This window comes from Podarcis liolepis, assembly GCF_965112155.1.
Source record: "Podarcis liolepis genome assembly, chromosome: 9".
In the NCBI taxonomy this organism is placed as follows: domain Eukaryota; kingdom Metazoa; phylum Chordata; class Lepidosauria; order Squamata; family Lacertidae; genus Podarcis; species Podarcis liolepis.
In genome coordinates this window covers 71504672-71793029 of record NC_139564.1, presented here as the reverse complement: position 1 = coordinate 71793029, position 288358 = coordinate 71504672, and the positions used below count along the sequence as shown (strand labels likewise).

Sequence of the window (288358 nt, the reverse complement as noted above, 5' to 3'; positions counted from 1 at the left end):
GGAGACCTTCACTCTGATCACCACTTGTTTCCTCAGCCACCTCTGCTCATTTTCCTGTGCCCTCACATCTTTCCCCATCCCTTAGCTGTCCATTATGTTGACCAGTACTTTTTTCCTCTAGGGGGGCGCAGGGGGACACATACCCCTAAACATTTATGAATCTTTGTACTTTTGTCCATTTACTGTATTTATTTTCCCCAATTTGAACTATAAAATGGTGATTTTCTTGAGTCAAAATGAGAGTATGCCTAAACATTTTTTTTAGAAAAAAAGCACTGATGTTGACTACCACCACTTAGAAGCCTATTTTGGCATTAAGCAGTGTGTACATATATCCCAAATGGTTCTGTTTGAATTCCTGCCTAACCAGTGAATTGAGAACATAGGAGTCGGCTTCTGGGACATGCCTGAAGATCATTGCACTTCACTGAAAATCTCCATCTTCATCTCATTGTGATGAGCCTGTACCAACTGGCTTGTGAAAGTTACAGTTTTGCTAGAAGTTCTTGTTAAATGAATACAAAACACACATTGTTTAGTAAAAGATTTTTTCTCTCTGAGATCTTTGAATGACTTGGATCATCAGCATCTATAAATCTAGTATGTGGGCATGATTAAAAAGCAAACCTTCATAATTACATAATTACATAAGAGAACAATCTGCTTGTTTTTAACTACCAGCAATATCTCTGCCAATTTAATTATTCAAGATGAAAGAAGTGCAATGTGGAAGGGTACTAGGACTGCCTAATCGTGTGCTGGGTTGCAGATTTTGGCTCCGCTTACAGTCCATGAATGTTATTCCTGCTGCAATTCCCATTATGGAATTACCTGGAATTCTGGCTTAACTTGCATGCCAGCTGGTAAACAAGTTAAGGCAGAATGATCGTTCAAATTTCTACCACAGAAACGTATTTTAAAATGGCGAAAGAGGGAGGCTTGAAGGCAACAGGGACTAGAAATTTTCCACCTTGACAAAAAAACCAGTTGCTGTTTGAGCGGCAAGGTGGCAGCAAAACAATATTATCGTTATTCTTCCTGGCCGTCGGGCTGAACCACATTCTGGAGTGTGTATAAATGAGACAGCTCTTCCTAATTCAGTTCTTAAAATAGGTGACAGACAACTGGAAGCAAGGATGACTAATCTAGCCCCTAGTATATAGCGCCAGGCCAAGATGTTTCGATGTCTGAACTAGAGCATCAATGACCGCTCCACGCTTAAAACGGGGGGCGCCCTTTGCGTGGACACGCACAGTCTCTAGATCTGGAGCGGCTCCAACAGCATAGGCTTGGTTTGCCTTCCCTCAGGTCTCCGCCTACCTCAGTCAGTTGTCCAATCCCACGGGGGGGGGGGGGAGTGTTGCCAAGGAGACCAGGCCAGGTAGGGGAGGGATTACCTGCCCAGACAATAGAGGGAGGATCTTACCTAGGAATCCTCACTTGGCTCCAGAGCTTCTCCCACCCTACCCACCCTCAGTTAATGTCTTATTTGCAGGTTAACTTTTCTTCACAGGTATGCGGGCGCTGCTACGTTAAGGTCACTGTTAAAGGGCCGGAAAGGAATTTCCCTGCATTGGCAGGTTTCGCCTTTCCCGTAGCAAAACGTCACAACTTTGGCGGTATCAGGCCTTGGGCGGAATCCTTTAGTCCATCTTCCTCTTTGTGGCGGCGATACCAGGGTTCCCCACAAAAGGGGTTTCTGAAGGGAGGCTTTGACCGTACGCCGAAAGGTCGTCATTGCTCTCTCCTGCGGCGGCGGCGTTACGGGGGCGGCTATCTCTGCTTGAACATATGTTCTCCAGAGCCGGCCCACCACCCCCCCACACACACACTGGATAACCCTGATGCTCCCTAGGTCCCCGGCTGGGGACTGGGGAGGGAGAACGCCCAATGCCTGAGCCAAGGTCTACCCACATTTGAAAGTTAATAAAGTTGTGGCCAATTTAATCCCATAGCACATTGTCATGAGTCGTTATTTCACATGACGGGGGGGGGGGGTGGACGGACCGCGCGGGATCTGGGGACTCCGCCTGTCCACGCAAATGACATCCCCACCCCAGGGATAGGACCAATAGCTGTAGAAGACTTACATCTCTATTCAGGCAGCAGTTCCAGGCTAGGGTTGCCACCTTTGGTCGGGCAAAATAAGGGACAGGTCAGGGGGGAATTGGGGAGCTAAAAATTATCATACTTTTCCGTGTTTAAGACTATGTTTTTTTCTTTAAAAATCATGCTAAAGAATGGGGGTCGTCTTATACATGGGTAGTGCATAGGGTGGACGTTTGATTGGTTGCTGCCGTGGTTGCTAGCGGCTATTGTACGGGTTATTGGTTGCTGCATCAATGGGTGGTGTTGATTGGGTGATGCAGTGGCAATAGAGCAGGCGATTGGCAGTACGGTACTTTACCTGAGTGCTTCACCTTCCGATCTTGCTCTTTGGCCTTGCTGCTCATGCATTGCAAACTCTTCCATTCTCCACTGGAGCAGTCCCATGTGCAACCCCCCCCCCATCGCTTTCTGAGTCTGACCAACCTGCCTCCTCTGGGAGCACAAAAGGGCTCTCTTTCCTTCTCCCACTGAACCCACCCCCTGCCCATACAGTTTTGAGGAGGAAAGGGGCTTGAATATGTGAAAAAGGGTATCCCGTTTGAAGTCCAAACAGGACAGGGGACACTTCTCCCCCCAAAAAGGATGATCAATTTTTTCTAGGGACCTGCAGAAACTCTAGTTCCCACCTTCGTCTTATCTCCTGTTCGGTCTCTCAAAACCGTCTGCTTTACTTTTCGGCCCAAGAAGAGTCCTGCTGCCACTATAACTCCTCATCTCAGTGACTCCCAAATGCACTTTTAGCTACTTTTCACCCCATGTGAAATACTGGCAAAAGCTCTTTTACCTGAGATGTGGAACTGAAACTCTGCTGAAACCTCTGTTGTTCTTCAATTTGGGGGTGAGCGAGTTTAGTTGGCTCTTTGCCTGTGCCTTGGTTCATGTGGCCAGCCTTCTTGGCCAAGGTTCTTGGGTCAGATCCAGGCTCTCTTGGATGAGACTGGTTTTTTAAGATTCGTTTCAGTCCGGATTTAGGTCTGGTTGGGGCCCTGCCTTGGCAACTCTGTTTGATCACCTATGTCAGGACAAAGGGGTTGGTAGGAAGGGACGGAGATAATAATTTTGTTTGTTTAGCCATAACAAAACAGAAGCAAAAAATCCGCATACAGAGTTGAGCCACAAATCCAGCTCTTAATTTCATGGCCAGGAGTGCAAACAAAGGAATATGCAAAGAAACACAAAATATCAGATGACAAAAAGCAAGCAAACTCATTAATTAAACTCCACAAAATATTATGCATGGTGTCAGAGCTGCCCGAGGTCCCAGCTCACAAAGGACCAACGCCAGTTCGTTGTTATATACAAAAGTCTTTATTGAAGTTCATTTTCGCTTTTACAGCCGCAGCGTGCAGCTCTACGTCTGAAACTCTAGACCGCTGAAGCTCCGTCTGAATCTCCTCCCCCCAGACACCAGCTTAAGGCTCTAGCCTTGCTCCACCTCTTCCTTTGCTCTTTCCTCCTCTGGGTCCGCCTGTCAGCTGGGGTCTCGCCTTTCCTAGACTCTTCTGACGCTGAGTCCCCTGACTCTTCTCCCTGCCTCCGGCGGGCTTTAGGACCTGGTTCCCAATCCGGGCTTTCTGCTGTCCCGCGCGCCTGTACATTCGAACTTGGCGCACGTGCCCAGCCGGCAACCTTCCTCCTGACCGTTACACTGCTCCTGTCACTGCTTCCCCCTTCGGGGAGCCTAGCTGGACTTGACCTTCCCTCCGTTTCCCCACTCTCCGATAGAGGCGTGGTCAGTCCCGACTCATCTTCTCTCCCTGCTGGAGGAGACACTGGCCCTGACACCTGGGATTCTTCCCCCCCACTACGCTCTGGTGGGGAAGCTGGTCCTGATCTCCAGCTGCTGCTTTGGGAGTCCCCGCTGGCCCCCCTTGCCCTGACCATCGGCGCCTCCTTCTGGGAATCTTCTGATTCACTGGAGAAGCTCATGGAATCTCTCGGGTCACTGCTATACTCCCCTACGCTGCCCTCCGATTCTTCCCCTTCGCTCTCCATTTCCTCTCTCCCCTGTGCCTCTGTTCCTGAGCCCCTGACACATGGGGATAAGGGATAAAGTGGGCATAGAGTACCGGTAATAAAATGGACAATATCATCTGTGACAGTTTTACAAAATATACAAGTTGCTGCTCCAGGGGCAATTTCTTATAACAACCACCCCAAAAAGTTGAGGGCATGAGATTAAATCTTAATTCTGTAAATTTTAGGAAGCAAACTTGTATTTTTTAAAAAAATTTATTAAAGATTTTCTAGAATTGCAAAAGAACATGCAATGTCTCTTTTCATTTTCAGATCATAGTCTCTTTTAGTTACGTTCAATGTAAGACAATGTTAGGCACATGCTTAAGCAGCTGGAATACCAGCAGATAAAGCCAGTATTTTCTTCATAAATGCATTTTGAACCTTCTCCAACTCCTGAATTAGTGGTTGGCTGAAACACCAGAGTTCTGCACCGGATGACCTGGAGGGAAAACGCCTAGCCAGAAATACTTTGATGGCTGCGGCAAACAGGGCTATGCGTCTCTGAAAACTCTTCTTGATCTCTCAGCCATTCAGTATCATCCATAGGGTTGCCAGACCTCTAGGTCTGAGCTGTTGTCTCCTTTTGCCTGCCCCCCTCCAGGTGCTGGGCTTGAATATCCAAGTAGGCAAGAGCGCCTTTAATATTTCCTTTTAAAAAGAGGATTGTGCATGCAGCTTGCAAGCTGCAGCCTGGCAGGAGCTGGCTGAAAATTATGGCATAGACACAAAGTGTGTGTGTGGGGGGGTCTACCCTACTCTGCTCTCCTCTCTCAATTAACATCTGTCTCCTGGGGCTGCCCTGTGACATCACCAGGACCTCCCTTCTTGACATCACCAGAGACCACTCCTAGGTCTCAGGTTTGGGATCTAAAAATCTCAGCATCTGAGATGCTCCTCATCATGGTATCCCTGCTCCTGGAATGCCATCAACCATGGCATTCTTCTGGAGCTACTTTCTAAGTGGGGTTTGTGGGGCACTGCTTTATGGTAGTTCCAATCCTACTTGGATGGCTTTCTCCTGATGCTTGTGGAGTGTTGTTTGGTCACATGGTGTCAGGCTTCAGGGAATCGGGCTTCCTCCCCCCTTTGGCAGTAGATAAGCAGAAAAAAGGAAAAGGAGTTTTCTTACCAGTTAGAAACTTTAATGATCACAGAGAGAGAACAAAGAATCCATTTCCTAGGAATGATGGTGCTCCCAATTAAGGGCTCCACCCACATCCTCCCTAGTCACCCATGTCACTACAGCATCTGGTAACCTGAGCTCATAACCACTGTGCTGCCACATTACCAGCTCTTCTTGACCTTTGGATGAGCAGATGAATGCTTTCCAGAGACAATGAATCTGTTAACTCTCCCCCCCGTGCTTCTCTTCCTAGCTGTTCCCTATCCAGTACTTCCCAGCGTCTGCCTTCTGAACTATGTCCCTCTGCTAACCACTGTTCCAAATCTATACTGTCCACCTGCTCCTGGGAAGAGTCAGGATCCTGGTCAGGAGCAGGGGGAGGTTCCCACCATTCCTCCTCAGCGTGGTCCATGACACATGGACCTTCAAGAATATGGCACTGCAGGGTTCAAACCTGTCCCCCATACTGTTTACTGGAGAGCCAGTGTGGGTGTAGTGGTTAAGAGCGGTAGACTCGTAATCTGGGGAACTGGGTTCACATCTCCGCTCCTCCACATGCAGCTGCTGGGTGACCTTGGGCCAGTCACACTTCTCTGAAGTCTCTCAGCCCCACTCACTTCACAGAGTGTTTGTAGTGGGGGAGGAAGGGAAAGGAGAATGTTAGCCACTTTGGGACTCCTTCGGGTAGTGATAAAGCGGGATATCAAATCCAAACTCCTCCTCCTCCTCCTCCTCCTCCTCCTCCTCCTCCTCCTCTTCTTCTTCTTCTTCTTCTTCTTCTTCTTCTTCTTCTTCTTCTTCTAACATCCACATGAGACCATTATGTCAGATCACCCTGAGCTCTAGAGCGCATTGCCAGTAGTATGCTGACAATAAGCTGCTCTGCTTCTCCTTTACATTTGCAAGTCTAGTATAAGGTTACCAGATTGTTTTTCAATGAATCTGGGGACACTTTTCAACTTCAGTAGGAATGATAGGATTTTGTCAGGGGACTGATTTGTAAATCTGGGGACTGTCCCCAAGAAACGGGGATGTCTAGTAACCTTAGTCTAGCAATGGATGTGCTAGATTGGTATCCAGCCTTAATAATGAACTGGATGAGAGTCAATAAACTGCAGTTCAATCCGGGCTGAGGCACTGTCAGTGGCTGGCTCCCTATACTGGATGGGGTATGTGTGTCTGGCCTACGGATGGGGTTATACTATGGTTACCAGATTTTTTTTCAATGAATCCGGGGACATTTTTTGTCCTTTGATGCTAAGTAGCAACAGGGAGTCAGTAGTGAGGACGGTGAGGCAAAATACACTTGCCCAAGCACGCATATTGTATAAAGGTGCAAAGCCCTTCTTTCGCACCCTATAAAACATAAATGCACAGAGTTTTTTTAAAAACTGGGCAATGGCCACCTGCCCACGACTCCCGAGCCTCCCCCAATCTCCTGCCCCCTTCCCCCTTTGTTTTGACTGATCAGGGGAGGCTCGGGAGTCACAGGCGGGTGGCTGTTGCCCAGGTTTTTAAAAACCTCTGCACATTTATGCTTTACAGGGTGCAAAAGAAGGGCTTTGTGCCTTGCCTGGCAGAGAAACCACGTGTCCTGCACCCTTCCTGGGCAATGGCCGCCTGCCCACAACTCCCGAGCCTCCCCTGATCAGTCAAAACAAAGGGGGAAGGAGGAAGGAGATCTGTACCACCGGACGTCCCTGGTTTCCCTTCTGCAGCGGCAGTCAGCAGCCTAGAGCCAGCCTGTTAGTGCAGTTGGCTCTGGCTGGCTTCAGGAGCTGCTCACTGCTGTGGCGCAGGAAAAATGGTGGGCGTCACGGCAGCGAGCAGCTCCTGAAGCCAGCCAGAGCCAACTGTGCTATCAGGCTGGCTCCGGGCTGCTGAGACTGCTGCTGCCACATTTCCTGGGGACAGATTTGCAAATCTGGGGACATTCCCGGGACGGAATTTGTCCAGGGACAGATTTGCAAATCCAGGGACTGTCCCCGGGAACCAGGGATGTCTGGCAACCCTAGGCTATACTCCCTCCGAAGGAGCAGGTATGTAGTTTGGGTGTGCTTCTGGATCCATTACTGTCAAAACCTTATGTGACTTGGCAGTGGCGTAGCGTGGGTTGTCAGCACCCGGGGCAAGGCAAGTAATTTGCGCCCCCTAACCCATGGATTTGCGCCCCCTAACCCATGGATTTGCGTACCCTAACCCTAACCCCCAGACATTGCGCCCGGTGCGGCCGGCCCCCCCTGCACCCCCCACGCTACGCCACTGTGACTCAGGACCCAAAGACCGCTCTTCCCAAATGAATCAACCTGGACCCTGCATTTGTCTCTTCAGCAAACTGGGAACTTTTAACTTGTCTTTAACATCTGGGAACCTTGATTAGCTCCTCAAGGCGTGTATTCAGGTGTTAAATTAAGTACATAGCACCCTCGTGTGCACATGTTTGGTGTGCCTGCAGCAAACTCTGCAGGACGTGTAGATCTGCCCAGATCACCCTGAGATCAAAGAGGAGGCCACCCAGATCTTAACATGGGTGGTGATGAGAAAGATAAGAATCTTAAAACTACATTCATGACTTTGCCAATAATACATATTCACTCACCAACCTGTTTTTAAATATAAAACAGACCACTCTTGCCAGATATTGTTTACTAAAGCTGCTGAAGTTTGGGTGGCATTCAGCTGAACACACAACCTCAGTTTAGGCTACCCTGCGTGGTGACAGATGTATATTGCAAGTGGGGTGGGATTGGTTCAAAGAAGCATTCATTACCTGGAAACAAATGCCTCTGGTTGGACTATGTCTTTAAATCGCTCCCACATCACACAATGTGCAATCTTATTCATATTTGCTCAAAGCAAAGCCACTTGTACTCAAAGAAGTTTCTTTACAAATAAATCTGAAGGGCTCGTTGCCTTAAAATGTATGTCCTTAAAATGAGCCCCTTCTTGATAGAGGGCAGTCTCACAATTTTACAGAAAGTGGGTAACACACACCCTTCCAAGGCAGAATGTGAAGGAGAGACTTGCCCAATTTGTTTCAAGGGTGATGCAGAAATAACCCTCCATATGCAAAAAGCAAATTCATGAAACTGGGATTATGGGTTGTTGTTTTTCCAAGTGGAAAAGAAGTATTCTTCTGCAGAGATTTTGTGCAATATGGCATCACTGCCAGCTAGTTTTTTCCACTATCAATCACACCTAGAGAGGCTGGAGGAGTTTGCTTGGTCCACATCTGTAAGGTGTACTGAACTGATTCATAGGTGGGTTCTGTCAGTCTTTGGTTCTCTCAGTCTCTCACCCTTCCAAACCTAAATCCAGTTCTTCACATTTCTGCAGCCATTTGTAAAAAAGAAAGAAAGATTTTTTTTTGAAATCTTCATGAAAATTCTTGAGTGTTTTAGTGTGCATTTCTCCTAATAAGTAAACTTTTGTCAGCAATTTCTCCTAATATAATGCATTTTAGTATGTTGCTTCCACTAATCTATTCATTTTTATGCACGTTCCTCTCTGATGTGTACATTCTTGTAAATACTGTTTGGGATTGCATTGCAAAATTCCGATAAGTGCGAATTTGGAAGAATGGCTGTGCTTCGGTTCCCATACTGTTTTGCAAAGTGTGGACTTGATAGATTTGGCTTCAGATGCAAACTGGATGAAATTTCTTCTCCCTTCCAGATAAGGGACTATTGAAAAAGGCAGAGGGGATGAGCTCCGGCTTCTTTGGGTGCCAGTGTTCCAGTGTGGTGTAGGAGAGCCAGTGTGGTGTAGTGGTTAAGAGCGGTGGACTCGTAATCTGGTGGACCGGGTTCGATTCCTCGCTCCTCCACATGCATCTGCTGGGTGACCTTGGGCTAGTCACTCTTCTCTGAAGTCTCTCAGCCCCACTCACCTCACAGAGTGTTTGTTGTGGGGGAGGAAGGGAAAGGAGATTGTTAGCTGCTTTGAGACTCCTTAGGGTAGTGATAAAGTGGGATATCAAATCGAAACTCTTCTCCTTTACAGTGTTGATCCAGGGAGTGCATGAGTGCTCTCTATTGGTCCCTCTTCCCTTTGATCAAGTTAATGTTTTGGACAGACTCGTTATTAGTTCCTAGCTCAGAAATGATACATTACCATGCATAAGCTTAGGCAATTCACTCTGTCTCAGTTTGGACCAGGAAATTGTAATTATCATTCAGAAATTATAGAGTAGGAAATAGAAGGGATATGATAACCAATTGCAAAACATTTTATGCATTAACTGTGCTCTACAGGATCTTAAAAAGCAGAGACATCTCCTTGCCGACAAAGGTCCGTATAGTTAAAGCTATGGTTTTCCTGGTACAGTGGTGCCTCGCAAGACAAAAAGAATCCGTTCCGTGAGTCTCTTCGTCTTGCGGTTTTTTCGTCTTGCGAAGCAAGCCCATTAGCGGCTTAGCGGATTAGCGCTATTAGCGGCTTAGCGAGCTTAGCGGATCAGCTGATAAGCGGCTTAGCGGCTTAGCGGATCAGCTGTTAAGCGGCTTAGCGGATCAGCTGATAAGCGGCTTAGCGGATCAGCTGTTAAGCGGCTTAGCGGCTTAGGATCAGCTGATAAGCGCCTTAGCGGCTTGGGAAAAAGGGGGGAGGAAAAAAAACCCGCAGGAACTCGCAAGACATTTTCGTCTTGCGAAGCAAGCCCATAGGAAATTCGTCTTGCAAGGCATTCGTCTTGCGGGGCACCACTGTAGTGATGTATGGAAGTGAGAGCTGGACCATAAAGAAGTCTGATCGCCAAAGAATTGGTGCTTTTGAATTATGGTGCTGGAGGAGACTCTCGAGAGTCCCATGGACTTCAAGAAGATCAAACCTATCCATTCTGAAGGAAATCAGCCCAGAGTGCTCACTGGAAGGACAGATCCTGAAGCTGAGGCTCCAATACTTTGGCCACCTCATGAGAAGAGAAAACTCCCTGGAAAAGACCCTGATGTTGGGAAAGATGGAGGGCACAAGGAGAAGGGGACGACAGAGGATGAGATGGTTGGACAGTGTTCTCGAAGCTACCAGCATGAGTTTCACCAAACTGCGGGAGGCAGTGGAAGACAGGAGTGCCTGGTGTGCTCTGGTCCATGGGGTCATGAAGAGTCGGACACGACTAAACAACAACAGCATAATGAACTTCTTGAGAAAGGAAGAGTATACTACATGTCCTCCTGTATTATCATGCAGCTGCCATGTCTTCTCACTCTTTGACATTAAAGATGCCAATAATCTTGCATGCATTTTGCAAGGGACACCATGCAATGCACACTATGCAATGGGGAGGCTGTTTCCCAACAGCTGCAGTGTCACCTAGTGGACAAACACTTTCCCATGTGGCACAGAATGGATAAGCATAGCATTAGACAAGAGAGTCATTACTGGCTTTCAAAACAGACATTGTACAGCATCAGGCAAAGAAGCAAGTCTGCTGTTTGAGTTATGGCCAGGGCCCAGCACCATTTGAAGAAATGTGCTATAAAAGCCCTTTGGCTAGTCAATGTACAGGATGTGTTTTTCCCACTGTGGTATGTTTTCTTTAGTTCTACAGTGGTTTCAGTGAAGGGACAACAGAGAGCCTTTCTTTTCTGAACTAGCTTGCTGGCAAACTGAGCTACCTGAAAAGATCCAGTCTGTGAAAATATCTGAAAGCAATTTCTGCCTAGGCATTCAGTTCTACTGCATGCACGGTGTACTGCAGGTATGGTCTAATATTCCTTGTTCCAGGCTTATAATGAAATCGAAATCTACCCTTCCCAAATCAGATGAGCATGCGCCACCATTCATAACAGAGGAAAGGCGCCACCTCTGAACCTCTGACCAGGGTTGTTTGAATGTTGCCCACTCTCTTTCCCAGGAAGAACACCACAAAGAAGGCTTCCTTCTTTCTCTCAAACAGAAATCCATGTTTCTGTCCTGTGGCTGCAAAGGTGAGCATAGTTACAATACCTCTATCCCAGCAAAAGGAAGATCAGCTTGGTCGCAACTTGATTCAAATCAGCCATAGTAACCTTCCCCTAACTTTTAACACTCCTTCCTACTGTGCCTTCTTTCTAGAATGTTAGCCTAGAGTCAGGGACTGCAGCTTTGTTCTGATCTGTATCTAGAAGTCTCCTAACCTCTGATCCCTTGCGCATGGAATTTTGTTGTATTAAACATTAACTGATGCAAGAAGATTTTGTAGAAAATTTTGACTGAAAAACAACACAATTTTTTAAAAAGAAAAGGAATCACAATCAGTCAGGATATGATTTTGTTGTTTAGTTGTTTAGTCGTGTCCGACTCTCCGTGACCCCATGGACCAGAGCATGCCAGGCACTCCTGTCTTCCACTGCCTCCCGCAGCTTGGTCAAACTCATGCTGGTAGCTTTGAGAACACTATCCAACCATCACGTCCTCTGTCATCCCCTTCTCCTTGTGCCCTCAATCTTTCCCAACATCAGGGTCTTTTCCAGGGAGTCTTCTCTTCTCATGAGGTGGCCAAAGTATTGGAGTCTCAGCTTCAGGATCTGTCCTTCCAGTGAGCACTCAGGGCTGATTTCCTTCAGAATGGATAGGTTTGATCTTCTTGCAGTCCACGGGACTCTCAAGAGTCTCAATTCTTTGGCGATCAGCCTTCTTTATGGTCCAGCTCTCACTTCCATGCATCACTCCTGGGAAAACCATAGCTTTTACTATACGGACCTTTGTTGGCAAGGTGATGTCTCTGCTTTTTAAGATGCTGTCTAGGTTTGTCATTGCTTTTCTCCCAAGAAGCAGGCGTCTTTTAATTTCTTGACCGCTGTCACCATCTGCAGTGATCATGGAGCCCAAGAAAGTAAAATCTCTAACTGCCTCGATTTCTTCCCCTTCTATTTGCCAGGAGGTGATGGGACCAGTGGCCATGAACTTCATTTTTTTGATGTTGAGCTTCACCACTATCTGCTGTCTACTAGCGCAACAGAATTAGTAGCACTAAGTTGTATGTCATATTCACATCATGAGACCTCTGGGTATAGGGCGGTATATAAATTCAATAAATAAAAAGAATCATCCATACATTGAATTTATGCAAGTGCTAAAAGTGAGCAAAAGTAGGACCAAGTAACTTGGCAAGATCCTTTCAAAGGTCCCTTTTACCAATCCTTGCATCTGGGTCATGTACTAATCTCAACCGTAGAACATAATATGACCAAGACCAAGTAAACGTTTTATGGGTCAGTCTCAAGACAAGCCCAGATCCATTCCAAGCAAATGCCACTGTGTTTCTGCTCAGTGTGTTAGATAGCCTTTGGGCACATTATTGATATCCGTGCTCCCATTAGTGACCACTCTACGCACAAACTTCCAAGACTGCTTCGATCTGCTGCTTTAGATGTTGTTGTTGTTGGCATCTATCTGTCTTGTGAGACAATGGAGTGCACCTCTGAAGGTGAAGTCAAACCACTGCGCCAGCAGCACTGACGTGACTTCTTCGGGGTGCAAGCCTGGGTAGTGTGTATGAAGGTCGTGAGCTGCCCAGATGATAAAATGATTCCCCTGCTTAGCCTCATTGATGTGGTCCAAAGGGAAGCAGAGCCATACATTTCATACCTGCTGCAAGAGTTGCTGGAAGGATGCATACAAGGCGCCATCCAACCATCTTAGGGTCCCTACTCTAGATTTGTGTACAGTTTACTCCTTAGTCTTTTCTTCCCCAGAAGATATCCCATAAGGTAGCAGAGATTTAAGATAGTTTTCCTTCTCCCGGATGGGCTACCTTCCCAGGCTGACGAACCTTTAGATCAGGCACCCCCAGACTCGGCCCTCCAGCTGTTTTGGGACTACAACTCCCATCATCCCTAGCTAACAGGACCAGTGGTCAGGGACGATGGGAACTGTAGTCCCAGAACAGCTGGAGGGCCAAGTTTGGGGATGCCTGCTTTAGATGAACCTTGGTGCAACCATTTTACAAGGCTGGTCATCCAAGAATGGCAGTAAGGCTGTCCCTATGGTGGGTGTTCCTTCTGGACTTATTGACAGAGAAATTGAACCCAATGTAGGGATTTCAGCAGACCAATTCCTGCTCTACTCCCCCCCTTCCATTTTCTTCTGTGCTCCTGACATTCCATGTCTGAATTGCACATAACTGATGGCTCCATAGGAACCAAGGGGTCTTCAGCCTTCCCAATAAAATATTTGAGGGGGCCAGCTTCCCCAGTTGATGGGCATTGCCATTCAAAAGGCATGTGTGCACCATGTCATGTGATCAATTATGCAGGGTGGGGCTTACCAGCCCCCCCTAATATTTTATTTAAGTTGGCACCCCTGATGGACTCATAGTCTGCTCAACTCCTCGGTTATTATTCAGTCCCTTCCCCCTTCCCCTAATGATTCAGCAGCCATCAACAATCTCTAAGTCCTAGGACCTCCAAGATGTTGATTGTGTACCATGTAAGCTTCTCCATATATATTTCTCCATGTCTAAGGTGTGTCACCCCTGCCTGCAACCAAGTATGCAGAAACCACTCCCTTGTTTTTGGGTGGCCTCGTATTGCTTTCAAATGGATAGGTCACATCAAGGCTACGAAACTCAAAGCGCAGAAAGCTTGTGGGGCATTAATGAAATTCTATTTTATGGTGGTTGGTCAGCTATTGAAAATCTTTGCCACTAAAGTGGTCTCCCAGATGCTTCAGGGAGTAGCGATATGGGGCAAGGACCCAAATGCCAACAAAGCCTTAGAAATAGTGCAGAACAAATTCCTCAGGAAAGTGCTCTCGCTTCCCAACGGGACTCCAGCTGCTCTTCTCTGCGTTGAAGCTGACGTGACAACAATACAGGCTAGAATTGATTACCTGTGCTTAAATTATGTGAAAAGACTTCAATTTCTTTCGGAGGAGAGATTGCCCACTATGTCACACACAGAACAGAAACAGACCAAATGTTGGAAGGACAGCGTCCAACGCCTCTTGTCCCAATACCAATTTCAGGTGACTATGAAAATGGACAAGAGGCACTTAAGAGATTGTCTCTTTAGGGATCTAACCATGATGGCTTCTACCAAGAGTTCGCCATGGTTTCCACTTATTAAAATGGAGCCGGCCCCAGCCAACTCCCACTTGCTGTGCTTAGAATCGCTTTGAAAGAATTACGATTCCAATAGATGCCCTCGGTGGTGTTGGATGGACGCTACAGCAAAGTATACCGTATGAAGAGAGACTTTGTCTGTGTGGGCAACCCTGTGCGGAGGACCTGTGCCACTATTTATTGCAGTGCCCGTTATATATATACCCAAGAGACCAATTCATACAACCCATTTCCGAATGGAACTCACTTGGAAAGGGTGGAAAGGGTGGAATGGGTGCTGAGCGATACTGATGACTTTGTAACTTATAAAGTAGCACTCTATGCGTTGGCAGCTAAGAAGTTCAGGAGGGAAGAACTAGATAAAATAGCGGTCAACTGCAAAGAGGATTCGGATATTTAATTTGGCACATTTTACTAGAGAATCTTCTGCTATTCTATTTTATGCAACAAACAATCTTAGTAGTTGTGACAGTGGTTTATATTGTATGTGTGGTGCCTAATGATTCTTATGGTTATTGATGTTTTTCCTTTTATTTTTCTGAATGATGCCATGGCCTATGGTTAGCGCAATAAAGTCTATGATGATGATGATGAATAGGTACTCAGTGTCACCTGTGTTCACTGGACTCGCATCAAAATGTTCCAATGTATCCCCCACCCTCTAAGACACATGGGTTATGAAAAGGGCTCCTGTTCATGGCCTCAAACAGTCTGGAACAGACTCTTTAAGTACTGCTCTCTCTTGTCTTTTCCCTATATTTTCTCTCTCTCTCTCCCAAACAGAAGTATTTTGTTGTTTTGATGCTCTGTATCAGGGATGGGAAAACTGTGACCATCCAGATGTTGCTGGACTGCAACCCGCTCACCTATGGCTCACCTGGTGCTGGTGGGAGTTGGAGCCCAACAAAGTCTGGAGAACCACAAGTTCCCCAACCTTGCTGTGTGTAGTGGGATGGTCTACTCAGTTCAGGAGAATGAGACAGGAAAAATATGTCCCTTTTCTTTTCCTTGTCTTCTGAAGCATGGGGGCGGGGGTTTCACCTCCGCCAAGCTAAGCAGTTGGCTCCTTACCTCTCTCGCCCTGACCTAGCCACTGTGATCCACCCGACAGTCACCTCCAGACTGGATTATTGTAACTCGCTCTATTTGGGGCTGCCCTTGAAGCTGACCCAGAAACTCCAGCGGGTGCAGAATGCCGTGGCGAGACTCCTTACGGGGTCCTCGCTGCGGGATCACATTCACCCAGTGCTATACCAGCTGCACTGGCTCCTGGTGGAGTACAGGATCAGGTTTAAGGTGCTGGTTTTAACCTTCAAAGCCCTATACGGCCTAGGACCCTCGTACCTACGGGGCTGCCTCTCCTGGTATGTCCCACGGAGGACCTTACGGTCTTCAAACAAAAACATCTTGGAGGTCCCAGGCCACAGAGAGGTTAGGCTGGCCTCAACCAGGGCTTTTTCGGCTGTGGCTCTGATCTGGTGGAACGCTCTGTCACAAGAGACTAGGGCCCTGCAGGACTTGACATCTTTCCGCAAGGCCTGCAAGATAGAGCTGTTCCACCAGGCCTTTGGTAATCCTCACAGAACTCTAGCCCAATGGTTGCCATTAATTTGATTTGAACTGATTTTATAACGAAATGATTTTAGAATGTTGTATTATTTTACTGTTGTTAGCCGCTCTGAGTCCGGCTTTGGCTGGGGAGGGTGGGATATAAATAAAAAATCATCATCATTATTATTAATGTTATATACCACCACCTTAACCCCACCCAGAATACTTACCAAAGGTTGTTCAGTGCTTGAATAAACCATTTTGTTCATTCCTCAAAGTTGGCAGCCCTGCTCTAAATTGCCCTTCTATGAACACAAAGCCCCTTCCTCATTGTTTGCAGCATGTGGCTATCCATTTTTGGCCCAAGGGCTTAATTCACCCATAGCCATCTATGGCCAAAGCTTTTTTTTTTTTTTTGCACCTTTTCTTATATAGAAGTGTCCAGAGCAGCCACTGTTCTTGCTAGCTAGCGAAAGAAAGCTCTGTGATGTCCAAAGGAAATGATGAGGGCAACCTGCTTAAAAAAACAAAAACACCCCAAACCCCGACATTCACTTTTTTGGCAATTCTATGGCAGCAGGAGGAGCCACAGTGGTGGGTTCCTTCCTGTATGGTCTGGAACTTTGCCTTTGGCAGAGCTGGATATAGAGAAGTGTGATTGGCTCGGTCATGCTGGGCGCAAAGCCTCTGGGCAATGCTAAAATTGGGCAACCCCTGAAATTTGTGTCCCTAAGGTCTGCCACTGCTTCTGGTCATAGGAATAAGCTGCTCAGTTTCACCCTATGAAGAGGTTCTTAGGGGTCTGGGGCAAAAACTACTGCCTTCAATAGAATCCAAATGTCATCCACATTGATATATTGGGGGTAAGGACAGAATGTGCACCAGCAATAGCTTTATCAACATGCTTACAAGTGCACCTCAAATTACTGTATTTTTTGCTCCATAAGACACACTTTTTTCTTCCTAAAAAGTAAGGGGAAATGTCTGTACGTCTTATGGAGCAAATGTGTGGTCCCTGGAGTCAAATTGCCCAGGGGCAAAAAGCAGATCATGCTTTTTATGGTTTTGTTTTGAAAGAGGGAAGTGGATGTTGAAGCAAAGCCGCTGATCGGAAGCGATTGGAAGCGAGATAAGGGGTGCTAGCAATAAAGGAGGCTGCCTGGGAGGGGGGAGGTAAAGACAGCAAACATGCAAGGAGGGGAGACAGGAAGACTAAATCAACGAGGAGAGAAATTAGAAGAAAAGGAGGAACAAAAAAACTGCTCCAAAAGACACTAAGGCAAACAAGAAGGAAGGGAGTGTTGAAAGGAAGCAGCTGATCGGTGGGATCGGGAGAAAGATAAAGGACCTACCAGAGGCTGCCTGGGAGGGGAGAGGTAAAAGCCCATGGATCCTCAGGAGTCTTGCATTGCGTCACCCCAAATTCACCATCAGATCACATAGCATGTCCATGGTTACATCTTGCACCAAAAAAATCACGCACCCACTGTTGCGTGGGGCCGCAATGGTGCAAAAACGTGGTTACAAAGCATGGATCCACGTGGATCCTCAGGATTTTTGCATTGGGCTACCCCAAATTCACCGTCAAATCACATGTCTGTGGCCACAGCATGAACCACAAAAATCATACATCCACTGTTTCATCAGAATTTTTTTTTCTTGTTTTCCTTCTCTAAAAACTAGGTGCGTCTTATGGAGCGAAAAAAGTTTTTGTAGCTCACTTCTCGCTTCCTCATTGCCTCCCACCCTCTTGCTACTTCAATGAACAGACTTGTCTAAATGGAAATTGACTTTCTTAGCACATATTATGCAATTTCAGTAAACACACATGGATTTTTTTTAATTAGTTGTACAAACTGGAACAATATTTATAGCTTGGTGTTCAGCGAGCCATTAGTGTGCTCAACACAGTACAATTTAGTGCCCAGTGTCATTAAATTGGCATCTGCTATACTGACTCATAGCTATCTCCTCCTGGAGATCTTTGGGGCTATAGTTTAAAATACTCATCGAGATATAGGGGGGGGGGGGGAAAGAACAGCTGCAAAAATGTAATGCTGTTTATATAAACCCAGCTGAAAAAAGTAATGTTGTCAGGAGCTCAGCAACTGTAAGGCTTTTGCCCTGCAAAACAAGAAGAAATAAATAGTTTAGAAAGCTGTCTCCTTAAAAACAGACACTGGATCTTTCTTTTCTATAAAAAAACATAGAATTTAAATATTGCATTGTACTTCATGTGCCACAAATATTTTATCATAAGTTGTACCAAGATTTTGGCAGCAGCGGCAGATTGACGATTTCAAAGGAGGCTTCACATACATCTACTAGTAAATTCAGCTTGCATTCTGTAAGCATAAACCCAGGTTTCTGGAAGCTACCAGAAATCGATAAACACACTCATTCATGCATGCACAATTCCAAGGAGCAGCATAATTCATAGAATTGTAGAGTTGGAAGAGACCCTGGGGGTCATTTAGTCCAACCCCCTGCAAGGCAGGAATCTCAACTAAAACATCCTTGACACATGGCCATCTAACCGCTGCTTAAAAATTTCCAAGGAAGGATAGTCCATCACTTCCAGAGGGAGTCTATTCCACTGTCAAACATCTCTTCCAATGAGGGATTTTGTTTGCTCTACTCTGGGGTCCCTGACACTTATGTCCTGAATGTTGACTATTGGGTACCATCGTTCCATTTTCAGCCTTTACCAGCAAACATAATGTTTTGGGTTCTAGATCGAAAAGTTTCAGCATTCACCCCTGACCATTAGGTCCAGTCGTGACCAACTCTGGGGTTGCGGCGCTCATCTCGCTTTATTGGCCGAGGGAGCCGGCGTAAAGCTTCTGGGTCATGTGGCCAGCATGACTAAGCCACTTCTGGCGAACCAGAGCAGCAGAGGGAAATGCCGTTTACCTTCCCGCCGGCTTTCGAACTGCTAGGTTGGCAGGAGCAGGGACCGAGCAACGGGAGCTCACCCCGTCGCGGGGATTCGAACCGCCGACCTTCTGATCGGCAAGTCCTAGGCTCTGTGGTTTAACCCACAGCGCAACCTGCGTCCCTATAATATATTCTAGGGAAGTGCTATTTAAGGCTTTTTAAGACTCACACATTTATCCAGAATAGACCTGCAAAGACAGTTCCTAAGCATACATGTAGCAGAGGGGTTTTTTCTTGGATAATCACTTTCAGGCTACCAGTATAGAGGTCATGTGCCTCCCCCTTCTGAAGGAAATGGCTCTTACTTCAACCATAGCATGGATGCTGAGGGTGATTTCTGGCTAAGAACTACCAACCAAGTCCACGGTCAGACTTAGATGAGAACCTACATTTTTCCAGTCAATCTAGTGAACACCACTGGCAGCATAGTTTTCTGTACAATGTTCTTTTATATTCATTTAACACATTAAAATGCATACTTCTTCTATTTAACTTCAAGCCATAAAATTAGGACTATACATTTTAGATGTTTAATGATCTGCTTTGCTGATTGACAAGTTAAGAATACATTTGGAAATCAACAACCTGCCTTTCAACCTATAGTTTAACAATAAATTACCATTGCCAGAGAGAAACTCTCTCTTTCATTCTCCCCCCCTCCCCGTTCCTTAATACAGTTTGACACCAAAATGGAAACAGTTTTCATAAAACTGAAAACACTGAAAGACAGAATTTTGCCTGTTCTCCTGTTAGGCACGATTGGCTTGACTGCTTTGGCTGAATGACCTAACAAAACAAACTTACGAGCCAACAAATATAGTTAAAATACTATATTCTTGGGGAACAGAGCTCAAAGTATTCTGGTGGAATAGCTCTTTAGCAGGAAATGTCCTATAAGAAAAGCATTAGAGTAATACCAGTTAATAAGGTCTTATGTATAACTTGAGTAGAAATAACTTGGGTAGAACTTTTGGCGCACCACAAAACTATTAACTGAAAATATATCTCACAGGAAAGTGCTCGTTTCGTCACTAAATAGCTATGGTTCATCACTAAATAACCTGGTTCATAACTAAACAACTTTATCCAGCTAAAGATAAACCAATCTTTGTCACCTTGATTTCAAATGGAGAATTAAGTGCACATGCTTAAATAGTTCCCATTAAACACACTATTAAACTCATTATAAACCCATTAAACTCTATATCCCATTTGGATATAGAAGCACTTAATTTAGTGGGATTTTGCTAATACATCCCCCCCCCCATACTCTTAACTTATCACAATAAACCAGTCTTGTCGTGTCCTTTCTTTTGGGTTCAAGCTGTAGTTCTAGATCCAGCTCTTAGAAATTCAGAACCACATCTTAGTATGACAGAGACAAAATTACCTTTTCCTCCTCAGCCGCTAAAGATGCTGATGATGTAGGAACAGATGCCATGCAGGGACTCCCAGCAATGCTTCCGCGCTAACTTCATCGCTTCAGAATCGTTTCCAGACATCTGACCTTCTTGGGTTGCTTTTGTAGGAGGCAAAGGAGATGGTTTGGGTCTCCCTGTTTTTTTAAGCAAGGCTTTCCCTGCTTGGCTTTTTTTAACTTGCTTTGGAGAAGTTGCAGGGTTCGGGACTGCCTTTGCTTGATTGACAGTATCTGCCTGCGGGTTTGGCTTTATGCTGGAAGCCACTTGCTTCATGTGAGCCTCAGGAGGAGCTCTCTGGCACATGGAAGGCTTCAGAGCTGCATTCGGCTGACAGGCGTTGGTCTGTTTCCTTCGGTCCATGGCAATCTGATTCCAATAAACCCTTTGGTTGTTATTAAAAGAACGACAAAGCGATGGATTCCCAGTATATTCACACCAGTAAATTTTGCCTTGACTCCTGCATTCTATTCTGAGTGTCACTTCGCCATTTCCACTCATATTCATCGTGCAGGCATCTTTCGCTTTAGTATAAAAATTTATTTCGTCACCGTTGCTCCTTTTCTTTGGCCTTGGATTTTTTCCTAAGCCTCCCATGAAACTGACAAAAATTACGAAAAAGATTGTGGCCGTCTTCATGGCGAAGCACAGAGTGAGATCCTTAGAGAAACTTAGTTCTCCACGCAAGAGAAAGATGAATTGGGCTGCTTTAATGGGCTGACGTAGAAATAAGTCTCTCTTCTTTTTCAAGCGTGTGTGTGTGTCGTTTTCCTACTCCAGCCTACTTTTAAACAAACTCCTTTGGTTCAAGCTTATGGCTGTAATTTATAGCTCAAAGGAATGCCAAATAACCTGTGAACATTCAGGAAGGAAACAAGACAAATCTTTCTGCTCCAGCACAGCACCGCAGTTGTGTAACTAAAATAAATATTTCTGTCTAACATGCACACATCACATTGGATCTTTAACAGATGACTTTTTCTATTCGCCAGTTGCCTTCCATGTCAGGTCTTGTCAGATTACACAGAAGTAGCCAGAAGTATGGTCAAGGAATTAAGGATGCTGACCTGGCTTGTATACAGTGGTACCTCAGGTTAAGTACTTAATTCGTTCCGGAAGTCCGTACTTAACCTGAAACTGTTCTTAACCTGAAGCACCACTTTAGCTAATGGGGCCTCCTGCTGCTGCTGCGCCGCTAATGCATGATTTCTGTTCTCATCCTGAAGCAAAGTTCTTAACCTGAAGCACTATTTCTGGGTTAGTGGAGTCTGTAACCTGAAGCATATGTAATCTGAAGCATATGTAACCCGAGGTACCACTGTAATAGAAACCTACCGTATTTTTTGCTCTATAAGACTCACTTTCCCCTCCTAAAACTTAAGGGGAAATGTGTGTACGTCTTATGGAGCGAATGCAGGCTGCGCAGCTATCCCAGAAGCCAGAACAGCAAGAGGGATTGCTGCTTTCACTGCGCAGTGATCCCTCTTGCTGTTCTGGCTTCTGAGATTCAGAATATTTTTTTTCTTGTTTTCCTCCTCCAAAAACTAGGTGCTTCTTGTGGTCTGGTGCGTCTTATAGAGCGAAAAATACGGTAGATGGAAGGAAGGGGAGTTCTAAATCTCTTCCAGGTGTGATTTCCAGGGTACAGAGTGCAGCAATAGTCTCAGCTGGGGGGCAAGGAGGCAGAGGTGCTATACTGCTGTCAAACCGTCTGCCAATGTGGTGCCCTTCAGAAGTTGTTGAGCTACCAATATTCCTGACCACTGCTCAGGCTGCCTGGCACTGATGGTAGTCGCAGTTTAACAATCTCTGAACGGCACAAAATTGGATACCAGTTTTGAGTGTCTTCAGCTGGCATTAGCTTAACGCAGAACTAAGATTATGTTGGTTTGCCACCAAGCTGTCAGAAGCAGTCTTGGAAGTGGTGTTGACAACCCCCGTGCTTTGGTTCAACATACATGCCAAGGCCACTTGCTGGTTGGAGCAGCTCTGAATTTCTTGGCCACCGTGACAACCATAGATCTGCCTCAAATCACATTGGGCTCAACATATGCAGCAGGAAATACGCTAGATGTGGCATTCTGTACTCAGTTGCAGGCAAGTGATCTGGGGAGGAACCAAAAAAAGACTGTAGCTGACATGGCCTTCATGTTGCTCTTGATTTACACAAGGGTGGGGGACCAATTAGAATGTAAAAAAAAGGAAAAAAGCTCACATCAGTTTCGACTTTGATGCCACAGTTATCACAGAGTCAGAGATGGATGCAACCAGGAAACATGGGTCATGTAATTATGGCAGACTTCCAGCATGTTCAGCTTATGGATGTGAATATTATGGTTTAATAATAAATGTGCCACCTCCTCACCCACCCCAGTCCCTGCATGGTGCTCACATGGCGCAAGCAAGGTGTTGTATTCTCTAAATCGTGACTATGATGGCTTTGTAAGCAGAAATAAACCAGGAGGATGCAAGTTTGTGAGGAAACCATGATTTAATACTAACAATGGCTCAGAATGACATGCAAAGCTGGCCAAAGTCAAGAAACTTTCCCTCCAGGCTTCCTTGCACATGAGTGTTGTGGGAATTTCCAGTAACCAGTAACTATTTACCACCTCATAACAATTCCCCCCTCTCAGGTGAGAAGGGGAGCTGTCCTTCACCTTGACCACTCTGCCCATGGAAGCTGTCCTTCACCAAGACCATGGGATAATACAGATGTTCACTCCTCATCTGTGTGGTGTCTAGTCCTAAGTGTGACGAGGCCTGTGCTCTGGAACTACTATACCTGTTCATTGATGTTTGGCAGATATCCTTGTTGTGCCATTTCTGCTAAAGCGTGTTCTCCTTCATGGAGAGCACATGTTGCGGTGGGGTCTATCAAAACATCCCCACTGTTGCTGGGTGGGTGAAGGTAGCTGGCCACCACTGCAATTGGGCTCCTCTTGTTGTAGGAGAGAATTTGATGTTGCCATTTTATGATTGACAGCCAAGAAGTTTTATATTCCTTGCGCGCAGCATTGAGCTTCCTGCCTGCCCCTCCAATGCTGCTGCTGCAAGGGAATTCCATTAAAGGAATCCAGGGGCTCGCCATGCTTTTGTTCGAACCCCTATCAAGGGGCTAGGGCCATGCAAGAGCCCCTGGGAGCATTTGGGGAGAGGTGAGGGCATGGTATCCAGCTCCATCTTCCTCCCCAAAATGTTTTCCCTTTCCCTGACTTTCGCAGGCATGCGAATGTCAGTCTGTCCCCATGTAGGGTCAGATAGACGCAACCAATGCCTAAGGAACCACTCACATTTCTTGTATTGTAATAAAGTTGTGGCCAAAATTATGCCAAAAACATTAAACAAATAATCTGTGTGAATTGTGTTTTATTGGGGTGGCTTCGGGACCTTGACACACAAAAACTTTTTGGTTTCGGAAACCTTACGCAGACATATAATCAAGCTATGTATACAGGTGGCGACCATTTTGCACGGGGGTTCCCTTACTGCTCCTTGTGTGCATTGGTGGAGTGTGCATAAACATGCCTTGCCCCATTATGCCCTCACCTCCTTCCACCCATTATGCCCTCTTCCAGGTCGAAAAGGACCCACACATCGGTGATCACGTGGAAATTGGACACGCCTAAAATGGTCGCCGCCTGTACCTATTTTAAAATTCTGTGGACTTCCATTTGTATATTGATAATCATTGTTTTATGTGCACTGCTTGGGGATTCTTTGATCAAGCGATTTATAAATTATTCTAACCGGTAAAAAAATCAGTAAAACCTCAGAAACATTCTGTGGGGGAACTCTGATACCATATGAACAAGTGAACAGTCCCAGGAGAGGCAAGTGATGTAAACAGTGTGGAGATGTGAAGGTCAGCTTTGCTCTCTTGGTGGTTCCTGCCAAAGTTTGCAAACCCCTCCAACCCCAGAGCATTGCAAAGTCTGGTGAGTTGTCTCCCTTTAGGAGCAAGCTGCTTTTCAAACTCGGGAGAGCTTTAAAACCAACTTCTAGTATAGTACAGGGCTGCCATTCAGGGCAGGGGGAAGAGCAAAATGCTGTGTAACTTAAACAAGTAGTAGTAGTAGTAGCAGTACAGTGGTGCCTCGCAAGACGAAATTAATCCGTTCTGCGAGTCTCTTCATCTTGCGGTTAGCGGCTTAGCGGCTATTAACGGCTTAGCGGCTTAGCAGCTTTAAGAAAAAGGAAACAAACTCTCAAGAACTCGCAAGACGTTTCGTCTTGCGAAGCAAGCCCATAGGGAAATTCGTCTTGCGGAACGACTCAAAAAACGGAAAACTCTTTCGTCTAGCGAGTTTTTCGTCTTGCGAGGCATTCGTCTTGCGGGGCACCACTGTAATAATAATAATAATAATAATAATAATAATAATAATAATAATAATAATAATAATTTTATTATTTTTATCCCATCCCACCCATCTGGCTGGGCTCTCCTAGACACTCTGGGTGGCTTACAAGTAAGTTGCAATGCAGGTGGCTACAAGCAAGTGAGGCATCAGGCATAAGCCTGCATTTTATTAATGTTTGATCAGGACTTGTATATTAAAGAGGGCTTAGATTTTCAAAAGTAGATTTTCAAAAGTATTCATGCCAGGCAAGAAGGCTAGCTGCTTAAGAAAACACTGGCACTGTTTTCCTAGACAAGGGGCCCCTTTTGATTGATAGCAGAAAGCAATTCTCAAAGTCGTAAAAGCTGAAATTACAGACTGAGTAATGACACTGACCCTACATGTTACGGAAGATAAAAAAAGGCAGAGATAAATATAATTAGGAATGGGCAAATAGTAAAATGATACCATGGGCCTCTTTTAAACCTTGAGCTGTATTTTCTAAGGCCAGAGGCAAATGGGAGAAAAAACATCTAGCTGACAGAGAAAGAGAGGCTTTTTGGGAAGTCTTTTTAAAGCATCTAGCTGGGAAGTCTTTTTAAAGCTGTTTCTTCCTTAAACAGATAATGGGAAAAGCAGCTTGCTGAAGGGGGGGGATGTAAACTGAAGAGCCTTCTTCTGAAACTGTTTTAAACTGAGTTCTTTTTTTTCTTTCTCTCTCTACTTTAAAAAGGCCTTATTCCTTTTAAAAGGTTACCTATGATAATGTATGAAATATATTAGCTTAAATATATTGGCTTAAATGTAATTATGCAAAGGATTTAACAAATGCTAGAAGAGTTGTATTTATCCTGGAATTAAGTCAGCCACCAGTCCAGCCCCCTGCCAGACAAGAAGACGCCATCAAATGCTGTCCTGATATATTAGCTGTCAGACATTTGTTTAGAAACCTTCAAATGAAGGATATCTTTCAATGTTGATGTGAAACTCAAGATCCTTGACATATGTTTAAGATAAAAATTTAAGATTAACCATTTGTTTTAGAAGGCAATAGGGCAGGGAGGGCAAGAGGTGAGCTGGTAATTAAGATTCCTTGTTGAGACACATGTAAGATATATTACTACTTATTTGTCATTTATAGATGTAACAATATATAGCTGTTTGTGTTCCTTATAAGGACAGAAGGATATGGGTGTATCTTTTTGTGATTGGTTATAGCAATCAGCCAGTAGGAAATCCAACCAGGCTGATTGGACAGAGGCAGCCCAAGGAGGAGCAAAGGGGGCTGGATTAAGGGAATATAAGTGCTGGCCATAATGGCAGGAGGCCAGGCCAGAGCTTGGTAACCATATACCACTGTGCCTCTCATTTATTTGTCTGACAAATAAATAATTATTTTAAATTCTCTGTTGCTGCGTTGAATATTTCATTCCAGCTAAGCGTTAACCACAAGCAGGGTGCTACATTTTATGGTGCCGTGACTCGGATAAGTGGTCTGCTGGAACGCAGCCCCTTCGCTCTACTGAGCAGGGTACAAGAGAGAGGATCTCTAAACTGCTTACCCAAGCGCGCACTGGTAAATTTTTCCAGGGGGAACGCAGAAGTCTCGTCTGTCTGATACCCTGCTCACTGGCGGCGACGGACCGGGGGGAAACGGAACCAACCAGGGGTAAGTGCACAAAGGGATTTTTGGCCCTCCAATTAATTGGGAGGAAGAGAAGTCTTGATCAAACTTCTGCGTCTCAGTAAGTGGGAACTGAGTACGCTAGGTGGTTGGATACATCAGATGGTGGTCTGGTGGGGGAAAAGGGAAAGTTGGGAGGTAGTGTGTGGTGAAGTATCCAGCGCATTGTATGTGTGAGAAAGTACAGAGCAATCTGTAGCTGACCTGAGTGTGGAGTGGGTAGTACTTCGGTTCCCAGTGAGGCGACTCCATCTGGGCAAGGAAACCCACGAAGCGTGTGTGTGAGTGACTGAGTGGATACTTCACAGGGCCATACAATGGGAGTTGGGGGTTCAAAAGGGGAAAATACACCTCTTGAATGTATGTTAAATAATTTTAAGAAAGCCTTCTCAGGGGCATATGGAGTCAAAATGACGCCATAGCGCCTGAGAACGTTATGTGAATTAGAGTGGCCGAAGCAAAATACTGGATGGCCATCTCAGGGAACTTTTGATATAAATTTAGTAAGCAAACTTTGGTCTAACATCGCCAAAGAAATTGGAGGGTGCCCAGAACAATTTTCATATATAGATTCCTGGCTGAGCACATTAAATAAAAATCCTCCATGGATAAGGGAATGCAAAGTCCAACGATGCAAATTATTGGCTGTAAAAGCCGAAGCTAGAAAAGGAATCTTGCCAAATAAACTCAAACCCATTTTTGAGGGACCAGAGGAAGAGCTGCTTCCACCTCCACCTTATGCTCCACATCGAAGGGAGCCTAATCCAAACCCTCCACCAGTTGTAACCCCAAGGCAAGAAAGTGGAATGAATAATGGGGCTGGAGTCACAGAACTTGATTCCTTGATAGATTATGATAAATATCTTCAGGAGGCATTGGAGGCCTATAATAAAGCCCAAGCAGAAGTGGTTATTCCATCTGTGAGTCCCAGTAGAACTCCATCTACAGTCTCTTTTAGTGAAACAACTGATTGCCTACCCCAAACCCCTGTACATCCAAGTCCTAGAGAATTATTACAGAAGTTACAGGGAGACCTTAATCGGTCAGCAAGCAATACAGCCAGGCGTATAAAGCTGCTAAAAGAACGCCTTGGGACAAATACCATCCCCTATGATTTAAGGCCCCTAGAGCAAAGCGAAGAGAAAGATCACGTAGTAGCCCCTCTCAGAAGAGTATTTGATGCACTTGAGGAGCCTGTGCTGGTTAACGGGCTACCTGGACCAAGGCCACCTCGAACTTCGACCCTGCAATATATTCCATTCACGACTACAGATCTGATGAATTGGAAAACACACACCCCATCTTTCGCAGAAAAACCTCAGGCTATGATGGACTTGGTGACTTCAATAATAAATACTCATAGTCCTACTTGGACAGATTGCCGCCAGCTCCTGAATACTCTGTTCACCACTGAGGAAAGGAGAGACATAATTGAAAAGGCACAGATATATTTGCGTGAGCAGGCCAGAGTGGGAAATATTTTTAATATTGACCGTCATCTCCAAGACAACTTTCCCTTGGAAGATCCTAATTGGGATCCAAACAATGTAATTCACCTGGCCAGGCTTACCACCTATCGCCAGACGCTTGTGCAAGGTATCCGCAGGGCATGCCAGAAGCCCACTAACATGTCTAAAGTCTCAGAAGTAGAACAGAAACCAAATGAGAGTCCAGGAGACTTTTTAGAGAGGCTGCAAGAAGCCTATCGTATATGGACTCCTTTTGACCCTGAAGCCCCTGAAAACAGCAGAATGATTACTGCTACATTTGTGGCCCAGTGCGCTTCTGACATTCGTAAGAAAATTCAGAAATCAGAAGGATGGGAAGGGATGCTGATGAGCCAAATTATGGCCATTGCACGCCGAGTTTATCGGAATAGGGATGAGGCTGAGAAACAAGAGAAGAAGAAGTGGCAGAAGGAAAAGATGGTAATGCTAGCCACAGCAGTGAAGCAAGACTACCACCCCTTAAATGGAGGAAGAGGGCGGGGAAGGAATCCACCACTGGGAAGGAATCAATGTGCAAATTGCAAGAAGGAGGGTCATTGGAAGCGGGAGTGTCCTGAACCCCTGAGGTTGGAAGAAGTACGCCCAGGCCCAGGCCCAGGCTCCGGCCCAAGAAACCAGGGACGGGGACGGGGAATGATCCGAGATGGAAGATATCAGAGACCTGGACAAGGACGGAGTAGGGACAATGTCATTGGACTGGCAGAGGAGGATTTTACCCAAGACTAGGAAAGACCGGACTCCATAAAGTTAGGCTTCCAGGAGCCCACGGTCACGATCCAATTAGGAAGCCATTTAATAGACTTTATGATTGATACTGGGGCTGAATACTCAGTACTCCCAGAACTATTGCAGAAAAAGGCATCCAAAAGTGTAGTCATTAAAAGTGCCACTGGTCAGTCAGCTAAGAGGTCTTTCCTCCAACCTTTGGAATGCCAGATTGGGGGACATCGTTTAACCCATCAGTTTTTGTATATACCTGAGTGTCCAATACCTCTCTTAGGTAGAGATATGCTGTCCAAATTGCAGGCCCAAATCACCTTCACTCCTCGAGGTCCAGAAATGAAACTGCCATCAAAGGCAGCAGGAATAATTTCCCTCTCCGTACCTAAGGAACAATCATGGCGCCTAATGTCAGCCCTGCAAGTCCAACCCACATTGGATACAGAGTTAAACAAGCTCCTCCGAACTCTACAGGTGCCACCAGGAGTATGGGCCGAAAATAGCCCACCAGGAATGGCCAAGAATATAGCTCCAATTGTAGTAACCTTAAAACCTATGGCTACCCCTGTATCTGTAAAGCAATATCCTTTACCCCGGCGAGCAGCAGAGGGCATCCAGAAACATTTGGACCGCCTATTAAAATATGGTCTGCTTAAGCCCTGCCAATCAGAGTGGAACACACCCCTTTTGCCTGTTCGAAAACCTGGGACAGATGAATACAGGCCAGTGCAGGACTTGAGGCTCGTAAACCAGGCTATCGAGACCTTGCACCCAAATGTACCAAACCCATACACCCTGCTGAGTTTGATCCCACCAGAAGCAACATTTTTTACTGTATTGGACTTGAAAGATGCATTCTTCTGTTGCCGGCTGGCACCACAGAGCCAACCTATATTTGCCTTCCAGTGGGAAGACCCTTTGACAGGAACAAAAGGCCAGCTAACCTGGACGAGATTGCCCCAGGGATTCAAAAATTCCCCAACTTTATTTGGCACTGCCTTGGCGAAGGATCTAACAAGTTACCCCTCAATACCTGGAGAAAAGGTGGTTCTGCAATATGTAGATGACCTTATACTAGCAGCAAAGGATTTTGATACCTGTAAAGAAGGGACAGAGGAACTGCTCCACTTGCTCTGGCAAGCTGGCTACCGAGTTTCCCAGAAAAAGGCACAGTTATGTTTAGAAAAGGTCAAATATTTGGGCTTTGACATCTCACACCAACAACGAGCATTGAGACCAGAGAGGAAAGAAGCTATTTGCCTTATCAAGGAACCTACCACAAGGAAACAACTCAGAGGATTCCTGGGAACAGCAGGGTTTTGTAGACTATGGATACCTGATTTCAGCAGTCTGGCCAAGCCCTTACATGAAAGCACTCGAGGTGCAGAAAAGGACCCATTCGTATGGGGACCTGAGCAGCAACAAGCCTTTTTAGTTATCAAACAACGACTTATGGAGGCCCCAGCCCTTGGACTGCCTAATTCGGAAAAACCCTTTCAGCTGTATGTACATGAACAGAATGGGATTGCAGCGGCAGTCCTGACCCAGAGATTAGGAAGTTGGAACCGTCCAGTAGCTTATTTGTCAAAACAGTTGGACTCAGTAGCAAAAGGATGGCCTCCATGCCTAAGGGCAGTAGCGGCCACTGCAAGCCTTGTCAAAGAAGCTGATAAATTTACCTTCGGCCAGACAATGTATGTGAATGTACCTCATGCTGTTCTGACACTCATGGAATATAAGGGTAGTTATTGGCTAACGAACCCAAGGATGGCTAGGTACCAAGGCCTATTGTGTGAAAATCCCAGGATTCATCTACGAGTAGTGAATATGCTCAATCCAGCGACTTTGCTGCCCCTACCAGAGGTAGATGATGAAGAATCACATGATTGTCTCCAAATAATGGATGAAGTTTATTCCAGTAGACCCGATCTGAAAGATGAACCATTGAAAAATCCAGATGTTGTATATTATACTGATGGTAGCAGTTACCTGCATGAAGGTGCCAGACGAGCAGGATATGCTGTGGTCACCAATGAGGAAGTTGTGGAAGCTGAAGCTTTGCCTGCTGGCACCTCAGCACAAAAAGCTGAACTTATAGGTTTAACTAGAGCTCTGCAATTGGCAGCCGGATGTAAGGCAAACATCTATACTGATTCTAAATATGCCTTCTTAACCCTGCATGCACATGGTGCTCTATGGAAAGAAAGAGGTCTAATAGGAGCCCACGGGAAGGCCTTGAAATATGGACCTGAAGTAGAAATCCTGTTAGAAGCAGTATGGGCTCCAGAACAGATTGCTGTAATGCACTGCAAAGGTCATGGACGAGGAAGGGATCCAATAACCAGAGGAAATCATGCTGCTGACAAAGCAGCTCGAGAGGCAGCCCAAAAGCCTGTGGGAGGATTTATAGCAGCCCTCATACCAGAGGTAGCTCCAGAAGAAGTTAAACCTCACTATACCCCAGAAGAGAGGAAGTGGGCTGAACAGGAAGGAGCAGTTGTGAAGGACGGTTGGATGATCCTGCCAGACAATAGGATTTATGTACCTCATCATCTAGCAGGCACAATTGTAAGAAATTATCATGAATCTACTCACCTTGGCGGTACTGCAACCAGAGAGAGTCTCAGTCGGAAGTTGTATATTATTAACCTATCACAATTAGCAACTTGCATTTCACAGAAATGTGTTCTTTGTGCTAAAAACAATCCCAGGCAGGGACCGGTACAACCTCCTGGAATCCAACATGTGGGATATGTCCCCATGGAAAGCCTAATTGTGGACTTCACAGAGCTGGTCCCTTCTAAGGGATTCAAGTATCTCCTTGTGTTTGTAGATACTCTTACCGGATGGGTTGAAGCTTTTCCCACCCGAACTGAAAAGGCACGAGAGGTAACTAAGAGACTCCTCACTGAATTGATCCCGAGGTTTGGATTACCTAGATGCATTGGAAGTGACAATGGGCCAGCGTTCATTGATCAAGTAGTACAAGAAGTATGTCGAGTCTTACAAGTGAAATGGAGACTGCATGCAGCCTATAGGCCTCAGAGTTCAGGGAAAACTGAAAGAATGAATCGGACTCTGAAAACCCAATTGGCAAAATTAACCCAGGAAACGGGATTGGGATGGGTAGATGTGTTACCCATAACACTGTTTCGTGTTCGGTGTGCACCCACAAAAAGACTTAAGTTGTCACCTTTTGAGCTCCTGTATGGGAGACCGCCCTCCTTTGTTCAGGATATTTCAGCTGATCTTAAACAAATAGGAGACCATGTGACACAGGGACAAGTGCAATCTCTCTCCCGTGTTTTTGTTTCTCTTAACAGGTGGGTCCTCGAGCGCACGCCGTGCAGCATTGCCGAGCCGATTCATCAGTTCCAGGCTGGCGATAGCGTATGGGTGAAAGAGTGGAAACGTGATCCACTTGCACCTAAGTGGCGTGGACCTTACACCGTCTTGCTCTCTACTCCAACAGCGGTGAAGGCAGCAAAAGGAAGATCAGCTTGGTCGCAACTTGATTCAAATCAGCCATAGTAACCTTCCCCTAACTTTTAACACTCCTTCCTACTGTGCCTTCTTTCTAGAATGTTAGCCTAGAGTCAGGGACTGCAGCTTTGTTCTGATCTGTATCTAGAAGTCTCCTAACCTCTGATCCCTTGCGCATGGAATTTTGTTGTATTAAACATTAACTGATGCAAGAAGATTTTGTAGAAAATTTTGACTGAAAAACAACACAATTTTTTAAAAAGAAAAGGAATCACAATCAGTCAGGATATGATTTTGTTGTTTAGTTGTTTAGTCGTGTCCGACTCTCCGTGACCCCATGGACCAGAGCATGCCAGGCACTCCTGTCTTCCACTGCCTCCCGCAGCTTGGTCAAACTCATGCTGGTAGCTTTGAGAACACTATCCAACCATCACGTCCTCTGTCATCCCCTTCTCCTTGTGCCCTCAATCTTTCCCAACATCAGGGTCTTTTCCAGGGAGTCTTCTCTTCTCATGAGGTGGCCAAAGTATTGGAGTCTCAGCTTCAGGATCTGTCCTTCCAGTGAGCACTCAGGGCTGATTTCCTTCAGAATGGATAGGTTTGATCTTCTTGCAGTCCACGGGACTCTCAAGAGTCTCAATTCTTTGGCGATCAGCCTTCTTTATGGTCCAGCTCTCACTTCCATGCATCACTCCTGGGAAAACCATAGCTTTTACTATACGGACCTTTGTTGGCAAGGTGATGTCTCTGCTTTTTAAGATGCTGTCTAGGTTTGTCATTGCTTTTCTCCCAAGAAGCAGGCGTCTTTTAATTTCTTGACCGCTGTCACCATCTGCAGTGATCATGGAGCCCAAGAAAGTAAAATCTCTAACTGCCTCGATTTCTTCCCCTTCTATTTGCCAGGAGGTGATGGGACCAGTGGCCATGAACTTCATTTTTTTGATGTTGAGCTTCACCACTATCTGCTGTCTACTAGCGCAACAGAATTAGTAGCACTAAGTTGTATGTCATATTCACATCATGAGACCTCTGGGTATAGGGCGGTATATAAATTCAATAAATAAAAAGAATCATCCATACATTGAATTTATGCAAGTGCTAAAAGTGAGCAAAAGTAGGACCAAGTAACTTGGCAAGATCCTTTCAAAGGTCCCTTTTACCAATCCTTGCATCTGGGTCATGTACTAATCTCAACCGTAGAACATAATATGACCAAGACCAAGTAAACGTTTTATGGGTCAGTCTCAAGACAAGCCCAGATCCATTCCAAGCAAATGCCACTGTGTTTCTGCTCAGTGTGTTAGATAGCCTTTGGGCACATTATTGATATCCGTGCTCCCATTAGTGACCACTCTACGCACAAACTTCCAAGACTGCTTCGATCTGCTGCTTTAGATGTTGTTGTTGTTGGCATCTATCTGTCTTGTGAGACAATGGAGTGCACCTCTGAAGGTGAAGTCAAACCACTGCGCCAGCAGCACTGACGTGACTTCTTCGGGGTGCAAGCCTGGGTAGTGTGTATGAAGGTCGTGAGCTGCCCAGATGATAAAATGATTCCCCTGCTTAGCCTCATTGATGTGGTCCAAAGGGAAGCAGAGCCATACATTTCATACCTGCTGCAAGAGTTGCTGGAAGGATGCATACAAGGCGCCATCCAACCATCTTAGGGTCCCTACTCTAGATTTGTGTACAGTTTACTCCTTAGTCTTTTCTTCCCCAGAAGATATCCCATAAGGTAGCAGAGATTTAAGATAGTTTTCCTTCTCCCGGATGGGCTACCTTCCCAGGCTGACGAACCTTTAGATCAGGCACCCCCAGACTCGGCCCTCCAGCTGTTTTGGGACTACAACTCCCATCATCCCTAGCTAACAGGACCAGTGGTCAGGGACGATGGGAACTGTAGTCCCAGAACAGCTGGAGGGCCAAGTTTGGGGATGCCTGCTTTAGATGAACCTTGGTGCAACCATTTTACAAGGCTGGTCATCCAAGAATGGCAGTAAGGCTGTCCCTATGGTGGGTGTTCCTTCTGGACTTATTGACAGAGAAATTGAACCCAATGTAGGGATTTCAGCAGACCAATTCCTGCTCTACTCCCCCCCTTCCATTTTCTTCTGTGCTCCTGACATTCCATGTCTGAATTGCACATAACTGATGGCTCCATAGGAACCAAGGGGTCTTCAGCCTTCCCAATAAAATATTTGAGGGGGCCAGCTTCCCCAGTTGATGGGCATTGCCATTCAAAAGGCATGTGTGCACCATGTCATGTGATCAATTATGCAGGGTGGGGCTTACCAGCCCCCCCTAATATTTTATTTAAGTTGGCACCCCTGATGGACTCATAGTCTGCTCAACTCCTCGGTTATTATTCAGTCCCTTCCCCCTTCCCCTAATGATTCAGCAGCCATCAACAATCTCTAAGTCCTAGGACCTCCAAGATGTTGATTGTGTACCATGTAAGCTTCTCCATATATATTTCTCCATGTCTAAGGTGTGTCACCCCTGCCTGCAACCAAGTATGCAGAAACCACTCCCTTGTTTTTGGGTGGCCTCGTATTGCTTTCAAATGGATAGGTCACATCAAGGCTACGAAACTCAAAGCGCAGAAAGCTTGTGGGGCATTAATGAAATTCTATTTTATGGTGGTTGGTCAGCTATTGAAAATCTTTGCCACTAAAGTGGTCTCCCAGATGCTTCAGGGAGTAGCGATATGGGGCAAGGACCCAAATGCCAACAAAGCCTTAGAAATAGTGCAGAACAAATTCCTCAGGAAAGTGCTCTCGCTTCCCAACGGGACTCCAGCTGCTCTTCTCTGCGTTGAAGCTGACGTGACAACAATACAGGCTAGAATTGATTACCTGTGCTTAAATTATGTGAAAAGACTTCAATTTCTTTCGGAGGAGAGATTGCCCACTATGTCACACACAGAACAGAAACAGACCAAATGTTGGAAGGACAGCGTCCAACGCCTCTTGTCCCAATACCAATTTCAGGTGACTATGAAAATGGACAAGAGGCACTTAAGAGATTGTCTCTTTAGGGATCTAACCATGATGGCTTCTACCAAGAGTTCGCCATGGTTTCCACTTATTAAAATGGAGCCGGCCCCAGCCAACTCCCACTTGCTGTGCTTAGAATCGCTTTGAAAGAATTACGATTCCAATAGATGCCCTCGGTGGTGTTGGATGGACGCTACAGCAAAGTATACCGTATGAAGAGAGACTTTGTCTGTGTGGGCAACCCTGTGCGGAGGACCTGTGCCACTATTTATTGCAGTGCCCGTTATATATATACCCAAGAGACCAATTCATACAACCCATTTCCGAATGGAACTCACTTGGAAAGGGTGGAAAGGGTGGAATGGGTGCTGAGCGATACTGATGACTTTGTAACTTATAAAGTAGCACTCTATGCGTTGGCAGCTAAGAAGTTCAGGAGGGAAGAACTAGATAAAATAGCGGTCAACTGCAAAGAGGATTCGGATATTTAATTTGGCACATTTTACTAGAGAATCTTCTGCTATTCTATTTTATGCAACAAACAATCTTAGTAGTTGTGACAGTGGTTTATATTGTATGTGTGGTGCCTAATGATTCTTATGGTTATTGATGTTTTTCCTTTTATTTTTCTGAATGATGCCATGGCCTATGGTTAGCGCAATAAAGTCTATGATGATGATGATGAATAGGTACTCAGTGTCACCTGTGTTCACTGGACTCGCATCAAAATGTTCCAATGTATCCCCCACCCTCTAAGACACATGGGTTATGAAAAGGGCTCCTGTTCATGGCCTCAAACAGTCTGGAACAGACTCTTTAAGTACTGCTCTCTCTTGTCTTTTCCCTATATTTTCTCTCTCTCTCTCCCAAACAGAAGTATTTTGTTGTTTTGATGCTCTGTATCAGGGATGGGAAAACTGTGACCATCCAGATGTTGCTGGACTGCAACCCGCTCACCTATGGCTCACCTGGTGCTGGTGGGAGTTGGAGCCCAACAAAGTCTGGAGAACCACAAGTTCCCCAACCTTGCTGTGTGTAGTGGGATGGTCTACTCAGTTCAGGAGAATGAGACAGGAAAAATATGTCCCTTTTCTTTTCCTTGTCTTCTGAAGCATGGGGGCGGGGGTTTCACCTCCGCCAAGCTAAGCAGTTGGCTCCTTACCTCTCTCGCCCTGACCTAGCCACTGTGATCCACCCGACAGTCACCTCCAGACTGGATTATTGTAACTCGCTCTATTTGGGGCTGCCCTTGAAGCTGACCCAGAAACTCCAGCGGGTGCAGAATGCCGTGGCGAGACTCCTTACGGGGTCCTCGCTGCGGGATCACATTCACCCAGTGCTATACCAGCTGCACTGGCTCCTGGTGGAGTACAGGATCAGGTTTAAGGTGCTGGTTTTAACCTTCAAAGCCCTATACGGCCTAGGACCCTCGTACCTACGGGGCTGCCTCTCCTGGTATGTCCCACGGAGGACCTTACGGTCTTCAAACAAAAACATCTTGGAGGTCCCAGGCCACAGAGAGGTTAGGCTGGCCTCAACCAGGGCTTTTTCGGCTGTGGCTCTGATCTGGTGGAACGCTCTGTCACAAGAGACTAGGGCCCTGCAGGACTTGACATCTTTCCGCAAGGCCTGCAAGATAGAGCTGTTCCACCAGGCCTTTGGTAATCCTCACAGAACTCTAGCCCAATGGTTGCCATTAATTTGATTTGAACTGATTTTATAACGAAATGATTTTAGAATGTTGTATTATTTTACTGTTGTTAGCCGCTCTGAGTCCGGCTTTGGCTGGGGAGGGTGGGATATAAATAAAAAATCATCATCATTATTATTAATGTTATATACCACCACCTTAACCCCACCCAGAATACTTACCAAAGGTTGTTCAGTGCTTGAATAAACCATTTTGTTCATTCCTCAAAGTTGGCAGCCCTGCTCTAAATTGCCCTTCTATGAACACAAAGCCCCTTCCTCATTGTTTGCAGCATGTGGCTATCCATTTTTGGCCCAAGGGCTTAATTCACCCATAGCCATCTATGGCCAAAGCTTTTTTTTTTTTTTTGCACCTTTTCTTATATAGAAGTGTCCAGAGCAGCCACTGTTCTTGCTAGCTAGCGAAAGAAAGCTCTGTGATGTCCAAAGGAAATGATGAGGGCAACCTGCTTAAAAAAACAAAAACACCCCAAACCCCGACATTCACTTTTTTGGCAATTCTATGGCAGCAGGAGGAGCCACAGTGGTGGGTTCCTTCCTGTATGGTCTGGAACTTTGCCTTTGGCAGAGCTGGATATAGAGAAGTGTGATTGGCTCGGTCATGCTGGGCGCAAAGCCTCTGGGCAATGCTAAAATTGGGCAACCCCTGAAATTTGTGTCCCTAAGGTCTGCCACTGCTTCTGGTCATAGGAATAAGCTGCTCAGTTTCACCCTATGAAGAGGTTCTTAGGGGTCTGGGGCAAAAACTACTGCCTTCAATAGAATCCAAATGTCATCCACATTGATATATTGGGGGTAAGGACAGAATGTGCACCAGCAATAGCTTTATCAACATGCTTACAAGTGCACCTCAAATTACTGTATTTTTTGCTCCATAAGACACACTTTTTTCTTCCTAAAAAGTAAGGGGAAATGTCTGTACGTCTTATGGAGCAAATGTGTGGTCCCTGGAGTCAAATTGCCCAGGGGCAAAAAGCAGATCATGCTTTTTATGGTTTTGTTTTGAAAGAGGGAAGTGGATGTTGAAGCAAAGCCGCTGATCGGAAGCGATTGGAAGCGAGATAAGGGGTGCTAGCAATAAAGGAGGCTGCCTGGGAGGGGGGAGGTAAAGACAGCAAACATGCAAGGAGGGGAGACAGGAAGACTAAATCAACGAGGAGAGAAATTAGAAGAAAAGGAGGAACAAAAAAACTGCTCCAAAAGACACTAAGGCAAACAAGAAGGAAGGGAGTGTTGAAAGGAAGCAGCTGATCGGTGGGATCGGGAGAAAGATAAAGGACCTACCAGAGGCTGCCTGGGAGGGGAGAGGTAAAAGCCCATGGATCCTCAGGAGTCTTGCATTGCGTCACCCCAAATTCACCATCAGATCACATAGCATGTCCATGGTTACATCTTGCACCAAAAAAATCACGCACCCACTGTTGCGTGGGGCCGCAATGGTGCAAAAACGTGGTTACAAAGCATGGATCCACGTGGATCCTCAGGATTTTTGCATTGGGCTACCCCAAATTCACCGTCAAATCACATGTCTGTGGCCACAGCATGAACCACAAAAATCATACATCCACTGTTTCATCAGAATTTTTTTTTCTTGTTTTCCTTCTCTAAAAACTAGGTGCGTCTTATGGAGCGAAAAAAGTTTTTGTAGCTCACTTCTCGCTTCCTCATTGCCTCCCACCCTCTTGCTACTTCAATGAACAGACTTGTCTAAATGGAAATTGACTTTCTTAGCACATATTATGCAATTTCAGTAAACACACATGGATTTTTTTTAATTAGTTGTACAAACTGGAACAATATTTATAGCTTGGTGTTCAGCGAGCCATTAGTGTGCTCAACACAGTACAATTTAGTGCCCAGTGTCATTAAATTGGCATCTGCTATACTGACTCATAGCTATCTCCTCCTGGAGATCTTTGGGGCTATAGTTTAAAATACTCATCGAGATATAGGGGGGGGGGGGGAAAGAACAGCTGCAAAAATGTAATGCTGTTTATATAAACCCAGCTGAAAAAAGTAATGCTGTCAGGAGCTCAGCAACTGTAAGGCTTTTGCCCTGCAAAACAAGAAGAAATAAATAGTTTAGAAAGCTGTCTCCTTAAAAACAGACACTGGATCTTTCTTTTCTATAAAAAAACATAGAATTTAAATATTGCATTGTACTTCATGTGCCACAAATATTTTATCATAAGTTGTACCAAGATTTTGGCAGCAGCGGCAGATTGACGATTTCAAAGGAGGCTTCACATACATCTACTAGTAAATTCAGCTTGCATTCTGTAAGCATAAACCCAGGTTTCTGGAAGCTACCAGAAATCGATAAACACACTCATTCATGCATGCACAATTCCAAGGAGCAGCATAATTCATAGAATTGTAGAGTTGGAAGAGACCCTGGGGGTCATTTAGTCCAACCCCCTGCAAGGCAGGAATCTCAACTAAAACATCCTTGACACATGGCCATCTAACCGCTGCTTAAAAATTTCCAAGGAAGGATAGTCCATCACTTCCAGAGGGAGTCTATTCCACTGTCAAACATCTCTTCCAATGAGGGATTTTGTTTGCTCTACTCTGGGGTCCCTGACACTTATGTCCTGAATGTTGACTATTGGGTACCATCGTTCCATTTTCAGCCTTTACCAGCAAACATAATGTTTTGGGTTCTAGATCGAAAAGTTTCAGCATTCACCCCTGACCATTAGGTCCAGTCGTGACCAACTCTGGGGTTGCGGCGCTCATCTCGCTTTATTGGCCGAGGGAGCCGGCGTAAAGCTTCTGGGTCATGTGGCCAGCATGACTAAGCCACTTCTGGCGAACCAGAGCAGCAGAGGGAAATGCCGTTTACCTTCCCGCCGGCTTTCGAACTGCTAGGTTGGCAGGAGCAGGGACCGAGCAACGGGAGCTCACCCCGTCGCGGGGATTCGAACCGCCGACCTTCTGATCGGCAAGTCCTAGGCTCTGTGGTTTAACCCACAGCGCAACCTGCGTCCCTATAATATATTCTAGGGAAGTGCTATTTAAGGCTTTTTAAGACTCACACATTTATCCAGAATAGACCTGCAAAGACAGTTCCTAAGCATACATGTAGCAGAGGGGTTTTTTCTTGGATAATCACTTTCAGGCTACCAGTATAGAGGTCATGTGCCTCCCCCTTCTGAAGGAAATGGCTCTTACTTCAACCATAGCATGGATGCTGAGGGTGATTTCTGGCTAAGAACTACCAACCAAGTCCACGGTCAGACTTAGATGAGAACCTACATTTTTCCAGTCAATCTAGTGAACACCACTGGCAGCATAGTTTTCTGTACAATGTTCTTTTATATTCATTTAACACATTAAAATGCATACTTCTTCTATTTAACTTCAAGCCATAAAATTAGGACTATACATTTTAGATGTTTAATGATCTGCTTTGCTGATTGACAAGTTAAGAATACATTTGGAAATCAACAACCTGCCTTTCAACCTATAGTTTAACAATAAATTACCATTGCCAGAGAGAAACTCTCTCTTTCATTCTCCCCCCCTCCCCGTTCCTTAATACAGTTTGACACCAAAATGGAAACAGTTTTCATAAAACTGAAAACACTGAAAGACAGAATTTTGCCTGTTCTCCTGTTAGGCACGATTGGCTTGACTGCTTTGGCTGAATGACCTAACAAAACAAACTTACGAGCCAACAAATATAGTTAAAATACTATATTCTTGGGGAACAGAGCTCAAAGTATTCTGGTGGAATAGCTCTTTAGCAGGAAATGTCCTATAAGAAAAGCATTAGAGTAATACCAGTTAATAAGGTCTTATGTATAACTTGAGTAGAAATAACTTGGGTAGAACTTTTGGCGCACCACAAAACTATTAACTGAAAATATATCTCACAGGAAAGTGCTCGTTTCGTCACTAAATAGCTATGGTTCATCACTAAATAACCTGGTTCATAACTAAACAACTTTATCCAGCTAAAGATAAACCAATCTTTGTCACCTTGATTTCAAATGGAGAATTAAGTGCACATGCTTAAATAGTTCCCATTAAACACACTATTAAACTCATTATAAACCCATTAAACTCTATATCCCATTTGGATATAGAAGCACTTAATTTAGTGGGATTTTGCTAATACATCCCCCCCCCCATACTCTTAACTTATCACAATAAACCAGTCTTGTCGTGTCCTTTCTTTTGGGTTCAAGCTGTAGTTCTAGATCCAGCTCTTAGAAATTCAGAACCACATCTTAGTATGACAGAGACAAAATTACCTTTTCCTCCTCAGCCGCTAAAGATGCTGATGATGTAGGAACAGATGCCATGCAGGGACTCCCAGCAATGCTTCCGCGCTAACTTCATCGCTTCAGAATCGTTTCCAGACATCTGACCTTCTTGGGTTGCTTTTGTAGGAGGCAAAGGAGATGGTTTGGGTCTCCCTGTTTTTTTAAGCAAGGCTTTCCCTGCTTGGCTTTTTTTAACTTGCTTTGGAGAAGTTGCAGGGTTCGGGACTGCCTTTGCTTGATTGACAGTATCTGCCTGCGGGTTTGGCTTTATGCTGGAAGCCACTTGCTTCATGTGAGCCTCAGGAGGAGCTCTCTGGCACATGGAAGGCTTCAGAGCTGCATTCGGCTGACAGGCGTTGGTCTGTTTCCTTCGGTCCATGGCAATCTGATTCCAATAAACCCTTTGGTTGTTATTAAAAGAACGACAAAGCGATGGATTCCCAGTATATTCACACCAGTAAATTTTGCCTTGACTCCTGCATTCTATTCTGAGTGTCACTTCGCCATTTCCACTCATATTCATCGTGCAGGCATCTTTCGCTTTAGTATAAAAATTTATTTCGTCACCGTTGCTCCTTTTCTTTGGCCTTGGATTTTTTCCTAAGCCTCCCATGAAACTGACAAAAATTACGAAAAAGATTGTGGCCGTCTTCATGGCGAAGCACAGAGTGAGATCCTTAGAGAAACTTAGTTCTCCACGCAAGAGAAAGATGAATTGGGCTGCTTTAATGGGCTGACGTAGAAATAAGTCTCTCTTCTTTTTCAAGCGTGTGTGTGTGTCGTTTTCCTACTCCAGCCTACTTTTAAACAAACTCCTTTGGTTCAAGCTTATGGCTGTAATTTATAGCTCAAAGGAATGCCAAATAACCTGTGAACATTCAGGAAGGAAACAAGACAAATCTTTCTGCTCCAGCACAGCACCGCAGTTGTGTAACTAAAATAAATATTTCTGTCTAACATGCACACATCACATTGGATCTTTAACAGATGACTTTTTCTATTCGCCAGTTGCCTTCCATGTCAGGTCTTGTCAGATTACACAGAAGTAGCCAGAAGTATGGTCAAGGAATTAAGGATGCTGACCTGGCTTGTATACAGTGGTACCTCAGGTTAAGTACTTAATTCGTTCCGGAAGTCCGTACTTAACCTGAAACTGTTCTTAACCTGAAGCACCACTTTAGCTAATGGGGCCTCCTGCTGCTGCTGCGCCGCTAATGCATGATTTCTGTTCTCATCCTGAAGCAAAGTTCTTAACCTGAAGCACTATTTCTGGGTTAGTGGAGTCTGTAACCTGAAGCATATGTAATCTGAAGCATATGTAACCCGAGGTACCACTGTAATAGAAACCTACCGTATTTTTTGCTCTATAAGACTCACTTTCCCCTCCTAAAACTTAAGGGGAAATGTGTGTACGTCTTATGGAGCGAATGCAGGCTGCGCAGCTATCCCAGAAGCCAGAACAGCAAGAGGGATTGCTGCTTTCACTGCGCAGTGATCCCTCTTGCTGTTCTGGCTTCTGAGATTCAGAATATTTTTTTTCTTGTTTTCCTCCTCCAAAAACTAGGTGCTTCTTGTGGTCTGGTGCGTCTTATAGAGCGAAAAATACGGTAGATGGAAGGAAGGGGAGTTCTAAATCTCTTCCAGGTGTGATTTCCAGGGTACAGAGTGCAGCAATAGTCTCAGCTGGGGGGCAAGGAGGCAGAGGTGCTATACTGCTGTCAAACCGTCTGCCAATGTGGTGCCCTTCAGAAGTTGTTGAGCTACCAATATTCCTGACCACTGCTCAGGCTGCCTGGCACTGATGGTAGTCGCAGTTTAACAATCTCTGAACGGCACAAAATTGGATACCAGTTTTGAGTGTCTTCAGCTGGCATTAGCTTAACGCAGAACTAAGATTATGTTGGTTTGCCACCAAGCTGTCAGAAGCAGTCTTGGAAGTGGTGTTGACAACCCCCGTGCTTTGGTTCAACATACATGCCAAGGCCACTTGCTGGTTGGAGCAGCTCTGAATTTCTTGGCCACCGTGACAACCATAGATCTGCCTCAAATCACATTGGGCTCAACATATGCAGCAGGAAATACGCTAGATGTGGCATTCTGTACTCAGTTGCAGGCAAGTGATCTGGGGAGGAACCAAAAAAAGACTGTAGCTGACATGGCCTTCATGTTGCTCTTGATTTACACAAGGGTGGGGGACCAATTAGAATGTAAAAAAAAGGAAAAAAGCTCACATCAGTTTCGACTTTGATGCCACAGTTATCACAGAGTCAGAGATGGATGCAACCAGGAAACATGGGTCATGTAATTATGGCAGACTTCCAGCATGTTCAGCTTATGGATGTGAATATTATGGTTTAATAATAAATGTGCCACCTCCTCACCCACCCCAGTCCCTGCATGGTGCTCACATGGCGCAAGCAAGGTGTTGTATTCTCTAAATCGTGACTATGATGGCTTTGTAAGCAGAAATAAACCAGGAGGATGCAAGTTTGTGAGGAAACCATGATTTAATACTAACAATGGCTCAGAATGACATGCAAAGCTGGCCAAAGTCAAGAAACTTTCCCTCCAGGCTTCCTTGCACATGAGTGTTGTGGGAATTTCCAGTAACCAGTAACTATTTACCACCTCATAACAATTCCCCCCTCTCAGGTGAGAAGGGGAGCTGTCCTTCACCTTGACCACTCTGCCCATGGAAGCTGTCCTTCACCAAGACCATGGGATAATACAGATGTTCACTCCTCATCTGTGTGGTGTCTAGTCCTAAGTGTGACGAGGCCTGTGCTCTGGAACTACTATACCTGTTCATTGATGTTTGGCAGATATCCTTGTTGTGCCATTTCTGCTAAAGCGTGTTCTCCTTCATGGAGAGCACATGTTGCGGTGGGGTCTATCAAAACATCCCCACTGTTGCTGGGTGGGTGAAGGTAGCTGGCCACCACTGCAATTGGGCTCCTCTTGTTGTAGGAGAGAATTTGATGTTGCCATTTTATGATTGACAGCCAAGAAGTTTTATATTCCTTGCGCGCAGCATTGAGCTTCCTGCCTGCCCCTCCAATGCTGCTGCTGCAAGGGAATTCCATTAAAGGAATCCAGGGGCTCGCCATGCTTTTGTTCGAACCCCTATCAAGGGGCTAGGGCCATGCAAGAGCCCCTGGGAGCATTTGGGGAGAGGTGAGGGCATGGTATCCAGCTCCATCTTCCTCCCCAAAATGTTTTCCCTTTCCCTGACTTTCGCAGGCATGCGAATGTCAGTCTGTCCCCATGTAGGGTCAGATAGACGCAACCAATGCCTAAGGAACCACTCACATTTCTTGTATTGTAATAAAGTTGTGGCCAAAATTATGCCAAAAACATTAAACAAATAATCTGTGTGAATTGTGTTTTATTGGGGTGGCTTCGGGACCTTGACACACAAAAACTTTTTGGTTTCGGAAACCTTACGCAGACATATAATCAAGCTATGTATACAGGTGGCGACCATTTTGCACGGGGGTTCCCTTACTGCTCCTTGTGTGCATTGGTGGAGTGTGCATAAACATGCCTTGCCCCATTATGCCCTCACCTCCTTCCACCCATTATGCCCTCTTCCAGGTCGAAAAGGACCCACACATCGGTGATCACGTGGAAATTGGACACGCCTAAAATGGTCGCCGCCTGTACCTATTTTAAAATTCTGTGGACTTCCATTTGTATATTGATAATCATTGTTTTATGTGCACTGCTTGGGGATTCTTTGATCAAGCGATTTATAAATTATTCTAACCGGTAAAAAAATCAGTAAAACCTCAGAAACATTCTGTGGGGGAACTCTGATACCATATGAACAAGTGAACAGTCCCAGGAGAGGCAAGTGATGTAAACAGTGTGGAGATGTGAAGGTCAGCTTTGCTCTCTTGGTGGTTCCTGCCAAAGTTTGCAAACCCCTCCAACCCCAGAGCATTGCAAAGTCTGGTGAGTTGTCTCCCTTTAGGAGCAAGCTGCTTTTCAAACTCGGGAGAGCTTTAAAACCAACTTCTAGTATAGTACAGGGCTGCCATTCAGGGCAGGGGGAAGAGCAAAATGCTGTGTAACTTAAACAAGTAGTAGTAGTAGTAGCAGTACAGTGGTGCCTCGCAAGACGAAATTAATCCGTTCTGCGAGTCTCTTCATCTTGCGGTTAGCGGCTTAGCGGCTATTAACGGCTTAGCGGCTTAGCAGCTTTAAGAAAAAGGAAACAAACTCTCAAGAACTCGCAAGACGTTTCGTCTTGCGAAGCAAGCCCATAGGGAAATTCGTCTTGCGGAACGACTCAAAAAACGGAAAACTCTTTCGTCTAGCGAGTTTTTCGTCTTGCGAGGCATTCGTCTTGCGGGGCACCACTGTAATAATAATAATAATAATAATAATAATAATAATAATAATAATAATAATAATAATTTTATTATTTTTATCCCATCCCACCCATCTGGCTGGGCTCTCCTAGACACTCTGGGTGGCTTACAAGTAAGTTGCAATGCAGGTGGCTACAAGCAAGTGAGGCATCAGGCATAAGCCTGCATTTTATTAATGTTTGATCAGGACTTGTATATTAAAGAGGGCTTAGATTTTCAAAAGTAGATTTTCAAAAGTATTCATGCCAGGCAAGAAGGCTAGCTGCTTAAGAAAACACTGGCACTGTTTTCCTAGACAAGGGGCCCCTTTTGATTGATAGCAGAAAGCAATTCTCAAAGTCGTAAAAGCTGAAATTACAGACTGAGTAATGACACTGACCCTACATGTTACGGAAGATAAAAAAAGGCAGAGATAAATATAATTAGGAATGGGCAAATAGTAAAATGATACCATGGGCCTCTTTTAAACCTTGAGCTGTATTTTCTAAGGCCAGAGGCAAATGGGAGAAAAAACATCTAGCTGACAGAGAAAGAGAGGCTTTTTGGGAAGTCTTTTTAAAGCATCTAGCTGGGAAGTCTTTTTAAAGCTGTTTCTTCCTTAAACAGATAATGGGAAAAGCAGCTTGCTGAAGGGGGGGGATGTAAACTGAAGAGCCTTCTTCTGAAACTGTTTTAAACTGAGTTCTTTTTTTTCTTTCTCTCTCTACTTTAAAAAGGCCTTATTCCTTTTAAAAGGTTACCTATGATAATGTATGAAATATATTAGCTTAAATATATTGGCTTAAATGTAATTATGCAAAGGATTTAACAAATGCTAGAAGAGTTGTATTTATCCTGGAATTAAGTCAGCCACCAGTCCAGCCCCCTGCCAGACAAGAAGACGCCATCAAATGCTGTCCTGATATATTAGCTGTCAGACATTTGTTTAGAAACCTTCAAATGAAGGATATCTTTCAATGTTGATGTGAAACTCAAGATCCTTGACATATGTTTAAGATAAAAATTTAAGATTAACCATTTGTTTTAGAAGGCAATAGGGCAGGGAGGGCAAGAGGTGAGCTGGTAATTAAGATTCCTTGTTGAGACACATGTAAGATATATTACTACTTATTTGTCATTTATAGATGTAACAATATATAGCTGTTTGTGTTCCTTATAAGGACAGAAGGATATGGGTGTATCTTTTTGTGATTGGTTATAGCAATCAGCCAGTAGGAAATCCAACCAGGCTGATTGGACAGAGGCAGCCCAAGGAGGAGCAAAGGGGGCTGGATTAAGGGAATATAAGTGCTGGCCATAATGGCAGGAGGCCAGGCCAGAGCTTGGTAACCATATACCACTGTGCCTCTCATTTATTTGTCTGACAAATAAATAATTATTTTAAATTCTCTGTTGCTGCGTTGAATATTTCATTCCAGCTAAGCGTTAACCACAAGCAGGGTGCTACATTTTATGGTGCCGTGACTCGGATAAGTGGTCTGCTGGAACGCAGCCCCTTCGCTCTACTGAGCAGGGTACAAGAGAGAGGATCTCTAAACTGCTTACCCAAGCGCGCACTGGTAAATTTTTCCAGGGGGAACGCAGAAGTCTCGTCTGTCTGATACCCTGCTCACTGGCGGCGACGGACCGGGGGGAAACGGAACCAACCAGGGGTAAGTGCACAAAGGGATTTTTGGCCCTCCAATTAATTGGGAGGAAGAGAAGTCTTGATCAAACTTCTGCGTCTCAGTAAGTGGGAACTGAGTACGCTAGGTGGTTGGATACATCAGATGGTGGTCTGGTGGGGGAAAAGGGAAAGTTGGGAGGTAGTGTGTGGTGAAGTATCCAGCGCATTGTATGTGTGAGAAAGTACAGAGCAATCTGTAGCTGACCTGAGTGTGGAGTGGGTAGTACTTCGGTTCCCAGTGAGGCGACTCCATCTGGGCAAGGAAACCCACGAAGCGTGTGTGTGAGTGACTGAGTGGATACTTCACAGGGCCATACAATGGGAGTTGGGGGTTCAAAAGGGGAAAATACACCTCTTGAATGTATGTTAAATAATTTTAAGAAAGCCTTCTCAGGGGCATATGGAGTCAAAATGACGCCATAGCGCCTGAGAACGTTATGTGAATTAGAGTGGCCGAAGCAAAATACTGGATGGCCATCTCAGGGAACTTTTGATATAAATTTAGTAAGCAAACTTTGGTCTAACATCGCCAAAGAAATTGGAGGGTGCCCAGAACAATTTTCATATATAGATTCCTGGCTGAGCACATTAAATAAAAATCCTCCATGGATAAGGGAATGCAAAGTCCAACGATGCAAATTATTGGCTGTAAAAGCCGAAGCTAGAAAAGGAATCTTGCCAAATAAACTCAAACCCATTTTTGAGGGACCAGAGGAAGAGCTGCTTCCACCTCCACCTTATGCTCCACATCGAAGGGAGCCTAATCCAAACCCTCCACCAGTTGTAACCCCAAGGCAAGAAAGTGGAATGAATAATGGGGCTGGAGTCACAGAACTTGATTCCTTGATAGATTATGATAAATATCTTCAGGAGGCATTGGAGGCCTATAATAAAGCCCAAGCAGAAGTGGTTATTCCATCTGTGAGTCCCAGTAGAACTCCATCTACAGTCTCTTTTAGTGAAACAACTGATTGCCTACCCCAAACCCCTGTACATCCAAGTCCTAGAGAATTATTACAGAAGTTACAGGGAGACCTTAATCGGTCAGCAAGCAATACAGCCAGGCGTATAAAGCTGCTAAAAGAACGCCTTGGGACAAATACCATCCCCTATGATTTAAGGCCCCTAGAGCAAAGCGAAGAGAAAGATCACGTAGTAGCCCCTCTCAGAAGAGTATTTGATGCACTTGAGGAGCCTGTGCTGGTTAACGGGCTACCTGGACCAAGGCCACCTCGAACTTCGACCCTGCAATATATTCCATTCACGACTACAGATCTGATGAATTGGAAAACACACACCCCATCTTTCGCAGAAAAACCTCAGGCTATGATGGACTTGGTGACTTCAATAATAAATACTCATAGTCCTACTTGGACAGATTGCCGCCAGCTCCTGAATACTCTGTTCACCACTGAGGAAAGGAGAGACATAATTGAAAAGGCACAGATATATTTGCGTGAGCAGGCCAGAGTGGGAAATATTTTTAATATTGACCGTCATCTCCAAGACAACTTTCCCTTGGAAGATCCTAATTGGGATCCAAACAATGTAATTCACCTGGCCAGGCTTACCACCTATCGCCAGACGCTTGTGCAAGGTATCCGCAGGGCATGCCAGAAGCCCACTAACATGTCTAAAGTCTCAGAAGTAGAACAGAAACCAAATGAGAGTCCAGGAGACTTTTTAGAGAGGCTGCAAGAAGCCTATCGTATATGGACTCCTTTTGACCCTGAAGCCCCTGAAAACAGCAGAATGATTACTGCTACATTTGTGGCCCAGTGCGCTTCTGACATTCGTAAGAAAATTCAGAAATCAGAAGGATGGGAAGGGATGCTGATGAGCCAAATTATGGCCATTGCACGCCGAGTTTATCGGAATAGGGATGAGGCTGAGAAACAAGAGAAGAAGAAGTGGCAGAAGGAAAAGATGGTAATGCTAGCCACAGCAGTGAAGCAAGACTACCACCCCTTAAATGGAGGAAGAGGGCGGGGAAGGAATCCACCACTGGGAAGGAATCAATGTGCAAATTGCAAGAAGGAGGGTCATTGGAAGCGGGAGTGTCCTGAACCCCTGAGGTTGGAAGAAGTACGCCCAGGCCCAGGCCCAGGCTCCGGCCCAAGAAACCAGGGACGGGGACGGGGAATGATCCGAGATGGAAGATATCAGAGACCTGGACAAGGACGGAGTAGGGACAATGTCATTGGACTGGCAGAGGAGGATTTTACCCAAGACTAGGAAAGACCGGACTCCATAAAGTTAGGCTTCCAGGAGCCCACGGTCACGATCCAATTAGGAAGCCATTTAATAGACTTTATGATTGATACTGGGGCTGAATACTCAGTACTCCCAGAACTATTGCAGAAAAAGGCATCCAAAAGTGTAGTCATTAAAAGTGCCACTGGTCAGTCAGCTAAGAGGTCTTTCCTCCAACCTTTGGAATGCCAGATTGGGGGACATCGTTTAACCCATCAGTTTTTGTATATACCTGAGTGTCCAATACCTCTCTTAGGTAGAGATATGCTGTCCAAATTGCAGGCCCAAATCACCTTCACTCCTCGAGGTCCAGAAATGAAACTGCCATCAAAGGCAGCAGGAATAATTTCCCTCTCCGTACCTAAGGAACAATCATGGCGCCTAATGTCAGCCCTGCAAGTCCAACCCACATTGGATACAGAGTTAAACAAGCTCCTCCGAACTCTACAGGTGCCACCAGGAGTATGGGCCGAAAATAGCCCACCAGGAATGGCCAAGAATATAGCTCCAATTGTAGTAACCTTAAAACCTATGGCTACCCCTGTATCTGTAAAGCAATATCCTTTACCCCGGCGAGCAGCAGAGGGCATCCAGAAACATTTGGACCGCCTATTAAAATATGGTCTGCTTAAGCCCTGCCAATCAGAGTGGAACACACCCCTTTTGCCTGTTCGAAAACCTGGGACAGATGAATACAGGCCAGTGCAGGACTTGAGGCTCGTAAACCAGGCTATCGAGACCTTGCACCCAAATGTACCAAACCCATACACCCTGCTGAGTTTGATCCCACCAGAAGCAACATTTTTTACTGTATTGGACTTGAAAGATGCATTCTTCTGTTGCCGGCTGGCACCACAGAGCCAACCTATATTTGCCTTCCAGTGGGAAGACCCTTTGACAGGAACAAAAGGCCAGCTAACCTGGACGAGATTGCCCCAGGGATTCAAAAATTCCCCAACTTTATTTGGCACTGCCTTGGCGAAGGATCTAACAAGTTACCCCTCAATACCTGGAGAAAAGGTGGTTCTGCAATATGTAGATGACCTTATACTAGCAGCAAAGGATTTTGATACCTGTAAAGAAGGGACAGAGGAACTGCTCCACTTGCTCTGGCAAGCTGGCTACCGAGTTTCCCAGAAAAAGGCACAGTTATGTTTAGAAAAGGTCAAATATTTGGGCTTTGACATCTCACACCAACAACGAGCATTGAGACCAGAGAGGAAAGAAGCTATTTGCCTTATCAAGGAACCTACCACAAGGAAACAACTCAGAGGATTCCTGGGAACAGCAGGGTTTTGTAGACTATGGATACCTGATTTCAGCAGTCTGGCCAAGCCCTTACATGAAAGCACTCGAGGTGCAGAAAAGGACCCATTCGTATGGGGACCTGAGCAGCAACAAGCCTTTTTAGTTATCAAACAACGACTTATGGAGGCCCCAGCCCTTGGACTGCCTAATTCGGAAAAACCCTTTCAGCTGTATGTACATGAACAGAATGGGATTGCAGCGGCAGTCCTGACCCAGAGATTAGGAAGTTGGAACCGTCCAGTAGCTTATTTGTCAAAACAGTTGGACTCAGTAGCAAAAGGATGGCCTCCATGCCTAAGGGCAGTAGCGGCCACTGCAAGCCTTGTCAAAGAAGCTGATAAATTTACCTTCGGCCAGACAATGTATGTGAATGTACCTCATGCTGTTCTGACACTCATGGAATATAAGGGTAGTTATTGGCTAACGAACCCAAGGATGGCTAGGTACCAAGGCCTATTGTGTGAAAATCCCAGGATTCATCTACGAGTAGTGAATATGCTCAATCCAGCGACTTTGCTGCCCCTACCAGAGGTAGATGATGAAGAATCACATGATTGTCTCCAAATAATGGATGAAGTTTATTCCAGTAGACCCGATCTGAAAGATGAACCATTGAAAAATCCAGATGTTGTATATTATACTGATGGTAGCAGTTACCTGCATGAAGGTGCCAGACGAGCAGGATATGCTGTGGTCACCAATGAGGAAGTTGTGGAAGCTGAAGCTTTGCCTGCTGGCACCTCAGCACAAAAAGCTGAACTTATAGGTTTAACTAGAGCTCTGCAATTGGCAGCCGGATGTAAGGCAAACATCTATACTGATTCTAAATATGCCTTCTTAACCCTGCATGCACATGGTGCTCTATGGAAAGAAAGAGGTCTAATAGGAGCCCACGGGAAGGCCTTGAAATATGGACCTGAAGTAGAAATCCTGTTAGAAGCAGTATGGGCTCCAGAACAGATTGCTGTAATGCACTGCAAAGGTCATGGACGAGGAAGGGATCCAATAACCAGAGGAAATCATGCTGCTGACAAAGCAGCTCGAGAGGCAGCCCAAAAGCCTGTGGGAGGATTTATAGCAGCCCTCATACCAGAGGTAGCTCCAGAAGAAGTTAAACCTCACTATACCCCAGAAGAGAGGAAGTGGGCTGAACAGGAAGGAGCAGTTGTGAAGGACGGTTGGATGATCCTGCCAGACAATAGGATTTATGTACCTCATCATCTAGCAGGCACAATTGTAAGAAATTATCATGAATCTACTCACCTTGGCGGTACTGCAACCAGAGAGAGTCTCAGTCGGAAGTTGTATATTATTAACCTATCACAATTAGCAACTTGCATTTCACAGAAATGTGTTCTTTGTGCTAAAAACAATCCCAGGCAGGGACCGGTACAACCTCCTGGAATCCAACATGTGGGATATGTCCCCATGGAAAGCCTAATTGTGGACTTCACAGAGCTGGTCCCTTCTAAGGGATTCAAGTATCTCCTTGTGTTTGTAGATACTCTTACCGGATGGGTTGAAGCTTTTCCCACCCGAACTGAAAAGGCACGAGAGGTAACTAAGAGACTCCTCACTGAATTGATCCCGAGGTTTGGATTACCTAGATGCATTGGAAGTGACAATGGGCCAGCGTTCATTGATCAAGTAGTACAAGAAGTATGTCGAGTCTTACAAGTGAAATGGAGACTGCATGCAGCCTATAGGCCTCAGAGTTCAGGGAAAACTGAAAGAATGAATCGGACTCTGAAAACCCAATTGGCAAAATTAACCCAGGAAACGGGATTGGGATGGGTAGATGTGTTACCCATAACACTGTTTCGTGTTCGGTGTGCACCCACAAAAAGACTTAAGTTGTCACCTTTTGAGCTCCTGTATGGGAGACCGCCCTCCTTTGTTCAGGATATTTCAGCTGATCTTAAACAAATAGGAGACCATGTGACACAGGGACAAGTGCAATCTCTCTCCCGTGTTTTTGTTTCTCTTAACAGGTGGGTCCTCGAGCGCACGCCGTGCAGCATTGCCGAGCCGATTCATCAGTTCCAGGCTGGCGATAGCGTATGGGTGAAAGAGTGGAAACGTGATCCACTTGCACCTAAGTGGCGTGGACCTTACACCGTCTTGCTCTCTACTCCAACAGCGGTGAAGGTAGCTGAGGTGACCCCCTGGATTCATCACTCCCGTTTGAAGAAGTCCGAAGGCAGTTGGACGTGCAAAAGTGACCCCTCTAATCCTCTTAAACTGACTCTCTCCAAAAACCCCTGTATCTAGCCCTACCGGGAACGGGCTAGGTCACGGGCAACATTAGACGACCGGCCTGCTGCAGCCACAACCTGGAAGCTGGCTGACCTGCGCACGCCTGAAGCTTGAGGAGCATCTGAACCAGCGATTGTGAAAGGAAAGATTCTCTTATACAATTAATTGACTGCCCACCCCCTTGTGGAACAATTATCAGAGATATTACTCATTGGGGATCCTCGGGATATATGTTTTGGTCTTGATGGTTCCCCATTTCTGTCACTGGGGGAATTATATTGGGACTAATATTTATTTGCTATCACTATAAGGTAATCTTTTGTGGAAGGAATGCATATGCTAGACATCAACATGATTCTATTATTAATCCTGATCCCTTGGGAAGGGGAAGGGTCCTTGAATCTGGCCAAATTGACTAAATATGGATTCCACCATGACCACAATATGTGGGTAGGGTTAGCTGAAATGGTAGCCAATGTTGCAAATAGGACCAATTGCCTTGTTTGCTCTCTTGGGCCAGATGATTCAGAGGGAGGTATGCCCTTATTACCGATACCATTAGATGCCATTGGTATGGTAAGCGAAATACCACACCAGACAGAAGTACAGAATTTCCCCGGATGGAACTCAACTAAACCATTACGAGTTATACCTGTACAAGGGGAATTCTGTGTACATAAATCATCAGATGCAGCTGATTCTACCATGATAGGCTCTTCTCATTGTCACTATACTTGGGATAATATTAAGAATACCTGGGCACACGATACTACCTATCGAACTCGGGATGCCTTGCCCTGTGCACCTCCTTTTATTCATGCATGGAAAGTGGTATGGAACATAACTGTGACAGAAAAAGGCAATCTAACATACTGCACTGTGAACTCTCTACCTCTTTTGCTATTTCGCCTTCTGTACTCCACGTACCAAAGACCTCAGACACGATGGTTGTGGTGGATATGTGGAGAATGGGCATACAAGAAACTCCCCTCCAAATGGAGTGGGACTTGTTTCCTGGGATGGGTATTACCACCAATGTGGATTATGCCTACTAATTTGGCCAAGCGTACACGAAGAAACGCTGATATTTCTCATATAGCAGGAGGAAGTACCCAAAGTTGGAGCGGTACTGATGATTGGCCACCAGAGCGCATTATAGCCTATTATGATCCTGCCTCCTGGAATCCTGGTGAGCTCATACAAGGGGCACGGGATCCTATTTATAATCTAAACAGAATAATTCGATTGCAAGCAGTAGTGGAACTTGTAACCAATGCAACGGCCCGGAGTTTGAGACTTATTGCACAACAGTTGGATGAAAGTAGAGCCGCCATTTTGCAGCTGAAAATGGGAATGGATTATGTACTTGCCAAGCAGGGAGGCCTATGTGGAGTCTTGAACTTGACAGGGAATGCCTGTTGCTTTAACATTTCAGATAATGGTGAGGCAATCCGTGTGTTGGCCACAAAGATGGAGAATATAGCACATGTCCCAGTACAAACATGGGAAGGATGGGATATGGGATGGCTCACCAATTGGTTACCTAATGTCACAGGACTCAAAGGGATACTATTGTCTTGCTTGTTTTTCTTGACAGTAGTGGTAATGGTTTTATGTATGATGCCATGTATCATTTCATGTTTTAGAAGTACAATTAGCAAGATGGTTTCAAATGAAACTCTACCTCATATCATGGCCCTATACAGAGCTTTACCTCAGGAATATGATGAAGGTCAAGCTATCAAGGACACTTGGGACGAAGGTCCTTGAGCTTGAAAGGGGGGAATGAGGCATCAGGCATAAGCCTGCATTTTATTAATGTTTGATCAGGACTTGTATATTAAAGAGGGCTTAGATTTTCAAAAGTAGATTTTCAAAAGTATTCATGCCAGGCAAGAAGGCTAGCTGCTTAAGAAAACACTGGCACTGTTTTCCTAGACAAGGGGCCCCTTTTGATTGATAGCAGAAAGCAATTCTCAAAGTCGTAAAAGCTGAAATTACAGACTGAGTAATGACACTGACCCTACATGTTACGGAAGATAAAAAAAGGCAGAGATAAATATAATTAGGAATGGGCAAATAGTAAAATGATACCATGGGCCTCTTTTAAACCTTGAGCTGTATTTTCTAAGGCCAGAGGCAAATGGGAGAAAAAACATCTAGCTGACAGAGAAAGAGAGGCTTTTTGGGAAGTCTTTTTAAAGCATCTAGCTGGGAAGTCTTTTTAAAGCTGTTTCTTCCTTAAACAGATAATGGGAAAAGCAGCTTGCTGAAGGGGGGGGATGTAAACTGAAGAGCCTTCTTCTGAAACTGTTTTAAACTGAGTTCTTTTTTTTCTTTCTCTCTCTACTTTAAAAAGGCCTTATTCCTTTTAAAAGGTTACCTATGATAATGTATGAAATATATTAGCTTAAATATATTGGCTTAAATGTAATTATGCAAAGGATTTAACAAATGCTAGAAGAGTTGTATTTATCCTGGAATTAAGTCAGCCACCAGTCCAGCCCCCTGCCAGACAAGAAGACGCCATCAAATGCTGTCCTGATATATTAGCTGTCAGACATTTGTTTAGAAACCTTCAAATGAAGGATATCTTTCAATGTTGATGTGAAACTCAAGATCCTTGACATATGTTTAAGATAAAAATTTAAGATTAACCATTTGTTTTAGAAGGCAATAGGGCAGGGAGGGCAAGAGGTGAGCTGGTAATTAAGATTCCTTGTTGAGACACATGTAAGATATATTACTACTTATTTGTCATTTATAGATGTAACAATATATAGCTGTTTGTGTTCCTTATAAGGACAGAAGGATATGGGTGTATCTTTTTGTGATTGGTTATAGCAATCAGCCAATAGGAAATCCAACCAGGCTGATTGGACAGAGGCAGCCCAAGGAGGAGCAAAGGGGGCTGGATTAAGGGAATATAAGTGCTGGCCATAATGGCAGGAGGCCAGGCCAGAGCTTGGTAACCATATACCACTGTGCCTCTCATTTATTTGTCTGACAAATAAATAATTATTTTAAATTCTCTGTTGCTGCGTTGAATATTTCATTCCAGCTAAGCGTTAACCACAAGCAGGGTGCTACACAAGTTGTTTCTCAATTTACCAGTTACTACAAAATGCACCTCAGTTCTTTATTTAAAATGCACTAGGTTCACCTGTAGGCCAAAATCAAATAATTCCAAATTAAATGACTCCCTTTTGGACAGAGGCAGAAATCCATTTTACCTCTGGTCAGAGGCGATTTTAATGCAATGCGCTAGCTTCTTGCATTTAAAAATTACACAAACGTTAATCAAGGTATTTTATTTAAATGATTTGAGGACATTATCAAATTAAAAATAGGAACTTATTAAAATCTACAACTTGGAATGTCAGATATTGAGATATAATACTTACATACTTTAAGTACAGCATTCTACTCATTGCCTAGTAGAAATAATCAGTTTCCCTAGTGAAAAACGTAATTTATTCCCTATATAATACCAATTCCCATTCAGTTTGAGGGGTGCTTCATGTGCGTCATTTTCCCACCACTGAGATATGGGGGGAAAAGCACCAATTCTGCACGAGGCACAGCACAATAATGCATTTAGTCCCAAGTGTGCAGACTGGGCAAACAATGTGCCATCATCATGCAATTAAGCAATTCTAAGATTGCCAGAAATTATCTTTACAAGAAATTCTACCAAAAGGGTTTCCAAATGAACGGAGACCGTCTAATAAAATCAGCAAGTCATGTGTAACTTTAGAAGACCCACCATATTCCGCAGTGCTGACTTTGCCTCAAAACAGTGATGGCCAAACTTGGCCCTCCAGCTGTTTTGGGACTCCAATTCCCATCATCCCTGACCACTGGTCCTGTTAGCTAGGGATGATGGGAGCTGTAGTCCAAAAACAGCTGGAGGCCAAGTTTGGCCATCACTGCCTTAAAAGATAAAAAGCCCTCTCCAATTTATTGGCATAAAAGCCATGCCCCCACCAGCCCATATTTCCTCACATAGCTTTTAGTTATCATCAGATAGATAGCTCTTGGCAGCTTTTCTGTGCAGATCAATCCTATTCACAACTTTTACACGTAAGCAAAAGGACAGTGGGGTGCAACAGCTTTCATATATATTCTCAACACTTTACACCTATTTAGCAAAATATAGCCAATTCTTTATTATATATATAACATGGTTTACAAGTTAAACCTATGAACACCTCATCAGGGCCATAGTGTATTAACTTTAGGCCTAGTCACACCTTTGGCAAATTGGCTGAAGCAGCTGCAAAGCGGGATTATGCCCCACAGCCATTTCATCTCCACAACACCGTAACATCTACATGAGGTCAATAAGTGTGCCATCCCTATGCATATATGCTCAGTACAAGCTTTCTCTCTCAAAAAAGTATGTACAAAAATAATGATTATGCATATTAGGCATGTATAGCTAGGGATGTACGCACAACATTTAGGTGTTACAGCAGGCTTCCTCAATCTCGGCCCTCCAGATGCTTTTGGCCTACAACTCCCATGATCCCTAGCTACCAGGACCAGTGGTCAGGGATGATGGGAATTGTAGTCTCAAAACATCTGGAGGGCCGAGGTTGAGAAAGCCTGGGTTAGAGCAACATAGGCCAATAAGTGTGCAGTTTGGCATCCTTCACACACACCCTCTAGGAAATTTGCTGAAGGTCTGAACAGGCCCTTTCCACTTTTCTTACTCCTTGCTATGATGATTCAGGTCACAAATAAAAAATTGTAGTATCTTCCCATTGCACATTTCTGCAGAATTTGTTTTTTGTTTTTTTTTTAAGCTTACCGCTTGCAGGAAAACAATATGCTTCTGGTCATCATGACACCGTACGTTAATTGGTAATTCAGAAATAGGGAAGAATAATCTGCCAAATTGCATTCACTTTTCTGAAGACGACACAAAATATACTGCAGGTTTCCATACGTTTCACAGTCAAATTCAGCCACCCAACAGAACCGAGGAAACACTGGTCATGCTGAACAGGTTGCTTGTGAAGTATAACAAAAAGTATTAAAAAATCTGCTGCGATACAGCTGTAAAAAACACAGATACAAAAAAGTGTCTGTACACAGGTTGTATTCTTCATGTAAACACATATTTTATACATGGTATTAACATCTCTGGACATGATAACAAGAACCGAGTTAATTTTGACTGGGCAGTGAATCCGAAGAAAAACAGCAGCCCACAGAAACGAATATAAACCAGAGACCAGTCTGTTTACAATAAATAAATATATTATGTGACGAGAGACAGAAACTCCAGTGGAAAAATGGTATTAGAAAACAAGAATGGAAGCCACTAATTCCATGTGTTAATGGTAATCCACACACACACACAAATAGATGCCGTGTGGCTTGGCATTTCATGGCATACGATTGCACAGTTCTCTTTCCATTCAACATTAGTTTACTAGGCAGGCCCCAGACAAGATGGCTCAGAATTTGGAATTCAGCATTGACGCGAAAGGTGCTTCCCAGAGCAGCTACTTGCAGGATTATTTCCCGGGGCTGAAAATGAAGCCACAAGAGACAAGTCAGAATATGCCCCTAACCACCACATTTACAAGAGAGCGGAAATAGGATGCAGTGACCTTTGGAGAACTAGGGGTCAGTTCAGACATGGGCTCTGCGGACCCTCGGAAAAGAGCCCTTGGTGCCACAGGACTCATGATCTAAAGGGTCACATTTGACAAATCGGGTCCTCCCTTAAAGAGGGCACGTGTTGCGGTGAGACCTGGCAACCTAACCCTGTGTTGTGGGTGGTACGTTTGGATAGCCACAACATCCAATTGGAAGGTCCCTTGATGCAGGGTTCAATCAGGCCAATGGGACGCAGGCTAAATGGATCAAGGGACCTATATATACCTATGCACGTGACCCAGAGCTTCCTCTTTCGGTGCGTGTATCGGAACACCCGCCCACCTCTCCCTATATTAAGGGCTGTGCGCTTGACCTTGCTATGCCGTCGTGTGTCATCTGTTGTTGGGACAGGGGCACGGCAGGAATTTCCCCACTTGGCTGATTGGCTGTTGCCATTTGGGTTTCGCCTGCCGCGTAGCAAATCGTCACAACTTGTAAGGTTGCGGATAGGCTCTGGTTCAGGTGATAGGGATGGGAGAACGCTCTCGCCATCCCTATGTGAAGGGTATTCCGTTAAAGGAATCCAGGGACTCGATGGTTTGGTCAACCCCTGAGAGGGGGTTGTGCCCGTGCCTGAGTCCAGGGGGGCATTTGGGTGGCAGAGTTAGCCTGTTCCCAGCTTTCCGCTTATCCAGGTGTTCACCCTTGGCTGACCTATGCTGGTGCCCTCGGTCAGCGCTACCTGTATGGCAGGGAGCTAGTCGAACCAGAGCCTATGCAACCACTCACTTGTTGTAATCAATAAAGTTGTGGCCTAAATTCGGCCAAAAACCAAACCAAAATTCGAGTCTTGTCTGAATTTATTTAAGGGGGAGGTTTAAAGGACTAAACACGCAACTGTTAATTCCATGAGGGGCCATACTTGCTAGGTCAAATGAGCTAAGCTGCTCTTTTAAAATGGGCTAATATTTTAGCAGATAAATAATCAATGACACTTACCCATCACATTTCCAGTATGCACTACCACTGTTCCACAGAGCTATACACATGAGAAAGAGAAAGAGAAAGAGAAAGAGAAAGAGAAAGAGAAAGAGAAAGAGAGACATATGAAACTGTTTGGGGCAACTTCAGTATAGAAAAGTGAATGAATGGAGAAAATTGTGGGTGGTTGTTTTTATAAAGAAAGCAAAATAAGAATTCTCTGCTTTTTCTGAAAGCTCTTCAGATCACCAACCCTTTCCTACTCCACCCTTTCAATGGCTGCTAGATATAAATTCTTAGGCAATTCTGTTATAATTGCTAAGTTAGGTCTGAAAAATACAAACAGGTCGTTAACGTTCACCACAAGTAGCACATGCATTTGCAGTCAGAAAATCCACTGGGAGATCTAGACCTTAGTCTCTTTTTTTAATAGCAAGAAGACAAAGCCCCTTTTAATCAACTAAAAGCAGTAGTGGGAAGTGAAAAAGCATAGGAGGAGCGTGGCCAAGCAGGAAACAAAGTGGAGACGACTAGACTGTCACACTAAGAAGCAGGGTAAAGCAGTTCAGGCTGGGTTTTTCAAACTCTGTCTCAGGTACCACTCCTATTCAAGTTTTAGGTTTGGAGAGGGAAAAGACAATAAGGTGCCCGCTTTTCAGTTAGATCAATTTTCACCGATATTTTTAAAGCTAAGTGTTTTCAAAGTTGGCGTTTTGCTTCTCAGTATATTTCAAATAATTAAATCACGCTGAATTGATAACCTTCTACACAATTTTGTTGTGTCATTTGTCTCTCAAGGTACACCAACATTTATGCAAGTTAAATGCTACTACCAATGGGGCATCAGGAGGCTTGTTATTAAATATACCAAGAAAAAAGCACACCAAGAACTCAGGCCAATGTTGAAACTTACATTGGCCGGAGTTCTTGGTGTGCTTTTTTCTTGGCATCAAGAGGCTGTGTGTGTGTGTGTGTGTGTGTGTGTGTGTGTGTGTACAACCAGGATATTATATTTAGGAGCCTGATAGAGCACTCCTGATTTCATCAGTAAAAAGGAGAACTCTGCAAGATGAAAACACCCCCAAATCAATTTCTGCCACTTTCACACAGATGCTACCACAACCTTCAGCAGGTCAAGTGCTTTCTTGAAGTGCAATTTTATGTGACCAGACTCACATTTATTTGCATTTGCTTTAACCGCCTGCCCGCAACTCCCGACCCAGGGGGAGGGCTAATCGCGCCCGACCAGGGGACGCCATCTGGGGTGATGGCCCGGACGGGGGTGCAATACAGCGCGATTGGACCCGCCAGGATTTTGTCACCCTCAGGGATGTCACGCGGGGCAGGCTGCCCCCACCTTGCTCCGCCTCTGTGTGTCATCTGCAACCATGTTTGTGGTTTGTTTTCCCCAAGCAAACCATGATTGGTAATTGAATAAGAAACCTCAATTGTCACCGATTGTTTGGGCTCAGATAACACGACATATCAAAGTCTGGCTAGGATTTTTTTGTGCACCAGTACACTGCTTGTTCACATTAACCATAGTTTCTTTTAAACCAAGCCAGCATATAATGTGATATAAGGCATATATTGAAAGAGAGAGCTAAGCAATGAGAAATCATGCAAAACAAAAAGTGGTTTCAAAATGTGCAGAAAAAAAGGAGTGAGTGATTAATACACGATATATTAAGAGTGCTTAAAAGGCAGGCAGTTTCAAATTGGTTTACCTTGTCAGAATTGGATTGTGTATACCATATAAATGCTCTTTATGATAACCATTATTACCATTTTCCAAACTGTAATAAAATAAATATACCAAGAAAGGACTGTGTTAATGATAAGATGCAACTCCATACACACTATGGTTACAAAGATGATAATTAAAAAAATTAACAAGGTGTTTGTTTTAAATGGTATTAGTTGCCCTTCCAAAATCTTTGCCTAAAGCAGCTGAGAATAGCCAACAAAAACAGAAGATTATAAGACAACTAAAACACCTTAGTATATATATTTTTTTAAAAAAACAGTGTTAACTAGTCATGTCCATAGCGGAGCCTGTAGAATACCAAGGAATGTACGGTATGTCATGTACATGGAATTAATTCTACAGAAAGCTCTACTTCAACATGATCCGCATGAAGCTATTTGTGATAGGTATCGTGAGCAATATGCCAAAAAATGTAGAAAATAAATACAATATATATCAAATATGTAACATCTACGAATTAAAAAAAAAGACCCTCCCACTTTACATGCTATAATATCAATTAAAATCTCTTACTTTTTCATGGGCATAGTTTCAACACTACAAAATATAAAAAAGAAGTAGTTATCATGTGTGTTAATAAGTAATGGTACGTGATAAATATTTGGCTTTGCAGTATTTCCCTGTTGTTTTTTCACTGCTATTGTAGCAAAAGTATAATGTCAAAGTGATCTACACAATAAAAACAAACAAATGAGGAAAAGGCACTGGACAGACTTACGGGAAAATGGTTTTGTTTTTTTAAAAAGGTAAAAGTGAAGACAAGTGAAAAATAAGTAAAAATAGCTATCATAAAGTAAAATGCCAAGTCCCTGAGACAGAGGAACTGCAAATGGAAGAATAGAAGACTGGTTAGGGAAAGCAGAATAACTACACACGACAAAAGCAAAGGAAAATATGAGATCAGACATAATATGTTTTAAGTTCATAGCTACCACAAAGTTTCCAATCTATTGCATTATGGAATGTTTTAAGTGCGGGTTATTCTCTAAAGGTTTAATCCTGAATTCACAGGACCTGTCTACACCTCAAACCCTCAACTGTCTTGAGTTATCCGGAAGAACCGCTATTTCCAGAGCTCTGTACCAGGCAAACCCTCCCATACCAGTTGTCTCTCTCTGTTTACTGTGTGTCTGTGCACTATACATGACAAAGCTGAAGCCTGGGGAGTAAGCATTGCAGAAAATACCCACCTACCAAATATATAAAAACCTCTGCATTCTAATATATATATATATATATACATATATATATATATATATATATATATATAATCTGTGTTCTTGGCATACCCAGGGAAATGTTGTACTGTGAGGGAAAAAGGGTCCTTCAGATTTTTCAGTTCTCTCTGCAGACTAGGATTGTCTAGGGAGCAAATCACTGCTGCTGAATTAAATGAAAGCTATATAACACTGGGTAGACTCCAACGGAGCAATAAGTGAACATTCCATTAGTGCAAGGATTTCTACTTGTGCAACAGAACATTCTCCTTGCCCTCGCCCCCAAATCTGTTCTAGGGGTTCCCCAGCCCTTTGTAATGGATCTGGTAAGGTGCATGTGGAGAGAAGAATGAGTAGGGAAGCCTTATTGTGCAAGCAGAAATCCTTGCACCGACTCAAATTCACTACTTTTTGCCTAAGTTTCTCGCATTCCTCCCTCCTCTTTTCACTGCCTCCATTTCCACTCATATGCTGTTGAAATTTAAATGGGCAGCTACTTGCCCCCTGAAACTGTAAAACTCCTGTAAACGTCAGTGGCCCCAGATAACTAATGAATTCCATGCAACCTGTTCCTTTGAGTTGCTCTGAGACACTCTGATTCGCAGTACTATGCGCAATCAGAAAAGGAAACTATAAACATATTTCACATAAAGTGCTTTCTTGCATTTCTGTGGTCTTCCATTGTGAGCATTCTGCTTACTTACTCATCGTAAACATCTTCTGTATCCATCCGGCGGTAGAATTTGGCTAGTTTCACAGCACAAATGATGGCAGGGATTAGAAATACTGAACAGCCCCCCAAACCAAACCAGAAGGCATTCTAGGGAAGACAAGAAACAACATTGAGGCACTTAATATATTCTCAGTTATCCATATTCCTTCTCACACATTTTCTAGGATTTCCTACAAAGTTCTTCCCAACTCAGAAGGGGGGTGGAACAAGAGGCAGTGTAGATGTGATGTTGCCTCTTTTAAATTGGACCCTGCTAGTCTGTAGAACCATCAACTACAACAAATTTCAACTGGGATTGATATAAAATGGATGAATGGAAAGAGTTCAACTCTTTGCCACTTTTGTACAAGCTGCTTGGGACTGTCCACAAATGCTCTGTCACTTGAGATCAAGGCATCTCAGATAACAAGATTAAAACACAACATCAAACCCCGTCAGCATTAGTGAGGTAAGGACGACAACAGCCATGGCTCCTAACAAATGTGGAATTGTAGCAATATTGGACTGTTTTGGAAAGCAAGTGCCCTCTGACTGAATTTTCCTCCCGCATTAAACAGTGTGCTGGAACCAAGGTTTTTTTTACCATAGTTAAGTTTTGCTCTGGCATGAAATCAACTTTAAATGGTGGTTTAAGATCCTAAACAACAGTTAACCATCTTCAGAGCACCAGTCAGCTGTGGGGCTACGACAGTAGCTACTATGCGCAGCAACAATGGAGTAACGGAATGTGCTGTTCAAAGTTTCAACCTCAGGTTAAGGCTGGAAAAGTATCCAGCCAGTGTGGCTGACAGAGGTAGCTGGACCAATGATCGGCCTCAGTATAGGGAAGCTTCCCACATTCACTGGAACAGCCCATATACTGGGCCTCATAATTTGCAACCGAGCAAGCTAAATGCGAGTCGCGGGTGGTGCTGTGGGTTAAATCACTGTGCCGCTTGGGCTTGCCGATCGAAAGGTCAGCAGTTCGAATCCCCACGACGGGGTGAGCTCCCATTCCTCAGTCCCTGCTCCTGCCAACCTAGCAGTTCGAAAGCATACCAGTGCAAGTAGATAAATAGGTACTGCTCCGGGGGGGGGGGGAGGTAAACGGCGTTTCCGTGCACTGCTCTGGTTCACCAGAAGCTGCTTAGTCATGCTGGCCACATGACCTGGAAAAACTGTCTGTGTACAAACGCCGGCTCCCTCGGCCAGTAAAGCGAGATGAGCGCCGCAACCCCAGAGTCGTTCACGACTGGACTTAATTGTCAGGGGTCCCTTTACCTTTAAGCTAAATGTGAGCCATTGGCCATGTACTGTGAGCCTGCTCAGTGTTTAACAGGCCTCTGGTTATTCTCCTCAGAAAAGCGGGCTGACCTTCATGGCAAGCTGTGCTGCGCTGAGCTGGAGGGCAGTTGTCAAGCTCTATAGCCCAACAGTATATGCAGAAGGGCTCCTGCACTGCAGAGCCGGACCACAAGTTGGGCAGACTGAAGCAGCCACCTCAGGCGGCAGAAACGCAAGAGCAATTCCAGAAGCCCTTGTGAAGCTTGCCCTTTGCTTGCCTGGCGGTGGTGAGTCTTTGCAAGGGCTTTTCCTTCAAGGGAAGCTCTTGCGGAGATTCCCCCGGCACACACATTGTGTGGTTGGAGACGGGACCTTCTGCCTCAGGCGCCCAAATGTCTGAGGCCCTGCCTGCTGTGTTGTGTTTGAGTGGTAGGCACCAGGATGCTACTGCAAGCCCTGTGCTGGCAAATGCTCAGTTTTTACAGAAAGTAAATAAACCAGGGAAACACCTCACCCTCCATAACGTAAGCAGCCAAACCAAAATATACTTGTAAGCCAAGCTAAACTCAACCGGAGTGTGCCATCAGTCTAGCGCTACCCTGGGATGAACATGGAATGCATGTGAAACCCTTACAACAACTTAAAAAAATAAATAAACCACACAAGCACATTGCTTTATTCCAACCAGCCTACGACAAACCGCAATGTATGTGTAAGCCTCAGAAGATTAATATCCTAGCCAGGCTTTCCTCCTTCTGTAAAGAACAACAGATGTAGCTTTATCCCTGCTTGCAGTGGAGTAAATTCCTTGGTATCTTAGTGCAATTTTCTGGGTCAGGAAATATTGTTTATACAAGAAATAATAATTTAATGATTACACAGACCAGCCCAACTAGTTCCAGCTGTTAAAAAGGTGGTTTTCCACTTTGCTTTCAACAGAACAGGAGACAGTCTGAACTTGTTCGCCCAGTTATGCGTGAAAAATCCAGGCCTATCCTAAATTAACCAGGCCTATCCCTCAATTAGTAGCAGTAATTGCATGAAATTTCTGAGGAACATTTAGCTTATTCCTTTCTGTGTCTTTTGCCAATTTTCCCCCCTCACACAAATATACAACTTCTGCATTTCTCAAGGCAACTAGAAAATGCAGATGTTGCCATTTCAGGAAAAAGTAATCAGTGAACGCTGCCACTGTTCAGGAATACATCCAAAATGTCTTTCTGTAAGTCAACAAAAGAAAGTTTTCCATTGCATTTAAATACTGTAAATTTCATTATAAGCTGCTTGATAAAATGATTAGCTCCAAACGTATGTCTCCAGACTGGGCAAATGGAAAACCCAAGTTAAAGCTCAAACTTTTGGGACTTTTTAGCTTTTATAAAAAGAGAAAGAGATGAACGAAGATGAAATTGTAAGGGCTTATTTATTTATTTATTTATTTAGTTAGTTAGTTATGAGATTTATATCCTGTCTTTCCTCGGGGTTATCAAGGCTCCTATAAAATTATGCATGCTATCTCCCCTTGCACTAAAATTCCAGGCCACTCAATGAAATTAATCAGCAGATAGTTGAGAAAGATGGAAGTGCTATTTCATAAAATGCACATTGCCTTATGCCTTCCCATCCACATGGAAGAAGCATATCTGCGGTTTGTGCTTTTGTGCTCTCCTTGCAAGCTTCTAAGAATCATCTGTCTGGCCACCACTGGAAGCAAAATACTTTGGTCCGATTCATCAGGTCCGTTTGTGTGCATAATTCCTCTAAAAACTGAGGTTTCAGCTTAATAGTTTTTTGAGAATAGGGTCAGGAGAGAGTTAACCACAGATATCTGATGGCAAAAAATGGCCGAACACTCCATTTCAGTTTGTCAATTGGCTTGGCTTTTCAGCGGCAATTTCAAATCTTGTATCGACAAAGTGTGTTCTCCTTCATGGAGAGCACCTGTTGCGGTGGGGTCTATCAAAACATCCCCACTGTTGCTGGGTGGGTGAAGGTAGCTGGCCACCACTGCGATTGGGCTCCCCTTGTCGTTGGGGAGAAGTTGATGTTGCCATTTTGTGATTGACAGCCAAGAACTCTTAAATTCCCTGCGCGCAGTGTTGAGCTTCCTCTTTTCACTGAGCGCATCAGATTATCCACCTAACCTCCCGCCCCATATTTAGGGTTGTTCGCATTGACCTTGCTATGCCTGCCATGGGGTCGTCTGCTTTTGGGGCAGGGACCTGGTAGGAATTTTGTCCATTTGGCTGATTGGCTGGTGCCATTTGGTTTTTGCCTACTGTGTAGCAAATGGTCACAACTTGTAAGGTTGCGGTTAGGCATTGGTTTTATGAATTGGTTGGTGGAGGGGCATGGATTGGCTGTGCCTGCCCCTCCAATGCTGCTGCTGCTGCTACAAGGGTATTCCATTAAAGGAATCCAGGGGCTTGCCATGCTTTTGTCCGAACCCCTTTCAAGGGGCTAGGGCCATTTGGGGAGAGGTGAGGGCATGGTGTGCCTGGCGTGCTCTGGTCCATGGGGTCACAAAGAGTCGGACACAACTAAATGACTAAACAACAACAACAAGAGGGCATGGTACCCAGCTCCATCTTTCTCCCCAAAATGCTTTCCCTTTCTGACTTTTGCAGGTGTGTGAATGTCAGTCTGTCCCCAGATAGTCGCAACCAATGCCTAAGCAACCACTTGCATTTTTTGTATTTTAATAAAGTTGTGGCCAAAATTATGCCAAAAACCTTAAACAAAAATTCTGTGTGAATTGTGTTTTATTGGGGTGGCTTGGGAACCTCAACACGCAACAAGCTGTTTCTCAAGATTACTTTCCGGTCATGTGATTTCCAAATTCCCGAAAGACATGTGAACTGCAACTCTTTGGAAGTTACTGTGTAATGCACATGTACCTTTCTTATTACCCAAGTCTACCTTTATGCTCTAGTCTTAGCATAAGCTGTCTCAGCAGAGAAATAAAAAGATTTAACCCTCCCTCCTTCACAATTTTTTTTTTGAAGAATGCAAAATATTCTTACCACAGAATCTGTTATATAGCTGCATAGAAATATATCTATAGCAGTATCGACCACATTGGCAATGGGCTTACAAGGTGCCACTTCCATAGCAATCTACAAGAGATCAGAAAAAGAATTCAAGTGCTGAACATTAGATACAGAACATTCCCAAGAAGAAACATTTTGTATTAAGCTGGAAAGATACACATATGATTCTGATACCCAATTTGAATTAATCATATTTGGTAGGATAATTAATGTTATGTTCTAATTTACTCTGTTGTTTCTAGTAGCAGTGTTGATACACCAATACGTTTAATTTCCCTTCCCCCCCCCCAAAAGGGAAGTTCTCTAAATGGCCATTGCCCAAGAAGTGAGGTTGGGGAGATATCTTACCGATTCCTTCACCCATTCAGCGTACTGCTCAAAGTAACCAATTATAGTATCCATATACTTTTTAGTTTCCTTTTGGAAAGGAAAAAAGAAATAGAAACATTAAGTTACACACATAAGAATTCCAAATACAATGCACTACGTGTGGGTTGTTTTTTTTTTAAAATAAAACATTAAAACTTACCTGAACAATAACAAACGAAGCATTGTTGTTTATAAGAAGTTGTGCACTATTAACAGCAGTGATCACACTTCTGACTTTCCCCTGGAAGAGGAGGAAAAAGAAGATTATGGGGTGGTGAAAGAAAAAGTATGCCGTTGAACCACCCAAACCGCTAATCATTACACAGTTAAAACAAAAAATCTCCAACACACAGTCAAAATTACACAAAGGGGAGTAAAAAACAAACAACGCAGACACCCATGACTCGTTCATACATGCATGCTCATTACTTGATGATACAGTGAATCTTGGTTTTGGGTTTGAGACTCTTGTCATTCATATGTAAGAGTTTCAAATCCAAAACTAAGATTCACTGTGTCATCAAGTAAAGTCATACCTCGTGTTACGTTTGCTTCACATTGCGGCTTTTCAGGTTACGAACGCGGCAGACCCGGAAGTGTTTACTTCTGGGTTCGCTGTGCGCAGAACCAATCTGTGTGCTTCGCACATGCGCAGAAGCGCTCTATCGTGCTTCACGCATGCACAGTAGTGACACTCTACTTACGGACTTTTCGGGGTGCAAACGGCACCCTGAAATGGATTGCGTTTGTAAGTAGAGGTACCACTGTGTGTGTGTGTGTGTGTGTGTGTGTGTGTGTGTATATATGAATGATAGAATGATTTCAAAAAAAAAAGAATGATATAGATTACAATACAGAACACAGAATGTACAATATTCTCTCTCATATGTGTGTGTGAGAGAGAGAGAGAGAGAGAGAGAGAGAGAGAGAGATAAGCAGTGATTCAAACATAGAATCTTTCCAAAATAAAAGAACAGTTTGACCAGATAAAATAAGGATCATTTCCAGACAGATACAAAATCTCTAAATTTATGGCATCCCCTGATAGCTTAAAACTAAGTATAAAATATGTAGAATTTTTATATGCTATATGAATAAATACCCTTCTAGTCTCACATTACCATAGTTGAGATTCCAATAGTTGGTAAAACAGTTCCCTCTCTCTAGTAGATCACGTCTGCCACTCCTTCCTTCCTTCCTTCCTTCCTTCCTTCCTTCCTTCCTTCCTTCCTCCTTCCTTCCTTCCTTCCTTCCTTCCTTCCTTCCTTCCTTCCTTCCTTTTAGATCAGTCAGTTGATTCATAATGGCCAACTGAATACCTTTCACTGACCATTCCTATACTACAAGAACATTTGAGTCCTTCCACTTCCAACTAAACTATCTTAGCCGCAGCTAACAAAACAGAAACCAATTCTATCAGCCTTATATTATCATTGATTTTCTATAGTTAATTATTTTTACTGATGTTTTAAATAGCCTCAAAGTATTTTATACGAAGTCATTCATAAATGGAATGATATAAATAATGCGATGTCAGTCAGTTATTCAGACCTTAATGTAGGTCAAACTACATGTGATGTGGGAGGTTTGCAACTCAGTCTCCCAGTATCTTTTTCTTTGGGTGAAAGCAGCTGTGAGGGGCAGGAGAATTTGGATTGGGGCAGGCCAGGAATTGTAAGCTTTCCCCAGCACTGTTTCCCTGACTTAAACACCTCCCGACCAGGAGCTGCAAGTCAAAAGAAGGGACAATGGAGCAGTCTTTTCCATCTCCACAGCTAATAGCAGCTTGTGGAAAGGGGCAACTTAAATCAGGAAAACAATGCTAGAAAAAGGGTTACAGCCCTGATTCAAATTCTTCCATCCTCCATAGCTGCTTTTAACCAAAGACCATAGATTCCCCCATATCACTTATGGTCCTGAGAGACAGGCAAATGGCTACACTTAGGACATTATAATATTACATCCAAAAAGTTATGAAAGCTTTGTGTGTGGCTGCCACACTGCTATGATTGTTCCTTATCATGAGATAAGCAAGCCAGTTGTGAAAGCTTCACAAGGTGTTTTGGAAGATATTTAAGTGTACACTTAAAAATTTGAAGGCTGCATGCAGATAAACTGTGGCATCTGAATATAGACTGCATTTTTAATCAAGGCATATATTGGCTTATATCTTGATCAGGTAAATGGGCTTAGACTTTCAAAAGTTTCATGCCAGGCAGACCAGCTGTTCAGAGAGCCTTGGCAATGTTTTTCCTCCTAGACAAGGGCCCCCCCCCTTTGATTGATAGCAGAAAACAATTCTCAAAGTCGTAAAAGCTGGAATTACAGGCTGAAGACCAAGGTTACACAGACCCTACATAATTAAGAGTTTGGTAAACAGTAAAATAAAACCATGTGCCTTAAACTTGAGCCTAAGGTCAAAAGGCCAAGAGCACATGGAAAACAAACCGGCTGGAGAAGGGGGGGAAGTGTAAACAGGGGAAAAGGTTTTTTTTCCTATTTTATTTTGAGGCTGTAAACTGTTCCTTCCTTGTTACTTTTAGGAAGTTTATCCTTCTAAAAAGCTATCTATGATAATGTATGAAATATGCTGGCTTAAATGTAATTATGCAAAGGATTTAAGAAATGCTAGATTTATCCTGAAATTAAGTCAGCCAGCCCAGCCCCCTGTCAGACAAGAAGACGCCAATCGAGCACTTATGACAAATGGCTGTCAGACCTTTGTTTAAAGACCTCCAAAAGGAGATATTTCATTGATGATGCATGAGAATATGAACCCGAGGTCTCTGACATCTGTTCAAGATAAAAATTTAAAATTATTAACCATTTGTTTTAGAAGGCAATAGGGCAAGGGGGGCAAGAGGTGAGCTGGTAATTAAGATTCCTTGTTGAGACACATGTAAGATATATTAATACTTATTTGTCATTTATAGATGTAACAATATATAGCTCTTTGTGTTCCATATAAGGACAGGAGGATATGAGTGTATTTTTGTGATTGGTTATACCAATCAGCCAATAGGAATTTCAACCAGGCTGATGGGACAGAGGCAGCCACAGGAGGAACAAAGGGGGGGTGGATTAAGGGAATATAAGTGCTGGCCATAATGGCAGGAGGCAGGCCAGAGCTTGGTAACCATATACCACTGTGCCTCTTATTTATTTGTCTGACAAATAATTATTTTAATTTCTCTGTTGCTGCGTTGAATATTTCATTCCAGCTAAGCGTTAACCACAAGCAGGGTGCTACATTTTATGGTGCCTGCGACTCGGATAAGTGGTCTGCTGGAACGCAGCCCCTTCGCCTCACTGAGCGGGGTACAAGAGAGAGGACAACTGTGCCTACCCAGCGCGCACTGGAAAAATTTTTCCAGGGGAACGCAGCAGTCTCGTCTGTCTGATACCCTGCCCACTGACGGCGACGGACCGGGGGGGACCAGAGAAATAAACAGGGAACCAGCTAAGGGTAAGTGCACTAAGGGGTTTTGGCCCTCCAATTAATTGGGAGGAAGAGAAGTCCTGATCAAACTTCTGCGTCTCAGTAAAGGGGAACTGAGTACGCTAGGTGGCTGGGTACATCAGATGGTGATCTGGTGTAGGGAAAAGGGAAGAATGGGAGGTAGTGTGTGGTGAAGTATCTGGCGCATTGCATGTGTGAGAAAGTACAATGTGTAGCTGACCTAAGTGTGGAGTGAGTACTACTTCGTTTCCCAGTAAGGTGTGTGTGTGAGTGACTGAGTGGATACTTCACAGGGCCATACAATGGGAGTTGGGGGTTCAAAGGGGGGAAATACACCTTTTGAATGTATGTTAAATAATTTTAAGAAAGCCTTCTCAGGGGCATATGGAGTCAAAATGACGCCAGAACGCTTGAGAACGTTATGTGAACTAGAATGGCCAAAACAAAATATTGGATGGCCATCTCAAGGAACCTTTGATATAAATTTAGTAAGCAAACTTTGGTCTAACATCGCCAAAGAAACTGGAGGGTGCCCAGAACAATTTTCATATATAGATTCTTGGCTGAGCACATTAAATAAAAATCCTCCATGGATAAGGGAATGCAAAGTCCAACGATGCAAATTATTGGCTGTAAAAGCCGAAGCTAGGAAAGGAATCTTGCCAAATAAACTCAAACCTATTTTTGAGGGACCAGAGGAAGAGGTGCTTCCACCCTATGCTCCACATCGAAGGGAGCCTAATCCAAACCCTCCACCAGTTGTAACCCCAAGGCAAGAAAGTGGAATGAATAATGGGGGTGGAGTCACAGAACTTGATTCCTTGATAGATTATGAAAAATATCTTCAGGAGGCATTGGAGTCCTATAATGAAGCCCAAGCAGAAGTGGTTATTCCACCTGTGAGTCCCAGTAGAACTCCATCTACAGTCTCCTTTAGTGGAACAACTAATTGCCCACCCCAAACCCCTGTACATCCAAGTCCTAGAGAATTATTACAGAAGTTACAGGGAGACCTTAATCGGTCAGCAAGCAATACAGCCGGGCATATAAAGCTGCTAAAAGAACGCCTTGGGACAAATACCATCCCCTATGATTTGAGGTCCCTAGAGCAAAGCGAAGAAAAAGGTCACGTAGTAGCCCCTCCAGTATATTCCATTCACAACTACGGATCTGATGAATTGGAAAACACCCCATCTTTCGCAGAAAAACCTCAGGCTATGATGGACTTGGTGAACTTCAATAGTAAATACTCATAGTCCTACTTGGACAGGTTGTCGCCAGCTCCTGAATACTCTCTTCACCACTGAGGAAAGGAGAGACATAATTGAAAAGGCACAGATATATTTGCGTGAGCAGGCCAGAGTGGGAAATATTTATAATATTGACCGTCATCTCCAGGACAACTTTCCCTTGGAAGATCCTAATTGGGATCCAAACAATGCAATTCACCTGGCCAGGCTTACCACCTATCGCCAGACGCTTGTGCAAGGTATCTGCAGGGCATGCCAGAAGCCCACTAATATGTCTAAAGTCTCAGGAGGGTAGACGTGTTACCCATAACACTGTTTCGTGTTCGGTGCACACCCACAAAAAGACTTAAGTTGTCACCTTTTGAGCTCCTGTATGGGAGGCCGCCCTCCTTTGTTCAGGATATTCCAACTGACCTCAAACAAATAGGAGAACATGTGACACAGGGACAAGTGCAATCTCTCTCCCGTGTTTTTGTCTCTCTCCCGTGTTTGTTTGTTTTGTTTTGTTTTTTATCTTAACAGGTGGGCCCTCGAGCGCACGCCGTGCAGCATTGCCGTGCCGATTCATCAGCTCCAGGCTGGCATAGCATATGGGTGAAAGAGTGGAAACGTGATCCACTTGCACCTAAGTGGCGTGGACCTTACACCGTTTTGCTCTCTACTCCAACAGCGGTGAAGGTAGCTGAGGTGACCCCCTGGATTCATCACTCCCGTTTGAAGAAGTCCGAAGGCAGTTGGACGTGCAAAGGTGACCCCTCTAATCCTTTAAAACTGACTCTCTCCAAAAAACCCCTGTACCTAGCCCTACGGGGAACGGGCTAGGTCACGGGCAACATTAGACGACCGGCCTGCTGCAGCCACAAACCTGGAAGCTGGCTGACCTGCGCACGCCTGAAGCTTGAGGAGCGTCTGAACCAGCGGCTGTGAAAGGGAAGATTCTCTTATACAATTGATTGACTGCCCCCTTGTGGAACAATTATCAGAGATATTACACATTGGGGATCCTTGGGATATATGTTTTGGTCTTGGTGGTTCCCCATTCCTGTCACTGGGGGAATTATATTGGGACTAATATTTATGCTATCACTATTACCAATACCATTAAATGCCATTGGTATGGTAAGCGAAATGCTACACCAAACAGAAGTACAGAATTTCCCCGGATGGAACTCAACTAAACCATTACGAGTTATACCTGTACAAGGGGAATTCTGTGTACATAAATCATCAGATGCAGCTGATTCTACCATGATAGGCTCTTCTCATTGTCCCTATACTTGGGATTATATTAAGAATACCTGGGCACACGGTACTACCTATCGAACTCGGAATACCTTGCCCTGTGCACTTCCTTTTATTCATGCATGGAAAGTGGTATGGAACATAACTGTGACAGAAGAAAGGCAATCTAACATACTGCACTGTGAACTCTATACCTCTTGTGATATTTCGCCTTATGCACTCCACATACCAAAAACCTCAGACCCGATGGTTGTGGTGGATATGTGGAGAATGGGCATACAAGAAACTCCCTTCCAAATGGAGTGGGACTTGTTTCCTGGGATGGGTATTACCACCAATGTGGATTTTGCCCACTAGTATATTTCTCATATAGCAGGAGGAAGTACCCAAAGTTGGAGCGATACTGATGATTGGCCACCAGAGCGCATTATAGCCTATTATGATCCTGCCTCCTGGAATCCTGGTGAGCTCATACAAGGGGCACTGGATCCTATTTATAATCTAAACAGAATAATTCGATTGCAAGCAGTAGTGGAACTTGTAACCAATGCAACGGCCCAGAGTTTGAGACTTATTGCACAACAGTTGGATGAAAGTAGAGCCCCATTTTGCAGCTGAAAATGGGAATGGATTATGTACTTGCCAGGCAGGGAGGCCTGTGTGGAGTCTTGAACTTGACAGGGAATGCCTGTTGCTTTAACATTTCTGATAATGGTGAGGCAATCCGTGTGTTGGCCACAAAGATGGAGAGTATAGCACATGTCAAAGGGATATTATTGTCTTGCTTGTTTTTCTTGACAGTAGTGATGGTTTTATGTATGATGCCATGTATCATTTCATGTTTTAGAAGTACAATTAGCAAGATGGTTTCAAATGAAACTCTACCTCATATCATGGCCCTATACAGAGCTTTAACTCAGGAAGATCAAGCTATCAAGGACGCTTGGTAGCAAGGTCCTTGAGCTTGAAAGGGGGGATTGTGGCATCTGAATATAGACTGCATTTTTAATCAAGGCATATATTGGCTTATATCTTGATCAGGTAAATGGGCTTAGACTTTCAAAAGTTTCATGCCAGGCAGACCAGCTGTTCAGAGAGCCTTGGCAATGTTTTTCCTCCTAGACAAGGGCCCCCCCCTTTGATTGATAGCAGAAAACAATTCTCAAAGTCGTAAAAGCTGGAATTACAGGCTGAAGACCAAGGTTACACAGACCCTACATAATTAAGAGTTTGGTAAACAGTAAAATAAAACCATGTGCCTTAAACTTGAGCCTAAGGTCAAAAGGCCAAGAGCACATGGAAAACAAACCGGCTGGAGAAGGGGGGGAAGTGTAAACAGGGGAAAAGGTTTTTTTTCCTATTTTATTTTGAGGCTGTAAACTGTTCCTTCCTTGTTACTTTTAGGAAGTTTATCCTTCTAAAAAGCTATCTATGATAATGTATGAAATATGCTGGCTTAAATGTAATTATGCAAAGGATTTAAGAAATGCTAGATTTATCCTGAAATTAAGTCAGCCAGCCCAGCCCCCTGTCAGACAAGAAGACGCCAATCGAGCACTTATGACAAATGGCTGTCAGACCTTTGTTTAAAGACCTCCAAAAGGAGATATTTCATTGATGATGCATGAGAATATGAACCCGAGGTCTCTGACATCTGTTCAAGATAAAAATTTAAAATTATTAACCATTTGTTTTAGAAGGCAATAGGGCAAGGGGGGCAAGAGGTGAGCTGGTAATTAAGATTCCTTGTTGAGACACATGTAAGATATATTAATACTTATTTGTCATTTATAGATGTAACAATATATAGCTCTTTGTGTTCCATATAAGGACAGGAGGATATGAGTGTATTTTTGTGATTGGTTATACCAATCAGCCAATAGGAATTTCAACCAGGCTGATGGGACAGAGGCAGCCACAGGAGGAACAAAGGGGGGGTGGATTAAGGGAATATAAGTGCTGGCCATAATGGCAGGAGGCAGGCCAGAGCTTGGTAACCATATACCACTGTGCCTCTTATTTATTTGTCTGACAAATAAATTATTATTTTAATTTCTCTGTTGCTGCGTTGAATATTTCATTCCAGCTAAGCGTTAACCACAAGCAGGGTGCTACAAAACCACAGTTGGAGGGTCGGGAATGGGCCCTATGCTCACATGGTCCCTTCCTGTCCCACCCTTTGTGCAGCTTAATTAATTGCTTCCTGGTTTGAGCAAACCATGGTTTGCTACATTCCACCACAACATCAGATAAGGAAGCAATTCCATAAACTGCACACATAAGGGGAGGTGGGAGCACAGGGATGATTTCCAGTCCTCTAAACCATGGATAGGCAAACTAAGGCCTGGGGGCCGGATCAGACCCAATTGCCTTCTAAATCCGGCCCATGGACGGTCCGCGAATCAGCGTGTTTGTACATGAGTAGAATGTGTCCTTTTATTTAAAATGCATCTCTGGGTTATTTGTGGGGCATAGGAATTTGTTCATTTTTCTTTCTTTCAAAATATAGTCTGCCCCCCCAAAAGGTCTGAGGGACAGTGGATCGGCCCCCTGCTGAAAAAGTTTGCTGACCCCTGCTCTAAACTATAATCTGGAGGATCATCCAGTCACTGCTGGAGGCCTAATTTTCACTAAGGTGGTAAATCTGTAGTCTGAATACGTCTTCGTATTAACAAATTCCCTTTGTGTTAACAAGCTAGCATATCAGAGAGATCACTAAATTGTAACACTTTCCCCTAACATGTAGTTAGTTTCCTATGTGGAGATTATTTTGTCTGGTGGACTTTCAAGTACAGTGGTACCTCGGGTTAAGAACTTAATTCGTTCTGGAGGTCCGTTCTTAACCTGAAACTGTTCTTAACCTGAGGTACCACTTTAGCTAATGGGGCCTCCTGCTGCCGCTGCGCTGCCGCAGGACGATTTCTGTTCTCATCCTGAAGCAAAGTTCTTAACCTGAGGTACTATTTCTGGGTTAGCGGAGCTGTAACCTGAAGCATTTGTAACCCAAATTACCACTGTACTCAGCATTGTCTGAATGGAACTGATAATGTTTGAACTCGGTTATCAGGTGAATTTAATGTACAGCATTCCATCTCTTCACTAGAGTAAAATGAACACAAAATACTGCCTAGCAAATATGTTGCAAAATAGGTAGTTCATGTTTTAAAGAAACAACCCTAACGGGGGTTTTATTTCAAAAGAAACAAATGAACAAAAACTTACAGGAAGCTCTGATGATGTTTTCTGCAGGAACCTTATGCTCTGGTTTAAAGTGCTCTGGTTAAAGACACAAAAGAAAAGGAAGCCTATCACACAAACCTCTTATACCATATTCCAGAGAAAAGCTTGATCTGTAAAGCAATATTTCCTGAACGTAAAGCCTTGTAAATACATATCTATTTTAAGTAGAATGGAAACCATTCTTGTGGTGTAGTTTTATGTAGTTTGAAATACAGCTGGAACATGAATTTACGGTGTCTGCTTGTTTTCAATGCTACAAAGTTCAGGCAATGGAAAACGAGAGTGCATAAAAATTAAGAAACCACTCTCCCTCCCATTTTATAGACTCCAAAGCTCTAAGCCAGGAGCTGCTAATCTCTGGACTTGTGGGTATTATCGAACTGCAATTTCCACCCGCCCTAGCCAGAAAGACCAACAGCCAATGGCAGAGATTGTAGCCAACAGCACATGAGGATCACAAGCTTCCTCATCCCTTCTCTCATAATTCCATGACTCTGCAGTGTGGACAGGTGTCCACGGTTAAGATTACATGCACACTTCAAGATCTCTATGGGAGAGGTCACTCAGGGTCACGGGTGCCACACCAATTTAAATCCAGGCTTTCCAAGTTCAAGGTCAGAATTACATGTCATGAGAAAGAGGGGCTGCCCAATATCAACACCCTATGAGTTTCCGCAGTGCCTGCTCCATGTCATGGGCTGTCACTGGTGACGAAACATAACCTAGTGACATGAATGCAGGCATAGGCAAACTCGGCCCTCCAGATGTTTTGAGACTACAATTCCCATCATCCCTGACCACTGGTCCTGTTAGCAAGGGATGATGGGAGTTGTAGTTGTAGTCCCAAAACATATTGTACATCTTGCACATCTTGTAACTTGTACAACATGTTGAGGGGAAGGGGAGAAACTTGGACTGGGCTGGTGTTTATGGAGTCAGCCCTAATTTATTGGAACATGTAATTACACCCAACTCAGCTTTTATTTATTGGAACATGTAATTTATTGGAACATGTAATTACACCCAGGGATGTGGGTGGCGCTGTGGGTTAAACCAGAGAGCCTAGGGCTGCTGATCAGAAGGTCGGCAGTTTGAATCCCTGTGACAGGGGAGCTCCTGTTCCTCGGTCCCTGCTCCTGCCAACCTACCAGTTCGAAAGCACATCAAAGTGCAAGTAGATAAATAGGTACCACTCCGGCAGGAAGGTAAACGGTGTTTCCGTGCACTGCTCTGGTTCGCCAGAAGCGGCTTAGTCATGCTGGCCACATGCCGGCCAATAAAGCGAGATGAGCGCCGCAACCCCAGAGTTGGCCACGACTGGACCTAATGGTCAGGGGTCCCTTTACCTTTACAGCTTTGTACTATGATGTTGGATTGTAACATGCCATATTCATTTAACAGAGCAGTTGCAAGGTGTTATTATGGCCCCATATGCAAGGACCCAGCATCTGTCTACAACCAAGTGTACCGCTGTCTTATACTGTCCCTGTCCCCACTGTTCTGGTTTTTTGCTTAGGTTTCTCTGCGAAGTGCCATGTCCCGTATAACATCATCAGGTTGATAAAAGTATCACACTGAGGCTGAATGTGGAGTCCCTGATCTGAAATGTGTCTAAAGCCCCCACTTGCAGTGTAAGAAAGGAAAAGCACTTACCCTAGCTCTAACATATTTCTTGACAGTCAGTTTTTGGAAAAAGAAATATTGAGAATGATTAAGAGTTAATTAGAAGAGCGAGGGGGAGGGAGGAAACAAGAAGACAAGATACAAGAACAAGTACTTTTCAGGAAGGAAATTATTTCAAAACAAAATATAGCTTCCTGAAGCAGCAGTAAAATCACAAGAAAAGCCAAATTATAGCCTAACGTGTAGAAAGATATGAAATGCCACAACTGGCCCCTCCCCGGCTCAACTCAGCTTTACACAACTTGTATGCTGGATGTTAAAAGAAACTCTGCTTAGTTTTAAAAGCAGAAATGGGAGAGAAAGCTTCAGATTTCTTCCTCATAGTTGTCAGGGAATAAGAGGGGAGTGTACTAAACATAAAACCATAGTTTAGCTTACACACACAAAAGGACACTAAAACTTTACTCCAGAAAATCTTTGTACAAGAAGCATCCTTGGTTAAAGTCTAGAAATAGCATGAATGGAGGCAGTCTTGACTGATATCCCAAACTGATTCGCAGCTTGTTGAATACACTTTCCCAATCATGTCCTAGCCCAATAACTGCAAAGTTTTGTTTTTTTACCATTGCTTGCTCCAATGGAACAACTTGCTGGTTATGTATCACGCGGATACTATTTGCATGTCCTTTTAATGCATTTTCTAATGCTCCTTTAGGCTGCAAAGACAAACAAACAAGTTACTAAACAGCTTACAATTCTAGATAAATAAGTCTTTCTTTTCCAAAGTCATTTCTCATTCTGTGTCAGAAACAGCAAAATGCCATTAAAGTTCTAAGAAAATAGACACCCTTCTACCAATTCTTATGAGTTGTTATTTAGATGCTTTGCCCATATGGCTGTTTCTCTTTGCAATACTGAAAAAGCGAAGTTCAAATACTGAAAAATATGTTCTGGTAAACTTTAATTTTTATTCAGTAATTGGGATAAATACATTTTCCTTTAAGACAATTATTTTTCCAGTAGACCAAAAGGTGTAATGGCGCCCTCCACTGAGATATTTAATTATGGACAAATACTTATTGGAAGCAAATGTATGCTTTCTGTCCCTTTTTCCTGGATGAGATGTCAAAGGGAGATCTCTCTGTGAGTGCCAAGCAGGAAGATGTTATTCCTCATGTTAGCAACACTGGCCAGGTGGAACATGGAAAGCTGACTCAGGTTAATGCCCACTGCCAGCAATTATTTTTATGCCAAAATAAAGTACAGATAAATTCACCCACGTTCTGCTTTCGCAGCCATCCTACTTTGCTAGCTCATATGGCCCATTGTAAGGACACACACAGCATCTTGTATTAATCATGTCTTCCAGGGAAGTCATCAGAATGCTTTAGGTGAGCTTGGCTAAGAAGATATCTACTTAAAAAATATATTCTTCCATTTACAGCTGCGCCTCAACAACGGAAAGTGGAATACATAAGAGTCCATTCAGAATAAACACGTTCTGGCCACAGTTTCATGTCGATCAAATCAAAACTCACCAATTGGTCTGCTCGTGCTTCCAAATCATTAGCAAAGGACAAGAGATCCACTTTGGTAACACTCTTATTTATCTGCACAAGACAGAAGCAAAAATCACATCATTGTAGCACTGAGAGAATGAGGATTGTTAGGCTTCTGGTAGTTGAGCAATATTGTTGTTCTGAATTAAAATTGGAGGCACACTCGAGTCTTACAACTGAAAAGGCTAGAAGAAAGCACACAACATCTTGCACAGCCAGGGGCGCGGACTTATAAAAAATATTGGGGGGGGGCCGGGAAAGCTCATGAATAATAAATAAGCTCATGAATATGCAGATAAAGTGGCACCGCCTCCTCGTGAGCGAATAGGGGAGAGCGTGCTGCGCCCATTAATCAGCTCCGAAGGAAATTGGGTGGAGCTTTTGCTCGGGAGGGCAGGAGGCATGCAGCCCGACCCTGTGCATTTTGGGCTGGGGGAGGGGCGGCGGTGGCGCTCTGCTGGAGGGGCGCCCGAGATTATTGGGGGGGCGGAGCCCCCCAAACGAATTTTTGAGGGGGCTCGGGCCCCCTCAGGCCCCATGGAGTCGGCGCCTATGTGCACAGCAAATACACAGCGGATGACCTCCTTAGAGGGAATGAAGTTTTGGTCTCCCAGTGTGAGAGAGATGTGACCTTGCAGCTGTCTAAAAGGTGTGCACCCAAAGTCCAATAGGTGTATTCAATACTGAATTTATTTCTCATGGTGCACTAGCCATTCCCTCAAGCCACACTAGGGAGCACTAGTACACAGAGCTTAAATCAATTGCTTCAAAGGTTTATGGTGATTTCATTGCAGTTTGAGATGAGTATATGCAGGCAAGCGCTTATATCTTTAAAAGGCATGCCTTGGTGTCAAATACCTGTATTTACTGGGGTGAGGGGTTGGGGGGAAAAACTTCTCTACACCACATGAAAACAGAAGTTACCTCCTCATTGTCTTACCTCTGACAGATATGCTGCAAAGTTTATCTCATTTATTCCCGAGGAACTGAAATTCATCAAATTCTCCTTTCCCCTCTCATCAAGCAAGACTATATTGCTTAGATTTATATTAATATGCTTGATTTTCAGCGATACATCTTCTGCGTACTATAGGAGACAAAAGCAGGAGGAAGCAGCTCTCATCAAACGTTAGAACATTTACAACAGCAAGTGGAAAAATCCCTACTGCCAGCTTCTCATTTGAGACACGCACAGCTTTCGTCCTGACATGCAGCAGAACTACTAGTTATTGTTTGTCATTTTCTGTTCTATCGGTTTTTTTAACTGCCTTGAGTGTTTCATAGAAGAAAGGGAGGACAAAACATTCTGAAATGAATAAACAGAATATCACCACTTGAGACTGCAGATAGGAAATATTTTTTTCTGAATGCATCATTTCATTTCATATTATTTTTAAATTACAGTGGTGCCCCGCAAGACGAATGCCTCGCAAGACGAAAAGCTCACTAGACAAAAGAGTTTTCCGTTTTTTGAGTCGTTCCGCAAGACGAATTTCCCTATGGGCTTGCTTCGCAAGACGAAACGTCTTGCGAGTTCTTGTGAGTTTGTTTCCTTTTTCTTAAAACGCTAAGCCGTTAATAGCCGCTAAGCCGCTTCGCAAGACGAAAAAACTGCAAGACGAAGAGACTTGCGGAACTGATTAATTTTGTCTTGCGAGGCACCACTGTATTCCTGTAGGAAAGTACTGTGCTAGACGCTTCTTTTCTATTAACAATTTTTTTTTACTGTATGTAAAAATGTATTCTCCTCTACATGCTATGAAATACCCAGACCCTATTCTAATTAAATCAGGACTCTATTGTTTCATTCAGACAAAATTCAGTGAGTAACTAGTGTACAGAAATGGCCAGAAATGGCCGTCACTATAAAATTCGGGTGTGCCCAAACTTTTTTCAAAGAGGGCCAGATTTGATGAAGTGAATATGCGTGAGGGCCGAACAAAGTTACCCCAAAGTTACTGGGCTTTTTTTAGGATTGAAGTTTACCCCAAAGTTGTTGGGCTTTTTTTAGGATTGAAGTTGTTGAGCTTTCTTTACGATTTTACCCGAAAGTTGTTGAGCTGTTTTTAGGATTTTACCCTAGGACATATACTGCCACGGGGACCGGATTAAATCAACTGGTGGGCTGGATTAGGCCCCCAGAGCAGCCTTTGGACATGCCAGATGTTGTTGGACTACAACTCCCATCATCCCTGAGCTCTGGCCTTGCTAGCTAGGGGTGATGGGAGTTGTAGTCCAACAACATCTGGGGACCCACAGGTTGAGAAAGGCTGTTCTACAGGCTTGGAGCCCCTGGAATGCTGTCCAGGAAGGAAGGAAGGCCTCTTTGGCCGAAAGAGGTTTCCTGCCCATGATCTGCTGGCTTGGGCTGATTTTTCATCAATATGGCACTCAGCTCAACCAGAGGGGCAGCAAAAGTAACACGTCAGCTGAGGAGTGGATGGGCGGGCGGGCTGAACAAATAAACTAAATCCAGGTAAGACCTAAGTTATTTATTTTTAAAAGAAGACTGCAGACATTCAGCACTAAAGTACCCATTATACGATAGGTTATGCTCACAACCGGGACATGGGTGGCACTATGGTCTAAACCACAGAGCCTAGGGCTTGTCGATCAGAAGGTCGGCAGTTTGAATCCCCGCGACGAGGGGAGCTCCCATTGTTCGGTCCCTGCTCCTGCCAATCTAGCAGTTTGAAAGCATGTCAAAGTGCACGTAGATAAAGAGGTACCGCTCTGGCGGGAAGGTAAACGGAGTTTCCGTGCACTGCTCTGGTTCGCCAGAAGCGGCTTAGTCATGCTGGCCACATGACCCAGAAGCTGTCTGTGGACAAATGCCGGCTCCCTCAGCCTATAGAGCGAGATGAGCGTGCAACCCCAGAGTCGTTCACGACTGGACCTAACGGTCAGGGGTGCCTTTACCTTTACCTTATGCTCACAACCGATATTAACTTACCATGCTAACATTCAGAAGTTCATGGATGTTGAAAAGGTTCTCCAGGCGCAGGGTAGTATAAAGGCCTTTGTTTTCCTTGCAGTCACTAAAGACACATGTAAAATAAACACCAACAGGTTAACAAAAATAGCTGGCAACATTGGCCATCAAAAATCCCCCTTTTTAGATAAGGATGCCAGATATACAAATGCACTTGTGAGAAATAATGGTGTCCTTGAGAACTATTTCCAGGTAGCTGAGGAACACTTGTGTTTCACAAACATCCACAACCAGACCTCCCTGGAAAACCCCTATACCACCTCTTTTGAAACAGAAAGGAGTTAATCAGTTTGCAATATGTTGTGGAGGTCTGCCAGCGGTACAGTGGTGCCTCGCAAGACGAAAATAATCCGTTCCGCGAGTCTCTTCGTCTAGTGGTTTTTTTGTCTTGCAAAGCAACCCTATTAGCGGCTTAGCGGCTTAGCGCTATTAGCGGTTTAGCGGCTATTAAAGGCTTAGCGGCTTAGCGGCTAAAAGGCTATTAGCGGCTTAGAGGCTTAGAAAAAGGGGGGGGAGCGGAAAAAAATCGGAACACTCGCAAGACGTTTTCGTCTTGCAAAGCAAGCCCCTAGGGAAATTCGTCTAGCGAAGCAATGCAAAAACGGAAAACCCTTTCGTCTAGCGGGTTTTTCGTCTTGCGAGGCATTCGTCTTGCGGGGCACCACTGTACTGGATTACCCAAGAGGCAGTCTATGCATGTGCTTAGGGCACCAGCAAAGCAGGGGCACAAAAAGAGGTTTTTTTAAAAAATTCAACATATTTTTTTTAAAAAAGCATTGAAGCAGTCATTATGGAAAAAAAATCAGAATTTTCTTAGACTTCCTTTCCGTCTACTACAGACTCCCCCCCACCCCAATTTTTCTGTCCTTGGTGATTCCCATCTAAACCTGGAGGAGTCCTACTAATTTATGTTGAAGATTCGGCAATAAATCTATTTTTATTATTGATACACTCTTCTGACTTATATGTACTTGGCTGATTTTTCTTCCTTTTGCGTGTGTAAGAGAGAGCAGAGATTTAAAGGAGGGCATCTATAAGAAATGGAAGATGACGAAGGAGGAGAATACACAAGTAGCCAACAATTGCAGGGAGGTCAGGTGAGCTAAAGTTCAGAACGAGTCCAGACTTGCAAAAAGAGGTTAAAAATAATAAAAATGGTGGCTTTTTGTCTACCGTATTTTTCGCTCTATAAAACGCACCAGACCACAAGACGCACCTAGTTTTTGGAGGATGAAAACAGGAAAAGAAATATTCTGAATCTCAGAAGCCAGAACAGCAAGAGGGATCGCTGTGCAGCAATCCCTCTTGCTGTTCTGGCTTCTGGGATAGCTACGCAGCCTGCCTTCGCTCCATAAGACGCACACACATTTCCCTTACTTTTTAGGAGGGAAAAAGTGAGTCTTATAGAGCAAAAAATACGGTATGTTTGAAGTCGGAGGAAGAACAAGTAAGTAAATCTGCGTGGAGAAGACAGAGAAATACTATTGGGTGACAGAGAAATGGTGGAGCTGCTCAATATCTACTTTGCCTCTGTCTTCTCCCAAAAGGAAAACAGTGCCCAACCTGGTGATAACAGAATAAATGATATGCCAAGGGAGTTGCAGCCCAAGACAGGAAAAGAGGAGGTCTCAGAAAAAGGCAGTTTTAGTGACATTTTGAAACATGTAAACCTCAGTTTAGTCAATGAGCTTCAATCGTGTAGCAGTGCAAAATTTCAAATAAGCCATAACTGCATTTGTTTATATCATAATGCATGCAGAGTTACCTGTAAACTTTTTCAAATGTCAAGTCAATGTTTGGATTTTTTAAAATGATTCCAGAAAGATAGTATTTCAGCTGCTGATTCAGCAAATATGGTGTATCCAAAACCTGGAAAACAATGAAAAAACCAACGTTCTTTTTCTCTACATCGCAATTCTGAGAGCTTTACATATAAAATTGAAGCATCTCATGTGATTTCTTGAGTCTACTGTAGTTTGGTTTCAAGAAAAACCATGGACCTTAAGGTTAGAGAAATCATGCACAATCTATTCATGTCTTAGTTGGTTATAGACTTAAACCAATCCTGAATTTGGTTTTAGTACCTGAGGCTGCAAACTTTTATAAGCAAATAGGTAACACACTCCTTTTCTATAATCTGATCACCTAGTTTAGACTGATTAAGAACTCATTAAAAATAATAATGTCTTAGGATATGAGAAGTTTTAGATGATATGAAGGCCATGAGACCAGAAAGACTTTGCTATGCCCAAGTGAGACACATTTTATTGTTGCTTAGGAAATTTAACAATTTAAGAAAGAGAAAACCCTCAGCTTAGGTGAAAAGTCTGGTAAGTCAAATTTATTCTTTGCTGTTGAGCTTCCCCAAAATTTCGTGAAAAAACTGGGAAAGGATCTACAAATGACAGAATGGACTTGGAGATCTGCAGAAATGTAATTTTTGAATTGTCCTCTGCTGACCTGAAAGAAGACTTCTTTTGAAATTCAGTTTCGCTTGGCCCCACTAAAAATTATAACCAGTCATCGATCTGTACTGGCACTTTTAAACAATGCAATTTTTGGACATGGTCTATAACAACCCTTCTGGAATGTGTTATTAATCTAGATTTATTTTGCAGCCCAGGCTTCACTGTTATGTATCCTAAGTGTGACCTAGAATTGACAGTGACTAGATTATAGTCACTAAGATGTGCACTGAGGCCAATTAGAAGCCAATTAGGGACACAGGAAGCATCTTATACCAGATTATACTATGATGATGGTATAAGATGACGAGGCTACAATCCTATACCCACTTACCTGGGAGTAAGCTCCACTGAATTCAATGAGACTAACTTCTGAGTTGACAGTGACTGAGGGGTGCTATAAAGAGACTGAAGTAGGAACCTGAAAGTCCAAGTTCGGATCTCACCTCTGCTAGGAACAACACACTCACTCACACACACACTCAGGTCCATTCACCAAACTGCAACAGGGTGATAATACTACTAATTTACCCTATAGCGCTGCTGATAGGATAACAAGATGTAGAGGAAGTGCTTTAAGCAAAAAACAGCACTATGTAAATATAAATGATTATCTAGTGTAGGTAAACATTGAAGTTATGATATCTAAGGCAATACTGACTTCAGTGTGCTTTTTCATTGTTGTTGATCACTTAATGGCCTTGATATGAGGAATCTTACTTTGAATAAACTCCTGTCTTCAAATGGTTCACAAACAAGCTTCTCCATATTTCCTCCCGTAATGAAAGTGACCACTACTATTAGCATCAGAACCCAGGAGAAAAGAAAACTGAATCCAACTCCGCTGAAAGAAAACAAGGGGGAAAAATAATAATACATCATACGAGTTGGTTTAAGAGCCATTTGAAAAGGACCAACTAAAATCAACTTACTGAATCGTGACAAGGAAAACAAAGACAAGCAAAGTGATTCTTAATAAAACAAGCACGGCACACAAATTTATACCATAGCATTCCTAGCATTCCTTGCTCACACGAGCAAGTATTTGTTGTATCTGTCACACACAGAGACCCATCCCAGTTTGGGGAAGAGTGTCAACTGTGATGGGAATTTGTGAAAACAAGGAGGCAAATCAGAACGTTGGGGGCAAGCGTAGCTTTCGAGTAACAGGAACCAAGAACTTCCAGACTAAGGGTTGGAATTGGCGGCAATCTGTCCTTTCAAGTGAAGAAGACAGCATTACAGTGCAATTCTAGCCATGTCAACTGAGAAGTAAGTCCCACTCAACTGGCGCTGTGGGTTAAACCACAGAGCCTAGGACTTGCCGATCAGAAGGTCAGCGGTTCGAATCCTCATGACGGGGTGAGCTCCCATTGCTCGGTCCCAGCTCCTGCCAACCTAGCAGTTTGAAAGCACGTCAAAGTGCAAGTAGATAAATAGGTACCGCTCCAGCGGGAAGGTAAACGACGTTTCTGTGTGCTGCTCTGGTTCGCCAGGAGCGACTTAGTCCTGCTGGCCACATGACCCGGAAGCTGTACGCCGGCTCCCTCGGCCAATAAAGTAAGATGAGCGCTGCAACCCCAGAGTTGGTAACAACTGGACCTAATGGTCAGGGGTCCCTTTACCTTTAATCCCAGGTAAATGGGGTTAGGATTGCAGCCTTAGTACTTTCCCATAAGTGGACCCCTGGGGGGGGAAGCATTAGAATAATCTTTGAGGAACAGCTTAAAAGTTCCCTCTTCCACCCACTTTTCGATTTCCTCCTTTGAGACTTCAGATGGATTTTGAAACGCCTGCTTCAAACAGGTTTGCTTTAGAGACTGCAGTGAAACACTCCTTTTATACCCTAATTAGCATTAGCTTTTTTGAAGTCTTCAATTCCCAGGATGGTTTAAAAATAGTTGCTTGCTGCCAAAGGCAGTTTCATCACAGCAATAGGATTCAATATTCTTTCCTCTGTTAAAGAAATTAGCCAGATCAGACACTATAGAGCTTTTTCTAATCTCTGCCCCCCTTTTTCTTCTAATTCTTCAGATCTAATTCTTCACATCTAAGGGCCCCTTTATAAATCACACGACAGCAAGCTTGGTTTTATCACCAAGTGTACATGGAGCAGTCACCTGGAGTTCTCAGACAAGCATACCTGTATGGTACAAGTGCCTGCAAGCAAATATTGGTCACATTTACATGTGACATGTTTAGGTCTGTGTAAACAGCATGCACATCTAAACAATATCATTTGTGACACATGAACCCACACTAACTTTCTCCAACGTATCCTCCATTGCTTTGTATAAAGATCAGATATTTTAGAAAGGCTCATGTTTTAATGCCATTAGACTGCAGAGGGCTCCCTCACCATCTTTTTAGGAATTCAGTCAGCTCTCTAAACATAGCTGTCAACTTACAGATTTGAAAATAAGGGACCAGCAACCTCGAAAATAAGGGATCAGCAGCCAAAATAAGGGGTTTTCCAAGCACAGGTATGTTCAACTTCTGAGCCCCTCCAAGCCAAAGGCAGAAAGCCCAGCCAGCAGCCAAATGAGGCCTCAAGCGGTGGTTCCCACAGCGCAGCAACACAGCAAAGGGGATACAGCAAGGATCACCTCTCTGCTGGGAAGCGCTGAGCAAAGGCGAGTCCCCAGGCAACGCAGCCGATTTGATTGGCACAAGGCATGCAAGCTCCACCCCCCTTAGACTCCTTATTGGGTGAGCAACGCAGCCAAGCAACACAGTTGGAGCCTCCCTCCTCCCTGGCCGGCAGGCAGGGAGGGAGAGGAGCTGCTTCCTTTGAAACCCGGGAAATTTAAGGGACATCATCAATAAGGGACAGCAGCGGGACAGAGTGCTGGGATAAGGGACTTTCCCGCCACATAAGGGATGGTTGACAGCTATGTCTCTAAGGGATCAACAGTGTTTGCTTAAAAGACCTTTAATTTTTAAAATAATTTAATATCCTGCCTCAGGAAGGAATTCAAAAGCTCACACGCCATATTGAGAACATACATTGGAGCAAAAAAGGATTTCTTTCTTTCTTTTGCTTTCTTTCTTTATCTTTCTTTCTTTCTTTCTTTCTTTCTTTCTTTCTTTCTTTCTTTCTTTCTTTCTTTCTTTCTTTTTGTCTGCAGCCTTCTTAATCTGGTGACATTCTTTGTTTTTTATGTTTTCATTAAAGATTTTTCTCGTTATTACAAAAGTACTTATGCTGTCTCTGTTTTCCGTTCATAGAATCTTTGCTACAGATCAGTTATATTTGATGTGAGACACTAATGTTATAGACAGTGTAAGGCTGGGGAGAATTCTGAAACAAACAAGAAGGACTCACGCCATCAGGAAGTTTCCTCCAGTGTTTGAGATACAGCCTCTCGTTGTTGGAGTGGCATCTTTGTCATAACCACAGGTACCACATAACAACCCCAGGTAGTAAAACACAAGGATCAATATCACCATGCAGCAGAGAATTAAGCAACCCAGCCACCTAGACAAATCAATAAAAATACAATTGTCACATTAACATGCATGGCAGTGGGCAATTTAAACACAGATCCAGGATAAGAAAACCTACAAGCTAGAAAGCAGTTGTGTGTTGGGAGAAAAAAGGCATGCAAACATTTAAACATTAAAAAAAATGTCACTGGTACACCCTCGAATTTATAGTACTCGAATACTCTAATTTAGCCGCAAACCAGCTTTAGAAAGCCTATATTGGAGTCCTTCATCCTAAAATGAGATGGAAAGAAGAAAAATATATACAAGGTGACAGAATCTGCTTTGTTTATTTACCGTATTTTTCGTCCTATAGAGCACACCGGCCCATAGGACGCACCTCGTTTTTTTGGGGGAAAATGAATTTTAAAAAATTTATCCCCCCCCCGCCCTGGCTGCTTCGGGCGACAGGCTGCCGCCCCAAGCCTCGCGCACCCGGCGGGACCTCCTGCCAGGCGTGCGAGGCTTGCAGACACTTGCCCAAAGCACGGGGAGCCCTCCGGAGGGCTCCCCATGCTTTGGGCGACAGGCTGCCGCCCCAAGCCTCGCGCACCCAGCGGGACCTCCTGCCGGGCGCGCAAGGCTTGCAGACACTCGCGGGGGCTGCAGGCTGCTGCCCGCAAGCCTTGTGAGCCCGCGGGAACTCCCACCGGGCTTGCAAGGCTTGCGGATAGCTTCCTGAAGCCTGGAGAGCGAGAGGGGTCGGTGCGCACCAATGCCTCTCGCTCTCCAGGCTTCAGCAAAAGCCTGCATTCGCCCCATAGGATGCACACACATTTCCCCTTCATTTTTGGAGGGGAAAAAGTGCGTCCTATGGGGCGAAAAATACGGTATTTCAGCACCCCCTACTTCTTAAGCACTGTGACTGGAATGCACTGGAAAAATCCACCAAAATAAGATTTCCACACCCTCATTGAGATATGTGCATTTACACAATCACCTAGGTTTCGTTTGTCAGAAAAGAAAAGGGGAAAATTGGGGGTGGAGGGAGGTTGTGTGTTCCAAAATTTTGGATAAACCAAGGAAAGAAAGCTATTCAGAGAGTTGGGGACTTCCTGAACTGCTTCAACACATTTTGTTCATAGCACAATCCAATTTGGGAACACAAAAGTCTTCCCTAAGACACCCAGATTTGCTTTGTGATTTGGGATATATACAGAGCCAATCCACAACCCTACTAGACACCTTCACCACACTATGTATAAGGTGGACTCTACACACATATTAAAAACCGCTGTGAAAATGCTTTTTAAAAAAAGTTTTGAAAAATATATTGAATTTGCCATAGCTCACCATCACCATCAGGTGTCACATTTGTACATTGCACTTTACAACACACTTAAAACATTGTATTTGCAGTGGTACAGCTGAGTTGTCAGTCACCTGTTTAGTATCAGTTTTACTGGTGTTAATCCCCAGTGCTCGCACTATGCATTTTTACCACTTACAAGACTCACAGCTTCCCCCAAAGAATATTGGGAAGAAAAGTTTGTTAAGGGTGCCGAGAGTTGCTAGGAGACTCTACACACAGATACATTACTCAGCACCTTTAACAAACTACAGTTCCCAGGATACTTTGAGAGAAGTCATGGCTGCTAAGTGGTAGAAGAGTGTTTTGATGATGATGCAGATGTGAGCTGGCACACTAACTGCAGTGTGGCCCTTTGCGCATCAATATCCAGATAAATATTACGTACCTGTAGAAATCATACTGCTCCACCACTGGAAAATATTCTTGAGCATATGTCTCCCCCTGAGTAAGATATAGGGTGAAGTCTGCTATTATCTTGTGGATGGGGAGCATTTTAGTAAAGCTTGTGATATTTGAACCAACAGCTTCCAGTACATTTTTAATATCTGAAATAAATGAGTGTGTTTATGATGATTATTATAAGGCTACACAAGATAAAACAATTTGCCACATACTAAAAAAAAAAGCTTGTTGGATTGCAGCTCTAGGCAACAGAATAAGGCATGAAGAGAAGCGTGAAACTGAAAAAAGCAAGCCACAATTTCAATGTAAAATGGCGTTTTAATGTGCACTATCTCTCTCTCTCACACACAAAACATACATACAAATGTAGTGCTAAATGTAGCGCATGTTGATGAAAGCCACAGTTTCCTGCTTCTGTGTACTGAAACTGTGGTCTACTGGTAAACCTGTGTCTGGGATATTCCACTTCAGATTTTGCTGTGTGTGTGTGTGAATCTCCTGAAGTTGTACAGCCCAGACACAGATTTCTCACTTCAGTGAGACCAGACCAAAGAATAGAGTGTCTTCTCTAGGCAGTTTCAGTATTATAATCGCCAGGTTAAAAACTTGAAAGGTGTTATGTACTGAAGTTCTCACCCTGGGCCAGCAGGGGGATACTGTAGATAGTGCAGGTCCACATATGCAAATAAGGGATCGATAGTGACGTTCAGTGATTGGATAGTTACATAAAATGGTTACTGTTGCGTTCTAGTAGAGTTCTATATAAGCAGGCTGGCTGAACCCTTCAGTTCAGTTCTGGCCTGTGAATAAACAAGAGCTGTTTGAAGAATCGCTGTGTCGTCTGATATGTTCACCCACAACTTAACACTGGCGACGAGGATGGGATGGATGGACAACAGAGCACCGCCAGATGCAGCCACCCTCTGAGCGGAGCTGAATCACTGAGCTGAAACACTGAGCGAAATCGCTGAACGTCACTTTCGATTTCTTATTTGCATATGTGGATCTGAACTATCTACAGTATCTCCCTGCTGGCCCAGGGTGAGAACTTCAGTACATAACAAATCCCAATTTACCATAAGCCTCTTACTTTCTAGAGAGAAATCTCTATCTGGTCCACATTTCGGATATGCATGCAATCCTCACCCAATCTAGAATGTAATACATGAACTGGGTTGTACCATGTTTATTTGCACACAATCTCTGATTAAGCATCCCATAATAGTAATAAAAACAGTTAACGTATGCAAACACTGCATAGCCCAGATTACCACTTTCTCAACCCAGCATTGGGTGGGACCACAAGACAGGGAGATTCACTGTGGGCTGAGAGTTGTGTCTGGAAGTAACAAGTAATCCGGACCCATAGAGTGAGCGCTGCGTTAAGCCCCACCTCAGAAAACGGAAATAATGAACATTGGCTGCTTTTAAATTCCTAATGATTTCAATCAGTCTGTGCAACAAACATGATAAATTTCATCCCTAACGCCTACACAGTAGCAGCAGATATTTTTAAAGCTATCTAATGCCACTTTGTTGGAAAAACAATATCATGCAAAAGGAGTATAAGCACACTGTTTAAAGTTCCTATGATGGAAAGAATGGGCAACTGTGACTTTCAATATGCATTAAAAGTAATTTTGAATTTTAAAATCCAACCATTGTGTCAACATATGCCAAAATGAACCCCATTTCAAAATTTTAGCGTTTCTACATGAAATCTTAGAGTTCACATGCCCCCCAAATCGAGGTATATCTCTTTTCACTGAGATAACATGCCATAATCATTCTACTTGAGAAGTAAAGTACTTGGAACTGCTCTCACTTATTTTATTCATCTGCACTGAATCCGTTGTAAGTGTGGGACACAAGTCAGACCAAGTGTGAAGACAGACAGACAGACATATTTAAGGGGAAATGTAGAAGATGAACACCAGTGAATCAAAATCTATCTGTCTTCCAGTATTTTTATATAACACACGTGTGTGCGTGTGCACCGTGCACATGCGTTCAATTCATCAGCTCTAATGAAAAACCAACGTGAATAACTGGGAAACTGCTTCAGGGACTGAGTTATATCAATATCAACTACAGTGGATGCTCAGGTTGCGAACGTGATCTGTGCGGGAAGCACATTCGCAACCCGCAGCATTCACAACCTGCAGCATTGTGTCTGCGCATGCGTGGGTCACGATTCTGCACATGCGCAAAGCGCAATTTAGTGCTTCTGTGCATCGAAACCCAGAAGTAACCCGTTCTGGTATTTCCGGGTTCGGCACCGTGTGCAACCCGAAAACACACAACCTGAAGCGTCTGTAACCCGAGGTATGACTGTACAACTGGCTTCTCCCTTTTAAAAATCAACCACATGGAAAATGGCTCACAATGTATGTTAATCAGAAACGGCCGCTTACCCAGTAAACGGGTGGGTGGCAGTTGCGACTTGGTGTGGCGGTTCCCCTCCTCCCAAAGCAACGTCATATTTGCTCCTGGGCCGCCACAGTGCCTGCTGGGTTCCCGCCAAACCCAGTTTTGAAATTTCTGGCCAATCCATGGCAGCCTTGGTGGGATGGGCCAATTGGAGCACATTCACTCTGCTCCAGGAGTACAAAAGGGGGCTGGTGCTGCTCTCAGCTACACAGTCATCCCCAGCGTGTCACCCACCCAGCCCACCATCTAGTCTTATTTTCTTGCAGGCTAACCTTTGCTTTCCAGGCACTCATAGAATCATAGAGTTGGAAGAGACCACAAGGGCCATCGAGTCCAACCCCCTGCCAAGCAGGAAACACCATCAGAGCACTCCTGACATATGGTTGTCAAGCCTCTGCTTAAAGACCTCCAAAGGAGGAGACTCCACCACACTCCTTGGCAGCAAATTCCACTGTCAAACAGCTCTTACTGTCAGGAAGTTCTTCCTAACGTTTAGGTGGAATCTTCTTTCTTGTAGTTTGAATCCATTGCTCCGTGTCCGCTCCGTGTCCAACACTCGGGCGTTGCTCTGGTCATACGATGGTTGCTGTCTTCAGAGCCGGGGAGGAATTTCCCCTGCTCTGTGGGTTTTGCCTTCCCCATAGCAATTGTCAGAACTTTGGTGCTTTAGACCTTGGGCAGAATCCTTTAGTCAAACATCTGAAGAAGGGGTGAAATGGTGACTCACCCGCTTCCTGTGGCGGCGATAACAGGGTACCCCGCTGGAGGGGTCATGAGGGTAGTCTCTGTCCACAAGTGCACGGCAGAGGGGCCACAGAGCTACCTTCAGCGATTTGGGAGGGACCAGCTGCATAAACCCGCGCTTTGCGTTGGTCCCATAAACTGCTAACTGACCCTGTCATGCCTCAGACGCCCAGCAGAAGGCTGAGAGGGATACCTGCCCAATGCCCCTTGAATTCCTACACCTGAATTCAATAAAGTTTTGGCCATTTTAATCCCAGATATATGTTGTCGTGTCTTTTCCTTTCAATGTGAGGCCTGGCTCCTGGGGGAGGGGGTGTGCGTCTGGGTTTGCAAGGAGTCAACTTCTATAATAATTATAAAAATTATTATTTATTATTTATACCCCGCCCATCTGGCTGAGTTTCCCCAGCCACTCTGGGCGGCTTCCAACAAAGGATTAAAAATACATTAAAACATCAGACATGAAAAACTTCCCTAAACAGGGCTGCTTCCAGATGTCTACTAAATGCCAGATAGTTGTTAATTTCCTTGACATCTGACAGGAGGGTGTTCCACAGGGCGGGCGCCACTACTAAGAAGGCCCTCTTCCTGGTTCCCTGAAACCTCACTTCTCGCAATGAGGGAACCGCCAGAAGGCCCTCGGAGCTGGACCTCAGTGTCTGGGCTGAACAATGGGGGTGGAGACGCTCCTTCAGGTATACTGGACCGAGGCCGTTTAGGGCTTTAAAGGTCAGCACCAACACTTTGAATTGTGCTTGGAAACGTACTGGGAGCCAATGTAGGTCTTTCTACTTCCACTGTTGTTTCCACCACTCTATACAGGTCATGTCTGTCTTCACCCAGCGCTGAATAGTTTCGAGTCCCAATAATTTCAATGGGAAGAATGAAAACAATGGTGCTTCACAAGCTTAGTTTTGTTAGAATTCTGCCCTTTTCTTTTACTCCCCTTCTCAGGTACAGGAGCATGAAGATTATTAAAGCTTAATGCATATTAATAGTAACTGAGAAATAATGTTCTTGCTTTGAAAGTCCCCCAGGTTGAAAAATTAAGGAGGAACATGACATTTGGGGGGGGGAAGCTTGGCATTTCTTGATGAGTTACACAGTATGCCATATGAATATATACATACTGTGAATTGCTTTTTGCAAACTTACAAGGTACGGCTGGTTATATTGGTAGAACAGGTCCACAATGCAAGAATAAAAATTGAGAGAGGTTAATAAATATTTTCGCACTCTGGATACACCAACCTATGCCCATCTGGAAAATGCTAGCATGTTAGCTATTTTAATAGTGCTTGGGGACTTAGTTCTGGAACATTTATGGGTTAGTGCAGAGCTTAACTGAAAAGGAAGAAACCTGCAATTATTAAGAGATAGTCTACATTTCTTCAGGTTTTATTTGTGATGTGTATATCATTTCTAAATGTGCCTACTTGTAAACAGTGTTCTGCCTATGGCGCCCATGTTCCTAAGCTATGAGCCCCCTCTTGCTAGAAATGGACAAACAGTCTTGCATTTGTGTCCTGAAAAACATTTGCCAACAGTTCAACGCTCAGAGAGTGCTAATGCCAGCCCTCTTTTGTGGGTGAGGCAGTCTCTCCTCTCCAGGTAAAGGTAAAGGGACCCCATACCATTAGATCCAGTTGGAAAAGGTTTTCGCCTGGAAAACCTTTTCAACATCCATGAACTTCTGAATGTTAGCATGGTAAGTTAATATCGGTGGTGAGCATAAGGTAAAGGTACCCCTGACTGTTAGGTCCAGTCGCGAACGACTCTGGGGTTGCAGTGCTCATCTCACTTTATTGGCTGAGTCATGTGGCCAGCATGACTAAGCCGCTTCTGGCAAACCAGAGCAGCGCACGGAAATACCATTTACCTTCCCACCAGGGCGGTACCTATCTATCTACTTGCACTTTGACGTGCTTTCGCACTGCTAGGTTAGCAGGAGCTGGGACCAAGCAACAGGAGCTCACCCCGTGGCGGGGATTCAAACCTCCAACCTTCTGATCAGCAAGTCCCAGGCTCTGTGGTTTAACCCACAGTGCCACCCACGTCCCCTCTTCTCCACAGTAAAGCAATAAAGAAGTCCCTATGCCTTGGGGAAGAGAAACAGAATAGCAGGTGCCAGAGAGGCTCCAAAAAAGATTGGCATGCCCCCAGCAGGCTACCCATTTTGCACAGAGTGCCATTTTCCTCCTGGGGCTGCAGCCTTCCCATCTTCTCCAAAGTGAAGGCTGGGGTTCTTCCTTGGAGGAGAGGTAGCAGCCGCTAGACGGCATGGGGTGCAAGAAGAATTGAGGCAAGGAACCTCCTCGAGATGGGCTACGTCTGCCCATATTCCACTCCCAACAATTTGAGCACCTCCATGTTAAGAATGTCCAATTTCTCCTCCCATCTACATTCTTGGCTAGCTTATGCTTTATTATGAAGGCTGACCTCTGGCCTCTGAACCACTATCTAGAGACCAGAATGGCCACTGAAAATTGAGAAAATTGCCGCCCATGATTTAAGGGATCCTACACAAAGACTGAAGGGATGTGGGTGGCGCTGTGGGTTAAACCACAGAGCCTAGGACTTGCCAATCAGAAGGTCGGCGGTTCGAATCCCCACAACGGGGTGAGCTCCCGTTGCTTGGTCCCTGCTCCTGCCAACCTAGCAGTTCAAAAGCACGTCAAAGTGCAAGTAGATAAATAGGTACTGCTCCAGCGGAAAGGTAAACGGCGCTTCCGTGCGCTGCTCTGATTCGCCAGAAGTGGCTTAATCATGTGGCCACATGACCCGGAAGCTGTATGCCGGCTCCCTCAGCCACTAAAGCAAGATGAGCGCTGCAACCCCAGAGTCGGTCATGACTGGACCTAATGGTCAGGGGTCTCTTTACCCTTACCTTGCACTAAGACTGAATGCTAGTGCGAAGCCATTGTGGTTTTTTGGTCTTATGTCAGTGTACAAAGATGGGGGGAGTGTACCTCACCACTGCCACACCACAGTAAGATCCTTATACTCTTCTTCCAACCTTCCCTCTCTCCCCTCCCACATTATTCATGTTCCTTCTGGTACTTAGCATCCTCCACAATTGCCTTCACCCAAAGAGCTCCTTGACCTCTCCCTACATTGTATGGACACAGTCAGCCCTCTTAAGCCACATTTTGGTGCCCCTTCCCTTCATCTTATCAACAAAGCCTCACTTGTGAGTAGATTAGACTATGAATTCCTCTCCTAGCTGGGAGAGTGTTTCAGGTCATGGCATTCCACTGCTCCTGGGTCACCTACTAAGAAGTCATGGTTGGATTACTGACTCCTCCACCACCCACCCACCCATCCATCTCTTCCTTCTTCTTTCCCTGGAATGAAGCCTTTGCCATAGCCTTGATGCAGTGAAGATCTCCCTCAACCCACCGCAATCAAGGAAATACTCTTCCTCAATAAAAAAGTAGTCAATATTATGATTAAGCATTGCCCAAGGAGCAACCTATATTTTAATGGCTTCTCTTTAATAGTTCTGATTTAGATAAGAACCTCCCTAATTAAAAAATAGATGATACTAAAATGATAGCTCACGCCAATAATTTTAACCAATCCAGTTGGAGAACTAATCATCTCATCCTCCTTACCTGATAAAATGTTCCTTGTCTGATTGAGCACCAAATCAGGTGTGTCATTAAACGCTGCATAACCCTGGAATAAAAAACCGAGATGTCCAACAGTGTCTTGACAACAAAATATCAGTATGCTCATTTCTACCTTTAAAAGGGCCACATCCAAAAAGTTTGTATCAGCACATTTTAAAGTCAGCTTTTTGCAAAGGAAGCTGGGCTCACCTGGAAGCTGGGTTTATTCTATCAGACTGTACCACAAGCTTTCATAGTGCTGATGTACACTCACTATACGTCTGGTTCATGCTACCAGTGACAGCCTTCCCATGGTGCTAGAGAGCGCACCTCTCTCTCTAATAATAATAATAATTTATTATTTATACCCCACCCATCTGGCTGGGTTTCCCCAGCCACTCTGGGCGGCTTCCAACAAAACACTAAAATACAATAACCTATTAAACATTAAAAGCTTCCCTAAACAGGGCTGCTTTCAGATGTCTTCTAAAAGTTTGGTAGTTATTTTTCTCTTTGACATCTGGTGGGAGGGCGTTCCACAGGGCGGGTGCCACTACCGAGAAGGCCCTCTGCCTGGTTCCCTGTAACTTGCCTTCTTGCAGTGAGGGAACCGCCAGAAGGCCCTCAGCGCTGGACCTCAGCGTCTGGGCAGAACGATGGGGGTGGAGACGCTCCTTCAGGTATACTGGACCGAGGCCATTTAGGGCCTTAAAGGTCAGCACCAACACTTTGAATTCTGCTCGGAAACGTACTGGGAGCCAGTGTAGGTCTTTCAAGACCGGTGTTATATGGTCTCGGCGGCTGCTCCCAGTCACCAGTCTAGCTGCCACATTCTGGATTAGTTGTAGTTTCTGGGTCACCTTCAAAGGAGCGCATGGCAGTAGTCCAAGCGAGAGATAACCAGAGCATGTACCACTCTGGCGAGACAGTCCGTGGGCAGGTGGGGTCTCAGTCTGCGTACCAGATGGAGCTGATAAACAGCTGCCCTGGACACAGAATTGACCTGTGCCTCCATGGACAGCTGCGAGTCCAGAATGACTCCTAGGCTGCGACCTGGTCCTTCAGGGGCACCGTTACCCCATTCAAGACCAGGGAGTCCTCCACACCAGCCCACCCCCTGTCCCCCCAAAACAGTACTTCTGTCTTGTCAGGATTCAATCTCAATCTGTTAGCCACCATCCATCCTCCATCCTCCTCTCTCTCCTTTCAGACACTTTAAACAATGTGGAGACCTCAGTTCTCACTCAGATGCCTAATCACACAAATGACATGTGCATGCTTGCTCTCCCAGCACGTTTTCACAGTGGGGTGGGTGGTATCACATGAGCAGACATCATTATAGAATACTTGGCTTACGCATTCTTGGAGTAAAAAAATTCCTTCCAGTAGCACCTTAAAGACCAACTAAGTTAGTTCTTGGTATGAGCTTTTGTGTGCATGCACACTTCTTCAGATACACTGAAACAGAAGTTGCCAGACCCTTCTATATAGTGAGAAGGTGGGGAGGCGTATTACTCAGAAGGGTGGTGGGAATGGGAGATTGGCAGATAGCTGAGATGAGCCTGTTGACGACTCTTAACGACTGTAATAGGTCTTACAGGAAAAGGCAAGGGGTGAGAAGGTGAGAAATGGCTTAGTCATGTATAATGAGATAAGAATCCAATGTCTTTGTTCAGACCAGGTCTCTCCATGGTTTTAAGTTTGGTAATGAGTTGCAATTCAGCAGCTTCTCTTTCCAGTCTATTTCTGAAATTCCTTTGTAGTAAAACAGCTACTTTGAGATCTTGTATAGAATGTCCTGGGAGATTGAAGTGTTCTCCTACTGGTTTCTCTGTTTTGTGATTCTTTCCTGTAAAACCTATTACAGTCGTTAAGAGTCGTCAACAGGCTCATCTCAGCTATCTGCCAATCTCCCATTCCCACCGCCGTTCTGAGTAATACCCCTCCCCTGCTAAATTGATCCCCTGCTAAATTTGCCTGTTTGCCCTCTGACGAATAAAAGACCAGTCCATAATTTTAATGGTAGGTTTATTGTAGCTGTGAGAGACAGAATAACAACAGGAAAAACCCCAGAAGACAAAAGTCAGAGATTGATGTGCATTATAATGAGTGAAATAAGTACTTGATCCCTTTGCAAAAGATGACTTAGTACTTGGTGGCAAAACCCTTCTTGGCAATTACAGAGGTCAGACGTTTCTTGTAGGTGGCCACCAGGTTTGCACACATCTCAGGAGGTATTTTGTCCCACTCCTCTTTACAGATCCTCACCAAGTCAGTAAGATTTCAAGGCTGATGTGTAGCTACTCGAACCTTCAGCTCCCTCCACAGATTTTCCATGGGATTAAGGTCTGGAGACTGGCTAGGCCACTCCAGGATTGAAATATACTCAGAGTCGCAAAGTAATTTCATGCTCTTTATTCCGCTCATAGTGGTAAGGAGGAATGAATGAAAGTCCCCTCAAAGTATCTGCCTTATATACATTATTTACACAATGGGCTGCACATGATTGGTTAATTCTGGAATTCTACTGTAAGCCAATCAGGTTGTGGATTCACTTATATCTGGAGCATGATTGGGTGGTTCCTGCCAACCAATCATACTGCTGCATTGTTCTTGGACCAATCAGACTGCTGCATTCTGAATCCTATTGTTCTAGGACCAATCAGACTGCTGCAATTTGGATCCTATTGTTCTAGGACCAATCAGACTGCTTCAGTTTGGATCCTATTCAACTCAGTACATAACACCCCTCCCCTCTAAGTTCCAGTCCTGCCCGGGAGGTCGCATTCATAGTCCTCGAGGTACGCCGGCGGCCTACATGTGCGTTGCGGCCTGTGGTGTTCCCTGGTCCGGGGTTCAGGTTCTGGCTCGTGTTCCAAGGATGCTGGCTGTGATGGGCCTGCTTGGTCTGGCGCAACCGGCTCCCTCAGTCGTGGTTCTGGTTCTGGTGTTCTTTCGGCCTCGCGGGTCCTCTCTGTATTTACTGATTCTGCCTCTCCTGCTGGCCCCTCCTGCTCTATGGGCCTCACTGCCCCTCTGTTCCCTTGGGACTCCTCTGACCTGTCCTCCTCCTGGTTTTCTCCCGGGAATCGTCGCTGTATCTGGTCGCAGTGGCGGCGCCAGCATTGCCCCCCATCCGTTAGCACCTCGTACGACACGGGGCCAGTGACCCTGGTGACTGTGGCGGGTACCCATGCTGGGCCTGCCCCAAAATTCTTTGCGTACACTGGGTCCTGGGCCTCGAAGGTCCGGGGGTTCCTGCCTTCCCCCACCACTACGTCATCCTGAGTTCTATCGGGGTGAAGGCGGTCCAATCTGATTGCAAGGTGCCGACCCATTAGTAGTTCAGCGGGGCTCCGGCCAGTCGTTGAGCTGGGGGTGCTGTGCTGTGCTAGGAGGAATGTGGCAAGGCGGTACTCCCAATCCCCTTGCGTCATGCGGCGAAGGGTGTCCTTGGTGGTCCGCACCATGCGTTCTGCTTGGCCATTGGTGGCAGGGTGGAATGGCGCTGAACGGATGTGGTGGATGGCGTTCTGCGCTGTGAAGGTTTGGAATTCTCCTGACGTAAATGCAGTCCCGTTGTCTGAGACGAGAGTGTCAGGGAGCCCGTGGGTTGCAAACAGCCTGCGTAGTACCCGGATGGCTGCGGACGTGGAAGTGGACGGTACCAGTGCGACTTCCAGCCATTTGGTGTAGGAGTCCACCACTATGAAGAATGTTTTCCCCTGAAAGGGGCCAGCGAAGTCCACATGCAGGCGTGACCATGGTGCTCGGGCGGACTCCCAGGACTGGACTGGGGCCCTTGGGGGATCTGGGCGGGATTCTTGGCAGGCCTGGCAGTGTTTGACCCAGGCCTCTATCTCTCCGTCGATCCCTGGCCACCACACATAACTCCTGGCAAGGGCCTTCATTCTTACTACCCCTGGGTGTGTCTCGTGTAGGGCTGTGAGGACCCTTTTGCGGAGGGGCTGGGGAACAACGACCCTGCTTCCCCATAACAGGCACCCCTTGTGGGCCGACAGTTCATGTTTGCGGGTTGTGTAGCCTGCGAATTCTAGCCCGGGGCTGCTGCTGGGCCATCCCCTCCACACCCAGTCCAGGACCCAGGAGATGACCCTATCTTTCTTGGAATGGTGTGCAACTTATTGTGCCTGAATGGGGCGGTCGGGAAGCAGCTCCAGGCTCATAACCTCTTGTGCAGGTGCTGGGTCGGGGCCTGTTTCCGGTAGTGGTAGCCTGCTGAGGGCGTCCACATGGCCCATCGCCTTCCCCGGGCGGTGGATCAGTGCATACTGGTAGCTGGCAAGGAAAATTGACCAACTGAGGACGCGAGGAGACAGCACTTGGGGGGTCTGCTTTTCGGGGGCAAACAAGCCAAGCAACGGCTTGTGGTCAGTCACCACGGTGAAGGGCCGCCCGTACAAGAAATCATGGAATTTTTTTACTCCCTTCACGATTGCCAGACCCTCCTTGTCTATTTGCGAGTAGTTCCGCTCGGTTGTGTTGAGTGTCTGGGAAAAGTATGCCACCGGTACCTCTCTTCCATCCGGGAGTTGGTGTCCCAGGACAGCGCCAATGCCATAGGGCGAGGCGTCGCATGCTAGCACCACCGGCAGCCTCTCGTCGAAGTGTGCCAAGACCGAGTTTGAGACAAGCAAGTCCTTGACTGCCTGGAATGCAGCCTCCTGGCGCTGGCCCCACACCCAAGGGGCCCGCTTGTCCAGGAGTCTGTGTAGGGGCTCTGCTACCGCCGCCTTGTGGGGAAGGAAGGAATGGTAAAAGTTCAATAGTCCCAAGAAGGCCTGAAGTTCAGTCTTGCTCTTGGGCGCTGGGGCATCACAGATGGCCCGTACCTTGTCCCCAGTTGGGTGGACCCCTTCTGCGTCCACCATAAATCCCAGAAAGTCCACCTGAGGCACTCCTAGTAGACATTTTTCCCGCTTCACCTTGAGACCCGCCGTCTGGAAACGGTGCAGAACGGTGCGGAGGCGGTCCTCAAACTCCTCTGGTGTGGGCCCGGCAATCAACACATCATCGAAGAAGGGGGTGACGCCAGGAATCCCTTTAAGGAGTGAGTCCATTAGATTCTGGAATATGCCTGGTGCCACACTGACCCCGAATTGCAGCCGCTTTACCCTGAACGCTCCTCTGTGCGTCACAATCGTCTGTGCCTCTGCTGTGGCCTCATCTACTGGCAGCTGTTGATATGCTTGGGCCAAGTCCAGCTTGCCAAAAATTTTCGACCCAGCCAGGGTGGCAAGGACATGGCTCACTGGGTATGCATGGGCCGTGAGGGCCTTGTTTATGGTACATTTGTAGTCTGCACAGATGCGGACTGAACCATTAGGCTTGACGGGTGTGACGATTGGGGTTTCCCAGGGGGCATTAGGCACCGGCTCCAGCACTCCTTGCTCCACGAGTCGGTCCAATTCCTCGTCTATACGGGGTTTCAAGGCGAACGGGACCCGACGGGCCTTGAGCCTGACCGGTCGTACTGCAGGGTCAAGCTGTAGCGCAATGGGGGGCCCCGTATACTGTCCCAATTTTCCGTCGAAAACCCCTGGAAATTCCTTGCATATGGCGTCCACGTCCACTTGTAAGCTAGTGTGGTTCACCCCGGTGATGGCTAGCCCCAGTGGTCCAAACCATGCCAATCCCAGTAAGCTAATGTAGGGGCCCTTGACCACGAGCAAGTCCAGTTGCCGCGTCCGCCCTCGGTATTGCACCCTGAAGGTCCCCACCCCCATTGTGGGGACCTTACGTTTCTGGAAGTCCCGGAGGGTGAATGGGGCCGGCCTGAGTTTGGGACCCCCAGTAGGACACAGTTTCCTTAAGGTCCTTGCCGAGATTATGGATAGAGCTGAACCCGTGTCAAGCTCCATGCGGCATGGGACCCCCTCTATCTGTACCTCTACATAAATTTTCTCTACGTTGGGGTGGGGCAACTGGTATACCTGGAAGTCTGTGAGCTCCGTCGAGTTGCCTTGGTGTGTTGGGCCCCGGGACCTGGGGCTCTTGGATTGGTCATCTGATGCCTGGCGTCGGGTGGGCCGAGCCCGACACACCCGGGCGATGTGTCCCAATTTTCTGCACTGCCTGCACTCTGCGTTGCGGAAACGGCAGGTCCTCCTCTCGTGACTTTCTCCACAGCTTGCGCAGTTCCCTCCTTCTCGTCGAGGCAGCTGTGGTATGTGGGCTGCTTGAGTGCGCTGCTGTACTTGGTGCACCTCCTCCCTGTTGGATCCTGAGTCGTCGGTGAGGTCTTCGTGGTGGACCCTCGGTTGGAACGGCTGGCTCGGCCGTGCCTCTTGCGTCGACCTTGCAGCTTCCGTTGCCAGGGCCTCCTCCAGAGCGACCTGGAACGTTAGGTTCTTCTTAGCGTAGAGGCGTCGTTGCAGCTTCTCATCCTTCAGGCCACCGACGAGGCGGTCACGAAGCATGTTCTCCAGCTCTGAGAAGTTGCAGAACCGGGCAGCTTGGCGGAGAGAGGTCACAAACCTAGTTATGGTTTCCCCAGGGGCTTGCCGCCCTATTCAACTCAGTACATAACAAGGATCTTAATGTGCTTCTTCCTGAGCCACTCCTTTGTTGCCTTGGCCCTGTGTTTTGGGTCATTGTCATGCTGGAATACCCATCCTCGACCCATTTTCAATGCCCTGGCTGAGGGAAGGAGGTGCTCACCCAAGATTTGACAATACATGGTCCCATCCATCGTCCCTTCGATGTGGTGAAGGTGTCCTGTCCCCTTAGCAGAAAACACCCCCAAAGCATAATATGTCCCCTTCCACGTTTGATGGTGGGGATGGCGTTCTTGGGGTCATAGGCAGCATTCCTCCTCCTCCTCCAAACATGGCGAGTTGAGTTGATGCCAAAGAGCTCGATTTTGGTCTCATCTGACCACAACACTTTCACCCAGTTCTCCTCTGGGTCATTCAGATGTGCATTGGCAAACCGCAGACAAGCCTGTACATGTGCTGTCTTGAGCAAGGGGACCTCACAGTCCCTCACAGCTACAATAAACCTACCATTAAAATTATGGACTGGTCATTTCTTCATCAGAGAGCAAATGGGCAAATTAAGCAGGGAATCAAATACTTCCCCCCCCCCTCACTGTATGTACCAGAGCAGGTAAAACAGCCCCAATGTAGTTTTATTTTTATTTTTTTGTAAGCTGCCATGGGAGTCCTTCTGAATCAGCAGGTGGGATAGAAATTTAATAAATAAGGCATGCCTCCAATTTTACTTTAGGAAAGTGTAACATTGGCACAAAGGTTGTGCGCCTCCCCTTGTCTTATGTTCCTTGGTACACAAAGATACCCGGAGCATCTATTTGCTGACACCTTTTCTTAAGGTGCAAAATTCGACAGCTTCTTGAGCACCAGGTGTTACCCTGTAATTAGAGTAAATGGATTTATACCTTCAAGTAACATACCTTTTGAACCAGACTAGAGAGGTCTGTTTTAAGGACTTCATTGACTTTGGCAAGTTGAGCATTCACTCCCGGCAACTGAAAGGAAGAAAAGAGATGTTAAAGTTAGTTTTAATCTGTGCATCATTTTTTTGTAAAGTCAAGTCTTCCTTTGTTCTTTGCATCATTTGTTCAGCTTCACTGTAATCCCCAATATCATCCTTTGGGCTTCCCTCTCCCGCAAAAAATGGTTAAATAATGGCAAACAACAACAGCCAACATTCCCCTACAATATCCAGCCCCTGAAAAGCACTGAGCATGTTGTGTACTTGGCAGCTGCCCTGCATGTGCTGAGAATACATTCTAAAATATGATCCCAAGTCTGCTGCAACATAGAATCACAGAATTTTAGAGTCGAAAGGGACCGCGAGGAATCTTTTGCAGGAATCTTCTGCCCAATATGGGGTTCAAACCCACGACCCTGAGATCAAGAGACTCGTGCTCTACCGACTGAGCTATCCAGGAAGAAAGGCTCTTCAGCAGGCAAATCAATATGAAAGAGTTTTCTAAAGGGTGGAGTGTTTTTAAGGAGGTGCTATGCCTGCCAACCTAGCAGTTCGAAAGCACATCAAAGTGCAAGTAGATAAATAGGTATCACTCTGGGGGGAAGGTAAACGGCGTTTCCGTGTGCTGCTCTGGTTTGCCAGAAGCGGCTCAGTCATGCTGGCCACATGACCCGGAAAAACTGTCTGCGGACAAACGCTGGCTCCCTCAGCCAGTAAAGTGAGATGAGCGCCGCAACTCCAGAGTCGTTCATGACTGGACTTACTGTATTTTTCGCTCTGTAAGACGCACTCTTTCCCCTTCAAAAATTAAGGGGAAATGTGTGTGAGTCTTATGGAGCGAATGCAGGCTCCTTGGCTTCAGCGATAGCAACGCAAAGCCTCCGAAGCGCAGAGGGAGTGCTCCCACCGCGCTCCGGAGGCTTCGGGTTGCCTTCACTGAAGCCTGGAGAGTGAGAGGGGTCGGTGCACACCGATCCCTCTTGCCCTCCAGGCTTCGCTAAGCTGGAGAGGCGCAGCACAGTTTTCCCTCTCTGCGCAGCGCCCCTTCAGCGAAGTGGGAGGAGAAATGGAAGGGGCTCCATTTCTCCTGCCGCTTCGCTGAAGGGGCGCTGAGCAGAGAGGGGGAGAATTTTTTCCCCCGTTCTCCCTCTCTAAAACAAGGTGCGTCCTATGGTCGGGTGCGTCCTATAAAGCAAAAAATACGGTAACTGTCAGGGGTCCTTCACCTTTACCTTTTTTATGCTGGCCTAGGTCTCACTGACATGGTAAACCCATGTCTGGGGTGTACCACATCAGACTGCAAATAGGGGCTCACATGAGTTTTCCTGCACATAAAAAACATTCTCTGGTCAAGGAAAAACTTGCACACCAGAGAGAAGGTTAGACGAGAACCACCCCTACTCATCAGCACCTTGCTTTCCACGTCCCAATGAGCATTTTTGTCTGGAAAGGTGCTTGGTCACATGAGGCCCTACCTCCAGACTGAGTGAACTGACCTGGACTCTGTAATCATCATCAGAAGCCCTTCTTCATGTGCCTCCCCCATTAGAGATCCAGAGATCCCATTAGAGATCTGCAGTGGCTCCCCATTTCTGGAAGTCTCTCTCTTGCCCGATGCCTCCATTATACCGTGGTACCTCGCAAGATGAATGCCTCGCAAGACGAAAAACGCGCAAGGCGAAAGAGTTTTTCGTTTTTTGAGCTGCTTCGCAAGACGAATTTCCCTATGGGCTTGCTTCGCAAGACGAAAAACGGAAAAAACGGAAACGTCTTGCAAGTTTGTTTCCTTTTTCTTAAAACCGTTAATACCCACGGTGACTTCGAGGAGCAACTCAGCCTTTTGTGGTAGCCTTTTTTGAGGTTTTTGAAGACTTTGGTGATTTTGAAGACTTTGGGAAATCGTGCTTCGCAAGACGAAAAAAATTGCAAGACGAAAAAACTTGCAGAATGAATTAATTTCATCTTGCGAGGCACCACTGTACATCTTTAGGCACCAGGTGAAAATGTTTCTCCATAGCCTGGCCTTGGGCTGATTGACATTCTATGGCCTTTTAAATGTGTTTCTGGGAGGTGCGATTGTTTTGTTGTTGCTCCAATTTTTTACTAAGCATTTTGTTTTTTTTTGTTTTGTGTTTTTTTGATGCCGAGAACTTCAGACAAAGGGTGACGTGCAAATTCATTCATTCATTCAATGGCCAGAAAAAAGGTTGGCTTCCAAGTGAGAATTAGGCCGCTGAGAAGGACTGGTGGAATGCTGATGGAATATCGCCCTTACCTTGCTGAAGTTGGCATTGATGTTTAGCTGATCTAAGGAATTCCTGATGACGTTGCAGGTGGATGCTGCCTGGGCAGCTGTGCAAGCCGAATCCCCAAGTGTGTTGATCAGGTGCTCTTTAACATCTGTCAGGTTGGCATGCAGCTTCTCAGTGCCCTCCTGCAAGACCTCCACAGACACGCTCACGTTCTCCAGAGCCTCCTTTGTTTCTCGAATAGCTGCGATGATGGAATGCAAAACAAAACAAAACAAAAAAACACCCAAGAACTTTAGCCATATGGTAGGGTGGCCATACGTCCGGGAAAACCTGGACATGTCTTCTTTTGGGGGGGGCAACATTCCAATCCGGGTGGATTTTTACATTTTAAAGGAAATGTACAGGGTGTTTTTTTTTAATTTGGGGGGTGGGCTCAGGCTTGGGCAGTTTGGTCTGGGGCTTCTCTGCATGCTACAGCTGCTGCCAGCCCGAGCTGGGGAAAGAGGCACCCAGTTGCAGAGGCTCCTCACACCTGCACATCTCTTTCCCCCGACTCAGGCTGTCCTCTTTTTTGCTCTCCAAGATATGGCAACCCTACCATATGGCTTAGACACCAGCTTTCTGCATCATCTAGCTACACAGAAAGGACTACTGCCAGATCAAGGTACCAATACTACAATTAAGAGAACAACACAGTTCTGGAAGGAGAGCTTGAAATTCGCAAGCCACATTTGTTACCGAAGTCCTCTAATCATGTTCTATCACTAGAGCCCCGGTTAGCACCAGTTTCTCCGGGACGGCCATTTACAAAGCGAGTAAGGGATGGTGGACTGCAGCCTCAAGACCCGCTCCTGAATTTGTCTGCTGGCAAGTAAACTTTCCCTGCAGTTTTCTGCTTCTTGGTTGCTTGCTAAATGGGGCCAAGCAAGCTCTTTTCAAGGGCAGTGGAACAAGTTCAGGAGCCTCTAGATGCCAAACAAGCTGCAATATCTACTTCCACTGAAATAAACATATTATTGCAAGCTACGTTTATTGGAATCAGAAACATGAACAACGCCTTTATATCCATTTCTAATATCTAATCCGCAATTGACAACTGATCACATGAAACAATGGTTTGAAGTGTGTTTATAAACTGTGGTTGTGTTAACCAGCATTCTAGACTCTCTGGCTGCAAAGGGACAGGCAAGTCTCACTTCCTTTGCATGCCTCCTGGGATTCATCCAAAAATAAATGGTTTCACTGGACATTTCACAATATTAATCAGGGTTAAAGCAGTAAGAAGCCATGATTGCCATCAACCATTGTTAAGTGTCAACTATTGTCTGCACCGGGGAAAACACGAAGAAGGGAAACAACATCCCCCCATTTTTTGTTACCCTAAAAATGTTTTTCCTCCCATTCCTGTTCATCCAATTTATTGCCAGCCAAAACCCAACTTGCCTACTGCAAGAGAAACAAAACCAGTGCACTTGCCTGTGAACTCTAGCTAGCTTGCCATCCCTCCCATTAGCCATACACAGTCGTACCTTGGAAGCTGAACGGAATCCATTTCGGAAGTCCATTCGACTTCCAAAACATTCGGAAGCCAAAGCGTGGCTTCTGATTGGCTGCGGGAAGCTCCTGCAGCCAATTGGAAGAAACGGAAGCCCCGTCAGACGTTCAGCTTCCAAAAATAGTTCGCAAACTGGAACACTTCTGGGGTTGTGGCGTTCAAGAGCCAAAATGTTCGAGAACTAAGCTGTTCAAAAACCAAGGTACGACTGTATCTGTACAACATAACTTTCCAAACTTTTCACATTAATGGCATGCATCATTTTGCGACACAGTAATGCAGTTTTACCAGCAAATCAGAGGTTAAACTAACCTCTTTCCAGCCCTGTGAGGAGTGCAAGGAGCATTCATACAACGCACCTTCACACTGCAGCTGACACACTAACGTGTCGCAACACACAGTTTGGAAAGCTCTGGTGTACAAGTTATTACCCACAGACTACAAGTCCTATAGCTTCAATCCACAGCCTGCTTACTCCAGATCAGAGTTATTTTCCCAGAGTATATTAGCTATAGTTTGCAGCTGATAACTGGTTAGCTTTTGCTTTTGGGATCTGTCTTATGGAGCCAAAACAATAAAGGGTTGAACAAAAAAGAAAGATGACAACGAAACAAACTGCACAAGGGGGATTAAGCAAGGAAGACATTTAACACGAGTCATTTGTGATATTTTACCTTTAATGGCCCTTTCCACTTTGACTTCAAGACAAACAGAAAAATAAAGCAAAGAGCGGAGGATGAGAAAAGGTTTTGGTGAGGTATGCAAACACAGTTGCCAACACACAGCAAAATAATAATAATCATAGAGAGAAAGAGATGCCTCTCCATTGACACAAAACCATTTAAGGTATCTTGTACCAGGACATTACCTCCATACAGAATAGAGTCTAATTACAGCCTTGGTCCAGTATACCTGAAGGAGCGTCTCCACCCTCGGCGTTCTGCCCGGACACTGAGGTCCAGCTCCGAGGGCCTTCTGGCGGTTCCCTCACTGCAAGAAGCCAAGTTACAGAGAACCAGGCAGAGGGCCTTTTCGGTAGTGGCACCCACCCTGTGGAACACCCTCCCACCAGATGTCAAAGAGAAAAACAACTACCAGGCTTTTAGAAGAAATCTGAAGGCAGCCCTGTTTAGGGAAGCTTTTAATATCTGAAGGAGTATTGTATTTTAATATTTTGTTGGAAGCCACCCAGAGTGGCTGGGGAAACCCAGGCAGATGGGCGGGGTATAAATAATAAATTATTATTATTATTATTATTATTATTATTATTATTATTATTATTATTATCATTATTACTACTACTACTACAGACCATGTCTGGAACTATGTTTTTGGCAGAAGAACCAGGTCTGGGAACATAAGCCTCCAAACACCTTGAAAGCGTATTGTCCAAAACCATTTTGAAGTCTGTATTGTGATATGACGATGTGGGAAAAACTGTGAAGCCAGTCAATGCCTCTTCATAGCTCCATCCTTATTTCAGACATTGTGATATATCAATATATGGCAATGTTTAGCTGGTGATAAATGGCAATGTTGAAAACCAGATATCGCCCAGCCCTAACTTTTCCTCCACCTACACCAAAACTGCCATTATTGTTATTGTTATTTGAATTTATATACCACCCTAAACCCAGAGGTTTCAGAACGGTTTACCCAATGTTTTTTTTTCGGGGGGGGGGGTAGACGCAGGGGTATGCGTACCTCTAAACATTTTGTGAATCTCTGTACTTTTGTCCGTTTACTGTATTTACTTTTCCAGATTTGAACTATAAAATGGTGATTTTCTTGAGTCAAAATGAGAGTACATTTTTTTGGGGGGGAAGCACTGGGTTTAACCCAGGGGTCAGCAACCTTTTTTAGCTGTGGGCCGGTCTACCATCCCTCAGACCATGTGGTGGGCTGGACTATATTTTTTGGGGGGGAAATGAACGAATTCCTATGCCCCACAAATAACCCAGAGATGCATTTTAAATAAAAGCACACATTCTACTCATGTAAAAACACGCTGATTCGCGGACCGCCCGTGGGCTGGACTGAGAAGGCAATTGGGCCAGATCTGGCCCCCTGGCCTTAGGTTGCCTACCCCTGGTTTAACCCATGATGTGACAGTCACACCTCCAGAATCCCATTCGGGGAAAAGGTGAGGCAAGCTTAAGCAGCCACACACTCCTAAAAGTTTAATTTATTAAAATCAATAAATGACCACCTTGTGGATTTTTAATCCAAAGGGACTACATTACGAACACATGAAGAAATATTTCAAAGTGCGTGCAGTCCAAGCTGCATGGAGGCTGCCATTCAACCAACTTGGGAGCCCGAGAGCGTGAAATGAGTTGATCCCGGCCGTATTGCAGAAGCTCCCATCAGAACTTATGAAGTGGACAAGTGGACTGGCAATGACAGCTGTCTCTTTACCTCCTGCCATGGTTAGGGCTCCATCGAGCGCAGGTCGCACCTCCTTTGCCAGCTGCTCTTGGACTCTTCTGCCAAGCAATGGCCCAACATCTGTTAGAAAAGGGCACAGGGAGAAATAATCCGATCCAAATGGCTGCTTGATACAGTTGGGCATTGTGACATTAACATGAGAGTGCTGGAGATGAAATAGTTAAACAGGTTACCCAATCAGGACCCAGGGGGGTGGAGTCAGAGGGACTATAAAACCAGCTCTGGGGGGAGTTCGTGGAAGAGTTCGTTGGGAGGTTGGTTGGAGTGGAAGTGAATGGGGATAGAGTTTGTGGGTAGGTTGAGTTAGTGTAGTGAAATAGGCTGAGTCAGGAACAGTTAGGGGCTAGGCAGACAAGTAAATATCTGAGAGGTGGTTTAGTGAGTGAGAGCAGGTAGAGGAAGTTATAGGTCTGGATAGACACCCCATGAATGTAATTGACTGATACTGTTAATGAAACCACAGGCTTGTTAAACTGCAATAAATAAACAAAAGTTTATGTTCCAATTTAACCCTGACTGGACTCAGTATTGTACCAGGTAGGGCCTGGGTGGTGGCAGCGAGAAATAAAGTGGTGGCACAGGGATCAATAGACGGTGAAACATCCAGGGACCCTGTGTGATCGCCACAGGCATCACCAACATGGCATGCAATGATTAAATGCTAGTGGACTGGACTAGCACATTTTACACTGCATAGAGCTGGTATCTTTTATATCCCCCCCAATAAAAATTCAAGAATAAAAACTGGAAACAGGAAGAGCGCTGTCATCTGATTGCACAGGATTTAAAAGTTGCAGTGCTATTTGTAACCATGACACAATTTGCAGTTGAAGGACAGTTGAGTATTGGCTGCCTTAGTATCGTCTAAGTGAGAGCTGGACCATCAAGAAGGCTGATCGCCGAAGAATTGATGCTTTTGAATGATGGTGCTGGGGGAGACTCTTGAGACTCCCATGGACTGCAAGAAGATCAAACCTATCCATTCTTAAGGAAATCAGCCCTGAGTGCTCACTGGAAGGACAGATCCTGAAGCTGAGGCTCCAATACTTTGGCCACCTCATGAGAAGAGAAGACTCTCTGGAAAAGACCCTGGTGGTGGGAAAGATGGAGGGCACAAGGAGAAGGGGACGACAGAGGACAAGATGGCTGGACAGTGTTCTCGAAGCTGCTAACATTAGTTTGACCAAAGTATCGTCCTCATGCTTTTTGAGATAGAAACCATTGAAAAGCATTTCTTCCTCCTCTTTCTGAAGAGACTTCCTAAGCTAAAATGACCCACCTAGAATACACCAACTGCCAGCACTCCCATCATTAGGACTTTCAAGCAACAGTAGGTTGCAAAGGCAAATTTTCCTTTTAGTGTTATGTCCAAAAGTTATGTCTTTAAAGAGAAACTGTACGAACAGGCCTCATGTTTATTGAAGCATGGCAGTTCAGTTGCTCATGGTCACCCTATTTTTAGGTCTGAGATCATGAAGATCAAAAGGAATAAAGACAGATGCCTCCTCCCTGTCCTCAAGTCTTTGCCACCTTGAAATTTGGGGGAGATCTCATTTCTCCTCCGGCAGCTGCATGCTCCACTTTAGGGAAGAATGCCTTTATTTGGAGAACCACTGTTTTATCCTGCAATGTGGATGCAAACTATGAGGCTCTTGTCCATGGTGTATAACCCAAACTCCCTCCCTAAAGATGTTTACCTGGCATCAGTCAGAGTTAACCCAATTTCCCTGTGCTTTTAGTGGTTAAAAAAAATCTCTTTACTAGTTTCTAGCAGTTTTTGCTGCTTTTATCCCAACGGTTTTATTGTTGTTTATTTTAATAGGTGTTTTTTTTAATGCTTGAAAGTCACCTTGAAGATGCTTATATAAAATGGCAAGGGTTTGCATTCTAAATTCTAATAAATGATAAAAATTACAGTAGCTAGTGGTTCTCTTCCGCTTGTTATCTCGCATGAAAAATATCCATGCATACGCTCCATTCCAAGAGCTCAGGTATGACTTTCATGCTGTGCTAGAGAATTCCCTAAGGAACACACACAGAATCCCTTCTTTAAAAAGCAGATAAGAATTTACTTTTCTAGCTGAAACTGAGCACGACTGGAGCAAAGCAATGCTAATGTTGTTTCATTATATTCAATGTTAGTCGTAGGTGGAATAGACTGACAGGAATTGATGGACTCAAGTAACTTTACGTCCAATGTGTTTTCAATGGGTTTACTCCAGGTAACTTTGCTGGATATTACCCAAATAATTTTTCTTGGTGTTTAACATAATCCACTTACAACCACAAGTTTGTTTCAGATCTTGGTAATAACCTAGGTTCGTTCTGTTAACACATAAACCTGCTATTTAATACTTCAGTATTTTCTTGGTTATTTTTTTTTAAATAATTTTTATTAACCGGCCAATCACATCAAATTAAATCACATCACATAAATTCTGAATTACAAAGCCGAATTTTAAATTTTGTTGGGGGGACCCATTTTTCAAGATCGGAAGGGGGATTCTGATCATCTTCTTGCTACTGCATTAATGTCCAAATCAGACCAAATCAGTCCAAACAGAGTTCATAATTCTATCCAGTCTTATCTTGCTGTTTCCACATCACATCTTGTTCATATATTTTCTCTTTTTTCTTTATGATCTCTTCTGATAGTCTCCTTAAGCCGATAAACACCAATAATAATAATCCTGTGTGAATTTTTCCGTTCTTCCAATCCTCAAATCGAGATGGTTTCCATATATCATCGCCTTCATAGATAACATCGCTCTTTCCATCATTAATTACAGATCTGTCGCTCTTAAGTCCCTCTGAGGAGTTTCACCCACAATATAAAAGCAGCTCTATTTCTCTATTTCTCCTCCCAGACTCAAGACCTCCGACAGAGCTTCCCAATATGGCGACGGCATTTTTAACTGCGTCATTTCAGAGCTCTTATACATTCCACGCTCTTCTTAAAACATGCTCTGGTTCAAAAGTTTATCTCCACACAGTCTTAAATCCACAGCTTAAGTCCTTAAAACGACATTTCTGACTTGTGAGGGGAGGGGATTCTTATTTAATCACATAAGGAAAAAAAGGAAGGTTTTTTCCCCCTCCCCCATCAGTCATTTGCCATACCGTATCTTGATGTATCTTCTCATGATTTATTCTTGTCTTGTTTTATCAGAGATCTCTTCTGTTAGCAGTCTTTACTCCCCCTCCTTCCTTGAAATATGTGCAATTAGCTTCATCCAAATTGTTTCTTTTGAAGTTCTTGCAGCTAGTGGCGTGAATCAGGGACGGCGTCCAGGAGTGCCGGAATCCCACAGGAGGGCTTTGTGCCTAGTGCCCCCACCCCCACAAATTCGGGGGTGGTGTAGGGCACAGCAGGCAAGGACAGTCCCCCCCCACCATCCGGGGGGGGGGGTAAGGAGGCTAATTACCCCCATCATAGCCTCCGAATTACCTCGTGTGGGTCGGAGAGATGTTGTTGTCAGCCATCTTCCGATGCGCCCCCTAGTGGCCCCCCAGTATTTTCTTGGTTATTATAACTTGTATTTAGAATTTATATGAAGTATTTCAGCTGTAATGTTTCCAAATTTCATGCAGGGGAGCTGAGATTGAGAGAACAGTGGTTTCCCTAAGGAAAGTTTTAGGTTCTCCAATGAAATGCTGTTGATTATACTTACTATTAAGGTCAGAAATTGCTTTCTTCTTGGTAGTGTCATACTGACTCACCAAATAGTCAATTTGCTGCAAGATAAAATAATTAATAGTTTAAATGTTACTTTTTATACATATAGAAGAACACCCCAATACATATCAGCACCAAGCTCCTTTCTACAGTTTATTCCATTTTGGGACAAGGTGTTCTCTAATGTATGTACTAATTAGACAGCCTTGATTATTCTGTTGAGTGGCTTTCTGAACACCTGAAGAGGCGGCAAGAAATCAAGCACAACTATAAGTTTGGCTCCTATAAAAATGTTGTCCCCCACAACAACCAGTCTGATCTTGGAAATGAATTCTGCAACCTAAAACACATCCAAGAATAACTGCTTTATACAGTAAGCTTCAATTAACTATATAGTTCTATCCAACATCATAGCTGTCAACTTACAGATTTGAAAATAAGGGACCAGCAGCCTCGAAAATAAGGGATCAGCAGCCAGAATAAGGGGTTTTCGGAGCACAGGTATGTTCAGCTTCTGAGCCCCTCCGAGCCAAAGGCAGAAAGCCCAGCCAGCAGCCAAACGAGGCCTCAAGTGGTGGTTCCCACAGCGCAGCAACCCAGCAAAGGGGATGCAGCAAGGAAAACCAATGTCACCTCTCCACTGGGAAGCGCTGAGCAAAGGCAAGTCCCCAGGCAACGCGGCCAATTTGATCGGCACAAGGCATGCAAGCTCCTCGCCCAGTCGTTCTTAAGACTCCTTATTGGGTGAGCAACGCAGCCAAGCAACACAGTTGGAGCCTCCCTCCTCCCTGGCCGGCAGGGAGGCAGGGAGAGGAGCTGCTTCCTTTGAAACCCGGGAAATTTAAGGGACATCATCAATAAGGGACAGCAGCGGGACAGAGCGCTGGGATAAGGGACTTTCCCGCCAAATAAGGGACAGTTGACAGCTATGCCCAACATATGTACACCACACCAAAACAAGCTGTATTGGTTTTCCAGTTGCCATGGGCATATACAATCTTTTAGAAAGGTAAATAAAAGCTTGATCTTTTTTCTGCATCTGGTGTTTGCTGGCAAAGCTTCCTCTGGAATGTGAAGGGTGAACTCAACCCCTTTGATGATGCTGTGGACACCAGAAATGGTCCCAAGCTCTGTCTGATGGAGGGTGACCTTCATTCTGTGAAGGACTGGTCAGGCTCCCATCCTCATGTTGGAACGAAGTGGTACACCTTTCTGACTCAGCCAATCACGTGTTGGCTTGGGGGTGCTGTCAGTGTGTGCAGCAGCATCAGGAGGGTGGAGCCAACCCACACATTCCCCCAGGCCCTTTTGCGAGTTGTAAATAATAATAATAATAATAATAATAAATTTATACCCCACCCATCTGGCTGAGTTTCCCCAGCCACTCTGGGCGGCTCCCAATCAAGTGTTAAAAACAGTACAGCATTAAATATTAAAAACTTCCCTGAACAGGGCTGCCTTCAGATGTCTTTTAAAGATAGGATAGCTGCTTATTTCCTTCACATCTGAAGGGAGGGTGTTCCACAGGGTGGGTGCCACTACCGAGAAGGCCCTCTGTCAAAAATAAGGTTTGTTCTTGGATAGGGAACAAAAATGAGGTTTGTTCTTGGACAGAACACTAAGCCAAACCATGACATGGCTCACAAAAGAGCACTAGCAGCCGAACCAGGAGGGGGAGAAAAACAGGGATAGAAAGGACTGACAAAACCCGAGACCAGGAGAAGAGACGATGGATGAAGATTGGAAGAAAGTTTAAAAAATTTATTTAGAAAAATATCACAAAATTAATGCGTATCAGAAAAATGTTGGAATGAAATTAATTGGCTTTAGCAGAAATGTTAAAAAGAATTATGTTAGAATATGTTATGGTTAAAAGAATTCGGTATAAATAAGATTTAAGTTTTAAGCTTTAAGGTTTTTTATGGTAAGATAAGGTTAAAATAGATCAAGGTAATTTAATGACAGAATATTGTGAAAGATGAAAAGGATTTGCTGAGATAATTAACAACTAGAATACAAAAAAGGGAGGTGTGAGGAGGCCGATGAAATAAGTTAATGAAAGTTAAGGATTTGGGAATATTGGATTTGTTTTTAAATTTGTTGTATATTTTTGTTTTTTGATTGTGTTGCATTGTGTGTTTTGTTTTTTCTTTTTGATCTTGGTTTGTATGGATTTGTATTGTTTAATTGTTATTTTTATCTATTCTATCTATTATTTTCTTTCTTTTTCTTTCCTTCTTTTTTCTTTGCAACTTTAAAATGCTCAATAAATATCTTTAAAAAAAGAAAAGAAAAAAAGAAAAACAAACACGTTCATTTCTGGGAGCCCATACATTTGCACAGTCACACTAAGGAATTGTTTGGCTTGGTGTTACTTGCAAACCGACTCATGGTGGCTTGGGTTCTACCATACCGTGAGCACAAACCACTGTTTGATATAATGTCTGAAATCTGCAATTTTGCTATGTGCATTACCGCTGTGCCCACTTTCTTTCTTAATTGCTATAATGAAGAAAGTATCACTTTACCCCAGGTGTCTCATTCAGGAAAATCTTCAGGTCTTTGAAATTACTGTTCACCAGCTTCCTTGCTCCTCTGACTTGACTTGTGAGGTGCTGGTTAGCAGCATAAGCAAAAAGAACACCAATACTATGTGTAGAAGGGGAGGGAAAGCAAAGATTTTACTGTCGCCAAATAGTTCTAGTTTCAAATCAGAGTAAAACTATTAACATCTACAAAAAGAACAATATCTGATGAAGAACATAAAAATGCACATTCAAACTTCCAAGACACAATCCATTGTTAACCATTATGTGGGTCAGAGAAGTAGCTGGGACAGAGTTAACTGGACATTCGTGCCAATTATTTAACCAGAATAGTTTTAACTTCAGTTTGTCAGATATATGTCTATATTTCCAGTTCCAAAGAATGCATAGGCTAAAGACTAGCAAACTAAAAGAGGATGTTAAGACAACTGGGAAGTTGCCATGATTCTCGTAACAACTCTCATTGTGCTAAGTCAACATGAACTGCCACTTCTTAATGGATCTGTCACAACATGGGCTCAACATGCACATATCCAGATATATTCAACCAGATTTTGCAAAATTGTTTTCCATGATGTATTTTGTCACAATCTGGGCACACACTAAAACATTCGCTCAAATGGAAAGCTTGAGAGCTATACATAAACAGCAACAAAATTAGTGGGAAATGTTTTGCTATCCGGAATAAGTAAGCTTTTTTTTTTTAAAGGACATAGGGACTTAAAATATGGACTTGTAGTGGTCCACAAATTCAGCTTAATAATTCCTTTGTAAGCCCTCAAGGTACAGAATAGCAGAGAAGCCTGTGCCCTTAGGCCAACTCAACCCATTTATTTTTAATCACGACGATTCCTCCCATCTTCAGGTGAGTGGAGAAGTTGTGTCCATAGGTCAAGGGTTACAAGAAAATGAACAGCTTATCCCTCTCTCTGATATAGCTTGGCAGGATGGGGATGAAGACATCTCTTACGTTCTGATCTAGAGTTGCAAAAAGAAGTCACCTCTGGAAAAAGCCTTGACATGATTTTGTAGCTTCTCATATGTACTTTGAATCTAACAGGGTACAACTTGCTATGAACTAAAGCCCACGGATTGGCCCAGGATTTTTTTTTTTTAAAGCTGTCCAATTGGCTTGCATGGCATCAGCTGCTTAGACCTGCCTCACAGTGTTTCATGTAACCTCCTATCCAACTTGTGGGCTTCTAATAGCTGGAAATGATGGTGCAATAGATAGCCTTTGGTAAGATTCAGCAAAGACTCTTATGTGGGGCTGTGCTCTGCGGATGCCACTATCTCAAGATGATTTGGCAGAAGGCAGAGACTTGGGCACAGAACTGGACACCTACAAGGGTAAGCAATGCTTTCCAGTTTCGCTGCCTGCACAGTCTGTACTGGGGGTTATTATCTATTCTTGGCTGCCTCTAAAAAGGAAAACATTTCACAATGGACAGTCAGATGAAAAGTGTATTTCCAATTCACATGGCTAGAATTACAGTAACAACTATGTTCTTTGGAGGCGATTGTTTCGGTCTTTGTGCTCACACTACAAAAAGGTCAGTAGCTCAATGCACCATGAAGGTTTTCTGTTTGCAAAACTTCGATAATTTCTCATTTTGAGCCTCTCCAAGAGAGTGGGAAAAACACTTTACAAAAACGAGGAAAACCAGTCACCCCACTGATCACATTTATGAAGACTATTAAACCAAGTTCTCCTTCATGTTTGGTGATATGAAAAGCAAACTTTTGCTTAACATTCCTTAATAAAGAGATGACTAGACCTTGCTTTCCCATCACACTTTGAGAAGCCAACTGGCCCATGCACAAGCAGAAGATTTCATTAAATATATAAAATGTTTCCATATACAGTACATGTTCAGCAAAGAGGTGGTGGGCGCACATACTCTGGTATGGCGACCCAAGTGCCAATTACTGGGGGTGGGGGGTGGGGCGGTGGAGAGAGACAGAAATCCTGCCTCTGCCCCAAATCCGTGTGGGATGTGATCCATGAGAGGAAGTCAAGTACAACATTCCTTGTAATGCTAGAGAAAACACGTTTGGTCCAGCCAGTCAAAACTTCCTGTTCCTGGAGCATCCTTCCTTTTGCATGTGATAGAAAGTGGGCGTGACCTTACCTGTCCAGGTTACAAAAGGCCGAGTCACGCAGCACACTTCCCTCTTTTTTGACTTCTTTCTTTGTTTGACCAGCTTTTAGCTAGGACTGCTCTGCTAGCTCTCAGCTAGCAGAAGCACTGGCATTATTCCCCCATATGAGGTAGATCCACATGTACATATTTCTAACTAAGTCTGCCTTCAGGAATCCAACTGTGAACTGATGTGAGTAAACTTCTTTTATGGACTTGGAATAAGATTGTGGTGACTTTATTATTTTAAGAGGGATTCAAGGGAATTTACCAGGAACGTACAATTCAATCTGAGACAGATTGAACTGTGTAATAGTGAGAGGCTCACACGAGCCTGCAACCAGCTATCTGCTGTGCATGTAAGAAGGGGAATGTAACTCTGCTCCATAAAGGAACTTGCTAGTGCAAGTTAGGAAGGATATTAATAAATAATATATCCTCTCCTGACATCCTGAACATTCCCGCAATCAGCACAAGGGCAGGATTCAGAAGGAAAGACATACCCAGAAGCCTCTTTTCTGGCAACAATTGCCCTCGTGGAAGGGGAACAAAAGATTTTAGAAAAGCCTGCTTAATGTTCAAGGGTTCTGTCTCTCTTCCACCAGAAGCCAAAGGCTCCTACATGTGTGTTTACTCACTCAAAGACAGCAGACTATGGGGCTACAATTGGAAAGACCCCCTTTCCATGGGTCCTTGCAACCACAAATGTACCCTTTATTCTCTTCCGTACAAGATAATGGAAACCACTTGCTTCTTTTAGGTGAAAACAAAGAGCTACAATTAGACAAAATGTTGAGGATTGTGTGCATATACGTGCATAACCCTTGATATCTGTTTCCAAAACTCTGGTGAACGAAAGGACAAGAACAGAGGACATTTTAGGAATGTTCCCGACTGCAGCCCTGGACAGAGGTAGCCCACAGAGGTTAATGGGAATCAATTGTGTTAAGAGACAAAATGAGTAGAGCTGCTCATTTCCTTTAGAGACAGGCTATCCTTGGTTCCTACTGGACTGGCTCAGAAATGAGTTAAGACCATTACCCAAAAACTGGTAAACAGTTTGGTTCATCACCTTAAGTCCAGCACTGAACAGGATGCTAGGTGAACCAACATAATATGGCCTGTGGGTCACCTGTGGACCACAATCTACTTTCTGCCCACATGACTCAAGGTGACTGAAAGTTCAAACCAGGGTTTAATTCTGGAATCCTGAGTCAGCTCCATCAACCATAAAGCGCTATATATTGCTAAGTTAGGCTGTGTTGCCCACACTGGGAAACATGTTTTGTTATGTTAGAGAGTACAGTCTAGTCATGAAGGGGCCAGGGGTTCTGACCGCTTCTAGCTCATAAAGAAAAAGCAAGATCAAGTTTCGCATTGCCCGTCCTCAGCAACAAAACGGATACATTCAGAATGAAAACGGAAGCAGCCTTTTGTTCAAGAAAGCTATGACATACAAACTTAAAATTGATGCAGGTATGATACATTGATTTTGCAGTGAAAAAGCTAGCACAGGCAGTTCTTATTAAAAAAAAAATGGCAAAAGCCTTGCGCGCTCAGTTCCAGAAAAATAATCATAGAGAGAAGCTGTATGGTCAGCAGTTTCACATGATGTTATTCTCTTCTCTATTGTACCACTGTAGGCTTCACCTGGGGGACTGACTGAATTACCGTCTCCTCACATTCAAATCCTACATAAACAACATGAGCTATCCTAGAACCTTTTCCTTGGTATTGGTATTGCTATTGCAGAGTGGGAATGTATTAAAAGATAGATTTGAGGGGGAACCCACTAAACCCTGGAAATCAATAAATTGTAGGATTTTGATTAATTGGGATATGGATGAAAGTACAAGCTCCAGAGCTGTGTCAGACAAGGAATCCCAGGGCTGACTTATGCAAACCAGTCTGGCTGGACTCCTGAAGAGCAAATCTTGTTGATGGGCCATCTGAGAAGAATCCTTTGGCCTGGGGAGACTGATGGGGCCGGGGTAACTGGGTGTGAGATGACAGGAAAAGGGAGTCTTTCAGTAACGTGTTCCAGGAAGAAGAAAGAATGGGATCCATCTTGGGCAGGCTGGCTGAAGGCTCCCTGGGACTCCAAGATGGCTTGGACTCCAGGGCTTCACTGTTGTGGGAGACAAGCTCGTTTTGAAATGACCGTGCTGTAAGATCTGAATTCCCTCCATGCAGACTGAAGGTGTAAACAGGTGAATAAACCATATTTCTTAAAGCATGACAGTCTCTGCCGTGTCTCAGTTCTCCAAAGGAACACAGACCCTGGGTGAGTGCCTGGAACCCCCTGGAATCTGGCAGAGAGTGGGGGTGTGTGGCTTTTGTAACAATATTCTATATCCTCAACTATCATTAGTACAAAGTGGTACATTCTAAGAACTAAACACATCCAATGGGCCTGCTGATCCTGAAGCTTGGCTCCAGATATTTCAGTATAGTTATGCAGTCAGCCTGTGGGCATCAAACAGAGTGGCTCCCTTTTAATTAGTGACTTTTATCTCCCTTAAACTTGCGCACATTATTCCCAGCCCAATAAAAACTCCATAAATAATAAACCAGACTTAACCCACCTTGCTTATATGGCAAAGCAAAATTCACACTGTGAGCAGCCTGGCTGTACTTGCCTGATGATTATAGCGGCAACGAAAAGTACTGTAGCAAAGCAGCCCCTCTGACAGTCTGCATTTTTCTTCTGTCTTTGGTGCATCTCCCCACCACAGTTCTCACAGCAACGGCACATGCAGAAGCAAAGCCCCACCAGAGGCAGCAACAGAACAAACAGCACTCCCAGAGCAGCAGAGACTATAAAACCGATCTCATAGTAAACTGCCTGCAATGCGGACAGAAACAATAGCAAAAGCAGATATATTATAACTGAGATTCACATTACAGACATAGTTTCAAAACCGAACTCAGACTACATGCTGGAGGAAAAGAATTGTGCGATGAAAGGGGCTGACTAACTAAGTCAGCACGCTGGATGGAAGTACAGTGGTGCCTCGCAAGACGAAAAGAATCCGTTCTGTGATTCTCTTCGTCTAGCGGTTTTTTCGTCTTGCGAAGCAAGCCCATTGACGGATTAGCGGATTAGCGCTATTAGCGGCTTTTAGCGGCTTATCTGCTGATCGGATCAGCTGATAAGTGGCTTAGCGGCTTAGAAAGGGGGGAGGGGGGAAAAACCAGCAGGAACTCGCAAGACATTGTCGTCTTGCGAAGGAAGCCCATAGGAGATTCGTTTTGCGAACCACCTCCAAAACGGAAAACTCTTTCGTCTAGCGAGTTTTCCGTCTTGCGAGGCATTCGTCTTGTGGGGCACCACTGTACAACTTTTGCCCAATTGGAGAGGCACTGTGCAGTATTGATCCGGCTTTCTCAGCCAAAGGAACTGACATCATCCCAAGGGGGTGAATGATGCACATTCCCGGATGCAGCCCACACTACAGAGGAGAGGGGCAGGAAAAGTCTAGCAGCAGCAGCATCTCATCCTTGAGCTGCAAGTGTACAAACTGGAACATGGGGTACTAGAAAATTATTAACTAGGATATCCTGGAGTTGCAAAGAAGAATCCTTCCCATTGTTCTGGAAAATGATAAGAACAATACATTTGTTAGTCCAAGAAAGAAGCAAGCTGGCAGTTCTAATTTGGAGGCCAGGAAGGACACCGCTGCACTAAGTGTCCCGTCCCGTCCCCCCTAAAATACACTTTGAAAAGTCGTCTGTGTTAGGAGTTCTCGTAGTGCACACTGTAGCGCTGCAAAAAGGGACACAGTCTGGAAAATCCTACATTAAACCAACAGTTCTCAAAGGGAGTCATGCCTAAAGGCTTTCTTGACTGATACAAGACTATGTGCTTTCTGCACTAAAAAACGCCCCCTGAGTTTTGCAAGTTTTTAAACAGAGGTTGGATGTCCATCTGTCATGGGTGCTTTAGCTGAGATTCCTGCACCGCAGAGGGTTGGACTAGATGACCCTCGGGGTCCCTTTCAACTCTATGATTCTACTCAAGTTAACACAACTTCTCTTATTTTGCCTAATTTATTCCGTTTCCGCTAGTTGTAGCAAGACACACTATGGTGCCATCCTTGACCATTGACGATCCGAGTCAGCAACCCTCCCCAGGTTATGAGGACCAATGCAAGACATAAAAAGGGAAACGTAAAGGGACCTCTGACCATTAGGTCCAGTTGTGGCCAACTCTGGGGTTGTGGCGCTCAGCTCGCTTTATTGGCCGAGGGAGCCGGCGTCATGTGGCCAGCATGACTGAGCTGCTTCTGGCTTAGTCAGAGCAGCGCATGGAAACGCCGTTTACCTTCCTGCCGGAGCGGTACCTATTTATCTACTTGCACTTTGACGTGCTTTCGAACTGTTAGGTTGGCAGGAGCTGGGACAGAGCAATGGGAGCTTACCCCATCGCAGGGATTCAAACCACCGACCTTCTGATCGGCAAATCCTAGGCTCTGTGGTTTAACCCACAGCCCCACCCACGTCCCAATGCAAGACATAGGGCTGGTTTATTTCATACTTGTGAACATTCCCTTGCTCCTTCAAGCCTGTTTCCTCTGAAGCAACCTCACATGGACGCATGTGATTGAGGAGTTAATTAATAAAATGTTAAGGGTAAATTAGCTCCAGAATGGAAAAGCGCTGCAGAGCAGAACTGCACACTGAAACCACTCTAGGCTGTTTTCTGACATTCCACACAATTGCAATAATGTACTTCAACATAAACTTAAGCCAGCATGGGTGTTGCTGCCTCTGCAGTTTCCCTCCACATCAGTGGCGTAGCGTGGGGGGTGCAGGGGGGGGGCCGGCCGCACCGGGCGCAACATCTGGGGGTTAGGGTTAGGGGGCGCAAATCCACGGGTTAGGGGGCGCAAATTACTTGCCTTGCCCCGGGTGCTGACAACCCACGCTATGCCACTGCTCCACATCAGTTCAGGTGTAAATGGATCCACCCACATGGCTCGTTCTTTGGCATTTACCTGCCTTTAGAGGTACACTGCTTATGTGGTATGTAAATACAGGATCCTGATCAGCACTTTTAGAAATAACCTAAAACAGCATGAAAGCAACTGTAGAGGTAGCAAGAGCCACACTAGTACAGCTCAGCAGTGCGTGAAGGGATTTCCAAGTAAGAGACAGAAATAGGAACTCAAGAGTTTAAGCACTAGGAATGGAAATATCCCTACAAATAGAAATGCAACCATGAGGAAAGGTAGCTGGATGCCTTGAAGCCAAGCACTGGTGTGCACTTCTTGCACACATAAATAAGAATGCCTGGGAAGAACTTGGGGTCACAGAAGAAGCTCATCTTAAGGTCAGAAGGGAATAAACTTCACACAATGCAATTAGCTTGGGGAATTCGCAACTGGAACACGTGATGGTGACCTCTGCCTTAGTACAGTGGTGCCTCGCAAGACGAAATTAATTCGTTCCGCGAGTTTTTTCGTCTTGCAGTTTTTTTCGTCTTGCGAAGCACAGTGTTGGAAAAGTTTTGGAAAAGCTTCAAAAATCACCAAAGTCTTCAAAAACCTCAAAAAAGGCTACCACACCGCGTGCTATGAGTTGCTCCTCGAAGTCAAGTCACAACTGTATTAACGGTTTTAAGAAAAAGGAAACAAACTTGCAAGACGTTTCCATCTTGCGAAGCAAGCCCATAGGGAAAATCGTCTTGCGAATCAACTAAAAAAAACAAAAAACCCTTTCGTTTTGCGAGTTTTCCGCCTTGCGAGGCATTCGTCTTGCGAGGTACCACTGTAGCTTTATGAAAGGGGCTAGACATTGTTTGCTGTCAGCTATGACAGCACTATACAATTTGTAAGATAACCAACCTCATATAACTAACATGTTGAAATCTAAATAACGCATGAAGGAGCTCATACCATAGAGTAAGCTGTCCTGTCCGGTTTAGTGAGGTCACTTCCCCTGGCCTTGGGAGGAAATGGGCAATCAAGCTTATTTTTTCAACATTCAGTCTACCTGACAAGCTCAGCATGTGAGGAGGTCTGAGCTGGTTGCTCCAAGCTCACACTACATGGCTCTCACAAGCCACTCTTGAGTTCCTATACCAACAATTTAGGACTTTTCACCAATCTAACTAAGCCTAGTTTTACTGCCTGTGCAACTTTCTGAAGCACGTCAATCTGACCTTTGAAGAGTTCCCTCTTTGGAACTCATTTTAAAGGGCCCCTTTACAGTCTATAATTCCACACTTTGCTGAATACTTTTTCCTGAATTCTCCTTTTTATATACCCATTTTTCCTTGAATGAAGCAGAACTCAGGATCTTCCATTTCTGGGCAGGAAAGAGCAGGGGAAAGCCAATGACTTCCTATGCTACTTGTAGACTTTGTGGAAGCATCAGGCTGGTCACAGCTGAAAACCTTGAAGCTGGTCTAGACCATAGCTGTCAACTTTTCCCTTTTCTTGCAAGGAATCCTATTTGGAATAAGGGAATTTCCCTTTAAAAAAGGGAAACGTTGACAGCTATGGTCTAGACCATGGGTAGGCAAACTAAGGCCCGGGGGCCGGATCCAGCCCAATTGCCCTCTCAATCTGGCCAAGGATGGTCCAGGAATCAGCATGTTTTTAAATGAGTAGAATGTGTCCTTTTATTGAAAATGCATCTCTGGGTTATTTGTGGGACATAGGAATTCGTTCATACAGTATACATATTTTTCAAAATATAGTCCGGCCCCCCACAAGGTCTGAGGGACAGTGGACCGGCCCCCTGCTGAAAAAGTTTGCTGACCCCTGGTCTAGACAACCCTTTGATCTAGCAGGAGACTTGCATGTTCTGAAGACCCTTCCTTGATTTTTGATGCCAGCTGGGCAGTGCATTGTCCTCGTGACTATTATGTGAATCGCTTTCATTTACCAACTTGGAAAATGTTTTTGTTTCGTAGATTAGCTGGCTTCTCTCCCACTGCTATTACACATTTGTGAGTGCCCGCTTATTACAAGCACAGAGGGAGAAGAGCAGTCGGACACCTTCCTCCAGGGCTGGTTGCAAGCCAGTTTCCCACCAGCTACATTTACTCATGCTCCAGTTCTACTCTCAGTGAATCTGCTTCAGATTCCCCCATTTCCTCAATGAAAATAGCTCTAAGTGCAAACAACTGCAACACATGGCCATTTATACCAGTGACCTAATTACAGTAATAAGGAGAGTTAACGATTTTTGTTAGATAGCGGGAAATGGGAATGTTAGGTTCCTTTCGAAAACCACAACAAAATATATCAACTAACCAAATTAACAATTCTGAAAATACTCCACCTAAAACGTTAGAACCCATGATCAGAAGAGGTTACATGTTAGTTAAGATAGGCTTGCCATATGTCAGGAAAATTCCTGACATGTCCTGGTTTTCGGATCTAAAAATGGCCGAACTGGTGAAATGTCTGGCATCGCGATGGAAAAAGCAGCAGAAAAAGTCCCAAAAGCTTAAAATCACTATTGGGAGGGTAGGTTTTCCCCCAAAAGCTCAACAATTTGGGTTTGTCCCCCCCCCCCAAATTTTGGTGGTCTCCTAGAAAAAGCTCAACACCTGCAGGTGTCAGGAATTTTACTTTTTGAAATATGGCAACCCTAGTTGAGAATATATTTTTTTCCAAACAAAGTGTGCATCGGAAACAATAAGAGGTTTTACCTGAAGGGTGAGGACAACATTTTCTGGCTGTGGAAGTCAAGGCAGATGGAAAGTATATATGATGCGGAGGCAGCATGCATAAAAAGAATGCAGGTGAGCAATAAATTAAGCACCCAAAGATAATGTTTACGATGCCCATCAAAGTAAAAAAAAAAAAGAACAATTCACAAGGTCAGTAAGCAGTTTAGCACATCAGGTATTCACACACAAAACCATGATGCAGTGTAGTTCCAGAGGCATCTTGCCAATTTTGCAAAATCAAACTGTTTAGGATTTTCATGGCTTTTACTTATTTGTATTCAATTTGCACTTTGTGTTCTGTCAAAGAGGGCCAGATGCAGAATAGCTAACATTTTCTTCCCAATTCCTCTGACTTGAACACTACAAAACAACTCATTTCTATTACTGTTTGGACTACTGTTTTCCATCACAAAAGTGGTGGAATTTATTTATTTTTACACCCTGGAGAATGTTACACTTAAGTCTGCAACCCTAACCCCATTTATCTGGGAGTAAGTCCCATTGAATTCAACAGGACTTGCTTCTAAATAAACACGGTTACGTAAGACGTGTTGTTTACCACCTTTAAAACTGCACAACCTTATTTAGGGAATTGAGTTCCCTGTGGTATTTAATCGAAGCAGCTGGGCAAATGGAGCAGCAAACTGCTGTTTGCCTCAAACCAGGGAAGGAATCACCTTGCATGAGGAGAGGTGTTAAGTAGGAGGAAGAGTCAGAATTTGAAGTGAGGGTGATGTTCAGCTGTGCAAGCAGCATGCTACACACAAACGAGAGCACAATGTGCACAGGTCTTGATGTTCCCAACATGTTTTGAGAAAGTCACTCTTTATCAAGGACATCTTTTGTGTTTGACCCTATTGTCTGGCTTGGGAAAATCTCCCCCTTCCCTTCCCAGTCGTGGTGGTAGTGATGAAGGCACAAAGGGTGATTTGTCCCCTTCTGTCTCTGGAATAGTGCACCAGGGCACGAAGCCTGGACACTAGAATTGATGTTGCTCTTCCATGATTCCTTGAGTTTTAAACCACACAGCACTGAAACGCAGTGCATCAGGAAAAAAGAAGGAGCAAAGAGACAAACTTTCCTCCTCTATTTGTTTATCCAAGCTTGGGAGAATTCAATGACTTCACAAGCTCACTTATCATTTAATGCAGGCGTTTACAAATTTCTGAAGCCTGTCTCAAGCCTGGATATTGGGAAACTTCCAATAATGGTTTCTTTTCCACAAAGCACAACCAGACAGGAGACAAGTATATTATAGCTATTTGCAGCAGCATACACTATAATGGGACAAAGATTCTTACCTGACTTTCAAACAGGTAAGCCACTGGTGCTTACTGGGAGAGGCAGCGGCAAGCCAGTGGTCAGCATGGTGCAATCACAGCAGCAGGGCCAATCTGGTGTTCCTGATGGCATGTTGATACTGCGTCAGCCTGCCCACCACCTTGCATGGTAAGCAGCAGCAGCTGATTTGCCTGGAGGTCAGGTAAGCCTCTCTGTCCCACTGCACTGCTTGCTACTGGCCAGTTGTGCAAACCCCAATGCAATTTGAGCAATCAGGAGATAGACTGTCAAAAGAAGGTGAAATCTAGGTCTGCCATACATCCGGACATTACCGGGATTTCAAAGGTGGAATTGACGTCCAGTGGGGATTTCCAAAAGGTGGTGCTTTGTCCTGGCAAGTCAATTGAAAGTTCACCTTTTTTTTTGCATTTTTGTTTTTTAAGACACTCCTGATTTATACTTTTTGAAATACGGCAACCTGAAGGAATCACAACTATTACTATTTCCTACCTACAAAACTTTTCAAAAGGAGCCCATGATTTACTGACTCCAACACTGATGGTTAAAAGCACCTGAATGATGCCGTGATTGATACAACCAGCATTATTAAGTTTATCAAGTGATTTTCTCTCTTTGTTTTGCATGATGCAATTCGAGTTTCCTTCTTTCCAAAATAACAAAAAAAAGCCCTCAAAGGTTTGCAAGCTGCTGCCACTCCTTGTGACCATGCCTTTCTGCAGTCATAATTACTATGTTCTGATTAGTCAGAATGGGTGAATACATCTACAGCTGTGGGCTTCCAAAATTACAGGTAGTTTTTCACCCGAAACAAGCACTTACAGTGGTGCCTCGCAAGACGAAAATAATCCGTTCCGCGAGTCTCTTCGTCTAGCGGTTTTTTCGTCTTGCGAAGCAACCCTATTAGCGGATTAGCGGAATAGCGCTATTAGCGGTTTAGCGGCTATTAAAGGCTTAGCGGCTATTAAAGGCTTAGCGAATTAGCGGCTAAAAGGCTATTAGCGGCTTAGCGGCTTAGAAAAAGGGGGGGAAGCAAAAAAAAATCGGAACACTCGCAAGACGTTTTCGTCTTGCAAAGCAAGCCCATAGGGAAAATCGTCTTGCGAAGCAGCTCAAAAACGGAAGACCCTTTCGTCTAGCGGGTTTTCCGTCTTGCAAGGCGTTCGTCTTGCGGGGCACCACTGTAAATGCTTTTTGAAAAGGTAAAAGGACTGGTTCAGTTCAGAAGTCACTGTGCCAATCAAAAACCATGGTTTAGCAATCAGAATCACCTCTGTCTGCACCTCCCCTCCCTACCGCCATGTGAGATAACCATAGTTTGCTGCGAAGGCAAAATTAAACAAACAATGGTTTGCTAGCTAAAGACTGCCTACAAACCAGGAACTGAAGGAGGTGCATAAACCCACAGCACTTATTCCAGTCACCAAGTTAGAATCAACTAATCTTTTAAATAAATTTACGCCAGTGGGTTTTCAAGATTTCCGCCTTTAGGGAACACTTTCTGCAGTCTTCCATTCCAACCCTGCATATTGCAAAGGATGCAGGAATAGGTTTTAGAGGGCACAGCCAGCTTTAAACCTCACTGTCACCCTTCATGAACTGAGCATGCACTCGGGAACACACCCAGTAGCCAATAATCACAGGGAAAGATTGGAAGTAGTGGGCAAGCTGTCTTTCAAAGACAGTCTTCTACCCTTCCTGAATGTATAATCAAGAAATACAGTTTGAAAGCCATTCAGTGACGTTCATCCTATCTTTGCCTGTGCCTATGGCACACACCCCTCCCCCCGACTTGGAAGATACTCCCTGAAAAGGAGTAGTTATTTTAAAATGGGAAGTGCAGTGTGTAGTGTGTGTCTTCTGGAGATGATAATGCAATGAGGAACAAGATATGGACCAATATCAGATGCTTAATATCCAGTCTCCAGAACTGGAAGACATGGGCTACATAAATAAAATCTACGCCACGAAGGGAAATGCTAACGTGTTCATACATTTCGGTTTGCCTAAAAATCTTTACTCATCAGTATCTTAATCAGCCGTTCAGATGAAATGTCACAGAAAACCCTATGCAAAGGAAGCAAGAGTTTCTATTTACACTGATCAAAAATATCCCCCAAAATCTTCTTGGAAAATATTTGATGCGGAAGCTAAGCAAAATGAAACCTTATCATGCAGTTTTGACACACTTGCATCTGGAAACTTTCTATTTAAAAGATAAACAAGAAGCAGATGTGGCAAAGTTAACATACTGTGCTCTGTTGTTGTTGTTGTTCTTAAAAAGAATCAGCTCCACAAATACAGACACACAGTCATATGCAAACCATAATAAATACACGTGAAAGAGTTACCTTTTGATAATCACCAGGGTTTTTGCCAAACGATTGCTGTGTTAGTTTTTTGATAAGATCTGAAAAAAAGCAAGAACACTTCCAAATTTTAGAGAACAAACTCAAGGTTTTTGTAAATTTAAAAACCATTCAAACAAAATATGCTGATCAAATATCATTGGTGGTTATTGATGAAATACAAGAGTCTCTGTTTACATATGCAGTTTTACACTTGGAGACATAGGGAAATAAATTTTGCTAATATGTTTAGATGTCAAAGCTAAGCATTTTATGGGACGTGTTACCCAGCCTTTATCAGTCGGACTTTGTCGAAATTTGGGAGGAGGTCTTTCTAGAGAAATTCCCTATTTACAGAAGAAAAGGAAGTGCTAGAGTGGACTGTACCACTCAGACCATAGAGATGAGTGTTGTATTTCTGAAATATATAGATAGGCATTATTTATTTATTATTTATTTATTCCATTTATAGGTTATGCTAAGAGATAGTGACTGGCCCAAGGTGCACACACATACACTGGAATAAAGAATTAAAATATCACGGAGATAAGCTGTGGCTCAACTCACTCCCTGTTATGCCAGTTTCTATTTGCAGGGAGGCCTTTTGTTACTTGGAGAGCATTCAAAAATTTGATAAGCTCCTGACACCTGGAATACAGTGGTACCCTGCAAGACAAACGCCTCGCAAGACGGAAAACCCGCTAGGGTTTTCCGTTTTGGAGGCGCTTCGCAAAACGAATTTCCCTATGGGCTTGCTTCGCAAGACGACAGCCCATAGGGAAATCTCAGGGACAGCGGGGAAGCGCAGCGCGTCTTAACCACTGTCCTCGGACCTCCTCCGAAGCCTGGCGGCGGGGCGGGGACACCTCCTCCCGCCGCCGCCGGGCTTCGGAAGGCTCCTCCGAAGCCGGGCGGTGGGGCGGGAACACCTCCACCCGCCGCCGGGCTTCGGAAGGCTCCTCCGAAGCCGGGCGGTGGGGCGGGAACACCTCCCGCCGCCGCCCGGCTTCGGAACGGTGCTCCGAAGCCGGGCGGGGGGGGAGGGAACACCTCCCGTCGCCGCCCGGCTTCGGAACGGTGCTCCGTAGCCGGGCGGGGGGGGAGGGAACACCTTCTGAAGGCGGGCGGGGGGCGAAAGTCTTTGCTCCCCCCTGCCTGCCTGTCCCAGAGGGCTTTTGAAGGCAGGCGGGGGGGGAGCAAAGACTTTCGCCCCCCGCCCGCCTTCAGAAGAGGTCCAGGACCTCTTCTGAAGGCGGGCAGGGGGCAAAAGTCTTTGTCCCCCCTGCCTGCCTTCCCAGGGGCTTTTAAATCGCCCCGGACAGCAGAGAAGTCCTCCGCTGTCCCGGGGAGATTTTAAAATGCCGCCCGCCAGCATTTTAAGATCGCCCGGACAGCGGAGAAGTCCTCCGCTGTCCCGGGGTTTTTTAAAATGCTGGGGGTGGGAAGAAAAGCCCTTGTCGTCCCCCCCAGTCTTCAGAAGAGGTCCGGGGACAGACTGTCCCCGGACCTGGTCTGAAGGCGGTTTCCCTAGGAACGCATTAATTGATTTTCAATGCATTCCTATGGGAAACCGTGCATCGCAAGACGAAAAACTCGCAAGACGAAGAGACTTGCGGAATGAATTAATTTCGTCTTGCGAGGCACCACTGTAGTACACTTCACTTCAGGATTTTACCAGCTCATTTTGTCACATATGTAGGCCAGGTCTAAGCGACTAGATGGTGACTAACCTGAAGAATCAACTAAGTTCATACCCATCGCTACTGATCCAAAAGTAATCCCTACAGTTTGGCTAGTACAAAGATTCAGCCCAACGTTTATCGTTGTTGATGGCCTTAAGAGCTCTTTAGCTATTGCAGCACAATTTTCAATGTCAGCTAATCAAGAGATGAAAAGTGCCGTATTTTTCGCTCCGTAAGATGCACCTGACCATAAGATGCACCTAGTTTTTAGAGGAGGAAAGCCCCATTTTTGGGGGATCAGCTCACAGGTCTGCAGCTTCTTTAGGAAAGGAAAGGGAGCCATTTCTACAGTTTCCAGACAGATAATCTAATCAGCCAGTCACATGTCGCTGGGGAAACAAACAGCCTCCATCTGCAGAACATTCAACAATGGAGGCCTGGGCAAGGGGCTGGGGCCGGAAAGGGAGCCAGCGATCGACCACACATTCGCTCCATGAGACACACAGACATTTCCCCTTACTTTTTAGGAGGAAAAAGGTGCGTCTTTTGGAGCGAAAAATACAGCGAATTGATGAAACAGAATTTTTTTTAATTTGCTAATAAACCGGGTTAACTGTTAGCATGGCAACTCAAAAAAGAAAGGAAGAATAGGACCATGAATAATATTGTAGATGAGGTTAAGCATTTGACTAGCCCAAAAGAGATAAGAAAAGCATTTGAATTTATTTATACTTCATTATATCATTGTGAGAAGGAGGACTTTAAGACAATGGACTCTTATTAAGGTAATTGTAATATATTCTATCTAAGGAAAATCAGCAAATTTTGAATGCACCCATATAGATATCGGAATTGCAAATGGCAATAATCCAAATGAAGATGGGAAAAGCACCTGGGCCAGATGGACTTCTTGCAATCTATTATAAAAAGTTTTAGGAAGCACTTACAGAACCACTTAAGGACACCATAAACAGAATTGATCCCCAAACAAGACTTAACAAAGACAAAAAAATTATAGACCTATTTCATTACTGAATTGTGACTACAAACTATTTGCTACAATCTTGGTTTATAGATTGAAAAGGACACTGACTGACTCAGTCCACAGAGACCAGTGTGGATTTTTACCAGGCCAACAAATGAAAGACAATATAAGAAATATAATCAATTTAATAGAGTACCTGGAAGTAAAAAAAAGAAAAACGGGCTACATTAATCTTCCTAGATGTGGAGAAAGCTTTTGACAATATTTCATGGTCATTTATGATTAAGGTTTTAGAGAAAATGGAAATAGGTTATTCTTTCCTAGCAGGAATGAAAGCAATCTATACCGATCAATCTGCAAATATATTAGTAAACAATATTCTTTCAGACAAATGGCAAATAGAGACAAGGCTGTCCCTTATCTCCACTTTTGTTTATTATAACATTAGAAATACTGCTTCAGAATATAAGGCGAAATCGGGAAATTAAAGGTATTGAGGTGGGACACAGAGTCTATAAATTAAGGGCATTTACTGACGTGTTGTGGGGGCTGTGGTATTGACCCTGGAACAACCTTTGGAGAACGTTCCCAAAGCATTAGAAGAAATTAAAAGGTTTGGAGAAGTGGTGGGTTTCAAAATAAACTCAGATTAAAACAAAATTTTGGTTAAATACATGGATGAGCAGTCAATTTTTTTTTTAGAAAGGATGTCTGGTTTAAAAAAAGGCAAAAAAGTATTTGGGAATTTGGCTGACAGTAAGAAAGCTCAACCTATTGGAAAATAATTATATTAAATTGTGGGGAAAGGTTAAGAAAGAGTTGGAGATATAGGGGAGAATGAAACTCCCTCTTAGGTAGAATTTCAGCCATTTAAATGAATATACTCCCTAAAATACTGTTTTTTATTCCAATCAATCCCGATTGTAAATAATTCAAACTGCTTCAAGGAATGGAAAAAATATATTTCTAAATTCATCTGGCAGGGAAAAAGGCCAAGAATCAAATATAAAATTCTGATAGATACAAAAGAAAGAGGAGGCCAGATTAGCAATTGCATTATGAGGCAGCTTGTTTGTGTTGGTTAAAAGAATGGATTGTATTGGACAATGCAGACATTTTAGATTTAGAAGGTCATAATTTAAAATTCGGCTGGCATGCATGTCTTTGGTATGGGAAGGCTAAAATCTATAAAAGTTTCATGAACCGCATTCTTAGGAAGAATTGGTATAGCGTCTGGGAGACTCTATACAGCTGGGAGACAGTATACAACTGAAAACGCAGGCAGCACTAAGATAAATTCAACAGAATAATTAATTTGTGGTTGATGCTAAAGTGGAAAACTGATTTGAATGGTTATAGTAAAATATTCAGGAATGTATGATATGTAAAATGAACCATGGAAGGAGAAGAAGGAAAGTCATTATTATTAAAAAGAGCTCCTCCCATTGCCCCAAAGTAGAAGCCAATACTGACCACTTGACTGGGTGATAATAATAGAAGCTAGATATATACATGTAGCAGAATGAGGTGGAAGAAACCCTGTGGAATGAGCTGGAATGAATAAAAGACTACATTTCTGAATGGTCATAAACATGAAAAGAGACTCTCTGAAATGACTATCTCATCAGAGAGAGAAATGCTTAAAATGTCTCCCTGTTAAGCTACTTTTCTCCTAGCAGGGTGTTTATACAGAGTATTATAACACTCCACCTGCAGTCTACTTACTATCTCCTTCTGCTATGTGCAGAAACCAGGTAAGAACCAGGTCTGTCGGAAGAGCTGGAAACCAAAAATGGCTTTATTGTGAGGACGATGACATCATATATTTACTAATTAACTAAATTACTTTTGCTCTATGCCACAGCAGATGTAGGAGCTCGTTTTGAAAGACTAATAACCCAAGGCTTTGACACAGCACATGTTCTTATAACAGAGGTTAAAAGGGATTTATCTTCTAGAGCTTACTGGAAGGACTAATTACATTAATTCTTTACTCAGTTGCTTTCCTGGTATCCTTGCGTTTTCAAGGATGCCATCTGCCTGATCAGACACAATGCTCCCAATGAAGTACTGACACTTTTTGAATACATATATGCATACATGTGTGTGAATCGCTTTGATAAAGTGCTAAAGAAAACTTTATCTCAACTAACAATTGCACTCAGTGTTCGAACACTCAGAAGAACTGGGACATCAATAAATTAAAAAAGGTTTGCGTTGCCACACCACATCGCTCACAGACTAAGAGATAGGAAGTAAGAGCAAGGGCTTAGCAATAATCTCTCTAGACATTAAGCACCAACAAAAAAATTGGTTTGTCATTCTTCTGCCAAAAGAGCTTTACAGGAATGGATGACAGGCAAACAGTTTAGCTAATAAACAATGTCTTCTCAGGGTATACAAATTCTCCCATCTGGATGTGCCATGGGCTTACATCAGCAAAGAAGCTTTTTAAACCCCTCTTGCCCTGGAGTTTAAGGTTACGTCACCCTGTTGAAACAGGATCCTCCATTCCAAGATACTTCTAAGCTGGAGTTGGGGAAGAGACATTAAGCTGCACTATACTTTTGATTCTCATGGACCAGAGGAAACTGGTCAGGATGACAAGAAACTAGGAATAAGGGTCAAAAAAAATTAAAAGTAGCAACCATCTTAGCATTTAGGCAGCACTGTTTAGAGCATGGGTAGGCAAACTAAGGCCTGGGGGCCAGATCCAGCCCAATCGCCTTCTAAATCTGGACTGTCCGGCGTGTTTTTACATGAGTAAAACGTGGTGGAGTGGTTAAGAGCGGTGGATTCGTAATCTGGGGAACCGGGTTCGCGTCTCCGCTCCTCCACATGCAGCTGCTGGGTGACCTTGGGCCAGTCACACTTCTCTGAAGTCTCTGAGCCCCACTCACCTCCCAGAGTGTTTGTTGTGGGGGAGGAAGGGAAAAGAGATTGTTAGCTGCTTTGAGACTCCTTCAGGGAGTGGTAAAGCGGGATATCAAATCCAAACTCCTCCTCCTCCTCCTCCTCCTCTTCTTCTTCTTCTTCTTCTTCTTCTTCTTCTTCTTCTTCTTCTTTTATTTAAAATGCATCTCTGGGTTATTTGTGGAGCCTGCCTGGTGTTCTTACATGAGTAGAATGTGTCCTTTTATTTAAAATGCATCTCTGGGGCATAGGAATTCATTCCCCCCCCCAAAAAAAATATAAATATAGTCCGGCCCCCGTCCCACAAGGTCTGAGGGACAGTGGACTGGCCCCCTACTGAAAAGGTTTGCTGACCCCTGGTTTAGAGTGTTTGGAGCATTTCCTATCCATAGTCATTCTTACAAGGGTAGGCCAGTAAATATGGACCTGAAATTGCACACTCAACCTTATCAGGAAGAATTGGAAACTTCAAACAACTCACTACTGTGAAAGCAAGAGTCCAGGATAAACAAGATCCTTGAACGCTGATCAGCACAGCCTCAAGTCATCAGGAGTACTGGACAGCCCATAATCCTGCAGAGCCTTTTGCCTTTATAACTGAAAATTTCAAAAGGTCCAGTTCATATATTTAATATGGTGCTGTGGTCTAAGCCACTGAATCTAGGGCTTGCTGATCAGAAGGTCGGCGGTTCAAATCCCCACGATGGGGTGAGCTCCCATTGCTCGGTCCCTGCTCCTGCCAACCTAGCAGTTCGAAAGCACGTCAAAGTGTAAGTAGATAAATAGGTACCGCTCCGGCGGGAAGGTAAACGGTGTTTCCGTGCGCTGCTCTGGTTCGCCAGAAGCGGCTTAGTCATGACCCGGAAAAACTGTCTGCATACAAACGTCGGCTCCCTCGGCCAGTAAAGCGAGATGAGCACCGCAACCCGAGTCGTTCACGATGACTTAATTGTAAGGGGTCCTTTACCTTTTTACATATCTAACATGAGTATAAAATGGCAAACCTGTTGGATACTTGAGCATAACTGAAGAAGAAGAAGAAGAGTTTGGATCTGATATCCCGCTTTATCACTCCCTGAAGGCGTCTCAAAGCGGCTAACAATCTCCTTTCCCTTCCTCCCCCACAACAAACGCTCTGTGAGGTGAGTGGGGCTGAGAGACTTCAGAGAAGTGTGACTAGCCCTTGGTCACCCAGCAGCTGCATGTGGAGGAGCGGGGAATCGAACCCGGTTCACCAGATTACGAGTCTACCGCTCTTAACCACTACACCACACTAACTCTAGGGATACATTGGGATTGCCTTCAGCTCCTTGATGAGCATACGCTTAATGACAAACCATATAATGTGTGAAACAGCCAATAGAGAGTCTGCACTTTAAATTTTGCCAACTTCTTTCTCACTTACATGATAAAACTGAATTGGGAATGTACACTTCAGGTGAGGGCTCACATTGAGTTGAACAGTACTCTATGCAGATAATCCTCTGCAAGTAGAAAGCTACCACTTGGAGGAGAATTAGAACACAGATCTCTTCTTAACATGCTAACTTCTCTGGGTGTGGGCAACAGTTTTTGCATGTAGGTTAGCCATCTCAGGCCTTGAACACATCCAAGCCTATTATTCTCCCACATTTCTTGATGAGTCTGATATTCTTGTAAAGAAGCTGGTAAAATGCGGTCTTGACTATGCTACCACTCAGTGGATTTGTAACTGGCTGACTGACCGAACCCAAAGGGTGCTCATCAATGGTTCCTCTTCATCCTGGAGAAAAGTGACTAGTGGGGTGCCACAGGGTTCTGTCTTGGGCCCGGTCTTATTCAACATCTTTATCAACGACTTGGATGATGGACTCAAGGGCATCCTGATCAAATTTGCAGATGACACCAAACTGGGAGGGGTGGCTAACACCCCAGAGGACAGGATCACACTTCAAAACGACCTTGACAGATTAGAGAACTGGGCAAAAGCAAACAAGATGAATTTTAACAGGGAGAAATGTAAAGTATTGCACTTGGGCAAAAAAAATGAGAGGCACAAATACAAGATGGGTGACACCTGGCTTGAGAGCAGTACATGTGAAAAGGATCTAGGAGTCTTGGTTGACCACAAACTTGACATGAGCCAACAGTGTGACGCGGCAGCTAAAAAAGCCAATGCAATTCTGGGCTGCATCAATAGGAGTATAGCATCTAGATCAAGGGAAGTAATAGTGCCACTGTATTCTGCTCTGGTCAGACCACACCTGGAGTACTGTGTCCAGTTCTGGGCACCACAATTCAAGAAGGACACTGACAAACTGGAACGTGTCCAGAGGAGGGCAACCAAAATGGTCAAAGGCCTGGAAACGATGCCTTATGAGGAACGGCTAAGGGAGCTGGGCATGTTTAGCCTGGAGAAGAGGAGGTTAACGGGTGATATGATAGCCATGTTCAAATATATAAAAGGATGTCACATAGAGGAGGGAGAAAGGTTGTTTTCTGCTGCTCCAGAGAAGCGGACACGGAGCAATGGATCCAAACTACAAGAAAGAAGATTCCACCTAAACATTAGGAAGAACTTCCTGACAGTAAGAGCTGTTCGACAATGGAATTTGCTGCCAAGGAGTGTGGTGGAGTCTCCTACTTTGGAGGTCTTTAAGCAGAGGCTTGACAACCATATGTCAGGAGTGCTCTGATGGTGTTTCCTGCTTGGCAGGGGGTTGGACTCGATGGTCCTTGTGGTCTCTTCCAACTCTATGATTCTATGATTCTATGATTTCTTCCATGAGGCCTCTCCCTACATTGATATATAATATTTATATACCACATTTCAATAAAACGTTATCAAAGCAATTTGCAGAACAAAAGGGGAACTTGCAGGTATGTTTCAGCTTGGTACTAGAGAAATATAGCACAGCTACAAAATTTGGGAGTGGGGTGGGGAGAGACTGCTTCAAATGATTCAGCGTTTTACTTTGATTGAAAGACATACTATCTGCCCGATATTGGGAGGGGGGGGCTTGTCATGTGTATGTGTGATGTCACACGTGTGATGTCATGTGCGTCAGAAGGAGGCCCAGTGGGGCCTGCCACCAGAGGGAAGCCCAGTCCCTTAAGATGGGAGGGGGGCGCTCTGCCCCATCCCCACATACTTTGAGGGGGCTGAGGTGTCATAGAGCTGGCACTTATGTGGAAAGACAAAGCTTTTCTGCCTGCCTGCCCCCATCAACCAGGTTATTTTTCCACTGCTACTGAAGCTGAGAACAGACAGACAAAGCTTGTCCCAGTACAGTGGACGCTTGGGTTGAGAACGTGATCCGTGCGGGATGCACGTTCGCAACCCGCCGCGTTCGCAACCCGCAGTGGTGCGTCTGCGCACACGCGGGTTGCGATTCGGCGCTTCGGCACATGCGCGATAGCCGAAACCCAGAAATAACTTGTTCCGGTACTTCCGGGTTTCGGCGGTCCGTAACCCAAAAAAACGCAACCTGATGAGTCTGTAACCTGAGGTATGACTGTATTCTACAATAGGCTTGCTTAGCTAAAATTAAGTATAGCATTAAATACAAGGTCCTTACAATCCTCTTTTTCAAAAGTTATTGTGAAGAAGACAGCCGACACATATTTAGAAATAGCCACTCCATATTGTTTACACTTCTATAAGTTTCCCCCATCATTATATTTTGCTTATCATGGCTATCCAAAGTTCGTTCTGCAAGCCACCATCTGGTAGGGATTTGCAATAGATTAAGGGCAAGAGTTCAGACGAGTTCAGATGAGGGTGCCACTTAGGATGCCCAGTCTCAACTGGTTAAACTTTCAAAAAGCATATTTTTCACTCTTCATTGCCCTGGATTCTCTCTCCAGAACCATAAAACGATTTTTAATCTATACATTCAGCAGTTCCCCACCCTCCCTCCCAATAAACTAAAACTCAATTCTGTCAAAATGGAGGTTTGTGCGTGGTGGTTACTCTCATTCAAGAAGATGGGGACAAACTATTCTGGATACCTTTGCATTTTCCCGAAAGCAGGAGTGGCCAATTCAATGCCCACAGGCCACATCTGGCCCCGCAAGTGATTTCCAGCAACCCCCAAAGCCTCCCAGAAATTTGGCTGCCGTGTCCCACTTAAAACAACAATGCCAAGCAGATGGTGATGTTGGAGCCCCATCACCATGCTGATGAGAGCAGAGAGGTGTCCATCTCTTTGCTCAGGCTAGAACTTCTTGGCCTTCACAGGTGCGACTCCAGCTTGAGACAGTTTAATTTGGTATGTAGGGCGGTACCAGTTAACGGCTTTGAAGCCGTGGGCCCACTGGACTCTACCCACCCTGAGCACATGGGTCAGGATTGGGAGAGGTCAGTGAGGCATGGTTCAGGCAGAAGGCCACCCAATACTGGGTGGCCTTCTGCCTCCCAATGCCTCCTATATTTCACAGAAGACTGAGGTAACATGACACTGTTTCTCATTACGTACAGTCGGACCTTGGATCTCAAACGCCTTGGTACTTGGATGTTTCGGCTCCCGAACACCACAAACCTGGAAGTGAGTGTTCCGGTTTGCGAATGCTTTTCGGAAGCCGAACGTCTGACACGGCTTACATGGCTCACAATTGGCTGCAGGAAGCTCCTTCAGTCAATCGAAAGCAGCGCCATGTTTTTCGAAAGGTTCTGGGAGTCGAATGGACTCCCAGAATGGATTAAGTTTGACAACCAAGGTACGACTGTATTATGTATTACTGTGCATTGCTTATCATTGTGAACTCCATTGACACAACTGTGGCTTATTAAAATATATATATATAAATATATATATATTCTATAGTCTATAAAGCACCCTGCAGCTTTTTGATTAAGACTGGTACAGTAGGGTCGTAATTTATGCAAGGGTTATGTTCTGGGGATCACGGCTAAACCCAAAATCGTATATAGTCAAAACCCATTGGGTTACATGGTGGGTGAGATTGCCAACGCCAACTTTCCTGGAATCCCGTCCCCTTTCTGCCCCCCCCCTTTTCATCACTTTAAATTTTTTGCCACGTGCGCAAAGCTGAATGTGCACAAATTAAATGTGCGCAAGTTGCGGGCTTATTGTATATAAATGGGGAGAGAGAGAGAAAAAGAGAGAGAGAGAGAGAGAGAGAGAGAGAGAGAGAGAGAGAGAGAAGGACAAAAATCTCAAACTGCACCCAGTATATTTCAAGTGAGACCCTGAACGTGCTGAATGTAAGTTTTCTTTTTCCATTGGTAGAACAGGGGACTCTTCATCTCAAGGTTGTGAGTTTAAGCCCCACGTTGGGCAAAAGATTTCTGCATTGCAAGGGGTTGGACTAGATTATCCTTGGGCAGTGGCGAAGCTGCATGCTCTGATACCAGGGGCGGAGAGCAGGCGGGGGTGTAGCTGGTGCACCGCGGGGTGTGGTGCATGCCCTGGGGGCATGGTACGCCACCCGCAGGCGTGTGGCGCATGTTCTGGGGGCATGACGCGCTGTCTGTAGGGACGTGGCACCCAACGAGTGGAAGGTTGCGCAGTTCGTGTCCTGGGGGGCCACCGCGATAGCACCCTACCGGAATAGTGGTGCTGGGGGCGGTCCGCTCCCTCCGCACCCCCATTCCTCCTTCAGTGCCCTTGGGATCCCTTCCAACTCCACAATTGATTCCACATATGATTCAATGATTCTAAGTTTCAGATATGATATATCTATTAATATAACCCAAAGCAACACCGGCGATTTTTGCCCTGGCAATGCAGGTACACATTTAAATTTAGCCATTCGTTATGGCAACAAATGTTTGACAAGTACCGTATTTTTCGCTCTATAAGACACACCTAGTTTTTGGAGGAGGAAAACAAGAAAAAAAATATTCTGAATCCCAGAAGCCAGAACAGCAAGAGGGATCTCTGCGCAGCGAAAGCAGCAATCCCTCTTGCTGTTCTGGCTTCTGGGATAGCTGCGCAGCCTGCATTCGCTCCATAAGACGCACACCACACATTTCCCTTTACTTTTTAGGAGGGAAAAGGTGTGTCTTACAGAGCGAAAAATACGGTACTTTTAATGAATATGGATTGGATGCAAGCATGCATTTTGCAAGTCGTTTATATCCAATTTAAGCCAGTCTGAGGTCAAGAGAACTCTCACCTATTCAATGCCCCGACATTAAGAACACTCCTGGTAGGCCCCTAGTATCCTCCAATGAAGTGAAGAGATTACTATCTCACCTGTGTAGACAGAAAGCCCCTGGGGAAGATATGTTCTCTCCCCCAGCCCCCAGGGTACCTGTAACGGTCTTGCTTTGCATGTGGGGTTTTTGCCCCTTCTTTCCTGCATGCCAAATGGTATTTTTGTTCTGATTAAGTTTCATTGTGATTTATCTTCTGAGCTGGGTATCATTTCAGAATTTTAATCTTAATGCTAAAATGGCACCATACTCGGCATTTGTCATTCCTTTCAAGATATTTATCATCCGTAAATTTGATGACTGTGTTCCCTTAGGTCAGTAATGTTGAACAGCCAGGGAAAATGTCCCTTGTTAAGATGCTGGAAGCAACAGCAGTTGAATAATGATTGTTTAAATAAGTCTTCAAAGTCTTAGGCTAACGATATTTTCTAATGCATGTCTTATTACAACATTTTAAAACTTTAGTATGCCTAATAAAGGACCCCTGACCATTAGGTCCAGTCATGGCCGACTCTGGGGTTGCGGCGCTCATCTCGCTTTATTGGCTGAGGGAGCTGGTGTACAGCTTCCGGGTCATGTGGCCAGCATGACTAAGCCGCTTCTGGCAAAACAAAGCAGCGCACAGAAACGCCGTTTACCTTTCCGCCGGAGCGGTACCTATTTATCTACTTGCACTTCATGCTTTCGAACTGCTAGGTTGGCAGGAGCAGGGACTGAGCAACAGGAGCTCACCCCGTTGTGGGGATTCGAACCGCCGACCTTCTGATCGGCAAGCCCTAGGCTCAGTGGTTTAGACCACAGCGCCACCCGCGTCCCAGTATGCCTAATACTAATGTCTAAACTACACTGACTATAACAAACACTCCATTAGAATCGTCACACTTGGTTGACTTGAATAATTTTTATTTATTTTGTCATTTAGTTTGAAAGAAGGTAAAGGCAATCCTTGAGTATATCTTCCCTAAATGGGGGGTGGGGTGGTGAAGTGGTCACACACACACACCCCACAGCAGCGATTCCAGGGTCCGCTCTTAAAGGGGTTTGCAAATAGGGAGTCACTGGCCATACACTGAAAGGTTGTCAATGAACTCTCATGTGTTGCAGGGATATGGGGTAGGCTGCCTGCATACACAAGCATCTTGCAGTGCACCCTCCCATATCCCATTCACCTTGAGGAGCCCCAGTTCCCTGGCTGGGGACTGGGAGGGATACACACCCAATGCCTAAGCCCAGGTCTTCCTACATATGAAAGGTTTAATGAAGTTGTGGCCAATTTTTAATCCCATAACACGTCACAAGTGATTATTCTTTCTGGTGGTCTCTCGGGGCTGGGGGATTCTCTGCCTGGGCACGCAAAGGTTCGACTAATGTTGAATCACACAGGCAAATTCTCCTTTGAATGTTGACTTCAATATCCTGCAGGTGTTTGACCTAGAAGGTTTAATTCTATTATGGGGGAACATATTAAACAGAGAGAAAAATATATGGAACATAGCATTCACTCTGTCACACGCTCCCCTTAACAATGCTTCACACTTCAGGTACAGGAAATGAAGTAGAGCTGCGCAAATCCTACTGTAAAAAAATATATCCCAGATGAGCATAATCTTATTTGGAAGAGCACCTGGTTTCCATAGTGACAAAGCAGAAACCACTAAGACATTCCAAGCAAGCTAAGAATCAGATGAAGTTTGCCTCACTTCTTAAATAACTATTTCAACTCATAGGGGTAAAGGGACTCCTGACCATTAGGTCCAGTCGTGGCCAACTCTGGGGTTGCAGCACTCATCTCGCTTTACTGGCCGAGGGAGCCAGCGTACAGCTTCCGGGTCATGTGGTCAGCATGACTAAGCCGCTTCTGGCGAACCAGAGCAGCGCACGGGAACGGCGTTTACCTTCCCGCCGGAGTGGTACCTATTTATCTACTTGCACTTTGACGTGCTTTCAAACTGCTAGGTTGGCAGGAGCAGGAGGGAGCTCACCCCGTCGCGGGGATTCGAACTGCCGACCTTCTGATCGGCAAGTCCTAGGCTCTGTGGTTTAACCCACAGTGCCACCCGCATCCCATTTCAACTCATAGTAAGCTGCAATAGTCAGGGGAGAAAACACATATGCATACTTTCCACCCACTCAGCAATTGCACAAACAGCATACATTGCTTGACTTGGATAGGCAACCAGAGGCCCAGGGGCCGGATGCTGCCCAATTGCCTTCTAATTCTGGCCCATGTACAGTATAGGAATCAGCATGTTTTTACATGAGTAGAATGTGTCCTTTTATTTAAAATGCATTTCTGGGTTATTTGTGGGGCATAGAAATTCGTTCATTTTCCCCCCAAAATATAGTCTGGTCCCCCACAAGTCTGAGGGACAGTGGACTGGCCCACGGTTGAAAAAGTTTGCTGACCCCTGTCTTGACTAAACCACTTCTGGTGCAACGGAACACCATGATGGAAACCAGCGTGCACGGAAACGCCATTTACCTTCCCACCACCTATTTATCTACTTGCACTGGCGTGCTTTCGAACTGCTAGGTAGGCAGGAGCTGGGACACAGCAACAGGAGCTCACCCCGCCGCGGGGATTCGAACCGCAGACCTTCTGAATGGCAAGCCCAAGAGGCTCAGTGGTTTAGACCACAGTGCCACATTGCTTCTAATTTGCATGTCACTGATAGCATTTGCTATAAATATGCATCTAAGTGACTAGTAAACACAATATTGGTAATGTTTCATGGGATTACTGTAAATTCACTGTAGTCTCACCATCATGACAGTCAAGGGGATTTAATATGTACAATGTAGGAAACAAGAAACCTTTGCAGTGATAGCTGATGGTTCAGTCCAGCACATTTCTACTCTGCTTTTTGAAGCATGCCCAAAGCACCATTATATAATTTTAAAACATACCTCTACATCACCAGAATAGGTAAAGCAGTAAAGAACATGTCAAGAACACAGCCAAATGCGATTAGATGTTTTGCAGCCTTTTCAAAAAGTGGGTTAATTTTTTTGCTTCATGGTTAAAACCAGGCACTTTAAATGGGACTCAGTTTAAAGTGCTGGTATTAACCTACATTAATAGCGAGAGACCAGGTTACCTGAATGATCCCTCCCATATATGTGAATCCAGAGTTTAAGATCCTCTTTAGGGAGCCTGCTCTCTGTTCCTCACCCCAAGTGAAGTGTTATGGTTCACCACCATAGAGTAAAGTTACCAGACATCCCCGTTTCCCGGGGACAGTTCCCGGATTTACAAATCAGTCCCCATACAAAATCAATTGAAGTTGAAAAGTGTCCCTGGATTCATTGAAAAAAATCTTAACCTTACCATAGAGAAGACTTTTCTGGTACTGTACCCAGGTAATACAATAGGTTCCACACATAAAGCCTCACCTGGTGTTTCTCTGTGGTCTTTTGAAGTGCCAGGTGAATACCTTTTCATTCACCCATGCTTTTATACAGTGGTACCTCGGTTCTCAAACACCTCGGTACTCAAACAACCTGGAACCCAAACACTGCAAACCTGGAAATAAGTGTTCTGCTTTGCACTGGCGGAGAAAGAGGTGTGCGGGGGGGAGTGCACTGCCCCCAGCAGCGTAATCCTGGCGGGGTGCCATCGCGGCTGCTTCCCCGCTCACGCTGGGCGCCCCGCTCCTATGGGCACCATGCCACGCCCCTGGGACGCGCGCTAGCTCTGCCCCCGCCTGCTCTCCACCACTGCTGCTTTGTGAACTTTTTTCAGAAGCTGAACGTGCTCCCTTTTGAGTGCCATACTTCTGTTTTGAGTGTTACACTGAAGTCTGTCTGTTTTTGCTATTTATTTTGGGTTTTGGTTTTTGCGGCTTTTTTGTTTTGTTTTTGTGACTGCGTGGAACCCAGTTCAGCTACTGATTGATTGATTGATTGCATGACTGCAGTACATTGTTTATTGCTTTCATTTTATGGATCAATGGTCTCGTTAGATAGCAAAATTCATGTTAAATTGCTGTTTTAGGGGTTGTTTTTAAAAGTCTGGAACAGATTAATCCATTTCGCATTACTTTCTATGGGAAAGCACACCTTGGTATTGGAATGCTTTGGTTTTGGGACGGACTTCCGGAACGAATTAAGTTTGAGAACCAAGGTACCACTGTATTGCATTTTAAATCCAGGCTGAAAATTGTTTTACAGTCTAATGTTACAAGGATCTTTTTTTGTAAACAGCCCAGGGAATATTTATTCCTGGGTGGCTATACATAATTAAATAAATCTCTGCACAATAGAGAAATCATTCCCTAACGTGGCGCCTAGAGCAGTAGAGGCCCTGCTCCTAGCTGACACAACATTATTAGAGCAGAGGTATACTGGCTTATGGGACGCGGGTGGCGCTGTGGATTAAACCACAGAGCCTAGAGCTTGCCGATCAGAAGGTTGGCGGTTCAAATCCCCGCAACGGGGTGAGCTCCTGTTGCTCAGTCCCTGCTGCTGCCAACCTAGCAGTTTGAAAGCATGCCAGTGCAAATAGATAAATAGGTACCACTCTGGCGGGAAGGTAAACGGCGTTTCTGTGCGCTGCTCTGGTTCTCCAGAAGCGGCTTAGTCATGCTGGCCACATGACCCTGAAGTTGTACGCCGGCTCCCTTGGCCAATAAAGCGAGATGACTGCCGCAACCCCAGAGTCAGTCACGACTGGACCTAATGGTCAGGGGTCCCTTTACCTTTACCTTTACCTTTACCATTAGCATGTATAGGTCAACAGCCTGCAGACGCACAAGAACTCATAGAACAGTAGTTTTCCTTTGGCTGCATAGAGCCTAAGGGTTTATTATCCTTTTTCAGCTTAAGGGTTGCACTGCCCAATTGCAACCCTTCTGGGGGCTGCAAATCATCAGCAGGTGTGTCAACCACAAAGACCATGGGTAGGCAAACTAAGGCCCAGGGGCCGGATCCGGCCCAATCGCCTTCTAATTCAGGCCTGCAGACGGTCCAAGAATCAGCGTGTTTTTACACAAGTAGAATGTGTGCTTTATTTAAAATGCATCTCTGGGTTATTTGTGGGGCATAGGAATTCATTTATTATTATTATTATTGCAAAATATAGTCCAGCCCCCCACAAGGTCTGAGGGACAGTGGACCGGGCCCCTGCTGAAAAAGTTTGCTGCCCCCTGACAAAGACAGAGAGAGCTGGGTAGTGAGAGTGACAAGAGACTGCACATGCAGTTGTTCCCACACACCACCAGCAGTCCCCACAAGCTGCGCGGAAACTGAGATTTTGACCAGCTTCAGCCCATCTGAAGCTGATACAGGCTCGTCTTATCTTGAGCCCAAGCAGAGTAGTCCACACAGCAGAAGGATAAGCAGTATGTGCCACATTCTTAACTTTATTTCCACTCTATGCTGAGAGAATACAAACATGCATCTTGCCTCTGTGAGAGCAGAGAAGCAACTGTCTCTCTAACAAAGAAACCGAGAGAACAGTGAAAAACAGGAAACCAGTGTACGTCACATCCAGTCTCCCATTCCCGTGGGAATCCGACAGTAACTCTGACTGTGGAATGCAAAACAATGTCTTGTGACTGCAGTTGCTGCTCAGTGAGGGAAATAGAAACCAACAGAAACCTCCCCAATACCCCATGGGGCTTTTGCTTTTTGTGGAAGAAATGAACAGCTCCAACCATCACTGCACAGTTTGCCTGGGTCATGGTTGTTCTCCCTAGCAGGAAGAGAGTCTGCAGTGGGAATTCTTCAAATGCCGGGAGCTGGGCTATAGTACTCATATATTCCACACAAACACACACACACACACACACACACACACACACACACACACACTCCACCATGTTGACCCTGTAAGATGGTTTCCAGGCATTCTTTCCACCCAAATCCCGCTCTTTGCCCCACATTACTAAACAAATTCCCTTGCCAGGAAAGCAGGTCACTTAAGCTTCACACAGTGTTAGAATCTCAGGTATATAAACTCCTTAAACCAGTTTCCTTGAAACCAAGGTATACAACCAGGGTATCTCAGGTATAGAAACTCCTTAAATGACTCCTTAAACCAGGGTTAGAGTCCCCCAAATAAGGAATGCCTAGTTGCCATTTCTGAGCCAGATGGCTCAAAAGTCTTATTTTTCAATACTTCTTGGTTCCTGAAATTCATTCTGATTCTGCAGATAAAATATAAGGGATATAACACTACAGGGTGTGTTGCTAGTGTGTGAAAACAATGAAGATCCAAGGATCCCCGGGCAGGCAGCTCCAGATGGTGGAGAGGTCAGACGCCATCCTGGCACCTGGGCATCTTCACTTGGTAGCAGGAGACTAATAGCCAGGTGCAAAATGCGATTTTCAAATGGCGGCTTCAAATTGCCTGCTTTGCCACCTACCACTTCCACCACCTCCTCTTCCTCATTGCTGATCTATAATATGTGCTGCAGTATTCCTCAAGAGCTCCTTAACTCACTCCCTTTCTATTGCACCTGGGCCAATAATAATAATAATAATAATAATAATAATAATAATAATTTATTTATTATTTAAACCCCGCCCACCTGGCTGGGTTTCCCCAGCCACTCTGGGCGGCTTCCAACAGTATGTTAAAAACACAGTAAAAGATCAAACATTAAAAACTTCCCTAAACAGGGCTGCCTTCAGATGTCTTCTAAAAGTCAGGAAGTTCCTTATTTCCTTGACATCTGATGGGAGGGCGAGTGCCACTACTGAGAAGGCCCTCTGCCTGGTTCCCTGTAACCTCACTTCTCACAGGGAGGGAACCACCAGAAGGCCCTCAGAGGTGGACCTCAGTGTCCAGGCTGAACGATGGAGGTGGAGACGCTCCTTCAGGTATACTGGACCGAGGCCGTTTAGGGCTTTCAAGGTCAGCACCAACACTTTGAATTGTGCTCAGAAATGTACTGGGAGCCAATGTAGGTCTTTCAAGACCGGTGTTATATGGTCTCGGCGGCTGCTCCCAGTCACCAGTCTAGCCGCCACATTCTGGATTAGTTGTAGTTTCTGGGTCACCTTCAAAGGTAGCCCCACATAGAGCGCATTGCAGTAGTCCAAGCGGGAGATAACTAGAGCATTCACCACTCTGGCAAGGCAGTCCACAGGCAGATAGGGTCTCAGCCTGCGTACCAGATGGAGCTGGGAGACAGCTGCTCTGGACACAATTGCCTTTCCTACCCCACAGTGGTACCAGCAAACAACTGCAGCCTCTCTTTTCCTCCTTTCCTTCCAACCCAGCACTATACTCTCTCCAGCTGTGCTCAGATCTTTGGCCAAGGGGTGTGTGAGTTAACAGAGATACAATACCTCCCAATTATTCCAAAGAACAGCCAAAGCATAAAGTTACAGGAAGCAAATAACAAGCAAAGGTTTCTGAGCTTACCTGACGTAGTTCAGAAAATGGGGGACAGGGGAGGGAGGTTAAAGCACTATCAATGACAGAGGCGGGGAAACAATGAACATTTGGGTTCATACACACGGCTCATGAATTAGCCTCCAGAGAGTTCATGGCCCACTATGGTGTGGTTTGAACCAGAGACTGCCAGTTCTCACTCTTACAGCCAACTTGCCAGTATAAAGGCACGCATTCATTTCAGCAACTCTTAGGCGACAGCTTTGCTCTGATATCCCACGCTTTGCGATCCTTCATCTTGAGAATGTAAATTCAAGAACTATGATTTTTGTATCATCTGGAGTTACAGATAGGACGGCTCTTCCTGAATACAACTCCTGTGGCAATAAATGGCTGGTACATTTTCAGCATGGCACACTTCCAGCGTGGCTTGACTGCTCTGATATCTCAGGAGGCAATGGGATACTAAAAAGAACATTTACTTAGCACAGAGATTCTGCTTCTACCTCCGTTGGCACTTGGGTGCTGGAAGAGGTGGAATGATATAAGTGTAAATGGAAGCCATTATTAAAGAGTTTTTCTGAAACGGTAACAGTGTCAGTCTTGTATCCTTTTAAATATTCCCAGTTCCAAAATAATTCCCTTCATGCATTTTTATTTTTTATTACAGATAGGTAGCCGTGTTGGTCTGCCATAGTCAAAATAAAAAAATTCCTTCCAGTAGCACCTTAAAGACCAACTAAGTTAGTTCTTGGTATGGGCTTTCGTGTGCATGCACACTTCTTCACATACACTTCTTCTTTGTATCTGAAGAAGTGTGCATGCACACGAAAGCTCATACCAAGAACTAACTTAGTTGGTCTTTAAGGTGCTACTGGAAGGAATTGGTTTATTTATTTTTTATTAGTTAATGATGTTGGTTTTGATTTAGGTCTACGCAGCACTTTCTTTCAGGGGGGGTTCAGCGGTACGCATACCCCTAAACATTTTGTGAATCTAATGGGATAAGAAACTAATTTTTTTAAAACAAACTTTCGTCTCTAGCAAGGTGAATCGTCAGTTCTGTTGCTATCCCTGATGGCGGCTTCATTTCCTTTCCCGGTGTTTCCTGAGTCTCAGAGGGAAGTGAGAGTACCGCTAAACATTTTTTTAAGGAAAAAAAAAAGCACTGGGTCTAGGTCCTTTCTAGGCCCAATGACAACAACTCTGATGAAGATTAAATCACACTTTCTGAAATGCTATTCTCTTAAAAGTGTTTGGACAGCGGCAGAGCGTATGCCCGCACTGCCCAGGGTGAGCGCACTCCCAAGGGGAGCTGAGGGTGCCCTGCCAGCTGCAGGATAGCCACTCGGGTGCACGGAGCGGTGTGCATGCCTTGCAGCCGGGGGCACAGCAAACCGCCCACAGGAGTGGAGCAAGCCGCCAATAGCAGACATTTGGTGTGCCGCCAGCCCGCCTACAATTCCCCAGCCTCCCCCAGCTGTCAAAATGAAGGGGGAAGGGGGGGACGCCGCTGGCAAAGCGATGCAACTACTCCCAAAGGCTTGGGAGTTATGGGTGCACTGCACGCCGAATGTCACCCCCCTCAGGGATGACACCTGGGGTGGACCGCCCTCACCTTGCTCTGCCGCTGTGTTTTCCTGTGTCCTTTCTGTGCCCTCTGCCACACTTTTCTTTCCGGGTTCCTACGGACAATTTCCAATTCATCTCATGCCAGCGGTACCAGTTGCTCATTTCAAAGAAATCCATGCAGAGTTTGCAATGCACACTTTGGAAATTTCTTCACATGCCTAATGCAGATGTCCCCATCGAGAAGCATCGTGCTCCAACAAGTCTAACCCACTGCAATGCAAGGATCTTTTGCCCAATGTGGGATTTGAACCCACAACCCAGAGATTAAGAGTCTTATGCTTTGCTGACTGAGCTAGACTTGACCCTGCCCCAGGGCCATACAAAGCAGCCCTTGAGAGCTAATGACATTTTATAAAAGGAAATTTGGCATTCTTGGAATGCTGAAGGAGCGTCTCCACCCCCATCGTCCAGCCCGGACACTGAGGTCCAGCGCCGAGGGCCTTCTGGTGGTTTCTTCACTGCAAGAAGTGAGGTTACAGGGAACCAGGCAGAGGGCCTTCTTGGTTGTGGCCCCAGCCGTGTGGAACACCTCCCAGCAGATGTTAAAGCAATAAGCAACTATTTTACTTTTAAAAGACAACTGAAGGCTTTAGGGAAGTTTTTAACGTTTGATGCTGTATTGTTTTTAATATTCGGTTGGAAGGCACCCAGCCAGATGGGCAGGGAACAAATGAATAAATTTATTATTATTATTATTAATATTATTATTATTATTATTATTTGGCAATGGTCAAATCATAATTATTAGGTGGTCAATTGACTTATGTACCAACTCTATATCATGGCAAATGAAACTGCAATCAGGAGACAGGAAGGCTACTGAAATGGTCACATGCAGGCAAATACATCTGCTCCATCACTGCCGTGATTCAGAACACCTTGGGCCAATAGCCCCTGTCACTCTGAGAAGCATCAGGAAGAACTCTGAAAATGAACCTATCTCAAGGTAGCTTATAAGAATGCTGCATGTCTTCATCCATAAAGGTAAAGGGACCCCTGACCATTAGGTCCAGTCGTGGCCGACTCTGGGGTTGCGGCGCTCATCTCGCTTTATTGGCCAAGGGAGCCAGTGTACAGCTTCCGGGTCATGTGGCCAGCATGACTAAGCTGCTTCTGGTGAACCAGAGCAGTGCACAGAAACGCCGTTTACCTTCCTGCTGGAGTGGTACCTATTTATCTACTTGCACTTTGATGTGCTTTCGAACTGCTAGGTTGACAGGAGCAGGGACCGAGCAACGGGAGCTCACCCTGTCGCGGGGATTCGAACCGCCGACCTTCTGATCGGCAAGTCCTAGGCTCTGTGGTTTAACCCACAGTGCCACCCACATCCCACAGTCTACCCGCTTGCCATAGTCTTCATCCATACACTGACCTAAAATGCACTAAAATGCTGATCAACTTTCATGAAGATTTTTTTAAAAACCACAAACTGCTTCAAAATATAGAGAACTGAAAATTGGAAACATGAGGAACTGAAAGAACTTCAACCAACAAACATTTCCATCTCTAGCTGTACTTCTGATGATAATTAGATTCATAGAACTGTGGAGTTTGAAGAGACCTTGGGGGTTATCTAGTCCAATCCGCTGCAATGCAGGAATCTCAACATGTGGTTCCCCATCCAATTTGAAATCATACCAGACCCTGCTTAGCTTTGCAAATGTGCTGGCAGTTTTATTGCTGCACCACTGCTGTTGCTGATTTCTTATTAATGTTTTATTTTTGTTCACCATGCTGTATTTTATTAGAATCTGCTTTTGCTGATTACTAGAAAAGCAGCCTGTTGTCTTTGTCCATGGAGTTTTCTTGGCAGGGATACTGGAGTGGCTTGCCGGTTCCTGCTCCAGGTGGTAGACAAACCTAGACAACATCTTAAAAAGCAGAGACATCACCTTGCCAACAAAGGTCCATATAGTTAAAGCTATGGTTTTCCCAGTAGTAATGTATGGAAGTGAGAGCTGGACCATAAAGAAGTCTGATCGCCAAAGAATTGATGCTTTTGCATTATGGTGCTGGAGGAGACTCTTGAGAGTCCCATGGACTGCAAGAAGATCAAACCTCTCCATTCTGAAGGAAATCAGCCCTGAGTGCTCACTGGAAGGACAGATCCTGAAGCTGAGGCTCCAGTACTTTGCCCACCTCATGAGAAGACTCCCTGGAAAAGACCCTCATGTTGGGAAATATGGAGGGCGCAAGGAGAAGGGGACGACAGAGGACAAGATGGTTGGACAGTGTTCTTGAAGCTGCTAACAATGAGTTTGACCAAACTGCGGGAGGCAGTGGAAGACAGGAGTGCCTGGCGTGCTCTGGCCCATGGGGTCAAGAAGAGTCGGACATGACTAAACGACTAAACAACAACAGAAAAGCAGCGCATTGATAAACGAACGATGATCTCATAATCTACCTGGGATGAAGCCCCATGTAATTCAGTGGGATTTACTTCTGAGTAGACACGGTTAAGAATGCAGCCTAAGTCTGGCAGAGAAGCCTGAAGGGCACACCTAACAACCAAATAATGAATGCAGAATCCCAGATTGCTCTCATTTCACACTACCACCGTGGAAACCTACTTGCTCCGACATGGTTTGCCCACAGACACAGCAGCAAACCTCTTGCAGGGTTGAGTCGCCTTAATTTTCAGAGTGGTGTATAATAGACCTCCATTATTTCGCTCAAACCCAGTTGGACATCAGACTTCATTTAGAAAGCAGTCCAAAAATACCTCTGTGTCACTAACACACTTAGAAAAACAGAGCAACATATGGCAAGAGAGATTATGGATTAGCCAATTAAGTGACGTTGCTCAAATCCACATGATCCGGGTTGGGGTTGGAAGGGAAGGGAAGGCAGAGGCCACTGAGAACTCCAGTAGTTCCTTCTAAAAGAGCGAAATATGTTAAAACATGCCAAGAAAAGTTTTCATCAAAGCAGTTATTAGCTCCAAGTCTCATTCTCTTTCCTGCTGATCCCCAAGCGCCATTAAGCACATAATTTATTGAATGAGCAGCCAGCTCAATATCCACTAAGATCGCACTTTCAAGCTTCAGTCCAAAATCAATATTTATTGGGCTCTCATCCTATTCATTGCTATCAAAATTATTAATTGGATTACTCATAGACTGGAAGGAACTGCAGGGCCTGGTAGCAATTTTTATTTATTTATTCTATATAAAAATATATATCCAACTCTTCCTCCTGAAGGAGCCCTGGGCTGCAGATGTTAGCATATCAAGGAGTCACAATGGCAAGTTAACTTATTCATGCTTACTCAGAAAGTGCAGCAAGCTAGGATCCTTTTACACACACACACACACACTATAGTTTCCATCTCTCCTCTCCCCTCCCCCCACCAAACGTTTAAGCCCTTCAAGCTTCAGATCAATTTCTGAAGTACAGAGCGTCCCCTGCCAGCATTTGAAATTCGCCAGGCGCATTTTGCACCTGGCTATTGGTCACTTGCAACCAAGTGAAGATGCCCGAGCACCAGGATGGCGCTTGTTGTCCCCATCACCTGGTGGTGCTTTGCCTGGTGATCCTTGGATCCTGACTGTTTTCACACACTAGCAACACATCCTGTAGAATTCTATCGGTTATGTTTTATCTGCACAATCAAAATGAATTTCTGGAACAAAAAATGGCAACTAGGCATTCTGTTTTGGCGACTGTAAAGGTAAAGGGACCCCTGACCATTAGGTCCAGTCGTGGCTGACTCTGGGGTTGCAGCGCTCATCTCGCTTTATTGGCCGAGGGAGCCGGCGTACAGCTTCCGGGTCATGTGGCCAGCATGACTAAGCCGCTTCTGGCGAACCAGAGCAGCGCACAGAAATGCCGTTTACCTTCCCGCCAGAGCAGTACCTATTTATCTCCTTGCACTTTGACGTGCTTTCGAACTGCTAGGTTGGCAGGAGCAGGGACCGAGCAACGGGAGCTCACCCCGTCGCGGGGATTTGAACCGCCGACCTTCTGATCGGCAAGTCCTAGGCTCTGTGGTTTAACCCACAGCGCCACCTTAGGATGTCCCTTTGGTGACTGTAGCCCTGGTTTAAGGAGCCATTTGGCACCTAGATTATATATCTGAGTTACTAACACTGCCTCTGGCATATGTAAAATTTACTTATGCCAATCTTTCAATAAACAGCAAGCTTCTCCTTGTGCCATTTTACTCTAGTTTTCCCACCAGCAATTAGCATATCCATGATACACTAAGCCTCGGAATCATTGGGTTTTAGAGATCTTGCTTCGTTGTAATATGTGTTCTTCTTCATTGCCTCCATTTCCAACTTCATTTTGAATAAAAATTCTAGAGACTTTTCTCTAATGTTTTATTCAGAATGCAAGCCTAAGGCTAAAACTTTATGTTGCTAATTCTGTCATGAGAAATGGTGATTCTTTTTTAATATAAAGCAGCCTAGATGGACTATAGTCGTATCTCGGCTCCCAAACATTCAAAAACCGAAAGTGAGTGTTCTGGTTTTTGAATGTTCTTTTGGAAGCTTCCGCGGCCTCCAATTGGCTGCAGAAGCTTCCTGCAGCCAATCAGGAGCTGCCCTTTGGAAGTCAAACATTTCGGAAGTCAAACGGACTTCTGGAACAGATTTTGTTCGACATCCGAGGTACGACTGGGAAGCAGAAGGGCACAGGCAGCTTAAACTCTTCCAAAACGTAGCTACTGGGCTGCTGGCTGAAAACTGGTGGTGGGAACAGATTGTGCTGGTTCTTAAAACAACTTCATTGGTGGCTCATCCATCTCTGATAAAAACTCAGAGGGCAGGAGCTTGCTTTTACAAAATACCGTATTTTTCGCCCTATAGGACGCACCGGCCCATAGGACGCACCTAGATTTGGGGGGGGGGAAATAAAGGGAACAAAATTATTCCCCCCCCCCAGGCGCGGGGCTGGGGAAGCTCGGGCTTTGGCAGCTTTGGCATCGCTCTGGGAGCTTGCCGGGCTGGAGGAGGGGAAAACAGAGCTTCCGCCTCCCCCAGCACCCAGAACGGGACCCAGAGCCATGTGGAAGCTGCGTGCAGCTTTGGCATCGCTCTGGGAGCTTGCGGGGCTGGAGGAGGGGAAAGCCCTCCGCCAGCCTTCTCCCGCTGTCCCCCGAGTTTGCGGGGCTGGCGACGGGGAGGAGCAGGCTTCTCCCCCCCGCCAGCCTTCTAGCCAAGTCGGGGGACAGCGGGAAAGGCGCGCTGCGCCTCTCCCGCTGTCCCCCGAGTTTGCGGGGCTGGTGACGGGGCTCTCCTGAAGCCTGGAGAGCAAGAGGGGTCGGTGCGCACCGACGCACACACATTTCCCCTTCATTTTTGGAGGGGAGAAAGTGCGTCCTATAGGGCGAAAAATACGGTAAATCCTCTATTGCAGCTTGAGAGCTGGGCACCTGAGGGGTTGCCTTCTCTCACATGAACCTGCCTGTACTCTGCACTATCACCTGCTCCCCATATACATGGCCTTTGTAGTACTCTCTGCACGATGCTCACCTGATCCCAGTGCATGTCTTATCAGCACCAGGTGAAGATCTTTTCACTGCTCAAGGCCTTTGAAAGAGCGAGCCTGGCACAAAGGCAGTCAGCCCCAGCTTTCAACTGTTCAGCCACTTGCTGTTATAATTCTGCTCTAAGTTGCATAACTGTTATCCGAGTCCGAAACAGTAATACAGTGGTACCTCTGGTTACGTACTTAATTCGTTCCGGAGGTCCGTTCTTAACCTGAAACTGTTCTTAACCTGAAGCACCACTTTAGCTAATGGGGCCTCCTGCTGCCGCCACGCGATTTCTGTTCTCATCCTGAAGCAAAGTTCTTAACCCGAGATACTATTTCTGGGTTAGCGGAGTCTGTAACCTGAAGCGTATGTAACCCGAGGTAGCACTGTATGTTTTGAAACCTTTTAAATTCTGCCATTTTTTACACATTTCTCAATAAAGTGAGGCGAAAAACGAAGAAATACATACACACATAAAAAAGGTAACTCAAAATTAAAACTTTGCTTTCAAAATTGCTACAATAATTACGAGAGATCTTAATCTTTGGAGAAGAAACATTATCCACTGATATCCTGAAATGAGCCAAAGGTTTGCCAGTCACTTACATAAGGATTTTGAAGAGTCTATGAAGATCAAGGTAAGGACCCACTCCTTAAAAATGAAATAATCCTTTGCACCATGCAATGCGATTCCCTTTAACTGGAGGAAGTTTTCTCCATAATGACTTCCCATATTTGCTCCTACCAGCCCTGAATCATTTCCACATTGCAATGCTTTTGCAACTTGTATCTGACAGCTATTAATAACTGGACTTTTTAATACAATGATTGTCCATGGTTCAAAATAGTTTAATAGTATTGAGAGGGACGCGGATGGTGCTGTGGGTAAAACCTCAGCGCCTAGGACTTGCCGATCGCATGGTCGGCGGTTCGAATCCCCGCAGCGGGGTGCGCTCCCGTCGTTCGGTCCCAGCGCCTGTCAACCTAGCAGTTCGAAAGCACCTCCGGGTGCAAGTAGATAAATAGGGACCGCTTACCAGCAGGAAGGTAAACGGCGTTCCGTGTGCTGCGCTGGCTCGCCAGATGCAGCTTGTCACGCTGGCCACGTGACCCGGAAGTGTCTGCGGACAGCGCTGGCTCCCGGCCTATAGAGTGAGATGAGCGCACAACCCTAGAGTCTGGTAAGCCTGGCCCGTACGGGCAGGGGTACCTTTACCTTTACCTTTAACCAATGATATTGTTAATACCATCTACTTACTACCTTCCCCAAACCTTGCATGGCCATCACGTGCCAACATGATCACATCTCTTCCAACACAGAACGCTTTACAAAGCTCATCTGGCGCTAAATACTACATAGCCAGGAATTTAAAGATGAAGAAATTACGGTTGGGAACAACCATGCATAATTCCATGCTACCTTGTTAAGAATATCACCCACTTCATGATCCCACTACAAGATATATAGCGGGTCCACGGCTCAGATTATGAAACCTGAAGACTTACAGCAGGCATAGGCAAACTTGGCCCTCCAGATGTTTTGGGACTACAACTCCCATCAACCCTGACCACTGGTCCTGTTAGCGAGGGATCATGGGAGTTGTAGTCTCAAAACATCTGGAGGGCCAAGTTTGCCTATGCCTGACTTTCAGCATATCTCACCCACAAACAAGAGAGTTCCTGTTCAGAGTTTTAACCAGCTAGGTCCTTCTCCAGAATACAGTTAGCTATGAAAGTCTCAAGAAAGCCAATTTGATCAACCCACTCATGTTTTCTGTCCTGTCAAGACTCACACACCAAATTTGCTATAAGGAATGATGTAAATGTGATATATTTTTAGATTTACTCCTTTCAGTTATTGAAACCTCAAACCTAAGTAAGGTAAAAGGTAAAGGTACCCCTGCCCGTACGGGCCAGTCTTGACAGACTCTAGGGTTGTGCGCTCATCTCACTCTATAGGCCAGGAGCCAGCGCTGTCCGCAGACACTTCCGGGTCACGTGGCCAGCGTGACAAGCTGCATCTGGCGAGCCAGCGCAGCACACGGAAACGCCGTTTACCTTCCTGCTAGTAAGCAGTCCCTATTTATCTATTTGCCCCCAGGGGTGCTTTCAAACTGCTAGGTTGGCAGGCACTGGAACTGAGCGACGGGAGCGCACCCCGCCGCGGGGATTCGAACTGCCGACCTTTCGATCGGCAAGTCCTAGGCGCTGAGGCTTTTACCCACAGTGCAACCTAAATACAGTCTGTCAAATTCTTACTTAGCAACTTGCTGTTGGAGCTCACTCTTGGATTCATCCTGCAAATGTCATGATATCGAAAAATCTATTTTAAAAAGATTACACGCTAGTCATTTCTCAGCTCAAACGCTACCCAACTTCCTTTCCACCCACTGCAGAAAGGATACAAGAAAGCCATCTTCCCCCACCCTCAAATGAAAGAGGAGCTTTTGAACTGGAAAATGACCAGTGAGGAAAGAGTTAAGCAGCTTCTCCATAGCTGCCCTTAACTCAGGCAGACATCCTTCTTGAATTGCTTGGTTTTTTAAAAAAAAAAATGCTGCAAAACTTTTACACAAACTCCTTAGATAAATGACACAGAACTCCATGTATTCTGTTGCTTGTACTTCAATTCTCTTACAAAGTTATGCATAGCTAAACAGAAGCAGACAGAAAGTACACCTCATCATCACTTGTATGTACCCCTCCCTTGCCAAATAAATGCTTCTACTTGTGGTCTTAAAATCACAGCTGAAGGCTTTCCATTTTAACCCTTTTACCATAAACTTCTTAATATGTTTAAAAGGTTGAGAACCATGAATCATGAGATCTGCATGCACCGCAACTAAAGCACTCAGTTAACAATTTACAAAGTCAGCTTCAAGTCACACTGAAAGCATAATAAACTTGAGTGCTCATATCTTCAAATCCTCTCATTTGTATTTAAAACATTTGCAGGTGATCCAGGCATGAATGCATTAAAGTCAATCTTATAGGATTTATTGAAAAGCAACCCAATAATTCACGGAAGCACTTTAAAACAGAAAGGATGCGTCACAAGTGTTTTGTACGGCTAGTTAAGGCCTCCTGTGATTTCAGGGCACATTGAGAATGGCACCATGCACAAAATCTGATAAAAAATGCCAGCTGTCAGACCATTTGTCCTGCCAGCTCAGTACTGTGTCTGCACTAGAGATAGCTAACATGGTGCACACCAGATATTGTTTCAGCCCAACTGCCCTCAGCCGATGGTCAGAGCAGGTGGCCAGTTGTATTCCTGTAACATCTGAAGTTTGTTAAAGTGGAAGGGCTGCGGAAACCACCTACGATGCAAACACTTGTCCACTACTTCCAACATGACTGCTAAGATGGAGGGAGATGGAATATGCAGCAAGGTATTGTGTTTGCTGCTGATGCTAGCTCAAACAACTAATTGCCATTACAGTGGTGCCCCGCAAGACAAATGCCTCGCAAGACGGAAAACTCGCTAGACGAAAGAGTTTTCCATTTTGGAGGTGCTTCGCAAAACGAATTTCCTATGGGCTTGCTTCGCAAGACGACAATGTCTTGCGAGTTTCTGCTGGTTTCCCCCCCTTTTCTAAGCCGCTAAGCCGCTTATCAGCTGATCCGATCAGCAGATGAGCCGCTAAAAGCCGCTAATAGCGCTAATCCGTCAATGGGCTTGCTTCACAAGACGAAAAAACCGCTAGGTGAAGAGAATCACAGAACGGATTCTTTCGTCTTGCGAGGCACCACTGTATTTGCTTTCTGCAGTAAAGATGGCCAGGTCTTAACTAACCCTGCCGACGTCCTTAACCCTAGCTTGGCACTTTCCTCACCCAAGATATCCCTCCTAAGAAAAGTCTCACCTGCTAACATGCTGCACAACATGCTGCAGAGCTAAATGCCCCGGATCAAGACCAGCAAAAATGAATGGGAACCCTCTGTGCAATATTTGCATGGCTCATTACATAGAAGTCTTCAAAGAGATGCAAATGAATTAAAAGCTTGCTCAAGTAATTAGCATGCAAGGGCAATCTTTCAAGGAGAAATCTTAAATATTAGCTGAATCAACCAAGGAGAATTAAACCCAAAGGAAAACACATTAAAGCAGCAAATGGAATGGCAAGAATGGCAGACCCTCTTTTATGCTAGGGTTGGTGAACCACTCCTTTTGGCAGATGTTGCTAGACTGCAATTCTTGTAATCACCAGCTATGCTGGTTGAAACTAATGGGACTCTGGAGTCCAAGTTCATATAGAGGGACGCAGGTTGTTCACCCCGACTTCCTGCTGTACTTCCTGCTCAAATGTTTTCAATTCCCCCTCCCCTTTCTAAAAAGACATACTACCCTATGAACCCATCAACTCAACTTCCTGGTAGTCATTTCTTTTGCAGGCAAAATGCTCCGCGCAGTCCAGGATCCAGGCTTGGAGCACTAATCCCATAGGAAGGGGAGCAGGGCACCCCAGATTCCCTGCTAAAGTTTGCCAGCCAAGGAATGAGGTTGACCAGTCCTCCCATAGGCTCTCTGCCTCTCTTCAGCTCCCACGATTCGCCTAGCTAGTTGGCCACCCATACTACCCTGAACACGCCCGATCTCGTCTGATCTCGGAAGCTAAGCAGGGTCAGGCCTGGTTAGTACTTGGATGGGAGACCGCCTGGGAATACCAGGTGTTGTAGGAAGTAAGTGGTCTCTAGCGCTGCCCTGCTGTGAGATCCTATCTGTCCTTGGCAGCCTGTGCCACTATCAACATACCAACATCCCTAGGGCCTGCTCTATAATTTGAGAACGCTCTGTTCCAAGCACTTTCACAAGAATGCGCAAAGCAATGCTAACCTGCTGCTGCCACCACCAAGACTGTGAAGAGCAGTGGAGTTACTGCAGCATCTACAACCTGGCAGCAGCTATGGGAGGTCAGGAGGGGCAGGCACATCAGGATAATTCCCAACACCAGCTTCAGGCTGGTCCCTGGCCCTTTGTCAGCCACGGCTGGCTAAGAGAGTGGCTTGGGATCCAGCTCAGCTCCATCCATTGAGGTATGCATCAACCGAGTGACACCAAGTGTAGTGTCACTCCATCAGTGGCAGACAGCCACTCAATCAACGCCCCTGTCCCTTGCCCCATTGACCAGCATTGGGTGGGAGGAGATTGCAGTTTCTCCAATTGAGTGCGAAAGAATCTTATCTGAGATTGAGAGGGCTCCCTCATCTGGATCAGGATAAACTCAGAGAATCTTTGATAGGATATTTTGAGGAATTCTGGGATCTGAAAAAAGAGGAAGTGGAAGACTGGGTGGAGAAAGCTTACGGATTTGGTCCTAAAAAAGAGACTAAAATAACCCACGATTGTATTGTGGTCTTTAAGACCAGGGAACCAAGAGATATCATTCTGGGACATCATTATAAAAAAGGCCTCAAAGTCCTCGATAAATCCGTTGTGCTCTTCAAAGAGGTTCCTAGGCATTTTTTGAACCTGAGATCCCAGTATAGGGACCTGACAGATATTCTGAGGAGAAAGAACCTTTTTTTTTTTTAAGGTGGGAATTTCCAGAGGGCCTATCTTTCAAATTTGAAGGAAGAAAGCAAAAGATTAAGAACCTTGAGGAGAAGCACAGAACCATGTTTTAAGCCAACGTGATGGTTCTCGTGCTATGGATCAGAATCTGGGCAGGGGGACAGGCAGAATAAGGAGGTTGCACAATATCTTAAAAGGCTGCCAACACAACTCTGGGAAGGTCTGCCATTGTTAGAAGATGAACATCAGCCATATTGATCCCCCAAAGAACATCTGGATTGTTGTTGTTGTATACTACCTAAGTTCAAGTTAGACGAGATGCCAAGATATATCTTAAAAGAAGCAATATGGACCTCTCAAAGTGGAAGAATCGCTGTGTCGTCTGATATGTTCACCCACAACTCAACAGGTTCAACACCATTTCCTTAGTACCACACTCTTGTTCAAATTCCATGACCCCTACAACTGCTTTTAAGAGAAATCAAAAGAGATCTAATTGCTCCTCTCTCACTTGTCTGACCCTTAATCAGCTAGAGGAAGAGACATCACTGATGATCTTCTGAATCTATTAATTGCAGTCCAAAAGATTCTCACACTACTGCTCTACAGTGCAATCTTGCTGCAGAGGTCACTGAGAACCCATGTAGGAGAATATAATGGTGCAGACAAGTGTAACATCTGAAGTATGGCAAAAGAAGTTAGAATTTGTACTCTAGAATGGGCTTTCAGGTGACCAACTAATTCCATAATACATAAGTCTATCATTAGTGTAATATATTTTTATTTTAAAAGGTTTACACCTATGGACAAGAAGGTCTATGTACCCACTCCATAGGAGAGGGTGGAGTCATTCTGATAAATTTTAAGGGCTCCTCCAGTTTAGGAAGTTTAAAGCACACTGCTCTCATCTACATATTTAGACGTCTACAAGGAAAAAAAAACCTGCAACAGACCATTATTATTATTATTATTATTATTATTATTATTATTATTATTATACCATTATTATTATTATTATTATTATTATTATTATTATTATTATTACTAAAAACAACTGCAGTTCCAGCCCATTCAGAGCTGTGGGTATAGAGTGCTATACAAATTTAATAAATAGTAATTTATTTTTATTTTTATTATTTTCTGAAGGTACGCTCACAAACTATAGTCTGTGATAAGAGCTGCCATGCCAAACTAAAGCCTCAACCAGCACACATCCTTTAGGACAGTTCAATATTAAAGACTTACCTTGAGGAAAATAATTTGGTTGCACTAAATAGAGGAAAGTGTGGACTAATCGAAACAAAATCCCTATTGCTCCAGGTTCGTGGTACGCTGCGGTGTCATAAGTCTTTGCAGGAACAAACCCAAAATCCAGAGTTTCAGAAGGCGGTTGGTATAAAGGCTGCACTTCGGAAATCGTTCTTCCACAAAACAGTAACAGGAGCAGTAGACACAGTTCCCCAGCCATGACTGACCAAAATGCATAAAATGAAGTAGAAGTTGGGGGGAGCGGGGCTCAAATATTCTGCACAGATCCGTCAAGCAAAACAGGAGTCTTTCCTCGACTGTTTCCTCAATCCAGAATGTGCACTTGCTTCCGAAGGCTTTTTTTGGCAGCTCTTCACAGGATTCAGTTAGGGCTCCATCTCTGGCAATGAGAGAAAACAGCTGTTTATTAAGTGGCATTTCAACCCACAAGGAAGCCTAACAACAGTGTGAAACACACGCAGTCGCCTGTAACGTTTTAACACACTGCCATGTTGGAAAGATAAACAGATAGGTGTGATCCTGTGCAACACTGAAAGATGGGGCTTTCCACTACTGTAAAGAGGGAGGGTAAAGATTGCTCATAATTCTTTTGTGCAACACTGAGTCTTTGAAAGAGAAAAACTAAAATTAAAAGCAGCATTTCCCATTGATGATGATGATGATGATGATGATGATGATGATTTTACTATTGGTACCCTGCTCATCTGATTGAATTGCCCCAGCCACTCTGGGTGGCTTCCAACAAATTATAAAAACACAGCAAAACAGCAAAACATTTAAACTTTCTCATAGAGGGCTGCCTTCAGATGTCTTCTAATGTCATATAGCTCTTTATCTCCTAGACATCTGATGGGAGGGTGTCCCACAAGATGAATGCCCCTACTGAGAAGGCCCTCTGCCTTGTTCCCTGTAACTTTACTTCTCACAGTGAGGGAAGTGCCAGAAGGCCCTCAAAGCTAAATATCAATGTCCAGGCTGAGTGATGGAGGTGGAGACCCTCCTTCAGGTACACTGGGCTGAGGCTGTTTAGGGCTTTAAAGGTCAGCACCAACACTGTGAATAGTGCTCAGAAACGTACTGGGAGCCAATGAAGATTCTTTAGGACCAGTGTTATATGGTCCCAGAAGCCTATCCCAGTCACCAGTCTAGCAGCCACTTTCTGGATTAGTTGTGGTTTCCGAGCGCATTTCAGTAGTCCAAGCAGAAGATAACTAGAACATGAATGACTCTGGCGAGACAGTGCACAGGCAGGTAGGCTCTCAGCCAGCGTACCAAATGGAGCTGATAGACAGCCATCCTGGATGCAGAATTAACCTGCACCTCCATGGACAGCTCTGAGTCCAGAATGACCCCAAGGCTGCACACCTGGTTCTCACTCAGGACCAGGGAATCCCCCACACCTGCCCCTCGTCCCCCCATCTTGTTGGGCTTCAACCTCAATCCACTGACAACTATCCATCCTCCAACCTCCTCTAGACATCCACACACGCCATTCACCACCCTCACTAGTTCCGGCTTCATACAGATGTTGAAAAGCATGCGAGAGAGGACGGACCCCTGAGCATCCAGGGGTCCGAAACTCATCCCAACATCACTTACAGAGGCGACACCAAGCTCCTCAAACAAAAGGCCTCCCTACTAAGTTTTCTCAAGGTTCAGTAATGACATTGGTTCCACAGACATTGGGGGCTTCTGGCTCAACTACAACTCCCATCAGCCCTAGCTTTCATAGTCAATGGCCAGTGATGATGGGAGTTGTAGTTCTGCAATATGTGGAGGGCATATTACCAGAAACATGTATTTTACAAGGATACCTCCTGTTTTTGCAATGGTCAACACAACAGAGCCCTGTTCAGCAACCAATTTTCATCAAGGATCATTCTTTCAAACTCTGCAAAGGCCAAGGCATGGGCAAACAGAAGTGAATGGAAAGGCACAGGGTGGGGTGTTGTCAAAGTCTCCTCTGCTGCTGACGGGGGGCCAGGTGGGGAAGGGAAGTGGTTAAAGATGCATTTGTAATAAGCTCTCTTTGCAAAGAAATGAACCGAATCATTAAGCCTCAACATATATCCCAATCTAATGCCCCCCTCCTGTTCATCCCAGTGCACACAGAGTGCCTGCCTGAGTCAAAGCTTAATCAGGCTAAACACACTGAAGAGCCCTAATATTGGTCCCTACTGTCTCACTGGGTCCCTATCCAGCACCTCGAATTTCTGCCAAGTTTCCTCCAAAAGTAGACTTTGGAAGCAGACGAGTATCATGAATCAAAATCAGCTCCACAGTTCATTCATCGCATTGCTTTCTTTTCAAAGCTGGACATAATTGCCCCCCATTCTAAATGGTAAACTATATTTGCTAGTTTACCAGTTAAAGATCAAAGTACTTAAATTCTCCAAAATGCCCCCAGGAGAGGAAACCTTACTAACCTTAACAGCAAAGCCAATAACCATATGCATTTTATATTAGTAAGCTCTAATCCAGCACATGAAAAGCAGTTTCAAGTTCTCTCCTAATACACAGCTGGGCAAATTAAGCTCCAGTTGGCAGGCAGTCCATTTCTGGTTTGCCAAAAAATTATCTGGACGGCATATATATTTGGATAACCTTTGTGAGTGAGAACAACGGAAACATCTCATCACACTCCCCTTTTCCACCAGCGAGAACACCATCCAACCACCTCATCCTCTGTCGTCCCCTTCTCCTTGTGCCCTCCATCTTTCCCAACATCAGGGTCTTTTCCAGGGAGTCTTCTCTTCTCATGAGGTGGCCAAAGTGTTGGAGCCTCAGCTTCCCGATCAGTCCTTCCAGTGAGCACTCAGGGCTGATTTCCTTCAGAATGGATAGGTTTGATCTTCTTGCAGTCCATGGGACTGTCAAGAATCTCCTCCAGCACCATAATTCAAAAGCACCAATTCTTCGGCAATCAGCCTTCTTTATGGTCCAGCTTTCACTTCCATACATGACTACTGGGAAAACCATAGCTTTAACTTTATGGGCCTTTGTCGGCAAGGTGATGTCTCTGCTTTTTAAGATGCTATCTAGGTTTGTCATTGCTTTTCTCCCAAGAAGCAGGCGTCTTTTAATTTCGTGACTGCTGTCACCATCTGCAGTAATCATGGAGCCCAAGAAAGTAAAATCTCTCACTGCCTCCATTTCTTCCCCTTCTGTTTGCCAGGAGGTGATGGGACCAGTAGCCATGATCTTCGTTTTTTTGATGTTGAGCTTCAGACCATATTTTGGGCTCTCCTCTTTCACCCTCATTAAAAGGTTTTCTTCTTAACCCCGTAAAAGAAAAGAGAAGTACTTAGAGGCAAATGTGCTTCCCCTGGGTCCTAATGGTTTGCCTAACTACAGACCCCTTCCCACCGAACTCAAAGGAGTAAATGCTAGGTGAACACCACACTAAGTGAGCTTCTCCTCCCCTAGGACCTTCCCAAGCAAACCGAGACTTCTTTCTTCTCCTTGTCTCTTTGCTCCACCCGCAGTGGGTGCTGGGAGACCAGGGCAGGGAGAAGGTGATTTCTTCAGGAGTCTGGCTCATTTCTGCCTCTTCGCCCCATCCTCTCCAGCCTCTGCTTCTGGACTGTTCTCTGCCGCAGGTGCTTCCTGCTCACTAAGTCCTGTTACCCCATCAGCTTCCAACCTCTTCCTCCCAGCCTGCTCCCTCTTCTCCACTCACTGATGTCCCACCAACACCACCCCCTGGGCTCTGAGCCGTCTTCCCTTGGGGGTTCCCCCGATACTGCCTCCCACCACTTCTCTGCTTCCGGTCAGTCCATGACAGGCAACAGACAAAAATACAGAAACCAGAAATCTTTCAAGCCACTGCCTTGCCTGAACAGAAGAGGGAGAAGCTCAGACGTTCGTGGCATAGGGCACTCTCAAGCCTGGCCACAGCATCAGACATTTTATCACCACCAGTTCTTTTCCTCTCTCAAACTAGTTCTCTCTCTCTTTTGCTTTGTCTGATGTTTGGTTGTGGCAGAGATACAACTGGCTGCAAATATTTTTTCCTATGCCAAAAAACCCAAATGTTTAACAACAACAACAACAACAACAACAACAATAATTTATTTATACCCCGCCCATCTGGCTGGGTTTCCCCAGCCACTCTGGGCAGCTTTCAACAGAGCATTAAAAACAGAATACAACTTCAAACATTAAAAACTTCCCTAAACAGGGCTGCCTTCAGATGTCTTCTAAAAGTCAGATAGTCTGATGGGAGGGCGTTCCACAGGGCGGGTGCCACTACCGAGAAGGCCCTCTGCCTGGTTTCCTGTAACTTCGCTTCTCGCAGTGAGAGAACCACCAGAAGGCCCTCAGAGCTGGACCTCAGTGTCTGGGCAGAACGATGGGGATGGAGACATTCCTTCAGGTCTACTGGGCCTAGGCCATATAGCTCATATATGCAGAGATATAGCCTATGAAATGGCCATTCTGATATCACTGTAATTATTTTAAGCATTTCTTTTAGAATTCTTTTTAGTATCAAATGCTCTTCCCATTGCTAAAGCAATCCTGCCTTGCAGCTGGGAGCAGGAGGGCCGAATACAGCAGCAGAGTCACCACTGCAACTTACCCTGGTCTGGGCAGAAAGTGGAGGGCTGGGTGCTGAAGTACCTCCAGGCTGGCACAGAAGAGAGAACCAAATTGGGCTTTCACTGCTAGCTGGATTGGTCTAGGATCCAGTGGGTCCTTGGCTGGCTCAGCTCCACCTGTCCTGTTTACACCAGGTACTGCTTGCAGTAGCTTTCACTCATGAGAAGATAGCTCAACTGCATCCTAACCCCCTCCAAGTTTAGTGGACTGGAATTTTGATTGCCCTGTAGGTTGTTAAGTTCTCAAATATATATGATCTAGCAGAGATAATCCCTTGACTATATGTACAGTAGGGACACGGGTGGCGCTGTGGGTTAAACCACAGAGCCTAGGACTTGCCAATCAGAAGGTCGGTGGTTCGAATCCCCACGACGGGGTGAGCTCCCGTTGCTCGGTCCCTGCTCCTGCCAACCTAGCAGTTCGAAAGCAGGAATGCAAGTAGATAAATAGGTACCACTCCAGCGGGAAGGTAAATGGCGTTTCCATGCACTGCTCTGGTTTCACCAGAAGTGGCTTAGTCATGCCGGCCACATGACCTGGAAAAACTGTCTGCGGAAAAAAACGCCGGCTCCTTTGGCCTGTAAAGCAAGATGAACACCGCAACCCCAAAATCGTTCGCAACTGGACTTAACTGTCAGGGGTCCTTTACCTTTACCTTTTTATATGTACAATATATAATGCAAGACAGTCATAGCCCAGACTATTTCCAAATGGAATTTATACTTGATTACATAAAACAAAATACGTGATTGTGGAATTTATTTGATACTTACCAAAAGGGTGGAGGGGAGTCCAGGGCTCGGCAGAGCCCGAAATATTATGATTTTCTTTTTCTTTTTATGATGTTTTGTATAATTTGGGGAAGGGAAATAATAAATTATGTAAATATGTACTTATATGGATACTGATATGTTTAGCGGTATGTTTATTTGTATATTTTCTTTGTGTAATTTGAATAAAAATGTACTGGGAAAAAATAAATAAACTTGATTACATATGAAAAGGTTATCTACCCAGCGTATTCAGTACCTAAACCTCCACACAACATAAGAGTAATTTTGAGATTCAATTTGTGGCATTTAATTTCTAAATTAAAAATCCTACTTACCCAACCTCTCCAGTTACTTGGATAATAAGGTTTTTGAGCCATTAAATGTGTACTTTCTTTTCCCAAGCACAAAGATATACCTGTAATAAAAAGAGCATATTTCTCTAATGTGTCTGACCAGTGCACAAAGAGTAATCAATTCTTAGAAGCAGAAAACAACAGCATCTTACTTCATGACAGCAAAAATAAAGGGGGTAGTTTTGCTATATAAATAATGATTTTAACTGACAATGTATTTAGTTCACACACAGAGCTTTATTGTGGTCTGTAGACCCAAAATACACAGTACAACAATAGTAAATATCAACAGTTACTAAGGTGTAAGATCAGCCTTGGTAGCCAACAGAGCTTTAGCCTGTACATACTGATTTCTGATTTTTACTGCCTCTGAGAGGAATTTTGCTATAGCCAGTGTAACAGTATCAAACTTATCCTCAAGAATAGTTAGCAACTCAGCATGCAAAGGGACGCGGGTGGCCTGTGGCTTAAACCACAGAGCCTAGGACTTGGAGATCAGAAGGTCGGCGGTTCGAATCCCCGTGACGGGGTGAGCTCCCGTTGCTCGGTCCCTGCTCCTGCCAACCTAGCAGTTCGAAAGCATGCCAAAGTGCAAGTAGATAAATAGGTACCACTCTGGCAGAAAGGGAAACGGTGTTTCCGTGCGCTGCTCTGGTTCACAAGAAGTGGCTTAGTCATGCTGGCCACATGACCCGGAATCTGTACACCGGCTCCCTCGGCCAATGAACCGAGATGAGTGCCGCAACCCCAGAGTCCCTTTACCTTTACAGCATGCAAAACTAAGCCATAAAATACTTCTCACTAGTTCCATGTCTGTGCATACATTCCCCAAACAGCTACCTTGCTCCTCTTGTCATGTGAATGGGTAAGCAAAGAACAGCAGGGCTTGTTCATCATGAAATTCAAACTCATGGTCATGGCTTGTTTCACCCTAGCAAACCACAATCGCCAAGTCAACATCAAGCCATGGTCTATTGTTTAAGGCTGGCTAACTGTCATGGTCTCTTATGATGAACAAACCAGACATAGTCTGTTTAACCTGCTAATGTGAATTTATCCTGCTAATGTGAAAAGTAGAGAAAAGTGGAAGTGAATGCCTAATACAGCTGACTTAGACAACATGTTGCGACTTAGTATTATGTGTAAATGCAACCAGAGTCTAGAATCTTTAAAAGTAAAGTATGCTATTGGCATGCAGTTTTCCTGTGATTCTTTTCCGGTATTTTAAAAGGATTACATTGTCTCCATACCCTCCAACATTTCTCTGTTGAAAATAGGGACATCCTATTTCATAATAATAATAATAATTTTATCATTTATACCCCGCCTATCTGACTGTGGTGTTGCCACAGTCACTCTGGGCGGTTTCCAACAAATATAAAAACATAATAAAACATTAAACATTTTAAAAACTTCCCTTTACAGGGTTGCCTTCAGGTGTCTTCTAAAGGATATATAGCTACTTATCTCCTTGGCTTGGGGGGGGGGTCCCAAAACTCCACACCCTCTGACATTTCTTTGATAAATATAGGGACATCCTACCATACCCTCTAACATTTATCAGATGAAAATAGGGACGTCCTAAGGAAATGCATAGGGATGTGAGTGGCGCTGTGGGTTAAACCACAGAGCCTAGGACTTGCCGATCAGAAGGTCAGCGGTTCGAATCCCCGCGACGGGGTGAGCTCCCATTGCTCGGTCCCTGCTCCTGCCAACCTAGCAGTTTGAAAGCACGTCAAAAGTGCAAGTAGATAAATAGGTACCGCTCCAGCGGGAAGGTAAACGGTGTTTCCGTGCGCTGCTCTGGTTCGCCAAAAGCGGCTTAGTCATGCTGGCCACATGACCCGGAAGCTGTATGCCGGCTCCCTCGGCCAATAAAGCGAGATGAGCGCTGCAACCCCAGAGTCGGCCACGACTGGACCTAATGGTCAGGGGTGCCTTTACCTTTTAAGGAAAAGCATCCAAGATCAACTCAGAAACCGTAACGACTTCTGTAAACTTTGGGATGTCCTTGGAAAATAGGGACTCTTGGAGGGTCTGTGTCTCTGCTACAAACATTCCACCTACATTCCACTGCTCTTTATACAACATGCTGATAACACTTCCTGTTTACTTCTTCCTAGATGCATAGCACATTCAATCCATACCAGCAGGCATTAATTGACCTTCAAAAGATCTGAGGGCATAGCAGGTACACTGTTTTACAAACTGAGCAAGCGTACCTAAGAATAATGTTAGCAGCTGCAGAGTCACACTGAGTCTTAATAACAGAGCTCTGGAGCAAATGTTAATTTACCAATTTTAAATTCCATAATATCAGACAAGTCCTCTGAAATATTAAAGCATGTAAACAATCTTAATATACCACACAAGACCACACAGCCTTCAATTCCAGACACCGTAGTCTTTAGCATATGTGCCGCTGGGGGGGGGCAAAGATCCGCCCAGCACCCCCAAATTTAGTTTAGCCCCCAAATTAACTTTTATTATGCTTATGTCAGACACCACACTTACGCCTGATCTCTTGTTTACGAAAGAAGGGAGGAAAAAGAAACAAACTTTTTTATTTGCTCATTTATTTACAATACACTTACAGTGGTGCCTCGCAAGACGAATGCCTCGCAAAACGAAAAACTCGCAAGACGAAAGAGTTTTCCGTTTTTGAGTCGTTCCGCAAGACGAATTTCCCTATGGGCTTGCTTCGCAAGAAGAAAGCCCATAGGGAAATCTCCGGGGACCTCTTTTAAAATGCTGGCAGTCGGGAGCAAAGACTTTCGCCCACCGCCGGCCTTCAGAAGAGGTCAGAAGATGAACAAGCCCTGCTGTTCTTTGCTTACCCATTCACATGACAAGAGGAGCAAGGTAGCTGTTTGGGGAATGTATGCACAGACATGGAACTAGTGAGAAGTATTTTATGGCTTAGTTTTGCATGCTGTAAAGGTAAAGGGACTCTGGGGTTGCGGCACTCATCTCGGTTCATTGGCCGAGGGAGCCGGTGTACAGCTTCCGGGTCATGTGGCCAGCATGACTAAGCCGCTTTGCTCCCCCCCCCGCCTGCCTTCCCGGGACAGCGGAGACTTCTCCGCTGTCCCGGGCGATCTTAAAATGCTGGCGGGCGGCAGCGAAGCCTTCGCTGCCGCCCGCCAGCATTTTAAAATCGCCCCGGGACAGCGGAGGCTTCGCTGCCACCCGCCAGCATTTTAAAATCGCCCCGGGACAGCGGGGGCTTTTAAAATGCTGGCGGTCGGCAGCAAAGCGCTCCTGTCCCCGGAGCTTGCGGGGCGGGAGGTGGGGAGAAGGGCTTTTCTTCCCACCGCCAGCCTTCAGAACAGCCTTCTGAAGGCTGGCGGTGGGAAGAAAAGCCCTTCTCCGTCCCCCAGCCTTCAGAAGAGGTCGGGGGACAGACTGTCCCCAGACCTGGTCTGAAGGCGGTTTCCATAGGAACGCATTGATTGATTTTCAATGCATTCCTATGGGAAACCGTGCATCGCAAGACGAAAAACTCGCAAGAAGAAAAAACTTGCGGAACGAATTAATTTCATCTTGCGAGGCACCACTGTATATTTAAGTATACAACACCACTACACTTAAACTTATAAGTATTGTTTAGGCACCTACTTAGGGGAAACATCAGTCGTGTCAAAGGTGCCGCTGACCCTGCTGCCGCATAGCAGCTCAATACAATACGTAACATAATATTTTGATGTAAGAGTTAATTTCGCGTGCACAGCGTCATTGAGAATGACAAGCGCTGTCGTTGAGTCAAGCGCCGCAGTTGTGAATGACAAGCGCCGCCACTAGCGTGGCGCATCTTTAGTAAATGAGCGCACAAAGTCGAAAGTCCTTTAGTGAAGCAGTAGGTATACATTTTGGTAATACCTAGGTATATATGTATTTTGTTTTTCTACCTTGATCAAAATTATTTATTATTTCATAACAGGTAGATAGTTTAAAAAAAGGGACGCGAGTGGCGCTGTGGGTTAAACCACAGAACCTAGGACTTGCTGATCAGAAGGTCAGCGGTTCGAATCCCCGCGACGGGGTGAGCTCCCATTGCTCGGTCCCTGCTCCTGCCAACCTAGCAGTTCGAAAGCAAGTCAAAGTGCAAGTAGATAAATAGGTACCACTCCGGCGGGAAGGTAAACGGCGTTTCCGTGCGCTGCTCTGGTTCTCCAGAAGCGGCTTTGTCCTGCTGGCCACATGACCCAGAAGCTGTACGCCGGTTCCCTCAGCCAATAAAGCGAGGTGAGCGCCGCAACCCCAGAGTCGGCCACGACTGGACCTAATGGTCAGGGGTCCCTTTACCTTTACCTAGATAGTTAAAAGCTTAGGTGGCTTCAGGGTGTCTGGTGCCCCCCAGAATTCGGCGCCCAAGTGTCCCACACCCTGGGTAGAGATGGCCCTGCTTCCAGACTGAGGCACGCGTAACATTCAAATGAGCTTCCAAGGATTCAGAGGTGATTCTCATGCATTATCTTGTTATCACCCAACCAGCAGTCCTGTTGGCATCATTATTCCTCATACTACATGGGAAGGGGCAGTAGAAAGGGAACAGCTTGCTGAAGGCTACCTAGTGAGTTCATGACAAAGGCATGATTTGAACCAGGGGCTTCCTGGTTTGCATCACAATTGGGCTGGGTGATAGCTGGTTTTCAACATCGTGATATATCAGCAGCTAAACAGTGAAAAACTGCTAGCATCAAAAGATCTGGAATAAGGACGGAGGCATTGGCTGGCTTCACAATTTTCCCTGCATCGTGATTTTTGCCGACGCCTGCTCTTGTGATTGGCTGCCCCCTGTATGAGGCAGGGGAGAGCTGAGTCGGCAGAATTAGCAGGGGCTGCAGGAATCGAGAGAAACATTGGCTGGCTTCATGGTTTTCCCAACATTGTGTTTTTTGCATATCATACGCACGCACAAACACGCACACACCACGATTCACAATATATTGCCAGGTCAAAAATTATGAAGCCAATATCACGATATGGGCTTCAAACTGGTTTTGGATGATATACTGATTTACCTCCCAGCCCTAAACACAATCAATAATTCAACAAGGAATTTACAATCTAAGCTTCAACTCTGGGAAGGCAAGAATGGAAGATGCAAGGATAGCCAAGAGGGATCAAATGTAGGCATAGGAATTCTCAAATCACATGGGCATGCTTTTGCAAAACAGACAGAATCCAGCCCTGCAGCATTTATTTTACTTTAGAGTAAGTCATCTAGGTTTTATAGAACAAATGAAGGATAGCAAGTTTTAGGAATTAAATATGGACCGGGGATGGGAGAGTAAAGGCATATTAAGGAGTAACTGCTATGCTTTCATCCTGCCATTCCTCTGTAAGAGCGTTTCTCAAACTTGGGACCCCAGCTGTTGTTGGACCACAACTCCCATCATCCCTAGCTAGCAGGAACAGTGGTCAGGGGTGATGGGAGCTGTATTCAAACAAAAGCTGGGGACCCAAGTTTGAGAAACACTGCAAGTCTAGGAACTCACAGTCTAGGCCAGGGTAGGCAAACTAAGGGCCGGGGACTGTATCAGGCCCAATCTCCTTCTAAATCCGGCCTGTGGATGGTCCGGGAATCAGTGTGTTTTTACATGAGTAGAATGTGTCCTTTTATTTAAAATGCATCTCTGGGTTATTGGTGGGGCATAGGAATACGTTCATTTCATATATTTTTTTCAAAATATAGTCCAGCCCCCCACAAGGTCTGAGGAACGGTGGACCGGCCCCCTGCTGAAAAAGATTGCTGACCCCTGGGTCTAGAAGCTGCCCGGAGTGGCTGGAGCAACCAGTCACATGGGTGGGGTATAAATAATATATTGTTAGTAGTAAAAAAAAAATATAGTAAAGTATTAGTATTAGTACATATAAGATGCTCCCCTCTTTTATCCTAACCCTCCTAAGATCACTCAGTAAGCTTCATGACCACTATAATGGCTATCATCTGCGTTGAATCAGCATCTTCAGAGATGTAGCTGCACATAAATCAAATAAGTAAATAAATGACAAATGATAATTGAGGGTACATGATCGCCTCTCAGCTGAGTGATCAAGCATTGCTGGAGATCACTTTAGAACATGGATAGGTAAACTAAGGCCTGGGGGCCCAATCCGGCCCAATCGCCTTCTCAATCTGGCCCGTGGAATCAGCATGTTTTTACATGAGTAGAATGTGTCCTTTTATTTAAAGTGCATCTCTGGGATATTTGTGGGGACTGCCTGGTGTTTTTGCATGAGTAGAATGTGTGTTTTTATTTAAAGTGCATCTCTGGGTTATTTGTGGGGCACAGGAATTCATTCATACAGTATATATTTTTCAAAATATAGTCCGGCCTCCCACAAGGTCTGAGGGACAGTGGACCTGCTGATAAAGTTTGCTGACCCCTGCTTTAGAAGAATTAACACAATGATTAGGAGCTGGGTGACGTTTTCAAAAATGGTTTTCAAGTCTCTGTTAAGACTGGAAGCCCCTCTTTGTAAAAGATGAGCTGCACTATAATTGGCTTATTAAAGCACAGTAAAAGCATCAAAAGAGTGATAATCTCCAGAAGCAAGATTCAGCCATCTCCAGACTGGCAGCTGGTTTGAATTTCAGTCAGCTTCCGAAATTCTTGGGATTATAGTTTTGCTAATTGGTATAAAGTCAATTATTATTTATAAAGCACACCCCACGAGGGCACTGCGAAGCAAGTGAGGAAACATTAATAAGCAACATAATATCATCCCTAGAAAATGTCAAGAGGGAAAACAGGAGGAGAGCTTTCAACTCACTCGGGGGAGCAGGGATGGGGCAGGGAGAGAGAGAAAAGATACGAAAGACTTCGAGGAGAAAACAAATTCAGTTGTGTGAATCAGTCCTCCTCTTTCTCAAGGCTTCTCAAAGAGCCCCGTGCCAATTGGCAGTAAGAAATGCCTCTAGACATTGTTGTTGCTTATCCTGCTTTTAAAAATAAATATAAAAACCTTTTTAAAAGAAAATACCTGCCATTTTTTATATGGACTGGTGGCAGGATGGCTAGAAAAAAACAAAATCACAGGCTAGTAACTTTGGGGAATTTACAACACTTTATTACCCCCAATTTGGCCTTGCAATTTGAAGGCATCACCCACTTTCCTGCTTCAGTTTCCGCTTGACTTAGGTGTCATGAAGGAATTACATTGCATGGGCCATGGATGAAAAGAGACAATAGGATTGTGTCGTGCTATTTTTCTAGCAAAAAAAGGTGCCAGAACTCACCATGAACACCTCCCTTGTTCTCTTATAATGGCAATGGTGCCCACCTGAGAGGTGCCAGAACTGAGTTCCACCTGGGGGGGAAAATAAACGCCCTGGGACTGGGCATTTCATCAGTCAAAATAGGGTTTTGTTCAAGTGACTTGTGAAGAAAGATTTGATCAAATATTAATTTTATGAGCACAAAAAGAAACACATGCTGGTGCTTGCAGTTAGCGTAATATATTGAAAAAGTATGAAAATGTTTTAATTGAATTTATAAAGAATCAGTAAAGTTAGTTCGGTTGTTCCAAGTTTCTGTTTCTGCTTGGAGAAGATTGCTGTTATTGAGGATAGTTTGGCTGCTAAGTTTGCTCTCGCATGACTGCTGTAGGACTATGGGGCTCAACCCTTGGGCAGGAATCAGCAACCTTTTTCACCCGGGGGCCGGTCTACTGTCCCTCAGACCATGTGGTGGGCCGGTCTTTATTTTGAAGGGGGGGGGGGGAAAGCCCCCAAAATAACCCAGAGATGAACTTTAAATAAAAGCACACATTCTACTCATGTAAAAACACACTGATTCCCAGATCATCCGTGGGCTGGATTTAGAAGGCGATTGGGCCAGCTATGGGCCCCGGGCCTTGGTTTGTCTACCCCTGCTCTAGAGGACCTAATTCAGTGGTTTCCTGCATGTATAGAAAATAATGGAATACAAGTTGGAACTTGGTTTTACGCTACAGCCCAGAGGCCAGTCTCCACCCAGAACACCCCCCCTTTTTTTGAGACCAGCCTTCCAGGCAGCAGTGGAACCACTGAAATACAGGGTTCTTCAAGCACACCCCCTTCAAATAACTCAAAAGGACACCCGTGAATCCAGAAGGGTCACATTTCCACACGGTCCACCATCCTATGTTAGTCATCCCCAGTGGCGTAGCGTGGGTTGTCAGCACCCGGGGCAAGGCAAGTAATTTGCCTCCCCAACCCATGGATTTGCACCCCCTAACCCGTGGATTTGCACCCCCTAACCCTAACCCCCAGATGTTGCGCCCGGTGCAGCCAGCCCCCCCTGCACCCCCCACGCTATGCCACTGGTCATCCCCCAGAGCAACCAAAACAAACACATTTCCTTCTTTCCCCCATCACACACTTTCCCTCTGCAGTGCGAATGCACACACGATGTTGTTCCTGGATTACCAGGCCAAAGAAGAGGGAGGGGGAATATAATAATAATAATAATAATAAATTTTTATTTATACCCTGCCCTTCCTGGTTCAAAAGCCGGGCTCAGGGCGGCTAACAACAAATTTTAAACCATTTAAAACCCTGCGGGCCGGATTGAGAAGGTAATTGGGCCGTATCCAGTCCATGGGCCTTAGGTTGTCTACCCCTGCTCTTGGGCCTTGCTATTGTGTGGCGTTACAAGGAAAAATAAAAAAAAAGCTTCCATTAACACTGTAGCATTCTTGGCATTGTGGGATATGTGACAATGGTTAAATAACAGGTGGTCAATTGACAGCCCTTGCCTGGTCAATTAGCCAGTGTGCTAATCTCAGGCAAAAATAGAGAGAGGTCACTGCCCTGCAAGTAGCTTACAGTCCGAAAAGCTGAGATGGAACTGAAGCTGGATAATGAAGTAACATGAAGACAATTCAATTCAGAAGAGTGGAGAGAAGATCTGGCGATTATTATGGACTACTTTTGGCCAGACAGCAGCACAGCAACTGCCACCTCACTTTAAAAAATAAATAAATCACAATTTTAATTTATTTTTTTGGAATTAGAGACAAAAGTTCACTATTGCTCTCACAATGACACAAATTTGGTTACCATAAATACGCTAAGCCTAAGCGGTATTAAATAGAGCTTTTCAACAAACAAACAAACAAAATAAAACAAAGACCCAAAACTACATCTCTGACAGTTCGATGAACTAATAAAGTTGTAACAAAGTCACAGCCTTCACCATAAACATAACAAAATCAAAATTAAATATATCACCGAGACTGAGCAACTACATTGGTAGCAGTAATAAGTATTCCACTAGTTCTCCAGAGCTAGTAAAAAAAAGATAAGGTTAAGATCCAACGGTAATAATTTTTCTGAACGAAATCTTTGTTTTCTTTTGTACCACAGGTAAGAGGAGTGGTTAACGTAAATGTTATGCAGTTTATCTTTTAAACTAGCAAACATTTTTAACAATGCTTTTAAGAACTTAAATTAGTTATTATTTATCACTTGAGTTTGGGCCTTAACCCAGACTTCTGTTTATACAATTATGGTGGGCAAAGACCTTGGGGTTTGGGAGAAATTGGCCAACACTTAAGGTGGTGAGAACACTCTAATACACATTTAACAAGGAGGAAGAGGATACAGTCCTTTAATAAAAACAAGTGGCTGGGCTAAAAGGGTAGCTCCTCCATAACAAGTGAGGTACAAACTTGAGAAATCCAGCATGAAGTTGTGCATGGAAAGTAGATGTTCTTTGTTATCAAGTACCAAACTGGATAACGGTACATAGGTAAAGGGATCCCTGACTATTAGGTCCAGTCACGGACGACTCTGGGGTTGCGGCGCTCATCTCGCTTTATTGGCCGAGGGAGCTGGTCATGTGGCCAGCATGACTAAGCCGCTTCTGGCGAACCACAGCAGAGCACGGAAACACGGTTTACTTTCCCGCTGGAGCGGTACCTATTTATCTATTTGCACTTTGACGTGCTTTCGAACTGCTAGGTTGGCAGGAGCTGGGACCAAGCAATGGGAGCTCACCCCGTTGCGGGGATTCGAACCGCCAACCTTCTGATCAGCAAGTCCTAGGCTCTGTGGTTTAACCCACAGCACCACCCGCGTCCCTCCTGTACTTAGGTGAGACCATAGCTCAGTGGGTCAGCACATATTTGCAAGCCCTAGGCCCCAGATTTGATCCCTGGTATGATTAATTAGACAGCTGGAATAGACAGAGAATAGAAAATAGATACTACTAACCTATACACAGGGTCCATCTTCTATGAGCCAAAAAGGCATAAGCTTAAGATAAGGAGCAGGCAACTGCCTATCTACCTTTTCGTAACTGCTAACAAGGGCGAGGAAGCCTAACTCTCACTCTGCGGGCAGCACCAAGGAATGAAGAGGCTTATCTCTTCACTCTTTCCACCAAGCTCAGAAGGGACACCAACACACCTGCACACAGAGTAGGTGCTAAGGGTGGGCGAGTCCTCTCTGGTGCCAAGGAAAAGCAATATATGAAGCTGCCCATTATGCATTAACCAGTTCATGTCAGCTCCCAAGAGCTTTACCATATTTGTGAATATGGTAGACATGCTCATCCCACAGAGAGCTAGGGGTGGCTGGCAGCTCCTGTAAAGCAAGCAGTACAGCGGTACCTCGGGTTAAGTACTTAATTCGTTCTGGAGGTCCGTACTTAACCTGAAACTGTTCTTAACCTGAAGCACCACTTTAGCTAATGGGGCCTCCTGCTGCCTCTGCGCTGCCGGAGCACGATTTCTGTACTCATCCTGAAGCAAAGTTCTTAACCCGAAGCACTATTTCTAGGTTAGCGGAGTCTGTAACCTGAAGCGTATGTAACACAAGGTACCACTGTATTCCAAATGCAGTCCTCCTACCCTGTAATAGTGGTGCTGAAACAGTGTCAATCTACTGCAGAGAACTATATATGATCTAAAGCAGCGGTCAGCAAACTTTTTCAGCAGGGGGCCGGTCCACTGTCTCTCAGACCTTGTGGGGGGCCAGATTTTATATTTTTTGGGGGGGGGATGAATGAATTCTTATGTCCCACAAATAACCCAGAGATGCATTTTAAATAAAATGACACATTCTACTCCTGTAAAAACACATTGATTCCTGGACTGTCCGCGGGCCGGATTTAGAAGGTGATTGGGCCAGATCCGGCCCCCGGGCCTTAGTTTGCCTACCCATGATCTAAAGCGACTTCATGTGTACTTACTAACATTTCAGATTGACCCAGTGCTCCTCCTACACCCAGTTTTTCAATTCCAAAGCAATCTGAGTGGAAGCCGTAACTGAAAATATTCCATCTAAAAAACAACAGCTTCCCGAAAGTTACTCCATGTACAGACTAGCACCTTACTAACCTTATCTCCAGCTAAGGCATTTAAGACACTCACCTAAACTAGCCTTGGATATTGCTCAACTTCGAAATTCCTTTCCCACAAGCAACCTGCTGCACGACACTCAAGAGTCTCCGGATAAAAAATGATGTGAACCGAGTAGCGTGACTGCCACAATTTGGGGGAGAGATTCAATCACATACCGGCAAATTCAGGTTGTGCGATTAAAGTGGATTTGAATGTCCTGCTGAACAAACCCACTTCCTCAAAAAATCAAACTTTTTGCAAATAAGGAAAGTGAGGGGAATGCACTTGATTTGATGTAACGCTGTTTAACCTCCCCACAAACAAATGAGAGTGAATGATCATTAAACAGCAGTTGCCCTCTAATCCCCCTGCCAGCATATCATGAAGGAACGCTCAGTAAACAGGTCATCTGGAAGCGGCCAGGGAAAAGTTGTGTTTATATTTAAAGGCTGATTGGGGGGGGGGGTTGACCTAGGAGAATTTATGAAACCCAAACACATTCAAATTCTTGACTAGCTCACTGGGGGCAACAATTTGCAGAGCAGAAAAGGAGGGGAGATCTCCAAGTCCCTTCCCTTCTCCCTTTCACTCCTGTGCTTGTTCCAGTACTAAGTGATAACAGCTCAAATCTAACCCTTCTCAGGCAGCGAGTCCCAACCTTTTGAGCTGGGCATGTTTAGCCTGGAGAAGAGGAGGTTAAGGGGTGATATGATAGCCATGTTCAAATATATAAAAGGATGTCACATAGAGGAGGGAGAAAGGTTGTTTTCTGCTGCTCCAGAGAAGCGGACACGGAGGAATGGATCCAAGCTACAAGAAAGAAGATTCCACCTAAACATTAGGAAGAACTTCCTGACAGTAAGAGCCGTTCGACAGTGGAATTTGCTGCCAAGGAGTGTGGTGGAGTCTCCTACTTTGGAGGTCTTTAAGCAGAGGCTTGACAACCATATGTCAGGAGTGCTCTGATGGTGTTTCCTGCTTGGCAGGGGGTTGGACTCGATGGCCCTTGTGGTCTCTTCCAACTCTATGATTCTATGAATTCCTCTAACACCGCGCGGCGTGTACCGCTGGTGGATCACAACCTGCAGCAATCTTCTAAACATCCACGGAAAGGCAGTCAATGTCACACATTTGCCATGCGCTCCAAAAGGTGCTGTGAAAGGAAATTATGAGTTGGAAGGGTCCCCAGTGGTCATCTAGTCCAGCCCCCTGCAATGCAGGAATCTCAACTAAAGCATCCATGACAGATGGCCACCCAACCTCTGTTTAAAAGCCGCCAAGGAAGGACTACCAGTCAGTTGCGCTGCCGAACAGCTCTCTTCTTCCCGCAATGCCCAGGGTAGGCTCTGCGCGAGGCTTCAGCCTGCAGGGAGAAATGGGAGCCCCTCCACGGCGCTTTCCACCCGGGTCCCTGTCCTTCCCTCGACGGCGGCGCCCACTTGCGCAGCGCAAGCCCGCCTAAGGGCGCAGCAGCACCTCCTGGGCAAGCGAGCCCTGCGGGAATCCTCGCCTTAAAGCAAACGGAGCAGCGGCGCGCGCCCTGCCCGGGGAAATTAACTCCTGCCGGGACCCCTTTGCTGCCCCTTGGAATAAAGGAAGCGTCCTGGCAGCCTCGGGGTGCAGCGCGCTCTTGCGCCTGTTTCCATCTCCCAAGAAGAAGCGTGCCTTTGCAGCACGAGCCTCGCATGCATTTACTCGGGAGTAAGCCCCGCCGAGTTCGAGGCTTCCCATGGTATGTGCCCTCGGGGCAGCACAGCTTCGCTTTTCTTTGGGGGGTGGGAGGGAATGCGCGCAAAGTCCCGAGAATTGCGCCCTTTTCCCCAGGAGAGGCTCTGCCGCCCTAGGAACCCCGGGACCGGCCCGTGCTTGGGCATGGAGAGGGGGGTCCCCCATCCAACCTGAGCGCGCAATCCGGAGAGGAGGGTGGGCGCGGCGCAGGCTACTCACCCGGGTCGCAGGCACCCGCCCCTTCGCCGCGAGCGAGGCTCCAGCCGCGTAAAAAACTCGCTCTTGCCGCGCCCGCGCTGCTACTGCCGCTGCCGCTGCAGCTTCTCCGCCCCCTGCGCGCGGCATCTGCTCGCCTCCGGGCCTCCCTTCCCCGCCGCGCGCTCGCGCGCTCGCCTGAGCGCGATCCCGCCCCTCTCCGATGCGTTGCGGGCTCGAGCCACCTGCGCAGGGAGCGCGCCTGGGAAAGCGGGTGGGTCGAGCTGGGGTGTTCGAGGGATGCGAAGCGAGAGCCGGGCAGGCTTGGAAGTTAGAGCCTGTGGGGCGCAAGGAGGCCGGGGCGCAATTCCTGGCGCAAAGCGGGCAGCTTTCCTGGGTGGGGAGCAGGAGCTTCGTGGAAATGAGCGGGATTGGGGCCCCTGCGGGCGCAGGTTGCATACCAGGGGTCGTGGGCGTAGCCAGTGATGTAGAAAAATAGCTAAAGAAGCTGAAAACCAAGACCAAATAAACCAAATGAAGGCAACCTAAGAGACATATATAAACCTTTCCCTCAATTTTGCCTTTAGCTTGCTCTCCTTTTAATTCGCTTCTCACGTTATTCCCCTCCTTCGAATCCCCCCCCCTTATTGTCAAATAAAGCATTTTTCTTTCCTCCCTGCATGCCCATCACTCTATTTCCTCAATTTACCCTATCTCTGTTTTTATAACTGTATCCAGGTATTCTGAACTTAGCTTTGGATGGGGTCCCTCATACGCTTTTTCACCTTTGCGTGGGGAACCCACTTGCAACCGAATAAAGGATCTGTGCTTTTGAAAAGCCACTTGTTTCTTTCAATCCTTGGTTGGAAATCACCCGTCTTCTCCAACCGTAGCGGACCCCTGTGAGGCCCCGAACCCATTTCTAAGTGTTTTTTCACATCACCAGGCTTTTTGTTGGTGGGAGAGAACCTCAGTTAGCTATGTATTTTTATTGATTTTTACTGATGGGGGGGGGGAGATGCTCCTCCCTGCCCCCCCATGCCAGGGGTGCCAACTTGAATAAAATATTGTGGGGACCCAGGTAAGCCCCGCCCCACATAATGGATCACATGGTGCAGTGCACACACAACGTTTGAATGGGAATACCCATCAATTTGGGGGGGCACCTCAAATATTTTAGGGGGGGGCTGAAGGGACCTTAGTCCCTAGGAGTTGGCTCCTATATGTGCTTCTCTTGGGAGGGGGTGAGCACAGGCATTTCCCAAGTGCATGTGGGGTTGCAAGTAGAGGCAGAAATTTAAACTTCAGGGCCTCTAATCCCAGAGGGGCCCCAGATTAATTTTAGGCCATATTGCTTTTAAAAAATTGCTTTAAAAAGTGCCTCATGCATGCATATTAAAAGGTAAAGGGTAAAGGGACCCCTGACCATTAGGTCCAGTCATGGCCGACTCTGGGGTTGCGGTGCTCATCTCACTTTATTGGCCAAGGGAGCCGGCGTACAGCTTCCGGGTCATGTGGCCAGCATGACTAAGCCGCTTCTGGCGAACCAGAGCAGCGCACAGAAACGCCGTTTACCTTCCTGCCGGAGCGGTACCTATTTATCTACTTGCACTTTGATGTGCTTCGAACTGCTAGGTTGACAGGAGCTGGGACCAAACAACGGGAGCTCACCCCATTGCGGGGATTTGAACCGCCGACCTTCTGATCGGCAAGTCCTAGGCTCTGTGGTTTAACCCACAGCGCCACCCGTATCCCACCATGCATGTATATTACATTTCACTAATTTTCCATAATTTTCATCCATCCCCATAATTCAAAAACTATAATGCATGGGACATTTTTATTCACACCAGTGACTTTGACATGTGAGATAATCCAGTGCAGCCATTTTAATCAAAATCTGAGATGTAGTAGCTAATTTTTTACTTAAAAAAATAAATGTGGTGATCTGTCGTGGAACAACCCCATTGAAGGAAATAACAGGGGTTCCCCAGACCTTGCTGCTGGTTGCGAAGGGAAGCCCCATATCAGCTCTGGGCTCCTAAAATGTAGGTCCGTCGCTGGTTGCAAGGGGATGGGGAAGGCACCTGGCAGGCTGCTTCTGTGTGTGTTTGCTCAGAAGGGAGCCCTGCGGAGTCCAGTCCCAAACCCCAGCCAGGAATGCAAGCTTAAAAGCAAGCAAGGAGCAGTTCAAAGGATTGATCCCCCTGGAGATCTCCACAAAGGACCGTGACTAACGGCAAAAGGCAATAAATAGTTCATTTATTGTGTGCTCAACCTGGGAAGGGGATCAGATGTTAACATAGATCATAAATTACTTTATCCATCGATTTCCTGTCCTTGCCCTTCCTTGGTTTCTGTATTTACCCTTGAATGCTGCATATTTCACTGCCAACTCTTCTCACTGCTTCCTTGTGTTACGGTCAAATCTGGATGCAGGGCTACTCTGCCACCCAGCTCGTTGGACTAGGTCCGCGGGTCCCTGCGGAAGAAAATGAGCTCAGCCAGGCACAGGAGCAAACTGGAGAAGATCCAAGTTTATTGCGCAACAGGTTCAAGACGAGATTGAACAGCGAGAAAGGGGTGACATGAACTTTTGAAATTTCCCTCCATGTCCCAGAATACAGTGCAAAATACATCCCAGTTACATCATGAATACATTAAGAAGAGGTTGGGTTACACAGATTACATCACGAATACATTAGGAAGAGGTTGGGTTACACCGGATTAACATATGGAGGGGGGAGGGGGGAATATGCAGAGCTGGAGATATGCGCAGATAAGCACATCCTGAGAAGACAATGGTCCATGTATGCATAGTCTGTCACCTGGCATCGGCCGGAGGAAGGGCTTGGCAGAGCGATTTGACCAGATTAGGGTCTTGACACCTTGCTTGAGGGATTATGGAGGACAGGGGAGGTGTCATGGGGTCCTAGAGAAATTGAGAAAATTGGCACGTTGATTTTCTATGAATTTTATAGATTTTAGTCCCTTTTGACATTGACAATTGGAAATAAATGGATATATTGTAGCGAAGAAGGAGGTGAAGAAGACATGCCCCCCCTTCCATATCACTTGGCAGGGGGAGAAGCAAGGAGAAGCAACTGCAGGTTCCAGCGAGGTCCCACAGACCTCTTGAGAGATCTCACCAAAAGCACCAGAAGCCACTTGATCCAATGGGCTGCTTTTTAGTGCTCGTTTTTGTGGGTTGTATCATAAGCAGTCAAGTACATCACTCCTGTTTACCTATTTATCTACTTGCACTTTGACGTGCTTTCAAACTGCTAGGTTGGCAGGGGCTGGGACCGAGCAACGGGAGCTCACCCCGTCACGGGGTTTCGAACCGGCCACCTTCTGATCGGCAAGCCCTAGGCTCTTATGCAGTCCTAAACCATGTGCAGCACCCTTCCCCAACCTGATGCCTCCAGATGTGTTTTTGACCAAAGTCACTGGCTGGGGCAGATGGAAGTTATGCTCCAAAACATCTGAAGAATGGGTTCTCTGCCGCGTGTGTGGAGGAAAATCTTAAACACGTTGTAGAGTTCCCCAAAATAGACCAGAGCTAATTGTCCTTCATCCAGCAGAGCTTTACTGCTACTGAAGGCAGATGAGCATAATGGTCACAAATCCAATACATTCAGAATTGGCACTGTCCATAAGAAATCCAGTTGCAGCAGATTTGCAATAACTTATAATAACACTAAACTTTAACACTATATGCAGAACAAAACATCACACCAGAATAAAGAGATAGAAAGAGAAAGTAAGTGAAGACCCAGGTTCCTTTTCGCTTTGCTATTATAGTCAGTATGACCTCAACAGAAAGAGATAACAGAACAAGTTTAAGCCAGCTGTACTCTGCTTTTCAGAAGGAATAACCCAAACAAGAACCTTCTTTCACATAGAGAGGAAACCGTCCAGAACCCTCTTGAACTAAGCTGAACAGGAAAGATCTCTACACATCAGATCAATAGTTTCTGTACTAAGAAATGCAAACTGACATTCTCATCTTCTCAAATGCCCAGAAATTCTGCAATAGGCACACCCTTCTATTCAGAGATTGAATATAATCTTCATCGAATCATAGACCCTGGGAATCATCTAGTCTACCCCCTGCAGTGCAGGACTATGTAGCTGTCCCTTACAGGAATCAAACCTGCAACCTTGGCATTATCAGTACCACACTCTAACCAACTGGACAATCTGGAGAGCACCAGGTTGGGGAAGCTGATGGGAGCGGTTTGGATGTCCAAATATGTAACTATTGCATTTGTAGCCCATGTTGCATCTTCAAGGAGCTCAAAGTGGTGTACATGATTCTCCCCATCCTCAATTAATCTCCACAACAACCCTGTGAGGTAGGTTAGGCTGAGAGGCAGTGACTGGCCCAACGTCACCCAGTGAGCTTCATGGCCAGGTGGGAATCCCAGATCCCAGTCTAACCACTACACTACACTGCCTAGAGGGTCTGATCTCTCTCTCCACATTCCATTGTATGTGCAGCAAAGGTCTTACAAATTGTCTTTCCAAGCAGGGTTTCCTAAGCTTCAAACTGAAGGCCACATAAACCCCTACTCAATTTGTATTATCTATCTATCTATCTATCTATCTATCTATCTATCTATCTATCTATCTATCATCTACAGTGGTACCTCGCAAGATGAATGCCTCGCAAGACGGGAAACTCGCAAAACGAAAGGGTTTTTGGTTTTTTGAGTTGCTTCGCAAGACGATTTTCCCTATGGGCTTGCTTCGCAAGACGGAAACGTCTTGCAAGTTTGTTTCCTTTTTCTTAAAACCGTTAATACAGTTGCGACTTGACTTCGAGGAGCAACTCATAGCACGCGGTGTGATTTTTGAAGCTTTTCCAAAACTTTTCCGACACCGTGCTTCGCAAGACGGAAAAAACCGCAAGACGAAAAAACTCGCGGAACGAATTAATTTCGTCTTGCGAGGCACGGTGTCGGAAAAGTTTTGGAAAGCTTCTATTTATCTATCTATCTATCTATCTATCATCTATCTATCTATCTATCTGTCTGTCTGTCTGTCTGTCTGTCTGTCTATCTATCATCTATCTCTCTGTTCCAGTGGGCCCACCTCTGTAATGTCATAATGCCAAAATTATTATTTTAATAACTTTTATTTTTTTACTGCCTGCTCCTATGTGTTCCCTGCTGTGATACGGTGATGCGAAAAGTTTTCTGGTGACTCCTCTGTCCTGCAGCAATTTGCCATTTCTTTAAAAAAATAGTACTAAAAAACCAAACTCTTTTTTACTGGCCACTGCCATGGTTTCCAAAAGATGTTTGTAACCTCCCAAAGACCACTACGATGTGCCCTTAAAATAAAATTTTAAAAGGCCACACCTTCTTTTACACTTCAGTCACAGGATTAACCCTGAGTCAAGCACCAGTAAAAGTTAGGAAGCCAAGCTTTAAAAAAAACGGGGGACAGAACAAGCAGAGAGTAGATGAGGAGCTACAAATATGTGCTTTCCCAGCAGTGGCGTAGCGTGGGTTCTCAGCACCCGGGGCAAGGCAAGTAATTTGCGCCCCCTAACCCGTGGATTTTAGCACTCGAGTCTCTTCCGCCCCCCCCCCAGATGTTGCGCCAGGTGCACCCCCCACGCTACGCCACTGCTCCCACCACAAGTCTTCAGGACAGCCATCCGAAGGCTGGCGCGGGGAGAAGGTCTCTCCGCCCCACCGCCAGGCTTCGGAGCAGACTTCCGAAGCCTGGCGGCGGGAGGAGGTCTCCCCGCCCCACCGCCAGGCTTTGGAGGAGCCTTCCGAAGGCTGGCGGTGGGGCGGAGAGACCTCCTCCCGCCGCCAGGCTTTGGAGCAGCCTTCCGAAGGCTGGCAGTGGGGCGGGGAGACCTCCTCCCGCCACCAGGCTTTGGAGCAGCCTTCCGAAGCCTGGCGGTGGGGTGGAGAGCCCTCCTCCTGCCGCCAGCCTTCGGAGCATCCTTCCAAAGCCTGGCGGCGGGAGGAAGTCTCTCCGCTCCACCGCCAGGCTTCGGAGCAGCCTTCCGAAGGCTGGCGGCGGGAGGAGGTCTCTCCGCCCCACCGCCAGCCTTTGGAGGAGGTCCGAGGACAGTGGGGAAGACGCGCTGCGCTTCCCCGCTGTCCCGGAGATTTCCCTATGGACTTTCGTCTTGCGAAGGGCCAGCCAAACGCGCCACCCCCCAATGTTGCGCCCGGTGCGGCCGGCACCCCTGGCACCCCCCACGCTACACCACTGTTTCCCAGTCCTTTACACAAAGGTATCTCAGGAAAAGGAAGAGGCCTGGCTGTTTGTTCAACCTCATAGGCAGTCACACTGATTTCCAAACTCAAGTCATGATTAGAAATGGGAACAGCAGCCAGGGGAGTTTTGCAGCTGTAATCTTGACAGGTAATCAGAGTAGCTAGTCCTTTTCTTATAAAACCAAACGTGATAGTTGCTTTCACAGAGTTACTTTGAAATAAGTTGCTCAGGTCTGAAAGCCAGCATACAAAGCTGCTTCTTTAAACCTTAAGCAGTGACGTTAAAAATAAAAATAAAATACTACATATACCCAGCAGAGTTTGTGGCATCCTTCCCCCCTTTTTTTCCTTTCCTGAAATGCAAATGCATACATAGTCTGAACTCTATGTGGGCTTAGGCCTCCCTAAGACCATTGATTTCAACAGATGAAGACGTTAGACTTTTTGGAGCTAGCCGACCTGACTGGAAGAATCCGCGATCAGAAAGAAGAGGAATATCGAGAAGATTGGAAGAAATTGAAAGACTATTTAGCCAAATATTGTAACATACAATAAGTAGAAGTTACTTGAAAGTATCAAATGGGCCTAGGACTAGAGTAAGAATGAATTGTAAAATACTATGGATTTAGATAATTATGAAAAGAGAAGAAGATTCTAAATTAAAGGTGTCAATTTGATTAGAAAGAGGATATTGGAGAGCTGTTAAAAAGTGATTCAACGAAATTTAGTAAAGGAGGGGTTCGAGGAAGTCAGTTAACAATGAAAATTAAACTAGGTCTTAAAGTATTAGGTGTTTACATGTTTGTTTTTGTTGCCTCTTATAGTATTGTAATGTCTTTTTTCTTTATTTGTGTGTTTTGTTTGTTATAAACTTGGAAAATCAATTTTAAAAAATTGGAAAAAGACCATTGTTTTCTAAACTTTTCGGCATGCTTTACTTTGCATAGCATTGAGTTGCAAGTTAAGTTTTAATAACATTGTATTAAACCATGCTGCTCCTTTTCCCAACTTCACTAGTTTTCAGCATTCAGTAGCAAACTCTTGCATGCTAAACCATTGCTAAACTGAGAAGCACCGACTGTGGCTCAAGCTGGAACATGCCTGCACTTGTAGTTGTACATACAAAATCTGCATAAATCCACTCGGCTGCCCAGTGCAGACATATAGCCTGGTTTGCAAATTGGAAACAAGCCATAGGGCCATACTGAGCCAGCCCTCTCCTCTGCTTGCCCCGCTCCCCACTACAAAATTCTCCATTATCTGCACTGATGCTGACAATGGATAATGCTAATCAGGTTCTTTCTTCAACTCCACTTCAAACCTCAATTTAAAATCCAGGTTACAGCTGAAACCCTTGCAAGGAAGTGGTCAGGAAGGGAGAAACTTTACATACATGCATCTATGCACAGTGATTTTTAGGGAGCTGGTGTTACATCTGAGTAGGCTAGGTCTTACATTTGAGGCAAAGGATGATCACAATGTGGTTTGGGTAATAATAATAATAATAATAATAATAATAATAATAAACAATAGTTTGATGCTGCTTTTATATGTCCAGAGTGCTATACATACATTGTGCAATTACTATAAGGTAGGTCAGTGTTATCTATATTGTAAGGGAAGTCAATCTTATCCCTATAAACAGTTTACAAATAAAAATGTACATTGATATGGTGCACAGTCCAAAAGATTTTAACTCACATGGGCTTTGGCTAAGGAATACATATAGGTTACTTTCTGAGTAATTGGTCTATTTCTTTTACCAAGTGGATAATAAAACCTGTTGTTGGTAAATTTGACCAAGATCCATTATCTCTTTTTTTAATTTATAAAAAAATACAAAATAATTTTTACCAGTCACTGTGAAGCAACAATGGGTAATACTATTGAGATCATGTAGGCTGGGGGTAGACAATCTGGGTGCATAGCTGTCAACGTTTTCCTTTTTTTAAGGGAAATTCCCTTATTCCGAATAGGATTCCTTGCAGGAAAAGTGAAAAGTTGACAGCTATATCTGGGGGCACCAATGCTGGATTCTTAATTTATCCTTTATATCATAGAGGGGACCCAAAGGTCTTCTAGTCACCCCCTGTGATGCAGGAATCTCAGCTAGAGCATCCATGACAGATGGATGTTGTGACCAAGGACTTACTTCAGATAAATAATGTCACAAAGCTTCAGTTTTAATGTTTTTACACTGCATTTCTGAGTTTGCTTGGAACTCACTGCATTCAGTTAGACTTGCACCCTAGTAAATATGCGTAGGGTCATAGCCCCACAACCCAGCCATGAGCATTAAAGGTAAAGGTAAAGGGACCCCTGACCATTAGGTCCAGTCACGGCCGACTCTGGGGTTGCGGCGCTCATCTCGCTTTATTGGCCGAGGGAGCCGGCGTACAGCTTCCGGGTCATGTGGCCAGCATGACTAAGCCACTTCTGGCGAACCAGAGCAGCGCACGGAAACGCCGTTTACCTTCCCGCCGGAGTGGTACCTATTTATCTACTTGCACTTTGACGTGCTTTCAAACTACTAGGTTGGCAGGAGCAGGGACCGAGCAACGGGAGCTCGCCCCATTGTGGGGATTTGAACCGCCGACCTTCTGATCGGCAAGTCCTAGGCTCTGTGGTTTAACCCACAGCGCCACCTACGTCCCTAAGCATTAAAGGTAAAGGTAAAGGTACCCCTGCCTGTACGGGCCAGTCTTGCCAGACTCTAGGGTTGTGCGCCCATCTCACTCAAGAGGCCGTGGGCCAGCGCTGTCTGAAGACACTTCCGGGTCACGTGGCCAGTGTGACATCGCTGCTCTGGCGAACCAGAGCCGCACACGGAAACGCCGTTTACCTTCCCGCTGGTAAGCGGTCCCTATTTATCTACTTGCACCCGGAGGTGCTTTCGAACTGCTAGGTTGGCAGGCGCTGGGACCGAACGACGGGAGCGCACCCCGCCGCAGGGATTCGAACCGCCGACCTTTCGATCGGCAAGCCCTAGGCGCTGAGGCTTTTACCCACAGCGCCACCTGCGTCCCCTCGCCACCTGCGTCCCCTAAGCATTACTCAGAAATAAATTCTTCTGAGTTGACTGGGGCTTACTCCCAAGCAAGTGTGCTTTGGATTGGATTCATAAAAACCAGACCTCCAAGATTTCAGGAATATGCCAATTTACACAGTCATTTCATGGGTTTACATTACATTCTCCTTGACTCTTGAATTAGGAGTTAGCATTTATCATGTAATGAATATGAACAGAAAGAACCATAGAGAGCATACTTTACAGCTGTCTGAGAGTCTGAGAAATAATGTTTAAAATGTTTGTCGTTAATTTATTGGAATAAACTCAGCAATAACCCATTCATTGAAAATAAAAAAAATTCCTTCCAGTAGCACCTTAAAGACCAACTAAGTTAGTTCTTGGTCTTTAAGGTGCTACTGGAAGGAATTTTTTTTTTATTTTGACTATGGCAGACCAACACGGCTACCTATCTGTAACTGGAACCATTCATTGAAAACCTTGATTCAAATTAGGAACAAAAGACTGAGCGTAATTATTTTCAGGACAGTAGCTGAAAGCTATTAAGAAACGGTGTCAACTTGAAATTTGAATTCAGTGGGTTTTTGTGTGTGTGGTGTTTTTTTTTGTAATCCAGCACAAAGGGTAGGATTGCTATTATTTCCACAAATGTTCTTACTCGCTCTAATAAAAATCATCACCAGTGCCCATCAACTGAACATTGCTTTTTCCCATTGTGAGCCTGTACTCTACCTCCATGTCTTCTTCTTTTTTTAATATACATTTTTTATTAGTTTTTACATATATTTTCCAAACAGAACATATAATAATCTCATCTCATTTTATGCACCTCCATGTCTTCTTTACTGCAAATGCTGCCCTGACCCTGCTCTAAATACAAAATTATTAGATTCCTCACGGGCTTTTCTGTGAACTGGTTGCCATAGTATTTGAGTGCTTAAGACATCCATATATTCATAGCTGTCAACTTTTCCCTTTTCTTGCGAGGAATCCTATTTGGAATAAAAGAATTTCCCTTTGAAAACGGGGAACGTTGACAGCTATGATATATTTATCTTTACTCATGAGAGAGAGGGGAAAATAGAACGGCCAGAAACATTGAAACACAGAATGGGTGTTTTCGAACCCAGAACCCCTTGTGTCAACCTGACTTCCAGGTGAGAGGTGGAATGCTGTGGAATTGCACCTGGGCTGAGAGCACAAATGCCGCTCACAAACACTCACCTAGCATTATTGGTGAGCTCCATTAGAGGTTTTCATCTTTATTTTGTGAAAACAAGCAAGCTCCTGCATCCTGTTGTTGAGATAACTGCGTTGTCAGGATCCCTTGGTAGGGCAGGGGGTACCACTGATGGCTCACGGTTTGTTAGCCCTGATGTAGTGAGAGGGGAATAGAGACTACAGAGCTGAACGCTGGGGTAAAATGTGGAGCCTGGGTAGGGTGAAACAGCCTATCATACTTTGGCTGGTTTCCTGTGTTGGTACTGCCTCTTGGATACTTTATTTTGCTATACAGTGGTACCCCGGTTCTCAAATGCCTTGGTACTTAAACAACTTGGAACCCAAACACTGCAAACCAGGAAGGAAGTGTTCCAGTTTGCAAACATTTTTCAGAAGCCGAACATGCTCCATTTTGAGTATTGCGTTTCCGATTTGAGTGTTACACTTCCGATTTGAATGTCACACTTCCGATTTGAGCGTCTGTCTGCTTTTGCTATTTATTTTGCATTTTTGTTATTGAGGCTCTCTTTTTTTGTTTTTGTGACTGTGTGGAACCCAGTTCGGCTACTGATTGATTGATTGTGTGACTGCAGTACATTGCTTATTGCTTTCATTTATGGATCAATGGTCTTGTTATAGAGTAAAATTCATGTTAAATTGCTGTTTTATGGGCATTTTAAAAGTCTGGAATGGATTAATCCATTTTGCATTACTTTCTATGGGAAAGCATGCCTTGGTTTTGCAACGCTTTGGTTTTGGAACGGACTTCTGGAACGGATTAAGTTTGAGAACCAAGGTACCACTGCATGATAAACCAGACAATGATGATTTTTTTGCCTGTTGTAGAAGTTGTAATGAGCTGTGCTAGATGCCGTATGCCTTAAAATTGTATTTTTACAGATGTGCCCTGGACCATCTGAATGAACTTGCATCCTTGGTCTAGAGTCTGCAGAATATAAACGAAATAATATATAAACTAAATAAACTGAAGTGGCAGAATGAATATAGGTATATTCCATTTGGACAACTCCAGTTTCCTAATCCTAATTCTTTTCGTTAAAAACTGAAAATTCAGTAAGTGCAAAATGGGTGGGAAAGGGAAACTTTCAGAAGAAAAACAATCAGCTTCTCATTTGACCTCAGACGGAGAAATGAACATTTGGCTGTAGGCATTTCATTTGTCCACTTTGTGTCAAAACACACACACACACACACACACTAGCAAGGAATGCTTTCATGTTGAGTGAAATTTACCCAGCTGAATATCACTTTGTAATCCCTTGGGAAGTGTCATCCCACACGGGCCTTGTTTTTAGGCTGGGCTCTCTTTGCCCTCTCAGAACCAGGCAAGATAAAAATGACAACTCATCATGGAAGATTTAAAATGATACTCATTGTTTTTCAAGCCACAGCTTGTTCTTCAGGCTTCACAGCTAAATAAAGATGTGAAATGACAAGGGATTACATGTACGCTATTGGGAGTTGTTCTCCCCTCGTGATTTTCGGCAATTTGTGTTTTTATTTCTACCGGCAGGATTTGACATCCTGACGTATTGGTACATCAGAAACAGAGAAAATAGGAATTAAATAAGGGGGAGCACACATATCTGCAGCAAACCAGATGTCAATGTCCTCTACAAGGTCTGTTTTTCTTAGCTGGGTAGCTGGAAGAGATGAAAAAGGATGGATATTATAATAATGTAGAACGTAGTCTTATTAGTGCCAACCTGGTGGCCCAGTCATGCCATAATAAACAAGCATCTATCTTCAGCATATGACCTGAAACCCTCCCAGTGCAGGGATGCCCGTTTGTGATGCAAGAGAGGAGATGTAGGAAGCAGCCAGGGCTAGATTTGGTTTCTGCAGGAACAAGACCCAAATGGAAAAACAGGCCATCCTATTTTGTAATGCTCATGCGAGGAGTGATAAGGACATCAATGGCCAAACCATTTAAAACAAAGTAGCCCCTCGGAAGACCCCTCTGCCTGACATTCTCGTTTTCCTCCATATCAAAAACATATAACTGTATTTCAAAGCAGATTTGACAGTTCTTCCGGTCTCTTTATGCCTGTCAGATTTATTTTGTTTTCAAATGTGTGCCCTGCCTCCTGACTCCAGAGAGAGCTCAGGACAATTTACAGCATTTAAATAATAGGGGGAAAGCTCCTCTGAGCGGAGTGTCTCTTCAACGGCATAGCTGAGGTGGCCTTGCAGATGAATTTGGTTCCTCCTGAGCAGGGGTCAGCAAACTTTTTCAGCAGGGGTCCGGTCCACTGTCCCTCAGACTTTGTGGGGGGCCAGACTATATTTTTGGGGGGGAAATGAACAAATTCCTATGCCCCACAAATAACCCAGAGATGCATTTTAAATAAAAACACACATTCTACTCATGTAAAAACACCAGGCAGGCCTCACGAATAACCCAGAGATGCATTTTAAATAAAAGCACACATTCTACTCATGTACAAACATGCTGATTCCTGGACTGCCCGCGGGCCAGATTGAGAAGGCGATTGGGCCACATCCGGCCCACGGGCCTTAGGTTGCCTACCCCTGCTCCTGAGGAATGCTTGGGAAGTTTCCACATGGAAAGATTCTAGAGCTTCAGACTTGTTTATCAGCTTTGGCAATGAAGGTTTTGCTCTGTGTGTTATGTAGTGTAGTTTCACCCTGGGCCAACAGGGGGATACTGTATATAGTTTTCACTCAGGTCTGTAGATAGTTTTCACTCAGGTCCGCGGCAGTTATTTTAGGCGGGAACTCTGAGCTGTTGTGGTTACAATGTTGACAGCCGGCTGCCTATAAATACAGGCCGGCTGAGCTGTTCGCAATGAGTTTATTCCAGCTTACCATAATAAAGAGCTACTTGAAGAAATCGCTGTGCCGGCTGCTATGTCAACCCACGACTTAACACTGGCGACGAGGATGGGATAGATGGACATCAGAGCACAGCCAGATGCGGCCAGCCTCTGAACTGAGCTGAATCACTGAGCTGAATCACAGAGCGAAATCACTGAGCGAAATCACTGGGCAGAACCAATTCAGAGCTGACTGTTCTGGCTAGAGCACTGTGTTCCATCCATCGCCCTTCACGCCGGCATCGGAATCATGGCTTCACTTGTGCCTCTACCGCCGTTTGCGCCAGCCTCTGAATCATGGGACTCCTACCTCGCTCGGTTCGACTGCTACCTCCAAGCCAACGAGCTGACAGAAGTATCACAGGAGCGGAAGCGGGGCCTATTCCTCAGCCTCTGTGGGCCTGAGGTGTTTGAGACGGCCCGAGCGTTGGTTGCGCCTGAAGCAGTCCAGGTAACACCATGGGACACGATCCAAGAGAAGCTCCGCAACCACTACGCACCAAAGCCGTCCAAGATTGCTGCCCGCCATGCGTTCTACCACCGGAACCAGGCAGAGGGGGAGTCAATCAACAACTACACCACCGCCCTGCGACAGGCTGCAATGCACTGCGAGTTCCGAGACTTAGACGATGCCCTGATGGATCGAATCGTCTGTGGGGTCCGGGACATCCATCTGCAACGGCGCCTCCTAGCCAAGCCAGACCTCACGCTACAGAAAGCCATTGAGGAGGCTGTGGCCTCAGAAGCTGCTGAACGCTCCGCCCAGGAGATCCGCAAGTCCAGCAGCCCGCGTCTTGCTAGGGAGCCAGTTCCGGTGCATCATGAAGAGGCCAGCAGTGAGGAGGCATCCTCCAGTGAAGACGATGACGTGCACCAGACAAAGCGGGAGCGCAGGAAGTTCCAACAGAAGTCCAAGGGCCAACCGGAATGTGCTGGCTGCGGAGGCAACCATTCCCGTGCCAAGTGTCGATTCAGAGACGCCATCTGTAGGAAGTGTTCCAGAAGGGGCCACATCGCTAAGGTCTGCCGATCGGCTCCGTCTGACACCCCCCCTTCATCGACTCGCAAGTCCAAGTCTTCACTCCAGTCTGCCAAGGAAAGTTGTTTCGCTCTCACCAACTGCCGTTGCCCGTCTGGAACCACGATTGGCCAAACCGACTCGCCTACGCGACGCAAGCTGAACGTCACGGTGCTCATTGAAGGAGCTCCATGTGACATGGAGATCGACACCGGGTCTGCCCTGTCCATCGTGTCATGGAGCACCATCAAAAGACTGGTACCCAGAGTGTCCAAAAGGCAACTCGACTCTCACCGTGTACACCTGAGAGACTACCAGGGAAACGACATTCCCGTGGTAGGCGTTGGCCGGTTCCGGATCGCCTTCAAGGATTTTTCGGGCCTGCTCCGGTTGGTGGTGGTCGAAGGTCAGCGGCCAAGCCTCCTAGGGCTAGACTGGTTTGATGCCCTCGGCCTGGAAGTCACCGGCATCAACTGCATCTCTAACGCAGAGACTGAGGGTCTGGTCAAAGACTTTGCCGAGGTTTTTGACGGCACCTTGGGCCAATATACAGGTACGCCCATCTCCTTTAGCCTTGATCCACAAGTCGCCCCCATCAAGCTAAAGCCACGCCGGGTTCCCTTTGCTCTCAAGGCTAAGGTGGACGAACAACTGGACAAACTGATCGCCCAAGGAGTTTTGGAGCCGGTTGACCACGCAAAGTGGGAAACCCCCATCGTCACGCCTGTCAAGCCAGATGGGTCGGTGAGAATCTGCGCTGACTACAAGTGCACGATCAACAAGGCACTTCAGCAGCACGCTTATCCGGTTCCTGTTGTCCAACACCTGCTGCATTCCCTGGGTGAGGGTAAGGTCTTCGCTAAGCTGGACCTTGCCCAAGCCTATCAACAACTGCCAGTCGATGATGCCACTGCTGAAGCCCAGACGATCGTCACCCACCGGGGGGCTTTCCGTTGCCGCCGGTTGCAGTTCGGGGTGAGTGTGGCTCCTGGCATCTTCCAAAGCCTTATGGAGCGTCTCCTGCAAGGGCTTCCGGGCGTGGTACCATATTTTGATGACGTCTTGGTGTCCACAGACTCACACCAGCAGCTGTTCGAGCGCCTCCGTGCCGTGCTGACCAGGTTCCAGGAGGCCGGGCTCAAGGTAAAGAGGGAGAAGTGCCAGATCGCCGTTCCACAGGTGGAGTTCCTGGGCTATCTTATCGATGCCTCCGGTCTTCATCCAACCACATCCAAGATCCGCGCTATCCAGCAGGCCCCCACCCCAAAGAACAAAACGGAGTTGCAGGCATTCCTGGGGCTGCTGAACTTTTATAACATGTTCCTGCCCCACAAAGCCACAGTGGCTGAGCCTCTTCACCGACTCCTTAGCACTAAGACGCCTTGGGCCTGGGGTCATCGGGAGACGGCGGCCTTCAATGCGGTCAAGGCTCTCCTTTCTTCAGACAGTGTGCTGGTACAGTACAGTGAATCCAGGCCGCTGGTCCTTGCCTGCGACGCCTCACCTTTTGGCATCGGTGCTGTCCTTAGTCACCGTTTTCCAGATGGAAGAGAAGCACCGCTCGCCTACTTTTCCAGGACACTATCTCCGACGGAACGGAATTACAGCCAGCTCGACAAGGAGGCATTGGCACTTGTGGCTGGAGTGAAGAGGTTCCATGAATACCTCTATGGCAGGACTTTTGACCTCATCACTGACCACAAGCCACTCCTGGGCCTCCTCGCCGGTGATCGTCCAACTCCACCGGTCCTCTCACCACGCATGCTGCGATGGACTGTTTTCCTGGCTGCCTACCACTACCGGCTCATCCATCGCCCGGGGAAATCGATGGGCCATGCCGACGCCCTCAGCCGTTGCCCTCTTCCAGCATTTGTGGAAGATCCGGCTCCAGCTTCATCGCTCCTTCTGATTGAGGATCTTCCGGCAGCGCCTGTATCGGCTGCCACTGTGGCCTCCGCATCTGCCCAGGATCGCACCATCAGCCGGGTGCTCAACTGGGTGTGGAGGGGGTGGCCACAAGGGCCTTTTGCATCGGAGTTCCAGCCCTTCGCAACCAGACAACATGAACTCTCAGCTCATCGCGGCTGCCTGCTGTGGGGAGACCGCGTCGTGATTCCCCAGGGACTCCGTCAGCGCGTCCTGGAGGCTCTGCACGTTGGCCACCCGGGAATTGTCAAAATGAAGGCGTTGGCTCGGTGTTACGTCTGGTGGCCTAATATGGACGATGCCATCACTGCCTGGGTGTCCGCCTGTCAAGCGTGCCAGGAGTCGAGGCCTGCACCACCGGCAGCTAAGGGACACACCTGGGAGACGCCAAAGACACCCTGGTCGAGGGTGCACATCGATCTGGCTGGCCCCTTTCACGGCCGGACCTTTATGGTAGTGGTGGACGCCTATTCCAAATGGCTGGAGGTCGCCCTGATGCCCTCCACCACTACCGAAGCTGTCATCCGGGTGCTGCGAGGCCTGTTTGCAACGCATGGGTGTCCTGATGTCCTTGTCTCTGACAACGGACTGCAGTTCACGTCAGGCACGTTTGAGCGGTATCTTTTGGGACTGGGCATCCGCCATGCCCTAACGGCACCCTTTCATCCATCCAGCAACGGGCAAGCGGAAAGAATGGTGCGCTCGACAAAAGAGGCACTGGCGCGCCTGGACCGGGGAGACTGGCATGAGCGGATCGCCGAATACTTGTTCGTGCAACACATCACCCCTCATGCGGCCACAGGGAGGAGTCCTGCTGAACTGCTTATGGGCCGCCGCCTCAGGTCACCGCTCGACCGGCTACACCCAGACTTTGCCGTGGCTGAACCCCCAGGCTGTGCCAACGCACCATGGTCATTTGTCCCAGGAAACCAGGTCTTTGCCCGGAACTATGTGGGGGACATCCCTTGGGTGCCAGCCACAGTAGTGGGAGTCACTGGACCTCGCTCGTACCAGGTGGCACTCGAAGACGGACGCTTGTGGCGACGGCACATAGACCAGCTTAGGCGCAGGGTTGGGGACTTGGACACTACCGAGGTGCCCCCAACTGCGCTTGCGGCTCCAGAAGAGACACGTACAGATGGCGAGGCCCCACCTACACCTCCCTCGCAAGCTGCCAGCGTGGAGCCGAACCAAGCCGTTTCAGAACAGACTCAGACCACTCCACTTGCGGAGGCTCCACCCACAGCAGCGGATCCAGGGGAGTTGGTTCCAACGCCACCTAGGGTCGCACCACAGCCTCAGCGAGAACTGTGTGGCCCTCCGGACTTGGCTACCAGTCCCCGGCGGTCTGGCAGAGTTTCCAAGCGCCCAACTTATTTAAAGGACTATGTTGTTGGACAGGTATCACTGTTGGTCTAAGTATGGGAAATGTAACCGATATGCTTTTGTGCTTAATTGAACCATTACGCGTAGTGCTGTATATAAGGAAACCATTACGATTGTAACTAACGCCTTATCTCGGTGGGGAGGGGTGTTATGTAGTGTAGTTTCACCCTGGGCCAACAGGGGGATACTGTATATAGTTTTCACTCAGGTCTGTAGATAGTTTTCACTCAGGTCCGCGGCAGTTATTTTAGGCGGGAACTCTGGGCTGTTGTGGTTACAATGTTGACAGCCGGCTGCCTATAAATACAGGCCGGCTGAGCTGTTCGCAATGAGTTTATTCCAGCTTACCATAATAAAGAGCTACTTGAAGAAATCGCTGTGCCGGCTGCTATGTCAACCCACGACTTAACACTGTGCCTAAGCATCATGCCAACCTAGCAGTTCGAAAGCATGTCAAAGTGCAAGTAGATAAATAGGTACCGCTCTGGCGGGAAGGTAAACGGCATTTCCGTGCGCTGCTCTGGTTCGCCAGAAGCGGCTTAGTCCTGCTGGCCACATGACCCGGAAGCTGTATGCCGGCTCCCTCAGCCAATAAAGTGAGATGAGCACCACAACCTCAGAGTTGTCCGTGACTGGACCTAATGGACTTAACTGTCCAGGGGTCCTTTACCTTTACATTTTTACCTCCTGACCCCCACCTCTAGGGTTGTCCAGATTTTCCTGGACATATCCAGAATACTGCAATCGGCAGCAGTGTCCTGCTGAGCGTCTCCACCCCCATCGTTCTGCCCGGACACTGAGGTCCAGCACCGAGGGCCTTCTGGCGGTTCCCTCACTGCGAGAAGCCAAGTTACAGGGAACCAGGCAGAGGGCCTTCTCAGTAGTGGCACCCACCTTGTGGAACGCCCTCCCACCAGATGTCAAAAAGAAAAATAGCTACCAGACTTTTAGACGACATCTGAAGGCAGCCCTATTTAGGGAAGCTTTTAATGTTTGATGCATTACTTTATTTTAATGTTGTGTTGGAAGCCGCCCAGAGCGGCTGGGGAAACCCAGTCAGATGGGCGGGGTATAAATAAATAAATAAATAAATAAATAAGATGATGATGATGATGATGATGATGATGATGATGATGATGATGAAAATCCAGACATATGGCAACCCATGTCGGCAGTGCCGTTTCCCCATAAAAACAGCTCAAAAATGGTTTGTTTGCTTTTTGCGATTTTGCCAAAGAAAAGCTCAACACCTTTTCTGTCCACAACTGCCTCATTGGGTGAAAACCTAGAAGTAGCCGAGAGATGTAGAACAGATAGACATGTCAAACCTAACTTGTAAGTCTACTTTTGTAAACCAAGTGTTAATTCCTCACTCTGAACATTTCGTGCCTGACAGTGCTGTTACACTGATGCTGTTACAATGGAGTAAGCTGGCGCATTCTGAGATGCTGCTGCTGTCAGCCCTTCCATAAGCAGACTCAGGTTGTATATACAGTCATACCTCTTGTTACATTTGCTTCATGTTATGTTTTTTCAGGTTGTGTCCCGCGGTGACCCAGAAGTACCGGAAAGGGTTACTTCTGGGCTTCGCCACTCGCGCATGTGCAGACACGCAAAAATGATGTCACGCGCATGCGCAGAAGCGGCGAATCGCAACCCGCGCGTGCTCAGACACACCGCTGCTGGTTGCGTTCCTTTCATGTTGTGAACGGGCCTCCGGAACGGATCCCATTCGCAACCAGAGGTACCACTGTATGTGTAACTAAACCATATGCCATAAAGACACTATAGGCTCTGTTGTGCCTCATTCCCAGAGGAAACCCCAAGCCTGGTTAAGTACCAAGAAACCTGGACTCTAATGCAGCAGAGATTGGGGTGGTCAGTAACAATATGTTACATGACAGGACTCAGAATGTGATTCAGGCTTCATTGTGCCAAATACAAACAAGTCCTCAAAGGTTTAGATGGCAGAAGCCTAATAAATAAAGCCAAACAATTGGTGTAATTTATTCACTATCTTTGAAGAGTGCAGGGGGATAAAGTCTCCCTCTGTAGCACATGCAGAGCAGATTTACTGATACAAGAAGTAACTCAAGATTGGCCGACATATCGTAGGATTAACCTGACAGGCCCTCTCTGAGCAACAGTTTCTATGATTAACTTCAGCAGCCGTGTGAGGCTCCTGGAGTGAGCTGCCTAAATCTGATACACAGCAAAACGTAATGCATTTTAGTTGAGCATTCTTTTGAGAACATTTGCTTCTGGGACTGGGGAAGCTTTGGGGAAACTCAAGGAATTGTATGTAATTTGAACTGTGATTTGCAGAGGGACGCTTCCCCCCTGTTGTTCAACAGAATTGGGTTAGGACCTGTCCCTGAACGCATACATAAAAGCACCATGCAATTAAAATTCACACTGTATTTTACCAACCTTCCCTACTACCAAAACCAGCATAGTTTAACCCCTCTCTAGTCTCACAACATAGACCTTTCTCCAAATATGCATTTTACTTCTCTACTGGAGCCCTGCATGGAATACAGTAGCTTAGTGTGCATCGTAGCATTACCAGTGAGACAGGGAATGAAAAGCATTGTGGTGAGAACGGCCAATAGGTCAGCAGCAAACGAAAATGCCATTTTCACCAACTGTAGCTTCAGGTAGGCAAGTTGTAAATATTATTTTAATGATAAATTCTAAGAACACACGTGCAGAGTTCAAAGGCATAGAAAATATAAATTAACTTGTAATCTCGATTTGTATTATGAAAATATTAACATTTCAGGGATTGTAGCCAGTGCTTGTTATTCATTTAAGAAATAGAAAGCTACTAGGCTTGACATAAAAAATGATACACTTCAAGTTTCAGCTGTATCACTAGTCAGAAATAAGTCTTATTCAAGTAAGATCCCCTATAACTTTAATTATAAGCTTCCTCATGTTTCCCCCCGGCCCGTGACTGTTTCCTGTTCAGTGTCAATAAGGGACAAAACAATTCTTCACATGCCAACTCAGACATAAAGGTAAAGGTAAAGGGACCCCCAACCGTTAAGTCCAGTCATGGATGACTCTGGGGTTGCGGCGCTCATCTCACTTTGCTGGCCGAGGGAGCCCACGTACAGCTTCCGGGTCAAGTGGCCAGCAGGGCTAAGCTGCTTCTGGTGAACCAGAGCAGTGCATGGAAACGCCATTTACCTTCCTGCCGGAGCAGTACCTATTTATCTACTTGCACTGGTGTGATTTCGAACTGCTAGGTTGGCAGGAGCTGGGACAGAGCAATGGGAGCTCACGCCATCACGGGGATTCGAACCGCCGACCTTTTGATTGGCAAGCCCAAGGCTCAGTGGTTAAGACCACAGTGCCACTCAGACATAAGCCTCATTAAATTAGGTGGAACTTATTTTCAGCCAAATGTGTATAGAATTGCAGCCTCACTCCTTGTTCCTGGGGGGCACAGCTTTTATTACTGTCTTCCTCTCCATTTCCCCCCTCCCCTTTTTTCTTAACATAGCCCATGTGCCTTGCATTTCATACCTGGGTAGACTGCCAGTTAGAAAGTAAAAATAACTGAGTTTAGAGGAAGTTACATCCTAATTGGTACTTAGCCAGATGCTACAGTGTTGCCACAGATAAATACAGTGGTGCCCCGCAAGACGAATGCCTCGCAAGACGGAAAACTCGCTAGACGAAAGAGTTTTCCGTTTTGGAGGTGCTTCGCAAAACAAATCTCCTATGGGCTTGCTTCGCAAGATGACAATGTCTTGCGAGTTCCTGCGGGTTTTTTTCCTCCCCCCCTTTTTTCTAAGTCGCTAAGCCGCTTATCAGCTGATCTGATAAGCCGCTAAAAGCCGCTAATAGTGCTAATCCATCTATGGGCTTGCTTCGCAAGACGAAAAAACCGCTAGACGAAGAGAATCACAGAACGGATTCTTTTCGTCTTGCGAGGCACCACTGTAAATTTACACAAGAACACCCTTATTCTGCACAAATTGAAAACTAATAAACACTCATCTTAACCCTCCCTCATTTTTTCTACACTTTCAATCACTAGAATGAAATACTGTAAAAGCTTGGGGTTATCTTAGGGTCATCTCATAGTTTACCATAGACCCTTTCAGAATCCCCCCTACACATTTTTATGAACACATGGAGAAGAAAATGAGGTGATTTCTACTTTCCCCACGCCAACATCAACTTCCCCACCAGCTCCTCCGTGCTTTGTGCAAAAGATCTGGATGGGAAGCTAACTTACGTGCAGATGAACGTATTTAATTTCCTCTCAGGTCCGGTCCACACCTGAGGCAAAGTGAGGCGACTGCCTCAGAGGGCAAGATCCACAGGGGCAACAGATCTCAGTGCAGATATTTATTCCTCCCTTGTTCCTGTCGTAGATCTTCTCTTACCCTTTATTCCCTGGCAAGGAAGGGAGCACCATTTTGTGCCAAAATGTATTGGGCCGGCACTGGCTCCTCCACACAACTGGGAACCTCAACTTCTTGGTTCCTGAATGTGCATGGAATAGCTAATGCACACACAACTGTCAGGTACACAGGTTTCCCATTCAGATGTTCCATGAGGAGGTCAAGGGGCAAAAACAGCAGGCACAATGGCAGTGGGAGTCAGGTGCCATGCATTCAGGAACACATGCAGGGTTGTGACTTTAAATTTGCAAACTACCGTATTTTTCCACGTATAAGACGCTCCCATGTACAGTATAAGATGACCCCTATTTTTTGAGCCCCAAATTAAGAAATAATTGCAACATTCCGTGTATAAGACAACCCCCAATTTTAAACATAAAAAATTGGGGGGAAATATAGTCTTATACATGGGAAAATACAGTAATATACTTCTCTGTATCTGGGAAGACTTCTCACTATATAGAATCAGTTACCTTCTTTATGGGTGGCCCCACTGGGTGATATTGAACCTTGCAAGTTCAGTAAAAAAAAAGGGGGGGGAATGATAAGAAACAGCCCTTTAAGAAAGCTCAGAGATCCTATCCCACATTGTAAGTCTGAAGCTGAGACTTAGGAACAGTAACAACCCTTCAACGCTGACTTCTGAAAGAGATTAGATTAACTGGAAATTTTCTGGGTTCACAGCTCATAGTAGTGCTAACATGTTATAAAATAAAATATCACAGGATTTAGGTATAATAATATAATAATAATTTATTATTTATACCCCACTCATCTGGCTGGGTTTCCCCAGCCACTCTGGGCGGCTTCCAACAAAATATTAAAAATACATTAAAACATCAGTCATTAAAAACTTCCCTGCAAACTTTTCTTGCAAGTTTGTCTGCCTCCCAAGTCCATTCCGGGAAGCCCTGTAATGCCATTCATGATTAGCTTTTTGAACAGCACTAAGAGGTTTACAGGAGCTAATTTTTAATCTGTCTCATTTAACCTTCATATACATACTGCCTTAGTTGCATTCTAAGATCTGATGATGTCACTGCTTGTAACTGGCTAGGACAAAATATAGTCCAGATTTATGAATGCTTTGATGGCAGTGGAATTATGCAATTATTTTGATCCAAATGGTCTCCAAAGGGAAAATATCTACTGGCTAATTTATGTGTTATTAGCCTAATTGGAGGATTTCCCCCTCTTCGTTAATCTCAAATTGAAGAGAATTTGCAAATCAGAAAAGCACACAAACCTGTCTTTGGCCAAATGGATTAGTATTTCCTGTGTGATACTGCAAGGAATGCTGCAATTACTTCTTGGGTAAAGATGGGGAGAAGCTTTTTATGGGTCAAAAGGAAGGAGACCTAACATGGTGACAAAGAAGACACCTGGCTTTGGTTTAAACAAGGCAAATTGTCACAAGGTGGAAGGATGGGAATTCATTATCTGTGGCTTTCCAGATAATGTAGGGCTCCAGTTCCCACCAGTTTTACCCATTGTCTTGTTATGCTATCGGAATTGTACCGTACACAATAGTTTGTTGTGTCTTTCTGCATACTGCGTCCTTTCCAAAGGAACATCATCCCTGGGAAAATCAAATCCTCCTCTTCCCAACTCCCACACCTCTACCAACTTTTAGCTCTCTTTGCTCTGCTACAGGAACTTTTTTATTTTGTAAAAAGAAGAAGATAGAAGAGTACTTGGAGCTGAATAGATCTAATCCTTCGAAGACAGAGGTCCTCTGGCTGGGTCAGGATGGCATGGGGGTGAGGGACCACCTCCCTTCTCTTGCGGGGGCCCAATTAGTGCGACTGCCTTCTGTTAAGAGTTTGGGTGTAATCCTTGACGCCTCCCTTTCCGTGGAGGTGCAGGTTACAGCAACAGCCAAGGTGACATTTTTTCCACCTTCGCCGCATCAAGCAGTTGGTCCCTTACCTTTCCTGCCCCGATCTGGCCACAGTGATCCATGCGACGGTCACCTCCAGGCTTGACTACTGTAACTCGCTCTATGCGGGGCTGCCCTTGAAGCTGTCCCACAAACTCCAGCGGGTGCAGAATGCTGCAGCGAGGCTCCTCACGGGGTCTCTGCCATGGGAGCATATTCACCCAGTGCTCTTCCAGCTGCACTGGCTCCTGGTGGAGTACAGGGTCAGATTTAAGGTGCTGGGTTTGACCTTTAAAGCCCTTCACGGCCTAGGACCCTCATACCTATGGGACCGCCTCTCATGGTATGCCCCATGGAGGACCTTAAGGTCCATAAATAGCAACACCCTAGAGGTCCCGGGCCCTAAGGAAGTCAGATTAGCCTCAACCAGAGCCAGGGCCTTCTCAACACTGGCTCCAGCCTGGTGGAATGCTCTGTCTCATGATACCAGGGCCCTGCAGGATCTGATTTCTTTCCGCTGGGCCTGTAAGACAGAGTTGTTCCGCCTGGCCTTTGGCTTGGAATCAACTTGATTCCCTCCCCCTCTTTCTTTTTTCCTTTCTCCTCCTGTGATGAGGCTGCATTTAATGTTTTAATGTTGTATTTTAATCTTGTTTTTTAAGTTGTATTTCAATCAACTTGTTTTTATTATTGGTTGTTAGCCGCCCTGAGCCCGGTCTTGGCTGGGGAGGGCATAAATAAAAATTATTATTATTATTATTATTATTATTATTATTATTATTATTATTATTAATGCATAGATCCTTAGGTCTCTCATGGTAAGGCAGCTGCCACCAGACAGGAACAGGGAACACCAGAATTTGTGTGGCATGCCAAAGGAAGGATGCTGGGATCAGTGGCGGAACTTCATGCTCTGGTACCGGGGGTGGGGTGGGGCAAAGAGCAGGTGGGGGCAGGGCTGGCACGAGTCCCGGTGGTGTGGTGTGCCGCCCGCAGGGGCGTGATGTGCGTCCTGGGGGCATGACATGCCGCCTGTGGGCGCATGGCGCCCAGCACGGACGGGGGCGATGGCACCGCTCCATTATCACGCTGCCGGGGGTGCTGCGCTCCCCCCGCACTCCTCTTCCTTCGCCAGTAGCTGAGATCACACCACACTACCTGAGAAGTGGGTACCGTATTTTTCACTCCATAAGATGCACTTTTTCCCTCCTAAAAAGTAAGGGAAAATGTGTGTGCCTCTTATGGAGTGAATGCAGGCGGGAGGCTCTGCTCATCGCTCACTTTCATGAGCCGTGTGGAGCATGTGTTCGGCTCTTGGGGGCTTTTCCCCGAGGAGGGAGAAGGGCAGCCCATCAGTCCCTTCTCCCTCCTCGGGGAAAAGCCCCCAAGAGCTGCAAACACGCTCCACACTGCTCTTTTAAAGGAGCGCTGAGCAGAGCCCGTATGCATCCTAGGCTGTGCTCAGCACTCCCTTTCACGAGCCGTGTGGAACTATGTGTGGCGCTTGCAGGCTTCTCCCTCCTCAGGGAAAAGCCCCCAAGAGCCGCACACACGCTCAGCGCACTCTTTAAAGGGAGCGTGGTTCTCTTGCGGGGTTTTCCGGGAAGTGGGGGAAGGGACAGAGGGCAGCCCCTTCCCCCACCTCCTGGAAAAGCCCCCAAGTCAGTAATGAACTCCCCTTCTCCCTCCTTGGGGAAAGGCCTGCAAGCCCCCCCCCCCCACGCTCCTCGCGGCTTTTTAAAGGGAGCGCTAAGCAGAGCCTGGGATGCACACAGGCTCTGTTCAGCACTCCCTTTAAAGAATCCCCCCCCCCCGCATTCCCCCTCTAAAAACTAGGTGCGTCTTACGGAGTGAAAAATATGGTACGTTTACTGCCTCCTCACAGAGGACTCCCTACTAAACTGCATTGAACTTGTTTTACAGTTGCCAGTTCAATAATGGAACGCTAGCATTTTTATTCATGATAAATCTTTGGCGTTCCACGCGCATTTGCATGCAGCAAGTGTCTCCTCAATGTTTCAATCTGTGACAGGGTGACACTGGATAAAGGCTAAACTGATCACTGTGATGGCAAATGCGTTGGTGGTTTCTCAAGGCAATCTCAGCATCAGCAGACCAGTCTTGCACAACTCTTTTTATTTTAATCTGGTTCTCCCTCCCCTTCCCCGCTTCATTTCCAGTCCTCGAGCAAATTAAAACACGAAGCAGAGAGAGAGAAAAAAACCCTCAATAAAAAGGCTAATTAGGACAACTGATATGCAAGATCCAGCTCTAACCAGCTGCTAGATTTATTTGAGCCCTTTAATGAAGATATCTATCTTTGATTTTGTCCCCTTTTTTAGCAGATTATAATGTTCATTTATATTTTCACTACTGGACAAAAGTAGTCCCATTATTATTGTGAACCTTTATTTACATTGTGATATATCAGTATATCATGTTTAGCTGATGATATATCACAATGTTGAAAAGCAGATATCGCCCAGCCCTACTTGAAGCATTGCTTTTTGGGCAAATGCTTGTCTATGGCATTAAAATACACATATATTTAGGTTGCTGAGGCACCATGAAGTGCTTCAAGTGTCCCCAATTTGATGTGCCACCTCATATGGATCCTGTTTTACCTCTGGCAAGCCAAAAATCTCTTCGGAACACCCCCTACCTCTTCGCCACAGGATTTGGAATTGATCTGAATCAGATCCACATCAGTCCACAGTGCTGGCGCTGTGGGTTAAACCACAGAGCCTAGGACTTGCCGATCGGAAGGTTGGCGGTTCGAATCCCCACAACGGGGTGAGCTCCCGTTGCTCAGTCCCTGCTCCTGCCAACCTAGCAGTTTGAAAACACATCCAAGTGCAAGTAGATAAATAGGTACCGCTCCGGCGGGAAGGTAAACGGCGTTTCCATGTGCTGCTCTGGTTCGCCAGGAGCGGCTTAGTCATGCTGGCCACATGACCCGGAAGCTGTACGCCGGCTCCCTCAGCCAATAAAGCGAGATGAGCACCGCAACCCCAGAGTTGGACATGACTGGACCTAATGGTGAGGGGTCCCTTTCATAGGCGCCGACTCCATGGGGCCTGAGGGGGCCCGAGCCCCCTCAAAAAATCGTTTGGGGGGGCTCTGCCCCCCCAATAATCTTGGGCGCCCCTCCAGCAGAGTGCCACCGCCGCCCCTCCCCCAACCCAAAATGCACAGGGTCGGGCTGCATGCCTCCTGCCCTCCCTCCCGAGCAAAAGCTCCACCCAATTTCCTTCAGAGCTGATTAATAGGCGCAGCACGCTCTCCCCTATTCGCTCACGAGGAGGCGGCGCCACTTTATCTGCATATTCATGAGCTTATTTATTATTCATGAGCTTTCGCGGGCTCCCCCAATATTTTTTATAAGTCGGCGCCCCTGGTCCCTTTACCTTTATCTACACTGACCTAGGTAAAAACCCAGACTCTCAAGACTAGAAGCGAGATGAGCACCCATAGTCGTCTTTGACTGGACTCAACCGTCCAGGGGTCCTTTTCCTTTTACCTTTACCTTACACTGATCTTGTACAGGTGTGCAAGTTTTCAGCATCATTTACCAGGTGATTTAACAAAGGGGTGGGGATTTGACATTGTCTCGTTCTTGAGCTCCCATTCAGATGCTAGCATAGGCTTGCGTTTATGTTCCCAGGCAAATTGGTTCCTTTTGAAATCCACCTGAAGTTCAAAAATGGTCTTTTAAACAGAAATGCTAAGGCTACGTACATTAGCTCAGGAGGGAATGTAGGCATTTAAAGGCCAAATATAGTCTCAGCTTTTCATTTTTCTTCCTAATTAGATAGGTCTAGTTTCCAACCCCATCCATTTGCCTCACAGCAAGCAATTAGTTCTCAGAACAATGGCAGGAAGAAGTAAGACTCCGTTTCCTCCTGTGCTGAGAATGTACTATTAAAGAGAACTGTTACATGCCCTGTTGCTTTTAGATTACTTCATTGTAATTTCCATTACGCATAAAACTACCTTATTTGACAAATTGAATGGAAATTGAAATGACTCTGTGGCTAGATTCACATCTTATCAGATTAAGAATTTCTGTCATATATTTCCTGCTTTTTCACATCATTGCCAACATTTTACCACCTCAAGAGACAGTTTTTATCAGTAGATTCCTGCTACAGGCGGGAACGCGGGTGGCGCTGTGGGTTAAACCACAGAGCCTAGGGCTTGCCGATCAGAAGGTCGGCGGTTTGAATCCCTGCGATGGGGTGAGCTCCCGTTGCTCGGTCCCTGCTCCTGCCAACCTAGCAGTTCGAAAGCACATCAAAGTGCAAGTAGATAAATAGGTACCACTCCGGCGGGAAGGTAAACGGTGTTTCCGTGTGCTGCTCTGGTTCGCCAGAAGCGGCTTAGTCAGGGACCGAGCAACGGGAGCTCACCCCGTCGCGGGGATTCGAACCGCCAACCTTCTGATCGGCAAGTCCTAGGTTCTTTGGTTTAACCCACAGCGCCACACGCGTCCTTAGAGACCAACTAAATTTGTTATTGGTATGAGCTTTCTTGTGCATGCACACAAAATCTCATACTAATAACAAACTTAGTTGGTCTCTAAGGTGCTACTGGAAGGAATTTTTTTGTGGCGTGTGTCTCATGAGAGAGGGGCAGTGGTTTGTGGGGACTTGTGCCAGCCAGGAGGCAAGAATCTGAGGCAGGGGAGACTTCAGGGCTGGAGGGTGGAACACAGGATGGGTCGGAAGAAGAAGAGGAAAAAGCAGGCGAGGCAATTGAAGGACCGGGTGCTTCCCCACACTCTCCTGCACCACTATTTCCCAGAACCAAGAAGGGACTGAAGAGGGAAGAGCAGAGGAAATTGTCACGCAGACACAGTCTCCAGCTGCATGCACATAGCCCATCAGGAAAAGGTACATAAACTGGTAGGGAGGGGTCCATAGAGCATGGACCTGGAATTAGCTGCCTAGCCTTTAGACTGGTGTGCTGGAGAGCTGTAGAAGCAACTGTGTTATCTTTAAATTAATTTAATTTTTATTGGAATTATATATACAACATAACACAACCCCCCACCCCCCAATACACAAATCCACCCTCATTTAACGTGAACATAACATACAACAATACAAACAATCAAATAAAAGACTTCCTTTATCCTGTATCTGGCTTCCTTATTTACTTCTTATATTATTCCTTTATGAATCATTATTAAGATTTTTCTAATTATAACTTAAATATTCACAAAGTCTCCTGCAGACATTAAGTCCAAGTATGTATTTTAGGGCACTGTTTTGTGAAGTATTCTCTGCATTTTCCCCATGTTTTTTGAAACTCTTGTACTAGACAAGAGACAAGAGCAACTGTGTTATCTTTGACAATAAATACTGTACTTAACTATCTGCTGTGCACATTCCTTTGGCTGGGAAGTGCCCCTGACACCTGGCATTTCAATGAAGCTGTGAAGAGAAGGGATGGTTCAATATCAAATGGCCTCAACTTGCATCTTTTATTTTCTCCAACAGCAACCTTGAAGAGAAAGCAAAGCCTTGGGTGGTTGGCTGGCTGAGAACGCACATAGACAAAAATCATTTGAGATGCCAAGCTATTGTGGACCTGCACTCGCCCTGTTTTGGTCAATTTCCACTGTAGGATCAAGGTCAAGAGAAATTTGGTTCAGATAGTTCCCAGCAAAAGCCAGCTGTGCACAGCAATGGATGGCTGGCCTTTGTGACATCATGAAGTCACCTCCTGTCAGCCCAGAATGAAATCTTTCTTCATAGGAGAATGGGGAGGATATTTGAATAAAGCAGAGCTTTCCAAACTTTTCAATGTTGGTGACACACTTTTAGACACGCATCATTTCACGACACAGTAATTCAGTTTTACAGTGGTACCTTGGGTTACGAACTTAATTCATTCCAGAGGTCTGTTCTTAACCCAAAACTGTTCTTAACCTGAGGTGCGCTTTTGCTAATGGGGCCTCCCGCTGCTGCCGCACCGCCAGCGCACGATTTCCATTCTCATCCTGGGGCAAAGTTCTTAACCCAAGGAACTACTTCCGGGTTAGTGGAGTTTGTAACCCGAAGTGTTTGTAACCTGAAGCGTTTGTAATCCGAGGTACCACTGTACTAGCAAATCAAATGTTAAACCAACCCTTTATAAGAGCTTTCGCATGATACACCTAAACACTGCGGCCAACTCAGTAACATGTCACAACACCCAGTATGGAAAGTATCAAGTACTCTAATTAGTTTGGCCCTCAGTTTGAACTCTTAGTTTCACACTGGGTGGCTACAGATAGCAGTTCACCAAATAGTTGTCTGCCAACTAACAGTCACTCACTATGGTTTGTGGCAAAGGCAAAGGCAAAGGCAAAGGGCCCCGGATGGTTAAGTCCAGTCAAAGGCGACTATGGGGTGTAACGCTCATCTCACACTGAGGGAGCTGGTGTTTGTCCACAGACAGTTTTCCGGGTTTGTGCATGATATACCAGCCGTGTTTTAACATGTTAGAATTCCACCACACCCCCACAGTCACTCACAAATCAGGAGAGCAATAAAATACCTTCACCACTTAACACAACCAATCTGCCAAGTGATTACAAGACAACCATGTTAAATTACTGCACAGGAAATATATACTGTAATCTGTAATCTACCCCCAGTGGCCAACAGTTCTAAACCATAGTGTTGTGTTATAAATATAATGCTTTTTTCTACTCGGAAGAACTATCAGAATTTTGACTTTGAGTCATTTGGAGTCGAAGATTTCATTCAAATATCTTCTGTTGAAGGAAGCAGTGATTTTATTTAATACAAAGTTCCTCAATCCAGAGCAAGTTAGCTACATTTAAATCCTAATGAAATCAAGTGGGTCACTGTGGAGGAAACATCTAAGATCTGCAGCTCAACTGGGTGTTCCTACTGAGTTGGCAATGCAGACAGGTCAGAAAATAATTACTGTATTATATTACTGTAGCTGCTGCTGCACTCAACCACTGCTGCTGAGCTCATAGGTGCAAATATATTGAACTCAAACCTGATGCTTATTTAAGTGGGTGATATTTAAGCTGCCATTCTACACACATGCACTGAGGAATAGCACCTGGGTCTGGTTTTGGAGCATATTGTACAATTCTCTAGCGTGCGGCTGAAATGACCCAGAAAGAGTACGAGAGTTAGAATTTTATTCCTTATCCAGCAAAATCTTTTAAGCAACTATCATTTATCTTGTTTATGAGCTGGACTTTTGTATGTGAAATCTCTCCCCCCGAAGATCAAGTTTGTTACATTATACCCCCCACCTCCAATCTTCCTTTAAAAAGTATTCCGTGGCATATTTGATACAGAATTCATCCTTCCCTCATCTGTCACCAGGTATCATAATTGCAACAACAAAATGTGGAAACTCAATTATAGCCATGAGAAGAAACAGAGTATCATCTTCTAAAATGAATCTGCGGATGTAACTGGACCATTTACTTACTACAGCATAGGGTCAAGTGAATAGGAAACTATTTGTACTGGGACACAAAGCTGCATTATTTACAGTTACAAAGAGGACTTTGAATCAAAGTCTTTCAATTGCCCCCACCTTCAATCTAAATCTGAAGAGTTATACTGCAATTGCAATTTGCTTGCGGGTGAGGGACGGGAATTGAACTTTGCCCAAACCACAAAGGGAAGACCGTAGGATGTTCATTGTACCAGCATTTTCTCAACACAATCGCTAAGGCTTGTGCAATCTGTGTTCACCGCTGGCATCCAGACTTGTGGGGCTGTTGGCGAGGCTACCGCATGTGAACAAGGAGCTCAAACTGATTTGTAGTAATCAAAGGCAAGTGGGCACTGATAGATTCCATTCCAATAAATAAAAATAATAAAAGACTTGTGCTAAAGTTTCAGCCACCCCTTAAAAGGGGTGGGGGTAGGGAAGAGACCCCAGTCTTGCATGAAAACCTAGGAATTGTATTTTGGTATATATATATTTTTCTGTCACCTCCTCCAGGCAATCAAGTCAACCCAGGCATGCTGTCCAACGTGAATCACTTGCCTGAGGTCTATATAAGTGAGCTGTGGACCTGCAGCTAATGCTGGCCGGTTCACTAGGCAAACACATGAGCAGCTGTGCTCACATGTAAGGCCAGAGCAGTCAAATCATCTGGATTTCTGTTTCCCTGATTAAGGGTACAGAGGCTGGCTTTCTTTTGACATAGGCCGACTAAATGCAGCTCCCCACTCTTTAGCCAGAGGCAAGCCCTGTGGACTGAATTGAACACAGCTGCTTCCTTCTTGCAAAGGAGAAACTGTAGATATGAAGGAATCTCAGGTCTCTGTGGTAGGGACACTTATTTGGAAAGAAGTCCCGTTGGCATCAGCGGGACTTACTCTGAAGACATGAATACTAGTGGTTTGTCTTATACACGGAGCCAAGCAAGCTGTTTACAACCAATTCAATCATAAAATAATGAAATTAAGTTAGCTGAGCTCTGGTACTGCAGCAATGGCCAGCACCAATAGTCTGAAATCCTGGCAAGTGCATTTACACTAAAGGTATTATGTGAGGAATATAATCCACAATGTAGCATGCAATAAAATTCAACACAAGAATCCTACAGTCTATTAGATGCATTGTAGTACATGCACATGGTGCATACAAAGTGGCAATGCAATGCAACTTGAGAATCTTGGCCAGCACTGTTTATGAATGCATACCCAATTCAGAGTCCATGAAAGTGCAATGTCTGAAAACTATGGCTCTGTTTTGATCTATTTTGCTCACATTGTATTAACCAACTACAGTGGTACCTCAGGTTACATACGCTTCAGGTTACAGACTCCGCTAACCCAGAAATAGTACCCCGGGTTAAGAACTTTGCTTCAGGATGAGAACAGAAATCGTGCTCTGGCAGCACGGTAGCAGCAGCAGGCCCCATTAGCTAAAGTGGTGCTTCAGGTTAAGAACAGTTTCAGGTTAAGTACGGACCTCCGGAACAAATTAAGTGGTACCCGAGGTACCACTGTAATGTGGTTAATGTAGAAATTTTGTTTGACATTTGAGAGAGATAGGAGAAATAACTTAAGTCTTGAAAGGGTAGAAATGTTTTCTGCTAACACAAGCCATCCCCTGCAGTTTAAAACAGCCACACTGGCTGGAGCTGATCAGAGCTGGGTTGGGTTACTGTTTTCTTCTTCTTCTTCTTCTTCTTCTTCTTCTTCTTCTTCTTCTTCTTCTTCTTCTTCTTCTTCTTCTTCTTCTATCGCTCATAGCTGAGTAAGACTGTCTTCCATAAACACGGTTTTAACAATGAGTCCGTAAGTGACTGTGGCTGTTCCACAGTGGGGACGTTGGTGGGAGTTGATCATGGTGTGGATTTGCCAAGCGTACCTTCCTCTTAGCATGCTTCTCCCTTGCGTCCTGAGTTCGAGTGTCTTCAAAGCCTTTGGTGAAGGCTGTTCTCCAATTAGAGCACTCACAGGCAAGTGTTTCCCAATTGTTGGTGTTTATACTACATTTTTAAAGATTTGCCTTGAGACGGTCTTTAAACCTCTTTTGTTGACCACCAGCATTACGCTTTCCATTTTAAAGTTCGGAATAGAGTAGTTGCTTTGGAAGATGATAATCGGGCATCCACACAACTTTAAGCTACCATGGACTATTAGCTATGAATCTACCGTGGACATGTGAATGAACAGGCAGAGTATGGATTTATTAAAAGTTGGTTCATGCTTGCAGAGGTTCATAAAGCATCAGGATGGTAGAGTGAACAGGGTGAACAGTAACTTTTATTGGGTTCCAACATTCACCACGAAGTTTGAGTCTCATGCCTCTCATGCCTACCCAGCCTGGCTTTGGAACTCATGAAGAATCATCAAATCCACAACATTATACCCGAAAGTGTCATCTAGATATTTCACATCAATTTAACTATGATCAGTTCTGTAGTAAATTCATGTCAGCTCCAGCAGCAAGCCCTCAAGTGAGGAACATGAAAACATATTTTTCCCAAGGGAGACAGGTTGTTAATCAACCTTTAGCAAAAAAAGGAGCATTTAGTTAATTGAAAGGTATTGACCGGGATCCAAATGACCACATACAGCACATCAAGAGCACAGAGAGGTTTTCTTTGTTTATTTAGGTCTTCCTTCCACAGGCAGATTCCTGTCCTCCAAAAGAATTGTGGAATGGCATGAGATGCTGCTGCTGGAAGGAAATATCACCCCTCATCTGCGCGTACACAGTAGCACTTTGTACTTACATAGAAGGTGTTCTGGACCCTAGTGTTAAGTATTTATGTTCCATATAACCATATTCAACACTGAGTTTCATTCCAGCAAGAGAAGCAGAGCCTTGAATTTTTTTAAACAAAGGATACAAAATTGATTTTTTATTGTCACACAAGATGCACTTATAAAATTCATACAGAATATCATTTAAGAGGGAAAAAAATCATTCCAAGCTTCCCTTGAGCAACAATTAAATAAAAATTAAATTACAACAAATTCACAAATATTCTGAATTAAATTTTAATGATCAAAATTTGTCAAAATGAACACATCTGAAACAATCATTTCTGTATATTTCTAGCTTAGTTTTAAAATTCCTATTCCCACTGGATTCTTAACTTTGGCCACTTCTTCAAGTTGAAGTGAGAAAAGAGGCTTGATAAAAGGGGTGTGGGCAGGTGAATGGCTACTTCAGAATAGCCTATATATTTCCACCTTTTTAGCATTCATTGAAGCCTCTTTATCTGGATTTAATTTCTGTACACTGATTTTATTTTAGCAACAGTATCTGCAGCTTTGGAGGAATAAACATGTATTTTGAATTTTAAAATTTAGTATAACTTATCATTCTTTTCTGGGCCACTTTGCAATAGCTAATAAATGAACCAACAAAGATCTAATCAGCACAAAAAAATCTCATATTTAAAGAGTTTTAAATATTGCATTGTGTTTTGTAGACATTGCCCATCAGGTAGCAAGAAAGCACTTTGAGTGCAGCAGGCTTTATCACTATGCTGAGCTGAAATGTCTGTTATTCCAGATTCAACCCTTCTTGAATTCCTCCTTGCTTGTTTCCCAAGCCCTATGCACCCCAAGTAAAACAGCTTAATACTTCAAAGCCCAAGTACTTCTAAAGCAACATTCATTCTACTTAAAGTCTAAAACTAAAACCACCTATTTGAGGCTGTCTCCATTTTTGGCCATGTGCAGCTTTTCCAGCAAAGTCAAAGAAATGCTGTCAGCTGATTGACACATTACCATGTGCAAGTAACTTCTTTTGTCTATTTCAATGCAGGGGCTCACAGTTGCAAGCGAAACATCTTTAAGTGCCAAGTGCAATCCCACATGTTGATTTTGCCCTTCCTCCCACAAGCTTGTCCACTTTTAACATTTACAAACTCAAGCTTTTCATGTTTAAAACACAGTGCAAATTAAACAGAAAGGAAGAAAAAGCTGTTCTTGCCCAGTTATCGCACAGTCCACTATTCCCTGTTGTTGACCAATTTCTGGCTACGGTCTTAACATTTAGACAAAAATATTATGCAGTAAATATTTCCTTTAAGGGTGATTTATTTGGATTAGATGAAGTACATTTTGAACAATCCTCTCGTAGCAAGAATATCTTGATTATGTATTCTACTAAAAGTTTGAAAAAGTCTTTTGGCAGGTGAAGGATTTTGAAATGTTTTGTAGTGGCTTATGAAAGCAGAAAGGGATGCTTGTTGTTAAAGACGCATACACGTTCCCAATGTTATCCTTCTAATTAAGGGGCTTTATGAATAGTGATGCGTTCTGGAAGCACTGTTTCGTAAAAATGGATTTAAATATATTTCACATGTTATTTTCAGGAAAGCGATGCCGTAGCTCTGCCAAGCGGAAGATCTCTCAAAACTCACATTTTCCAACACAACCAAGTTAACGATGTGAAGCTTGATTGGTTATCAAGCCAAGTTATTCACTGTAATAGGTCTGCCATTAATAATTTAAGTTTTTAAATAAATATTTTTAAGTGCCTTGTTTGGCACCCATCCATCGTGGCAGCGCCTGCTGTCCCAACAGCTCAGTATACTAAGCACATTTTATTTACAAAAGTTTAGTCAATTCTGTTTCCACAAATTGTAAACCTGTCTATCTCCAACAAATCTTTCTTTGCAGATCTGTGTTTTGACTCGGAACTGTCCTGGCTTATATCTTTCTCATCTCCATCAGGAGTTGTCAGGAACTGATCCGAGTTGCTCGTCACAAGCTGCGGCGCTGCATTTTCCTTCTGGTGTACAGGCTGACTGGTCACGGAAGCAGACAGGTTTTCATCTGTGGAAATTCATGCATGGAAAACAGAAATTAGGACTTTGCACAGTGGGAGAAGACGCTGATTACAGATCTGTGTGTTTATTGGCTTGTCACTGCACTGCAGGGTTTGCAAGTTAAAGATCTGTTCAACAGATATGCAAGGCAACTCAGTAAACTTGGGGTATCAGGTGTATAAAATCCTGCCACAGAATTTCTCTCTTTTGTTGACAGTAGTGTTACATACTCCTGTTTAAGCCATGCTAGTAACCTTCTAACTTTTGCATTTCTAATGTAAAATAACCTTTTTGATACCTTCAGGTTGTTAAAGATAAAACCATACCAGCCGTCTCTGACAACTCCAGTAAGTAAGGGAGCTCAGTTATGGCAGAAGTTGCTAGTGATTACTATGTATGGGTACACAAAGAAATGCTAAACAAAAGCAGGGAAGGATGAATGGCTCGCTGACACATGATTTACACCAACTCTGCACTTTACTGTCCTTCAAAAGCACAAATGGAGATAGTGATTCACCAGAGATCAGTTTTTATTTCACTTTAATTTGCTACACTGGGTGGAATGTTCTTTGGAATGTTCTTTATTTTCTTTTACCCAATTCTCTTTCACCTTTGAGCTTGCCCAACCCTTGGAAGGTTGGCTATTGGGCCAAAAGAGGTTTCCCAGCCTTGCTCTGCTGAAATCAGACGTATAATAATAATATTATTTATACCCCAGCCACTGGGTTGGGTGGCCTCAACCATGCCACATCAGATACTGAAATTTAAAACTTTGTGGAATTAATCAGGCTACATAGTAAATAAGTATTAACTCGAAAACCATTCTATCGCATTTTCTTAAAAGCTTAGTTTCTTGGAAGCCAAGTCTGTTGTAAAGGAAGGTAAAGGTAAAGGACCCCTGACAGTTAAGTCCAGTCGCAGACGACTCTGGGGTTGCAGGGCCCATCTTGCTTTACTGGTCGAGGGAGCCGGCGTTTGTCCACTGACAGTTTTTCCAGGTCATGTGGCCAGCATGACTAAGCCGCTTCTGGTGAAACCAGAGCAGTGCACAGAAACGCCGTTTACCTTCTTGCCGGAGCGGTACCTATTTATCTACTTGCACTTTTTGGCGTGCTTTCGAACTGCTAGCTTGGCAGGAGCTGGGACCGAGCAACGGAAGCTCACTCCGTCACGGGGATTTGAACCGCCAACCTTCTGATCGGCAAGTCCAAGAGGCTCAGTGGTTTAGACCACAATGCCACCCAAATCCCTAAACCTGTTGTTAGGAGCAATGAAAACAAAGGTGAATCTTTTAAGAAATAAAATGATCAAATTCAATATAATTTTTAGAATTGCCCTGTTCAAAGTGCTTATAAATAACCCAGATAAGATGAAGTGGTCTGTTAGAAGTTAGTAACTGACTGGACTAATATACTTTAATCCCAATACTGTGACTTGAATTTCTCACTTCTCAAATGTGGTGCTATTACTGTTTGAAGGGCATGAGGAATGGACCAGGAGCGCATGATGTTTTAACATTACTGAAACTAATGGAGTGTGTAGACCTAGTAAGCAGCTTAACTGAAAAAATGCTGGGAGCCCCTTGTAAGAGTAGGATAAAACAAAAACCAAATGCTGTGCTTTGAAAAAAAAATCGAGAAATGGAAAAGACCTTAACTTCCTGTGGGCTCACATACTCCGCTTTCCCCTCTCCTCTCTGCAAGCATGGCTGCAAGAAGTTCAGAGGTTTTGCTTTAGATTTCAATTCAGCCTTAATTGTGAACCCCAAGCTGTGGTTAATTTTAACAATGGATGGTTGAAACCAGCCAGCTTCATTAACTTTGCCCTGATCCCACAATAAGGCCTCTTATTCTTCCTGGAGAAATTAAAAATTCAGGTCTGTTCTAATTCAGAACAGTGAATATTGGGCATTAACTGCCAGATATTTTTAAGTGATCAAAAACACGAAGATGCCTTTTGTTGGGTCAATACTGGAAGCAATACTCTGAGTTACATGGACCCCTGCGGTTTCCTAACACTTTAGTTGGTGCTTCCAAGGACAAAGCGACGCTGCACAGTAGACGAGAGATATGACAGAAGTCCAGAAGTAATAGGTTCCGCTCACCTTGAGTGGGCTTGTACTTGCTTTGTGATTTGCCTAGTGGTTTGCCTGGGGTGCTAGCAGGAGGAGGGTTGAACAACTTCTCTTCCATGTTTGCTTCTTTGACGTACTGGCATGACTTTCCCAAGAGCACAATGCTATTAAGTACTTTGAGTGATATCAACCTGCAAGCAACAAGTATGTATGAAGTGATTCCAAAAACAGGAAGTGGATATGTCAGAATCGCCACTTCTTCCCTCTCTGTCTCCTCCATCCCTGCCTGATTCAAATTTCTGCCATTCTTTTAAGCCACCACTTTCCCCCTCTGAGTGTTTCCACCTTCTCACTCCCATGCCACGGCCACAGCTGTTGTGCAACCTGCTTTCGTTTTGCTCCCCTACCCCATCCTGACTTCATGCAAATATAGGATACTGATGTAGCACTACAAATCCTGCAATGGGGGCTGCACATTATTATATATAAAGAAAAGCATTTTATGCTTGTGAAGTATGGCAAAGCCATCCAGTTGCCTGCATTTGTCATGACCCCCACTGCCAAAAAGATGCCAAGGAAGAAAACCAAAATGAGTCAAGAGCAGAAGCATTTTGACAATTAGGGCCCCTGGACCACATAAATTGTCATTCAGATCCATAGGTGTGTGTAGTATGGGTTGCTATAAAGAAGGTGCAATACATAATCAAGTGCTTTACATTATTATCTAATACATAAAGAATACTTTCCCATGGCTCACTTCTGTCTGTCAAAAGTGACTTTATCCAACTACAGTGGTACCTCCGGTTGCGGACAGGATCCGTTCCGGAGCTCCGAGGTTTCTGCAACCAGAGGGACTGCTTCTGCGCATGCGCACGATGCGGTATTGTGCTTCTGCGCATGCAGCAAAACACTTCCGGGTTTGCCGCTTTCGCAACCCAAAGTTTATGTTACCTGGGGGTAACGTAAGCCAGGGTGATACTGTATACTACTTACATCAATTCTTCCAATTAAAGTCTCCTAAATGAAACATTTTTACAAATTGTTTGATCTGTACTTACCCACAGTAGAAGAGAACAACACAAGCATAAGCCAAGACTCCTTGAACTTTTACTGAACTTGTAACAACTCTGATGAGCTAGAGGAAGAAATGAGTTAACACAGTTAAGCATTTTTTAAATAAAAGAACGATAACAAATCTGGGCATTAAAAAATGAAAATAGTTCTAATAATTATGTAAAAGAATTTCAGATATCATAGAATCATAGAATCATAGAGTTGGAAGAGACCACAAGGGCCATCGAGTCCAACCCCCTGCCAAGCAGGAAACACCATCAGAGCACTCCTGACATATGGTTGTCAAGCCTCTGCTTAAAGACCTCCAAAGAAGGAGACTCCACCACACTCCTTGGCAGCAAATTCCACTGTCGAACAGCTCTTACTGTCAGGAAGTTCTTCCTAATGTTTAGGTGGAATCTTCTTTCTTGTAGTTTGGATCCATTGCTCCGTGTCCGCTTCTCTGGATGATGTGTAGAAAGGTAGATATTTTCTACCTTTCTACACATCATCCTTTTTAAGAAACCTTGCGTCTTTTGAAACACATACAGTAGAGTACATACAGTAGAGTAATAATTTCAGCAGCGTGACATTATCTTAACTACTCTTCAAAGCTGGCTATGGGATCTCTCCTCCCCTTTCATATTGTCTTTTCATTCAGCTGTCCAAGGCAGTACTGCTTTGTAGTGGTTCCAGTTCTACTTAGCCAATTCCAACAGGTGAAAGGGGAGTGCTGCTCAGACCCCTAAGGTTGTCAAGGTGGGGCTCTGCAGGATTTGGGAAGGTGTTGTCATCAATATGTTGATCACACAGCTCTATTTATTCCTTTCATCACAAGCAGTTGTGGTGGCTGATGTGGTGAACCAGTACTGACAAAGGTAATGGACTGGACGAGGGTCAGTAATTTGAAGCTCAGTGCAGACAAGACAAATATACTGTTGGGGAGTGGTTCCTCTGACAATGTAAGTATGTAAGTGATAATGATAAACCAATCTGGAATGGGATTATGCTTCCCTTGAAGGACCAGGTTTGTAGCTTGAGGGATACTTCTGGACCCAATACTGTCCAAGCAGCTCAGAGTGCCTTCTACCAGCTTTGGCTGGTGGTCCAGCAATGTGGATGTGGATAATCTAGCATCTAGTCCAGGCATAGGCAAACCCGGCCCTCTAAATGTTTTTGAGACTACAACTCCCATCATCCCTGACTGCTGGTCATGTTAGCTAGGGATGATGGGAGTTGTGGTCCCAAAACAGCTGGAGGGCTGAGTTTGCCTATGCCTGATCTAGTCTCTGCTCTGGTAACGTCAAGGTTAGATTGCTGCAATGTGTGGCACCTGAGGCTGCCTTTGAAGATTGGCTGGAAACTACAGGTGGTGCATTATTGAACATATGTACTGGCTTCCAATAAATTTCTGGAGCAAATTTTAAATGCTGGTTTAGACCTATGAAGCCTTACATGGCTTGGGACTCCAATACCTTATAGAACACTTTTCCAGCAGTAGACTCCTTGGACTTTGTTATTAAAGGCCTTCCTCTGAGTGTCCCCTTCAGCAAAGATGTGGAGGCTGGTAAGAAGTGGACCTCCATTTGTGGAGTATTCTCCTCAAGAAAGTTTGCCTGCCACCAACATCATCATCTTTCCAGTGCAAGGTTATAAGCCGTTTCTTCTCCCAGGCATTTGTTAATTTTGCTCTCTCTCTCTCTCTGCTGCTGGGGCTTTCTGCTGGTTGCTTTTTATAGAGAATATTTTCCCCCCTTTCGGACATTTTTGCAGGATCATTTTAGGTTTCGTTTATTACGCTTTTCACTTGGAAGTCTGTATGACCAAAACCCAAGCTCTCACAGTAAAGCCCAAAGAGACATTTTAATTTTAAAAGCTAGCTACATAAGAATATATACCATTTTCAGGCAAGCTTTAACCTCACAGTACTTGAGGAAACTATGTTCTGGGGCCACATCACATAATACCACTCTTCAAAAATAGCAATTCAAGGGTTTAGGAATATATTTCATCCCTTGGTAAAATTTTCACCACTTACCAAGGGAGTTTGCAATATGACAAGAAATACATGACTTACTAGAACAGCCAATGGGAGAGGAATAAAGCCCATTCTCCTGGAAACGGAGTCACTGTAATCTGTGTATGCCTAGGAGAAAAGAATTGAACCCGAGTTTTTTAATTAAGGGTAGAAAACAAAAATAACAGAGCAAGTTCCACTGGGACTGGCTACACATTTTCGTTGGCATCAACCTCCTCTGAAGCATCCATTTGAAAAAGAACAAAATCACATTTTAAACTGTTGAAACTTGCCTCATAAAATGGCAAATATATTTGTGTGTGTGAATCCAATTAAAATTAATGCAATTTAAATTCACTGACCTATAAAGAAGGATCAAGCCATCACATATTGTATCAGCAGATTACAAAGACATTTAATGGCATACTACGGCTGCGTTATCTAAAGAAAGGACTTGAATGTCATAAACATTAAGGAAAATATGAAACGTGACAGCCATCACCATGCAGTTACAGATACTGCCTTTAAAATTAGGGTAGCTACCTCATCTATTTATCTCTTCCCCAGTCCCCATCTCAGCTCTACCATCTACATACCAACACTGAAACCCAGCCACGACTAGACCTAATGATCAGGGGTCCCTCTACCTTTCCCTCACCTCTCACATATTTGCTCCATTCTTCAGTGAACTATACACATCCCTTTGATCGCCAGCCCTGACTCACATTCATGTTCTCATCCAGCCTCTCCCACTTCTCACTTGCCATTGAGCTGAAGAAACGACACTGCTACATCTGAACATGAGAACATGCTCTGCTGATGTGTTTGTGAAGTTTGCTCAGCTTCACATAGAGACAGGAACACAGCATAGTTAGGTACTAGCATCCTATTTAGTTTGAATGCTGAAGATTGTGAATAACAATATTTTAAAATAGAATGGCAAAAAAGAAAACAGACTAATATAAAACTAAATGTCAAGTGAATCACATTAAACTTGTACACATCATTTTAATTCCCTGTGCAAAGAGTGAAGTAAGCTTTTTCTAACACTTGGAGACCAACACAATTTCTGATTAACTGATGGATTCCATTTTCTGGAATAAAACCAGGCACGTCCTTTAGTGTAAGGAACAGGCATTTTTCACTCTGCTACTTACATTTTTCTGTCGACTGCTAACAAGGTCAAATGCAAGACTGGCTCTGTATTCACTGTAGACCTGAAAACAGAGCAACACAAGTCCTTTCATTCTGAGCAAAGTAAATACCAGCAATAAAATGAGTACTGTAATTATTAAAAATAAATTTAGGATTAGCACACTTAGCATTGCCGTACTGTTTCTCAGATACGCATTTATCATTGAAGAGTAAGCTTAACAACTGGATTCCTATGATATGGGATAGGAAAAAGCAGATTCTGTTGGATCAGTGCAGTGCCGTGTGGATATTCTTATGTACACAGGGTTTACTCCACCCATATGCAGTATCAAGCACAGAAAAAGATGCAGGTACTAAGATGCAACATCTATTCAAGTGTATCCATGTAAGAGCTCCAAAGGCATTTAAAAGCCCATATCCAACAGTGTGCTGTAGATATGGCTGATAGTTAAGTGTTTTGTTCCAGAAAAGCTCAGTATGAATAGATAAAACATTGAGTCTATAATTATACATCACTGACCTGCTTTGCTGCAATCACTTAAGTATGTTTCTCTCATAAAAACTAGTATTTCTAGGCTTGCTTGTTTATAAGTCAATCTTACCTCCAAGCAGATATAGCTGGAGTAAGGTGCAACTCTTGTTTTTTGATATTATTCCAAAGAACATCAAAACTCGACAAGTGGGTGGAAAGCTGAACATCTACTTGGATGCTAGCTGAAAAAGCTTTTTTTAAAAAAGGTATGTGTCTACTTTCAGGCTACTAAGCCTAATTCTGATTCAGCATTTGCAATGGCCATTCCCTTCAAATGGGGTGTGTGTGAAATCAGGTTCTTCGTAGTATCAGTATTATTTATTTATAAAATCTATGTGTTAATAAGAAACCTCACAGGTCTGGGTACCATAATAAATCTAGTAGGCTAGAGCTATCATTTCCATTTTTCACTGCATTATTTCTGCACTCATTATACAAAAGTAGGCCATGTATAACTGCCTTTGGCACAATATAACTTATTAAGTGCATTTATTAAATGTGCTTCCACACTATACTGCTGCTACTTTGCAAATCCAGCCACCCTGTCTATATCTGACCTCGCTTCCTAAATGAACATATGTGCACACGAATGCAATGAAGGGAAAATATTTGCCTCTATTCTTATTCTTTATAATGTCCTTGAAACTAAAACACAATTTTAATGGCTAATATGAGATGGACAAGGCTTGTGGCGTTAGCAGCAACACATTTTCATCTTGTAATTTTGGGTTTGTTCCTTTTTTTACTAAAACCCCAAGATCAACCAAGCAGAGCTAGGAGCAGAAGGTATACACTTTGAATTAAAGAATTCTAAAGCCCAAGAACTTGTTTTGTGTATCAGATCTGAACTGAGCTCACATTCCTTCCGCACTAAAAAGCTCCAGACATTGGAACCCTTTTTCATAGGGAAGTCACTCCAATCTCATGATCATTTCCCCCCCCCCCCTTTTACAGGCCTTCAACACCCATTTTGAGGTGCAGCAACGCAGCACTCCAAGTAACTGAGCGTAATGACATTATTATACTGGTAGCATATCTATGAAATTTGCATCATTTTACAGTTGCTTACAAGTGAAGCATATTTGCCATTTCAATGCCTACTTAACCAATATGGAGGGCTCCTTTGCACCTCCTCACAATTCTTGATTTACCACCCTGAATAGAAAAGAGGTGTTTAATGAGCCCTACACGAGCCTTCTTCATACAGATACTGCATCCATGCTAAGACCTCATCATACCCAATTTCAAATTGAAATGCACAGTGGTTCAACAATATACTTACATCAGCTGTGATGTCATTGAATTTTGTTATAAAAGCATGTTTTACAATATCTACTGCAATTTCTGATGCAATCACCATACAAACATCTGGAAACAATACCCAAAGATGATCTGTAAAGACAGGGTGAATGTCAGATGTACAAATGTGTCACAAAAAGCAATGATAGAAAAAGTGAGTACATACTGTTTGGTCAAACTGTCAGAACCTGAATCTGTAAATGTCTACGTGTTAGAAACCTCAGGAAATGCCAAGGTAATAATTGCTGAGGTTTCTGCACCACACAAGCTACAATATCACACACTTGGCCATAATCCACACCAATGTAACTCTTCTGAAGAAAGTGTTGTGTGTACAAATTAAGAAATTCTCATGCGATTAATTTCTGTTCTTCTCATAGATAAGGAGTCTCATTCATGACTGGGGGTAGGTTCCACTTCCTAGTAACAGAAGGCCTAAATTATGATCTGGATAGCTAGAATCTATGAGAATAACAGGTGTTCACCAAGTAAGATGTTTCTTCTTCTTCTCTCAACAGGATCCTGCAGAATTTAATGAACATGTTGTTGTTGTTTAGTCATTTAGTCGTGTCCGACTCTTCGTGACCCCATGGACCAGAGCACGCCAGGCACTTCTGTCCTCCACTGCCTCCCGCAGTTTGATCAAACTCATGCTGGTAGCTTCAAGAACACCATCCAACCATCTCATCCTCTGTCGTCCCCTTCTCCTTGCGCCCTCCATCTTTCCCAACATCAGAGTCTTTTCCAGGGAGTCTTCTCTTCTCATGAGGTGGCCAAAGTATTGGAGCCTCAGCTTCAGGATCTGTCCTTCCAGTGAGCACTCAGGGCTGATTTCCTTAAGAATGGATACGTTTGATCTTCTTGCAGTCCATGGGACTCTCAAGAGTCTCCTCCAGCACCATAATTCAAAAGCATCAATTCTTCGGCGATCAGCCTTCTTTATGGTCCAGCTCTCACTTCCATCTGCAGTGATCATGGAGCCCAAGAAAGTAAAATCTCTTACTGCCTCCATTTCTTCCCCTTCTATTTTTTTAAAAATAATATTTATTACTTTCCCAAAAAATTTAAACACTAAAAGAAAAGAAAAAACACATACAATACAATACATTAAACTAACAAAACAATGCAACAATAAAATAAATCAAATTTTATTATCCCATCTTTCATTCACTTCTTTCCTCGACCTCCTCACACCTCCCTTTTTGTATTCCACTTCTGTTAATTATTTCAGCAATTCCTTTCCATCTACCTCTGTTTTCTATCCTATAATTATCTTAACTCATTCTAACCTTATTTTTCCTTTAATACTCTATTAATCTATTTATACTTAATTCCTTATAGCATTTCTACTAAAGCCATGTAACTTCATTCCAACATTTTTGTAACATTCATTAATTTTACAATATTTCTGTAAATAATCTTTAAATTTTTTCCAATCTTCTTCCACCGACTCTTCTCCCTGGTCTCGGATTCTGCCAGTCATTTCCGCCAATTCCATATAGTCCATCAACTTCATCTGCCATTCTTCCCGGGTGGGTAAATCTTGTGTCTTCCAATACTTCGCGATGAGTATTCTTGCTGCTGTTGTAGCATACATAAAAAAAGTTCTGTCCTTCTTTGGCACCAGTTGGCTGACCATGCCCAGGAGAAAGGCCTCTGGTTTCTTCAGAAAGGTATATTTAAGTACCTTTTTCATTTCGTTATAAATCATCTCCCAGAATGTCTTAATCCTTGGGCATGTCCACCAAAGGTGAAAGAATGTGCCTTCAGTCTCGTTACATTTCCAACATTTATTATCGGGCAAATGGTAGATTTTTGCAAGCTTGACTGGTGTCATGTACCATCCATAAATCATTTTCATTAAGTTTTCTCTTAAAGCATTACATGCCGTAAATTTCATACCTGTGATCCATAACTGTTCCCAGTCAGCCATCATTATGTTATGTCCAACATCTTGTGCCCATTTAATCATTGCTGATTTCACCGTTTCATCCTGAGTATTCCATTTCAACAGCAAGTTATACATTTTTGACAAATTCTTAATTTTAGAGTCTAACAATTCTGTTTCCAATTTTGATTTTTCCACTTGGAAACCAACTTTTTTGTCCAAATTATATGCCTCCATTATTTGATAATAATGGAGCCAATCTCGCACTTTATTTTTCAATTTTTCAAAGCTCTGCAATTTTATTCTGTCTCCATCTTGACCCAGAATTTCCCAATATTTCGGCCATTTGGCCTCCATATTGAGTTTTTTCTGTGCCTTCACTTCCATTGGAAACAACCATCTTGGGGTTTTCTTCATTTCTTCCCCTTCTATTTGCCAGGTGGTGATGGGACCAGTGGCCATGATCTTCGTTTTTTTGATGTTGAGCTTCAGACCATATTTTGCGCTCTCCCCTTTCACCCTCAATAAAAGGTTCTTTAATTCCTCCTCACTTTCTGCCATCAAGGTTGTGTCATCTGCATATCTGAGGTTGTTGATATTTCTTCCGGCAATCTTAATTCCGGCTTCGAATTCATCCAGCCCAGCCTTTCGCATGATGAATTCTGCATATAAGTTAAATAAGCAGGGAGACAATATACAGCCTTGCCGTACTCTTCCCAATTTGGAACCAATCAGTTGTTCCATATCCAGTTCTAACTGTAGCTTCTTGTCCCACATAGAGATTTCTCAGGAGACAGATGAGGTGATCAGGCACTCCCATTTCTTTAAGGACTTGCCATAGTTTGCTGTGGTCGACACAGTCAAAGGCTTTTGCATAGTCAATAAAGCAGAAGTAGATGTCTTTCTGGAACTCTCTAGCTTTCTCCATAATCCAGTGCATGTTTGCAATTTGGTCTCTGGTTCCTCTGCCTCTTCTAAATCCAGCTTGCACTTCTGGGAGTTCTCGGTCCACATACTGCTTGAGCCTTCCTTGTAGAATTTTAAGCATAACCTTGCTAGCGTGTGAAATGAGTGAAATTGTGCGGTAGTTGGAGCATTCTTTGGCACTGCCCTTCTTTGGGATTGGGATGTAGACTGATCTTCTCCAATCCTCTGGCCACTGCTGAGTTTTCCAAATGAACATGGGGATAGCCAAAAGCAGTGTATCTTAGTGAAAGCATGAATACTCCTGTGCCAAAATAACAGGGCCTAAGCTTCCAGTGCTCTCTGGGAGGGCTTTGTGATCAAAGGCAACCACAGGAAGAGAAAGGAGTCAATGATGCAAATCTTCTCAGTGAGGCTCTCTTAAAAAAATACTTGCAGATAACCTTCTAACAGAATGTGCCAGCATATCATCCAGGAGAAGCTGGTGGAGGAGTGAGTTAGGCCTATATTAACAGCCATCCAGAGAGTAGCAGTAGAAACATTTTTCTTTCTTTCTGAAAGACCTGGCGAGTATTAACAGCTTTCAGTTTTAACCTGAGAATTGTCATCTGTCCAGTTTTAACTTTAATTTTAATTTATTTGAATTAATTTTGGGATGCATTTTAATCCATTGATTGTTCGTTTTTATGCATATTGTATTATTTATATGATGTTAGCCGCTCTGAGCCCGGCTCCGGCCAGGGAGGGCGGGGTACAAATAAACATTTATTATTAATTATTATTATTTATAGAATATAAGGTCCCTGCAGACGTCCAGCAAATGCCACTCCTTCTTAGGCATGACAGGGTATATACAAAAGAATGAGCTCTGGAGTGCTAACTTTTGGTGTGAATGAGGCAGGAAGATAACACTATTTTGTTGAAAAATTAGAAAACTTCAGCCCACAGAAAACCCTCTATAGTCTCATTAGCACGTAACACTATAGTGTTCATGGCTCACTGTGAAAGAACAAGTGTGCTCATGCACAGAGAGGAAATTGCAACACTTTGTTCCTCTCCTGCTCTGTTACCAAGAGCATTATGCATTACGTTTTAACCTGAATTAAAGCACTTGGATAAACCATTAATACAGCATACACACATGATAATAAGATCCAGTGACAATACACAGATAACATACTGAAGAATTAATCAAGTCAACCACTTTTGCATTAAAATAGGTACAGCCAAATTATGTTTATGCTGCTGGCAGTCAATACAACTAAAATGTCTCCAAATTTTTATTCTATATTTCTTGTCTGGAAATAGACTTTACCTGGATTCCATGAAAACTGTTCCATGTTTCTTAGACAAACTATCAGTAACAGCACATAGTTGGTGAATCTCTCCTTTATATCTAAAAAGAATAATAAACTTTTAAGGCTACAAAAATAGCAATTTGCATCACCATTCTACAGAAGAGTTCTTATACAGAGGCTAAATTTAGCAGTGGATTAATATTACTTATAAAAAGCTGCACTCTGTGCAAGAGTATGGAACAAGTTCACGACTGATGTATGGATTCATCAAATCCAACCTAACAATCCGAACGTGGAAAATAAGTTGCCTTTATTGTTCATTTGTTCTATGCACATCTGGAATAATATACAACTGTATTCTTCCTCAGGGAATGGCAAAAGTGATGCTCTACAATACTGGATCATAAGTTGGCTTGATTTAATAATTACTGCTATATGTAACATCTGGAAAAAAAATGAAAAATCATTGCTAATCACACAGTACAATCCTATGCATATTTACTCAGAAAGTGAGTCCCACAGCATTCAATGGGTCTTCCGCACAGGCCTCTAGGAGGCAGGAATGAACTTAAGTTTAAGTGTTTGAAACATGTAAAAGGTAAAGGTAAAGGGACCCCTGACCATTAGGTCCAGTCGTGGCCGACTCTGGGGTTGCGGCACTCATCTCACTTTATTGGCCGAGGGAGCCGGTGTACAGCTTCCGGGTCATGTGGCCAGAATGACTAAGCCAGTTCTGGCGAACCAGAGCAGCTCACGGAAACGCCGTTTACCTTCCTGCTGGAGCAGTACCTATTTATCTACTTGCTTTGATGTGCTTTTGAACTGCTAGGTTGGCAGGAGCAGGGACAGAGCAACGGGAGCTCACCCCGTCGTGGGGATTCGAACGCTGACCTTCTGATCTGCAAGTCCTGGGCTCTGTGGTTTAACCCACAGCGCCACCCACATCCCTTGAAACATGTAGAGAGTGACAAAAGATTTTTGGTATTTTTAACAGTGTTATGAATTTAACACATAATAAAATCTGAATATAGTATAGCTGCACCACACCTGGGGATTCCGCTCCAGAGGCAAAGCATATAAGCAACACTGAATATAGTCAGGTTTACCTGGCTGCTAGCAAAGGGGGGTGTCTCTTAACTGCCTTCCCTTCCTTTCTCTCTCCCCAATGCAAAGGAAGGCGGCTGGCAGAGCCAAGTGAGTTTAATTGAATTCATGCAAGTGATGCGCCTACACTGCACAGAATTAGAAGACAGCAGTGGGGTACATGGACTGAAGACTGGATTTCATCTCAAAACCAAGTAAGGTGGACAAACCTTGGTCACAATGTATGACTTGTCTGCACAGAGTTAAAGCACGAGTCTGGTTGGGATGACATGCTAAACCAAACCATGGCTTAGGTTAGCGCAGGAGCAGACACAGCTTCTTCACTAGGAGCTCATACATTTGCATTAGGCTACAGTTTGGCTTAATTTTATATGTGAACCAGACCAAAATAAATACATATCTATAAAAGAACTGCTACTTCATTAGGGTGGGAGCCAAAGAACTTTACTCATGAGTGGGTTTCATGAAAGTCAGAATGAAACAATAGTCAACATGACTAACTTCATTATTCTGCTCTGTGGGACTTGATTACAACTTAGTCTGGTTCCAACTTTCTTTATTAGCCTGATTAAAAATGGTGAAACCTCAAAACAGGATTAAAATTGTACACCACTTCATAACTCACCCATGGTTTTATTTTCAGTACTGCTGTTCAAGAGTAAAACATATCCCAACCCGGATCGGGGTGGTGAACAAGCCCCTTGCCATACTTGAAGAGGAGCACCACAAATTATGATCACGCAGGATTTTATGAAATACCACCACCACTGATTTCACACATGCTACATGATATATAATGTATGAGAAGCACACACTCCTGAATTAGCAGCTCACATGTATGTACATACCACTGTTTGACATCTGAAACAGATTATTCTTTTCAAACTTCTTGAAAACGCTTCCTTTAATTTCAACAAACTGCGATTTAAAGAAAGTAACACTCTTACACTTCTATTTTTTTTTTAAAAAAACATTTTCTACAAAATATGTTGACTGAGAACATAGAAATCATTTAACAGAAGTACTGTCACACATCATAGTTGCCAAAGCCAGTGAGGCAAATATATCTATAAAACACTTACATTGTTAGACATCATGATAGTAAGAAGTGACTTGTTGTGCGAGTTGAAGGCTACATTGAGTGTCGTTGCCTGGACCATTATCAGGATAGCATGCAAGACTGTAGTCATATATGTTAAGGTAAATGCTTTTTAGAAGAAAATATTAAATGGCAATATATACAGTCATACCTCGGGTTGAAGTAGCTTCAGGGTAAGTATTTTTGAGTTGTGCACTGCGGCGACCCGGAAGTAACAGAGCACGCTACTTCTGGGTTTTGCTGCTCGCGCATGTGCAGACGGTCAAAATGATGTCACGCGCATGCGTGGAAGCGGCGAATCGCGACACACGCAGATGCGGGTTGCGTTCGCTTCTGGATGCGAATGGGGCTCCGGAACGGATCGCGTTCACATCCAGAGGTACCACTGTATTACACTAAGTTTTAAGATACCAAAGCAGACTTTTAAGTATCATTGTGCTATACCAGGCATAGTTAAACTTGGCCCTCCAGATGTTTTGGGACTACAACTCCCATCATCCCTGACCACTGGTCCTGTTAGCTAGGGATGATGGGAGTTGTAGTTCTAAAACAGCTGGAGGACCGGGTTTGCCTATGCCTGTGCTATACTATACAAGCAGCTTGCTGATAAACATGCAGTTATATTAACTATGTCCATTGCATGCTTTTAAGCATTCCAAGAGAAGGTTCCACAATTACTTGTACTGCCTTGCTATACCACTATCGCTGAGAGACGTGGGTGTGCAGGCCCTACTAATATTTGTTATTCATTTGGTAATGTAGTGAACCACTTTGGTTTTTCTTCTCCAGACAAAATACAACTCTGGGTTTAGGTTTAACAATAAACACAACCATGGCTCAGCTCTAGGTAGCATAACAGCAGCAGGACCAGGGAAGGAAATAAGTAGCTGCCATTTTCCCTCCCAGCACCTGAACACTGGCTCCTTGGTTTAGCCATGGTTTAGCCAAGAGTTAATGCAAGCCAGGCCAGGGGCAAGCATTAAAAGCAAGGTTAGCAGGAAGAAGGAGTTTGGATTTGATATCCCGCTTTGTCACTCCCCTTCAGGAGTCTCAAAGCGGCTAACAATCTCCTTTCCCTTCCTCCCCCACAACAAACACTCTGTGAGGTGAGTGGGGCTGAGAGACTTCAGAAGTGTGACTGGCCCAAGGTCACCCAGCAGCTGCATGTGGAGGAGCAGGGAATCGAACCTGGTTCACCAGATTACAAGTCTACCGCTCTTAACCACTACACCACACTGGAAAACATGCAATGTGGACAAGGCAGGATATCAACAAGGTTTGTTCTTGGCTATAGTTTGTGGTAAGTGGACAGCTTAAGTACAGTCCAGCTGGACTGAGGAGTTCTCCTTTGTTAATTCTTGCCCAATAGAAGGTTTTTAATTTACTTTTTTTTAAAAAAAATCCAGTTTTAGTTCTTACATTAATTAAGATGAAGATTCTGACACAATTTCACAGAACTTTGAATAGGTTTGTAGATAAAACGTAATGGTCCTCAAATCCATGCATTTTAAATACTATTTTAGCATTCATAGAGATGAAAATGAACTGCAATTCTGACCCAAAAGGATACAGACGTACAGCACCGCCATGAAAAAATGGGGAATCACACCTATGTGTGCCCTTTTTCTCTCCTTTGGTTCTGTAGCTGTCCAGTAAAGAGCATCCAAAATATCTTGACCAAAAGATGAAAACAAACGATCAGCTACCTAGAAAGAGAGAAAGAAAATACACCAAGGAAGTATAAACCAAGATAGTTTAATTTTGTCAGCTATGTTCCTCTTAAACAAAGGTAACAGAGTTTATTTTTCCATTAATTACTGCATACTCTCAACATGTCAGTGTCCAACACGAAATGCAAATAGGATATTCAAAACAAAGTTAACTACAATTTTTGTTTCCAAAGTTTCTACTTCCAAGTAGCTTTCCCTTCAACATCTGCAAAGTATCCTTGCTGCTGACTGGCCATGGAATGCCTGTGTGTGATAGAAGTTTTACAATTCTGCTTCAAGCACAAAGTCACCTTATGTGGAACACTGGCCAGACCTATCAGATTCCACCATTAACCTGTGTGAACAAAACAGTGCAACCCAGAACCTCTGGGGTTGTACATTGCAGGGAACCACTGCTAATGGTCAATAAATGTCATTCAGAGATGCTTCCCCCCCCCCCGAGAAGTCCCTGATAGTCTTCCAATTAACTATAGCTCCACGGAATGCTGTTTGAAGCCACATCATTAAAAGGTTGCAGATGTATTTGTGCACCCACCAATTAATGTTTTTAAATTCAACTTGAAGAACTAAATCGTGGAGCAGAAAATGTCAGATACAGTGGTACCTCGGGTTACAAACGCTTCAGGTTACAGGCGCTTCAGGTTACAGACTCCGCTAACTCAGAGCTAGTGCTTCAGGTTAAGAACTTTGCTTCAGGATGAGAACAGAAATTGTGCTCCGGCAGCGCAGCAGGAGGCCCCATTAGCTAAAATGGTGCTTCAGGTTAAGAACAGTTTCAGGTTAAGTACGGACCTCTGGAACGAATTAAGTACTTAACCCGAGGTACCACTGTATTGATAATATAAACTGACTGCACATGTTAGTTCCCCCTATAGGGCAAGAGCAAAACTGCTGGAATGTCACGTCACTGCAGCTGTGGAAATGGAACTATGAATGTCTGGTCAGAGGGCTGATACAGTGCAGTTGCTGCAACAGAAGCAGCAGGGTTTTGTTTTTCCCTCTGGGAAAATACTCTCAAGAAAAAAGAAGATGCCAAAGAACCCCAAGAGCAGTGATGGGGAGAAAAGGAGGCACCCTAAGAAAGAAATCTGGAGTGAGCCCTGAAATGCAAAATGGGGCCTGGGGGAAGGTGAAGAAGAGGCAGCAGATGGATGGGAAGGAAAGGCGTGTAGGACTCTGCACTGCCCACACCCAGCCCAAGTAGGAGGAGGAGAATACCGTATTTTTCGCCCTATAGGACGCACCGGCCCATAGGACGCACCTAGATTGGGGGGGGGAAATAAAGGGGGGAAAATTATTTCCCCCTCCCCCAGGCGCGGGGCCCCCAGAACAGGACCCAGAGCGATGCCGAAGCTGCGTGCAGCTTTGGCATGGGTCTGGGAGCTTGCGGGGCTGGAGGAGGGGGAAGCCGTCCGCCAGCCTTCTAACCAAGTTGGGGGACAGCGGGAAAGGCGCGCTGCGCCTCCCGCTGTCTCCCGAGTTTGCGGGGCTGGCGACGGGGAGGAGCAGGCTTCTCCCCCCCCCCCGCCAGCCTTCTAACCAAGTCGGGGGACAGCGGGAAAGGCGTGCTGCGCCTCCCGCTGTCTCCCGAGTTTGCGGGGCTGGCGACGGGGAGGAGCAGGCTTCTCCCCCCCCCCCCGCCAGCCTTCTAACCAAGTCGGGGGACAGCGGGAAAGGCGTGCTGCACCTCCCGCTGTCTCCCAAGTTTGCGGGGCTGGCGAAGGGGAGGAGCAGGCTTCTCTCCCCACCAGCCTTCTAACCAAGTCGGGGGACAGCGGGAAAGGCGCACTGCGCCTCCCGCTGTCCCCCAGTTTGCGGGGCTGGCGACGGGGAGGAGCAGGCTTCTCCCCCTGCCAGCCTTCTAACCAAGTCGGGGGACAGCGGGAATGGCGCGCTGCGCCTCTCCCGCTGTCTCCCGAGTTTGCGGGGCTGGAGGTGGGGCTCTCCTGAAGCCTGCATTCGCCCCGTAGGACGCACACACATTTCCCCTTCATTTTTGGAGGGGAAAAAGTGTGTCCTATAGGGTGAAAAATACGGTAAGTTTGGATCATCTTCCCAGATAGGAAGCGAAGACACTGTGCCATGGGCCTGGCCTGTCAGAATTCAGCCTGGTGCTGTACGATTTGTCTGCTTCTTTGTACCTGCAGTGCTTTTGCAAGAGAGTCTCTCCCAAGACGGACCAGCCTGGCCTGACGCAGCAGTTTCCAGCCAGCAGACACTTGTCACTTGATTTCAACAGCTTTCTGGTGGCAGGAGCTTAACAGGACTACTGGGGTGCAGTTTTAAGAGCTCTTTTGGGAAGAAAATGGGCAAGAGCACCACTACCCTTTCAATTTTGCTTGGTGTGTGTGCACACGAGTTTGTTTGGCTTGCACTCCTTGCTGATCTTCTACACCCTCACTGATGTGAGAAATATTCATAAAGCATGAACATTTCCTAAATGATCAAAATCTAGAAGGCAAATATAATGGGTGATATCCACCTACATCATACTAGACTCACTAAAATCTACGATTTCATATTTCGGCCCCGCCCATCGTTCAGCCCAGACACTGAAGTCCAGCTGGGAGGGTCTTCTGGCAGTTCCCTCACTGTGAGAAGTGAGGCTACAGGGAACTGGGCAGAGAGCCTTCTTGGTAGTGGTGCCCGCTCTGTGGAACGCCCTCCCTTCAGATGCGAAGGAAATAAGCAGCTATCCTATGTTTAAAAGACATCTGAAGGCAGCCCTGTTCAGGGAAGTTCTTAATATTTAACGTTGTATTGTTTTTAACACTTGACTGGGAGCTGCCCAAAGTGGCTGGGGAAACTCAGCCAGATGGGCGGGGTATAAATAATAAATCATCATCATCATCATCAAATGAGTACAAAGAGCTTCTCTGCTGCAAAAAATGTGAACAACAACAACAACAACAACAACAATAATAATAATAAATTTTATTTATATCCTGCCCTCCCCAGCCAAAGCCGGGCTCAGAGCGGCTAACATCAAATGTATAATACATTAACATAAAATCAGACAATCAATTAAAATACAGGTACAGATCCAGGTACAAAAATTCACGGGGTTGCAGGCAGGCTTCGAACCATACAGGGTTCAAATGGAGACCCTGGTTATATGAACTGGCACCTCAAACTGAAGGACGGATCCACTGTGCTTTATACAACTGTGAGTTCTCTCACCAATGTTCAAGCACTATTTGGGCTTGACAGACTATTATCCTGGCTTAAAGTTATGAAAAATAGTAAAAAAAAACCCGAACTTTTGCTTTTGAACTGTGATATAAGAATTAGTGAACCCAGGTGTATATTTTTATTATTTTAATAATGTTTCAATGTAATTGCATTTAACCTTTTATAATATATTAGGCTTGATTTTTTTTTTTGTGTTCTGCATTTGTGAGTTTCTCCTTCCTACGCTGCATTCCATCTCTCCTTATCTACCCATGAAAGTGGTAAAAATGGCAAGATATTTTAATAGCAGAGTGTTAATCAGCTATCCATGAAGCTATCTGAGACCCAGGATTTTATGATGTTCCTCCCTCCCACTGATGGTTAGGTTGCTAGGGTAATGCCAGACATCCAAGACTGAAAATGGTCCAATGGCCTCATCGCTCCAAGGTGATTGTGGGGGTGAACGTACCAGTATGGAGCCATGTGTGCTTTGCTTTTCATGACCTGTAACCTTTCCTGATGTACATGAAGATGACTCTTGTTTGCTGTGTTTGAACTACTATATAAGCCTTTGTTCTGAAGTGCCTCAAGACAGACCTTCTCAACTGGCACGTTGAATTGAGTGAGCTCTGTCCTGTTGCAATAGCTATAGTGAACGTTGGGTGCCTCCTGGATGCTGGACTCAAATTAGTCTCCTTGGTTCTGTGGTTGATGGTTGTTCCTCACCTTGGTAACAAACAAGGTTGTATAGATGTGAATTCTTACCACAACTGGAAAATATAGAAGTGACAAAAGAAAGAACAGCTCGGTCCAGTGAGAAACGTCCTAACGGGAAAATATGGTTAGAATGTGTTAAGGTAATTATAGGATAGAAAACAGAGGAAGATGAAAAGGAATTGCTGAAACAATTAACAGAAGTGGAATACAAAAAGGGAGGTGTGAGGAGGTCGAGGAAATAAGGGAAAGAAAGATAAGATGTTGAAATTGGATTGTGTTTTAAATGGTTTTTGTCTTGTCTTGTTTTGTTTGTTTCTTTTATTTTGTATTGTATTGTATTGTATTGTATTGTATTGTATTGTATTGTATTGTATGTTTTTTCTTTTTTTGTAGTGTTGTGTTTAATTTGTTGGAAATTTAATAAATATTATTTTTTAAAAAAGTAAAATAAAAAAAGAGAGAGAAACGTCCTCCATGTACAAATTATGTATGTTATGTACAAACAGTAAATTATTCAAGGCCTTCCAGTTTCATATATTTGTAAGTGTGCCTTTCTGCATACAAAAACATATTTTAAGTGTTATCCTGCCCTCTATACTCTATGGGTATTGCCTATGGTTTCGGTTGGTTCAATGAAACTCTCAACAAAAGTAATTTGTTTTCTAAATGACAAAGGAAGTTCAACCTCTTCCAGCTCCTTCTTTCTCTTTTTTTTTTGGGAAAAACCAAATTTAGCATAATAGCCCTAAAGTACCGTATTTTTCGCTCTATAACACACACCCGACCATAACACGCACGTAGTTTTTAGAGGAGGAAAATCTGTAGGCATGCCACCCGTAGGCATTCCCTCCATAACACACACAGACATTTCCCCTTACTTTCTAGGAGGAAAAAAGTGAGTGTTATGGTGCAAAAAATACGGTATATTGTGTGGTTTTCAAAATTTTTTAATTTTAATAGGACTCTAAATGCTTAGATGCCACACAATACCACCCCTCTCTTTAAACTGGACTTACCTAAACCCTACATTCCGGCTCCAGACTCCAGAAGAATTCCATGAAGGGGCTATGTCACTAGCATTATGTACATTGGGAGTTCATAAAGGAGCAGGAGCCGGGAGACATGAATCTAAAAACAAAAACAAAATGTCATTTGTGGGCATTCAGCAAATGCCTACATTACTGGAAAGATCTGGAAAGAGCTCACTCAAAAAATCTGTTTTTTGTTTTTTTAAAAAAAGAAGTGGCTTTTTTTTGAGGTGGGAATCTTTGGGTGTTCAGTATGCATGTATGGAAGAATGAAGCCACACATTTCTATTTATGGGGCAAATATAAGAAATACATAATTGGCCAAGTTAATGGTTCACCATGAATGTGGAGATTTGCTCCCACTTTGCTCCTTCCCTCGTCAGTGGAAGCAACAAACCATGATCTACAGCATAGTGTCACATCTATCCCAAGTACTGTAGTTTTACCCAAACAAACTATGATTAGTAAGCGATGAACAAACCATCGCTTAACGTGACAGTTTCAGACCCTTCAAGTGTCCCTACTTTCCAGGGACAGTCCTGGATTTACAGAAGCCATCCCGGTTTCTGATTTGATCCCAGAATGCCCCACTTTTCCTTAGGATGTCCCTAATTTCAATGGAGAAATGTTGGAGGGCATGCAGTTTGAAGAAAAACAAATCACAAGCTCCAGTTCAGATATAAACCTAAGCCAGGCAACCATCATCTGTTGCTCTTGCTGGTTAGAGAAGTGGTGTGAAATGGGAGCCAACTGACTGGCAGAAACTCTCCAGGATTTCAGATAGGAGTCTTTCCCAGTACTACCTGGAGATGTCAAATTGTATCTGGGACCTTCTGCATGCAAAGCAAATGCTGGCATGGCTTCAGCAAAGGGTAAGTCCTGTCTGACTAACCCTTCAGAGTGTCAACATGCATCTAGTGTTGATCCCGTTAACACTGTCAAAAGCTTTTTGACAATCAAAGTGCACAAAGTAGCTAACCAAAAGTTCCTGAGTAAGTTTAGCACTCATAGAAGAGGGGTTCTCCTGTGGATTATTAGTAACTGTTTAAGAAACAGAAGGCAAAGATTAGGGGGGAAATGGACAGTTTTCCCAATGGAGGGATGTAGAAACTGGAGTTCCCCCAAGAATTGGAACTTGGACCTGTGCTTTTTTAAATAGCCCATTAATGATTTAGTGCTGGAATGAGCAGTGAATTAGCCATGTTTGCTGATGATACCATATTGTTTAGGGTGTTGAGAACAACAGGGATTGAGATGAGCTTCAAAAATATCTCTTCCAACTGGCTGAAAGGGATCATTATTTGGGATCATTAAGAAAGGGATTAAAAACGAAAATGCCAGTATCATAATGCTGTCGCAAGAATCTATGGCAAGACCACACTTGGAATACTGTATTGCCACATCTCAAAAAGTTAACCGAAGAATCAAAGGGTTGGAGCAACTCCCCTACAAGGGACTTTTTAGTTTAGAAATAAGCCAAGTAAATGGAGACGTGATAGAGATGCATAATATCATGCATGATGTAGAGAAAGTAGACAGGAAGAAGTTTTTGTCCCTCTCTCGTACTAAACATGTTGGAGAACTGGGCTGATATGAATTTCAATAGGGACAAATGTAAGGTTCTACACTTAGGAAGGAATAATCCGTTGCACAAATATAAGATGGGACACCTGGCTTGACAGTAGTATATGTGAAAACGATTTAGGGGTCTTAGCAGACCACAGGCTTAAATGAATCAACAGTGTGATGCAGTAGCAAAAAGGCTAATGCTATTCTAGGCTGCATCAAAAGAAGTATAGTGTCCAGATCAAGGAAAGTAATAGTACCGCTCTATTCTGCTTTGGTCAGACCACACCTGGAGTCCAGTTCTGGGTGCCACAATTTAAGGAGGATATTGACAAGCCGGAATATGTGGAGAGGAGCGCGAGCAAGATGATCAAGGGTCTTAATTTAAAAAAAAAACCACTTATGCACATGTAGTTGCCTCCTCAATTGCTATACTATTCTTCTGCTTGCTTTAATTATTTTATTTTTATCCCTTCCTCCCTTCAAGAACTCTTGGATGGCGCTATTAATGGCAAATTAGTTGACTCTGAAAAGCAGCTTGCTTTTTCACATGTAGGTCTACTATTCATAGAAAACAAAGTCTAAGTATCTTCAAACATGCCCAGCTTCTGAGACACATGTGAAGTAATTATTGAGATACCTACCATTTTTTATAAAACCCCTAAAATTGGTTGGGACTATATCTATTACTGTGCTAAATATACACCATACTTCTGTGAGAGTTGCTCTTTTAAACCCCGTTACAAATTTAGCAGCTTACAAATACTAAAGAAACTATGGCATCCACAATACGACTTATTGCTTATCATTGTTGAAGAAAAATGGATCTTTTTTCCCATAACAGGGCAGGAAATATATTACAGAATTACCATAATTCTTTTACCAACTTTGAAATTGTTCCATCTGGAATATTCAGGAAGGAAGCATGTTTTGACAGTTCTAATGGCCATTTGCTTACCTCAAGCATATTATAGATGATGTAGAGTTTAATGACAGACTGTCCTCTGATCAGGTGGTACATCATGGAATAGTCAACATAGTGCATCATAAAGTAGCAGATTAGCAATATAACTCCTTTGAAAATATCACACACCTGAGCGGGCTGTAGCAAGCGTCTATCACTGAAATATAGAAAGTACACAAAACAAATAGTAACAATTGTAAACAATAGCCACATATGTTTTTCAAAAGTACATAAATATGTTTTTCAAAAGTACATAAGAAAGCACCAGAGCTATTAAACACAAAGCATTTGTACTGAATGGTAGGTGTTCTATTTTAACAACAAATGCTTAAATTGCTGCTGGTTTTGCCCCCAGTCATTCTAAAACTAATGATTCATACCTAACTCCTTGGTGAGGGTCACTCAGGACTTAAAAACGATACTCAAAGTACCGTATTTTTTGCTCTATAAGACTCACTTTTTCCCTCCTAAAAAGTAAGGGGAAATGTGTGTGCGTCTTATGGAGCGAATGCAGGCTGCGCAGCTATCCCAGAAGCCAGAACAGCAAGAGGGATTGCTGCTTTCACTGCGCAGCGATCCCTCTTGCTGTTCTGGCTTCTGAGATTCAGAATATATTTTTTTCTTGCTTTCCTCCTCCAAAAATTAGGTCTTATAGAAAGAAAAATATGGTAATTTGCAAGAGGAGAGCAGGCAACCTGTTTTGCTGAAAGCAGAACACCTCCTTTTTGAGTTCAAAAAAATCATCATTCCAAGAAGTAACCCAGAATAGTCTACTATTACTATTACTATTAATTAAAATAACTTATTGGCAAACCAGTGAAACTAGACCAGACTTGGTGTAATCTGCCCAGACAGTCTTGCCCCCATGAGCAACCTGGCCGCTAAATTCTGTACCGGATGAACTATACGAACTGTCTTCAGTGGCAGCCCCACCTTGCAACCTTTAATCTAACCTTAGATTACTTTAGATTAGATTACTTTACAGGTGGCACAGAATCCCACAAACCACTGCCCAATTCCCTGGATCCTTCTCCCCACCTGCTTGCTCTGCTCACTGAGACTCCTGTCTGTTCCTAACAGTAATTTATTCTGGATTTTAAAACAAAAATGTAGGTTTATTTCGTGAGATGGACATGCAATCAGCAAACAGACACTTAACAGAAATTTGTTTGTGGCATTTTTATGGCTTTGTGTTTGGAACGCTCAAAGAAATGTAGGGACATTTGTAGGCAAAAAGCTTTGGAAATTAATTGTTTTATTAAGGAGAACATGAAGTAATGCAGAGATTTTTTAAAAAATCTGCACGTTTTGCTGTTTGTCTTCTACAGATTAAACCAAATTAAATTAATGTGAGTTGGTTTGTGGTTTCCTAATTTTTAAAACTTCTTCCTCCATTTCTTTTGGGAAACTGTAAAAGTTGAACTCTTGAGGAAAACCATGTGGCTTCAACAGAGGGACTGTGGTTATCGATTAAGTAACAAGCCAGAATTTTAAACCAACTACAAAACCATGAGTCAAGATCCAAGATTGCTTTGAAGGTGGAACAAGGTTTGGTTGAAATGGGAAATGAAGTTCATTTGGTTTAACAGCCAAACAACATATGATTGCTTCATTACTTGAGAGCATCTTACATTGCAATCAGGCATGCTGCAAATGGTGTAGAAAGGGGGATATATGCACAGGCAAAATGACAATTCATATCTAGCTTTATTGAACTTGAGGTACAATTGTCTGAATCAAGTGCTTTAAATTGCCTGAACTATAGAAGAAAATGGATCATACTGATAACAGGGCAGCTACACAATCTATCAAAAGTATATTATACTGTAGGCATTAACTCAGAAGATGTGTGAATACATTTTGATGAAGAATAATTAAACACTGAAATCTGACTCTGGTTACATATTGGTAAAAAAATGTTTTGTAAAGCCAATATTTACCGAAATAGTAATTTTACAAAATATTCAGAGGCATAAACATGTGATTAATTATTTTTTCTCTAAATGCTCAAGATTACTCCAAAGCAAGATTAGCCTGTAGCACACAAGGATTGCTGTAATCTCTGATCGTCATATAGAATAACTCTTGTTTCAGTCCAAACTTAAATAAATTACAGAAAATGTTTTCAAGCCTCAGGACCTTTTCTTGACAATTTAGAAGTTTTTGTTAGTGTTCTGAATGACAGTGAGTACTCCCAGGTTCACCCTGGCTTCCTATTTCCCCCTGAGCGTTTTCAGGTTACAAGCATAACAAAAAGTCAAGCTCTTCTAAGAGTTAAACTAGACACAACATAGTATAGCCCCAATCACCTAGACAAGGGCGAGTGGTTAGTCTGATTTTAACTGTACTAAACCCTTCCTTCCTTCAACCAAAATGGGAGCAAAATTCTTTCTCCATCTTACTTTGCCACAATTACTCTCCCCAAGTGCACTTATTCTCAGCTGAACTCCAATATTGGAAGTTAACGTAGCTAAGGCAAAATTACTTGCAGAGAAGACTCTGGAGAGGCTAATTGGTGGGCAGGCTTATGAAGGAGTCTGCCACACCCTTCCTGGTGTCTTTTTCATTTTAAGCCCTCCATTCTTCTCTGTGATTAGGGTAGATTGTGTTCACACACACAAAGTTGCTACTATGGGCTCCATAGGTGGGCTCCAATCTCTACCACAAATCTCCAAAAATTAACAAAAGTCCCACTTACCTGGTTACTTGATTAACAACAACTAGCGCACGCAAAGGAGAGTGACCAATGGATATTCAGCTCAAATTGTTCCTAGACAAATGTGAGCCATTTCCATAAAATCTGCAAGGTCTTTTCTACCTGAGCACAACACTTTAAAAAACTGTCTGATGTTTGTCAGATTGGTACATATCAAAGAAGCTTTGTAATGTATATCAGAATTTGCCAAAGAGTAAAGATAGCATTCCAGACAGATTGCAGTTAAGAGCTACCTTTATTATGCACTGTAAATTCTGAACCTGTTTCACATAATCAAAGTACTGACTCCATCTGCTGGTTAAGAAAAACACCTACATAGGCAATGATGACCAAAAACAAGATTAACACGAGCATACCTTATGCCTGTACAGTGGTACCTTGGTTTACAACCATAATCCGTTCCGGAGGTCCAGTTGTAAACCAAAACAGATTGTAACCCAAGGTGCACTTTTGCCAATGCCCCCCCCATGGGTTGTAATCCAAAAAAAGGGACACACACTTCCAGGTTTGACGTGGTTGTAATCCAAAATGGTTGTAATCCAAAGCGGTTGCAAACCCAAGGTACCACTGTACGGAAAAAGCTTCAGGGTCATATGTCACGGGATAAGCCCAGTGGTTTTCAAACTTTTCTCAGGGCCACACTTTCAGAATAAAAATTTGATTGCGCCTCACTGAATTTTTTATTGATAAAAATACCGTATTTTCCGCCCTATAGGACGCACTTTTTCCCCTCCAAAAATGAAGGGGAAATCTGGGTGCGTCCTATGGGGCGAATGCAGGCTTTTGCTGAAGCTTGGAGAGCGAGAGGAGTCGGCGCGCACCGACCCCTCTCGCTCTCCAGGCTTCAGGAACACATCCGCAGCCTAGGCAGCCCTACGGGAGGTCCTATGGGACGGGTGCGTCCTATGGGACGAAAAATACGGTACATTGAAAAACAGTAAGAAACAACTCCTAGCAGTACTTGATTTTATAATACTGCTCCGTATCTTCTTATGCAGCTTATGTTCTTATGCAGCTACATATGAACAGGAATCATTTCCAAAATATAAATGAGCCTCTTAAATATGTATGCAAACTCAATGAGAGGTGTGAGCTTGTTTCTGCCGAGTAATCTCATTTATATTATGTCTAATTTATGAGAAACGCTCATCTCCCTCATGAACACAAAGAAGCCTTTCTCTTTTCTGAACTTTCATATTTGTCAGAAGAAAATCATTGTTCACAAGAATAAGTCGTAGAACAGCCAATGCTCTTGAAGAGAGGAGTGGATACTGCTTCTGTTGTTTATCCATACTACACAGAAATGTTTAAATGTTTATTTGATTGTCCTTGAATCTTCCTGCCACACTTGCCATCCTCTCCTGCCATACCCTTTTTGAACCACTGAATTCTCCTATGTCAAACAATTATCCTATGAAGAGTTGTTCTCAAAATTCTGCAACACTGCACATCCTAAAACTACTTCTGAAACATGCCTTCCGCTGAACGTACCTAGGGTCAACAGAAGTCTTTCCTGCTTTGCTTATATGTGTCAATAAATACTGTACACACAAAGGCTGCCTCACTTGGCAGCGCTCCAAGTATAATAGCTGGATCAGGAGTAGCCCTTCAGATGTTACTGGACTACAATTCCCATCATCCCTGATCAAGCAACATGCTGCCATGAGGCAACAGGAGTTGTAAAGGTAAAGGGACCCCTGACCATTACGTCCAGTCGTGGCCGACTCTGGGGTTGCGGCGCTCATCTCAATTTATTGGCCGAGGGAGCAGGCGTACAGCTTCCGGGTCTTGTGGCCAGCATGACTAAGCCGCTTCTGGCGAACCAGAGCAGCGCACGGAAACGCCATTTAGCTTCCCACCAGAGTGGTACCTATTTATCTACTTGCACTTTGACGTGCTTTCAAACTGCTAGGTTGGCAGGAGCAGGGACCAAGCAACGGGAGCTCACCCCGTCGCGGGGATTCGAACCGCCGACCTTCTGATCGGCAAGTCCTAGGCTCTATGGTTTAACCCACAGCGCCACCCACGTCCCAATGGGAGTTGTAGTCCAATAATATTTGTAGGGCACCACATTGGCTCCCCCTTACCCAGACGATTCACAAATTGGGTGGGATTTCACGTTACACTGTTCCAATTGTTCCTTCATTTATGCTAAATAAAACCCCACCCTCCTTCCCCTCATCTCTTCTCAGGTTCTCCTGACTCTCCAGGAGCACATTTGGGGAAGCGCAAGAGGGAAGGAGAGAAGCCCCACTGCACCAGCAGGAACCCTTGCGCTGGCTTAGTGGAATCCAGGCCACTGTTTTCAGTCATAACCTAAGTTTTTAAGAGCACTCCCAAAAATGTAGTATGTGAATGAGACCCATTTGGAAATGCAGGGATCACTCAGATGCACTTAAGAGAGCCAAGCTTCTTCAAAGCATGCATTTTGTGTCAGAAGCATTATTTAAAAGAAGCTAAACTTCCGTAATGTGTTTGCTTGTAGCTTGATCAACAGCAAAAACTACATGCGCACAGATAGCACAACAGCATGCTAAGGAAAAAAAAATCAACACCAACCTCATCCTTAGACCTCGGTGAGAGCTGTCTCAAAACAAACAAGGCGAAATCAGAAATGGGAAGACGATTAATAAGATTTCAAAACACTTTCCCTAAAGAAATTTATCTTAAAATTGAATGGGTAAGGTACTTTTCATGAGATATTTTAGTATCTATTGTTTTCATTCATCCCTGTATCTTAGCATGCACATTACTGACTTTATGTTTGTGTACGTGAGAGAGAGAAAGTAAAAGTCACATCTGGGCAGTGTAAACTATGGTTTACAAATCCAGAAATGTATGCTCCAACCCACAAACCCTTCTTTTCATACCAGTTTTGGCATTTCATCCCTGTTTTAGATTAAGCCAGACTTCCCTCCTTTGTCCAAACCAGGGAACTCTGTCTTAATTCCTGTTTAAAGGTAAAAGGACTCCTGACCATTAGGTCCAGTCGTGGCCGACTCTGGGGTTGCGACGCTCATCTCGCTTTATTGGCCGAGGGAGCTGGCGTACAGCTTCCAGGTCATGTGGCCAGCATGACGAAGTCGCTTCTGGAGAACCAGAGCAGGGCACGGAAACACCGTTTACCTTCCCGCCGGAGCGGTACCTATTTATCTACTTGCACTTTGACGTGCTTTCGAACTGCTAGGTTGGCAGGAGCAGGGACCGAGCAACGGGAGCTCACCCCATCGTGGGGATTCGAACCACCGACCTTCTGATCGGCAAGTCCTAGGCTCTGCGGTTTAACCCACAGCGCCACCCGCATCCCTAATTCCTGTTTAAGCACCCAGATAATCCTGATCCTACCTTATTATCCTGGTTGTTAACAGTTATTAAACCAAGCTGAGACTTTATTATGCAGTAAAGCAAGGACTACAGTATGAAGAACATTTGATATGCCCTGCACATCGTTTTTTAAATTAAAGCTGCTTTAGATACAGCTTATATCTGAACTATGTCTTGAATACAGAGGTGCTCTTGTGCGAATTGTAGGCAAGCTGGTCCTTCAATTACAGAGGGCTTCCTCCTTCTATAGCAGCCCCCTTTGTCATGTCCAGTACTGGTCTCAGGGGGGCAAAACCCTCATGAGTGGCTTTTCATGGACAAAGGGGGCTGTTGTGGGGAAAAGACGGTAAAAAAGCCCTATTAAGTGAATAGAGTTCCACTTGCACAGTGATATTTATCTTTCATAAGTAGCTAATACGGAATATTTTGAAACAAACCCATAGCATTCACAAAGTTTACTACTCACACACAACAATGCTATTAGTCCTCCCCGCAATTGTTTGTGGCTCATGTGAAAGAAAAAAAAGAATCAAAAATTTGCCTGCCTGGTCTCTGGAGTTGATTTTTCACTTGCCACAGTTAACTTGACTAGTGGTCATTTACAAGCCTAGGATAACAATTCATTTGACAGCTCCTATTCATGGAAATTCGACTATTAAGATTTTCAGAGAAATAGGCAAAATTGCATGGCGTCTCTTAAAATTGACCGGACAATCTCATTTTAGATTTAACGTGAAAATGTACTCCAACTTAACAATTCATTTCATTACCTTCCTAAATAATTTTCAAAATAAATGATACTGCAACAGGTAGGTAGCATTTGGTTTTCTCTAATTTGTCTCATCCCTGGATCTACTTTGGTCAGGAAATAGTTGAATACAACCCAGCAAAATTTAGGAACAGAAGTGTGATGTTAATAATGTGATGTTGGCTTTTTAACAACATGGCATACAAGTTTACAAGTTATGGGGAGAAATCATTTTAGCTGACAATTTAGAAGAAAAATCAGGATATATACTCACCATGAAGGAGTCCCATGTGACATCATATTCCATCCTATAAAGGAAGTGAAAGTGCTCTTCCCTTCAGTCTGATTTACAAGAAATAAAAGAGAAAGAGAGAGAAAGAAGGTTGTAATGTTGCTACACTAGGTACGTTGACCATCATGGAAAAGAGGGAAAGTGATTGAAAGCTTTATTTTCCCTCATGTAGCACATACAGATTTGAAGCAGGAAAAGAGTGTTATTCTCTTTGAGATGAATGGAATGAATCATATCTGCCTAATTAAGAATTTTGGGATAATCAAAAATTTAACTCAGCAAAAAGGAATTAGATCAAATCTGCTATTGTCAAACTTCCAATATGAGACAAAAGAAAAAAGAAACAGAGAAGAAAGCCTGTATTTCTAAAAAGCTGGTATTACTATTTCGTGGAATTAAATCCGTTGATGGTGTACATATTATCTACCAAAAGACTGAAAGCCCTATGGTCTCATATAAGGGGAATACAACAGTGCATATATTTATTTGTTAGTGAACACAAACTGATCCACAAAATGAGTTACATGAATTTATGCCTTTGGGATCACGCTGTAAACTTGGCAGAACATGTAGTCACAAATTACTTAAAATGTGATAAGTTTGAAACAACAGGGAGCGTAATCTTAATGGAGGAGAAAGTATGTTTTTCTCCAAAAGAAATAAAAGATATGGCAGTGGAAATCCACTATTTTCTGGTTACCAACAAAGGCTCAATTTGTGGCAAAAGTTATTGCTGTATTTAGCAGAATGTGCCCTGGACAGCGATAAATTTACCTTTGACAAAACTGCCGTAATCTGTGCTGAGCCCATCACATAGGGCACAACATAAATATTTAAGTTGTGAACAAAGCTTTGCTTAAAAGATCACCTTCTAGGAGGAAGGCTACCCCAAGCTTGATTTAATGCTGAAGCCCTACATCAGCTGTGGGAGTGATGCAGTAACACCTAACTTAGCTTTTCTTGCATGACTGCTGTTCTTTTGGGCAATGTTCCAAGTGCTACCTCGGGCCCCAGGCTTTGCTAGACCCAGATCTGCTATCTGGACCAGCAATGAGTGACATAGTCTCATTTGGCTTGCAGAAGTTGGGTGTACTGAGGCAGCATGACTGACATTCTGAAACTGTTCACCTGGAAATACTCAGGCATCAGAAGATACCAGTAAGTGTCCATTGCATGACTACAGAAGTACAAATTTTAATACAATTATTATTATTATTAAAGTAATTAACCCTGTTAGCTAAACATCTTGCTCAAACAATCCAAAATTAATCTGGCAGTCTTGAAAGAACCCACCCCCCTAAGATGCACAAGTACAAAAGAACAGGAAATAATCTTAGCTATGAAGAAATCGCCTTATTCTGTTTTTATCTAGTCCAAGAGTCTGGATGCAGAAACACAGCTATATGCAATATTTGCACGTTACATGAATCATGAGAACGTGGATGAGGATTAACCTCACAAAAGAAAAGGACTGCTATACTTTCAGAGCAATAAAGAATGGGAGAATAGAATCCCGTTTAAATAATTTCTAAGAGACTAGAATAAATAGAGTGTAAACAAAGGCTGGAGATATAGGATATTTAGTCTTTCTGCTGAGATCTTGAAAAAAAAACAAACCAGAATGAAGGGAGGAGCACTTTTTGTTTTTACATAGAATGGAATATGATGTTGTGTCTATAGTCCTTAAAAACAGCTCAAACAAACCAATGCCCACATAATACTGGAATATGATCTTAAATCTAATTATTTCAGTACTTTATTCCTCAGAATGTCATTTGTTAACAGGCCTACATATATTTTTCTACAGCAATATTTTCACTGTTAAAAACATGCAATAATCAAGAAACTTGAAAACAGCCATTTTTTAACCATGGAAGACAAAATTTATAGTGCATTGTGGAATTAGGTGCTGAATAAAAAGACCCATTTAAAGGATTTATTAAACAAGTTGCAAATTATACAGCATCAAAAATGTATTTGCAGCACAGTTCAAAAGGGACATTTCATTCTAAAAAAAGGAGCACATAACCTGATTCTTTGCACTGACAAGCTCAATGGGGAACTGATACCAATTTTGATGTTTCTGGATTGTACTCAAGCCTTTCAAAGAAGCTGGATATGCTGAAGTCTTAGCTTCTGACTTCAGTACCAGGTTTTTTCCAGTCCCCTACAACTGGTCTTAACAACAACAGCAACAATAAAATTAACTAACTAACTAACTAACTAACTAACTAACTAACTAACAACTGAGTAAAAGCACACCAGACATGGGATACATGGTACATTCCCAATTGTATCATGAAGAATGTGAATGTTTATCGGCAAGACGATTAATTTATTAAGTGGGCAATACATGGTATGGTCTTTCTACAGACAGGACAGTTAATAAGATGGCCAGCACATCTCACAATGTTTTCAAGTTGGCTTGTTTTGAAGAAACTATAGTTAAAATTAACTACCATTTGATCATGTCTGGATGAGTTGACAAGTTGTTGTTAAGCAGAAACTATTACTACTTACCTTGTCAGAGGAGGTGTGATTATATGAGCCTGAGGCTTATAACAACTCACTCACATCACTCTACATTATGATTTAACCTGATGCTAAATAAAGATTGCTACCAGTATTTAGAAGTATTTGAATGGGTTTATTTTATAACCCTATTATTCTACATTATCAGAGATGCTAAATGATCCTTGGAACTAAGAGGGCTATCCTGTAGCCTTCTCCTGAATGGTTTTTGACAAAATTACCCTGCAGGAATTTAAATAATGGGGTAAAATTCATAAGCTTTAACACTTGCATTTAAATAAAGGGTATATTCCAGAGTAACATCCTGAGGTCCAGCACCGAGGGCCTTCTGACAGTTCCCTCACTGCGAGAAGCCAAGTTACAGGGAACCAGGCAGAGGGCCTTCTCGGTAGTGGCACCCACCCTGCGGAACACCCTCCCACCAGATGCCAAAGAGAAAAACAACTACCAGACTTTTAGAAGACATCTGAAGGGAGCCCTGTTTAGAGAAGCTTTTAATGTTTGACGGACTATTGTATTTTAGTATTTTGTTGAAAGCTGCCCAGAGCGGCTAGAGAAACCCAGCCAGATGGGTGGGGTATAAATAAATTGTTGTTGTTGTTGTTGTTGTTGCTGTTGTTGTTGTCCACCTGCAAGCTACAAATTCGGTAGCTAAAAAAAAGACATGGTCAGTATTCAACAAAGTACCATATTTTTCGCTCTATAAGACGCACCAGACCACAAGACGCACCTAGTTTTTGGAGGAGGAAAACAAGAAAACAAATATTCTGAATCTTAGAAGCCAGAACAGCAAGAGGGACCCCTGCGCAGTTCTGTTCTTGCTGTTCTGGCTTCTGGGATAGCTGCGCAGCCTGCATTCGCGCCATAAGACGCACACACATTTCCCCTTACTTTTTAGGAGGGAAAAAGTGAGCCTTATAGAGCAAAAAATACGGTAGTTCAATTAGCACAAGGATTTCTGTTAGTGCACTGAAACTTCCCCTTCCTCTCTGATCTCCATGTGCCCCTGTGCCCTCCGCAGATCTGCTTCAGAGGGTTGGGAGAACCCACAGAACAGATTTGGAGGGTGTGCAGTGAGCATGAGGAGAGCGAGAGAGGGAGAGAGTTGTGTTGTGCAGCAAAGAGTTCTTGCACTAACAGAACTACTTTTTTATGTATTTTGGTCCTTTTAGGAAAATCATCATAACTTAGTAAAACAAAACCTAGAAAATAAGGTTCCTGGCACGCCCTTAACACCAAATTCTGGGAGAGGACGTAGAATTTTTGAGCTAACTGCTATTCAAAACCACAACTGGGTGAGGCTCAAAAATGAATGTCAAGTGTTAGGATTATTTTTTGTTTGCTTTTCAGCATGAAACTGTTTGCAATTTCAAACCAGCTCAAGCCTTAAGACTGACAAAGTTAAATAGGCCAATTAAAGTATATTTAGATCAACTAAGTAAGAGAAATAAAGGAACTTACCGCAAGCCATAACAAGGTAATGTGATGAACCTGAACATTGCCAGAAAAACTCTCAATGGGAGGAGCGTGAACACATAGAGAAAAGCATCCAGGCACAAAAAAATCCCAAAAATCATCAACTAGAGAGTAAAAGGAAAGAGAAATCAGAGTAAAAACAGTTACTTTAAAGATTTCCATGCTGATCAGCATCACAATTCTAAGTCTGTAAAATCACCCTTACCTTTACACAAAAGTAATACACAGAAAGCACTTACACACCAAAGACCTTATTAGAACTGCCACAAATACAAAATGCAGAAATCCTCACAAAACCAACATCAGCCAACAAAAGAATAACCTAAATCTTTCTAAAGGTTTGGAAGAACAACTACTTTTTCACAATTTCCCTAAACCTAAATGTGTGACACCATGCCAGCAAAGTAGTGGTCATGATGTTATGAGATTGACGCACTATTTGTTTAGTCTGGGAAACTTTATGGAACAATACACTGTGCACTTGGAAAGTGTTCAAGAAAATGTCTGCACTGTAAGAATCACTCAAAGTTTGCAAACGTTCATGGCTCAATGAGTCCAATCTTTCCTCAATAGATGACCTATTCCTGGACACAATTTTAGATAATCAGCCCTGACCTTCCTTTCACATCATGGTGACTACAGTCTATCTGAAGTAGAGACAGGCAACTTTTGCAGAAGTTATTTTAATTTTGAAAGTTGCCCCTCACATGGAACACTCTATGAAAAAATGTTCAGCTTTGCATACACCATTATTTTTCAGTTTGTGAATTAGGGAATCCTGGGATTTCTCAATGAGAAATATAAGAAATCAAATATAGCTTTTCCGCTGCTGACATCCCATACAAGCCATCCATATATTAGGCACCTTCCTAGGTTGATACACCTTCTTAGTTGATGCAGAGTAACTATGAGGTCTAATGGGCCTGGCCAATGTCCCATGTGAACTGAAGGTGTTTTTTAGCCTGGAACATATGGCAAAACCATTTGTATTAAATAGATGTGGAAAACATTTCCTGAAGATAAGGAGGGTGAAAATAATTAGTTTATGGTTCACGTTAATTATATAGTATGGAATTGTGCACAGTACTGTTAAATCATCTTTAAAATGACTTCTGAGTTATCACTTTAAAAGGTTTTTTAGAAACCCAGTAAAGGTAAAGGGACCCCTGACCATTAGGTCCAGTCGTGGGGTTGCGGCGCTCATCTTGCTTTATTGGCCAAGGGAGCTGGCGTACAACTTCCAGGTCATGTGGCCAGCATGACTAAGCCGCTTCTGGCGAACCAGAGCAGCGCACGGAAACACCGTTTACCTTCCCGCCGGAGCAGTACTTATTTATCTACTTGCACTTTGATGTGCTTTCGAACTGCTAGGTTGGCAGGAGCAGGGACCGAGCAACGGGAGCTCACCCCGTAGCGGGGATTTGAACCACCGACCTTCTGATCGGCAAGTCCTAGGCTCTGTGGTTTGACCCACAGCGCCACCCGCGTCCCTCTAGAAACCCAGTAAGATTGATTAAATTAGATAAACATACTAATATCTAATTCCAATGTGTAAAAGTTATATTTAAAAAAAGAATCCCACCAACATATTCCTATTTTATTCCCACCAGCCAATATTAAGTTCAAGTCCCACTGTTTCAGTGAGAGAACTAAGTAGATTCTTATGGGGCATTTCGTTGTGTGCTTTGGGAGTCTTCAAAGAAGCTCACCACACTGAAAAGATATAATAGTTCAGGGAGCTCAGCTTGTCAGATAAAACTATCTGCCCTCCAATGTACTTTCTAGGAATTCTCTCAAGTGTTTGGGGGAGATTCAGGGGGAAGAGGGGGGAAGCCCTGTTGGGCGAGTGGAACTCCTTATTCAGGCTTCTGCTAGTGGGACACCTTACCTGAACCCTGCCAACCGTTAACAACTTTATAGTTTAATAATAATAAATTTTATTTATACCCCACCATCCCCAGCCAAGACCGGGCTCAGGGCGGCTAACACCAGATATAAAACAATTGATTGAAATAGAACTTAAAAAACAAGATTAAAATACAACATTAAAATGCAGTCTCATTTCAGCAGAAACTCAAAATAAAGCACACATGAAAAACCCCCACAAACTTCTTGAAGCAGGAAAATAGGAAGGTGCCTTAAACAGAGTCAGACTGTTGGTCCCTCTTGCTCAGCATCTAACTCTAGCATTTCAGAAAGGATGATGCAGGATGTAAGTGTTGTCATTTTACTCGGAATCTTTTAGAATAGAAATGATGTTTATAGCACCTACATAAGGTTTACCCATGGAAATAAGTAGAGATAAACCATTTACGAAGGGCTTCCCATTAGTGTGTCTCGAACCTGAAACAAGATCCACTCATAATGACTGGCATCTGCTGGCTTTTTTGCCAGGGGCAAGCCACTTTTAAAATTGAGCTACTGCTTTTCTCTTTGGCAGTGGAACTGCTGCAGAGAAAACAACAAGTGAAGCTCTGGCTGCACATGCTGTTCTCTTCAGTCCACACACCCTTTGGACACAAGCCTACACATTCAATTATGGTATCACCATACAAAAGACAAAGTGATGCTTTTGGACTCCATACATAAGACACAGCCCTCAGACAGTGTACAGGGGGAAAAAGCATTTTTTAAAATTATTTTTTGTAATTTAAAACCTATTCAAAAGTGCATGTTTAGAAAGTTCTGTTATGTTTTTAATAAAATCAGAATTTGAATTTATCAGCACAAGTAGAACGCTGAGAAAGTAGTTTACCTTTTCCAGCTCTCTTGGTATTCGCATGCACGTGTACACTCGTTCCCTCCTTTCTGTGTACTTCGCTTCATTATGTTCCAGGAAGTAACCCCTTGTAAGCTCTGCATTGATGAACCTCAATAGAGAAAGATCTGCAATAGAAGAGGGGAAATTTGTTTTAAAGGAAGTTGTACTTCAATAAAAAATAACTCTTTATTTTTTTTCTAGGCTAAAATATTTGTTTTCCAAGTTCAAAACATGTATTCTAAGAGTGGATGGGTTTAAATTAAGGTGGTTTAAATCAACATATTACCACATAGTATCTTTTCAATGTTGTTGCTTTCCACTTCACACCTGCTCCTTTTTCTCTCATGCTTGAGCCCAAAATCCTGCTCAAAGCCCAGACACAGAGTAAGCCAGCAATCAAAATGTTTGCTCATTGCAGCCCATGCGGATAGAGACAACTAGGGACGGAGATTTTACAGAACTGATCAGCTGTCAGCTATGGTTTGGTGGTCAACTGCAAATGCCTCAGATGTAACGACAGACTATGGTTTGCCCAACTCAGGAAGTCAGAGAGGAAATTTGGACATGTGAAGAGATGCAAGAGGGAAAGGAGAGAACACCAGCATGATGATGGCCGAACCTTGGTTCAGAATTACAGTACAGTCCATACATAATACCAAACCATGGTTGTTCTCAATTTGTTATTCAATTTTAAGACATGATTAAATGTAGCTTTACCATTCTTGTATTTAGATTTAACTTTAATTACTTTCCATCCACCCACTTCAAACATCTACCCATATGAGCAACTTTTAAAGTGATTTTAGCTTTATTTTTTCATACAGATAGAATCAGAGAATAAAAAAAAATTGTAGAAATGGAAGGGACCCCAAGGTCCAAAACCCTGCAATGCAAGACTAGACGACTCATCCTGCAATCTCTTTTGGAAATGGGAGTTCTAGTGTTTACACAGAGCTCTTTAAACAAGAACGGCATCCACATTTAATTCAGTGGATAAAAATTACCCATTTATGTTTTTCTTGACATGTTCATGAAGAAAGTACTCCAAAGCCTCACATGAACTCCAGAACAAATTTAGAGTTCCAAATCCAGCTACTCATTCTGCATAAAACAATGGCCTAATGCCAAGTTAATGTGTAGCTGAAATGCAGACTTTGCAATTCATATTACACTCACTACACCTTACCACCCTATAGAGAGGAGTGGCAGTTTTAGCATTCTGCAAAATGCTACTCCCAGTTTGAAAGTTTATATATATATATATATATAAACATGTGTGTATGTGCGTATATATATATACACACACACACCTGACAGATCAGCTCAGATTTGTTTATTTCTATCTAGTCATCAGACTAATAATAATAATAATAATAATTTATACCCCGCCCATCTGGCTGGGTTTCCCCAGCCACTCTGGGCGCCTTCCAATAGAATATTAAAAACAATAGAGTCAGATATTAAAAACTTCATCAAAAACAAAACTTTTAACAGTACAAAAGGAGCCAATTAAAAGCTATAAAAATCTGTTCTCGCTTAGATACCAGAATTTGTCTTCTGGTCCACTTATGTTATTTTGAGGAATGGGTTTACTGTACCCCTAAGATACTATTAGAAAAACTACAGTGTATCATGTCATTATCTCTACAGAAAGAGGCCTCGTGAATAGAAAGTGGTAAGGATGACATAGGCCAACTGAGGCAGGGCTTATGTCACCCTCCCAAACCCTGGAGATGACAATGCGGTCATTCCATACCTCCGTCCATCGACTTTGCACCATTTCCTTGTGCATGCACCCCAGTCTTACATGTCCCTGCTATGTCAGCTTGCCCTTACTATTGCTTGTTGTCTGCTCCAAAGGCACCCGAGACACACCTGAGCTCATCTGGATGGTACATCTGCCTATCTGAGACATGTCTTTTGGCTCCTGTACCTTATCCACTTCATGCCAATGACTTGGGCTTCCCTCCTGTGACCACTCACATCTGAAATGATGGGCAAGAGCTGCCTATCACCTAACAGTCAATGTTAGCATCGAAAGCAGCCCAGCTATTTCAAAGTTTGCACTGTTTTACTAGAATTTGTAAGGCTTCAGAGACCACCTCTCTGGCATTGTCACTATGCCAATTTTGATAAACTCACACAGAAATTCAGGGCAATCGCCACACAAAGTGAAAACTGCTGCAGCTACATTCATGTTTATTGCCCCAATAAAGGCATTCATGTTTATTGCCCCAAGGCTGCAGAATGATATCTCCTCTAAGGTGCATTATTTGCCCACTCTGTTTCCCAGAAGAAGGCAAAGCACATCTATTTCAGCTTGCCTTTTGCTTGACTGGTTATTCTTTTGGGGGTTTTGGACTGTTTGTTGTTTTTAATCCACTGCAGGTTTTGTATTCTGCTGAACCCTGGAAAAGTGGCTAGTAATTGTGCTTAATAAACATAATAGAACCACTGGAATCTTGAACTCTTTGTTTCAGAAGATACAGGGAAAAGTTGCACCAGTGCACCCCATTTTTATGTTGATTAAAAATATAAACCACCAACTAGTAATTGCACTAACACTTTATCCTCTTTGGTGGGAGAATATATGAAAAGTTCTCAAGATGACAGGCTCAAATCTAATTAAACTGTATTTACCTGATCCCAGAGAGCTCAGCAACTGTTGGCTCAATCCATTATAGAGTATTTATTACTCCCTAGCTCAATTTCTGCTGCATGAGCCAAGAGCCATGCTCAGGAAACACAGATCCTGCCATGTCTTCTGCCTAGTAAACAAAATCGCTGCTGTTCTGAATTTTTTAAAACAAGATTTAAAGAACAGAACTAACCTTTACAACCAAAAGCCACTGAAGTTCAACTGTGAAATCATTAGGTCAAGCACAAGTCAGGTAACCACAAACATACAAAAAATACTGGAATGGGGAATCACCTTCTCTACTGCTAACTCTACCATGGGAATGAAACTATTTGCAGAGAATGAACCTACTATCTGCCAAGTAAGGAACTTAAATGCCTATCCAAAATCTCCGAATATAAAGGTTCCAATTTTGGTTAAGTAACTTGTGTATTCTGGAACGTTCACAAAGTACAGCCAGCTTCAAATATTTGCACATGTATATGAACTGCAGCTTTTCCAAACAAAAGAAACACGTATGACGCAATGAAAAAGGTTGGATGCACAAGGGCATTTGTAACAGTCGCTGCATAAAGACAATAAACTGAACCATAACTTGGTGGGTTGTAAGCCACAACTGAGATCTCATTTCCTTGAATGAAGCTCTTTATGCAGGAGAAGAAGGAAATGAGATCTCATTATTTCTTGTTTTGATCAAACCTTAGTTTCTTATTACATCTGAACACACAAACTGTGGTTTGAGCTATCCCTACAAGTCACAATCAAACCATGCTTTGCAATGCAGACTTGAAGCTCCAGAAGAGAAGAGGAAGTGTTTAAGATGATTGCTCATTTGGGATATTCCAGGGAAAGATGGAAGATGTTCATCTGAATGAAGCCTCTATTTGACTGTGAACAAATAATAGGCAACCAACTGACTAGCCAATTGGTCAGCATTACAATCCCACCAAGAATTTACCCTGAAACCAGACAAGATGGGAGATGATGTTGGCAATCAAGCTGGGCTCTCTCTGAGGCTTTGCTTGTTATTGAAGTTTCTCTTGTTCTATTGGACCAAACACAATGTGGGAGTGGTGGGTAGGCCTGGGTGATATATTGATATATCGCCCAGCAGTTGTATGAGGGGCAGATCGCGATGACAGCTTCACTTGGAGGTACCATATTTTTTGCACCATAACACTCATTTTTTCCTCCTAGAAAGTAAGGGGAAATGTCTGTGCGTGTTATGGAGGAAATGCCTACGGGTGGCATGCCTACGGATTTTCCTCCTCTAAAAACTATGTGCGTGTTATGGTCAGGTGCGTGTTATAGAGCGAAAAATACAGTATATTGCAGGTGAAACTGCCGTCTTCTGAGTCCCTCTGCTGCTGAGGGAGAAACAAGCTGCAGCTGGGTGCTGGAGGCAGAGGGACTCAAGAGCAGCGACAGCTTCACCAATATACCACTGAGTGAAACCACCATAGCAGTCTGCCCTCATACCAGCAGAGCGCAAAACAAGCTGCACTGGCAATGCACGATACAACTTGTTCCTCCCTCTGCTTCTTTAAATGCTCAGCTGAGGAGCTCATGGCTGCCCTTGCCTCAGCCAAGCAGTTTTACAGAGCCCCCAACCCGCCACTGGCTCACACTACCCAGCTGAGAGAGCCCTGATCTGGTTCCTGTTTGCACGAGAGAATGGTATCAGGATCACGGCTCCTCAGCTGGGGAGGTGTGGGCTCTGTCACACTTCTCCCTTGCACCCCCACAAAAGAGAAGGTTAAAGGAGACCCCACCTCGCCTCCAGGTCGTGCGAGGCAGGCTCATGCACTTGCCTCATCCGCAACAACCTTGGCATAGGGTCTGGCAGGCTCAGCCAGGTGGTGCGAGGGCTCTCTGATGCCCCGCCTTGTGGACTTCACCCGGGAGGGTGGGCTGCATCTTTCCTCCAGGGGTGAGCAACCACCTCAGGAGTAAAGAGGCAGCCACAGGTGAAGGTGGGGGCCAAGTGAGCAAGGTAGCTTGCCCACCGCCCACACTGGCGAAGCGAGCCTCAGGAAGGAACCCCCAGGTCCTTTCTGTCCCCCAGATGAGCAGCAGGCTGGGGCCAGCTGCATTGGCCCCAGCCCATGAGGCCCTGGTGTGAAAGTGCCTCAGCTCCCATGGTGAGAGTTGAGGCAGTTTCCCCCTGTGCCTCACTGGCTGGGGCCAATGCAGCTTGTTTCAACATCGTGGTTTATCCTGGATAAAGTGTCAACCATTAAAATGAGTGTTTTACCAAGAATGCTTTTTATTTCAATCAGCTTCGGTGATTGGCGAGGTGGAATGCTTCTTGAAATGGTAAAAGGATATTTCGATATATATCTTGGCAAGGGAAAAAACCAAGAATAAAATATAAGATACTGATAGATGCTAATGAAAGAGGAGCTTCCCACCCGCCAGATCTGAGACTTTATTATAAGGCATCCTGCCTATGTTGGTTAAAGGAGTGGTTGTCATTAAAGAATTCACATATTTTAGACTTAGAAGGGCATGACATTAAGTTTGGTTGGCATGCATATCTGTGGTATGAAAAGTTGAAAATACATAGAGGTTTCACAAATCATATTATTGGAGGGGGGGAATGATTATAAGTATAAAAATTTGTTGGAATGGAAAACACCACTTTGGCTCTCGCCTTTAGAAGCCATAGAGGTGTATAGGAAGGAAAACTGGGCAACTTAAAGAAGCTTAATACAGTGGTGCCTCGCAAGACGGAATTAATTCGTTCTGCGAGTTTTTTCGTCTAGCGAATTTTTCGTCTTGCGAAGCACGGTGTCGGAAAAGTTTTGGAAAAGCTTCAAAAATCACCAAAAACCTCAAAAATGATACCACACCGCGTTCTATGAGTTGCTCCTCGAAGTCAAGTCGCAACTTATTAGTGGTGTTAAGAAAAAGGAAACAAACTTGCAAGACGTTTTCGTCTTGCTAAGGAAGCCCATAGGGAAATTCGGCTTGCGAAGCAGCTCAAAAACTGCAAAACCCTTTCGTCTAGCGAGTTTTTCGTCTTGCGAGGCATTCGTCTTGCGGGGCACCACTGTAACAGAGGAGGGTGGCAAGTTTAAGTTAAAAAAGTTTGAAGAATTACCAGGAATGTTAACAACTTGGTTACAATATCAACGTTAAATGAAGTGTTTAAAATGGATTAAAAGCTGGGTTTTGTGACTCAAAACCTCTCAGAGAGACACCTGCTAAATAGTAGTATTAAAGTGATGTCAAAAATGTTCATCCTTTGTTTACCATTCTAATAGTATCTTCTACAAGTGAAATCTTCAATGATACATTGGGAAATCTACATAGGACATAATATAGAAATGTCGGCATGGAATGTAGATTTAAAATTTACTGCATTTTATGGGCTAAAGGAAATTTATTTGAAAATGATTTATAGATGGTTTAACTTGGAAATCTAGTAAAAGTATTATAAATATAAGCAACCGCAGAAAAAGGAAGAGGGAGATTGAAATAAGACATTGGAATTTGATGTTGAAAATGTTTTCTTTTCTTTCGTTTGTTTGCTGCAAAATTAAAAATAAACTTTTTAAAAAAACATCGCGGTTTATTGCCAAACCACGATGTTTGGCTGGTGATAAATCACAATGTTGAAAATCCAACATCACCCACCCTCTACTGTGGGGGGAGGCCTCTACTAAAAAGGAAAAGAAAAAAGGTGGTTGCTCTTTTCTATTAATTAGAGATTTCCCTTTAAATCTATTTGGAAGCTGCGGCTCATGCAGAACATCATGGCAATGTTGACAGCTAACAAGGAGAAGCATGCACATGTTTAACTAGTCTTCAGCCACTGCCATTGCCCTGGTCACCAGTCAGTTTCTGGGTCAAATTCAACATGTTGCTTTAAACTTTAAAGACCTGGGTGGTGTGAAGGTGTCAGATGGCACCTCTATGTTAGCCTGTCAAGATGAAGGTCCTGCTCAAGTTATCATCATTAAGGGAACTTAAGACATCAACAGGGTCAAGCCCTTCTTAGGAGTAGCCTTAAAAATTCAAAACAAGCAAACATGAGAAGTTGTCATTTGATATTGGTCATTCACAAAGCTGTGCAAGGCCCATCTACCTAAATACAACTCCAGCAAATGAAAGCTGGTCTATTCTTTGGGGGGGGGGGGCTGGTGCACATCTAGAAGTCAAATGATATAACTACCGTATATTTTCAAATAAGTCTGCAACTAAGATGACTGTTGCACAATTGTATCAAGGTTGTCCATGATTTTTGTCTTTTGCTACTGTTGCAGAAATTAATAAAGAAGTGTGGTTAAAGATATTTTTTAAAAAAATATTAACGATTCTAAGAAAAGATCTGTAGGATCAGACCAAAGCCCTACCTAGCCGAACATCTTGTTCCCCACAGTAGCAAGCCAGATGCTCCTGGGAAGACGGACACAAGGACAAAATGCTGATTTCCCCCTGCAATTGATATTCAGAGACCTCCAGTCCTTGAAGTAGTATATAGCCATCATAACTAGTAGCCTCAACCTCCATGAATTTCTCTATTTCCCCTGGCTATCACTACATCTTCTGGTAGCAAATTCCATAGTTTAACATTGCACCATGTGAAGAAGTATTTCCTTTTGTCTGTCTGAATCTCAAAAAAAATCAGTTTCACTGGATGGCTCTAGGTTCTAGTATGAGCCAGTGTGGTGTAGTGGTGAAGAGTGGTAGACTCGTAATCTGGTGAACTGGGTTCGATTGCCCGCTCCTCCACATGCAGCTGCTGGGTGACCTTGGGCAAGTCATACTTCTTTGAAGTCTCTCAGCCCCACTCACCTCACAGAGTGTTTGTTGTGGGGGAGGAAGGGAAAGGAGAATGTCAGCCGCTTTGAGATGCCTTCAGGTAGTGATAAAGCGGGATATCAAATCCAAACTCTTCAGTATTAAGACAGGAAGAAAAACATATCTAGTCACTTATTTCATACCACTCATAATTTTATAAACCTCCATCTCTAACTAGGATTTAGTGCAGGGTCACCTCACCACTGGCTAGTACCATGATAAATTGTTCTAGGCTTGGGCACTGTCATTTATGATATCTAGAAATTTATTTATCTTGACTGGAACATGAATTTACTCAGTATATATGAGGGAGACTAAAGCCACAGATTACTATCATGCTTTCCCTTCTGGATGCCAATATCGACCGGAACATTTTGGTAACGGTAAAGGGACCCCTGACCATTAGGTCCAGTCACGGACGACTCTGGGGTTGCGGCGCTCATCTCGCTTTACTGGCCGAGGGAGCTGGCATTTGTCCACGGACAGTTTTTCCGGGTCATGTGGCCACCATGACTAAGCCGCTTCTGGCGAACCAGAGCAGCGCACGGAAACGCCGTTTACCTTCCCGCCAGAGAAGCACTTTGATGTGCTTTCAAATGGCTAGGTTGGCAGGAGCTGGAACAGAACAATGGGAGCTCACCCCGTCGTAGGGATTAGAACAGCCAACCTTCTGATCAGCAAGTCCTAGGCTCTGTGGAGGCAATAATTTGTTTCCAGTACTAAATTACTTTTTGGATCCCATATTATCACTCACAGCAATTCTGTAGAGGAGTCTGTCCTATCTGAAATATCACCTCCAGTATGCTTTTCCTATAGAGTTTGTATGCAAAATCACCGTTATGCTCACTACAGGCAACCCCCTATTTACGTGGGGGTTACGTTCCAAGGCACTGTGCATGGCAGTGAAATCACGTATATCTGAAACACCACTGGAAAAACCTGCAAACACCCCATTCCGCCCCTTCCCTGTCACTTCTGGGTTTGGCGTGATGCACATATGCACAGTTGCACACATACTGAACACACATAAATGGGAGGTTGGTTCCTTCACAGGCAGAGACATAGGGGAAGTGTTCTAATGCCAATTTCTCTCTAGCTCCCTGTCATTTCCCCCCTATAATGTACACATTAGTTGTTCCAATACTTCTGGTACTCTAATGATTGTGATCCCATTTTCCTGGGACTGTTTTCCAACTGGACAAGGACAACAACAGCTGTGATGGAGATAAATGGCCAGTTTATGCCACATGTATTTTTAGTTGCCAGCATCATCTTTTTAGGCACCCAGGAAAACAGGTGTCTGGGGGTTTTCCAGCCCTGTTCAAAGCCATTTTAATGGGAAGTGCATTAAAGTGGCAACGCCTTTGGACTTGCTGCTTTTGTGACCACAGGCAGTCAGAATATGTGTATTAAAGTATGTTAAAATGCATTAATAAAAAAATTCCTTCCAGTAGCACCTTAAAGACCAACTAAGTTAGTTCTAGGTATGAGCTTTCGTGTGCATGCACACTTCTTCAGTGTGTATCTGAAGAAGTGTGCATGCACACGAAAGCTCATACCTAGAACTAACTTAGTTGGTCTTTAAGGTGCTACTGGAAGGAATTTTTTTATTTTGCATTAATAAGGTTACTTTTCCTATCAGAACTCAGCATCAAATTTCTACAGCTTAAGAGCATAACAGGGCCTATCCAAATGTTGCCATTTTAAGAATACACCCAAGATATGAGTACTTAAAAATGTAACAGGTTAACATTATAAACAGATGTATTGTAGAATCATAGATTGTAGACCATGAATTGCAGACCACAAGGGTCATGCACTCCAACCCCCTGCAATTCAGGAATCTTTTGCCCAATGTGGGGCTTGCTCAAACCTATAATTCTGAAATTAAGAATCTGATGCTCTACCGACTGAGCTATCTCAACAGTTTGAAAATATACGTAGTATATAGGTACCCTTATCAGAGAGAAGGGATGGCTGCTACTTCCTTTTGAGGGTACATCTGGTGGCAAACCCAGACCTGCTGCTGCGTAATGTGTTAAGGAAGCAATCTCTCCTTCCAAAGCCAAGAACTGAACTTCCCTTATTTTATTCATTTGAATTAAACATTCTCCTCACTGAAAGTCTGTTATCATTTCCAAACTTTTAGGCTGCCCAAAATATATTTTGTTGCAAAGCCGCAATCTGATAGCAATGAAAGAAAGATAATCAGTAATAGAGCATTCTAAACAAGGAAGTCTTATATACTGGATAGCTCAGTTGGTTAGAGTGTGGTCCTGACAACATAGGTTGGATCCCAGCAATTGCAGGTTGCAGGTTCGATCCCAGTAAGGTGCATATTCCTGCACTGCAAGGTTTTGGACTAGATCTGAGCTTTTCAAACTTTTCATGTTGGTAACATGCTTTTTAGACATGCATCATTTCATGACACAGTAATTCAATTTTACTAGCAAACCAGAGGTTAAACTAACCCCTTCCCAGCCCCGGGAGGAGCGTGGGGAGTGTTCACACGGCACACCTACACACTGCAGCCGATACACAAGCGTGTTGCAACACACAGTTTGGAAAACTCTGGACTAGATGACCCTCAGTGTCCCATCCAACTCTATGATTCTATGAGAACCGAAAGCAGGGAGAGCACAACAAATATAACCTCTTAATAACATTTCTTTGAATTGCAATAAAGCTGCAGTCCTAAACTCAGTGATCTGGAAGTAAGCCCCTGTGAATTAAATAGGACTGAATTCTGAGTGGAATTTTTAGGATTGAACTATAAGGCTGTAATTCTCTGTAAAATTAACAGGTGTAAAACGCAAAGAACACAGTGGGACTTACTGTATTTTTTCATGTATAAGTTACCCCCATGTATAATACGCCCTCTATTTTTGGGGACTCAAAATTAAGAAAACATCCCTCAGCACTACCAGTGTATATGATGAGCCCCAATTTCAAACCTATTTTTTTTGGTAAAAAAAACCCCTAGTCTTATACACAGAAAAATACGCTACTTCCAAAGAAATATACAGTGGTACCCCGCAAGACGAACGCCTCGCGAGACGAAAAACTCGCAAAACGAAAGGTTTTTTCGTTTTCGAGTTGCCTCGCAAGACGAATTTCCCTATGGGCTTGCTTCGCAAAACGAAGCTTGCCCCGGGGACAGCGGGTCTTCTCTTTTCTATCTTTGACTAGAAGTGGCACACCTCTCAATAGAGGCTTCAATGAGCCAATGTGTCTGGCTGTTAACCAGCAGGTTGGTGTTTTGAGAGCCTATCCAGGGACGGCTGTGGGCAGTATTGCAGGGGGTTGGACTAGATGACCCTTGGGATCCCTTCCAACTCTACAATTCTGTGATTTTATGTTCATGTGCTACTTTCACCACTCCCACCTCCTCCTCAATTTAATAGAACACTTTCCAATTTTATCAAATCCCAGTTTGTCAGTTCAGACAGCAAACTGGTATGATCAAACCAGTAAGCATCCTACTTTTATTAAGCAAAGTGCTCAAGGGGAGGAAGTGGCAAATTAAGTGTGCCACTAAGCAAACTAGTAAAAGATAGAAGGATGTAAAGCACGTTTGTTACTTATTTCAGTTACAATTTGCTTTGCTCACCACTAAGTTCTTATTAGCAGGCTTCCAAGATTATCTTCAACAAAGCTAATAAAAACCATTTTGCCATCAGATACACCTTGTATATTTATTTTAATGACGTTTGATACCATTAATCATTCGCCTGAACCAGTTTTGTGCAATGGGCACTGTTGACACTGTTTTGCAGTGGTTCCAGTCCTATCCCTGGGGTCAGTTTCAAATGACAGCATTGGATTATTATCTCAACCCCGTGTAAGCAGTGTTAGAAACTGGGATCGAAAAACTATTCACCACATGGTTCCTGGTTCATTGGCACAAAAACAGAATGGCTAGTCAGCTCCCCACCCCAAATGCAGCAGCACTTTCTATTTATTTTTTTCAAAATTCATGAATACACAATTCACATCAGTGACACATTGTTAATAGCAATTATTGGACACCACAAATATAAATGGGGCTCAGCCCCTGAAGTTTTGGCCAAAACAATAGAGCCAGTGGTTAAGAGCGGTAGACTCGTAATCTGAGGAACCGGATTCGCTTCCCCGCTCCTCCACCTGCAGCTGCTGGGTGACCTTGGGCCAGTCACACTTCTCTGAAGTCTCTCAGCCCCACACACCTCACAGAGTGTTTGCTGTGGGGGAGGAAGGGAAAGGAGAATGTTAGCTGCTTTGAGACGCCTTCAGGTAGTGATAAAGCGGGATATCAAATCCAAACTCTTCTTCTTCTTTGAAAAATTTATATTTATGAAAACCTGCTTGTATATAATTTTTTTATGTCAGGACATCACACAGCATTGCGTGTGTGTGCCCTCAATCCTCTGACTGCGTGTGGGTGCCCCTGATGTAAAGCCATTGGAGCTGTCATTAGGAAATTTGGGGAGAAGTGTAATCAGTACATTAATGCAGTCAACTCTACAGTGGTGCCCCACAAGACGAATGCCTCGCAAGACGAAAAACCCGCTAGACGAAAGGGTTTTCCGTTTTTAAGCTGCTTCGCAAGACGATTTTCCCTATGGGCTTGCTTTGCAAGACGAAAACGTCTTGCGAGTGTCCCGTTTCCCCCCCGCTTCCCCCCTTTTTCTAAGCCGCTAAGCTGCTAATAGCCTTTTAGCCGCTAATCCGCTAAGCCTTTATTAGCCGCTAAGCCTTTAATAGCAGCTAAACCGCTAATAGCGCTAATCCGCTAAGCCGCTAATAGGGTTGCTTCACAAGACGAAAAAACCGCTAGACGAAGAGACTCACGGAACGGATTAATTTCGTCTTGCGAGGCACCACTGTATTTCTCTGTAATATTTGACTCAGAAGAGGCCACATTAGCCCTGAACCAGTGCCTGGACTCTGTGATGGGCTGGAAGAAGGCCAACAAACTGACACTAAATTCCAACAAGACAGAAGCACTGTGGTTGGGTAGGTCACAAGTCCAGAAAATTGGTCATTTGTCTGCTGCGGTTGCACTCCCCATGAAGGAGCACATTCCTAGTCTGGGGGTTGGAGCCATCTCTGATGACTTCATGATCTACGGGTTTCTTTACCAGCTCTGGCCATTTCTAGGCCAGGATAGCCTGAGAACTGCCACCCATGCACTGGTCCTCCAGAACCATCAAATTGTAGAGTTGGAAGGGATCATGAGGACCATGTAGTCCAACCTTGTGCAATGCAGTATTATATAGCTGTCCCATATGGGGATCAAACCTGTGACCTTGGTTTTATCAGCATCATGTTCTAACCAACTGAACTATCCAATGGTCACCAATGGATTGCTATCATGCGTTGCTACTCTTGAGGTTGACCTAGAAAAGCTGCAGCTAGTGTAGAATGAGGCAGCTCAACTGCTCTGAGGGGCAGAATTCTGCTGTTGAAAGAAGAAGAGGAGGAGGAGTTTGGATTTGATATTCCGCTTTATCACTACCCTAAGGAGTCTCAAAGCGGCTAACATTCTCCTTTCCCTTCCTCCCCCACAACAAACACTCTGTAAGGTGAGCGAGGCTGAGAGACTTCAGAGAAGTGTGACTAGCCCGAGGTCACCCTAGCAGCTGCATGTGGAGGAGCGGAGACGCAAACCCGGTTCACCAGATTACGAGTCTACCGCTCTTAACCACTACACCACACTGCACCAATTGCAGGGGCTGCTAATTAGCTACTGGGCCAAGTTCAAGATACACAAAGCCCTATAAAGATTGGGGCCAGGGTTCCGAAAAGATAATCAAATCCTTTACATGCCCAACCAATCATTGCACACTGCAGGAGAAGGCATCCTGTTCACAACATCTTACCAGGAGAGCTATTCCACAGCATGTTGAAATTGAGCCTTTATTATGACAGCAGCTACCTTTCAGAACTCCTTCCTGTTACGCATAAGACAGGTGACATCTCTGTGATCTCTTTGATGTCTGTTGAAGACTTTCCTCTTTCATTAAGCCCTTTACGTGGAGATTCCACCTCCCCACTCCACCCCGTCCCAGTTAGTACCCGTACTGAATGGAAATGGTCTTTACATATGTAAATGTTTTTATATACGTAAATGTTTTATACATTTGTTGTATTGTGAAATTCCTTTGAGATGAAATAAATAATGTAAGAGCTCCCTGTTATTATAAATCTTAAATCAATGTTCATCGTAATGATAGACCTTAAAAGGTGACACATCATGCTAGACTACAGTTGAGTAACATTAACAAGCCAGGACAAACATTGAGTTCACACTCTCCACCCTTCTCTCCTTCTCCTGTATAGCCAGGAATAAGAGTCCATATGTTTAAATCATGGTATGCAGTTTCATTCATACCCAGTGTTTGAAACTCCCATTATTCCAGGCGCATTTTGCGACAGAGAATTTCATTAGTACAAGCAGTTTCTGAGCTCTGGCAGCTTAACACCCCTACCCACCCTGCTTATACAACAGGTAGCTATCAGTGTCCCTGTATTTAACCTGTGCAAAGAAGACATTGCAGCTGTTGCTGCATATTGATTGGTGCTTTTGGCTAATGTGGGGAAATTATTATTATGTAACATAATGATGGGTTATGTGGTGCTATTGACAGGGACACTGTAAGAATAGGCACTGGTCTTGCTACTTTAATTTTTGTTTCTGCAGCTACTTTTGTGCTGCTAACATAGGTGCAATCCTTCAGAAACATATCCAGTAGTAATATGGCCATCTTTTACAGACCACAGGATATCCCACTGAGCACTTTTTTCTATTTTATAATAATAATAATTTTATTATTTGTACCCCACCCCTGCAACCAGGCCATCCCAAGTAAAGTCAATTTGCCACATGTACATTAGTACAGTTTCGTCCACATGAAGAGCTGCAGACTTCTGTGACATAATGCCCTAGTCCAGAATGTTATAGAATCTGTGAGTGCCATGAAGAGGAAAAACCATTGCAGCTTTGAGCAAAAAACTGAACTTAATTTTTACATAATCTAATCAGCTCCAATTCCAATAAAGAAATGTATGAGGTATGCATGTGTTACAAAATTAGTTTCCTATCTGTCCATATTTCATGGGCACCAGCAGTGCTATTATCTATATAGAACAGATGTCTGCAATTTTAACACTATTTGTTTCCTCACGTAGCAAAGTATTTCTAGCACCTCCTCATTTTTTCCTTTTTTGAACACAGTTTTTTTGGGAAGGATATGATAAAATTATGCCTGTTTCCATTTGAACAATACTTGTAATTCTGGAATAAAGCACACTATCTATTTGACATCTAGCAGCTTTGTCGTATAATTGTTCTATCACCTACTGCCGATAGTAATTATTCAGACAGCCCAAATAGTTCTTCTGCTCTTGAGTTCATTTTCCTGACAATTAACCCTAATTTAAATCTGAAATATAGACTTTTAAAATCTCTAAATCGTGTCTCCTGAACCAGAAATGGAGAATGGCAGTGTACCCAACGACTTCTAAGGTGTACTCTAGTAGTAAATATGACTTCTGACACAATTTAAAATTAAACAGGACAAACCTCAGTTTTAAACTCTGTGCGTGCATTGACACTTTCCATCCTATAAGTCAAGGCACTAGAATTGTGAGTTGACAAAACCCACCTATACTGTCACATCCAATGCTATTATCTCCACTCCGGAGAGGAAAAAACAATTTTACACAGATGAGTAGTTATATATGTTCAAGCAATAACCTCTTTCCACACCTAGATACTGCATCAATACACTTTGATGAGCTGCAGAATCTCTAAGCATTTTTTCCCCAAACCTCAGTGCCTAAAATTAGATTCCCAAAAATAACTTACTGCCTTTGCCGACATGCCTAATAAACTTCAGCGACTAACTATGTATCAGAACTGGTGCGCGCCAAAAGCCTGACTTAGCAAGAGAAATGTGTTGTAGTACACAAGCTTCAGCTTAGGTGCTTGTAAAACTAAATTCCTCCAAACTTTTGACAGCACCGAATCTCAAACTTGGAAAAGGCAAGAACAGCAGAACCAATGAGAGAGCAGTTGGCAAGGTTGTCATGAGAGAGAGAGAGAGAGAGAGAGAGAGAGAGAGAGAAATCCTCTTAAGTACTTGACTTCAGAGGAACTCTTGTACTGTCTCAAGAGTAGAGCTGCCGGATTCACTTCTTGGTGCACAAAACACGCACGCCGCAGGAATGCCATTTCTACTTCTACAACCTCCTTGCCACCCTTAGATTTAAAAGAGCAGCAAGACTTGGCTGAGAGAGGGCAACTTTCAGCTTTGATTTCTGCTCGCTCACTCAATTCCTCCTGCCCCCCTGCTCCAAACGCTGTCTGCCAAAAGTCACTCGCCACCTAAATCTCTCCATGCTCCTGAATCCACTCAGCCCTTCATTTCTAGGGAGGGGAAAAATGACACCACTGGGGCTTATGCTTTTGTTTGGGAAGGCCGCCTGGGAGGTCTTGCCCTGGCACCCTGAGCAAGACCCACCTCGCCACCTACGAACAACCACGAAACACCCCCAACTTAAGTGCAAGGTGCATTTATTTTCCTAGGTGCCGCTAAGACATTCCCGGAGAGAAACAGGCGGCGTAACCAGCAGCCCCTTTGGGCTCCCACCTCTTGGGAAAATCTAATAATAATAATAATATTTTTTTATTTATAAATTTAAAATCTAAGCACCTAAATTTGACTCCTGCCGCCCCCAAACAACCGAGAAGCGGCATGGGCTCGAGTGCGTGTGAGTCCGCTTGCGCGGGAAACAAAGCACTCTGCACGTGCCCAGAGGCACTCCGCTTTTCTTTCCGAGCCCGCCGCGATGCACTCTGTACATGCTCGCGGGCGCGCCTGCCTGTCCTTCCAGCCCCCGCAGGGGGGCCGCCCCCCTCCCCCGCTCGCCCCCGCCTCACCTGAGGCCCCGCCGCGCTTCTGCTGCCGGCGGTGGTCGCTCTCGTAGAAGCCGAGCGTCTCGGCGGCGCGCTGCTGCTGCTGCTGCTGCCCGGGGCCGGGCGACGGCGGGCTGGAGGCGGGCGGCGCGGACCGAGCCGGGGACGGCTGAGGGGAGCGGCACTCGCCGCCCGTGAAGCTGCTCCGCCGCTGCTGCTGCCCGGAGCCCGGCTGGAGCAGGGAGAGCTCCGGGGGGACGCCGCCGCCGCTGCCCCCCCGCCGCCCGCCTTCCCCGCTCCCGGCGGAGGCGGCATCGGCGACGCCCGCCATCTTCACGCGAGCGGCAGCCACAAACTCCGCTCCGCGCGGCGGAGGCGGCGGCTGCTGCTGCTGAGGGAAGCCTCCGCTGGCCCGCCGGAGCACGTCATCGCCGCGCGACAAGGAGCGCACCAGACGGGCCCACCTCTCCAGCGCGCGCGAGCGGCGAGCGGTCCTGGCGGCCATCTTGACGGAGGCAGGAGGGGCGTTGCCATAGCAACCGCCCCCCGCGCGGCCTGCTGCTGCTTCTTCTTCTCCTCCTCCTCCTAACTCTCGCCCAGCCCGAAGCCTCACAGCGACGACACGGAGGGCGGGCGGGGAACGAAAGGAAGCGGGCGCAGCCTCCTCTGGCAGAGTTTCAGCCCGAGTAACAACACATACACACAGTGGAAATAAAAATAAAAATAAAATAAAACAACCCCCCGACGTGCTCGTATTATATCGTTCGCCAGCCTCTGCGGAACGAAACAAAGCACCTTTAAACTCGTGCAATTGGAGGCGCACGCTTAGCTGAGAGCCCCAAAGCCACGAGGACTTTATTCCCTAAACGGAAAATAAGCTGGGAAAGTTTCTTCTCCTTCCCCACCCGCTACTCCTGCGCTTCTCCGGTGGGGCTGCTGCCTGGGCGCTTCCCTCTTTGAACCGCGCTTAGGATGGGGCTGCGCGCAAACGAAGCTCAGGTTTCCCATCTGGGATGCGCAGCTCGGGGCGCCCCCTGCAAATCCCACCTGAGCAGCTGCAAAGGACAAAGCTGTGTTTCAGTGTATCTGAAGAAGTGTGCATGCACACGAAAGCTCATACCAAGAACTAACTTAGTTGGTCTTTAAGGTGCTACTGGAAGGAATTTTTTATTTAAAGCTGTGAAAGTTTGCTTCGTTTTGTTTAAGAGAGCACTGAAGGAAGCAGGAATGTAGGGACTTGCATTTGAAGTTTTATTTTTTTCCACCCTCGCGTTTCTGATAGCGCACAACTGCCTGCTCCAAGAATAAACACTCCTTGCTCTCAGCTAGTAAAGCTTAAAACTACAATCCTATAAAGGGCCCTATTAATACACTGGGATTTGTTTCCAAGTAAACAAGCAGAGGCTAGGAATGTAATTTTCTTCTAGATTTCTGGAAACAAGAGCTGAAAAACCATTAGCCATGAGTGTAGCCAGGAACCTTAGTTTGCTATATATTTTTATTTATTTTTATTGATTTGGCTATACCTATGTCTTTAGATCAGTGCTTTCGTTTAAACTTATTCTCGATTAAGCCTCTCTCATTTTTCTTTCTCTACTCATAGAGGCCTCCTCTTTTTCATCTCTGCACCACCATGGACCAACATTAACTCCTCATCTCTATTTCTCTCCGCACTTCCATTTCTTAAGCTATGCCCTCTTTTTGAGACAGGTTTCCCTGCACTCCTCCTGAGCAGAAGCTCTGCAGGATCAGACCAAAGGTGGCAGACACACCATTTCTTCCAAAGCATTGTGAGACCTGTTGTTTCCCACTCAGAGATCTACAATTCCCACCACCCCATAACAAGCTACATTTCCTGGGAATCTCCAGGGGCGGGAATAATTTGCTTTAAAAGTAGGGTGGTCGGTAGCCAAATGTCTCTGCAATAATTCTCTCTCTGGTGATGGCCCCAGTATGCAGTGGCATAATACTGGCTTGGAATACAATACTTTTTTTATATAGAACTGACAGTTAACCAGGTAGGTTCTGCTAAGCTGCTTAATAGATCCATCCTTCATGGAATTGTCCACCCTGCTCTGTAAACTAACTAGAGATCGGCAACAAATTCAATTTAGTTCGCATTTAAAGGTGAATCTAATAAATTTGCACTTTCCATAACAGTATGCAAACTGAAACACAGCCAAACTTGGAAAGTTGCACTTATTTGAATTTTGCGGTGCAGGTTTCTAACCAAAGCTTGCAAAAATACATACATTAGGGGAATGTGTGCCTAAAGAGAAATAAATTTGTGAAAGTAACAGATAAAGTGCATTATATTAGGGATATCTGCTTGCATGGATGTGTGCATTGTTCAAAACCACGTTAAGCTGTGTTTCATGAGGATCGTTTTTTAAAGTGCACATGGCTGCAGAAATGTGGAAAACTGAATTTAAGACTGGGAACATAAGAAACGGAGAGAACCAAAAGTGACAGTTCTAGCAGTGACCATCACCACATCATGTGACAGTAAAGTCCTTTCATTAATTATGTGTTGTGTGCAAAGTAGTACTTCCTTTTGTCTGTCCTAAATCCTGATTGTACTGCCAATCAGGTGCAGCGTGGGACTGTGATTTCTAGTATTCTCTCTATCTACTTTTCCCACACCCATGGATCGTTTTATAAACTTCTGTACATCATCTTCATTATCATCATAACCCTCACAACCCCAGTCACCTTTCCCCCTAAATAATATGCTTTTGCCTTTTGTCATATACCAAGGGTGCTCCCAAACCCTTCTTATTCTGCTTGCAGCTTTTCAGCAGCTTTCCTAATGCTGCCATATCCTTTTTGAGCTTTAACAGCTAAAACCTACACCATCTGGCTGCATCACAATATTTGCAGTTTTAGCTGCAGTCCTTTCCCTAATAATTTCCAACATGAAATTTGCCTTATTCACTGCTCCAGCATGGTAAGCCAATGCTTTCAGTAAATTATGCAACATCTACTTTAATTTCCGTAGCCCAATCAGGCCCCATCTGTGAATGTGGAAACACTTTTCCATGAATCTCATTATGTCATCTTGTTATCCATTCACCCAGTTTGGGGAGTTCCTTTTGGAGCTCTTCAGCCTGACTGGAGTCTTCTGCACACTTTGTTCACCTTGATTCCAGAGAAGGAATGAATAAGTCCTTTGCCATCTCTCTCTCTCTGCGTTTCTCTTTTCTCTACACAACAGGTCACAGTTACCCACTATTTTTCTTTCTGCCATTCTCTTTACAGTGTTCTAGTTGCTCCACCACCACACCTCACTTTATTTATCCTCCTATAGCAACTCACACTAAGGGAGTCAGATTTGTGGGAGGGGAGCTTGTGCAATACAGCTGGCTGCAACAAGCTGGATAAATTGGCATCAGCTGGTTGCAACAAGCTGGATAAATTGGCACCAACTTTATAGTATGCCTCTGACTACAGAGAGGAGGAGCAATAGAGAACATACTGTTTGTTGTTGTTTTATTATTATTATTAATTATTACTACTTCTATCACTATTACTATTTGCTTTTTAAAAGCATTCTTACCCAAGTTTTCAGTCAAAAAGGATTCCCACAGTGCCTTACAGAATGATGAAAAACAAGACAGTCTTTTCTCCCAGGTTTACAATCTATAAGAGGGAAAAGGCACACGTTTTAAAATACAAAGTTATTTATAAAGCATCAGAAGTGTGCAAGGTGACAGGTTCGTGTACAGAAAAGTTTCCAAGTTGCAACTTAGTAACTCCCTTCTGTATATTCCCCAGTCATCTTGATAGTGCTGTTGGGAAAGAAACATTCTGCACAGAAATAGTTAAGATATTTGTACCTTTAAGAACAGTTTATGTGAGCTTTGGGCAGATTGGGTGCAGCTGGCCATGACTACAAAACGAGAAAAGCTGCAGTTTGTACTCTGCCTGCAGGAAAAACATCCACAAGCTTTGCTGTTGGTAGTTTTGAAATAAAGCCTTTATTTAATTGGGTTTTACACCTGTCTCGTAGTGTCACAGTCTCTGTCATCTGCCACCAATGGAAAATCCCCTTCTAACAAGTGCATCTTTACAACACTGATAGTATATATAACAATGAATTTCTTATTTAGACCATTCTTACTATAGGCTTTGGTGACTAGCAGCTACCATCTTTTCCTTCAGGGCTTTGTTACATTGCCTCCATATTAGGTTGTGTCAAGGATAGCCAACATGGTATCCTTCAGAAGTGTTTGGCATCCAACTTAAGAGCACTGTCTCCAATTTAGTAGCAACTCCCACCATTTATTTCTATAGAAGAATATTGCTGAAACATTGCAGCAAGTGGAACACGGAGAATGCACGTGCAGAGAGATTTAGGGGTGATTTTGCAATGCGTTTGGGGACATGCGACATTCTTGTGAAACTGAAGAGATGGCTATCTCTCTAGGCTTTTGCACAGGTTGATGAAGAAAAGAGATTGCTTAATGGGCGCTGTTGGTCAAGTAACGTTCCTGGAACAACATGGCACGCAAGTCGCACGCCTCCTGTTATGGTGACAGTTGAGATCTGCTTGCAAGTTGGGAAAAGTCAAAGCTCAGGTTGCAGAGAGAGCTTCCTGGCTGTCTAAGGCAGGGCAGTTCAACATGCAGCCCAACGGGCCTTTTTTTTAAATTAATATTTTATTAAGTTTTATCAATAAAGTAATTCAGAAAAAAGTACAAAAACAGAAAAATACAAAATCACAAAATACAAAAATACAGACATTAAACACAAAAGGGAAAAGAAAACAGAAAAAAAGAAAACACATAAAAACAAAACTCCCTCTTTTTTAAATTCTCATCTTTAGTTAACTTATTCTCCTGACTTCCTCACGCCTCCCTTTTTTGTATCCCTTTTTAAAAATTTGGTTCAGCAAATTCATATCCAATTTAGCTTATCTATTATCAATCCCATCTTACATTTTACCTTGTTGCTAGAACCCCTTCAGTTCATTTCAACGTCATCAGCATTCAAAAATTTTACAATGTTTCTGTAAATAAATTTTAAATTTCCTCCAATCTTCTTCCACGAGCTCTTCTCCCTGGTCTCGAATTCTGCCAGTCATTTCCGCCATTTCCATGCAATCTATTAGTTGCATTTGCCATTCTTCCAGGGTGGGTAGATCTTGTGTCTTCCAGTGCTTTGCAATGCCAACGGGCCTTTTTTTGGCAATCCTCAGCAGCATTTGACGCCCTCACACTGCCTTCCCAAAGCCAGGAAACCAAGGAGCTGGGCTTCAGGAAGGAGGTGGGACAGGGTCCTGGAATCCTCCAACCTCTTCCCAAAGCCTAGTTAGCACTTCCCCAGCCTTGGGGAGAAGGACCCTGCCAGAGCCCTGTGCCTCCATCCCAAAGCCCAGCTCCTCACTTATCTTTGTAGCCTTATGAGGCTTTGCCCTCGGATGGGAAAAATATTGCGCCCGGGAAAGGGAGATGGGAGTCAACAGACACTCAAGGAATAGTTTCGGAGAAAAAGCTTTATTTCTACCATCCATGAACTGGTAGAAGGAGCAAGTGTGAGAAGTCACAAAAAGCATGCATGGGTTCACAGTCATATGCACAGAGTATATATTCCCCTTCTAGTTCCCTCCCCTTTCTCCTCCCTCCGGAGTCCTGCCCCATGAGTTCCTCTGAGCATGAACAGAAAGCTGTCTTGGGACTCTTTTGGACTCTTGGCGCCCTTCCCAGGAAAGGGGAGTGAGAGCCAAGGGGTCGAGGAGCCCTGGTGGTTCAGCAGGTCCAAGATGTTGCAACCGAACGAGATAAGATTCAGTTCTCAGGCCTGCTCTGACAGAGTCTATTCATTAGCTTTTTGAAGCCTTCTTGTGCTGATAAAATTAACGGTTTTGCCTTGCAACAGCACAGCAAATGAGCGGATGCTTAGCTGCTGAGAAAATCATTTTGAAAAGCTTTGAGAAGCTTTGAGCCTGCTTTAGGGGGGGTGACTTTGGGCCTGGGTGGGGTCACCTGTCCGCACCTTCCTTGAATCTGGCTTTGGGAAGGCAGCATGGGGGGGGGCGGGGGTGTGTGTGTCAGATTTTGGCCTGCTTCCGTCTTCACCCCCACCCAACAAGGCAATGTGAAGCCTGTGGCTTCTGTGTCGAAGTACTCTTGCGGCCCACTTGGTATGAAAAGTTGGCCCTCCCTGGTCTAGATCAGGGGTCTGCAACCTTTCAGACAAAAAGAGCCACTTGGACCCGTTTCCGAAGAAAAAAAAACGGGGAGCCGCAAAACTCGTCATTATAAAAATAACTTTTTTGTCACTTTTTTATTATTTCTTTGTTTGACCCCTCAGAATTACTCCTCCTCATAGAAATAAACGTTAAATTAACAAGTTACCTTTGTGTGTGTGTGTGTTCTTCACTCCTCTTCAAAACAGTGACCAGCGTACATGCCCCCTTTCAATGCAGTGACCAGCGTACATGCCCCTTACAATGTAGCGGGCGGGTGGGCAGGTGACGTCGGGATGGTGCGTGACTAACGCACGCACCGCCCCCATGCGACGTCACAGCCAGTACAGCGCCTGCCACAGTGGGGAGTGTCGGGGCGCACAATGCGCCTCCTCCCCTCGCTAGTATCTGCCCTGGAGCCGCGGCAAAGGTGCAAAAGAGCCACATGCGGCTCCGGAGCCGCGGGTTGCAGACCCCTCGTCTAGAGCAATATGGGGAAACCACAAGGCTGTGGTGCTACTGTGTGGGAGCACACAGTAAAAAGCTACCAACCCCAACCTCATTTGTTCTACACCCCCATTTTAAATAAATCGAGATCTTTCTACAGAAGCGGAGAGCATTTTCCAGCATCAGCACTGCGTTACTCCATGGGCAACTTGCTGAGGACCATAAGCCAGCAGTGTAGAGGTCTGGAGTAAAAAATGGGCAGAGCAATTGATATGGGTTTTACCTTTGCACAGAAGGCTAAATTCTAACCACACAAATGTCAAGAGGTTTCTATATGGATATACATATATACATGCATCTCTCCCTTCCTCATCCAAACAAGCAAGGCAATGTATAGCTAGGTGTTCAAGAAGGCATTCCAGAAATACAAAAGCACTTGAGGAAAACATGGAGCACAGACAGTGAGACCAGGCGGAGAGGCCATGAGGGCTTAGTGTACAGTGGTGCCCCGCAAGATGAACGCCTCGCGAGACGAAAAACTCGCAAGACGAAAGGTTTTTTCGTTTTCGAGTTGCTTCGCAAGACGAATTTCCCTATGGGCTTGCTTTGCAAAACGAAGCTTGCCCCCGCACCCCGGACCTCTTTTGAAGCAAGGGGCGGCGGGGAGAAGATCGCTTCTCCCCGTTGCCAGCCCCGCAATCTCCAGGGACAGAGGGGAAGGCGCGCGTGCCCCTTCCCCTCTGTCCCCGGACCCCTTTTGAACCAAGGGGCGGCAACGGGGAGAAGCGATCTTCTCCCCTCCGCCCCTTGCTTCAAAAGAGGGGACAGAGGGGAAGGCGTGCACGTGCCTTCCCCTCTGTCCCCGGACCCATTTTGAGCCAAGGGGCGGCAACAGGGAGAAGCGATTCACCCCACTGCCCCTTCCCTTGCTTTAAAACAGGTCCCCTCTGTCCCCGGACGGTCTCCATAGGAACGCATTGATTGATTTTCAATGCATTCCTATGGGAAACCGTGCTTCGCAAGACAAAAAACTCGCAAGAAGAAAAAACTTGCGGAATGAATTAATTTCGTCTTGCGAGGCACCACTGTAAATCGCCTTCGAAGGTAAACATCCTTCAGATGAGTGGAGAACATGAAACACTGATGTCCATGGTGGAATCTTGTTTCCTTGGACACAACTGATAGTTTGCTTGAGCTAAGGTAAAGACATTAGCAGCGCTCCTAGTAGAAATTTGACCCTTACCCCCAGCCCCTAAAAGAAGAAAGAAAGTCTGCACAACATTGGACCATCATCCACAAATACACAACTGCAAGCGATCCATTTAGCATCCCATTTAGCATACAGGACCTCCTCTCCTGGTATGTCCCACGGAGGACCTTACGGTCTTCAAACAAAAACATCTTGGAGGTCCCGGGCCACAGAGAGGTTAGGCTGGCTTCAACCAGAGCCAGGGCTTTTCCGTCCGTGGCCCCGATCTGGTGAAACGCTCTGTCACAAGAAACTAGGGCCCTGCGGGACTTGACATCTTTCTGCAGGGCTTGCAAGACAGAGCTGTTCCACCAGGCCTTTGGCCAAGGCGCAGTCTGACCCCCTCATTTGGAGATCCTCGTAGAACTCTGGCCAAGTGGTTGCCAATAATTTGATTTTGAATTGATTTTAGAATATTGATTTTAGAATGCTGTGTTACTTTTATTGTTCTTAGCCGCTCTGAGCCTGGCTTCGGCTGAGGAGGGCAGGATATAAAATTATGATGATGATGATGATGATGATGATGATGATGATGTAGCTTGGTGTTAAGTGGAAGAGCATCCTGGAAAATAGTGGTTGGGTTCAATTTAGAATGGGGAAGTAGGTTGAATATTGTAAAAAGACTTTGGAACTTGGTATGTGGCAACTCTACAAACTCATCCGTACACCCATATTCAAGAGTTTCATTTCCTCGGGTTTAAAGAACTCAATTTCAATTGATTCAGCATTTTATCCAGAAACAGCCATTGTGGCTGATTCTCCTGAATGGGAAATCAACTCTGTGGAGATCACATCTGGAATGCGCTCTTTGCCTCGGAATAAAATGAAAGCAATGAAGCATAAAATGTTTCCATGTAGGGAATATAAATTTGTAGGGAAAACACCGTCACCAATACAATGGATGGTATGTATGTAGTAGTACCTATCTTAATTGCAGTTTGCCATGATCCCTTCTAGACCCCAGGTTTTAAGTCTATATAGTCCATTTACACTTATGCTCTGGGATAGCTCAGTCAGTAGAGCATGAGCTCAGAATCATGGATTCAAGCCCCATGTTGGGGAAAAGATTCAGGCCTCGCAGGGGGTTGAGCTAGATGACCCTCGTGGCCCCTTTTAATTCTATGATTATATTCTATGAAAAGCAGCCACAGCTCTAAAGTGCTCTTTTACAATCAGCAAATACCAGAGCTATTTCTAACACTTTTGAAAGTAACTTAGAGGAAAGCATTTGCTTCGCAGCAATGAATAAGCAGATGTTTTGAAATGATTACAGTGGTGACGTAAGCAGGCTAACGTTGAGTAAGACGTGTGCATAATTATATATGAATTGCATTTTTCACATTGGGTCTCTAGCCAGAAGAAGGAAGTGGAGGGGCCTGTTTTGAAAGTCTGTTGACTTTTAAAAAATCGGGAAAGGGCAACCCCAGTGTATGGCTAAGAAGGGTGAAAACAAAACACAGAATGAGTCACTTTGGGAACTGCTTCCAAAAAAAGATGCACACTCAAAAAAAGATGGGGGTCCAATGCCAGGGAAGTCATTCTGTACTCATCTGATCTGATCTCATCATTTTCAGGCCCAAATTCAAGGTGCACACGTTGCCACCTTCCCTATAGACCAGGGGTCGGCAACCCGCGGCTCCGGAACCGCATGTGGCTCTTTTACACCTTTGCCGCGGCTCCGGGGCGGATACTAGCGAGGGGAGGAGGCGCATTGTGCCCCCCGACACTCCCCACTGTGGCGGGCGCTGTACTGGCTGTGACGTCACATGGGGGCGGTGCGTGCATTAGTCACGCACCGTCCCTATGTCACCTGCCCGCCCGCCCGCCCGCTACATTGTAAGGGGCATGTACGCTGGTCACTGTTTTGAAGGGGAGTGAAGAACACACACACAAAAAAAGGTAACTTGTTAATTTAACATTTATTTCTATGAGGAGGAGTAATTCTGAGGGGTCAAACAAAGAAATAATAAAGTGACAAAAAAGTTATTTTATAATGACGAGTTTTGCGGCTCCCAGTTTTTTTTTCTTCGGAAACGGGTCCAAGTGGCTCTTTTTGTCTTAAAGGTTGCAGACCCCTGCTATAGACCATCGCAGGTGCTAAGGTCAGCAGAGGCCCTCTGGGTAGCTTCAGCACCCTCAGAGGACTTTTATTGTGATTGTTATTTGTTTTGGACTAATAACAAAACCCTAAGGCAGGGGTCTGCAACCTTTAAGACAAAAAGAGCCACTTGGACCCGTTTCCGAAGGAAAAAAACAACTGGGAGCCGCAAAACCGGGAAGGTGCCGTCGGGACAGTCCGTGACTAACGCACACACCGCCCCCATGCGACGTCACAGCCAGTACAGCGCCCGCCACAGTGGGGAGTGTCGGGGCACACAATGCGCCTCCTCCCCTCGCTAGTATCCGCCCCGGAGCCGCGACAAAGGTGTAAAAGAGCCACATGCGGCTCCGGAGCCGCGGGTTGCAGACCCCTGCCCTAAGGTGTTATCTGAACCTCCTCATCCCCCTTTCTGCCTTGACATTATCTCCTTCCTCTTCATCCTATTGCTTTCTTATTTGTGTTGGTGCAAAGAGAGACAGAAAGGGGAGAATTCTTGGATGCCAAGAGCCACGTTTGGGGCTTTTAAACTCAAACGTATTTTAACCTGCCTGAGAGAACCCCAGCAAAGATTTAAAATCACAAAACATGCAGCAAAGCATGGTAACATAGGCTAGTAGACCTTTAAAACGTGTCCCTCCAAGTGAATTCCAAAATGTCCCCTTAAAAGTTTCTATCCAAAGTTTCCCTCTTTCCCCCGGCATAGGAAAAGACCACACGTTTGGTAAGTTTAAAACTGTTTTACTTACAAATTCTCCAAAGATCAGATTCATGAGCTTTTCCATACATCAGCCAGAAAAATTGCACAGGCAGTAAAACTCAGCTGAATTACAAAGTTGTGCAAGTTCTTGAATTATTGGTGAAGGAACTCAAAAATGGCTACTGAGAGCCATGTAGCTGAGTTCAAACCCTTTTCATGCTGAGCTTCATAGGTAGACTGGGGCGGGGATAATAATAGGCTTGATTACCTATTTCCTCCCAAGGTAAAGGAAATGACATAGCTAAGCCTAGCAGGACAGCTTACTCTATAGTATTAACCCCTTCATGCATTAGACTTAAGCATGTTGGTTATATGAGGCTGGTTATCCCATACCTTGTACATTCATTATAACTGCAAATTAGATATGATGTGGAAAATTCATTGCCATAGTTCCTGATATTATTAGCATTGAATAAGGCTTTGGGTTTTTTTCACCCATTCCCCATGCTTTTTTCTTCACTTTAAATCCTGCTCTGAAGCAAGTGCTTCAGAATAAAAGTAAGATGGGAAAATAGCCCTCCTTCGCTCCAAATCATCCCTTCTTTTGCTTTACTTTGTTTTTAAGAAAAAAAGGGCGAGAGATCTCCCTCCCTCCTCCCCTTCATGTCTTGTTTGTCCCTTTTCTCTAACAGGGATCTCAGAACAAATACCACATGCTGTTCCTTTCCTATTTAAAGTGAAACAAGATGGATAGAGTTATCTGGAAACACACCAAGCCCAGTATTTCCTAATAAAAGAGCAGAGAGAAACATTTGGTTAATTTAATAAAAGAGCTCCAATTAGTATTCACTGAAAAAGTTTGTAAATGGATGAACTACTTATTGCACTTTGTCTGTAATCCATAGAGTTCTATGCCAGGGCACAGCAGGGGTTCATGAGAAATAAATTAATTGAATTAAAGTGTCCCGTGAGCCCAAAGTACTCACTTAACACAGGAAACATCTGTTGAAGTGGACTGTACTCTACAGAAGCTTTTGCCGTAATAAAAGAGCGAGTCTTTGAGGTGCCACAAGACATTTAGACATTTGTTGCAGGAGAGTAGCACAGCTGCCCTTCTGGAAAATGGAAACAAATTGCTTTGGCCTTTCCCTTTGCAACAAGCCTCTAAAGAGAATGGATTCTTTGTCCCCGACTCACGAGATGTAGCAGAATTACTTGTGTTCAGCGAAGACTTCATATGACATCTCCGCAGAAGTTATTGTTTTGCCAATTCCATTCACATATATGCATATTGTACAGTGGTACCTCAGGTTACATACGCTTCAGGTTACAGACTCCGCTAACCCAGAAATAGTGCTTCAGGTTAAGAACTTTGCTTCAGGATAAGGACAGAAATTGTGCTCTGGCGGCGCAGCAGCAGTGGGAGGCCCCATTAGCTAAAGTGCTGCTTCAGGTTAAGAACAGTTTCAGGTTAAGTACGGACCTCCGGAACGAATTAAGTACTTAACCCGAGGTACCACTGTACTGGGTTTGAGGGGGCAAGGATGCTGGAAATCGCGGGGGCACGCGCAATCCAGTCCACCGAGGGATCTCCGCTGGAGTGAACCAGCCCAGGTGACCCCTGCCGACCCCTGGTGTAAAGGCTCTTTGCAGTTCTCATCGGTCACCAGGCCACCGTTCAAAAAGTGCTTCCTCTTCCATAGAGAATTTGCCACCCTACCTGGTTCCGTCACTTTAATAGTTTTGCAGAAACACATATTTTGGCGAGGGCAGCTTGTGATATCATACCTGAAGTTCAAAAAAGGTAGCCATGGGGGGGGGGGGAACCTGCAGCTATTGGAAGTACAATGATCTTTACTGCATTTGCTAAACCTGTGTGCTCCTGTGTCACAAGACCGCGTGATAACAATGTTTTCTTTGCTCTCTTTCCTTGCCAGGTTGGTTGCAAAAAACAGACCTTAGGCTAATTTCCAAGAAGCTGCTTTCACAACCACTGGGCATGATTTCTTTATATAATCATGATCTTTAAAGGGTATAGCAATTTATTAATCAAAATGCAATCAGGTTTATATTGCAGTCCTTGATTTGGTAGAAAGGTGGGGTGCTAAAATTTAAATAAATATATAATGAACATCAAATCCAATTTTAAAAGCACAAATTAAAAAATGTACGGCAAGGAGCGGATCCTGTTCCATTCGTTGTTTTGGCTGTGGATGTGGAGGCCGTAGTCATAATTAGAAAGCATGTTGCTGAACTACAACTCCTTTAAGCCACTTGTTACGGAAAAATCTGGGTGCAGGGCTACTCAGCCACCCAGCTCGTCGGACTAGGTCCGCGGGTCCCTGTGGAAGAAAATGAGCTCAGCCGGAGACAGGAGCAAACTGTAGAAGACCCAAGTTTATTGCGCAACAGGTTCAAGATGAGATTGAACAGCGAGAAAGGGGTGACATGAACTTTTGAAATTTCCCTCCATGTCCCAGAATATAGTGCAAAGTACACCCCAGTTACATCATGAATACATTAAGAAGAGGTTGGGTTACACAGGATTAACATATGGAGGAGGGAGGGGAGAATATGCAGAGCTGGAGATATGCGCAGATAAGCGCATCCTGAGTACCTGATGAGAAGACAATGGTCCATGTATGCATGGTCTGCCACCTGGCCTTGCCCGGAGGAAAGGCTTGGCAGAGCGATTTGACAGGATTAGGGTCTTGACACCTTGCTTGAGGGATTATGGAGGACAGGGGAGGTGTCATGGAGTCCTAGAGAAATTGAGCAAATTGGCACATTGATTTTCTATGAATTTTATAGATTTTAGTCCCTTTTGACATTGACAATTGGAAATAAATGGATATATTGTAGCGAAGAAGGAGATGAAGAAGACATGCCCCCCCTTCCGTATCACACTGAAAGCGGGGCCAGGGCTGATGGGAACTGTAGTTCAGTGGCATCTGGAAGGCCAAAGATCCCCCATACCTGATGCAGAAAGTGACTGAACTATGCCCCCCCACTACATAATTCTTTCCAAAAAAATTAAACACAATTCATTGACAGTGGGGTTACTATTTTTAGAACTTTATTCACTTTTTCACATACCTGTTTGTTGAAAAGTGGCATGTAAACTTGATATTTAAGCATCAAGAAACATATTTGCTCTTTTAACTGTTCTGAAGCACCAAACAGAATACAGTGGTACCTCGGGTTAAGTACGGTACTTAATTCGTTCTGTAGGTCCGTTCTTAACCTGAAACTGTTCTTAACCTAAAACACCACTTTGGCTAATGGGGCCTCCCGTGCCACCGCACTGCCGCTGCGCGATTTCTGTTCTCATCCTGAAGCAAAGTTCTTAACCCGAGGTACTATTTCTGAGTTAGCGGAGTCTGTAACCTGAGGCGTATGTAACCTGAGGTGTATGTAACCTGAGGCGTATGTAACCCGAGATACCACTGTACATGGATTCATATGGAATATTGGTTGGCATCCATCAGTCTGGGGAAACAGTGGAGGAGGTTGAAGGTTGAAGTCAAACCATTGGAGAGTTGCAGCGCCTGCTGTGGCTGTAGAGACCAATATGAGAGAGACATGTTTTGTTGCAGCTGGGGCAGAGGAAGGCGTCCTGTTGTGCTCCTGCAGATGCACCATGGCATTTCTTCTCTCTGCGCTCCTCCCAGAGGTCATTCCTTCCTTTGCTCACTGCTATGGTTGTGCTGTGGGTTAAATCACAGAACCTAGGGCTTGCCGATCGGAAGGTCGGCAGTTCGAATCCCCATGACGGAGTGAGCTCCCGTTGTTCGGTCCCTGCTCCTGCCAACCTAGCAGTTCGAAAGCACGTCAAAGTGCAAGTAGATAAATAGGTACCGCTCTGGCGGGAAGGTAAATGGCGTTTCCGTGCGCTGCTCTGGTTCGCCAGAAGCGGCTTAGTCCTGCTGGCCACATGACCCGGAAGCTGTACACCCGCTCCCTCGGCCAATAAAGCGAGATGAGCGCCGCAACCCCAGAGTCGTCCGCGACCGGACCTAATGGTCAGGGGTCCCTTTACCATTTACCTTTATGGTTGCCCAACCTGACTGATTTGTCTCCAGGTGCTGCAATTGCCTTCAAGGGATTCCCACACAGTGGGGTTGATGTTGTCAGCCTTCATGCCTCATTTGCCGATGTCTTTGTAATGCAGAGTCGGTGTGCCAGCCAGTGACAGACTTTGGGATCTCAAATTTCAGAGGTGCCCTGTTTGACACTAACATTTGGTCCCCCTCACATGCTTCTCATGCTCTGCAGTATCGCTGTGGCACCCCCTGAAGTGCGGTGCCCAACACACACTACCCTAAAAACCGTCTCTGTGCCAACAGGTCAGGTGCCTGAAGCCAGTTCCCCACAGAGCACATCCTTGGGAATACATAAACACTAAACCAAACCATGGCTAAGGAAAATATCAGAGGGGTAAAGCTGGAATACATGTTTCTCAAACTCCACAAAAATGTTTTGTTTTGTTTGCTGTAAACGTCTGAGGAAGGGATTTCAGAAGGCAGAGCTGGATGAAAAATAATAATACAGTGGTGCCCCGCAAGACAAATGCCTCGCAAGATGGAAAACTTGCTAGACGAAAGAGTTTTCCGTTTTGGAGGTGCTTCGCAAAACGAATTTCCTA

The 288358-nt window shown here is 44.5% G+C and overlaps 5 protein-coding genes across 9 annotated transcripts; all 5 read right to left on the bottom strand.

Moving 5' to 3' along the window:
• Nucleotides 1-17937: 17937 nt before the first annotated feature.
• Nucleotides 17938-20927, bottom strand: LOC310686220 (fibroblast growth factor-binding protein 2-like). Its single transcript, XM_083459411.1, has 2 exons — nucleotides 20173-20927; nucleotides 17938-17969 (listed from the first exon to the last, which is right to left on the bottom strand). Exon 1 carries the CDS (start codon nucleotides 20837-20839, stop codon nucleotides 20183-20185), a length of 657 nt encoding a protein of 218 aa, XP_083315537.1. The 5' UTR covers nucleotides 20840-20927; the 3' UTR covers nucleotides 17938-17969; nucleotides 20173-20182.
• A 17489-nt stretch (nucleotides 20928-38416) lies between these two features.
• Nucleotides 38417-41655, bottom strand: LOC310686516 (fibroblast growth factor-binding protein 2-like). Its single transcript, XM_083460253.1, has 2 exons — nucleotides 40901-41655; nucleotides 38417-38697 (listed from the first exon to the last, which is right to left on the bottom strand). The coding sequence occupies exon 1, from the start codon at nucleotides 41565-41567 to the stop codon at nucleotides 40911-40913; it is 657 nt and encodes a 218-aa protein (XP_083316379.1). The 5' UTR covers nucleotides 41568-41655; the 3' UTR covers nucleotides 38417-38697; nucleotides 40901-40910.
• A 14409-nt stretch (nucleotides 41656-56064) lies between these two features.
• PROM1 (prominin 1) lies at nucleotides 56065-183153 on the bottom strand. 3 transcript variants are annotated; one of them, XM_083460435.1, is made up of 30 exons: nucleotides 182978-183153; nucleotides 169679-169758; nucleotides 163948-164350; nucleotides 131001-131059; nucleotides 127330-127356; nucleotides 122306-122511; nucleotides 117508-117628; nucleotides 114975-115038; nucleotides 111274-111363; nucleotides 107324-107541; nucleotides 105008-105082; nucleotides 97579-97642; nucleotides 90774-90933; nucleotides 88916-89068; nucleotides 86311-86434; nucleotides 84891-84994; nucleotides 83087-83171; nucleotides 81074-81220; nucleotides 80113-80184; nucleotides 79198-79290; nucleotides 78605-78622; nucleotides 76934-76987; nucleotides 67920-68000; nucleotides 67739-67807; nucleotides 67364-67456; nucleotides 63049-63164; nucleotides 61641-61664; nucleotides 61087-61155; nucleotides 59378-59417; nucleotides 56065-58306 (listed from the first exon to the last, which is right to left on the bottom strand). In XM_083460435.1, exons 3-29 carry the CDS (start codon nucleotides 164168-164170, stop codon nucleotides 59399-59401), a joined length of 2628 nt encoding a protein of 875 aa, XP_083316561.1. In that variant the 5' UTR covers nucleotides 164171-164350; nucleotides 169679-169758; nucleotides 182978-183153; the 3' UTR covers nucleotides 56065-58306; nucleotides 59378-59398. The 3 variants fall into 3 exon arrangements, with proteins under 3 accessions (XP_083316561.1, XP_083316562.1, XP_083316563.1); XM_083460436.1 differs by lacking the exons at nucleotides 61087-61155; nucleotides 61641-61664; XM_083460437.1 differs by lacking the exons at nucleotides 61087-61155; nucleotides 61641-61664; nucleotides 78605-78622; nucleotides 127330-127356 and having other exon boundaries at nucleotides 182978-183149.
• Nucleotides 101918-104087, bottom strand: LOC310686664 (uncharacterized protein). The gene is made up of 2 exons (XM_083460654.1): nucleotides 103530-104087; nucleotides 101918-102637 (listed from the first exon to the last, which is right to left on the bottom strand). The coding sequence occupies exons 1-2, from the start codon at nucleotides 104013-104015 to the stop codon at nucleotides 102599-102601; spliced, it is 525 nt and encodes a 174-aa protein (XP_083316780.1). The 5' UTR covers nucleotides 104016-104087; the 3' UTR covers nucleotides 101918-102598.
• Nucleotides 183154-217421: 34268 nt separating the features above from the next.
• Nucleotides 217422-284730, bottom strand: TAPT1 (transmembrane anterior posterior transformation 1). 3 transcript variants are annotated; one of them, XM_083460488.1, is made up of 15 exons: nucleotides 284700-284730; nucleotides 256684-256814; nucleotides 253914-254032; nucleotides 248116-248139; nucleotides 242835-242997; nucleotides 235235-235370; nucleotides 233648-233745; nucleotides 233414-233483; nucleotides 231479-231559; nucleotides 227335-227444; nucleotides 225523-225582; nucleotides 224426-224494; nucleotides 222354-222430; nucleotides 221326-221486; nucleotides 217422-219228 (listed from the first exon to the last, which is right to left on the bottom strand). In XM_083460488.1, the coding sequence occupies exons 1-15, from the start codon at nucleotides 284713-284715 to the stop codon at nucleotides 219011-219013; spliced, it is 1533 nt and encodes a 510-aa protein (XP_083316614.1). In that variant the 5' UTR covers nucleotides 284716-284730; the 3' UTR covers nucleotides 217422-219010. The 3 variants fall into 3 exon arrangements, with proteins under 3 accessions (XP_083316614.1, XP_083316612.1, XP_083316613.1); XM_083460486.1 differs by lacking the exon at nucleotides 284700-284730 and adding an exon at nucleotides 273057-273467; XM_083460487.1 differs by lacking the exons at nucleotides 248116-248139; nucleotides 284700-284730 and adding an exon at nucleotides 273057-273464.
• Between the last annotated feature and the right edge of the window lie 3628 nt (nucleotides 284731-288358).

Bases quoted from the DNA above. Each gene is read 5' to 3' on its own strand.
- LOC310686220 (XM_083459411.1), bottom strand. From the start codon at position 20,839: ATGAAGACGGCCACAATCTTTTTCGTAATTTTTGTCAGTTTCATGGGA.
- LOC310686516 (XM_083460253.1), bottom strand. From the start codon at position 41,567: ATGAAGACGGCCACAATCTTTTTCGTAATTTTTGTCAGTTTCATGGGA.
- PROM1 (XM_083460435.1), bottom strand. From the start codon at position 164,170: ATGGCTGGGGAACTGTGTCTACTGCTCCTGTTACTGTTTTGTGGAAGA. The intron at 90,934-97,578 runs GTAAGGAGGATG...CATTTATTTCAG, and splicing joins GACAAGGAACATTTTATCAG to ATATTAAAAATGTACTGGAA. The intron at 89,069-90,773 runs GTACGTAATATT...TGATTTGTCTAG, and splicing joins GAGCAGTATGATTTCTACAG to GTGGCTGGGTTGCTTAATTC.
- TAPT1 (XM_083460486.1), bottom strand. From the start codon at position 273,363: ATGGCGGGCGTCGCCGATGCCGCCTCCGCCGGGAGCGGGGAAGGCGGG. The intron at 256,815-273,056 runs GTGAGGCGGGGG...CTTCTATTGCAG, and splicing joins GAAGCGCGGCGGGGCCTCAG to ATCTTTCTCTATTGAGGTTC. The intron at 221,487-222,353 runs GTAAGTACAGAT...TGTTGCTTGCAG, and splicing joins GTTGTTCTCTTCTACTGTGG to GTTGATATCACTCAAAGTAC.
- LOC310686664 (XM_083460654.1), bottom strand. From the start codon at position 104,015: ATGCTTCGTGACCGCCTCGTCGGTGGCCTGAAGGATGAGAAGCTGCAA. The intron at 102,638-103,529 runs GTATACCAGTTG...CACTCCTTAAAG, and splicing joins CGGAGCTCACAGACTTCCAG to GGATTCCTGGCGTCACCCCC.